Source organism: Balaenoptera borealis (assembly GCF_965194805.1).
Source record: "Balaenoptera borealis genome assembly, chromosome: 6".
Taxonomy (NCBI): Eukaryota; Metazoa; Chordata; class Mammalia; order Artiodactyla; family Balaenopteridae; genus Balaenoptera; species Balaenoptera borealis.
The window spans coordinates 111,646,936-111,935,293 of NC_138863.1; the positions used below are offsets into that span (position 1 = coordinate 111,646,936).

The 288,358-nt window shown below is 39.4% G+C and overlaps 4 protein-coding genes and 1 long non-coding RNA gene across 29 annotated transcripts in view; 2 read left to right on the forward strand and 3 right to left on the reverse strand.

Moving 5' to 3' along the window:
• Nucleotides 1-312: 312 nt before the first annotated feature.
• LOC309631471 lies at nucleotides 313-28,118 on the reverse strand. Of its 2 annotated transcripts, none has more exons than XR_014246286.1 (2): nucleotides 24,256-28,118; nucleotides 313-8,092 (listed from the first exon to the last, which is right to left on the reverse strand). It is a non-coding gene; the product is annotated as an uncharacterized lncRNA (long non-coding RNA). The 2 variants fall into 2 exon arrangements; XR_014246287.1 differs by lacking the exon at nucleotides 313-8,092 and adding an exon at nucleotides 18,282-18,878.
• Nucleotides 28,119-28,228: 110 nt separating this feature from the next.
• Nucleotides 28,229-71,296, forward strand: MCM6 (minichromosome maintenance complex component 6). 2 transcript variants are annotated; one of them, XM_082397855.1, is made up of 17 exons: nucleotides 28,229-28,444; nucleotides 38,789-38,935; nucleotides 40,272-40,382; nucleotides 41,259-41,508; nucleotides 42,841-43,006; nucleotides 43,303-43,448; nucleotides 44,196-44,346; nucleotides 47,933-48,074; nucleotides 50,389-50,530; nucleotides 51,237-51,344; nucleotides 52,214-52,369; nucleotides 54,739-54,867; nucleotides 56,638-56,799; nucleotides 64,490-64,625; nucleotides 65,109-65,264; nucleotides 67,496-67,635; nucleotides 70,758-71,296. In XM_082397855.1, exons 1-17 carry the CDS (start codon nucleotides 28,338-28,340, stop codon nucleotides 70,872-70,874), a joined length of 2,466 nt encoding a protein of 821 aa, XP_082253981.1. In that variant the 5' UTR covers nucleotides 28,229-28,337; the 3' UTR covers nucleotides 70,875-71,296. The 2 variants fall into 2 exon arrangements, with proteins under 2 accessions (XP_082253981.1, XP_082253982.1); XM_082397856.1 differs by lacking the exon at nucleotides 67,496-67,635.
• Nucleotides 71,297-71,423: 127 nt separating this feature from the next.
• Nucleotides 71,424-131,492, forward strand: LCT (lactase). Of its 4 annotated transcripts, XM_082397792.1 has the most exons (18): nucleotides 71,424-79,524; nucleotides 80,768-81,316; nucleotides 90,852-90,931; nucleotides 93,599-93,682; nucleotides 95,390-95,492; nucleotides 96,915-96,993; nucleotides 99,605-100,331; nucleotides 110,396-111,041; nucleotides 113,309-114,859; nucleotides 115,506-115,774; nucleotides 118,509-118,799; nucleotides 121,072-121,270; nucleotides 122,707-122,909; nucleotides 124,779-124,888; nucleotides 127,483-127,617; nucleotides 129,150-129,373; nucleotides 130,259-130,483; nucleotides 131,116-131,492. In XM_082397792.1, exons 1-18 carry the CDS (start codon nucleotides 79,446-79,448, stop codon nucleotides 131,334-131,336), a joined length of 5,775 nt encoding a protein of 1,924 aa, XP_082253918.1. In that variant the 5' UTR covers nucleotides 71,424-79,445; the 3' UTR covers nucleotides 131,337-131,492. The 4 variants fall into 4 exon arrangements, with proteins under 4 accessions (XP_082253918.1, XP_082253917.1, XP_082253920.1 ...); XM_082397791.1 differs by having other exon boundaries at nucleotides 71,424-81,316; XM_082397793.1 differs by lacking the exons at nucleotides 71,424-79,524; nucleotides 80,768-81,316; nucleotides 90,852-90,931; nucleotides 93,599-93,682 and adding an exon at nucleotides 93,696-95,145.
• Nucleotides 131,493-135,152: 3,660 nt separating this feature from the next.
• On the reverse strand, nucleotides 135,153-167,133 carry UBXN4 (UBX domain protein 4). 3 transcript variants are annotated; one of them, XM_082397906.1, is made up of 13 exons: nucleotides 166,896-167,133; nucleotides 159,457-159,559; nucleotides 156,848-156,876; nucleotides 156,061-156,170; nucleotides 155,237-155,411; nucleotides 150,575-150,668; nucleotides 147,408-147,462; nucleotides 146,482-146,646; nucleotides 145,300-145,427; nucleotides 140,998-141,100; nucleotides 139,165-139,296; nucleotides 137,510-137,712; nucleotides 135,153-135,823 (listed from the first exon to the last, which is right to left on the reverse strand). In XM_082397906.1, exons 1-13 carry the CDS (start codon nucleotides 166,975-166,977, stop codon nucleotides 135,685-135,687), a joined length of 1,518 nt encoding a protein of 505 aa, XP_082254032.1. In that variant the 5' UTR covers nucleotides 166,978-167,133; the 3' UTR covers nucleotides 135,153-135,684. The 3 variants fall into 3 exon arrangements, with proteins under 3 accessions (XP_082254032.1, XP_082254031.1, XP_082254030.1); XM_082397905.1 differs by having other exon boundaries at nucleotides 140,998-141,097; nucleotides 156,061-156,179; XM_082397904.1 differs by having other exon boundaries at nucleotides 156,061-156,179.
• Nucleotides 167,134-184,986: 17,853 nt separating this feature from the next.
• R3HDM1 (R3H domain containing 1) overlaps nucleotides 184,987-288,358 on the reverse strand; it is a 119,456-nt gene continuing 16,084 nt past the window's right edge. For 3 of the 18 annotated variants that reach the window (XM_082397816.1, XM_082397833.1, XM_082397817.1), the window contains exons 3-26: nucleotides 276,042-276,083; nucleotides 275,482-275,571; nucleotides 271,558-271,672; nucleotides 270,420-270,498; nucleotides 263,586-263,645; nucleotides 263,362-263,502; nucleotides 259,015-259,123; nucleotides 258,828-258,923; nucleotides 256,480-256,517; nucleotides 256,346-256,396; nucleotides 256,006-256,232; nucleotides 252,186-252,440; nucleotides 249,293-249,444; nucleotides 245,604-245,705; nucleotides 243,054-243,356; nucleotides 237,419-237,542; nucleotides 225,215-225,369; nucleotides 220,818-220,969; nucleotides 199,625-199,728; nucleotides 197,395-197,567; nucleotides 191,504-191,648; nucleotides 187,653-187,735; nucleotides 187,106-187,190; nucleotides 184,987-186,369 (exon numbers count right to left, since the gene is read on the reverse strand). In XM_082397816.1, the coding sequence (XP_082253942.1) occupies nucleotides 186,008-186,369; nucleotides 187,106-187,190; nucleotides 187,653-187,735; nucleotides 191,504-191,648; nucleotides 197,395-197,567; nucleotides 199,625-199,728; nucleotides 220,818-220,969; nucleotides 225,215-225,369; nucleotides 237,419-237,542; nucleotides 243,054-243,356; nucleotides 245,604-245,705; nucleotides 249,293-249,444; nucleotides 252,186-252,440; nucleotides 256,006-256,232; nucleotides 256,346-256,396; nucleotides 256,480-256,517; nucleotides 258,828-258,923; nucleotides 259,015-259,123; nucleotides 263,362-263,502; nucleotides 263,586-263,645; nucleotides 270,420-270,498; nucleotides 271,558-271,672; nucleotides 275,482-275,571; nucleotides 276,042-276,083 (3,243 nt within the window). In that variant the 3' untranslated portion in view covers nucleotides 184,987-186,007. Of the gene's footprint in view, nucleotides 186,370-187,105; nucleotides 187,191-187,652; nucleotides 187,736-191,503; nucleotides 191,649-197,394; nucleotides 197,568-199,624; nucleotides 199,729-220,817; nucleotides 220,970-225,214; nucleotides 225,370-237,418; nucleotides 237,543-243,053; nucleotides 243,357-245,603; nucleotides 245,706-249,292; nucleotides 249,445-252,185; nucleotides 252,441-256,005; nucleotides 256,233-256,345; nucleotides 256,397-256,479; nucleotides 256,518-258,827; nucleotides 258,924-259,014; nucleotides 259,124-263,361; nucleotides 263,503-263,585; nucleotides 263,646-270,419; nucleotides 270,499-271,557; nucleotides 271,676-274,638; nucleotides 274,686-275,481; nucleotides 275,572-276,041; nucleotides 276,084-288,358 lie in introns of those variants that run through there. The other 15 variants (XM_082397819.1, XM_082397828.1, XM_082397818.1 and 12 more) reach the window with 15 other exon arrangements.

Here is a 288,358-nt window from a genome sequence, read left to right on the forward strand (position 1 = left end):
TTTATTTATTTTATTTTATTTATTTTTGGCTGTGTTGGGCCTTTGTTGCTGAGCACGGGCTTTCTCTAGTTGCGGTGAGCGGGGGCTACTCTTCGCTGTGGTGTGTGGGCTTCTTATTGCAGTGGCTTCTCTTGTTACAGAGCACGGGCTCTAGGCACGCGGGCTTCAGTAGTTGTGGTGCGCTGGCTCAGTAGTTGTGCCGCACGGGCTTTGTTGCTCTGCGGCATGTGGGATCTTCCCGGACCAGGGCTCGAACCCGTGTCCCCTGCATTGCCGGGCGGATTCTTAACCGCTGCACCACCAGGGAAGCCCCCTGTTGGCATTTTAAGTAAACATTTCTTTTTTTTTTTTTTTTTTTTAGTGACTGCTCTAATAATTATAATATACATTCTTAACATTTACAGTCCACTTAATAGTTGCTAATTTTATATTTAAAGATTTTATATCTATGTTTATATCTGTGTTCTTTTTCATGTTCTCTTTCAGTTTGGATATCTATGGCGTATCAGTCTCTGATTTTTGAAATTGTTTAAGAGAGAGTTGTTTTTGTTTTGTTTTGTTTTTTGGCCAGGCCACACGGCTTGCAGGATCTTAGTTCCCCCAACCAGGAATCGAACCCAGGCCCCCTGCAGTGGAAGCACGGAGCCCTAACCACTTGACTGCCAGGGAATTCCCAAGAGAGAGTTTTATATTTAATGGGATAATGTTCATAGTATTCTCAAGGTTTTTAAAAAAATTAATCTCATCTTTTTGTGCCTTTTCTAACTTTTTAAAATTATTATTAGACATTTATCTATTTTTAAAATCTCTTCAGCTGACATTTTGAACTTTTGATTCTATTGATCCTCTCTATTTTTTGTATTTTAGTTCATTAATTTCTGCTCTTGTATCATTTTTCTTCTTTCTGCTTTAAGTTTTTTTTTTTTACACCATTAAATCCTCTTGTTGCCTGCAAACAGTTTGCTGTCAGTACCGTATAGTTGTTTTTCCTTTGTAGATAATCTGGCCTCTTTCCTTGGTAGCATCTAAATTGCCTCTTTATCTTTGATATTCTACTAATTCCTTATGATCTGTTTGACAGTTATTCATCTTGTTCAGTATTCAGTGTGCCTTTTGTCTAGGACCCATATCTGTTTTCAATTATGGATAATTCTCAGCAAGTCTCTCTTCAAATACTGCTTCTTTACCATTTTCTCCATTTTTTTTTTTTTTGAAACTCTAAATAGCTAAATTTGGGCCTCTAACCATTCTATTGTCTCATATTTTTCATCTTTGTCTCTAATCTGTGTATGGATGAATTCCTTGGTCCTGTCTTCTGATGTATTTAATTATTCTTCAAATATGCCTTGTCTAAAATTAACCTCATTTGTTGTATTTTTTTATTTCAGTGACTATATTTTTCACGTCTAAAGTTTCTAATTAGTTTTTATCTCATTTATGTCTATTTTTGTTCATACATTCTTTGGTGACAATTATGCCACCATTTGTGTCTTTCAGTTTTTTATTACATTGTACTACAAAATATTTTTGCCTATGTCTAATTTTGTTTTTGTCTCTTCTTGACATGTGTTCACATAGAAGGGGTTATCACATGTAAACTCATTGGACCATCTTGAGGAAGATAACTATAATATGAAAGAAGAAAATAATGCTTAAACAATGAGTAGATGCTATCTCCTAGCACAGTAGTTTTTGTACTAAGTTGTTACCAGTTGATATTTGCAGTGGCTGAGTGTAGCAGGCTCCACAGGAAGTTCTGTCTAGCTGTTGCATGGAGCACAAAGGGTTCTGCTAGAGTAGAGTCAACTTTGTAATGAGGCTTTGTCATAGACCCATCTCTTGTATTGCATGACTTCCTGCATTTCAGATTTTTTTCTTTTTCTCTTTAACTTATTTATAGTAACAGTACTTTCTGAAGTCAAACTTTGTTAACTCAAGCTGAAACATGTGTAAGACTTTTAAAAAATATTTTTCCTTTAAGTGACTGTTATATACAGTACGTTACTGTATAGATGGATCAGATAGGAATATATTTTTCAGCACAGAAGCTCCTGTAAGCTCTGGAAGGTTTGGGGTTTTTTGTTTGTTTTCATTTTTTACCAGCTTTATTGAGATATAATTGATATATCTGGAAGTATTTAGACCATTACAGTTGTCTTGCCCAAGGGTCAGCCTTCTTTTATAATTAAAATTTTAATTTTAAACTTTTTAATTAATAATTGACTTATAATACTAGATTCAGATGTACAGTATACTGACTTGATATTTTTATACATTACAAAATGATCACCAAGATAAGTCTAGTTACCGTCTGTCACCATAAAAAGTTATTATAATATTATTGACTATACCCCAATGCTGTACATTTCATCCCCATGACTTACTTTACAACTGGAAGTTTGTACCTCTTAATCTCCCTCACCTGTTTCACTCATCTCCCCACCCTCTCCCCTCTGGCAACCACCAGTTTGTTCTCTCTGAGTCTGTTTCTGTTTGTTTGTTCATTTGTTTTGCTTTTTAGATTCCACATATAAGTGAAATCATATGGTATTTGTCTTTCTCTCTTTCACTTATTTCACTTAGCGTAATATCTTCTAGGTACTCATCACAAAGGGCAAGATTTTATTCCTTTTTCTGGCTGAGTAATATTCCATTTTGTATATATACCAAATCCTCTTTATCCATTCATCTATTGATGGATGCAGGTTGCTTCCGTATCTTCCTTATTATAAATAATGCTGCAGTGAACAAAGAGGTGCATATATCTCTTCAAATTGGTGTTTTTATTTTCTTTGGAAAAATACTCAAGAGTAGAATTGCTGGATCATGTGGTAGTTCTATTTTTAATTTTTTGAGGAACCTCCGTACTTTCCATAGTGGCTATAGTAGTTTACATTCCTACCAACAGTACACAAGGGTGCCCTTTCCTCCACATCCTCGCCAACACTTGTTATTTGTTGTCTTTTTAATAGTAGTCATCTGACAGGTATGAGGTGATATCTCATTGTGGTTTCGATTTGTATTTCCCTGATGATTAGCGATGTTGAACATCTTTCCATGTGTCTGTTGGCCATCTGTATATCTTTCTTAGAAAAATGTCTATTCAGATCCTCTGCCTATTTTTTAACTGAGTTTGTTTTTTTGATATTGAGTTGTATGAGTTCTTTGCATATTTTGGACATTAACCCCTTATCAGATAAATTGTTTGCAAATATCTTCTCCCATTCAGTAGATGGCATTTCCATTTTGTTAATAGTTTCCTATTCTGTGCAACGCTTTTTAGTTTGATGTAGTCCCATTTGTTTTTCTTTCCCTTGCCTGAGGAGACATATCAAAAAAATATTGCTAAGGTCAATGTAAAAGAGCAGACTGCCTCTGTTTTCTTCTAGGAGTTATGAATTCAGGTCTTGCATTTAAGTCTTTAATCCATTTTGAGTTTATTTTTGCATATGGTGTGAGAAAGCTTGAAATCTCATCAAGCATCTTTTCCGACCACAATGCTATGAGATTAGAAATCAGTTACAGGAAAAAAAACTAAAAAACACAAATACATGGAGGCTAAGCAGTGCACTGCTAAATAACCAAGAGATCACTGAAGAAATCAAAGAGGAAATAAAAAAATACATAGAAACAAGTGACAATGAAATCATGATCACCCAAAATCTATGGGACACAGCAAAAGCAGTTCTAAGAGGGAAGTTTATAGCAATTCACTCTCACCTCAAGAAACAAGAAAAATCTCAAATAAACAATCTACACCTAAAGCAACTAGAGAAAGAAGAATAAAGAAAACCCAAAGTTAGTAGAAGGAAAGAAATCATAAATATCAGAGCAGAAATAAATGAAAAAGAAATGAAAGAAACAATAGCAAAGATCAATAAAACTAAAAGTTGGTTTTTTGAGAACATAAACAAAATTGATAAACCTTTAGCCAGACTCATCAAGAAAAAAAGGGAAAGAACTCAAATCAATACAATTAGAAATGAAAGAGGGGAAATTACAACTGACACCACAGAATTACAAAGGATGATAAGAGACTACTACAAGCAACTATATGCCAATAAAATGGACACCTGGAAGAAATGAACAAATTCTTGGAAAGGTACAACCTTCCAAGACTGAAGCAGGAAGGAAATAGAAAATGTAAACAAATCAATCACAAGTAATGAAATTGAAACTGTAATTAAAAACCTTCCAACAAACAAAAGTCCAGGACCAGATGGCTTCACAGGTGAATTCTATCAAACATTTAGCGAAGAGCAAACACCTATCCTTCTCAAACTCGTCCAAAAAATTGCAGAGGAAGGAACACTCCCAAACTCGCTCTACAAGACCACCATCACCCTGATACCAAAACCTGGCAAAGATATCACACAAAAAAGAAAATTACAGCCCAATATCACTGATGAACATAGATGCAAAAATCCTCAATAAAATACTAGCAAACAGTACCCAACAGCACATTAAAAGGATCACACACCATGATCAAGTGGGATTTACCCCAGGGATGCAAGGATTCTTCAATATATGCAAATCAATCAATGTGATACACCATATTAACAAGATGAAGAATAAACCACATGATCACCTCAATAGAGGCAGAAAAGGCTTTTGACAAAATTCAACACCCATTTATGGTTTAAAAAGTCTCCAGACAGTGGGCATAGAGGGAAACTACCTCAACATAATAAAGGCCATATACGACAAACCCACAGCAAATATCATTCTCAGTAGTGAAAAACTGAAAGCATTTCCTCTAAGATCAGGAACAAGACAAGGATGTCCACTCTCACCACTATTATTCAACATAGTTTTGGAAGTCCTAGCCACGGCAATCAGAGAAGAAAAAGAAATAAAAGGAATACAAATTGGAAAAGAAGAAGTAAAACTGTCACTGTTTGCAGATGACATGATACTATACATAGAAAATCCTAAAGATGCCACCAGAAAACTACTGGAGCTAATCAATGAATTTGGTAAACTTGCAGGATACAAAATTAATGCACAGAAATCTCTTGTATTTCTATACACTAACAACGAAAGATCAGAAAGAGAAATTAAGGAAACAATCCCAATTACCATTCCAACAAAATGAATAAAATACCTAGGAATAAACCTACCTAAGGAGGCAAAAGACCTGTACTCAGAAAACTATAAGATACTGATGAAAGAAATCAAAGATGACACAAACAGATGGAGAGATATACCATATTTTTGGATTGGAAGAATCAATATTGTGAAAATGACTATACTACCCAAAGCAATCTACAAATTCAATGCAATCCCTATCAAACTACCAATGGCATTTTTCACAGAATTAGAACAAAAAATTTCACAATTTGTATGGAAACACAAAAGACCCCAAATAGCCAAAGCAATCTTGAGAAAGAAAAATGGAGCTGGAGGAATCAGGCTCCCTGACTTCAGATTATACTACAAAGCTACAGTAATCAAGACGGTATGGTACTGGCACAAAGACAGAAATATAGATCAATGGTACAGGATAGAAAGCCCAGAGATAAACCCATTCACCTATCGTCACCTAATCTATGACAAAGGAGGCAAGAATATACAATGGAGAAAAGACAGCTTCTTCGATAAATGGTACTGGAAAAACTGGACAGCTACATGTAAAAGAATGAAATTAGAACACTCCCTAACCTCATACACAGAAATAAACTCAAAATGGATGAAAGACCTAAATGTAAGACCAGACACTATAAAACCCTTAGAGGAAAACATAGGAAGAACACTCTTTGGAATAAATCACAGCAAGTTCTTTTTTGATCCACCTCCTAGAGTAATGAAAATAAAAACAAAAATAAACAAATGGGACCTAATTAAACTTAAAAGCTTCTGCACAGCAAAGGAAACCATGAACAAGAGGAAAAGACAACCCTCAGAATGAAAGAAAATATTTGCAAATGAAGCAACTGACAAAGGATTAATCTCCAAAATGTACAAATATCTCATGTAGCTCAATATCAAAAAGCCAACCACCCAATCAAAAAATGGGCAGAAGACCTAAGTAGACATTTTTCCAAAGAAGACATACAGATGGCCAAGAGGCACATGAAAAGATGCTCAACATCACTAATTATTAGCAAATGCAAATCAAAACTACAATGAGGTATCACCTCACACTGGTCAGAGTGACCATCAACAAAAAATCTACAAACAATAAATGGTGGAGATGGTGTGGAGAAAAGGGAACCCTCTTGCACTGTTGGTGGGATTGATACAGCCACTATGGAGAACAGTATGGAGGTTCCTTAAAAAACTAAAAATAGAACTACCATATGACCCAGCAATCTCACTACTGGGCAAAGACCCTGAGAAAACCATAATTCAAAAAGACACATGTATCCCAATTTTCACTGCAGCACTATTTGCCATAGCCAGGTAATGGAAACAACCTAAATGTCCATCAACAGATGAATGGATAAAGAAGGTGTGGTACATATATACAATGGAATATTACTCAGCCGTAAAAAGGAACGAAATTGGGTCATTTGTAGAGATGTGGATGGACCTAGAGACTGTCATACAGAGTGAAGTAAGTCAGAAAGAGAAAAACAAATATCGTATATTAACACATATATGTGGAATGTAGAAAAATGGTAGAGATGAACCTATTTGCAAAGCAGAAATAGAGACAGACATAGAGAACAAACATGGACACCAAGGGGGGAAAGGGGGGTGGGATGAATTGGGAGATTGGGATTGACATATATACACTACTATGTATAAAATAGATAACTAATGAGAATCTGCTGTATAGCACAGGGAACTCTACTCAGTGCTCTGTGGTGACCTAAATAGGAAGGAAATCCAAAAAAGAAGGGATATATGTATACATATAGCTGATTCACTACATTGTACAGCAGAAACTAATACAACATTGTAAAGCAACTATACCCCAATAAAAAATAATAATAATAATAAACATTGATCTATCAGGAATTCCCTGGTGGTCCAGTGGTTAGGACTCTACTCTTCCACTGCAGGGGTCACGGGTTCAATCCTTGGTCAGGGAACTAAGATCCAGCATGCTGTGTGGTTTGGCCAATAAATAAATAGATAGATAGATAGATGTTTCGGCCAATAAATAAATAAATAGGTAGATACATAAATAAATAAATATCTAAATAAATATCTAAATAAATAAATAAATATTGATCTAGCCAATTGACTATACTGCAGGGTATTCAACCCAAAGAAAACTATATTTTCTTACTATCAAGACCACATGGATTTGCACTTAATTTTTCTCTAAAATTCCTGTTACTCTTCATTCCTGCTGTTTCTTCAACTGGATTTTTTAAACAATTTGGTGTAGCAATGTGGAGTCAAAAAATGGCCGGACAATCATTCTGAGTCTCAGATCTCCTCATCTGAACAGTGGAGTTAATGCCTACCTTGCAGAATTGTGAGGATTAAATGAGACACATAGGTAAAAGGTCTTCTACAGGTCCAAGATATAAACTGTATTCACTAAACAGGTATTGTTGTTAATGCTAAGGGCAGGCACCTGGTCTTAAGCTTTTTGTAGCCCCATATTCAGAGCTTGGTTCTTTGGGACACTAGTCCACCATCTTCTCCGTCTGCTGGCTTTCCAAATAAAATCGCTATTCCTTGCTAGAACAACTTGTCTCTCGATTTATTGGCCTGTCATGCAGTGAGCAGTGCAAGCTTGGACTCAGCTCCCAGGTCAGCCAGGAGGCTTGCTGCTCGTAGCCAGCCAGCCCTGGTTGGGGAACTTTGGGGGTAAGGTGCTAGCAGCTGCCAGGACCACTTGTCCTGAGGATCTTTCCTTCAAAATCCCCCAAAGTGACACCAGTTGCCCCAGTGTTTAGCAGTTGGAGCAAGGAATAGACCAACAGGCTCATTACAGTATGGTCTGCCTATCCAATTGAAGTAGCCTTACATCCTTTCCAACCCAGAGACCAAGTCCTCCTTAAAACCAGGAGAGAACAAGGGCCTGAACTTCAGCTGACTGCAAGAGGGACACATAATGTTACTTACCATGCACTCATCTGTCACGTTAGCTGGGCTCACAGGAAACATCCTGACCAGGCTCGCCTGTGAATGGCTGCAGGAAGGAAGAAATTAGCACATCCCCTCCAGGACTTTACCACCTCCCCTTTTAGTATAAAAGAAGCCTGAATTCTAACTCAGGGGAGATGGTTCTCTGGGACACTAGTCCACCATCTTCTCAGTCTGCTGAGAAGACTTTCCAAATAAAGTCACTATTCCTTGCCCTACTCCTGCCCCCCAAAATGACATGTGCCTGATATTAGTTATAAATTGGCTGGTTAATTTTGACAGTTCAGGGAAGAAGATGTTAATAATTAACCCAGGATAAAGAGGAGTTTTACACAGGAGTTTTACTTTTATATTCACCTCTGACAGTGTATTTTGTTCATTTAAATGTGAAAATGTATATATATATATATTTAGTTAAAACACCAAAGTGTGACCCAAAGGCCTTCTTTAAAAATAAGCCATCTATGACAGGGAGCAAGAAAATGGGGACCTTACTCCTATAACCACAAGGAAGTGATTTCTTCCAAAAACCTGGGGAAGCTTCAAGGTAGATGCCTCTCCAAGGGTTTTCAGAGAAGAGGCCAGCTTGGTTGGTATCTTGATTTCAGCCTTATGAGACCCTAAGCAGAGCATCCATCCATTCTGTAGATTTATGATCTACAGAATGGTGAGCTAACAAGTGGATGCTGTTTTAAGTCCCTAAATTTGTCATAATTTGTTATGTAATAGAAGAAAACTAATACACTAGCTGACTTGGATTCAGATCTTAGCTTTGTCCTTTCTTCAACTTGTGATTGTGGACAAGTTACTTTATCTCTTTGTTTTCCCATCTGTAAATGGAGATAATAATGCACAGCCCAGAAAGTTGGTGGGAGGACTGGATTAGCTGCACTCGTGCTGGCACCTAGAAGCTGACATCTGCTCGTGAGGAAGAATCAGAATAGCCGAAAGAGTCCCCCAAACTGGCCACCAGGTGGTGCCACCAAACAGGAGCAGCTGAGTTTTCATTCTGAACCCCAAGCTGGACTAGGAAAGGGAAGCAGTGGAGGGGACAATGGGAGTGAGGCTGGCTCTTTATACCTATGACTGTTTACAACTCAGGTGTACAGAATCAAGAGAATTACAAAGGTAAACTGCAGAGAGAAGCTATGCAATATGTGCAGTTGTAAAATGTAATGAATTACTTAAAACCTATGTCATTCCAAATGTATTTGAGGTAGTTTACACAATAAAACCATATATCAAAATAATAATAAGTGAGAAAACTGGTGAAAAGAAAAGAAAGGAAAACCGGGGATATACAAACTGTGTGGTATTAAGATCTTTTACCCATGCTAAGGATGGTTTTTGACCTTCCCAGTAATCACTGAAAACAAGGACACAAGGACAGTATACAATTCACAGAGAAATTTGCTCAGAAAAAGCAGAGACCTGGGAGAGAGTCCTCATGTGGATCCTTACAAACCAGGCACCACATCATATTGGGAAAGATTTCTTGGAAAATACACCACAGACATTTATAGTTCCTTCTTGATGTTTTTTTGTGTGTGTGTCTTTTGCATATTTTAAATTCAAATTTTAGTATTTTTCTTCATGATTTTTATGGGTTTCTTATGCGATAAGAATAGCATTTTGTCATATTTGCTGTCTATCATATTGCAACAAAAACACTGGAGTTAATATCACAAATGTATTTATTTAATTTTGTTTATATTTTGACAGGAGTTTTAAATTTTTATGTAGTCTAATATATAGATATATATTTTCTTATATATATATGTGTGTAAGGAATATGTATACATATGTACATATATATTATACAATCTCCTATTACTTTATAGCTAGAATGCATTTTTCCATCTAGAGACCAGTTACATTGCCTTTATTTTCTTCCAGTTTGTAATGGCTTAATTTTAAAAATTTCTGTTGCCTAAAGACTACTGAATTTCAAAACGCATCTGAGGTTCAGGCCAGCGTTCATAAGAACTGGAATGGGTAGTATTCCTTAAGCAAATAAAAGGAAACCTTTTCTAAGAAAAAAAATTTTAATAAAAAATAAATTTAAAAAAATTAAAACAAGCCATCTAGCTAAGAGTGGTAGCCACCAGTTTGCGAAGTCTTGCCATTTTTTTTATATACTCTCTCTTCAAATCATTGTTTGTACCTTGCTTAATTAAAATGAGCCAGACTCTTAATTGCTGCCTGGAAAGTTGGACTAGTGGCTGCCGCTGTTTTTCATGGATTAAGATGTCATTATGTCCCTAGAGCAAGTAAATGCTCTGTCTACTTTCAATGTAGTCTTTAGGGAACTCTTTTTCCAGATAACTTTTTAAAACCTTATCTCTTAAAAATGTTCAACTTCCCTGGCAATCAAATTGAAACACCAGTGAGATATCAAACTGGCAGTGATGATAAGACACGCTTATTGTTTGCACCAGGATGGAGAATTGGGAACTTTGAGGCATTGTTGGTGGAGTGTAAACTGGCCCTCAGCCTGCCTTTCCGGAAGGCAGTTCAGCCATATGTATCAAAATGTGAATGTGCACTGCCTTTGACCCTGTAAACCTTCACTCTTAGAATTTATCCTAAGAGTACAGGTACTCAAAAAAGATGTTATAAGAATATTTACTGCAGCATTGTTTATACCAGTGGGAAGAAAATTGTTATCAACCTAAATTTCCATTAATAGGTCATTAAATAATGTTTTATCCATATTCTAGAATGTTAATCAGTCATTGAAAAGCACAATACAGGCAGTCCTTGCTTTGCATAGTTGTGCAGGACCCTAAAAATGACCATACAAACCCAAACTGTGCAAAGCAATGTCAAAAATCAAAGGGGGAGAATATGATTGTTCTGTGACCTTAAAAATTTGTCAAGTGTTAAAAATTCTTTTAGTGTTAGTTACAAGTGTATAGGGAAATTAAAAAATAGTAAAATTAATATTTACTTAATTGTACATTATAATTTAAAATATTAGAAACATTAAGAATTAAAATTTTAGTCCTTTGTAAAAAAAATTTATTAAGAGTAATTTGGACAGTGTTTCCCTTCTTCTTGTTTAGTATGGAGTGGCCATCTCTCCTATGTTTTGGTGAATTGTCATACTACTTCTTAAATTCAGATAAGCTTCTGACACTTTACCCTTTGTACTTTCAATGTCATGAAATATCTCCAAGAGTTGTTTTACTGTGAAGTTTTTTGCTGTTGTCACTTCATCTGAAATATCTTCATCCTCGCCATCATAGCCACTTTCTTTGTTTATGTCAAGAAGTTCTTCTAGCTGCATATCCGGAGTTTCTCAAATGGTGGCAGTGTCAACACTCCCATGTTCTTATTTCCTCTATAAAGCCATTTATGTTTGATTCAAATTTTACTCTGTTTCTTTGCTACACTTTTATTTTTGTTGGACAATTCCCACTTTCAATTATCTATTTTTGTGAAATATTGCATGGGTTCATCAGTAGGAGACAACATAACTACCGTGCTTTGCTCTCTGTATGAACGGAATAACATGTGCAGTGATCAGTCACTGACAAACTTTGAAAGAAGTGACATGATTGGTCACAGATCATGACAAACATCTGTTATTTACGGAGTGATATGTGGACTAAAGAGCTAGTAATCATGTTTGTATTTTAAGGTAACTGAAATTTGAACCATGTTGTTAGGGGACTGGTGTGACTTAACAAGACAGCTGAAACTGAAAATCGTACTTATCAGAACCATGCAAAGCTAGGACTACATATATATGTGTATTCATTGTCATTGAAAACTCTTCTTGTGAGCTGGACATTATTTGCCCCTTCTCCTCTCTGCTGTGTGCCCAGGGAAGCCAACTTCTATGGACTACATCAACCAGGTAACCTTCTCAATGTCTTCTAATTGGGTTTGGTCATTGGAAGGCACCAACAGGAGATTAGGTGGAGGGAGAAGAGAAAGATCAGGATATTTATTTTCCTTCTCTGCTGGGCCACATTTTGGCCTTGGCTGTTCTCCTCTCCTGAAGGCTACAGCTTCCATGGAGCAGAAGGTCACAGCTTCCTCCCTTCAACCACAGCTTCTTCTCAGGTCCCACTGCTGCTCCCTCTCTTTGCCCCTTCAGGCCTAAAGGGGGTAATAGCTTCCTATGGTTGCTGGCTCTTGGGTGCTTCACTATCCCTTCCTGGTTTCCTTTAAAGCTTCCCAAACTTTTGTTTATGGCCTCTTCACAAAACTCTCTTCAAGCATACTCCTGCTGAGTGTGCCATGTTTCCCACCAGGACCCTAACCTAGACACCACGTCACACTGTTTATGGAAAACTGTATGTACATATCCAAATATATATATGCACTCCGAGAGAGGTCTGAAAGGATATAAACATAACATTGTTTTTAGCCCTTTGCCTTTTTCCTATCTGCGTTTAAAAATAAGTGGATTACATGTATTAATGGATTATTTGAGCTTCAAAATAGTTATTCATTTCTCTAATTTAGTCAAATCTTTATACAAGTTTCCAAATTAACCACTCTACTTTTTTAACATACTCAGCCAGACATATCTTTGTATGAGTGTTCTTTAAAGCTGTTCTAACAAAGAAGAGCTGATCATGCAGCAATTCATATTAAGAAATTGCCGAACAGAGACACGTTTTAGGAATTAAATGAGATTAGTTGTTGGTTTTCTTAAATACCATAACTCAGAACATGCTTTATGCCCTTACAGACTCCTGCACCTGGGCTGTGACTGGATCTAATTTGGGATAGTTAACATGTTCCAATTTGCAGGAAAACCGTAGACATGCACACATAGCTTTATTGCTGCTCTGACTGGTTATTAGCCACAGCCTCCATATATCCAACTTAATATTTCCTTCAGAACCAGACGTAATTGAATTTTCCACCTGTGAGAAGCATTAAAGTGCTAATTCCAAAGTTCTTTTGTTTTCTTATTACTGTCACTCGAATATTTATTTATTTATTTATTTATTTATTTTTAATTTATGGCTGTGTTGGGTCTTCGTTTCTGTGCGAGGGCTTTCTCTAGTTGTGGCAAGCGGGGGCCACTCTTCATCACGGTGTGCGGGCCTCTCACTATCGCAGCCTCTCTTGTTGCGGAGCACAGGCTCCAGTCGCGCAGGATCAGTAGTTGTGGCTCACGGGCTTAGCTGCTCCGCGGCATGTGGGATCTTCCCAGACCAGGGCTCGAACCCGTGTCCCTTGCATTGGCAGGCAGATTCTCAACCACTGCGCCACCAGGGAAGCCCCCACTCGAATATTTAAAAAGGCAAAGCAGGGGCTTCCCTGGTGGTGCAGTGGTTGAGAGTCTGCCTGCTAATGCAGGGAACATGGGTTCGAGCCCTGGTCTGGGAAGATCCCACATGCCGCGGAGCGGCTACGCCCGTGAGCCACAATTACTGAGCCTGCGCGTCTGGAGCCTGTGCTCCGCAGCAAGAGGGGCCGCGATAGTGAGAGGCCCGCGCACCGCGATGAAGAGTGGCCCCCGCTTGCCGCAACTGGAGAGAGCCCTCGCGCAGAAACGAGGACCCAACGCAGCCAAAAATAAATAAATAAATAAATTAATTAATTAATTAATTAATTAAAAAGGCAAAGCAGACATGCTGGGGTTAAACATATACACAAAATGGATTTTGAAAATGCTTGTGTGACTTTATCATTCGAAATGCTGAAGGTTCTGTGTGTTTGGGTCTTTTTTTAATTTTTATTTTAGGTGATGAGAAAGTAAAACATTTCTTGAATGTTTTTAAAGAAACCTATCATAGGGACTTCCCTGGTGGTCCAGTGGTTAAGAATCCGCCTGCCAGTGCAGGGGACAGAGGTTCGATCCCTGATCCGGGAAGATCCCACATGCCATGCAGCAACTAAGCCCGTGAGCCACAACTACTGAGCCCACGTGCCACAACTACTGAAGCCCACGCGCCTAGAGCCCACGCTCCACAACAAGAGAAGCCACCACAATGAGAAGCCCGCGCACCGCAACGGAGAGTAGCCTCCGCTCACCACAACTAGAGAAAAGTCCACGCGCAGCAATGAAGACCCAGTGCAGCAAAAAAAAAAAAAAAAAAAAAAAAGAGAAAGAAAGAAACCTACCATAGAAGAGCATCCTAAAAGATGATCTGTTCCCTGGAATTCCTTCCCTTTTCCCTGACAGTTTACACAGCAGTACTTGCAGAATGCACCGTGCTGGTTTTATGATTGTGGATTAAAGAGATATTTCCTCCATAACATTTTTATGTTTGCCCCACTTTTTATAAGACATTCAAAAAGTGTAATAATAACAATAATATCCTAATTTATTTTTACTTTCTAAGTCTAGTATACATGGAACTAATAACTGTTGAACAGAATACTTCACACTTCGCTCTGACCTATCTATATGGAATGCTATCAGGTTTGAGTGGTGCCTAGAACAGGAGAGGGCTCTTAAGCAGGTCCAGGCTGTGGTTCAAGTAGAACCTGCGGTTGTAATAGTATCAGTGGTGAGAAAAAGTACCATGTGGAGTTTATAGGAGGCCTGAATAGGAGAATCACAACATAGACCCGTTAGCTTTTGAAGCAAGGCTATGCCACCTTCAGCAGAGAACTATACACCATTCAGTAAAGAGCCCCTGGCTTGCTACAGGGCCCTGGTGGAGATAGAGCATGTGACTCTAGGACATCAAGTGATCATGCAGCCGGACCTTCCCATTATGTGTTCTATCAGATCCACCAAATTATAAGGGTCAAGGCAATCCATCATAAGATAGTGGTTGGTATGTCTGAGACTGGGCATGAATAGAAAAGGGCCCAAGTAAGCCAGATAGGCAGGACTCCCAGAGTCCCTTGTCATCACCACTGTTGCTTCAGTGCTTCTCCTTGCTGAAACTTATGGCCGTGTATGGGGGACAAGGAGACTTCCTTAAGACCCGCTGGCAGAGGAGGAAAGGGGCCATGTTTGGCTCATGGCTGGGCTGACTCGGCAAGTAGCTGCTGCTGCTGCACTACTACCACTCAAGGGTGGCCTTGAAAGGCTTGAAACCCGCCCAATACACTGCCTCTGGCTGTCTATTTTGTATGGAAAGAGAAGTGGTCCAATGTAAGACCATATATAACCTTTGTGGGCATCAGCGAATGGCTAGGCTGATTAGTCAGAGGCCAGGAAAAAGATTGGAAATTTGACAATAAGGAGGCTTATAGAAAAAGCATATGGATAGATCTATGGGCATAGGCACAAAATGTAAAGATCTTAGTAACACATGTTAATGCCCACCAGAGAATATCCACCACACAAGAGGCACTAGTAGACAGAATGTCTTGGCCAGTTGATTTCAGCCAGCCTCTGTTGTCAGCCATTGCAAGCCTGGCACAATAGCCTCGTGAAAGAGTAGCCAGGTGGCAGAGAGAGGCTTTGAGCCCAGCATTAATTTCCACTCACCAAGGCTGATCTAATTACTCCCACTGCTAAATGTCCTTTAGGCCAGCACAGAAATCAATGGTGAGCTACAGCATGGCACCATATCTTGAGGAAACCAACCTTTTACTTTTAGCAAGTTGAATACATTTGGACCTTTCCACCCTGGAAAGAACAGCAATTCACCTTAAGTTGACTCAATGCATACATCAGGTTATGGGTTTTCCTTTCCTGCCCACATGGCATCTAGTAGCAGCCCAGGAGCTTACCAAGTTTGATCCACCAACATGGAATCCCACACTAAAACTCAGACTAAGAGTCCCACTTTATAACAAAGCATTAGGCACTACACCATGGGATCTACTGATTGAGGAGTCTGGCTTCTGGTTAAAAATCTATGGGTGATTTTTCAGACCCAGTTACAAAAGCTTTACCTGACAGAGAAAGCTGCCCTCCCCGCACCAGAGTTGGTGCACGGTGAATGCATTGCCGTCTCTGAAGCGAGATGCAGTCAAGGACGCGGACCCCTTTGGCTGGTCATACTCCACATATTTACATCCCTAGCCCAGGCACCTTCATTCCTAAGTCTCTTTATCTGAGGCCTTGGGCAGAAGTCTTCTTTAGGCGGCTTTGCTGAGACCTCCTAATAGAAGATGGGTTGGGGAGGAAGTGGCAGGCTGGGGGGAAGGAGGGTGGACCTTGAAGATGCCTTTTCCCATTCCAACTCAGTACCCAGGACTTTTTCCCTCTGAGCCCTTCCCTCTGACCCCACCCTCCACCTCAGGATCCTAAAACTATCATAGCCTTTTGTTCAAGCCTCCCTCAACAATGAGATGACCCCCACATCTGCACGGATCCACCACTCATCATTCCATGGGGGAAAAGGAACAGAGGAGTTTGCTTTCTCTGGGTTTAGCCTCTTGCTTACACCATTGCAATAAGCACTTAAAAGTTTAGCTCTTTCATTTTTGGCTTATTTCATTAATCAGCTACTCAGACACTTGACAGTTTAGCTCTTTCCCAACTCAGCTGAGCTCCTGACACTGATCTATTACATACTGCATGCCCCCAGAAGCGTCAAGTCTTACAGAAGGATAGAGGGACCTTTTGAATGCTCGACCAAGGTGCCAGTGTGGAGATATTGTACAAGGAAGGGGTACCACTTCCAGCACATGTTATACACCTTAAATCAACAACCACTGCAAGATGCACGGTGCCCATTAGGTAGAATACAAGGGTCCGGGATACAAGAGGTGTAAGCAGTGGCCCTGCTCACCATCTCTTCCAGTGGTCCACCTGGGAAATTCATGCTCTCTTCCCCACAGAATGAGACTGTGTGGATCTAGAGGTCCTGGATTCCAGAGAGTTAGCACTTCCACCAGGAGACACAATAGAGCCCCATAAACTAGAAACTGTAACTGCTGTTTTGCCATTTCAGGTTCCTCATGCCAGAAAGCAGGAGACAAGGAAGAGACACAATAGTGGCAGGATTATTTGATCTGATTGGCAGCAAGAAGAAGGGCAGCTGGGACAGAAGAAAATGTTTGACATCAGATAATCCAGTAGGGCTTCTCCTCATACATCTGCTAACCAGTTTTAGCCATGACCTGAGAAAGGTATGGTGACCAAAAGCTTAGGCCCCTCAAGTACAAAGTTCTCTGTCACCGCACCAGGTAAGCCACCTACAGCAAAGGCGCTGGCTGAGAGAGAGGGGAATCAAGAATGAGTGGTAGAGGAGGAGTCATAATGAGTATCAGTTGTAGCCTCAAGATCAGCTTCAGCTGCAAGGGCTGTCTTTCATCCTACTAACCTTCCTCTTGTAAGTTTCTCCAGGAAAAGAGCCAACCAGGATCCTGGAGATGCTGTTCCCAGATGCAGAGTTACTTACCATACGAAGCAAGTGGATCTGAGAGGTGCGAGCGTGGGCTGTAGGGGATGCTGTGATGTGCCACCCAGACACCCTCTTCAGGACCTCATTCACCACCAGCCACAGGAGTGCTGGCTGTTGAAAACTCACAGCCATATCCCTTTCTAGGAATTGCCCTTGACCGAAGGAAGGTGCTCCACCTAAAGTTACACTTTGTCCCCAAGGGCAGCCTGCATCCAATGACTGCTTGATGCTGGGGTCAAAGGCCCAGTCCCCTGCCTCGATATGGGACAACTCTGAGGGGCCATCTGACCTCCAGGGCTATCTGTGGGATCAGCTGAGGTCTCTGTTGCAACTGCATCGTAGTTCAATTTCTCCCTCTACCCGGTTGTGCTTTCCCTAACTCCACTAGGTATTGATCCCAAGAGCACTCCCCCATAAATCTCCTGCACAGAAATCTCTGTCTCAGAATCCATTTCTGAGGACTAAGACAACGAGGAAGATGTAGTCTCAGAGTTTCACCCTCTGTGTGAAATGCAACAGGAGAGCATACCCTTGTATAAGCCACAATGGAACAATCAAAGAAATCCAGATTTAGTGCAATCCATTGAACTGTATTTATTGAAAGCTGGTGAGGTGCCCCAGGAAATCGTTAGAATACATGTAAAAACTAAATGTGGTCTCATTTTTTCTTTTTAAATTGGCAAGGAGGGAAAAAATGGCAATAGTACTACCACTATGCTGGAGAGAGTGTATCATTTTTCTGGAGGACAGCTTGAAAACACATATCAAGAGTATTAAAATGCTTTCCCCTTTGACTCATTAATTCCTCAAAAACATTATCTAAAGATTTAAATTAAATTTGTAAAAATATACTACATGGGTGGACTTTAATCTAGATAGCCATTAAAATAATACTGAAATATATTGGGTTGGCCAAAAAGTGCCTTCGGTTTTTAAGTAAAAATAAAAGACACATTTTTCATTTTCACCAAGAACTTTATTGAACAGCGTATTCACCCTTTTGTTCCACTACCTTCTGCCATTTTTCAGGCAACTTCATAATTCCATCTTCCCAAAACTTTTTATCTTTTTGAGCAAAGAACTGTTCCAGGTGCCTTTTACAGTCTTCTACAGAATTGAAATTTTTTCCATTAATAGAGTTTTGTAAAGACCTAAATAAATGGAAATCTGAAGGTGCAATGTCTGGTGAATACGGTGGATGAATCAGAATTTCCCAGCTAAGCTGTAACAGTTTTTGCCTGGTCATCAAAGAAACGTGCGGTCTTGCATTATCCTGATGGAAGATTATGCGTCTTCTGTTAACTAATTCTGGATGTTTTTAGTCGAGTGCTGCTTTCAGTTGGTCTAACTGGGAGCAGAACTTGTTGGAATTAATCGTTTGGTTTTCCAGAAGGAGCTCATAATAGAGGACTCCCTTCCAATCCCATCATATACACAACATCACCTTCTTTGGATGAAGACCGGCCTTTGGTGTGGTTGGTGGTGGTTCATTTCACTTGCCCCACGATCTCTTCCGTTCCACATTGTTGTACAGTATCCACTTTTCATAGCCTGTCACAATTTATTTTAAAAACGGAACATTTTCATTACATTTAAGTAGAGAATCGCATGCAGAAATACAGTCAAGAAGGTTTTTTTCGCTTAACTTGAATGGAACCCAAACATCAAAGCGATTCACATAACCAAGCTGGTGCAAATGATTTTCAACACTTGATTTGCATATTCTGAGTATGTCAGCTATCTTCCGAGTGGTATAACATTGATTGTTCTCAATTAATGTCTCGATTTGAGTGCTATCAACTTCAACCGGTCTACCCGACCGTGGCACATCGTCCAGCGAGAAATCTCCAGCAAGAAACTTCGCAAACCACTTTTGACATGTTCGATCAGTCACAACACCTTCTCCATATACTGTACAAACCTTTTTTTTGTGTTTCAGTTGCGTATTTACCTTTCTTGAAATAATAAAGCATAATATGCCAAAAATGTTGCTTTTTTTCTTCCATCTTCAATATTAAAATGGCTACACAAAAATTCACCAATTGTGAGGACTTCTCTGGTAGTGCAGTGGTTAAGAATCCGCCTGCCAATGCAGGGGACACGGGTTTGAGCCCTGGTCCAGGAAGATCCCACATGCCGCGGAGCAACTAAGCCCATGCACCACAACTACTGAGCCTGTGCTCTAGAGCCCGTGCTCCGCAACAAGAGAAGCCACCACAATGAGAAGCCCGCGTACTGAAATGAAGAGTAGCCCCCGCTCGCTGCAACTAGAGAAAGCCCGTGCGTAGCAACGAAGACCCAGCGTAGCCAAAAAAAAAAAAAAATTCACCAATTCTGATAAGTCTTTTTTTAAATGCACGCTGATATGACAGCTGTCACATACAATCTAACAAAATTGTTTCGAATGACGTTAAAGACACCTAAGTGCTACTAGAGCCATCTCACGGAAAAAAATGAACGAAACTTTTGGCCCACCCAATATTTATCAAAATATTAACCAATAATATTTCTGTGTGATACAATTTGGGGTGGTTTTTATTATCTTTTCATTTATCTGTATCCCTCTGCCTTTATGTATCTGTATCCTTCTGAATATGTATTACTTGCAATTGTTAAAATTATAATTTACTATAAAATAAGGAATGAAAGATTTTTTTTGCCTCCCCATAGGTTATCTCAATTTACAGAAAATATCCTAATTAGAATCCTCCATTTCAACTTTCTACTTTCATATCACTTTATATTTTATGTATTTTGGTATACTTGCGTTTTTCTGCAATTTGTAGTTGTATTCATATCCTGCCTCCATCATTAGGTAAGTTTCTAAGAGCCCTATCTACAGAAATGTCTGCCCATTGAAGGATACCCCAACACACTGATGACTGAAGGACAGGATTCATACACTGAGCTGTAGCACAGAAAGAACCAGTAGCAGCACGAAGCACTACAGCCCTTTGTTCCTGTTAATTAATAATATAACAACAACAAAACCCACACATGCCACACACTCTCAGATATTCTAGTTGAAGCCATGCTAGGAATCACACTAGCTGTCCTTATTGCCTCCCACATAACTGTGCAATGCAATGCTTTCTAAACATCGCTATCAGTCATACAGTCCTCTATAACCGCTGAAAGGAGCACGGGCTCTTTTTGGTTTTGTGTTTCTTTTTTGTTTTGTTTCATTTAATTATTCACAATAACCTGGTGGACTTGCATTCAGATCAGAAAAATGTTTCATTTGGTTGCATCTGAGCTGCTTTTAAGTGCCTCTTTTTCTGAGCTGCCTGTCAACCCACCAGTCTTATAGGCCCAGGATGAGTCTCTGGGGCTGATAAAAGATGGATGATTAGCCCCTGATGCCGGCACAGCCTGCCACAACTGCACGTGAAAAGTGCGAATCTCTTTTTGTCTTGAAGAATGGGTTGTAAAATTTCCTTTTTTCAATTTCAAGCCAAGAAGATGGGTTTTATCTCTTTATAAAACACTGGGTAATTATTGGGCTAACTGTAACAGAAACAGTTTACCTGTTTGAGGCTCAATAGCAAGAAGGAATGAATTCTATCCAAGTCTTCAGTGTGCTCCACTTCAGCCTGGCCCCCTAGAATGTAAGCTACACAACAGACAGGCACTGCAGTATCAGTAGTACCTTAGTATTGATGCATAGTAGGTACTCATTAAATATTTGTTGCATGATTGAATAAATGAATGAATGGAGCAAAGTTCTGGATTGCTGAGACTTTGGGGTACCAGGTAGCTTCTATTACCCAAATAATCATTTCTCACTGACAGACCGCAACCTGTAATTCTAAGCTCAGAATTTAACCATTTGGCTTAAGGTTCTTATTTCACTTAAAATGAAAATGCCCTGTGCATTGGTAAGAGAATAAATTGGTACAACCTTATTGAAAACCAATTTCGCAGTTTAGGCAAATCGAAAATATTCATTCACTTTCACCTAGGACCAGCCCTTCCAGAAATTTATCCTCCAGAAATACACACATACAAAGAGGTTTATTGCACTGTTGTTTCTAATGGTGGGCAAGGGGAAGAAGGGAGGGGGAAAAACCCTATCCTAACCTACATACCCATATGTAGGGGATTGGTTAGGGGAAAGCAATTTAACCACTGATTCTCCTCTCCCATTGATCAAAGATTCTCTGTGACCTTGCCTCCCTCTCTCCTCCAGGGTGCTTCTAAGACACATGAGCCAGTTCCTCTGTGGTGACAATAGGGAAACCTGAGAGACACAGAGGGCAGCAGATACCATCAAGTGGCTCAGAGCCCTCATGGAACTGGAACAAGAGACAGGTGAGGACCTGAAGGGGTACATAAGAGCATCTGATATAGTGGCTGTATGTTTTTTTACAGGAATGCTTGTCTTTTAGAGATTCATACTGGACTATTTACAAAAGAAATTATACAACGTCAGAAATTTCCCAAATTACTTAGTGTCAGGAGAAGATGGTGGGGTTATAGATCCAATAAGATTGAACTAGGTGATGGATACATAGGGGTGCATAATTCTATTCTACTTTTTAATATATTTGAAATTTTCTATAATAAAAATTTCTCTTAAGAAAATGTGCCCTTTGGTTTCTTAGAGATGTTAACTCTTCCCAAGTTCCCAGTTTTAATCAGTAAATAAAAATGTTTGATATCAAGCTAAAAGATAACAGCCTGAAAAGAAAACCAACCTAATCACGCAGAAAACTACGTGTGCCAACTGGGAGATGGAATGTTTCCAGAGTTCAGAGAAAGGAGAGAGAACTGTAGGCTGGGAGGCCAGAAAGTCTCACGGCGGAGATGGGACAGTAAGGAGACAGGTCTAATCATAATGGACACATATCCCATGTTGCCAAGGGGTCTCTGGGTCCCTGCAAATGGGAATGCCAGCCACATCAGCCCTACTTGGGTCCTCATAGCACAGTCCTTAGGGAAATGCATTCCTGGAACACTGGCATTTGCTCTTGGATCTCCTCAATAACTCTGAAGTTAAGACATGCCTTGGGCCAAAGTTTCTCCCAGGCACATGTCATACCATTCTTGGTCTTTCCTCCCAAGTGGCAGTGATGTTTATGAAGCCCTTCATAACATCCATCTTCCACCCATCTCCAGCTGGTAGTCCTAATACGGTGAGTTGCAGAGCACACTCACTTCGGCAGATGGCGATGTGCAGTTCTGCGGTGTGGTGGGCTAACCAACCTTTACTGGTACAGAGTACACAGTACAGTGGGCTACAGTGGTTCTCTTTGGCTGAGCACTCATAAGAGCACTCAAAGGAAGGATACACACACCACACACGCACACACACACACACACACACAAAGCACACACATATGTTATACCGTAGTGTATTTATGTCATCCTGTATATATATATATATATATATATATATATATATTTTTTTTTTTTTTTGGTCTGGCCACACCACGTGGCATGCAGGATCTTAGTTCCCCAACTAGGGATCGAACCCGTGCCCCCTGCAGTGCAAGCACGGAATCTTAACCACTGGACCACCAGGGAATTCCCCTACAAATATATTTTCATGGAAAATATTTCAGAGATAAATAGCGTTATAATGAATCAGTACTGAGGAGGGCTAAATAGAATATGAGTATGATATCTAATATGTGCCAGGCATATTTGCACATATTATGAAGCACTTTATACATGTTATCTCTTTTAATCCTTACAATGACAGCCCTATTAGCAGGTTCTATTATTACCCCTCAGCTAAAAACTCATTATACATATTAACTTATTTACTCTTTATAACGATAGTGCTGTTAACAGGTTCTATTATTGTCCCACAGATAAAAAACCGATTGCACAGAGAGGTTAAGTAACTTACCCAAGATCACTTAAGTAGTGGAGCCAGGACTCAAATCCAGAGCCCATGTGCTTAACTGTGGAAGCTATGCCAATTACTCGGCATACAAAACGTCCTTCCAGGTACAACTGGATTCTGGTGCAAGGTTCTGAGTGAGTACTCCTTTATTGTACACACTTTTGTAGAGCAAAAGACTTCCCCGTATTTGCCTTTTGGGGAGGACAAGTAGGATTAGCTAAGGCCAATTTTCTTGGAGAAGGGCTATATGCAGGAAAACTGCTAGCCCATCTAGTAACTGTGTAATCTGGAACAAAGCTCTCTACCAGGGCCATTGGCTGGGCTGGTTGAGTTTGACTGGGTTTCTGCAGCCTTGCTACCATAGGTGGTAACCCTGGCCGTACAAGCGCAAGAGGGTGTAACAGGAGGCCTCTGTGGAGTGAGATAACCCCTTCCATCGCAAATGTTGGGGGCCACGTAGTCTCCCCTCTTCTCCTCACTTGCCAGAGGGAGAGAGTAACTGCTGACTGGCTCTCTCTCCCTGCACCTTTGCTCCAACAGCCAACTGTTTCAAAAGCACCAAAGCTTGTGTCAAGGGCCTCTCAACCCAGACAGAGCAGAGCACATCCCTTACAATCCACTCTGTCTTTGTAGCCCAACTTAGTAAGGAGTGGTCGCCACTCACTCTGCTTCCTCTGCTCTCTTCACTCCCCTGCAATCTAACTTCCACCCCTCCACATCACTGAAACTCCTTCCGCCATGTTTAGTCTCTGTCCTTGACCACTCTGCAGCCTTCACCACTGACAATGACTAGTTCCAGAGTCTTCTCTTTTGGCTTTTCAGATTCTCCTCCTATTTCTTTGGCTGTTCTTTCCCAGTCTCTCCCATGGCATTTTCCTCTTCAACCTCCTTTTTTTTTTTTTTTTTGGCCATGGCCTGCGGTATGTGGGATCCTAGTTCCCTGACCACGGATTGAACCCAGGCCACCTGCATTGGAAGTGCGAAGTCTTAACCACTGGACCACCAGGGAAGTCCTAGGATGCCCCTCAGCCTCCTTTTAAATGCTGATATTCCCCAGGGTCTCATGCTTGGACCTACCTTCTTCTCTTTCTTCAGATGCTCTCTGGGTGATCACATCTATTCCTAAGGCTTCCCTACCATCTCTTCTGAGGATTCCTCACTCTGTTTCTGCTGTCCAAATCTTTCCTAAACTTGAGAAGAAAAAAAAAGTTAATTTCAACAAACCTTTGCTTATACAATTTTTTAAAATAAACTGCTTTCATTTTATAATGTTCTTTAGATACATGTTGGCCAAAACCTCAGAGCTCAAGATTTAGGTCATTCAATGTCCAGAAATATCCACCCCATAACACTTAGCGAAGCCTGTCCTCATTGTAAATGAATCAGCTAAATCACACTTACTGTTCTGTTAGAAAAAATCCAACTTCGTTTTTCAATTCAAACAAAAATGTTAATATTGTTTCAAGAAATAGTCTTAAAAACCACTGGGAGAGAAAATCCAGAAGACATTTTGTAAAATTAATGATTAAAAGCAGTCAAATTGATATTAAAACAATACCACTATAATTAAATTACCCATTTTCATAATAGCTATAAAAACAAGAATAAATTTATATGCCGTTCCTCTTTTCTTGAAGTATAATCATGTAATGTAAGTATAGTCAAAATGATGTTATAATAAATTGAGAAATATAATGAAAGTTTTAAATATTTTTGCAGTAACTCTGTGTGTGTGTGTAATTATGGCATTCACCTTTGGAAAAAATTAAATAAGTATTATATAAAAACAGGTAAAAACTGCCATCATTACCACTGCCCTCTCTACTACTTTTGCTACACATCATGACCAAACTTCTCATATGTAAATAACTAAAGTGGAAGGCAAATGACTAAAAAGGCATTTAATCATGTACTGCTAAAAATGAATTGATCAGCAGCTAACATCTAATTCTCTTGTTTTGTTAATAAGAGGTAATATATATTACATATTTTATAAGAAGAGGATTGACTTTATTTGGAAGAAAATATTTCATAATCTGATGTGATAAATATATTATTGAATATTGTACACCACCTAAACCATGTAAAAATTTAATCTGCTGGTTTTATTCAAAATATATTGAAGTGTTGGTAATCCAGGAAAATATTACAATTAGCTTTAAAAGAATCAGCATCATCAACCTGTACTGCTACAGCCCAGCCAAAGATATGTCTCAGGAAAAAGAGCCCTTATCTTTTAGAGATGCCTTCTGACATATCTACAGATGAAATGATATGATATCTAGGATGTGCTTCAAAATCATAAGGGAGTGAAGAGAACTGTACTTTACCTCTATGGTCTTCCTCCCAAACCCCCTAACTACAGTCTAAACATGAGAAAAAATATCAGACAAATCCCAACTGAGCAATATTTTGCAAAATACCTGAGCTGTATACCTGAAAACTATCAATGTCATCAAAACCAATAAAATTCTGAGAAACTGCAGACCAGAGGAGACTAAAGAGATAGGACAACTCAATGTAACATGGTATCCTGGGTGGGATCCTGGAAGAGAAAAGGGACATTAGGGGAAAACTACTGAAATCGAAATAAAGTATGGAGTTTAGTTAATAATACTGTACTGAAGTTCCTTCTTTAATTGTGACAAATGTACTGTGGTAACGTAAGATGCTAACAATAGGGAAAAATGGGCATAGAGTATATGACAACTCTATCCTACCTTTTGCAAGACATTTTAAAAGACGATTCTAAAATAAAAAGTTTAAGATAATCATTATGGAGAGGGAAAAGCAGATGGGGTGTGTGGTTGGGACAGGACTGGCCACATTTTAGTGCTTATCGGGGTTACATAATGAAAGTTCATTATACTATTCTGTCTACATTTACGTGTTTGAAATTCTCTATTATAAGGTTAAAAAATACATACATTGTGTTGGGGGTTCCTCAAAGCCATCCTCAGGTTCAATGATTTGCTAGGAGGACTCCAGGACTCAGCATATAATCATACTCATGGTTATGATTTATTACAGTGAAAGGATAGAAAGTAAAATCAGCAAAGGGAAAAGGCACAGGAGGCAAAATCCAGAGGAGACCAAGCACAAGCTTCCTAGAGTCCTTCCCCTCTGGAGTCATACAGAATGCACTTAATTCCTTCCCAGCATTAAACTGTAATAACACACACGTGTCTACCAGGGAAGCTCATTAGAGAAGCCTGTGTTGTCACTGGGGGCTGGTCACATAAGCACTGTCTACTGAGCACATGTCAAGATTCCAGACTCTCAGAAGATATTCAGTATCAACCACGTTGTTTGTAAAAACATTTCAGGCACAGTGAGCCATCCTTACCATTTAGGGAAAGTGTAATATCAGTGTAGGGAACTGTTTACCAGTCAAGTTCCCAAATGCCAGCCAAAGGCCAACCTTGCAAGCAGGCTTTTCTAAGGATAGCAGTCTCAGGCTTACACACACACAGAGGCATACTACTCTCTGGGATACAGCTCAGATATGTTTCATACCTCACATCCTCCTCTTCTATGGAAGGTACCTCCACTACCCTCACTAGGAGACCTCATCTCCTATTCTGGTCCAGAGGTGCATGTCTGAAGGGGGAAGGGAGGGCCTGTGAGGTGTAGACAGCCGAGAAGAGCAAGTTCCAAGTTTCTCAGTGGGCACAGCCGTAAATTAGCCTGGAACTCTGCACTCCTGTTCTTTGCTTTCTTCCTTCTGTACACGGTGCTTTAGTTCTGGGAAATCTACCTTGAGGATAGAAGAGAAAGAGAAGGGGGAAAAAGAAAAATGGGAAAGAAAAGAAGGAGGCCTTTTGAGAGAATGAGACAGAATCTGGTCAGCAAACTGCTCCTAGATAGCTCCTGGATCCATTCTTGTGCCAGTGCAGAAGGGCTGTGAATATCATCAAACAGGTGAGTTTGAGGTTCCTAAAGTATATACAAGTGGTGATGTCCTGTAGGCAGGCAGATCTGGAGCTGGTGAAGGACTGAGGGGTACAGGCCTGCAAGGGTTCCCATCCCCTTCAAATGAGGCAATACACACACTAATACACTACAGCACACAAGCAATGAGTTTTTGGTTAAACCTTGTAAATATTTTGTGAATAGTGTCTTTCTCTATGTGTGTGTGTTAAAAGAATTACTGTAGCTTCTGTCATCCTGTTCGGCATTTAAAAAAAAATTTTTTTTTTTTAATGTGCTTGGAAGACTCAAAAAATGGAACTGATCCAGGCTTCTTGTAATTTCTTGGAGCCCCAGGAAACAGAACTGGTTGGTGATACAGATTCAGAAGTCATCAGCACCAAGGCCTTGGTGAATTGAAAACAAGTGAGTGAAGGGGATCGCCCAAGAGAGCTCCTTTATGGGAAAAGAGGGCTCTGGGACCAGAACATTTAAGGGACTCCCTAAAGAGGCGCCTACAAAGGAGGCTAACCAGGAATGACCAAAGAGATAGGAGAAAAATCAAGTGAAACGAAGCCGGGAAAATATGGCCAAAGAGAGGGGAAGTCAAGAGGACGCAAGCCAAGAGTGCGTTTGAGAGAGGAAGTAATCAACAGCGTCAAATATTCGCTGATTTTTCCCGGTCAGCACCAACCATAATAATTCTGCCAACTCCCCTCTCTCCCTTCCCCCTAGTACTGTTACTACGTCACTTTTGACTCTTACAGGGTTTCAGCCGGTGGTTTACAGTTTATGTCCTCCAATTACATGGTTCAAGCAGGAGGTCGGAATCTTACTCACTTTCCTCTTCCATAAGGCATTACGCCTCTTGCTCAATTAATATAAGTGAAACGATTTGAAGAATATTAGAAAAACCACCCCCGGGCAAAGATCTTCTCTTTTAACTCGCTCCAGCAGCAAAATTCCCCCGGACACGACCAACTGCGCAGGCGCAGAGGCCGATTACCCGGCTTTCTCGGGTCTTTGCATTTGGCGCGAAATCTCCGCTCCGTGGGCGGGGCTGAGGGAGAGGCCGCGCTCATTAGACAGGTTTGGCGCGAAATCCCCGAGCTCCTGCGCCACGATTGGCTCCGGCCTTCCGGCGAAGGGGCGGGGCAGAGGAGGTGCGCGCCGAGCGGCAGCGTCCGGGGAGAAGCAACGCTCTGCTTGCTTCCAGCGTGGCGCCGGCGGCCACTCAGCATTAGGCAGCGATGGACCTCGCGGCGGCAGCGGAGCCGGGCGCCGGCAGCCAGCACCTGGAAGTCCGCGACGAGGTGGCCGAGAAGTGCCAGAAACTGTTCCTGGACTTCTTGGAGGAGTGAGTCAGAGGGCGCCCCTTACCCGCGGAACTTCCCCTCCCGCCCCTCGCGGCTTCCGGAGCCCGGGGGCGCCGTGGGCCCCGCGCGTGTTCGGGAACTGAGGGGTCGCGCGCCTCGGAGAGCGGGCCGCGGGGAGGAGGCTGGGCCGGGCTGGGCTGGTTTCCGGGGGTGAAATCCATCTGGAGCCCTTCCGCAAACTCCTGCCGTGCGCAGTGCCCTGGGCCGAGCGCTTTAGGCCCGTCGTTCAGTTCTCACAGCCTGGAAGGCTGGTGGTCGCGTAGCCCCCGGTTCCCTGTTCGGACCCTGAGGCTGGGTGGGGATGAGTAACTCGTCCAGTTAGGCCGCGCGTCTGCGGGGTCGCGGGGGAGGCCGAACTGGCGTATGAGTCCTGGCGGGGGTCTGACTGGGGTCCACCGAGGGCCTGGCAGCCCTGGAGCCCGTGGAGTTGAAAGGGCCGGAGTGAACCCCGTGGTTGACAGATGCTCGGGCGAGGGGCCGACCTGCTTATGGCGCTGAACGCACTCCCTCCGTCTCTTCCTATCCTTCCAACCCTCCAAACCCCACTTTTCTTTTTTTCTGTTGCCTTTTTTAGGCTGCAGCCATCTCAAACCCCCTCTCCCTGGCTTTCAGCCACTGCCACCAGTTACTTTTCTTAGATCGTGCAGATATAGCTCTGCTTTCCCTGAGTATGGACTCTACCGCCTCCAGGAAGAAGTGGAAGCACTGCGGAATGTCTTAGGAAATTCTTTTTTTTTTTTTTTAAGAGCTCAGTTTTTAAATTTGATCATTTCTTGCATTTGAAGTTCTCCTCGATGACATCTTGGCCTGAGACTCTTTGCCATAGTCCTAAAAAAAAAAAAAAAATCTTATGCGGTTTTACTAATATTTAGAAACTCCACTAAGTTGTTAGCACTAGTTATAATGAAGCTTTAAAAAATTAGCACATGTCTTACGAAAATGCTTCCCATCCTTAAAATTCCTTTTAGCTATTCTCAGGGGCCTTAATGACTTCCACGTCTTTAAGGCTCATAACATGGCAGGAAATTTTTTTTTTTTCTATTGTGGTAAAACCTTTACCATTTTAACCTTTTTTTTTTCTTGGTCGTGCTCTGTGGCACGCGGGATCTTAGTTCCCCAACCAGGGATCGAACCCATGCCCCCTGTATTGGGAAGAGAGTCTCAACCACGGGACCACCAGGGAAGTCCCCATTTTAACTTTTTAAACGCAGAGTTCACTGGCGTTAAGTACATTTACCTTGTTATACAGCCATCACCAACATCCATCTCCAGACCACTTTTTTTCTTCCCAAACTGAAACTCTGCACCCACTAAACAATGATAAACCATTCCCCCGACCCTCCTGCCCCTGACAACCACCATTCTATTTTCTGTCTATGAACTTGACTACTGTAGGTACCTCAGACTTGGAGTTATATAATATTTGTCCTTTTGTGACCAGCTTACTTCACTTAGCATAGTGTCTTTGAGGTTTTCCATGCTGTAGCATGTGCCGGAATTTCCTTTTTAAGGGTGAATAGTATTTCATTGTATGTCTATACCACATTTCGTTTGTCTCTTCATCCATCCGTGGATATGTAGGTTGTTGTCACGCTTTTACTACTGTGAATAATTCTGCTGTCTTACGAAATTCTGATAGAGTTAAAACCATAGTTTACTTTATATTTCCCTACTTTTGGCAATGTTACTCTCTGCCTGACAGCTCTTCATCCTTCAAAGCCTAGCTAAAGATTCATACCTCATTTGTTAAACCTTATAAACCTTTCAGGCAGCACCAATCCTTTCTTCCCGTATGTTCCCAACCTGCCATTTTCTGTCATGTCTGGTAATATATCTACCTGTCAGCCGTTTCATCTGAATGTAAATCCCATCCTTAATCCCACCTAGCCACCACACCACATTACACAGGTCCTCAATTATGTTTGATTTTAACAAATAATGTAATTGCCTTTGCTTCCTTGCAGTTTGCCATGCAGCTAACTCCTGGGCACAATGATGAACAAGGCAAATAATCCCTGTATTTGTTGGGAAAAAATGTTAACTCCCTCTCAAAATACCAACTTTGATTTGCCATTGCTTATGGAATAAGATCCAAATTCTTCACAGCTGCTCTTTCCAGTTTGATCTTCCACAGCCATTCTGTCATTATCCACACTCCTCCCATACCTTCCTGACTTTGCCACATACTTTCGAACATCTGTAGCCAATCTATCCACCACTCATTTTTTTTCTTTCAAATTTTAAAACTCTTTCAATGCCGAATTCCAGTACTACCTTTTATATGCATGAAGCCTTTCTAGATGTTCCTGTTAGGCAAAATTAGTTTATATTCCCCTGTCACATTTCTTTTACCTCCTTTTTTTTCTTTTTCCTTTTTATTTTATTGTGGAAAGAACACAACATGAAATCTACCTTCTTAACAAAATTTTAACAGTACCGTGTTATTGTTATACAGTAGATCTGTTAGAGCTTATTCATCTTGCTTGACTGAAACTTTATGCCTGTAGTACCTCCACATTCTCCTCTTCCTCCAACCACCATTCCACTCTTTGATTCTATGAATTTGACTTTTGGGGGGTTTTTTTTGGCCGCTCCCAGTGGCTTGTGAGATCTTAGTTCCCTGACCAGGGATCGAACCCCGGGCCCATGGCAGTGAAAGCGTGGAGTCCTAACCACTGGACCACCAGGGAATTCCTGAATTTGACTATTTTAGATACCTCATATAAGTAGAATCATGCAATATTTGTCTTTCTGTAATTGGCTTATTTCACTTAGCACCATGTCCTCAAGATTCATCCATATTGAGACATTGCAGAATATCCTGTTTTAAGGTTGAATAATATTCTGTTGTATGTGTATACTACATTTTGTTCGTTCATTTGTCATGGACATTTAGATGTCTTGTCCCTCTCTTTAGTAGAAATGTCTCCTATGAGAGTGTCAACCCTAGCAGAGGAACAATGCTGTCATTTCCAGCCTGTGGTACCTCTGGCATAGTGCTTTGCAGATAGATATTGTTCGTTAGGTATTTAACAGTTAGAACATGCTGTATTTGAAGGAGAAATTGATTTTTTCTCAAAACTAATCTGCATGGTTATGTTAGAAGAACAAAAATCAAATATTGTTCATATGATACACTTTTGGAAAAAACACACCAGCTTTACTTTGTGTGTGTGTGTGTTTCCATTTTCCTGAGGTCTTAGGCGCTGAAGCACCTCATTTCTGTGTATTTATTTGTATTCTGGTTCTTAAATCAACAGCTAATCTGTCAGTTTTCCCTTTAGAAATTAAATCTTTGGATTTTAACCTGAATTTCTTTCTTTTTTTTTTTTTATATCATTAATAGAGTTGGGTTTTTTGAGTTTTTTTTTTTTTACTTATCACTTTTTTTAATATACAGCAGGTTCTTATTAGTTATCTATTTTACACATATTAGTGTATATATGTCAATCCCAATCTCCCAATTCATCCCACCACCACCACCACCACCAACAACCCCCTGCTTTCCCCCCTTGGTGTCCATACGTTTGTTCTCTACATCTGTGTCTCTATTTCTGCCTTGCAAATGGTTCATCTGTACCATTTTTCTAGATTCCACATATATATGTTAATATACAATATTTGTTTTTCTCTTTCTGACTTACTTCACTCTGTATGACAGTCTCTAGGTCCATCCACATCTCTACAAATGACCCAGTTTCATTCCTTTTTATGGCTGAGTAATATTGCATTGTATATATGTACCACATCTTCTTTATCTGTTCGTCTGTCGATGGGCATTTAGTTTGCTTCCATGACCTGGCTGTCACAAACAGTGCTGCAGTGAACATTGCGATGCATGTGTCCTTTTGAATTATGGTTTTCTCTGGGTATATGCCCAGTGGTGGGATTGTTGGGTCATATAGTAATTCTATTTTTAGTTTTTTAAGGAACCTCCATACTGTTCTCCATAGTGGCTGTATCAGTTTACATTCCCACCAACAGTGCAAGAGGGTTCCTTTATGTCCACACCCTCTCCAGTATTTGTTATTTGTAGATTTTCTGATGATGCCCATTCTGACCAGTGTGAGGTGAAACCTCGTTATAATTTTGATTTGCATTTCTCTAATAATTAGTGATGTTGAGCATCTTTTCATGTGCCTCTTGGCCATCTGTATGTCTTCTTTGGAGAAATGTCTATTTAGGTCTTCTGCCCATTTCTTGATTGGCTTGTTTTTTTTTTAATATTGAGCTGCATGAGCTGTTTATATATTTTGGAGATTAATCCTTTGTTGATTCATTTGCAAATATTTTCTCCCATTTTGAGGGTTGTCTTGTTTATGGTTTCCTTTGCTGTGCAGAAGCTTTTAAGTTTCATTAGGTCCCATTTGTTTATTTTTGTTTTTATTTCCATTACTTCAGGAGGTGGGTCAAAAAGGATCTTGCTGTGATGTATGTCATAGAGTGTTCTGCCTATGTTTTCCTGTAAGAGTTTTATAGTGTCTGGCCTTACATTTAAGTCTTTAATCCATTTTGAGTTTATTTTTGTGTATGGTGTTAGGGAATGTTCTAATTTAATTCTTTTACGTGTAGCTGTCCAGTTTTCCCAGCACCATTTATTGAAGAGATTGTCTTTTCTCCACTGTATATCCTTGCCTCCTTTGTCATAGATTAGTTGACCATAGGTGTGTGGGTTTATCTTTGTCATAGATTAGTTGACCATAGGTGCGTGGGTTTATCTCTGGGCTTTCTATCCTGTTCCATTGATCTATATTTCTGTTTTTATGCCAGTACCATGTTGCCTTTATTACTGTAGCTTTGTAGTATAGTCTGAAGTCAGGGAGTATGGTTCCTTCAGCGCTGGTTTTTTTTTTTTTTTTTTTTTTTTTTTATTTATTTTTGGCTGTGTTGGGTCTTAGTTTCTGTGCGAGGGCTTCCTCTAGCTGCGGCAAGTGGGGGCCACTCTTCATCGCGGTGCGCGGGCCTCACTATCGTGGCCTTTCGTTACGGGGCACAGGCTCCAGACGCGCAGGCTCAGTAGTTGTGGCTCACGGGCCTAGTTGCTCTGCGGCATGTGGGATCTTCCCAGACCAGGGCTCGAACCCGTGTCCCCTGCATTAGCAGGCATATTCTCAACCACTGCGCCACCAGGGAAGCCCCTCCAGCTCTGTTTTTCCCCTCAAGATTGCTTTGGCTATTCGGGGTCTTTTGTGTCTCCATACAAATTTTAAGATTTTTTGTTTTAGTTCTGGAAAAAATGCCATTGGTAATTTGATAGGGATTGCATTGAATCTATAGGTTGCTTTGGGTGGTATAGTCATTTTCACAATGTTGATTCTTCCAGTCCAAGAACATGGTATATCTCTCCATCTGTTGGTATCATCTTTAATTTCTTTCATCAGTGTCTTATAGTTTTCTGCATACAGGTCTTTTGTCTCCGTAGGTAGGTTTATTCCTAGGTATTTTATTCTTTTTGTTGCAGTGGTAAATGGGAGTGTTTCCTTAATTTCTCTTTCAGATTTTTCATCATTACTGTGTAGGAATGCAAGCGATTTCTGTGCATTAATTTTGTATCCTGCAAGTTTACCAAATTCATTGATTAGCTCTAGTAGTTTTCTGCTGGCATCTTTAGGATTATCTATGTATAGTATCATGTCATCTGCAAATGGTGACAGTTTTACTTCTTCTTTTCCAATTTGGATTCCTTTTATTTTTCTTCTGTAATTGCCATGGCTAGGACTTCCAATACTGTTGAATAAGAGTGGCAAGAGTGGACATCCTTGTCTTGTTCCTGATCTTAGAGGAAATGGTTTCAGTTTTTCACCATTGAGAATGATGTTTGCTGTGGGTTTGTCATATATGGCCTTTATTATGTTGAGGTAGTTTCCCTCTATGCCCAGTTTCTGGAGATTTTTTATCATAAGTGGGTGTTGAATTTTTGTCAAAAGCTTTTTATGCATCTTTTGAGGTTATCATATGGTTTTTATCCTTCAGTTTGTTAATATGGTGTATCACATTGGTTGATTTGCATATATTGAAGAATCCTTGCATCCCTGGGATAAATCCCACTTGATCATGGTGTATGATCCTTCTAATGTGTTGTTGGATCCTGTTTGCTAGTATTTTGCTGACGATTTTTGCATCTATATTCATCAGTGATATTGGTCTGTAATTTTCTTCTTTTGTAGTATCTTTGTCTCGTTTTGATATCAGGGTGATGTCCTCATAGAAAGAGTTTGGGAGTGTTCCTTCCTCTGCAATTTTTTGGAAGAGTTTGAGAAGGGTGGGTGTTAGCTCTTCTCTAAATCTTTGATAGAATTCACCTGTGAAGCTATCTGGTCCTGGACTTCTGTTTGTTGGAAGATTTTTAAGCACAGTTTCAATTTCATTACTTGTGATTGGTCTGTTCATATTTTCTGCCTCTTCCCGGTTCAGTCTTGGAAGGTTATACCTTTCTAAGAATTTGTCCATTTCTTCCAGGTTGTCCATTTTCCTGGCATAGAGTTGTTTCTAGTAGTCTCTTATGATGCTTTGTATTTCTGCAGTGTCCGTTGTAACATCTCCTTTTTTTTTTTTTTTTAAGGAATTTCTTTATTTTTATTATTTATTTATTTATTTATGGCTGTGTTGGGTCTTCGTTACTGTGCGAGGGCTTTCTCCAGTTGCGGCAAGCGGGGGCCACTCCTCATCGTGGTGCGCCAGCCTCTCATTATCGCGGCCTCTCTTGTTGCGGAGCACAGGCTCCAGACGCGCAGGCTCAGTAGCCGTGGCTCACGGGCCTAGTTGCTCCGCAGCATGCGGGATCCTCCCAGACCAGGGCTCAAACCCGTGTCCCCTGCATTGGCAAGCAGACTCTCAACCACTGCACCACCAGGGAAGCCCACGTCTCCTTTTTCATTTCTAATTTTATTGATTTGAGTCCTCTCCCTCTTTTTCTTGATGAGTCTGGCTAAAGGTTTATCGGTTTTGTTTATCTTCTCAAAGAACCAGCTTTTAGTTTTATTGATCTTTGCTATTGTTTTCTTTGTTTTTATTTCATTTATTTTTGCTCTGAGCCTTATGATTTCTTTCCTTCTACTAACTTTGGGTTTTGTTTGTTCTTCTTTCTCTAGTTCCTTTAGGTGTAAGGTTAGATTGTTTATTTGAGATTTTTCTTGTTTCTTGAGGTAGGATTGTATTGCTATAAACTTCCCTCTTAGAACTGCTTTTGCTGCATCCCATAGGTTTTGGATTGTCATGTTTTCATTGTCATTTGTCTCTAGATATTTTTTGATTTCCTCTTTGATATTTTCAGTGATCTCTTGGTTATTTAGTAACGTATTGTTTAGCCTCCATGTGTTTGTGTTTTTTATGGTTTTTTCCCTGTAATTGATTTCTAATCTCATAGCATTGTGGTTGGAAGAGATGCTTGATATGATTTCAGTTTTCTTAAATTTACCAAGATTTGTTTTGTGACCCAAGATGTGATCTATCCTGGAGAATGTTCCGTGTGCACTTGAGAAGAAAGTGTAATCTGCTGTTTTTGGATGGAATGTCCTATAAATATCAATTAAATCTATCTGGTCTACTGTGTCATTTAAAGCTTGTGTTTCCTTATTAATTTTCTGTCTGGATGATCTGTCTATTGGTGTAAGTGAGGCGTTATAAAGTCCCCCACTATTATTGTGTTACTGTCGATATCCTCTTTTATAGCTGTTAGCATTTGCCTTGTGTATTGAGATGTTCCTATTTTGGGTGCTTATAAGTTTATAATTGTTATATCTTCTTCTTGGATTGATCCCTTGATCATTATGTAGTGTCCTTGTCTCTTGTAATATTCTTTATTTTAAAGTCTATTTTATCTGATAGAAGTATTGCTACTCCAGCTTTCTTTTGATGTCCGTTTGCATGGAATAACTTTTTCCATCCCCTCACTTTCAGTCTGTATGTATGCCTAGGTCTTAAATGGGTTTCTTATAGACAGCATATATATGGGTCTTGTTTTTGTATCCATCCAGCAAGCCTGTGTCTTTTGGTTGGAGCATTTAATTCAATCACATTCAAGGTAATTATCGATATGTATTTTCCTATTACCATTTTCTTAATTGTTTTGGGTTTGTTTTTGTAGGTTCTTTTCTTCTCTTGTGTTTCCCACTTAGCGAAGTTCCTTTAGCATTTGTTGTAGACGTGGTTTGGTGGTGCTGAATTCTCTTCGCTTTTGTTTGTAAAGCTTTTGATTTCGCCTTCTAATCTGAATGAGATCCTTGCTGGGTAGAGTAATCTTGGTTGTAGGTTCTTGCCTTTCATCACTTTAAATATATCGTGCCACTCCCTTCTGGCTTGTAGAGTTTCTGCTGCGAAATCAGCTGTTAACCTTATGGGAGTTCCCTTGTGTGTTATTTGTCGTTTTTCCCTTGTTGCCCTTAATAATTTTTCTTTGTCTTTAATTTTTGTCAATTTGATTACTGTGTGTCTTGGCGTGTTTCTTTTGGGTTTATCCTGTATGGGACTCTCTGCGCTTCCTGGACTTGGGTGACTATTTCCTTTCCCATGTTAGGGAAGTTTTTGACTATAATCTCTTCAAATATTTTCTCTGGTCCTTTCTCTCTCTCTTCTCCTTCTGGGACCCCTATAATGCAAATGTTGGTGCGTTTAATGTTGTCCCAGAGGTCTCTTAGGCTGTCTTCATTTCTTTTCTTTTTTTTTCTTTATTCTGTTCTGTGGCAGTGAATTCCACCATTCTGTTTTCCAGGTCACTTATCCATTCTTCTGTCTCAGTTATTCTGCTGATTCCTTCTAGTGTATTTTTCATTTCAGTTATTGTATTATTCATCTTTGTTTGTTTTTTACTTCTTCTAGGTCTTTGTTAAACATTTCTTACATTTTCTCGATCTTTGCCTCTATTCTTTTTCCGAGGTCCTGGATCATCTTCGCTATCATTATTCTGAATTCTTTTTCTGGAAGGTTACCTATCTCCACTTCATTTAATTGTTTATCTGGGGTCTTATCTTGTTCCTTCACCTGGTACATAGTCCTCTGCCTTTTTATTTTGTCTGTCTCTCTGTGAATGTGGTTTTCGTTCCACAGGCTGCAGGATTGTAGCTCTTCTTGCTTCTGCTGTCTGTCCTCTGGTGGATGAGGCTATCTAAGAGGCTTGTGCAAGCTTCCTGATGGGAGGGACTGGTGGTGGGTAGAGCTGGGTGTTGCTCTGGTGGGCAGAGCTCAGTAAAACTTTAATCCACTTGTCTGCTGATGGGTGGAGCTGAGTTCCCTCCCTGTTGGTTGTTTGGCCTGAGGCGACCCAGCATTGGAGCCTACAGGCTCTTTGGTGGGCAACACCAGGAGGGCTCACGCCAAGGAATACTTCCCAGAACTTCTGCTGCCAGTGTCCTTGTCCCCACGGTGTGCCACAACCACCCCCCGCCTCTGCAGGAGACCCTCCAACACTAGCAGGTAGGTCTGGTTCAGTCTCCCCCGGGGTCACTGCTCCTTCCCCTGGGTCCCGATGCACACACTACTTTGTGTGTGCCCTCCAAGAGTGGAGTCTCTGTTTCCCCGAGTCCTGTGGAAGTCCTGCAATCAAATCCCCGTAGCCTTTAAAGTCTGATTCTCTGGAAATTCCTCCTCCCATTGCCAGACCCCCAGGTTGGGAAGCCTGACGTGGGGCTCAGAACCTTCACTCCAGTGGGTGGATTTCCATGGTAAAATTGTTCTCCAGTTTGTGAGTCACCCACCCAGCGGTTATGGGATTTGATTTTATTGTGATTGCACCCCTCCTACCGTCTCATTGCAGCTTCTCCTTTGTGTTTGGATGTGGGGTATATTTTTTGGTGAGTTCCAGCGTCTTCCTGTCGATGGTTGTTCAGCAGTTGTGATTCCGGTGCTCTCGCAAGAGGGAGTGAGCACACGTCCTTCTACGCCGCCATCTTGAAACAATCTCCTAACCTGGATTTCTTGATTTAATATTTTCTAATCAACAAATACTAACTATTCTTTTATTGTTGGTATGTACAGTTCAGATTGGAAAGTGTTAAATCAAGAAATTCAGATTTAAATCTTAAGACGTGGTTTTCCTATGTTCCCAGCTTTGTACAAAACATTTTAAAGGCATTCTCTCGTTTAATCTTCACAGTTATCTTAGGAGATAAGATGATGTTCTAATCTTTTTTATTATTATTATTTTCAAACAGAAGAGGGACAGGTTTAGAATAGGTAAGTAACTTGCCCCAAGTTTTACAACTACTAAAATGGACCTGTCTGACCCTAAAGCTGATGGTCTTTAACCAATATGCTGAATTATCAGGCATTCACATTCTTCTTTTTGCCGCCTAATGCTTCGGTTTAATCTGACTTGCATGTATCTACAGGTTCCAGAACAGCGATGGAGAAATTAAGTACTTGCAGTTAGCTGAGGAGTTAATTCGTCCCGAGAGAAACACATTGGTTGTGAGTTTTTTGGACCTGGAGCAATTTAACCAGCAACTTTCCACCACCATTCAAGAGGAGTTCTATAGGTTTGGTGTATTAATCTTTACTTTAAATAGACATGGACCCCGGGAAGCCAGCTCTTCTTAGAACGGAAGTGTTCATTTGTGAGGCAAAAAGGCAGCTGTCACAGAGGCCCTTTGATACAGCCAGTGGTCATTTTATTGCTGCTCTGAACTAATTTAGGCCTTTGTGGAGTTGACTATTTTTCTCATGCGAATGTTGAAAACTTTTGTTTTCTATGTAGTTTTTCCAGGTGTTAAGAGGATTGCTTACTTTGTGTCAGGCTTCAGTGCTATTGCTATGTCATTCATTTAATCCACTCCCCCTCCCCATATCATATAAAATCCCTTGAAACATTTTAAAAGCTGAATGGTATTTTTTTGGCAGAAATTAGACATTAGGCTTTTATTTTGCTTTCAATTGCTATATAAAGCCAGAAATATCTTTCTACACAAAACTTAGTTTAAATAAAATCAGGTTAAAATAAATACTGTGGACTGTTATGAAAGAGAAATGAAGACCCAGGAGTAAGCAGTCACAGTCTTGTTCTTTTACCTGGTATACTGGGAGATGGAGGATTTGTCTCGGTGTTTCTAGTCATATATGGCTATCAAGCTATCAAGAATGGTTGGAGGGATAAGCAGCAGAGTTTATTGTGATAGTATGTAGCAGGAAAAGTTGTACTGACAAGTGAGAGGGAGGTAGAAAGTCAGGGCTGTTGGTGGAAACACCTATGCCTGTACCTCATGCACAGACCGTGCCACAGTTCTGTGTCCTGAAAGTAGCTGATTTTTCAGAGGACTTCCAGATCCTACCACTTAAACCAAGCTGCCTCAGCTATTTAAAACTTAAGAGAACGTGCACACTTCCATCTAACCAGTCAAGTGAAACGTTTCTGCCAACTTGCTCTCAAATCAGTACACAAATTCCTTCCCTGCCCTTATCTACTTCCTATCAATCAAGAATTAAACCTGGAAGAAAATAGTAGGCCTTGATACCAAATGGGAGGCTGCCTTGCTAGGTAGTATACTGCCCAGGTGGTTCAGGCAGAGTCATCTTGGACAGAGGAGTGACCTGCCGTGTGCATGCTAAATGATTATTTAAAAATAATAGGTATTCAGGAACAGCATTTTATCTTTGGTGTTTCTGTTGTCTTAGATGTATTTATGGTGGAATAGGAGAGGATTGAAGATGCTCTAAACCTAGACCAGATGATAGAAGTGTCCTGCAGAGTTAAATTCTAAAGCTTGGTTGTAACCAGATGAAATTCCTTAGTTTCAGCTTTTGGGAAGCATAAGGGGAAGGAGCCCTTGGTAAGCCTCTTGAAGTTGTCAGTTGATTTACTTTTTGTTTGTTTTTCAGAGTTTACCCTTACCTATGTCGGGCCTTGAAAACCTTTGTCAAAGACCGTAAAGAGATCCCTCTTGCCAAGGATTTTTATGTTGCATTCCAAGATCTTCCTACCAGACACAAGTAAGAAACCCTTCTTGGAAAAAAAAAAATTCCCCAAATAGTATAGGCATCACTTAATTGGCAGAAAGCTCAGAAGGTTGTAGTCTTAGGTCTATAAAGAGTTATATCCAGTTATCCAGAAGATTTAGTTTTGGAAAATATGTATTTCCAGGAAAACGGGATGGGAAGTGTGTTAAGTGAAGCAATTTCTGGGGATTATAGTATTTTAGGACACCTTTTAAGGGATGTTGAGGTGAAAAATTAGTTCAGTGAGAAAATATGAAAACTGAGAACAGTCACAAAAATTAATGAATTGTCAAGAGCTTAAATAGCATAGCTTTTAAACTGTTTTCCTCTTTAGCAGTTATTTAAAGAATAAATTTGTTGGAGGAAATTGAAGTGATATTTTGAAAACTTAAACTACTAAAATTACTTATAAAATTACAAGTTATTTAATATAAAATGGGTTTGTGAAATACAGTGTTTTCTAAACCTTCAAGTTCAGAAAAAAATTTGTCCCGATAATTTTTCCCAAGGATAACTTTACTGTGAAAATGCTTATTTAGAAATGTAGGTAAGAAAAAAATATATTTGCATATAAAACAAAAATGGGATCATTCTGTTTTATAATTGTAGTTGCATTTCTTTCATGTCCTTTACTTAGTTTTTCTTATTTATTCATTTATGTATTTTGTTGTGGATGCATGTACATTATACTTCAGGAATGGGCATGTTGATTAAATTATTCTTGTAGGAGAGTCCAAAGAATACCTTGTCTCTTATTTTGTTGTTGTTGTTATTTTAAGCATAAATTATCATTGAATATCCTCTCATTAAAAGTGAAAATTTTTAGTTTGAAAATGAATACTTACTAATGCAATATCTGTCTTTAAACAGAATTCGAGAACTCAACTCATCCAGAATTGGTTTGCTCACTCGCATCAGTGGGCAGGTGGTACGGACTCACCCAGTTCATCCAGAGCTTGTGAGCGGAACTTTCCTGTGCTTGGACTGTCAGACAGTGATCAAGGATGTAGAACAGCAATTCAGATACACCCAGCCAAACATCTGCCGGAATCCAGTTTGTGCCAACAGAAGGAGATTCCTGCTGGATACAAATAAATCGAGATTCGTTGATTTTCAAAAGGTGCTTATTAATTTCTCTTTAGGTCAGATTCAGCCTATGCTAATAATTCACTTCTAGGCACTTGTAATTATTATTATAAGCTTACTTAGGCAATGTTAAACTCAGTTTTTATGTAAGTCAAGGTTCGTCAAGTGTGACTACAGATTTAAGCTAAAAATTTGTAATGCAAATTTCAATTATCAGTATATAAATGTGTTCTAACCTTTAATAACTTGGATTGGAAGCTCCTTCAGGCAAATAAAATGTATTTGTCAAAGAATAAACAGTAACCATTATTATTATTACTGTTATTATTATTATTACAAGCTAGAGTTAGGAAGATTTTTGAAGAAGTAGAGACTTGTTGGTGTAAGACTTGGAGTTGGTGGTTAGGAGGGAGGAAGGCATAAATAAAAGAACAGATGAAAATGAACATGCTTGTCAATAGCATTGAGGATTATCATGATTAAAGTAGAGTAACCAAATTGGAGATCATCTGAGAGATGATTTGGTATGAGGCATGGAAGTACTTGGAGCCTTAAATCTCAGATTGAGAAGCTTGGACCTATCTTGATAAGCAAGGGGAATACGTTTTCAGATGATGTGAATTTTTCTTTGTTAAAGGAAGATTGATGAGACAACTGTGCGTGGTATTTAACAAGAGACTAATAGGTAGTTGTAGTTAACTGGGCAAGAGTTGCATGGTAGCAGTAAGAATGAAGGGGCTAAAGCTCTTCAGGGCTTAGTAACTCTGGTATATGCAAAGAGAAAAGTTGCAGCAGCTCAAGCACTGGAGAATGAGTACCGGACTAAAATAAATAATTTATATTAGATTCAGTTTTTAGTCCTTACTTAGTTTTCTTGTTTTATTCTGATACTTGGTTTATAGGAAACATGTGTTCTTACCAACAACTTTGGGTAAAAGATGCTTTATATTTGATAAAGAACATGATATAACAACCAAATACAAAATATGAATTCAGGTTGGGTCTTGGTTTGGGGAAAAAAAAAACAGCTGTAATAAAGGACATTCTTGACAACTGGGGAAATTTGAAGACGGACTAGATAAAGAAGTCATTATGGAATTAAATATTTAAATCTCTTGGTGTGATTGATGGTATTGTGGTTACATAGGAGATTGTCTTTATTCTTAGGAGGTGAGTGCTAAAATATTTGGGGGTGAAGTATCTTGATTTTTGTAACTTCTTTCAAATAATACAGTAAAAATATGTGTGTCTTAAGTAATGTTAACAGTTGTGTTGAGGTGGAGGGTGTAAGAGATGTGAAATTTTTCATAAAATTTCCCTGACAATTTAGAGGAAGATGGAACACATTTATTTGTCTTTGTTATAGGTTCGTATTCAAGAGACTCAAGCTGAGCTTCCTCGAGGGAGTATCCCCCGCAGTTTAGAAGTGATCTTGAGGGCTGAAGCTGTGGAGTCAGCTCAAGCTGGTGACAAGTGTGACTTTACAGGGACACTGATTGTTGTGCCTGACGTGTCTAAGCTTAGCATACCAGGTCGGTAATCTGTGGCTCAAATTTAACAAATTCTCAGTTACCTGAACTGCAGAGTATCTAGCTTCTTGCATCTTCCTTGTCTTATTTTTGGCTATTTTTGGCTACCAATCAGAGGGTGAGCGAGGAACTATGATGAGAATAAAAACAAATTGGTTTGCTATAAAAGCTACTGTTCTGAAAAATTTCAAAGCCTAAATGAAATTTTTGCATTTATAGGTTTCATTTATCTGAGCAGTTTTGATTCTCAGCACCTTCAGTATTTGAGCTGTGAAACAATCTATCATTCAATGTTTCAGGAGCACGTGCAGAAACTAATTACCGTGTCAGTGGTGTTGATGGATATGAGACAGAAGGCATTCGAGGGCTCCGGGCACTTGGTGTTAGGGATCTTTCGTACAGGCTGGTCTTTCTTGCCTGCTGTGTTGCACCAACCAACCCGAGGGTGAGTCTACTTAGTAGAATGGCAAAGCTTAAGAAAGGCATCCCCTGAGGCTGCCGCAAACTCAGTGTTAAAGATGGGGTTGGGTTGAGATTTGTTCTTTAGTTTTAAAACCAGATTTTTTCACATCTGTCTTCCCGATCTTAAGGAAAAGTCTTATTTTTGTACATAAGAGCTCAATGCTTTAAAAGCATTGGTACTATTATTATTCACGGTGGTTTTTCTGTTTTTAATTGTTAAAGTTCCTCTGTCACGCTCCTCGAGATAGTACAAGTAGAAAAATTTAGTAATCTGGGAAGTACAGTATATTGCTCTTTCTGAGAGTGATTGACCCCTGGTATTCTAGTTGTTCAGAGCTTGATTTTGTTCCAGGTGGGGAAAGCAGTGAGGAACAGTTTGGAAAATGAGTGGTGAACATAATATTCTGTTTCTTCATTTTCATCTTCATATCAGTGATTAACATTTTATTATGGCTCATCTCATGAGCATCTAGATTCATTTAGATAGCAATACAAAACAATGGTGGTAGCTTTTTTTGTTATTTTTAAATCACTGAACAAATGACAGGCTCTTCAGTGTCTTAACTTAGGCCGTACTGGTTAGGAGATTTTTTTAAAAAACCTTTACAGTCAGCAGATTCTGAAGTTGACCTCCCAGGCTATATTTCGTTTGTGGTGATGTTTCTTCTCTTTCACATTATTTTGACTATTTCTATACTACTATTTTTTTCCTTTCTTCTCCACCCCTCAGTTCGGAGGAAAAGAGCTCCGAGATGAGGAACAGACAGCTGAGAGCATTAAGAACCAAATGACTGTGAAGGAATGGGAGAAAGTGTTTGAAATGAGTCAAGATAAAAATCTATACCACAATCTTTGTACAAGCCTGTTCCCTACTATACATGGTAAGAGTTCTATCCATTTGTGGCATAAACTTGAAATCAAAATAATGATTATAAAACAGCAACATGTGACTTCTTAAAACACACAAATCAGATTATGAAAGTTTTTTAGTGGGTTTAGAAGGGGTTTTAAAAAGTCATTTGTAAAAGGACAGATATTATACAATTCCACTTAAAATGAGGTACTTAGAACAGGTAAATTCACAGAGACAAAGTAGAAAGAGGTTACCTGGTGGGGAGGGAAATAGGGAATTGTTGTTTAATGGATAGAGTTTCTGTTTGGGATGATGAAAAGTTCTAGAAATGGATAGGGGTGATGGTTATAAAAGATGGTGAATGTACTTAATTCCACTGAACCACTTAAAAGTTGTGTATATTTTACCACAATTTTTTTTTTTTTCTGAAGGTTACTATTTTATTTACACAGATAGTTAAGGACTGGAAGAGAATAATGTTTGTTTTTTTTTAATTGAAGTATAGTTGATTTACAATGTTGTGTTAGTTTCAGGTATACAGCACAGTGATTCAGTTATATACATATATATATTCTTGTTCAGATTCTTTTCCTTTATAGGTTATTACAAAATATTGAGTATAGTTTCCTGTGCCATCCACTAGGTCATTGTTGGTTATCTATTTTATATATAGTACTGTGTATATATTAATCCCAACTTCCTAATTTATCCTCCCCACCTTCCCCCTTTGGTAACCATAAATTTGTTAGAGAATAATGTTAACTTAAACATCATTGGAAATAGATTATTCTTGACATGACTCTTACTAGGAAATGAACCTAGCAGAATTCTTAAATTATATTAAATTTACAAAAAAGTTCGGACTGCCCACAGCAAATTCTATACATGAAAACATTTTTATAAGTGTCTAACAACTGTAATCTACTTTTAACAAGTATCACTACCACAGGCAGGTAGTCAAATAAGTGCTCACTTACATTTTCTTTGGCTTGTTGATGCCCCTCTCCCATATTTCTTAAACTTGCCAAATGCAGTTTTTCCAAGTTCTTTATTTTCTGAGTTGGTGATTCCTCCCATTCTGTCCTTAGTTCTTCTGCCAAACGAGTGAGTTGCTGATTTCTCCTGTTTTATATCTTCTCTTATTTGTAAAGCAATATCTCTTTCTTGTTCTCGAACCTGTAGCAATCTTAGTTTTCGTCTTCTTTCAAAATCTTCCTTTAAAATGAAGGCTTCCTCATTAGGACTCAATTTCAGCTTGCCGGCGGCATTCATCACCTTTCTTTTCGTTTTCATGTAGTACTTTAAATATGAAGGTTCCAGGAAACGGGACCCCGGACTCAGGAACCGCGGCTCAGACAGAGAAGGTCTGGGCGGCCGCCACACAGCAGCCTCCCAACAGCCGTTTGTGCGCCTGCAGGGCGGCCATCACCGAGCCCCCGTCACTCTACCACAATGTTTTTTAAAAAGAAAAAAAAAAGGTCATTTAGTCTTCTTTTTTTCTGGCTTTAGGGTAGAACTGCACTTAAGTATATTCTAATATGCCAGATTAATATCCTGATCTTGTTTTTCTTTTTAGTTTTCATGGTGGAGAGAGATTTCTTGATGTTTTTTGGTTATATGTACTATGCCTATACCTTGTGGTTTCTTTCATATTTTCTTAGCTCTTGGTTACTAGCTGCTCACTGTCATTAAATCCCCTTGTGTGTTGAGGATTTGACTAAATTTTCAGATCTCATGCTTTACCCTTGTTTTTTCCATCCTTATCTTCCATTTTCAGTTGGAGTTATGGCAAGAATTCATAAGATTATGGGTATTTCTCTTAGGTATATACATATATTTTTAAGCTATTGGGATTTTTACAAGTATTTATTTATTTATTTATTTATTTATTTATTTGCCTGTATCGGGTCTTTGTTGCGGCACGTGGGATCTTTCATTGTGGTGTGCGGGCTCTTCATTGCAGTGCACGGGCTTCTCTCTAGTTGTGGCACACGGGCTCTAGAGCATGTGGGCTCAGTAGTTGTGGTATGCAGGCTCTCTAGTTGTGGTACATGGGCTTAGTTGCACCGCGGCATGTGGGATCTTAGTTCCCTGACCAGGGATTGAACCTGCGTGCCCTGCATTGGATGGCAGACTCTTAAGCACTGGACTACCAGGGAAGTCCCTAGGTATATACTTTTAATCATTGAAAGTTAACCTTTTTTTCTACTTAAAATATTTGGTCAATGAAATTGAACTGAAATTCTTTATGTTAATAATCCTTTGTGGATTTTAGAGTGTCCTCCCTTATAATGAGTAGGTGTCAAATTTTATGTTGCTCCATTCCCCCATAAATTAATCTGTTGCTACATAACAAATTATCCCAAAACTTCATGGCTTGAAGCAACAAACATTATCTCATACAGAATATAGGTCAGAAATTTGAGAGAGACTTAGCTAGGTGGTTCTGGCTCAGTCTCTAATGAGTTTGTAGCCAAGACGTCATCTGGGGCTGCAATCATCTGAAGGCTTCACTTGGGCTGGAGAATCCACTGACAAGGGAGCTCACTCACTGCTTATGTTAGTGCTAGTTGTCAGCTGGAAGCCTCAGTTCCTTGCCACATGAGTCTCTTCCATTGGGCTGGTTCAGTGTCCTCACAACACAGCAGCTGGCTTCCCCCAGAGCCTGCAATCCAAGAGAGCAGAGCAAGGAGGAAGCAAAGTGCTTCTCAGGACCTAGTGTCAGAAGTTACACACCTTCACTTCTACCATAGGCTATTTGTGGGAAGCAAGTTGCTAAGCCCAGCCACACTTAAGGAGAGGAGAATTAAGCCCCATCTAGAAAAGAGGATTATCAAATAATTAGTGGACCATTTTAAAACTACCACACCTCCAACACATTTGTTTCATATAGGTTATGAGTCAGAGAAATTTTGTTTATGGAATGGATTTTTAATTTTTTGCTTTTAAGGAGTGTTTTGTATAAATGTACCTAGCACTTTGTTGATGGAATTCACAGAAAGTCATAATAATTAAAACGGAAAAATGTTTCTTCCCGTATCACATTTCTAAAAATCTGGTGTTGTCTTTTTTTTAAATTGTGCATTTCCTTCTTATATTGCATTTATAAACAGTTCTTAGAAGCAGCTGTAAATCACATTCAGCATCTTATCTAATCCATATCAGTTCAATTAGCTTGTATTTATATTCAGCACGGGTCACTGTACCTGATACAAAAGAAGTAAGTCATGGACCATTTCCTCAAACTCTTGGTAGAGCTGTAAGACTTGCCTTTAGAAAGAACTAGTAAATGTGGTAGGCTGTCGTGGACATAGTTTATTTATGGGGAGAGATATTTGAGGACTGTGACATAGGGAAAGGCTTTGTTTAGGAAGTAGGACTTACGGACAAGGAGAGGCTCTTAGAATGGTGAGCACTGGCATCTATGATAAGGTGAAGACATTAGGACAGTGACTGGGTGACTTTACGTTCACAGGACAAGAACCAGATATTTTTACTCTAGTCTTAGCTTTGCTTCAGCTGTCTCTGCTCTTTTGGTTGGTAAATATGCCTTTGTAGTTTCCTGTGAAATTGTTTAACCTCATGTTGAAAAATACCTTGGGTTTTCATTTCAGGCAATGACGAAGTAAAACGGGGTATCTTGCTGATGCTCTTTGGTGGTGTTCCAAAGACAACAGGGGAAGGAACCTCTCTTCGAGGGGACATAAATGTTTGCATTGTTGGTGACCCAAGTACAGCTAAGAGCCAGTTTCTCAAGTAAGTGTTTGCCTGAGATAGTACAGCAGAGAAGACAATATGTGTAGTTCCAGGCTTTCTGTGCTACCAAGAATGCAGTCAGTGTGCCCTTACCAGAGCAGGAGTATAAATTATGACTGTTGAATATATAACTCTCTTAGGTTAAGTACACCTTAATTTGTTAAGTAGAATGTAACAACATTTTACAATTTTTTGGATTAGGGAAAAATTGTAATTCCAATCCCACATAGAATTCTTTTAATCTTTGTGTAAAAGTCTTTGAATATATGAATATATATTTTCATGGTTATAAGTCACAGCATGCATATTTTTAATTTTAATTTACCCTAAATATTTTTCCATGTTTCTTTATTTTCACGATTGTTGTTTTTTGTTGGTATAACTTACAAAATCATTCCCCTAGCCTGATATTAGACAATTTAACAGTAATTTATTTTAATGGTCAAATACAGTGAACATCATAATGTGTATAAGTTTTTATTTTATTATTTTCCTTTGGGTAAATTCCTAGGCATAGGATTGCTGAGATTAAGAATACAAACATCCTTAAGGTTCTTAAATAGGACACTCTTTCCAAAAACAGTGTGATAAAGATGAGACATTTTATGCTAAACTTATCAGTATGAGTACTACTTTAGCAATTTTTGCTTATTTTTAAAAGCTATAATAAAATACTTGCTTACTTTCAAACTTTTAAGAAACTTAGAGGTCAAGATAATAGCAACCAGTTTTTGAGCACTTGCTGTGTTCTTGGTGCTGTGTGTGTGTGTGTGTTATGTCTTATCCTACCAGCATCCAGACAGGCATGTAATATTATTCTCTTTTTTTAGGGAGGCAATCAAAACTTCTCTGAGCCTCAGTAATTTCCCTAACTTCATAGAGCTGACAAGTGACTCTTAAGCCATGAATATTAGAACTCAGCATTTTGACTGCAAAGCATGTGCTCTTCATATTATATCAAGCTGCCTTTCCTTTATTTGTTTGGGAAATTTTTAACATGGCAATGTTCTAGAACCTGAAACATTTTTAGCTGAAGTTTTGTAACTAAATACTATTTCCTTCAAGTATATCAGGGACTGAGTTCTAGATTTGAAGGTAACAGTCCTGTGTTAAGAGAATTCTCTTTTTTTTCTCCTCATTTCCTCTGCCCCTGCCTCCCATCTCTCCCACCACCACCACAGAAAGATGTACTGCATTGTTGCCTCTGAGCGGTATTATACATGATTATGTTTGCTTTTTAACAATATTAAGTCTTTTGATCCATGAACATGGGATATCTTTCCATTTATTTAGGTCTTCTTTAATTTCTTTCAATAATGTTTTGTAGTTTTCAGGGTATAAGCTTGCTCTTCTTTTATTAAATTTATTCCTAAGCATTTTATTCTTTTTGATGCTATTGTAAATGGAACAGTTTTTGTAGTTTCATTTTTGGGTTGTTTATTACAAGTGTGTAGAAATACAATTATTGATCTTTTATCTTGCAGCATTGCAAGAACTGACTTATTAGTTCTAACTGTTTTAGTGGATTCCATAGGATTTTCTGTTGACAAGATCATGTTAACTGCAAATGGTGATAGTTGTTGTTTCTTTCAAATCTGGGTGACTTTTTCTTGCCTAGTTGCCCTGGCTGAACCTTTCAGTATAATGTTGAATAGAAGTGGCAAGAGCAGACCCCTAAGTCTTGTTCCTGCTCTTAGGGGGAAATCATTCAGCCTTTTACCTTAAGTATGATGTTAGCTGTGGGTTTTCATAGATGCCCTTTACCAGATTGAGGGAAAGTCTCTTCTAGTTAGTTGAGTTTTTATCATGATGGGTGTTAGATTTTTTGACATGCTTTTTCTGCATCTGTTAGGTGGTTCTTATCATTTTTTAATATGGCACGTTATTGATTCTTAGATGTTAAACCAACCTTGCCTTTTTGGAATAAATCTCCCATCTAGTTTTGTTTTGTTTTCATTTTTTTGTTGTTGTTGTTTGTTTGCTTTGTTTTTTGTTTGTTTGTTTTCATTTTAAGTGCAAGGCCTTCTAATAGATCATTTTTGCTGAACTCTTTATTATCGATTGTTTTTGCCATGTATGGACTTCACCTTCCTTTAACAGGAATGGATTTGACCTATTTAAAAGACCAAAGGAGAAAAGGCTTTCTGTTTGGTCTATGGCATGTGTCTTTATGAATTGCTTTTTTTTCTTAATGCCTCTTTCAAATGTTCTTTTAGAAATTTAAATTCTTACCTGACATAAGCCATAACCAGCTGATAATCCTGAAAAGGATGCTTTGTAGTCATATGTTAATGAATATGATAACCTTGAACAGGCACGTGGAGGAATTCAGTCCCAGAGCTGTCTACACCAGTGGCAAAGCATCCAGTGCTGCTGGCTTAACAGCAGCTGTTGTGAGAGATGAAGAATCTCATGAGTTTGTCATTGAGGCTGGAGCTTTGATGCTGGCTGATAATGTAAGAACATTTTACCCTCTTGGGTATAAAGAAATCAGAATATCCCCTACCCTATCAGTAAAGGCCTATAAGTTCCCATTAAGGAGATGTCCTCTTTTTAATAAGTACTTTTAGTAAATAATTCATGGTTTTATTAATTTAGAAATTGGGATTGTCATCATTAATCAGCACTTTCTGAACTTCTCTAGAGCGTATTACGTGCCCTGAGCTTGTGTTTGCTGTGACTAGTACTTCTGAGCAGTTTTCCTTTCTAGACTGTGACACATCTATGAGTATATCTATTGCATTTCGCATGTATTTGTCACAGATCAATTAGCTCTGTGAATGCGTGTAAATTGTAGCTATATATACTTATAAACATTATGTTCCAACTCCATCCTTCACTTTCCCAGTCTAAAGTCAACACTGAGGTAACCCAGAATATTTTGACCCTGAGATTTACACTAGGTTTTTATGTTGAATAAAAGTGCAGTAAGTAACTGCATGTTTTTAGTTTCACTCTTGGTTTAAAATGAGTCAAAAGAGTATGGTCCCCTCGAGCTCTGGGAATTATTGTACTATCTTTAGTAGAGGGAGTTAGGATTGCTTACTTACCTATCTTAGTTGTTTAAAAGAACTGAAAGGTCTCTGTGGTAGCAAACTTTGAGTTTCCTTGCCGTTTGACATCTGAAAGGCAGTTTCTTATGCTAGGTTTGTTTGGTTACAGGGTGTATGTTGTATTGATGAATTTGATAAGATGGAGGTGCGGGATCAAGTTGCTATTCACGAAGCTATGGAACAGCAGACCATCTCCATCACTAAAGCAGGAGTGAAGGTATGTGTGTCCACTTCTGTTCCATTGCATCATGCCTTAGCCTTGTAGATTAATGTAGCTCTAGATGATCACTTGGATAAAATGCATTACTTCAACATGAAATGCAGTTTACTGAAACGGAAAACACAGCCTTGAGGATTATTAATCAAGTTGACGGATTATTTAAATGAAAATAATAAGTACAATGTTGTAACTAGCATTAGAGAGAAATCAAACTTTAAAAATAAAAGTAATACATTCAAATAGTTAAGAAAAATGTAAGCAATACATTAAAACATAAGTTAAAAAGAGAAATCTTCCCCTCCAACTCCTAGCACCAGTAGATACTCAGAAGTATCTGCTGAGTTTATGTCCCTTTTAGGAATATTTTATCATAAATAAGCATAATACACATACAGTTTTGTTCCTTGTTCATTTAACTTCATAATTTTATTTTGGTAATCTTTCTATACCAGTATATATTAGATCCACTTGTCTTTTTATTACTCCATGATTTTCAATTGTACATACCCCCGTTTGGCTCATTAGACTCTTATAAGGAAGAGTGACATTCAGGTCATTTCCAGCCTTTAGTATTAAAAACAATATTGTAAACATCCTTGTACACATCTTCCTGTACCTAGCTGCAAGGTAAATTCTTAGTAAGAAATTGCTGGCTTAAAGGGTGTGCACATCATACCATCAACATCATATGGGAGTACCTGTTGCTATATATTATCAGACTTTAATTTTGATGATTCACTGGGTGAAAGATGATATCTTACTCTTTTGGTTTGCATTTAGTTAATTATGAATGAGGTTGAGCATTTTGTCATATGCCATTACAGTTGTCTTTTTAAACCTGTCACAATTTTTCCTTTTGTGGTCAGGCTACTCTAAACGCCAGGACATCCATTTTGGCAGCAGCAAACCCAATCGGTGGACACTATGACAGATCAAAATCATTGAAACAGAATATAAACTTGTCAGCTCCTATCATGTCCCGATTTGATCTCTTCTTTATACTTGTGGATGAATGTAATGAGGTAACTACATGAGCTATCGCTCTGAGCTTCCTTTATTATTTCCAGTTTGGGTAATTGAGTGAGACAAGCCTGGAGGATGTACTCCTGAAGAACTGGTGCATGTGTTGGCACTGACCTTTCATTTCTGTCAGAGTGGCACAGGATTGGACAGAGGTTTATTAAGCAACTGAAAATCACTTGAATTGCTGGTTCTGCTTAATTGTTTTGAGGAATATCAAGTTTTTTGGTTTTGTTGCTGTTTTTGTTTTGTTTTTGGTTTTTTTGTGTGTTTTTTTTAAAGATTTATTACTTACTTATTTACTTATTTATTTATGGCTGCACTGGGTCTTAGTTGCAGCGTGCGGGATCTTTTGTTGTGTTGCGTAGGCTTCTCTCTAGTTGTGGCATGCAGGTTTTCTCTTCCCTAGTTTTGGTGCACAGGCTCCAGGGCACGTGGGCTCTGTAGTTTGTGGCACTCAGGATCTCTAATTGAGGCGCACAAGCTCAGTAGTTGTGGCGTGCGAGCTCAATAGTTGTGGCGCGCGGGCTTAGTTGCTCCATGGCATGTGGGATCTTAGTTCCCTGACCAGGGATCGAACCTGTGTCTCCTGCATTGGAAGGCAGATTCTTAACCACTGGACCACCAGGGAAGTCCCCTTGTTACTGTTTTTTAATTCTCAAATAAAAAGTATTTCAGTTAATTCCCAACCATACTCTTTAAGATTTTTATTAGATTTTTGTTTTTGTTCTTTCATTAAGGTTGAAAAGAACTGGGGTACCAAACAAATTTCTTTTTTTTTTTTTTTTTTTCAAATTGAGTCATTTGTCTTCCTCTGTCTTCCTATCAAATTATTGCATGTGTCACATTTTTTTTTCCTAATTATGTAAGAGTGTTAAGATTGAATATAAAATTGCAGATTTAGGGACTTCCTTGGTGGCGCAGTTGTTAAGAATCTGCCTGCTAACTCAGGGAACACAAGTTCGAGCCCTGGTACGGGAAGATCCCACATCCCGCGGAGCAACTAAGCCCGTGCGCCGTAACTACTGAGCCTGTGCTCTAGAGCCCGTGAGCCACAACTAGTGAGCCCGTGTGCCACAACTTCTGAGGCCCGCACACCTAGAGCCCATGCTCCACAACAAGAGAAGCCACCACAATGAGAAGCCCGTGCACCGCAATGAAGAGTAGCCCCCTCTCGCTGCAACTAGAGAAAGCCTGCGCGCAGCAAAAAAGACCCAATGCAGCCATAAATTAAAAAGTAAATAAAAGAAAAAAATTTTTTTAAACTGCAGATTTACTTACATTCTAACATGTTAGTATTAGAGTTATTTATACTTAGACTTAAATATTTAACAACATTGCACATCTCAGATGTGCACAGAAGTACAAAATGACCTTCTGTAGAAGGTCATGTTGTACTGTACTTTTAACTGCTGAGCATGGAGGTCCTACGTTACATTAGGTACAATGCATACCTCTTGCTTACAGCAAAATTTTAAATTTATCTAGATAAAATTTGCCTTCCATTAATGTGAATGTTTAAAGGGTTTTCGTTTTTTATGTTTGGGTTTTGTTCTTTTCCTTCACAAATCTATATAAATGTTTAACCCAGTCCCCTCCCCCCCCATTGTTGGGCATTGTCTGATTTTCATATATTTCTGTCTATACATAATTTACTAAATTAGTTTTTTAGCTTTTTAATTAGAAATAATTTCAAACTTACAGAAATGTTGCAGGAAACACAATAGTGCATATAATACTCATATACCCTTTATTCAGTTCACATATTAACTTTTTGCCCCGTTTGCTTTACCATTTGCTCTGTATCTCTATTTTTCTGTACTATTTGAGAGTAAATTGCATATTTTTAGTATGATTTTATTTTTTTCAATGTTAATGGTTCTATGATGATCATCATTCGTATGTTCATAAGCGGCAATGTAATGTAGTGGCTAGGAGGATGGACTCTGAAACTAGACTCTTCAAATCCTTGCTCTATTACTAACTGTGTGGACAAGTTACTTAATCTTTCCAGGCCTCAATTTATTCATCTGTAAAATGGGGGTAATATTATCTACCTAATAAATTTTTTTGTGAGGGTTGCATGAATTAATGCTTCTAGACACACTTAGGGCCCTAGAAATCTTATTTCTGCCATATTAAAGTCAGTAAATTCCTTCAGGAATAGTCTTAGAATAGGGCAAAGGTATATATTTAAACTTTTGATTTTGGATGTGTTACTAAATTTTCGTCAGAAACTTGAACCCATTAATACATCTTACAGTGGCATATTAGAGCTTGTTGTTAGCTATAAAAAATTTCTTAATGCCTGGGATAGTCTGGAGTGGATATTACTATAACTGATTAAAATGATTTTCTTATTTTGAATTAGGTTACAGATTATGCTATTGCTAGGCGAATAGTAGACTTGCATTCAAGAATTGAAGATTCAATTGATCGTGTGTATTCCGTTGATGATATCAGGAGGTATCTTCTTTTTGCAAGACAGTTTAAACCCAAGGTAACCTGCCCTTTTGTACTGTAATTGGGCATAATGAGTATATGAAAGTGGCATTTAAACAAAAGCGTTGTATGGAAATTAACTGAACCTGACTTGTTTGGGTGTTTCTTTAAGGTCGTTTGGTTGGTTGGTTGGTTGGTTGGTTTGATTTCGGTTTGGGTTTTTTGGTTTCTTTTTGGTTTTTTTGAGAACAGTTTGTTTCCTCAGAGAGACTTGAGAAAAGGGAATTTTTTAAAAGTCTGAAAAATTCCATTTCTTTTACTTTTTAGGTACTAATAAAAAGATTTTTATGGGTGAACAGTTTTGAATAACCAAGTAAAGTAGGATACCCTTTTATTTCAACCATTATTCCAAAGAATCTTAAAACTGCATGTGCTTAAATCAGTAGTCTACTGAATGCTCTCGAATCTGTCTCTGAGGAAAGCTTGGATTCCTCTAGGTTATTGTAATGAACATGAGTAACTCTTTAACAGTACAAGATCCAGGGTGCTCACTTGGACGTTTATTTTTAAGATAAACCTCCAAAATGCATATTTTTTTTGACATTTTCCTAAAGTAGAGTACAAAAAAAAAATTTGTTTGATTCTGGTTGAGGTTTTTACACTCTTTCTGGCTTGACTTTTGGGAGTTATGCTTAGATTTTAATTATCTATCACCTTCACTTGATTACCCATAATATTGGGATTGACTCACTGTCCCAAGGGAAGGGTAAAGCACTTTTGTTTGCAGAGGCATTTGTTCTCCATGACTGCGCTGGTCCCTCTTGACCTTGGCATGCTTAATATGCTTAGTTCCTTGCTCTGAAAAACAGTATTCTTTAGTATGCCTCATTTTGTTGTTATTATTTAACTAATAATAAGGTTGTTATTATTTAACTAATAATAAGGTATATATACAGTAGGGGATATGTTCCAAGACCCCCAGTGGATGCCAGAAACCACAGATAGTACCAAGCCCTATATGTACGATGTTTTTTCCTATACGTACATACCTGTGATAAAGTTCAGTTTATAAGTTAGGCACAATAAGAGAATATCTGAATTGCCAGCATTACTACTATTGCACTTTGAGGCCATTATTAAGTAAAATAAGGGTTACTTGAACACAAGCACTATGTTACCCTAACAATTGATCTGATAACCAAAATGGCTACTAAGTGACTAGTAAGCAGGTAACATATACAGTGTGGATACACTGGATAAAGGGATGATTCTCATCCCAGGTGGGACATTGGACAGCATAAAATTTCATCACACTTCTCAGAATGGTGCACAATTTAAAACTTATGAAATTGTTTATCTCTGAGATTTCCTATTTAATATTTTCAGACTTCAGGTGACCGCAGGTAACTGAAACCACAGAACGTGAAGCCACTGATAGGGGGCAGTATTATATATATTGACTTCTCTTTTTCCCAAAGACTGCATAAGTTAATTAACTGAGCCTCAAGAATAGCCTGAGTAGTAATTTGTTTAATGAGCTTTGGCATCTTGGGTATAAAAGTATACATTGTTTAGAAATGGTCATTTGCTTAAATACTAACTCTACTGTCTTCCTATTCATAAAATTAGTACATGGAATTCATAGTCCTCCTTTGTATTAGTTTCTTTTGAAAGGCATTTCAGTATTAATTTCTTGTCATTGGTTTCAAAGTTTGGACCTTCTCAGTTCCCCCAGAGTATCTTCACCTGGGAGGCTCTTAAACTTAATGTTTAAAGCCACTCGCATTAAGTAGAGAAATGCTCTGACTTCACTGATATTCTGAAACAGATTTCTAAAGAGTCAGAGGACTTCATTGTGGAACAGTATAAACGCCTCCGCCAGAGGGATGGTTCTGGAGTAACCAAATCTTCATGGAGGATTACAGTGCGACAGCTTGAGAGCATGATCCGTCTCTCTGAAGCAATGGCTCGGATGCACTGCTGTGATGAGGTATCAAAGTCACTCTAACATAATGGGAAAGAGAAATTGATTTGTTGGCTTACAAGCTGTTTTTATGTTTGGTATAGGACATACTAGCATTCGCTGCAGATTTATTTTTATATAACTGTTGAGTGCTCATAGGATACATGACCCCTGACCCTGGGGTTTTTCCCTTGAAGAATGTTGCTGTCAACCATTTATTGAATGTACTAGTTAGATTAATGATAATGAGATAATCATGACATAGATTATAGAGTACATACATATAGAAGTGAGTTCAAGATTAATGCCATTCATTCAAGGAAAATTTGTTTAAACCCTACAATGTGCTAGGCCTGTGGACAGGGGATACAGATATGATAATGTAGCCTCCAGTCCTAAGAAGGGAATTCTCCTCCTTTGTATAACATGTGGATATTAAATTGTTCTTTGAGCCCTGGGTTCTACAGGTACATGTCAGTGGGTATTTAGGGAGTAAATGGGGAGCAGAATGGAAGGACGCCCTCATCTCTGCTTCAGGCAAATAAGCCCTGCTTTTATCTAGCTTTATATTTTAGACGGTGTAAGATTTTGTTTGAGGAAGGAGTTTGGCTATTTTTCTTAATAGTATGATTGAGGTATAATTCACATAGAGGAAAATGTACAGCTTTGACTTTTTACATACACCCTTGTGGCCACTCAGCTCATAACATAGAAGGTTTACATCATCCTAGAAAGTTCCCTTGCACCCTTCCTTCCCCAGAAGTAACCACTGTTCTTACTTCATTCACCATTTCTATCCCATAGATTTCATTTTTTGGCTTTTTTCCTTTTGTCTAATTTTTCAAATTCTCTGATGTGGTGCTTTACTGTTTACAAAATACTTTCACACTGTCTTACTTGTTATTCTTTGATTCTCCTGACATTTAATGGACATCTTTGTAAGTTAGGAGATGAATAAAAGAGCCCCTGTCTTCCATTGCTGATAGTTTGGTGGGAGCAAGACATATGTTTAATTAAGCATGTGAAATATGAGAGAGGATATTATGATAGAGTGTCATCAGCAAAGAGTACAGAGATCAATGAATTCTTTCATAACAAAGGTGGAGGGTTTGGGGAGATGCCAACATTTAAACTGAATCACTGAAGGGTGTATAGAATTTTGGTAGGCATTTTTAGAGTGAAGGTGGAAAGTTTAGCAAGAGTGTAGGGTATTGGGAGGAATGTAGTGGAATCTGTAGAGAAAGAATAGGGCATGATGGAGGGGAATTCTTAAAAACCATGCTAACATTTGTACCTTTTTTTTTTTCTTCATTGTAATGTTTCTTAAAATGAGTTTCACAGAACTGACGTGTCTTGGAGAATTTCTAACAGATTTTTCTTTCCTTTTTTTGGTTTTTCAGTAGGTAGCAAATTCACATGATATGAAATAAATATACATCTATATGCATATATATATACACAGATACAGTTCCTGAATAAAATCGAGTGTTTTTGCATATGTTTAAGAGCCATTTCTACTTCCTTTTATGATCATATTCTTTGTTCATTTTTTACTTATTGTTTTATTAGAAAGGCCTCCCCCACTCTAAGATTATAAAAGAATTTTCTCAGGATTTCCTCGGGCATTTAGATGGTTTCATTGTTTGTATTTAAATCATTCAAACATTTGGTATTTATCCTGCTGTAAGATGTGAGGTGTAAATCAGTTGATTCTTTTTCAGCTAGTTTCCTAGTTGTTCCAACACCACTTACTGAACAATCCATCTTTTCCATACTGGTTTGGTACACTTTTATTATATATTAAATTCTTGTGCTTGTTAGGATCTTTTTCTGAATTCTGTTCCTGTGCTGTCTCAGCCTCCTCTTGCATTAGTACCACAATATTTTAAATGTTCTCTTTTGTTCCACTGCATTGTTCTCTTTTGGCTGTTGTGAACTTAATAGCCAGCTGGCTTTATTTTGTTTGGGTTTTTATTGATTATTGATATTCACTGTTTGAGGAAAGCATCCTAGGAACTTGTTTGGAAAACCCAGGAATTTTTGAACAAAGCACTAACCATTCTGTCTCTAGACTGCTGTTCTAATCTACAGATTCTGAACTTGAGCTACAACATTTCCAGCCTCCAGCCACCTCTGCTCACTTCAGACTGGCCCACATAATCCTGATTGGCAAGAACCAATTCCTTAATACCTATCCTATTGCTCCTGAATTCAGTGGTTTTTGTATACTGACAGACTCCTTGGTTTGTCTGAAGTCAAGGGCAGATTCTGTTGACATTCAAGGACCTCTCTGTTCAGCCCTGAAATGGGTTTTTCCTCCAATTGCATGGCTTGTCCCTATACTTGTGCTACTAAATGTATAAAGGTATATAATTATACCACCCCCTAGATTTTCCGATTGTTGAATATATTGTGAAATGTGAAATACATTCACCCTTAAAGCTATCTATCCATTTATCTTTATTTCAAAAATCTGAACATAGAGCCAGCATATACTTGAGCTCAGTATTTGAGGTGAAATTAAATATGAATAAAATAAAAATAGTACACCCCCCAAAAAATTATTGATATTGAGAATATGTTAAATTTATATGTTAATATGGAGAATTGACTTCTTTATGATGATTTTTCCTGTCTAAGAAAACATAATAGTGGTTAGAATCTAGATTATGCCACTATAAAAATCTCAGCTGTTTAAAACAGAAACAATTATATTTTTTTGCTCGTGCTTCATGTTCATTTATGTTAGCCAGAAGCTCTCCGCTTCACATCGCTCAGAAATTCAGGCTGATGTAAAGGCTTTCTTGACATACACTTCTATGATCACAGAAGATAGAGAAAAGACAAGGTGAATCATATGCCATTTCTTAACCTTCTGTCTAGAAATGACGTGACACTGCTGGTCACATTTCATTGGTCAGAGGAATTAACATGGCCATACCTAAGTTCAAGAGGTTAAAGCAGTGCCTTCCTTTCAGGTGTCTAGAATGAGAAAAGCAAACATTCGTTAACAGTTCTGAGTACCAGAGACCTCATTATCTTTCCACTTATGTCTTTTGTTTCACTCAATAGGTTTTAAAGTTCGTATGATTTTTGCATGTTTCTTGTTGAATTTATTTCTTGATATTTTGTTATTTTTGTGGGTATTGAAGGTAGACTTTTTTTCATTTTATATTTTAACTGGTTGTTGCTTGTATATATGAACTATTGATTTCTGTATGCTAGTTTTGTACCATACTGATACCTTTTGTTTGTAGTAGTGTTTCAGTTGAGTCTGTTGATTTTCCAGATTTTTGTTCTTATTTGCAAATGATAAATGGTGTATGTTTTTCTTTCTATTCTTATTGAAAAGTAAACTTAATCTTTTCCCATATTCTCCACTAATTTACTTTTGCTGTTGCAATACAATGTCTAATAATTATGACACTGGACATTTTTTTCTTGTTCCTAATTGGCTCTGTGGCTGAGATACAATGTGTTTTTATCAATAGGAACTATACATTTATTATTATATCTTGAATATTTTTATCAAGAAGATTTTTTTTTTTTTTGGCCAGTTGTCTTTTTAGTGTGTATAGAGTTAATCATGATTTTTTTTTTCTCCTGGATCTATTAAAATGAAAAATAATTTAATAGACTTTCTAATGTCAAGCCTTCCTGGAATAAATCCCACTTTTTTAATGCATTTGGCTTCTGTTTGCTGTTATTTAGAATTTTTAAAGCAGTACTCATAAAAAACATTGATTTCCGTTTGTTTTTGCAGTCTGTTTTATTATCGTGGTTATTTCATTTAAATTTTTGAAAGTTTTCCCCTTTTTTCTCTATTCTAGAATGGTTTTCTATTGCATTAAAATTATCTGCTGTTTTACTGATATGAATTCTCAAGTAAAACTCTCTGGGTCTAGTGTATACAATTTGGATGCATGGTTCTTAATTTCTGCCATGGAAGTCAGTCTTGTTTAGATTTTCTATCTCTTCTTGGGTCAGTTTTGGTAAGCTACATTTTCCTAGAAAAGTATCCACTACCAAGAGTTGTTTCAGAGTTTAATAATATCCAGTTAGAATGTGTTTTTTTGGTTGCTTGTTTTAATTTTACTGCATTGTGATTAGAAAATGATGTCTATGTTTTTCATTTAGTTTTTTGCTTTTTTGGAATTTGGTTTTTTGGATGCTTTGTAGCCCAGAGCCCATTTCCATAAGTGTTCCATGAGTACTTCAATGGAAGGCCTAGTCTCTGTTTACAGTGTATATAATTTTATATATATCTGTGAAGGGGGAGGTTACCTTATTATGTTACATAGGTTTTCTATTTTTTTGTGGGTTTTTTTGGTCTACTGTATCTTCTCTAGATTGAAAGTTAAAAGTCTCCTATGGGGACTTCACTGGTGGTGCAGTGGTTGAGAATCTGCCTGCCAATGCGCAGGGGACACGGGTTCGAGCCCTGGTCTGGGAAGATCCCACATGCCGCGGAGCAACTAAGCCCGTGAGCTACAGCTACTGAGCCTGCGCTCTGGAGCCCGTGAACCACAACTACTGAAGCCCGCGTGCCTAGAGACCGTGCTCCGCAACAAGAGAAGCCACCACAAGGAGAAGCCCGGGCACCGCAAATGAAGAGTAGCCCCCACTCGCTGCAACTAGAGCCTGCGCACAGCAACAAAGACCCAATGCAGCCAAAAATTAATTAATTAATTAATTAATTAATTAAAAGAAAAGTCTCCTATGAATAGTTTTTATTTCTCTACCAACATAGTTATTGTCTCTTTGTATTTATCCTTTTTTCTCCTGTAATTTCTATTTTACTGATATTGTTGTTCTCTTAACTGATACATATATTTTCATTGAGATTTGTACCTTCTAACTTTGTCTCATTTATGCTTTTTGGCCTGAACTCCACCTTGCTTTCTTTCTTTGGTATCCCTTTGCCTAACTTTTTACTATTTTTCGGCATTTCTGAGTAAGTTTAAGTGTGTCTTATATACATACACAGCATAGAGTCGGATTTTGTTTTGTGATGCAAACAAAATTTTTTTTAGTATGTAAGTTAAACCCATTTACATTTATTGGTATGAGAGAGGTTTATTTGGGTTTTTGTTTTTGTTTTTGTTTCTTTTTATAGTTGATATGATTTTTCATTTTGTGGTCACTTTGCTTTTGCTTGTGTGTGTAGTTCTGAGACTCAGAAAGTTATTTTATTTTAGTGGTTACTTTTATTATTATAACTTTATATTGTATCCTTAGTTCTCTGTTGGTTCTCTACTATGAAGTGATAAAATTAGCATGTTTCATCTTCTTTCTTCTTCCCTTCCCTCCCAACCACCTGATTTTAGTAAATAATATTTTACTGTTTACCTTTGCACAGTCAGATATGCTTATCCATGGCTTGATTTATCATCTGTTACAGATGAGAGGCAATCAGCAAAATTTTTTTTTTTAATTGGGATATAGTTGTTTTACAGTGTTGTGTTAGTTTCTACTGTACAGCAAAGTGGAGTTCCCTGTGCTATACAGCAGGTTCTCATTAGTTATCTATTTTATACCTATTAGTTAGTGTATATATTTGTCAATCCCAATCTCCCAATTCATCCCACCCCCCCTTTCCCTCCTTGGTGTCCATACATTTGTTCTCTATGTCTTTCTGCCTTGCAAAAAGATTGATCTGTGCCATTTTTCTAGATTCCACATATATGTGTTGATATATGATATTTGTTTTTCTCTTTCTGACTTACTTCATTTTGTATGACAGTCTCTAGGTCCATCCACGCCTCTACAAATGACCCAATTTCGGTCCTTTTTATGGCTGAGTAATAGTCCATTGTATATATGTACCGCGTCTTCTTTAACCATTCATCTGTCGATAGGCATTTAGGTTGCTTCTGTGACCTGGCTATTGTAAATAGTGCTGCAGTGAATATTAGGGTGCATATGTCTTTTTGAATTAATGGTTTTCTCTGGGTATATGCCCAGTAGTGGGTCATATGGTAATTCTATTTTTAGCTTTTTAAGGAACCTCCATACTCTTCTCCACAGTGGCTGTATCAATTTACATTCCCACCAACAGTGCAAGAGGGTTCCCTTTTCTCCATGTCCTATCCAGCATTAATTGTTTGTAGATTTTTTGATGATGGCCATTCTGACTGGTGTGAAGTGATACCTCATTGTAGTTTTGATTTGCATTTCTCTAGTAGTTAGTGATGTTGAGCATCTTTTCATATGCGTCTTGGCCATCTGTATGTCTTTGGAGAAATGTTTATTTACATCTTCCTCTCATTTTTTGGGCTATCGGCAAATTTACTCCCATCTCTCGGGTCTCCCTGTACCCCTCTATCTTCAGGACATATACCATTTACATTTTGCTCTGTCACTCTTAATTCCCACGTTTGTTTAAGTCTTAGTTTTGTAGCTAAATATGTGCAAGGCATGATCATTGGAGATAAATTTGTTATGATTTCTAACTTATCACTTTGCTGATTGAAATTTGGCCTTTTTTCAAGGGTTTGATGAAAAAGATGAGTTCATGGGAATAATATTCCCTGAGTGTTATGTTCAACAGGGTTATTTGTAGTCTTTACCTGAATGACATCCAACCTCTGGCTCATATTTTCTTTTCTTATAAATTTTTCTACTGTATCCTGACATCACTTGTTCTTTGGGAAAATCTGAGGCCAGCCCTTGATTATTAATTTTTCCTCCATAAGTAGTTTGATATTTTTCTCTTTCCAAAGTATTCTTTCTTATTTTTATAGACCAGTAAGCTTACTAGGATATGTCTTGATATTGACTGTTCTCAAATGGCTTAAAGTTTCATTGCAGGTGGTAATGTATTTAAAGAAAAAAAAAAAAAAGGCTGCTCTGCTAGGTTTATCTGTTGTTAGGGGCTCAGCTCGTTAGGAAGGGAGTAGATTTAGAGAGACTGTTGGTTATTTATACAAGGACTTAAATCAATCTCCCCCCGCCCCCAAATAGACTTGTAATTTTTCTTCTAAGTAAGCTTTTTTTTGAGGCAAAACATACGTACAGAGAGTGCACAAATCACAAGTGTACAGTTCTGTTAACTTTCAGTGAACATATCTATGTAATCTATACCCAGATCAGGAAGCTCTCTAAGAGCTACCCTTTCAGTTTGTTTACAGTCACTGCTACCATTCTCTGAGGATAACCTTTTTTTTTTTTCTTTATGGTTATATAGTAGTCTAACCATACTTTTCCTGATGGTTAGTTAGGTTGTTTTCAACCTTTTTTCCCGTCCCAGTTGTGGTTAAATACACATAACTATCAGTGAATGTATCACAGTGATTGGCTCATTCTTCTATTTATGGACATTTGGATAGTTTCCAATTTGGGTTCTTACGGGATGTGCAGGTCTTTTAGTTCATCTGGTGTATTTATATGTACATTTCTGTTTGGTGTTTACCTAGGAGTGGAATCATTGGGTCATAGATTGTAGGTGTGTGCAGTTTAGTAAAGCCTGAAAATCAGTTTTCCATAATGGTTGTAACAATTTATATTCCCAACAGCAGTGAATGAAAGTTGTCTACATTCTCAATATTGTCGGTCCTTTTAACCATTCTGGTGAATTTATGGTGTTCTCTCATATTTTATGTTGTGTAGAGGGAGAGTGTGAGAAAACCAAAATGCCACTGTAATTTCATATGGAGAAAGTCTGTTTGGTATGTCAAAAAGACTGGCTTACTGATTTACTTAATCTTGATTGGCTTAGGTCCAGCCTAAACATGTGAAGGAAGCTTTCAGGTTACTGAATAAATCAATCATCCGTGTAGAAACACCTGATGTCAATCTAGATCAAGACGAAGATGCCCAGATGGAGGTAGATGAGGGCCCAGATGGCATCCATGGTGAGGTGTCTGTTCATGACTGTTCTAGAGTTAGGGACCAAAATGTTCTCTGAGATGTCATGGTAAAAGTGCACTTACTGATGGTTGTGAAGTCTATGTAGCAAAAGGGGAAAAAATGGATATTGAATTTTATTAACTGTTCCTAAGTTAAAATATAATTAAATAGTTGATATAAAATATATATGCTTGAAAGACAGAGAAAAAACACCAAAATGGAGATAGTGGACTTAATATTGCAAATGCACTTTCAGATCATGAAATCCTTTTATTTCCCAATCTTCCCATCCCTTCCAAATGGGTTTTTGTCTTCACTGGTAGCATTTATAAAGTTTCTAATTTATTTGTACAATTACTAAATACTGAGTATAACTATATGGTTGTTTTAAAATTAGTATTAAAGTATAAGTAGTATATTTATAAACATTTAATAGGGGAGTATTGGAGGCACAGAAACAAGATTCAAACAGTTAATATTTCACTTAGGTCGTGCTGATAGCCCTGCTCCTGTGAATGGAATTAACGGCCACAGTGAAGACATGAACCAAGATGCTGTTCCGAAAGCCTCCTTAAGGCTGGGCTTCTCCGAATACTGCCGAATCTCTAACCTTATTGTGCTTCACCTCAGAAAGATGGAAGAAGGTGAGGCCATACTTAGTGCTGCTCACATGCTGAGTCATTTACATAAGCTGTATTCACATAAACAACTTTTTTTTTTTTGTCTAACAAATCTTTTTTTTTTTAACATCTTTATTGGAGTATAATTGCTTTACAATGGTGTGTTAGTTTCTGCTTTATAACAAAGTGAATCAGCTAACAACTTCTGATTCCTAAAGATTGTGTTATTTTGTCAGAAGAGATGAGAAACTGTTAGACAAGCTCACTTTGGCAAACAAAATCTACTATGGAATGTCAGCATATATACCAGCCTAGACATTTCCCCACAAGTTCATTGTCAAAGGTTTATGACTCATTCTTATTAATGTCCTTGGCCTATTTTAATATTTGTGAAGCCGAATTTGGGATCTGATAATATATAAAGATGCACTTAACAAATGTTTTTACAGATGCAAAGTCACTTTTCCTTACAATGGGTTTGTTTAAAATGGATGGACTCCTAGGGTATTTATATTTTATAGACAAGTAATTGAACTCAAAAGACTATTAGCACAAGTACATTCCAGACTAGAAATGAAGTAAAATCCTCTTTTCTCTGTAGCTAAAGTGTGATATCTGAACATTAGTACCCTTCCTGTTCTTAACTGCTTTACCATGCTATCCAAGTTTTCTCAACCTATAATTAGCCACAAGGCAGAGGAAAAGTGATTAAATCAAGGGGTTGAACTTAAACTTCAATTTGGTAATTAACCATCAGAAAATTCTTATTTGACTGTCAGTATGCTGGCTTCCGGACATATTCTCATCACAGTGTCCTAACTGCGATGGAGGAAGAGAACACCAGAGATTTTCTTAGCTTACTAAAAGATTTAAGCCCTTTAGTTTCTGCCCTCATTCCCCTGGGAACTGTGGACCAGTGGGAAGGAGGAAAGAAGGCAGTAAAGAGGCCACTAGGACAGACAGGTTTTAGTTCCAGTCCCTTCTCACATAAAAAGATTTGGGAGCAAACATTCCTGTGTTCACATTGTACTTCATTATTCTTTCTCTCTCTCATGCAACTAAGTTTTAAACATGGCCAGCCATCAGTGGAGCAAAGATACGATTAGCACCCACACAGTGCATTCCACAGATAAATTCTAGGTCTTCCTCCTTTCCCTAAAAAAAGAAAAAAGACACTATTCACCCAGCCCGGTAAGTTATTAATTCGCAGTCTTCAGATAGACAGCTGTTTTCTAGCAAAACTTTTTTCTTTTTTTAATTCATTTATTTATTTAGGCTGCTCTGGGTCTTTGTTGCCACACGCAGGCTTCTCTGGTTGCCGCATGTGGGCTCTAGGGCACGTGGGTTCGTTGCGGTATGTGGGATCTTTGTTCCCCAACCAGGGATCGAACCCAGGCCCCCTGCATTGGGAGTGCAGAGTCTTAACCACTGGACCACCAGGGAAGTCCCCTAGCAAAACTTTAAACCGTAAACCAAGGAGGTTACTTACTCAAAAGCATTTGGACAAACCACTGAAATTTGAGTACAACCATAATAAAACTTTTCAGAGGCATCATCAGCAAAGCTAAAATTTTCCTATTTTGATTTTGTATTTTATTAGCAATTTCTAAAATCAAGACAAATGAAGTTTTCTTTTATTATGCTTTATATCTGTGATAGTTTAAAATATTGCCAGGTTCCAACTTTTCTTGTGAATCTAGAGTTCTGGGCTCTAAAGGGCAGGTAGTTCAGTCGATAAAGATAGACCTTGCTGGAATGAATTGGTAATTTTTTATTTTTGAGTGAACGTCTATGGATTTCACTCCTTGGTTGACCTCAATTCCCTAAAGTGTTCCCCTTTCCAAAGAGGAATAGTTGTATTTAAGCAGTTTTGCTTGCTGTGACTTCATTCCTAATTTATGCTTTCAACTGCTGTTGAAAGAGTGTCATAGGTGGTGAAGCATGAGAAGGTGAAGGAAACACCTTCATACTTTGAAATCGTTATAGCTTTAAGAAACTTGTTTCTTATAATCTCTATTTTTTTAGGTTTTTCTTTTCAGGATAAAGTAAGGCATACTTTAATTCAAGTAATGTAACACGTTATTTCAGGCTTATGCTGGAAGATTGCAAATCTTATTTCAGCAGATATGTTTTCTGACAGATTGAAGGTTATCTATTCTGTACATTATCTTGTGCATGCAGACTCCAAGAATTGGCAATACAGTTTGCTACAAGGATAATTTAATCCTTTTTAAATATATTTTTTGTTGTTGCAGAAGAGGATGAGTCGGCATTAAAGAGGAGTGAGCTTGTTAATTGGTACTTGAAGGAAATCGAATCAGAAATAGATTCTGAAGAGGAGCTGATAAATAAAAAGAGAATCATAGAGAAAGTCATTTATCGACTCACCCACTATGTACGTATAGAATTAAGCTTGCTGAGGTATTACGGAGGGAGTTCATGCCTCATATCTGTGTAGGTTCATTAGATGTTCATTTATTTTGAATCATTAGGATCTAGTCAGAATTAGGAGTTGTATAAAACAAGAGAGAATTATTAACAATTAATTGACTTATTTCTTCTGCTAAAATAAGCAGAACTTAAAGCTGGTAAAGTGAATTTAGGGTCTTATTATTTGTGTGTTTTTAACCTTTGTTTTCCACTCTCTTTACCATAAACCTTCGAGCGTCCTGCCCACTGTCACCTATTTTCTGCATTTTATCCTTCCTCATGTTCTTATCTCCCCCATTACCCAGCTTAAAATCTATCCCATGATCACTTTTTTCTTATACTTTCAACTTCATTCTCTTTTTATATTACTTGCTTGGCAAAACTCCAGATTTGGTTCAGTCTAATTCGTTTTCTGTACCTATATCTAAGCAGTTAAAAGTATCTGGAGAAAAGCATACAACCATGTGCCAACTCTTATTTTAAATTCATGACCACAAATCTCAAATGGACAATTCTTTACTTCTGTCTTATCGACGTCACAGTAGCACTGACCTCACAGTAGCACTGCCTGATGCTATTACTTTTCCCTAGGCAGTTCATTCTCCCACTCTCTTAAAGGACCATTATGCATACCTTCTCACTACTCCAATCAGTTGATTATTTTCAGTATTCATCTTGTCAGCAGCATCTGTCAAAGTTGATCACTCCTTCTAGAAATACTTTGTTCACTTGGCTTCTGGGTCACCATGTTCTCCTGGGTCTTCTCCTTCTCACTGGTTATTTCCTCTTATTCTCTGTTCCTGAGTCTTTCTCTTGTCACTTTTTAAATGAAGTATTATGCTTAGTCCTCAGACCTCTTTTCTATTTATATTCCTTGCCTCAGTGATCTCATTTGGTTCTATGAATTGAAAACCATTTGTGATGACTCCCATATTTATATCTCCAGCTCTCACCTGTCCTCTAAATTGCTAGTGTATGTAGCTAGCTGCCTACTTGCAAATTAATAGGCGTCTCACACTTAATGTGTTCAAAACAGTTTTTCCTTGCAGTGTTTCACTTACTCAATTGCTTTAAGCCAGGCACCTTAGAATTATCCTTGATTCCTTGATTTCTCTTTCCCCTCACAACTTCTCCTTTTATAAGCAAATCCTGTGTGCCCTGCCTTCAGTATCAGTATTCTCTGTTTTCTTCTCACCACTGTCACATCTACCCAAGCCACCATGCCTGGACCTCCATGGGTGCCTCCTAACTGTCCTCCCTTGCAGTGGCTCTCTGCCCAGCAGCCAGACAGATCTTTTAACAAATCAAATTGTTTTAGTGCCCTTCCTTCTAGTCCTTCCCTCACATTTAGAATAAAATCCAGTCTCCATACCACGGCCTGCAGAACCCTGCACAAGCAAGCCCCTGCCCACCTCATTCACCTCATTTCATAGCCTCTTCCCCTTGCCCATTCTGCTCAGTGACACTGGCCTTGTCACTGTTCCTTAGACACACCAAGCATGAAGGCCTTTGTACATGCCCTTTGTTTCTTTGCCCATATTCCGTCCTCCATTCTGATGTCTGCTCAGATGTTACCTTCTCAGAGAAGTTCTTCTTGCCTGGCCAGTCAAAATAGCCTCCTCCTTGCTGTCACCCCCTTACCCTGCTTTGTTTCTTCATAGTGCTTATCATTGCCTGGCAGTATAGTCTTTATTTGGGTGTTTATTTTGTCTCTCTTATTAACATGCAAGCACCATGAGGACAGGGACTTTGTTTCTTTAGCCACTGTGTCCCCAGAATCTACAGTGGTGCCTAAGTCATAGAGGGCTCAAATACTTGTTAAATGATTGAATTTTTCTGTTCAAATGGCAGAGATTGCAGTTGACTTCACAGTGCTCACTATATAAATATTATAGTTGTCACATATCAGGGTTTGTCATCTGAAAAACTATTTCCCTATAGAACTAGATGAGTCTATGGTTACAGGTATGGGGGTGTGGGAAGAACTATTCCATTCAAAATTTAATGAAAAATATGTATAAAAATAAAGCTGAACTGGGCTGGCGTTGTGCTCAGAGTTATCTATCTAGTTAGTGGTGGGCAATGTGTTTGCATCAGGCCAGCCCTTCCCTCCCTTGTGGCCCTGAGATCAGTGTAAGATAAAATGGTCCACACAAGAAATCCACATTCGGACACATTGTGAAATTAACTGATCTAAATTGGACTTACCTTTTTAAGTTTGACTCACTGCCTGAGCCAACTCAATACAGAAGACTAAGGAACTTATACTGTACTAATCAAATGTGCTTCCTATGAAGGTGTGTTAGTACATAGAGTGAGTGCTTGAAAGTGTCCAGTCCCTCTTAGTGGAATTAGTGCTTATACTGTGGGACTTTTCCACCTTCTTAGGATCAAATCACTGTTTCCTGAGTTCCTCTGTATGGGCCTTCGGTAGGAGTCCTTCTCATTTGTGGACATGTTAGACTGACTTATAGTTACATCATGGCTTCAAATCTGTCATCAAGTTTATTAAGCCACATGGCATGTTCTGCTTTTTTTCAATTAGTTAATAGGTCAGAGTGAAAATTTTTTCATGTTAATTATCTTTAGATTCTACTTCTAACTGAATTATGAATGGATGGTATATAAAAGAGTTCAGTGGCCAATAATTAAAAATTAACATAATATTAAGCAAAATTAAACACTTTTATCAGAGTGATAAACAGAATCATAAACATACTTATCAGAGGATTTTATATAATTGCATGATTGTAAAATTCTTATGTTCTTTTTTGAAGTTATATTTATAAGTAGTTGATGTAATATGCTAGGGAACCTGATTAAAATCACAATGTCAATCTTACTGATATATTTCTTAATTTTTCAAAAGAAGTTTATGGTATGAAAAAGTCTATATCCTAATGGGAAGGTGACTTAGCAGAAACTTGATATTGACTTTAAGATATAGTCCTTTTTCTGAGAGAGTGTCTGGGGGGAAATGAAAGAAAATGTTAGTCACAAACATTCAGAAGAAGGGTCAAGTCCTGTGTATCTTAGCATTCTTATAATACTGCTGGAGAACTGAGGACAAACGTTTGTGTTTCATAGGATCATGTTCTAATTGAGCTCACCCAAGCTGGATTGAAAGGCTCCACAGAAGGAAGTGAGAGCTATGAAGAAGATCCCTACTTAGTAGTTAACCCTAACTACTTGCTTGAAGATTGAGCTATTGAAAGTAACCAGAGAAACTGTGGCCCTCCACCTCTGGCGTGGAGTCTGGGTGGAGCTCTACTAGCCAGAGAAGTGCTTCTGGGAGTGATGATTCAGGAAGATTTACTCTGAGGAAGAAGAATCAAGTTGATTGTCTTATATGTCACATTCCTTTTATACCAACACAGGTTTTATCCCTTTGTTTAGTGTGCTTCTTGCCTAAAAAAAGTTGGATTGCAATAGTGTGTCATTTCTATAACTAAGACCTTTGTTTTCATGTGTAGGAAAAGGTCTGTTGTTTTTATGTTATGTGGTGTCTTACTGGAGAAATAACTTTTTTCAATTGCCAACTACTTTTTTTCACCAAAATAACTTTTTCTGCACTTGTCTATTGGATTTATTTCTATTATAAATTATTGCTTCCATTTATTCATGAATATGAGTCTTTCCCTTTTTGCTTGATTCCTGGGGAAAGGGGTGGAAATACGGCATTATGGTAAACATTTAGGTGTAGGTTCCTGTGAGGAGAGTCCTTATAAGAATTTGTTAGTGTGAAAGCTAAGAGGCCTTGGAGATGACTTTCCAAGGTTAATTCCAGTTCTCTTTGGTTTTTTTTAAAGAGTTTATGAAAATAAAAAGTTTATTATACTTTTTTCATTACTCTTTAATAACTTTTTAAACTTACATATCCTAAGAGTAAGGTCTCAGAATTATTTTCTAACTGCTTTTTTAAGGGAAATACATCATTTTGTTTTGTTTTGTTTTTTTAAGAGTTCTTTTGATGTGGACGATTTTTAAAGTCTTTATTGAATTTGTTACAGTATTACTTCTGTTTTTTCCTTTGGTTTTTTGGCCACGAGGCATGTGGGGTCCTAGCTCCCCAACCAGGGATCAAACCCACACCCCCCGCATTGGAAGGCGAAGTCTTAACCACTGGGCCGCCAGGGAAGTCCCCAATATGTCATTTTCTATATTACAGACCACCCTTAAATTTTATGGCATTTTTCCAGGAAAAGACTTATTGCTGTTTATGACATTAATAGTCCCTGAGGCTTAGCTTTGATCAGTATGTTCATCATGTAGCAGTTCCTTTTGCTGCAGCTTTTGTCAACAGATGGCATTCTGGGGCCTGTAGGGCCAGTTGGGGAATGTTTATATGTGGTATTTGAGTTCACTAATAGAAACCTCTCTCCACTGGTTTGCGTACAGTAGGGTAAGGGAGACTGGAAATGGATAGAGAAGTTGCACAGTTAGCAGATGCAGGGTATAAGCTCCTGTGAAAACTATGTTCCTAATTAATGGAGGTAGGAGAGCTTGTTGGGACAAGGAAACTTCAGTGTACAGGATCTCAGACTACCTGTTGAGACAGGAGAGTCTAGGATAAGGCATGGACTAAGGCAGGACGTTCAGTAACAGGTGATAGGAAGAACAATGAGTAAAAACTCAGAAGACAGCAAGAAAGAGTTCCTTCCGTGCACTGATTCCCAACTTGATAAAGAAAATGGGGTGAGGACATTCTGAAAAGAGAAACAGCCTGACAGAAATTTGAACTTCAATTTGATCAAATACTGAACCAAAGCAAAGTGTGAAGCCCAGGGAAGATGAGTTCCTTTATGATGAATCTGTCTTCTCCTCCCCAATTGTGTCATTAGTGAAAGTAGGAGCTCTAAAGCAAAGTGAGGCCATTAATACAACTAAAATCAGTTTTTACCCATCTGAATAAGTGTGTTTACATTTTCACACACCCCCTTTCTCTACATGTTACTTGTCAGGGAAATGAAGTGGCTAATGGATGATGGAGCATGTACAAGATCTTTATGAAGAAAATTAGACGAGTATTTAGTAAGCAGATGTAACTTCTTTCTGAATAGGACATCTTGAATACTGTAAGTTGTCAACTGATCCATAAATTTAATGTATTTTCAACCAAATGCCAACAGATGTCCATCAATAAGGAAATGACTACATAAATTGTGATATAGCAATGCTCTGAGTTATGCAAACTAAAATGAGGGAAATGAAGATGTTTGAAATGGAAATATCTCTAGGACACATGGATAAGAAAATGCAAATAAAGCAGTGGAGCACCTAAATATATAAAGCAAGTATTAACAGACAGACAGCAAATATTAACAGGATAGACAGCAAAACAATAATAGCAGGGGACTTTAGTACCCCACTTTCATCAAAAGGATAGATCATCCATTCAGATTATCAATAAGGAAGCATTGACCTTAAATAACATGTTTAGACCAGATGGATGTAACAGACATGCAGAACATTCCATCCAAAAGCAACAGAATACAGACTCTTTTCAAGCACACATGGAAGATTCTTCAGGATAGATCATATGTTAGGACACAAAACAAGTCTTAAGAAGACTGAAATCAATATCAGGCATCTTTTCTGACCATAATGGTATAAAACTAGAAATCAACTACAAGAAGCCTGAAAATTTCACAAATATGTGGAAATTAAGCAACCTACTGAACAACCAGTGGGTCAAAGAAGAAATCAAAAGAGAAATTTAAAAATAATGAGAAATGAAAATGGAAACAACATACCAAAACTTACAGGATACAGCAAAAACAGTCTAAGAGGGAAGTATATAGGGATAAAAGCCTACATCAAGAAACAAAGATTGCAACCTAACTTGATATCTCAGGGGGGAAAAAAAATGAAGCCCAAAGTTAGTAGAAGAAAGGAAAGAGCAATGAAACTAAGAGCTGGGTTTTTTCTTTTTAAGATAAAATTGATAAAACTTTAGCTAGACTCACAAAAAAAGCCCTCAAAATCAGAAAGGAAAGAGGAGGTGTTACAAGTTGTACCATGGAAATACAAAGAATCAGATGTTACTGTGAATGATTGTTGGCCAACAAATGGGATAGCCTAGAAGTGGACTGCTAGAAACACACCTACCAAGATTGAATCATGATGAAATGTGAAATCTGAGTAGTCTGGTTAGTAGTGAGGAGATTGAATCAATAATCAAAAACCTCCCAACAAACAAAAGTCCAGGACCATATGGCTTCACTGATGACTTCTACCAAACATTTAAAGAAGAATTAATACCAGTCCTTCTCAAACACTTCCAAAAAATCAAAGAGGAGGTACCACTTCCAAACTCATTTTATGAAACCAGCATTACCCTGATAGCAAAGCCAGACAAGGACACCTAAAGAAAAGAAAATTATAGGCCAATATCCCTGATGTACAAAATAGATGCAAAAATCCTTAACAAAACTTTAGCAAAGTTAATTCAACAGTATGTTAAAACGATCATACAACATGATCAAGTGGGATTATTCCAGGATGCAAGGAAGATTCAACATCCGAAAATCAATTAATGTATTACACCAGGTTAACAAAAAAGGATGAAAATCATGGTCATCTCCGTAGATGGGGAAAAAAGCATGTGGTAAAATTCAACATCCATTTATGATTTTTAAAAACTGTCAACAAATTGAATATAGAGGGAAAGTACCTCAACACAATAAAGGCCATAGAGACTACCCTGGTGGTCCCCTGGTTAAGGCTCTGTGCTCTCAATGCAGGGGGCCCGGGTTTGATCCCTGGTCGGGGAACTAGATCCCAAATGCTGCAACTAAAAAATGATCCTGCATGCCGCAACTAAGGATCCTGCACACGGCAACAAAGATCCCATGTGCCACAACTAAGACCCGGCACGGCCAAATATTAAAAATAAAAATAAAGACCATAAATGGCAAGCCCACAGCTAATCATACTCTTGGGAATGAGACAAGGGTGCCCACTCTCACCTCTTACTCAATATAGTATTGGAATCCTAGCCAGAGCTAGGAAAGAAAGGCATCCAAATTAAGGAGAAGTAAAATTGTCACTATTTGCAGATGACATGATGTTGCATATAGAAAACCCTAAAGACTCCAGCAAAAAACTGTTAGAATTGATCAACGAAATCAGCAAAATTGCAGCATACTAAATCAATATGCAAAAATCTTCATTTCTATACACTAATAAAAACTACCAGAAAAGGAAATTAAGGAAATAATCCCATTTACAGTTGCATAGTAAGAAAAAAAATACCTAGGGATAAATTTAACCAAGGAGGTAAAAGACCTGTACACTGAAAACTGTAAGAGTGGTGAAAGAAATTGAAGAAGACACAGATAAATGGAAAGATATTCCATGCTTACAGATTGGAAGAATTAATATTGTTAAAATGCCCATACTATCCAGAGGAATCTACACATTCAATGCAATCTCTATCAAAATTCCCACGGCATTTTCCACAGAAATAGAACAGACAATCCTAAGATTTGTATGGAGCCACAAAAGACCCTGAATAGCCAAAGCAGTGTTGAGAAAGAATAAAGCTAGAGGTATCATGCTTCCTGATTTCAAGCTGTATTACAAAGGTATAGTAATTAAAACATTATGGTATTGGCATAAAAACATACATATAGATCAGTAGGACAGAATAGAGAACCTAGAAATAAACCCATGTATATATAGTCAATTAATTTACAACAAAGGAGCCAAAAATATACAATAGGGAAAGACAGTCTCTTAAATAAATGGTGTTGGGAAAACTAGATCACTACCTTACACCATATGCAAAAGTTAATATGGATTAAAGAGTTGAAGATTAAACCTGAAATCATAAACTTCCTAGAAGAAAACACAGGTGCTGGCTTCCTTGACATCAATCTTGGCAATGATTTTTTGGATTTGACACTAAAGCAAAGGCAGCAAAAGCAAAAATAAATAGGACTACATCAAACTAAAAAGCTTCTGCACAGCAAAGAAAACCATCAGTCAAATGAAAAAGAATGGGAGAAGATATTTGCAAATAATGTATCTGATAAGGGCTTAATATCCAAAATATGTAAAGAACTTATACAAGATAACAATCTAAAATGGGCAGATGATCTGAATAAGCATTTTTCCAAAGAAGATATTCAGATTGCCAACATATACATGAAAAGGTGCTCAACATAACTAATCATCAGGGAAATGAAAGTCAAAACCACAATGAGCTATATCACATTACACCCATGAGAAAGGCTATTAAGAAAAAGACAAAAAATAACAAGTGTTGGCAAGGATGTGGAGAAAAGAGAACGCTTGTGTAATATTAGTGAGAACCTCTATGGAAAACATATAGAGGTTTCCCAAAAAACTAAAAATAAAACTACCATATAATCCAGCAATTCCACTTCTAGGTATTTATCTGAAGAAAATGAAAAAACTAACTCAAAAAGATATATGCACCCTCATGTTCATTGCCACATTATTTACAATAGCCAAGACATGGAAGCAACCTAAGTGTTCACTGATGGAAGAATGGATAAAGAAAGTGTATATACATGTACAATCAAATATTATTCAGCCCTAAAAAGAAGGAAATCTTGTCATTTGTGACAACATGGATGAAACTGGAGGGCATTATGCTAAATGAAATAAGAGAAAGACAAATAGTGTATAATCTATGTGGAATCTAAAACAAATATTTTTAGAGTAATTTTTAAAATTTTTAATTTATTCGTTTTGTTTTTTTGGCTACGTCGGGTCTTAGTTGCAGCATGCGGGATCTTTTCATTGTGGCACATGGGCTTCTCTAGTTGTAGTGCACAGGCTTCTCTCTAGTTGTGGTGTGCGGGTTTTCTCTGTCTAATTGTGGCACGAAGGCTCCAGGGTGCATGGGCTGTGTAGTTTGTGGCATGCAGGCTCTCTTGTTGAGGTGCGTGAGCTCAGTAGTTGTGGCATGTGGACTTAGTTCCCCTGCAGCATGTGAGATCTTAGTTCCCCGACCAGGGATCGAACCCGCATCCCCTTCATTGGAAGGTGTATTCTTTACCACTGGACTACCAGGGAAGTCCCTAAAAAAATATTTTTAATAAAATAAAAAATGAACTCATAGGTACAAAGGATAGATTGGTGGTTGCCAGAGGTGGAGGTGGTAGGTGGGTGAAATGGGTGAAGGTGGTCAAAAGGTACAAACTTCCAGTTACAAAATAAATGTTATGGGGATGTAATGTACACCATGGTGACTATAGTTAATAACACTCTATTTGAAAGTTGCTAAGAGAGTAGATCTTAAACGTTCGCACCACACACAAGAAAAAAATTTGTATCTATGTGTGGTGATGGATATGTTAACTAGATTTATTGTGGTGATCTTTGTGCAATGTATACAATCATGTTGTACACCTGGAACAAATATAATGTTATATGTCAATTGTATCAATTTTTAAAAATTAATTTTAAAAAGGAAAAATATGTGCTTTTCTTACAACTTTGTAGAAGAGGCTTTTTAAAACTATGTATAAGCAGAGATGCCATAAGGAAAAAAAATTAATAAATTTGACTACACCAAAATTTAAAAATTTAAAAATTAAAAACCAAAGCTACAGATTGGGAAAATGCTTTCTCAACCTATATACGAGAGAAAGGATTAATGTCCAGGATAAATAAGCTGCAGATGAGAAGAATATACTATATATATGTTTCAATAGCTATATATTTTCTCAGTTTATAATGGGAAAAAGATTATTTCCCAAAATGGATACAGAGCTGATACAAATCAATTTTAAAAATCATTCAAAATTATAAACACTAATAATTTGATAATATTATAATAGCATTGGTGGGTTTGTCTGGAATTTGATGTTGTAATGCACTACTAGTAGGAGTGTAAATCAGGACACTCCTTTTAGGGAAAAATTTGTCAGTACCATTAGAAGTTAAAATATAACTGACTACCCTATTACCCAGCAATTGTACTCTTCAATATTTTCCCTGAAGAAATAACCTATATATGTATAGAAAAAGGCATATACAATGACATTCATTGTGACATTGTGACACTGAAAATGGAAAATAACCTAAAACCCAATCAACAAAATAATGATTATGCAAGGTCACACAATGCAGCTCTCAAAAAGAATAAGATATATCAATATTTGCACAATGTGAAGATATCCAGGTTGTGCTATATGGTAAAAATACCAGTTGTAGATCAATACTCACATTATAGTACCTCTTATTTTGTAAACTTGTTAGGTAAAAGTATATTCTTTATGTACATACACATGTAATAAATGGTGAATACTTTTTAGGAAGTAGCTGGGATTAGGTATAAGGCAAATGGAACTATTATCTAAATTTGGGGGATATTTATGAGAATGCATTTATTTAATATTTCTATAATTTATATATATATATACTTTTAGAGAGATAACAATGATTATAAACACAAGAATCTGAAAAATGATACATTTATATGAAGCTGTCAGGGCCACCTTGAAAATTCCACTAAGCGAAATAAAACTGTTTCTATTAAAATAAATATATATATATACAACATTTCTAAGACAATTCTAGGAAAAAGAATGATAGGAGAGGCCATGTCCTATCATAAAGTGAAAAGTACTACACAGGTATAAAAATTAAAATACTGTGGTACTGGAACAGGAATAGATAGACAAGGAGTAGAAAGTCTAGAAACATATGTCTAGATAGATATTTCATTTCTGATAGTTGTCATTTCAAATAGTGGGGAGAGAATGGCCTATTCAGTAACCCATTAGAAATTGATAAACCCTACCACACAGCACAAACAAAGTTAAAATTCAAGATGGGCTAAAGATCTAAAGATTAGAAACAAGAATATTAAATAATACATTTGACACGAGCTTTCAAAAATATGGTACCAAGTAATGTATTTTGAAGGACACTATAAAACAAATTTTAAAACTAACACTAGGGGGAAATGTTTTTTCTATCACATTTTAATACATGATATCCAAACTCTATTAAGAGTTCTTATATCAATAATAAGTTAAATAATAAAAATGTACAAAGGATATAAACATAAATCTCAGAAGAAAAACAAGTAGCCAATTAACATGAAAAGCTACCCCTCTAAACAGAAACAAGTGTCCAAAATATGAAGTTTTATAACAGGTGTGAGCAAACCAGAGAGATTTAGACACACTTCTAACTGTAGGTAGGATTTAAATTTGAAGAAGCCTGTTTTGGAAGACTTTGGATTACAATAAAAATTCCAAATGGGCATGCCATTGAGTCAGCAACTTAATTTCTAAGAATCTATCTTAAAGAAAAGAAATGTGGACAAAGATGTATAACTAAAGATACAGATATTAATTTGCAACATATTAAAATTAAGAACCAACCAGTGTTCAATATGCAAGAGGTTAAACTGTGGTACAACCTTACTGTGGAATGCTATGCATCTGTTAAAAAGAAGTGGGTCTACATATTCTGGTATAAACAGAGCTCCAAGCACTATTAAGTGAAGGAAAAAAAAAACTGAGGAACGCTACATAAGACATAATTCCATATAGGTTAAATTATATTATATATTTTAAATGTTATACACATGTATGTTTGCATTGTATATATGTAATAATAGCTATCATTGAGTTGCATTTTTCTAAATATGCTAATGAATGACCTCATTTAATTCTCACAACCTATCTATCACCATTATACAGATGAGGAAACTGAGGCACAGAGAAATTTAGTAACTTTCGCCAGATGAGATTTAAACACTGGCATTCCGACTCCTGAACAGCCATTAATATGTACAGAGAAAGGAAACTGGAAGGAAGCACAGTGTTGAAAGTGATTACCCTACAAAGGGAAAGGAAGAGGAGAATTAGTAAGTTTTCATACATATTTCTGTATTGTTTGAATCTTTTACAAAATGTGTTCATCATTTACTTACATATTTTTATTTTTTAATTTTATTTATTTATTTTTAAGATTTATTTATTTATTTTTGGCTGCGTGGGGTCTTAGTTGCAGCACTTGGGATCTTCACTGAGGCATGCGGGATCTTCCGTTGTGGCACGTGGTGTCTTCATTGCGGCTCCCAGGCTTCTCTCTAGTTGTGGCATGCAGGTTTTTTCTCTTCTCTAGTTGTGGTGCGCAGGCTCCACGGCACGTGGGCTCTGTAGTTTGTGGCACACGGGCTCTAGACGAGGCACAAGAGCTCAGTAGTTGTGGCAGGGGGGCTTAGTTGCTCCGTGGCATGTGGGATCATAGTTCCCTGACCAGGGATCGAACCCGTGTCCCCTGCCTTGTAAAATGGATTCTTTACCACTGGACCACCAGGAAGTCCCTCCTTTTTTTTTTTTTTTTTTATTGGCTGCGTTGGGTCTTTGTTGCTGTGCGCAGGCTTTATCTACTTGCAGTGAGTGGGGGCTACTGTTAATTGCGGTGTGCGGGCTTCTCATTGCGGTGGCTTCTCTTTTGCGGAGCAAGGGCTCCAGGCGCGGACTCCAGTAGTTGTGTCACGCAGGCTCAGTAGTTGTGGCTCGCGGGCTCTAGAGCGCAGGCTCAGTAGTTGTGGCGCACAGGCTCAGTTGCTCCGCTGCGTGTGGGATCTTCCCGGACCAGGGCTCGCACCCATGTCCCCTGCATTGGCAGGCGGATTCTTAACAACTGCACCACCAGGGAAGTCCCCCTACATGTTTTTAAAGGAGAAAAAAAGTTTGGCGAGGAACTCACTTTTGTTCTGCTATGTAAATAAGTTTTAAAATAATTTGTAAGTAAGAAAAAATGTGGAGAACTTTTTTTCTTCAGACACTTCCCAGGTTCCTTGGCATAAATTGTGTGAGAAGTTTAAGGTTTTTGTGTTGTCTCTTACGGTTTTAAAATTTTTTGATATTACATAGGTGAATCACATACTGATTTTATTATCATAGATAACCCAGTTACATATTAAGTGTTTACAGTCACTTAGTATTTTACAACCTCAACTGCAGTTATAAAGTAAGTATTCCACATACTTCCTAACAGTTCCTTGAAGATGGAGCTAGTCTGGCATTTAGTCCTTATTGTCCTCCTAAGTTTTTCTTGTTGGGGGTTAGACTGGAAATCTGATAGAAACTTCATTTCAGCTGCTGGTCCTCTAACCACCGACTTGCTACACAACCTGAGGGGTCCACTGGGAAACCAGGATTCTCCCTTTGTAACAGGAGACAAAGAAATTTATGTTTGTCACCAGCCACTGCCCTCTTTCCTGCCAGAGTACTTTAGCAGTGTTCGTGCCGTTATGATCACTCATTACAAAGTATTTCTGCCGTGGGCACAACTACTCCCAGAAGGAAGCTCCGAGAACCCAGACAAGGAAACAGTGCAGTGCTACCGGCAACTCCTTGAGGCCCTCAAGACTGCTCAGCTTCAGCCCCTGGTGGTCCTGCACCACCAGACCCTCCCTGCCAGCACCGTCCAGAGAACTGAGGCCTTTGCTGATCTCTTTGCTGACTATGCCTCCTTCATCTTCCACTCCTTTGGGGACCTAGTTGAGATCTGGTTCACTTTTAGTGACTTGGAGGAAGTGATAATGGAGCTTCCGCACCAGGAATCAAGATCTTCACGTCTCCAGATCCTCACTGATGCCCACAGAAAAGCCTATGAGATTTACCATGAAAAATATGCTTCTCAAGGTGAGTACACATGACCCAGGTGGCTGACCCACCGGCAGCCTTCATTACCCACCTTCCTCCACTCTCCTTAAAGCAGGACTCAGCATTTCTTTCCACTTACCTCCAATAGTCCCCTTGGGACTTCCCTGGCAGTCCAGTGGTTAAGACTCCGAGCTTCCACTGCAGGGGGTATGGGTTCGATCATCCCTGGTCGGGGAAGTAAGATTCCGCATGCCACAAAGCACAGCCAAAAAAAAAAAAAGTCCCCTCATATCTATTTATTAGTGAGAAATTAATACCGTACTGAAGATTTCCTGGTGGAGGTAGGTAGGGGTGGTTTACATTGTACGGTGCCCAGCATTCCCTTTGAAAAATATCTTTTAAGCCCCCTTGCCCAATCTTGAGTCTGCACTTTCACCGATTATCTTTCTGTCCTTCTTTCTCCAGTCCTGCCTCCCTGACTCTTCCTAAGATTTCAAGATTGCCCATCCTCTCATCCACCCCGTTTTCTTTTATTTATTTATTTATTTATTTTTATTTTATATATATATATGTGTGTGTGTGTGTGTGTGTGTGTGTGTGTGTGTGTGTGTTCGGTCATGCCCCTCAGCTTGGGGGGCCTCAGTTCCCCGACCAGGAATCAAACCCATGCCCCCTGCAGTGGAAGCCCAGAGTCCTAACCACTGGGCCTCCAGGGAATTCCTGAGCCTCCCCATTTTCTTATGCAAAGCAAGTTACATGTTCTAGTTGAAGCCTACATTCCAGCAGGGGAGACAAATACAAAGATAAAATAATAATATGCTGACAGATAGTGAGAAGAGCATGCTTACAATTGTCCGTATTCCTGCTTCATGGCTAGTTTAAGGTTCCAATTCAGTAGGCCTGGACAGAATCAAGACATTGATTTTAATAAATTCCCTAGGTGAATCTAGGCTAGGTACACCAAAAAATTGGTACACCAATTTTGAGAACCAATTTTGGGTTATATATGCTTTCTGGTTTTTATTGTATACTGTATGTATATTTTTATACATAGTATATAATACATCTGCATACTTGTATACTCTACCTTTGAAACTTAACATATTTAATGAATATATTCTCATTTTATTAAAAACTCTTTGAAAGCATGATTTTCAGTGGTGTTACAGGTTCCCATTATATTAATGGATCGTAGAGTTTAAAATATTCTTTCATTTTTGTATATAAGTTTATTTAATTTTCACTATTAAAAATTATGTTGCATTGAACATTCATATAAATAAATGCTTGCCTTCAGATAAATTCTTTCTGATAGATTCTTAAAACTGAAATGACTGGGTCAAAAGATGTGCATTCTTTAAGACTTTAAAGGATGTTGCTAAATTATTTTCCAGAGAAGTTGTAACTTTAACTAACAGTTATAAAATTGTTCTTCTGACCCCACTCAGCCTGTTTTCAATTACGTTAATTATTTTTATCATTGGTATAGACAGAAATAGTCAATAACCGATCTATTGTAAGAGTAGAAGAGACTTTTATTCAAGCCAAGCTGAGGACTCTATCCTCAGAGACAGCCTCTCAGATAGCTCTGAGGAACTCCGCCAGGGAAGCATGGTTTTCAGCAGTTTTATATTTTGTCAGAACAAAGAACATCAACCATGACTGGGGTATATTCCTTCAAAGTTTTGAAAAAAGACAGATTAGCATGTACACAGCGAGTCTGTATGGCTTGGCACCTGGGAAGGGAGCCTTATTATCAAAGGAGTACTAGCATTGATGTCCCAGGAAAAGAGGCATTTATGTCTATCTTTGAAACAGACATTCTTTACTTCTGAACAATGCATCCTCTTCTTTAATGGTTAAAGCAGATGTACAATGTATGTTTAATAGGCTACAAAACAGGATGTTCTAGTTAGCATAAAGTTTATGTTAAATCATGTATAAGTCAGAATGACTTCCCAGTATGTGAAAATTTTCTTCCGTCATTGGTAATTTGACAGCTGAAAACTACTATCTTCTTATATTCTTTATTTGCATGTATGTGCTCATAGAGAGATTAAACATTTTCTCCACGTTTAAAATAAAAGCAGGACAAGGGCAGAAAGAGTGTGAGTGTGGATGGAGCTATTTTATATATGATTGTCAAAAAAGCTGTCCTCAGACCACCTTTTGAGCCAGCTGGAATGAGGGAGGGAGCGAGCAACCATGGGATCTGGAGGATTACTGGCCATGGGGTGAGTGCAAAGCCCCTGGCGAGGGAACAGCAAGAAGCCCAGCTATCCATTTCATGAACTGTAGAGGGAGGGAGAAGAAGGAGATGCCAGATTTGAAACTGGATTCTTTGGAAAGCCTATCATGGGGTGAGTGAGAAAATAAATAAATAAATGTTTGTTGGCTGTGATTCTACTGAAGAAGCTTTGAGTAAAATGAACTTTGAAAGAAGGCAAGGCTGAACTGGATCATCTGAAATTAAGGAAAATCTGTCTCGTTTTTAGAAAATTCTAAATAATAGAGTAATTTAAATTATAAAACTAGACACGTTTATTAAAATGCTTTATATATTTCATTTTTAATCTCCGTCAGGTTACTAAAGACTATTTCTTTCTTAAATTCATATTTTCCTTCTTTTCTTCTTCTGCTCATTCCTCCCAGCCTTCATTTCATGTTTCATCAACATCACTACATTATCTGCCCCTGATAAAATGCAGGACACAAAATAAATTCTCTTCTCAGTCTCTTTACTATTCCAAAAGGTGGTTTTCCTTCGTCCTTTCTCTCTCTCATTCTCCCCTCCCTTTTTAGTCCAATTAAATAGCTTTTTTGTTCTTTGTAAAATATATTTTTAATATACACAAAAAAAGTTATATAACATATGTTGGTTCAAAGCAAAATAACTTTTCGAAGGTGGGGATATTGAATAATATCCCCCAAATTGAAGAGGAACTTTGAGACCAAAAAGTGAAGCAGGCAACTCCATAAAATGCAATTATGGAGTTTATTGTGGGTAACTTACATATGGGTAGGATCGGGTGAACAGCGATCTGGAAGCATTTGCAGCTGCATTCCTCACTGCCAAAAGGGGCACAAGGGAATTTAAAGGGGCCAAAGCTAAAAATGCAATCTGACTATTAAGGGAGAAGCACATCTGCACCAGTGGGACTGGGAGTTTTTCCGTCCCCTCGGGGGTCTCATGACCATTATTCCTTGTGGACCATTAACCATCTGTGTCAGCTAAAGAGCATTCTTCCAGTTCTTATATCAGATGAAGACAAGGGTAAAAGTTGATAGGAAACTTATCTGGCTTGGGTGCATTACTTGTGAGTAGGCTAAAGCTCAGTCACACAGGAAGGGGAGGGGGTAGGACTGTGGGCCTAAGATGGAGCTGACAAAATAGAGTCAGTGTGGTTCAGCCACACAACAACTAATACCCATGGAGTGACCACTCAGTCCAACAATTAAAATATAACAGAATACTGTGGTGATTTTGTAACACAGAAATATTGAATCACTATGTTGTGCACATGGAACTAACACAGTATTGTAGGTCAATTATGCTTCAATTTTTTAAAGAGCAAGAAAACAGCAAAAAATTATATATAATATATAATACATATATATAATATATATATATTATACCACTTCACATCAACTAGGATGGCTGTAGTAAAATGGACAGACAGGGACTTCCCTGGTGGCGCAGTTGTTCAGAATCCACCTGCCAATGCAGGGGACACGAGTTCGAGCCCTGGCCCGGGAAGATTCCACATGCTGGAGAGCAACTAAGCCTGTGTGCCACAACTACTGAGCCTGTGCTCTAGAGCTCAAGAGCCACAAGTACTGAGCCTACGTGCCACAACTACTGAAACCCACGTGCCTAGAGCCTGTGCTCCGCAACAAGAGAAGCCACCACAATGAGAAGCCCACGCACCACAACGAAGAGTAGCCCCCACTTGCTACAACTAGAGAAAGCCCGTGCGCAGCAACAAAGACCCAACGCAGCCAAAAATAAATAAGTAAATAAATTTATTTTTTAAAAAAAGACACAATAACAAGTGTTGGCAATGATGCTGAGAAATTGGAACACTCATACTTTGCTGGTGGGAATGAATTATGGTGCAGCCACTTTGGAAATCAGTTTGGCAGTTCCTCAAGTTAAATTTTAGAGTTACCATATGACTCAACAATTCTTCTCCTAGTTATATATCCAAGAGAAATAAAAGCAAATGTCCAGACAAAAACGCATCACAAATATTCATAGCAGTATTATTCATAATAACCAAAAGTGGAAACAACCCTAATGTCCATCAATTGACTAATAAACAAAAAGTGGCATATCAGTACAATGGAGTATTACTCAGCCCTTGAAAGGAATGATGTACTGATTCGTGCTACAACATGATAATCCTTGAAGACAGTATGCTAAGTGAAAGCAGCCAGTCTCAAAAGACCACATATTATATGATTTCATTTATATTAAATATCCAGAGTAGACAAATCTATAGACACTAAAGTAGAGCAGCTATATCTGGGGCTAGAAGAGAGAATGGGAAGTGACTGCTAATGGTTATGTAATTTCTTCTTGGGTTACTAAAATGTTCTGGAATTAGTGGAGATGGTTGCACAGCTTTGTAAATGTACTAAAGACCACTGAATTTTATACTTTAAAGTGATGAATTTTATGGTATATGAATTATATCTCAATTTTTTAATGTTAAAAAATTAATTGGAAGGTTGAAGATTTATAAAACAAAACAAAACAAACCATACCACAATTTATGTCTACTTGTATATTCTTCCCTATCTCATCTCCCATTCTCCCCCACCCCATCCCAGGTTACCACTGTGCTAAATATTCCATCCATCTTTTATTAGTCTATGACTTTCCCCTCTTCCCCATTTGGTGTCCATAATGGAGGTACAAGGTCAAACATTTTAAATAAAAATATTTAATTACAGAAAAAGTGGGATTTTACTAAATATATTATAGCCCCCCAAAATTCACCATGTTTAAAAAATATGTTCAAAAATTAAATTCCCATTTACTGCTGATTAGAAAATAAACAATGTGAAATGCAGTTCTGATTTTTTCCTGAGACTTTTTTTATCAGGGTATTATTTACATACAGTGAAGTGCATAGATCTTAATTTTACAGTTTGATTAGTTTTGACAAACACATACGTCCATGTAACCCATACCTTTATCAAGATATAAGACATGAACCAACACCTCCAAAAATCCCATTCCTGATCAATTTTATCCCTTCCTAATCAATCCCTACCCAAGGAACAACCACTGATCTGACTTCTATCAGCATAGTTATGAATGGAATCATACAGTGTGTACTTTTTTGTTTCTGTCTTTTTTCATTCAGCATGTTTGTGAGATTCATTCATTTTGTTGCTGTATTAGTAATTTGCTCCTTGTTTCTTCTAAGTGGTGTTCTATCATGGATGTATCACAATTGATGGGCATTTGGGCAATTTCCAGTTTTTATCTCCTATAAATAAGTTGCTATCAACCTTCTTGTACAAGTTTTTGCATGGACATATGTTTTCATTTCTCTTGGATAAATACCTAGGAGTGGAATTGCTGGATTACAGGGGAGAGATGTATTTGACTTTCTAAGAAACTGCCACTTTCCCAAAGCAATTGTTCCATTTTATACTCCCACTAGCCGTGTGTGAGAATTTCAGTGGCCTCACATCCTCACCGTTTGGCATTTTCATCCTTTCTATTTTAACCATTCTGATGGTATCTCATTGAGATTCCATTACTTTTTTTTTTTTAATTTTTATTTATTTATTTATTTATGGCTGTGTTGGGTCTTCGTTTCTGTGCAAGGGCTTTCTCTAGTTGTGGCAAGCGGGTGCCACTCTTCATCGCGGTGCGTGGGCCTCTCATTATCGCGGCCTCTCTTGTTGCGGAGCACAGGCTCCAGACGCGCAGGCTCAGTAATTGTGGCTCACGGGCCCAGTTGCTCCGCGGCATGTGGGATCTTCCCAGACTAGGGCTCGAACCCGTGTCCCCTGCATTAGCAGGCAGATTCTCAACCACTGCGCCACCAGGGAAGCCCCCATTACTTTTTTTAAAAATATAGTTTCTATCCCAACTGCATGTGTGCTTAAACAATACAGTATTCAATTTTGCTTGGTTTGGTTTTGAGCATCATGAAAGAATATTATACTTTTTGTAGTCCTTAGGACTTCTTTTTTCTCAAACAAAACTGTTTCAAAAGCTTATGCATATTGTTGAATATAGCTATAGTATCTTCTTTTCACTGCTATCTGATATTCCATTGTGGGACTAAGCCACATTTTATTAATTAATTCTCCTGCTTATGTGCATCAGCCACCAGAATGGCTACTATTTTTAAAAAGCAGAAGATCCCAAGTGTTGGTGAGGATAGAGAGAAATTATAACCCTGTGCATTGCTGGGCAGGATGTAAATGGTGTAGCCACTATGGAAAAGTGTGTGGCACTTCCTCAAGAAATTAAACATAAAATTACCATATGATCTAGCACTTGTGGGTATATACCCAAAAGAATTGAAAGCAGGGACTTGAACAGATATTTGCACACCCATTTTCATAGCAACATTATTCACAATAGCCAAAAGATGGAAATAATCCAAATGCCCAGACAAGGATGAATGGATAAAGAAAATATGCTAGATACATACAATTGAGTATTATTCAGCGTTAAAAAGAAATGAAATTCTGACACATGCTACAACATGGATGAACCTTGAAGACATTATGCTGAGTGAAATAAGCCAGACACAAAAGGACAAATATCGTATGATTCCACCTATATGAGGGACCTAGAATGATCAAATTCACAGAGACAGAAAGTAGAATAATGATTACCAGAGGCTGGGAGGTGGGGGAAATGGGGAGATACTGATCATGAACACAGAGTTTCAGCTTGAGATGATGGAGAAGTTTGGGAGGTAGTTGGTGGTGACAGTTGCACAACAATGTGGATGTACTTAAAGCCACTTAAAAAAATTTTTAATGGTAAATTTTATGTTACGTATTTTTACCACAATTCTGAAAAGTTCTTTTCTAATCTTTCTATATGTGTTATTATAAACCTCCTATTGGTGTTTTCAATGTGCTACCATGGGAAGGATACAAAAGAAGATTCTTAGCAGAGAGTCAGAGGGAGGGCAGGAGAGTGAACATCCCTCTCACATAAGAGTAGAGTTGCACACAGCACCCTCCTCTTGTACAACACTGGGACACAATCTACAGCAACACTTGTAGTCCCCACCCACCTCTTGAAGCACTGATACTGGCAGTCCAATACTGGCCGTATTACTTTTATTGAAGCATTTGGGGCAAAAGGGAAAGGAGCAAACGGAAAGGGACTTTTTTTTTTTTTTTTAATAGTTTTTTTTGTTTTTGTTTTGTTTTTGTTTTTTTAAATTTATTTATTTATTTATGGCTGTGTTGGGTCTTCGTTTCTGTGCGAGGGCTTTCTCTAGTTGTGGCAAGCGGGGGCCACTCTTCATTGCGGTGCGCGGGCCTCTCACTGTCGCGGCCTCTCTTGTTGCGGAGCACAGGCTCCAGACGCGCAGGCTCAGTAGTTGTGGCTCACGGGCCCAGCCGCTCCGCGGCATGTGGGATCTTCCCGGACCAGGGCTCGAACCCGTGTCCCCTGCATTGGCAGGCAGATTCTCAACCACTGCGCCACCAGGGAAGCCCAAGGGACTATTTTTTAATGGACAACGGCAATGGTTTTTGGAGGAACGACTTCCCTTTGTGGGGGAAACAGAATTGAGCTTATCCTTAGTGAAATCTAGTAATGCCTGTGAGGGACATGAACTTACACAGTGCCATGCAGTGATTTTCTACATGGCCTTGAAACAGTTAATTCTCAACCCACAGCAAATACTGATTTTGAGTTCTGTAGACAAGAATACTGACTTTTAACCACATCCAGCAAAAATTACAAGATAAATTATCCTAAGCCAGAGCAATTACCCCCCATTTCATTCCCAAGAAAACATGAAACTGCAAGCTTAGAATGAGAATCTAGTTTTGAGTAATCTGCATTTTACATTATTTTAAGAAGTAGTTTGTGCTTGCACTGGAAACAGGTTGGGAACCATATCGGAAAGTTTATTTTGTATGATATGAGAATTTCTGGGACTTCAGGTACATTTGTTCACTCTCATGCTAAAAACAGCTTGTAAAGTCAAATAGAAGTGATTTGTGGGTCAATTGTGCTTAGGGATTAACTGTACTCTTGTGTCATGTCCTTGATCCAGAGATAATACTAAATTGTACATTTTAAAGTGTTGAGCACAGTCTGAGAACACGTGTTCTATGTGAGCTGATGTGATGATAGACTGAAGCATGGAAATCTGTGGAAGATGAAATGGCTCCATCGGGCACAATCACTGAATAACTGGAAAATATCGTTATCTTATCAGAATGAGGACTAAATGTCTCTGAGTGATATTCCCTGCTCAGGGGATTTCAAAGTTCCATTATGTTTATCAAAATAAGCACTTTGGTAGTTGGCAGCGGTTGTTAATGGTGGTTTCATTGACTGGGGAGATCTTTCTCCTGTATAGAATTTGGATGCAGGAGAGAAGTCAGGCATATAGTCTTATAGTTTAAGTCTCAAACTCTGGTTTCATTCAATTTTTGTTCACTGTTTCCAAAGCACAGGTCTGAGCACTTGCCTATGCACCCAGTCCTAAGCTTGCTGTGTGGAGGGCCTAGAGAAATGTTTAAGTTTGCTCCTCAAGGAGCACACAATCCAGCAGGAGATAAAGACTTATGCCCGTCAAAGAGTTAGATGACACTGCTAACAACTGAGGAATCCCAAGTCCACAGCAGCGTGTCTCGAGTTGTGGTCTGAGCATCACTGCCTCAGAAGCACCCAGGAAGCTTGTTAAAAGGCACTCGCTCCTGGGCCCACCCCAGTTGGCTGACGAGAAGGACAGGTGATTCTGATGCACATAAGCTTAAGTACCACTGTTAGGTGAGCAAATGTCAAAGCAAGTGGGTACAAGCTGCACAGGTTTATATTTCCTTCATATGCAGTAAGTGTCGAATGGACATTTGCACAACAAAAAAGGACAGGTAACAGCAGTCCCCTGAGAACGACCTGTCTTTCAAAAGTCTCTCCCCACTTGGAACCCTTAGCTGTTTGGGATCAATGGTTCCCAAGCTTAGTGTGTATCAGAATCACCTGTAGAGCTTGTAAAGCACACAGGCCAAGGCTTATTAGGAACGTAGGACGCAGTTCTCGCCTTTCCGCCTTTTACATTGCTCAGAGTTGGGGGAAGGAACTGCTTTTATTCTTACAAAAGACTTTACAAGGGTCCTGCACTTCACCATCCTGTGAAACACTCTTTAAAGGGACATTTTTTAAAAAGCTACCTTGTTTTCTAAAATCTTTCAGCTAGGGTAAAATCATGTGAGTGATTTCTTAAGAAATCCTTTTTAAAGTCAGTGAACATGGAATAGAAAGGTCGATAGGAAATGAGTTCGCCAGGGGCTTCTGGGGTCACAGGCTCCTTCCTCTCTCACCTTCAGCCCTTCCTCTGGTTGGTTTCAGGCGGAAAGCTCTCTGTGGTCCTGCGAGCTGAGGCGGTCTCCGAGCTCCTGCTAGAGCCATCTACGTCTGCACTTGCCAAGGTAATGACAGCCCAAAGAAATAGCATCTGTAACTTCTCAGGAAAGTTGCTATTTTAATTTTAAAAAACCAAGAGAAATTTTTGTCTGTTGGCTTGACATTCTTTTTTTAAAATCTATTTTATTGAAGTATAGTTGATTTACAATGTTGTGTTAATTTCTGCAGTACAGCAAAGTTATTCAGTTATACATATATATATATTCTTTTTCATATTCTTTTCCATTATGGTTTATCACAGGATATTGAATATAGTTCCCTGTGCTATACAGTAGGACCTTGTTGTTTATCCATCCTCTGTATAATAGTTTGCTTGACATTCTTACAAATGCCTCTTATGAGTGTTATGCATTCTCTAGATTCATAATTACTTTAAAACAAAATCTTTATTTGTTATAGCCCCAGCTCTCACTTGGTCAAGTATCAGCTTTTGCCTGCACAAAGAAGTCAAATGCCTCTGCTCTTGCTCTGACTTTTTATTAAAAGAGCTTCTTAGAAGAGAGGTCAGTTTTTTTAGCAAAACAGATACTAGGGTAAAGGTTTTTTGGGTTTTTTTTTAAATAATGTGCTCCCTAGAGTGCCCATCCTGGTTTTTACCTCCTCTAAATACAACTTTTAAATATAATTTTAATAGGAAAAGTTAAAACATCTGAGAATTTAACAGCTTTGGCCCTTGTAATGTTGGCTGCTGGGCGGTTATGGAATGCCCTCAGAGAAAACAACTGATTTCTGTAGTTGTGCAGCACTGGTGTCTGTGCTATGATGGAGGCCCCATATGCCAAGGTCCAATTTCAGATTTACCAGCTCAGGGATTTAAAAACCAGACATGATAAGGTTCTGAAATGACCAGGTCCAAGACTGATTGTATGGCCAGATAACCATAAATTCTTTTACAAGGGGCGATAATTGCTATCAGTTATGAGCTCAGGAGACCAAAGTGCTGATTGGAAAGTGTTTGTCAAGCAGCAGTCTTTGAACTGGTCTCTCTGCCCCCACTCCTGCCACGCGTCTGGGCCACCTTCCGAAAGCACAATTTTGTTCATTCCCTACTGAGAAGCTACACTCCCCTGAACTGGTGAAATTCCTCAGGGCCTTCCAGAATATGGCTCACTCAGGCCCTCTTGCTCTCTCTCTGGCCTCACCTTTTTGTCCCAGCGTGTATGCTATGCTTCCTGGCGGCTCTCCTGCATTCCCTACCTCAAGTCCTATCCTCCTGGCCTTCCTCAAATCTCTTCCAACAAAATTCTATTTTTAACATCTGTGTGAATGTGCCCTCCATCAGGAGGCCTCTGTTAATAATACTCCCTCACTCAACCTGCTGTTGTCTCTCCCCACTTGGAACCCTTAGCCATTTGTTTAGATCAGCGGCTCCCAAGCTTTGGTGTGTACCAGAATCACCTGGAGAGCTAGTAAAGAACACAGAGGCCAAGGCTTAATGTGGAGGGATGCCCTGGGCCTTCATAGGCTTCCCAAGTTCCCAGGTGAGTCTAATCCCCACCAAGATTTGAGGAGCACTGATGTGGATTTTTCATATAGCACTTAGAACTTTCTGCCTGTTCTTCATGTAGTCAGTGCAGCTATTACCACTCTGTATCAAGTTGTAAGCTTCTGTGGATCTTACTCTTCTTTAAACCCAGCACAGTGACTTTCAAGAGTATGAACTCAATGATCATGTGCTGTATGGAATTGACAAACAAAGCAAGCGCTGATAGGGCAGAGGGGAAGGTTCGAGTGGAGCTCACCAGCGGGGAGCAAGCCTGTGGAATGTTGAGTAAACACCGATGATAACTTGACTGGGAAAGCCATAGGGAGCCAGAGGAGAGTCAGTTATCAAATGTCACAGTGCACTGGGTGGTCAGCAGATGCCATTAGTGACGGTCTTTGTCCCAAGAGAAGAGAAGGGGAGAAGACAGGCAATGATCTGGTCATGGCCAGGATAGAAATGGCTCGCTGAAGAGGGTAGGGAGGGAATCACCGTGGTATCTGCATGTGTTTAGACTCTGAATCTGTAGTTCTTAAAGTATATGCAGGCCAGAGACAGGGCAGAGGGGTATGTCCTTAATTGGAGCACAGACAGGGGTGTCCATGGACCATGAGAGTTCTGTTCTCCAATAATAATGTGGACCAGGCTAGGGCCAACTGGGGTGGACTTTAAACTGTGGCCTGAACGTAGCCAGTGACTATAGCCTACAATTAAAACAAAACCCCAAACCCCAGTAGGGTCTGCTGAAGTTACTAAGGGGCCTGTGGGTGGGTGAGGGCCCCACTGCCTCCGTCCTGCAAAGTGGAAGGCCGTGAGGAGGTGCTGCTCAGGGCAGCTCTGGCCTCTGACTCCCTTCCTTCGTGCTCATCCACTTGGTGGAAACCCACCCCTTCTGGCATATGGTGCTTCTTTCATTCACTCATTCAATTGTGTGCATTTATTGAGAGCTTCCTGTGTGCCAGGCACTTTGCTGAGGGCACACGTGATGTATTCCCCACAACACGTAGGCACACCCCACACACATTCTCACTTTGTCCCCAGCTTTTCCTTATCCTGCTTCTCCCTTGGAAAATCCCATTTTGGAGTATTCCTTTTAGTAATAAGGGGAGAAACAAAAAAAGAATACTTCTGAGCAGTTCTTTGTCTTGAAATTCCTTGTGCTCTGATGATCCTATTTACTTATTTCCAGGATGCAGTTGACTTCCTCTCTCTTGATTTATCTTATGAATGCCAAAGTGAGGCAGATTTCCGGCAGAAGCTGAGTAAATTGCAGGTAATTTGAGCTATTTTCCATATTGATGATGAATGGCAAAGTTTCCTGAGAGCATATTAGACATTTAATGCTTCAGCTGATGTGTAAACTGAACTTCCTCCAAGAGTCCATATACTTGCAGGGAATTCCCCAGTGGTCCAGTGGTTGGGACTCTGTGCTTTCATCACTGCCAAGGGCCCGAGTTCAATCCCTGGTCAGGGAACTAAGATCCCACAAGCTTCTCGGTGTGGCCAAAAATAAGTAAACAAATAAAAGAGTCCACATACTTGCAGAGTTGCATCTGGGGAGATTCCTATAGAGAACATCTGGAGGTTAGATAGTCTTCCCTGGAAAGGATAATGAGGGTTGGCTTGTTAAGGTAAATATTTACATGGATCCTCTGCTCTCTTGTGTAGAAAGCTACTGAGAATCCAAATTCCAGTGTTCATTCTGAGATTAAAACAGACATTTCATGGATGTGGTCATGTAAATATTTACCCTGACAAGCCAGCCCTCACTATCCCTCCACTCTCCTCAGAGCACCTGCACCCCCTCTCCGAGCCTCAGCTGCTGCTCCCCACTGGCACGCAGGTGTCTTAGGGCCTGAGGACCCACAGCACATCCACAGGTTCTGAATTCTGCAGGAGGTACATGTAGGGGTCCCACGTTCCCTTCTCAGAAGAGGCTTTGCTCACCAGAGGCTTCCCCACTCAGCAGAGGGCTCCTCCAGCTCTCCAGTCCTGTGATACCACAGGCTGCCTCACTGCATATGGATCTTTCAGGAAGGGGAAAACCCTCAGTTCCCTTAGGAGTTTGGCCTTACTGCATTGACCTGGCCCAGGGAAAGAACAAGGCTACGTGGGTCACAGCTCCAACTGGTTCTGAGCGACTTACTTGGTTTCTCAGAGATTAAGGCTTGAGGCTCATTGTTACTGGCTGCTCTGAGAAATTAAAGAACCCGCCTGGCTTCTTTTTAAGTAGTTGCTATTGGTATTTCTCAGTGGCTGTTAACTACTCAGAGGAGGAAAACTTAGTGTGGGAAAAATGACCAAACCCAACCTCCCTCAAAAAAGGTAACCTAAAGTGAGGTCAAATGACATGTCAGCCTAAAGATGTTTCGTTTGACACTGAAATGGCTAGAAATGGGAGAAAAATTACACCTGCTCCAATTTTAATGAAGATAGCTTCATTTAAATTTCTTTTATGGAATATGTCAGATATATCCAAAGGTAGAAAGAAAAGTAAAATGAAGCCATCCCCAGCTTCAGAAGCTCTCAACTCGTGGCTGATCTTGTTTCATCTATACCCTACCTTCCCCCTCTCAAACCAGATTGTTTTGAAGCAAGCCCTAGACATCCATAAACATCATGACGGTGGCACCTGATTGAGCTTCTTGTAGCAGCACAGGCCCCTGACATGAGCAGACTGCCTTGTTCCTGGTCCTAACACAGTGACTGGTTCTAGGAGGTACCTTGTAGCCTGAGGTGATGGCAGAAATTAACCTGTCTCTTTGATGGGGGTCAGTGTAGAGAATGGTCTATGTTATTGAAAAGTGTAGATTTTTCTCCCTCAAGTCTAGAGTCGGCTCTCTTTATTAACTGAGATGGCTAGTGGTCATTTCCAAATCCAAATTGAGTGTCGTGACTTCTCATCTTTAAAATCTGTCCCTGTTAACAAAAAACTTACTCTAGGCAGCTTCAGTTCACTTGCTGGCCTATATCATTTCAGACTATTGAGCCAAAAGTGAAAGTTTTCATCTTCAATGTGAAACTCCAGGACTGCCTCTCCACCAAGAAGAACCCATCTGATCTGTTCTTCAGCCTTCTCACAGGTGAGTGGACCATCACTGGAGAGGTTTGGAGTGATATTTGGTGCACTGGCTTGTGGGGTAGCTATTTTAAAAGTCTGGGGTTCCAATGGGAGGAGCGACCAGAGGAGGGGTGGTCTCAGAGCCCACCCCAGATGGGTTTAGTGTCCCTTGTCTTCTTGTTGTTGGTCTTGATCCCTTAGCTCCCACTGACCCAAGAAAGAAGAGAGGTTCTGTACGAGGATGGTAAGGATGCCTTGGTCTCATGGAAATAAAGACCATCAGGCCTCAGATGTCAGGTGTAAGCATGGCAACTGCCCTGTGCCCATCTGTCCACTTCCATTACCCCTCCCTCTAACGTCTCTCATCTCTGCCCCCCTTGGCAGGGCTGCCTCAGCCACCTTACTTTTGTTCATTTCCCCATTACCTAATCAAAATCTTCAGATATAGGACCCACAGCTCATGGAGCATCTCCTTGGTGTCTCTTAGTTCAAATTCTTGAGGGTGAATCTGATGGGTAGGCCATGCATCAGAAGATTGCTCCTGGGACTTCCCTGGTGGTCAAGTGGTTAAGTCTCTGTGCTACCACTGCAGGGGGCACGGGTTCCATCCCTGGCTGGGGAACTAAGATCCCACATGCCACATGGTGCGGCTAAAAAAAGAAGAAGAAGAAGAAGATTGCTCCTGGTCCAATCCGGCCAAGGGAAAGTAGGAGGTCCACTAAGGCCGCAGGGGCTGAGGACCACTAGACACTCTGCAGGAAGGGCCAAGGGGCACGCTCCTGCATGCCTGGATATCCAGTTCAGTCTCCCTGTAAGGTCAGAATATGGGAGAAGTTGGTAGTGCCCTTTCTACCACCTGTAACCAGTGCTGAGCTGGCTTCACAGACCTCTTGAACTGCATCCATGGATACCACCTAATAACTCTTGCCCTAACTCATCTTTGATGGTATAATGATTTCCATTCTTAAATCCCATCACTTTCTAAATGGTTAAAATGGTCAATTTTATGTTTATGTATAGTTTCTTACAAAAAAAAAAAATTCCGTCCCCTTCTGATATTTGAGTTTTGAGTCAGTTGTTCTCCGTGTTTGGTCTCCAGACAAGCAGCATTAGCATCACTTGGGAACTTGTTAGACATTCACATTCTAGAGCCCACCTCAGATCAGAAACTGTGATCAGAAACAGATCAGAAACTTTGGAGTGGGCCCAGCAATCTGTGTTGAACAAGCTCTGCAGGTGATGCTGATGCACATGGAAGTTTGAGAACTACTGTGCTATCACTTTTGACTTCTATAAATCTTTAGCCTGTGGAATTTTCCAGAGGGGCTTGGAGCCATTGCTTGGGGCTTGGGTGTGGTGTATAAATGAGGAAAACTGTTAATAGTAGTCATGCATATTGTTGGTTGGGCTTCAGGTGGAGTGAATTAAACGTCTTCTCTTACAGCCTTAAGTGAAGAACAGATGCTCACCATTGGGTTTGATCTTAGTACATTCCTGAGCTGTTCATCAAGTTCCAAGAAAAGGTAATGTTAGATTTCCCGTTGGACTATCAATAACTGATATTTGCAGAATACTCTGTTGTTCTTTCACATGTGTAAACTCAGGGGACTGTTGTCATCTGCCTCTTGGACCAATGAGTCCTTCGTGGCCATTCTAGAGACAAGAGATAAAGGCTCAGAGGGGGAAGCAGGGAGCAGTGTCTCTGGCCACCACACGGTTCTCCTCTAGTTCACCCAGGTGCACACAACTAGCAGAGCTGGTGTTTAAACCCCTGCCTTCTAGTTTAGATCTTGTTGGAGGCATTGTGAGGTTGTGGACGAGCAGGCTGGGTTAATGATAGATCTGCCCATCCCTTAAGTTATGTGATCTGAATAAGTAAGGTGAGTTCTCTGCACCAATTCCTCACACAAAATGTGAAACATCTTACCCGTGAGGAGATGGCATAGATAGGAAAGCCAGCTGTGCAGTGGGACAGAAGCCTAACTCAGCAGTTTCTCAGGACAAAGGTTTTAAATTATTGTGGGATTGCAAATAATTTCTTAGCACATGACTAAAGTACCAAAATTTGTAAGTGACATACTGAAAAAAAAATTAGAGTAGATTTGAGGTTATCTCTGTAATTATATCATTCTCATGAACTTATATTCCAATGCGCTTCTCGAGAAAAGTTTGATGTGGAAGCCAGTGCAGGGAGTTTCCCAGAACCCTCAGCTCTCCGTGGGGGTATGTTACACACCTGAACATCATGTACCGTGCGTCAAGGAAGGACCAAGGCCCGGAGGCAATCATTGGCTTCCCAGACCTTCAGCTAGAGCTCACCTCAGACATTTCTAGCACAGCTCTGTCCAAGATCATAAACTTCAGTTGCCACCACCTCTTTGTACTTTTTCTCTCCCAACATTTGGCTGTCCTCAGCTGTGTCTCCTTCCATTGTTCAGTCCTCTCAACTCACTTCAAATCAGCAGTTCAGATCACCAGACCCTAAGCAGCTGCGCATGTCAGGCTTTGTGCTGGGAGTATGAACAGTATGATGAGCAAGTAGATCAGAACTGCTCTCTGTTCACACTTGGAGTCAGCTGAGGAGTGCTGGGCTATCTTTTCAGAAAAATAAAACTCAAGAGGTCATAATAAACATGGTACCCTGGGGACCTCCCTGGCGGACCCGTGGTTAGGACTCTGTGCTTCCACTGCAGGGGGCATGGGTTCCATCTCGGCTTGGGGAACTAAGATCCCACATGTCATGCATGACATGGCCAAAGAAAAAGAAAGGGGGCACCCTGAGATCACAATGATTGCAAAAGCACAAGATGACATGAGACACCGGCTCCAGGATTCTCTAACACCTTGATCTCTCAGTATCTTGCCTGCAGGGAAGATCCAACATTGGCTAACGTTAAACCAAGAGTGGGGGCGGGGGGTTCTCACTCAGGTGGATGTTGATGGAGAACCTGCAGGGGCAGGTGGAAGGGAGTTCTGAGAGGATGGACATCATTTTCTCGTCGGAGTGTTTTAGACCTCAGAAGTGAGACAGAGAGGCCCGCCAGTGATTCTAGCACAGAGTATGGCAGGAGATATAGCACTGCTTCCCGGAGGAGGGAAAAAGAGCATTACCTGGGATGCTCTGAGGAGGCTTAGAGTGGGGGGTGAGGGGTGGCTGAAGGAGGGGCACCTGAAGGGCTGGGCATAGAGACTTTCTGTGCTAAATCTCTTCCCAAGTTAGGCAAACCCAGGACTCCCAGCTCCAAGGCCTGTATGGCAAGTTCTGTGTTATCCAGGGGCAGTTTGTTTCTTCAAGACCTCTTCTCACCCAAGCCAGAAGGATGGTCATAGTCAGAAGGGTTGGGTCAGAACAGCTGAGTGGGCACCCCTCCATGTCCCTGGTGTGCTCCAGAGTCATTCATCTGTTCTGGGTAATCCACAACTATAGGCTATCATTTCCCCTCACCACTTTTCTACCAAATGCAGATGAGTTGATGCTTCACGAAATAGGAGGAGCTTAAGTTTGGAATGTCCAGGCTCCACTCCACGGGAGGAGGTCTTTCTGCAGTGTCCCCGTCACTTCTAACGGTTCTGTGCTCTGGGCCAACCTTGTATAAGTGTCAGCCCCTCGATGGCCCAAGGACAGGGAGGTGCTCTTGTACTCCACTCCCTCTCCTCATGTGTGTTCTCTTCTCCAGGTCAAACACACCCACCTCCACCAACCCTTCCTCAAGGTTGCCCTCTGTTGTTGTAACTGCTGCATGTTATCACGCACTGCTTTCCAGCCTGCAGGACAGGACTCAGATAGAGAAAACAATAAAGAAAGAAGGGACGGAGGGAAGGAGGAAGGAAGGAAGGAAGGAGAGAGAAGGAAAACAGATTAGAAGTAAATAGAATATATCAGACTTCATTGCATATGAGAATCGCATTTTTATGTTATGCTTTATTTCAGCTATGTTTATTTCTGATGTTTATTTCAGATACATTAATTTCTGAAATAAAATATAACATGCACATAAATGTCTACACATCTACACACATACATAGTGTTATGTGGTTAAAAGCACAGACTCTGTGCTGTACCTTACATTTGTGCATTTGTAACTTACAGAGTCATTACTTACTATGTCCCTTCATGTCACTTCACTCCTGCAGCAGGTCTTGTTCTCTGACTGACAACCTGACCCTCCAGACTGCCCTGCAGCTGGACCCGGAGACAGCAGTAGACTCCTCGCTGCCCCACTCGGCCTATCAGAGAGTCTGGGAAATGTTTGCCAACCAGTCCAGGGCAGAAAGGGATGCTTTCCTGCAGGATGTTTTTCCTGAGGGTTTCCTCTGGGGCGTCTCCACAGGGGCTTTTAATGTGGAAGGAGGCTGGGCCGAGGACGGAAGAGGGGCGAGCATCTGGGACAGAGTTGGACACCAGAACACTGCCAAGGGCCAAGCAACGCCAGAGGTGGCCAGTGACAGTTACCACAAGGTGGACACTGACGTTGCCCTGCTTCGTGGCCTCCGGGCCCAGGTCTACAAGTTCTCCATCTCCTGGTCCCGCATCTTCCCCACTGGACAGGGGCAGAGCCCCAACCTCCGGGGCGTCGCCTACTACAACATGCTGATCGACAGGCTGCTGGACTCGCACATCGAGCCCATGGCCACGCTGTCCCACTGGGACCTGCCTCAGGCCCTGCAGGATCGCGGCGGGTGGCAGAATGAGAGCATGGTGGATGCCTTCCTGGACTATGCGGCCTTCTGCTTCTCCACATTTGGGGACCGTGTGAAGCTGTGGGTGACCTTCCACGAGCCGTGGGTGATGAGCTACGCGGGCTACGGCACCGGCCAACACGCACCGGGCATCTCCAGCCCAGGGGTGGCCTCTTTTAAGGTACTTCCCATCCTTGCAATCTCTACTTGTTGGAAGAGAAAGGACATTGGGTTGGAAAAATGTTATTTTACCTTCCCATCAGCAAGTCTTCCCTTTTTTTTTCCTTTAAAGGAAATCAGAGGGAGGGAAGGAACCATAAATTGTTAATCACCTTATTTGTCCAAACACTATTCTGGCGCTTTAAAAATTGTTGCCACCTCCTCAGAACGACTCTGATGGATGAGGGAATCGGGGCTTAGGAGGAGAAGCAATTGGTGGTGATGACATTGCTAGTGGGTTAGCAGTGTGAAGCCAACATTTGAGCCCAAGTCCCTTGACTGCAAAGCAAGTTTTCCATGTCAGCCAGGACTCTTAATTGCAAGTGACAGAAAACCCAACCCAAACTGACTTAAACAAGAAGGGAGTTTCTGAGTTCTGGAAACTGAAAAGTCTTCGTTTTAGCTGATCAGAGTGGAGCTTGATTAGACCACAGATGATGTTACCAGGACTCGATTTTTCTTCTTCTCTTGCTCCCCTCACTGGCTTTATTCTTGGGCTGCCTGGTAGCCAGATGGCCGCAATCCTTCTCTCATATTTCAAGATCAGCAGAAAACAGAAAAGACAGCTTGCCTCTGTTCTGGCGTTCCCAGGAAAGTTCTCCCCATGCTCATGGTCTCTGCATGGGTCGCGTGCCCATCCCTGAACCAGTCACTGGGTCTAGGCTAGGGGACTGTGTGGCACTGATTGGTTTTGACCCAGGTCCCAGCTCTACCCCTCAACACACTGGTTGAGAGACAGGGAGGTGGGGAGGGGAGAGGGTGGTCTTTCCAGAGGGCAATCAGGGTATCATTTCAACAAGAAGGGGATGTATATCCTGGAGACAAAATTTAAAATGGCTTAACATGGGTCCCATCCATCATTTCCCTTTTTCTTCAAAATCTCCCAGGAAACCTACCAGCTTCCCTGGCTGCATTCTTCAGGACAGACAATTAGTCTAGCTTTCCCCCAGCACCTTCTGGGTTCTGTTCTCTTCTGAAAGAGGAGCATTCACTGGGCCCCAAGCTAGATGTTAAGTGCCATCAAGACACTTAACTGCCCATTAGAAAATTAGAGAACAATTCAAAATACCCACAATGAGAGTGAGCTGGAATACTGTGAGTAAATGACTCAATGAAATGCCAAAATATAGCACTTAAGTCAAGGCTTCTATTATGCTTTTGTTCAGCAAGTGACCGTACCCACGGAGAGAGAGAACACTTCTGAAAGGGGAAAGCTTGAACCTTTCTGTTTGTCTCTTTGCTGTAAAACTCATACCAGCCTTTTCACCTTAGGCTTCTTATCCCTACAGCCGTGGCTCCTGAGACTTTTCTACAGAGACTTTTATAAGAAAGTCCACCTCACCTTTTTTTTTTTTTTTGTGGCTGCTTTGGGTCTTCATTGCTGTGCGCGGGCTTTCTCTACTTGCAGCGAGCGGGGGCTACTCCTCGTTGCGGTGCGTGGGCTTCTCATTGCGGTGGCTTCTCTTGTTGCAGAGCACAGGCTCTAGGCGCACGGGCTTCAGTAGTTGTGGCACGCAGGCTCAGTAGTTGTGGCTCGCGGGCTGTAAAGCGCAGGCTCAGTAGTTGTGGCGCACGGGCTTAGTTGCTCTGCGGCATGTGGGATCTTTCCGGGCCAGGGCACTAACCCGTGTCCCTTGCACTGGCAGGCGGATTCTTAACCACTGCGCCACCAGGGAAGCCCCACCTCACTTTTCTCTTTCAATTCTTCCTTTTATTTACAAAACATTATGACACCATTAAGGAAAGATTTCCAAGAAAAGATCTTTCTCATAGTTCTACCAGTATTTCCTTCCAGTCATGGCTTCCTTACATTCATAGTGTAGTCACAGTGTGCACTCAGCTTAGTGCCCTTGTTTTGTTGTTTTTATTGAAGTATAGTTGATTTACAATGTTGTGTCAATCTCTGCTGTACAGCAAAGTGACTCAGTTATACACATATAGACATTTTTTTTAGGTATTTAGTCTTTATTCTGAAGCTGATAGACAACAGTTTTTTTTTTAATTTTTAAATTTTATTTATTTTTTTATACAGCAGGTTCTTATTAGTCATCCATTTTATACACATCAGTGTATACATGTCAATCCCAATCTCCCAATTCATCACACCACCACCACCACCACCCCGTGGCTTTCCCCCCTTGGTGCCCATACGTTTGTTCTCTACATCTGTGTCTCAACTTCTGCCCTGCAAACCGGTTCATCTGTACCATTTTTCTAGGTTCCACGTATATGCGTTAATATACGATATTTGTTTTTCCCATTCTGACTTACTTCAGTCTGTGTGACTGTCTCTAGATCCATCCACGTCTCAACAAATGACCCAATTTCGTTCCTTTTTATGGCTGAGTAATATTCCATTGTATATGTGTACTACATCTTGTTTATCCATTTGTCTGTCAATGGGCATTTAGGTTGCTTCCATGACCTGGCTATTGTAAATAGTGCTGCAATGAACATTGGGGTGCATGTGTCTTTTTGAATTATGGTTTTCTCTGGGTATATGCCCAGTAGTGGGATTGCTGGATCATATGGTAATTCTATTTTTAGTTTTTTAAGGAACCTCCATACTGTTCTCCATAGTGGCTGTAACAATTTACATTCCCACCAACAGTGCTAGAGGGTTCCCTTTTCTCCACACCCTCTCCAGCATTTGTTGTTTGTAGATTTTCTGATGATGCCCATTCTAACTGGTGTGAAATGATACCTCATTGTAATTTTGATTTGCATTTCTCTAATAATTAGTGATATTGAGCAGCTTTTCATGTGCTTCTTGGCCATCTGTATGTCTTCTTTGGAGAAATGTCTATTTAGGTCTTCTACCCATTTTTGGATTGGGTTGTTTGTTTTCTTAATATTGAGCTGCATGAGCTGTTTATATATTTTGGAGATTAATCTTTTGTCCATTGATTCACTTGCAAATATTTTCTCCCATTCTGAGGGTTGTCTTTTCGTCTTGTTTATGGTTTCCTTTGCTGTGCAAAAGCTTTGAAGTTTCATTAGGTCCCATTTGTTTATTTTAATTTTTATTTCCATTACTCTAGGAGGTGAATCAAAAAAGATCTTGCTGTGATTTATGTCAAAGAGTGTTCTTCCTATGTTTTCCTCTAAGAGTTTTATAGTGTCCGGTCTTACATTTAGGTCTCTAATCCATTTTGAGTTTATTTTTGTGTATGGTGTTAGGGAGTGTTCTAATTTCATTCTTTTACATGTAGCTGTCCAGTTTTCGCAGCACCATTTATTGAAGAGACTGTCTTTTCTCCATTGTATATCCTTGCCTCCTTTGTCATAGATTAGTTGACCATAGGTGCGTGGGTTTATCTCTGGGCTTTCTATCTTGTTCCATTGATCTATGTTTCTGTTTTCCTGCCAGTACCATATTGCCTTGATTACTGTAGCTTTGTAGTATAGTCAGGGAGTCTGATTCCTCCAGCTCTGTTTTTTCCCCTCAAGACTGCTTTGGCTATTCGGGGTCTTTTGTGTCTCCATACAAATTTTAAGATTTTTTGTTCTAGTTCCGTAAAAAATGTCATTGGTAATTTGATAGGGATTGCACTGAATCTGTAGATTGCTTTGGGTAGTATAGTCATTTTCACAATATTGATTCTTCCAATCCAAAACATGGTATATCTCTCCATCTGCTGGTATCATCTTTAATTTCTTTCATCAGTGTATTATAGTTTTCTGCATACAGGTCTTTTGTCTCTCTAGGTAGGTTTATTCCTGGGTATTTTATTCTTTTTGTTGCAGTGGCAAATGGGAGTGTTTCCATAATTTCTCTTTCAGATTTTTCATCATTAGTGTATAGGAATGCAAGAGATTTCTGTGCATTAATTTTGTATCCTGAAACTTCACCAAATTCATTGATTAGCTCTAGTAGTCTTCTGGTGGCATCTTTAGGGTTCTCTATGTATAGTATCATGTCATCTGCAAACAGTGACAGTTTTACTTCTTCTTTTCCAATTTGTATGCCTTTAATTTCTTTTTCTTCTCTGATTGCTGTGGCTAGGACTTCCAAAACTATGTTGAATCATAGTGGTGAGAGTGGACATCCTTGTCTCGTTCCTGATCTTGGAGGAAATGCTTTCAGTTTTTCACCATTGAGAATGCTGTTTGCTGTGGGTTTGTCGTATATGGCCTTTATTATGTTGAGGCAGGTTCCCTCTATGCCCACTGTCTGGAGAGTTTTTATCAGAAATGGGTGTTGAATTTCATCAAAAGCTTTTTCTGCATCTATGGAGATGATCATATGGTTTTTATTCTTCAGTTTGGTAGTATGGTGTACCACATTGATTGGTTTGCATATATTGAAGAATCCTTGCATTCCTAGGATAAACCCCACTTGATCATGGTGTATGATCCTTTTAATGTGTTGTTGGATTCTGTTTGCTAGTATTTTGTTGAGGATTTTTGCCTGTATATTCATCAGTGATATTAGTCTGTAATTTTCTTTTTTTGTAGTGTCTTTGTCTGTTTTTGGTATCAGGGTGATGGTGGCCTTATAGAATGAGTTTGGGAGTGTTCCTTCCTCCCCAATTTTTTGGAAGAGTTTAAGAAGGATGGGTGTTAGCTCTTCTCTAAATGTTTGATAGAATTCACCTGTGAAGCCATCTGGTCCTGGACTTTTGTTTGTTGGAAGATTTTTAATCACAGTTTCAATTTCATTACTTGTGATTGCTCTGTTCATATTTTCTATTTCTTCCTGGTTCAGTCTTGGAAGGTTATACCTTTCTAAGAATTTGTCCATTTCTTCCAGGTTGTCCATTTTGTTGGCACAGAGTTCCTTGTAGTAGTCTCTTAGGATGCTTTGTATTTCTGTGGTGTCTGTTGTAACTTCTCCTTTTTCATTTCTAATTTTATTGATTTGAGTCCTCTCCCTCTTTTTCTTGATGAGTCTGGCTAATGGTTTATCAATTTTGTTTATATTCTCAAAGAGCCAGCTTTTAGTTTTATTGATCTTTGCTATTGTTTTCTTTGTTTCTATTTCATTTATTTCTGCTCTGATCTTTATGATTTCTTTCCTTCTGCTAACTTTGGGTTTTGTTTGTTCTTTTTTCTCTAGTTCCTTTAGATGTAAGGTTAGATTGTTTATTTGAGATTTTTCTTGTTTCTTGAGGTAGGCTTGTATAGCTATAAACTTCCCTCTTAGAACTGCTTTTGCTGCATCCCATAGGTTTCGGATCGTCATGTTTTCATTGTCATTTGTCTCTAGGTATTTTTTGCTTTCCTCTTTGATTTCTTTAGTGATCTCTTAGTTATTTAGTAACGTATTGTTTAGCCTCCATGTGTTTGTGGTTTTTACGTTTTTTTCCCTGTAATTCATTTCTAATCTCATAGTGTTGTGGTCAGAAAAGATGCTTGATATGATTTCAATTTTCTTAAATTTACTGAGGCTTGATGTGTGACCCAAGATGTGATCTATTCTGGAGAATATTCCATGTGCACTTGAGAAGAAAGTGTAATCTGCTGTTTTTGGATGGAATGTCCTATAAATATCAGTTAAATCTATCTGGTCTATTGTGTCATTTAAAGCTTCTGTTTCCTTATTTATTTTCATTTTGGATGATCTGTCCATTGGTGTAAGTGAGGTGTTGAAGTCCCCCACTATTATCGTGTTACTGTCGATTTCCTCTTTTATAGCTGTTAGCAGTTGCCTTGTGTATTGAGGTGCTCCTATGTTGGGTGCATATATATTTATAATTGTTATAACTTCTTCTTGGATTGGTCCCTTGATCATTATGTAGTGTCCTTCCTTGCCTCTTGTATTCTTTATTTTAAAGTCTATTTTATCTGATATGAGTATAGCTACTCCAGCTTTCTTTTGATTTCCATTTGCATGGAATATCTTTTTCCATCCCCTCACTTTCAGTCTGTGTGTGTCCCTAGGTCTGAAGTGGGTCTCTTGTAGACAGCATATAGATGGGTCTTGTTTTTGTATCCATTCAGCAAGCCTGTGTCTTTTTGGTTGGAGCATTTAATCCATTCACGTTTAAGGTAATTATCAATATGTATGTTCCTATGACCATTTTCTTAATTATTTTGGGTTTGTTTTTGTCGATCCTTTTCTTCTCTTGTGTTTCCCACTTAGAGAAGTTCCTTTAGCATTTGTTGTAGAGCTGGTTTGGTGGTGCTGAATTCTCTTAGCTTTTGCTTGTCTGTAAAGCTTTTGATTTCTTCATCGAATCTGAATGAGATCCTTGCCGGGTAGAGTAATCTTGGTTGTAGGTTCTTCCCTTTCATCACTTTAAGTATATCATGGCACTCTCTTCTGGCTTGTAGAGTTTCTGCTGAGAAATCAGCTGTTAACCTTATGGGAGTTCCCTTGTATGTTATTTGTCGTTTTTCCCTTGCTGCTTTCAATAGTTTTTCTTTGTCTTTTTTGCCAATTTGATTACTATGTGTCTTGGTGTGTTTCTCCTTGGGTTTATCCTGTATGGGACTCTCTGTGCTTCCTGGACTTGGGTGGCTATTTCCTTTCCCATGTTAGGGAAGTTTTCGACTATAATCTCTTCAGATATTTTCTCGGGTCCTTTCTCTCTCTCTTCTCCTTCTGGGACCTCTGTAATGTGAATGTTGTTGCGTTTAATGTTGTCCCAGATGTCTCTTAGGCTGTCTTCATTTCTTTTCATTCTTTTTGCTTTAGTCTGTTCCGCAGCAGTGAATTCCACCATTCTGTCTTCCAGGTCACTTATCCGTTCTTCTGCCTCAGTTATTCTGCTATTGATTCCTTCTAGTGTAGTTTTCATTTCAGTTATCGTATTGTTCATCTCTGTTTGTTTGTTCTTTAATTCTTCTAGGTCTTTATTAAACATTTCTTGCATCTTCTCGATCTTTGCCTCCATTCTTTTTCCGAGGTTCTGGATCATCTTCACTATCATTATTCTGAATTCTTTTTCTGGAAGGTTGCCTATCTCCACTTCATTTAGCTGCTGTTTTTCTGGGGTTTTATCTTGTTCCTTCATCTGGTACATAGCCCTCTGCCTTTTCATCTTGTCTATCTTTCTGTGAATGTGGTTCTTGTTCCCCAGGCTGCAGGATTGTAGTTCTTCTTGTTTCTGCTGTCTGCCCTCTGGTGGATGAGTCTGTCTAAGAGGGTTGTGCACGTTTCGTGATGGGAGAGACTGGTGGTGGGTAGAGCTGACTGTTGCTCTGGTGGGCAGAGCTTAGTAAAACTTTATTCCGATTGAATGCTGATGGGTGGGGCTGGGTTCCCTCCCTGTTGGTGTTTGTCCTGAGGCAACCCAACACTGGAGCCTACCTGGGCTCTTTGGTGGGGCTAATGGCAGACTCTGGGAAGGCTTACGCCAAGGAGTACTTCCCAGAACTTCTGCTGCCAGTGTCCTTTTCCTCATGGTGAGCCACAGCCACCCCCCACCTCTGCAGGAGACCCTCCAACACTAGCAGGCAGGTCTGGTTCAGTCTCCCTTGGGGTCAGTGCTCCTTCCCCTGGGTCCCGATGCACACACTACTTTGTGTGTGCCCTCCAAGAGTGGAGTCTCTGTTTCCCCCAGTCCTGTCGAAGTCCTGCAATCAAATCCCACTAGGCTTCAAAGTCTGATTCTCTATGAATTCCTCCTCCTGTTCCCGGACGCCCAGGTTGGGAAGCCTGACGTGGGGCTCAGAACCTTCATTCCAGTGGGTGGACTTCTGCGGTATAAGTGTTCTCCAGTCTGTGAGTCACTCACCCAGCAGTTATGGGATTTGATTTTACTGTGATTGCGCCCTTCCTACCGTCTCATTGTGGCTTCTCCTTTGTCTTTGGATGTGGGGTATCTTTTTTGGTGAGTTCCAGTGTCTTCCTGTCAATGACTGTCCAGCAGCTAGTTGTGATTCTGGTGTTCTCGCAAGAGGGAGTGAGAGCACGTCCTTCTACTCCGCCATCTTGGTTCAGGCTCCCTGGACATTCTTTTTTAAGTATTCTTTTTCATTATGATTTATCCCAAGAGATTGGATATAGTTCCCTGTGCTATACAGTAGGACCTTGTTGTTTATCCATTCTAAATGTAATAATTTGCATCTACCAACCCCAAACTCCCTGTCCATCCCTCTCCCTCCCCACTTCCCGCTTGGCAACCACAAGTCTGATCTCTATGTCTGTGGGTCTGTTTCTGTTTTGTAGATAGGTTCATTTGTGCCATATTTTAGATTCCACATATAATATCATATGGTATTTGTCTTTCTCTTTCTGACTTATTTCACTTAGTATGATCATCTCTAGTTGCATCCATGCTGCTGCAAATGGCATTATTTTGTTATTTTTTATGGCTGAGTAGTATTCCATGGTATATAGGTACCACATCTTCTTTATCCATTCATCTGTTGATGGGCATTTAGGTTGCTTCCATGTCTTGGCTATTGTGAATTGTGCTGCTGTGAACATAGGGGTGCATGTGTTTTTTTATTTTTTAGAGTAGTTTCAGGTTCACAGCAAAACTGAGTGGAAGACACAGAGATTTCCCATTTACTCCCTGCCCCCACACATGCATAGCCTCCCCTGTTATCGACATCCCCCACATGCGTGGCAGATTTGTTACAATCAAGGACATATACAATGACCTATACACTGACACATTATCACGCTAGTGCCCATTTTTTACTTGAAATGTCATTAAACCTTTTCCATGTCATTACATGATCACAGTGATTGTTTCTGATGGTTGTCTAGTATTCCACTGAGCACCCTGCCCCGACACCAGCAAGCTTAGAAGGGAAGCCTTCCTGCCTTTTGGAAAGGAGCACAGTTTGCTGTTGGAGATTAGGACCCACCCAGTTAAGAATTAACATTTGGGACGTTAGAAGCAGTCAGGATCTTCTCTTCCTAGAGCATGTTTTGGGTGTAAAATTCTTCAAACATAGGTGTCATCATCTTCACATGATAAAAAGGAAAAGAAAAAGGCGCTAAGCGGTAGCAAACCTCCTCCTGCACTCCAAGTTTCTGCTCTGTGCTCTGTGTACACAGTTGCATTGAATCCTCCTGGATGGATCCATAATTACCCACTTCCTGCAGACAAGGAAGCTGAAGTCAAGAGAGAAGATGGTTTGAGTTTACTGAGCGTGTTAGTGATAGAGTCAATATTTAAATGTAGGCTTGTTATACTCCAGATACCCCACCTTTGCCGTTTCTCCTGGTGCTCCACCAAGGAAATATGTTGACATTTGTAAGACCGTGAGTTAAGTCTACAGCAGATCCTGGTTGTGGTTTCTCTTCCTAGATTTCATTAAGTAGAAAGGAGAACAGGAAGGCTAGAAATAATTTTCCCCTCTTTTGTATGTTAACTAAAATGATCGCCCCTGCCAATTAGTTGTGGACTAGTCAATAAGCACTTACTGGGACTTCCCTGGTGGCACAGTGGTTAAGAGTCCGCCTGCCAATGCAGGGGACACGGGTTTGAGCCCTGGTCCAGGAAGATCCCACATGCCACGGAGCAATTAAGCCCACGTGCCACAACTACTGAAGCCTGCACGCCTAGAGCCCGTGCTTTGCAACAAGAGAAGCCACCACAATAAGAAGCCCGCGTACTGCAACGAAGAGTAGCCCCTGCTAGACGCAACTAGAGAAAATCCACATGCAGCAATGAAGACCCAATGCAACCAAAAATTTTAAAAATTAAAAAAAAAAAAAAGCACTTACTGAGGACAGAGGCAGAGGAACTGTGGGTGATGATCCAGGCCTGAGGTCAGACTGCCTGTGCTCTCCCCTTCTCTGGATCCTGTGTTCCTTACCTCTATCACAGTAATAGTATTTGTACTTGCCACATAAGTGAGGATCACACAAGAGAAGTCATTGACACCTGTTATTGTTAATGTGGTTGTGGTGCTGTCGCTATCGACCTGGTGATGGTGGTAATGGTGGTATTGACGTGTTGACACAGTTGTGGATGTTGTTGACATTGTTGCTGTTGACTTTATTAACTTGCTACCATTACTGACTTTGGTGTCGACTTGCTGACGTTGTTGTTGACTTGTTATTGGCTTGTGGGTGCTGTTGTTGTCACTAAGACCTGTATTTCCTTCTTTCTTCCTCACAAGGTGGCTCATGTGGTCCTCAAGGCTCATGCCAGGGCTTGGCACCACTACAACAGCCAACATCGCCCACAGCAGCAGGGGCGGGTGGGCATTGTGCTGAACTCAGACTGGGCAGAGCCCCTGTCCCCAGAGAGGCCTGAGGACCAGAGAGCCTCTGAACGCTTCCTGCACTTCATGCTGGGCTGGTTTGCACACCCCATCTTTGTGGATGGAGACTACCCGGCTGCCCTGAGAGCCCAGATCCAACAGATGAACAAACAGTGCCCCACTCCTGTGGCCCAGCTCCCTAAGTTCACCGAGGCAGAGAAGCAGCTCCTGAAGGGCTCCGCTGACTTTCTGGGTCTGTCCCATTACACTTCCCGCCTCATCAGCAAGGCCCAAGGAGATACCTGCATCCCCAGCTATGATACCATTGGAGGCTTCTCCCAACACGTGGACCCTGCATGGCCCCAGACCGAATCCCCTTGGATTCGTGTGGTACCCTGGGGTATAAGGAGGCTGTTGCAGTTTGTATCCTTGGAATACACAAGAGGCAAAGTTCCAATCTACCTGGCTGGGAATGGCATGCCCATAGGGGAAAGTGAAGATCTCATCAATGATTCCTTGAGAATTGACTACTTCAATCAATATATCAATGAGGTGCTCAAGGGTAAGAACGTGGATATGCTGGTGATTGGAACGTGGGTGGTATTTCAGCAAGTCTTCAGAGTTTTGTTTTAAGGGACAAAGACATTCTCCAAGGAAATGAAGCCAAAAAGTAGTATTTGTAGTAATAGTGTGAGTGGTTCATATCAGCCTCCTAACTCTCTCCCTCAAAGGCCTCAAGCCTTTACTTTCATATTCCTAGTCCCTACAGTGCTCCCTTCTACCCTCTGCCTGTCTGAGTCCTATCCATCCATCAAGCCTCATCATCTTTTAACGCATTTAGGTAACAAATATTTATTGAGTGCCCATTACATGTCAGACATTGTGCAAGACAGTAGGGGTACAATACTGAACCAACGCCATCTTTTCCCAGAGGGGACTCAGAGTCTACAGAGGGGCGCAGACAGAAAAGTGCAATATATGGTGATGATGGCATTACAGGGTGGCATGAGGACACTCAGGGTGGGACTCCAGCCCATTAAATCTTCCCTCATCGCTCCAGCCTTGCCTGATCTTCATTTCCTTTAATGGGGTATAAAATCTACATTCCACATCATTCACTTTGGTCCACTTAACCTATATCTACAGTCTCATTTTTACCTTATATGTCTTTTTATTTCAAGTAAAAAGGAGCGGCAAATAGGTTTCATCTTGTACGTCAGTCCTAATCAACTGATAGTGGCTAGTTGTCTGCCTAGAGGGCTGTGTTGAGAAGATTTTGAGGCCTTGTCTAGAATTAAAGAGAAAGAGTTAAAAAGTGATCCCTGCCCTGGGCACTGCAGTAAGGAATGGAGACCTACATCCCACTGTTGGTGAGGTCAGACACCCTCACTTCACCTGTACTCTCCTCAGTATCAAGGAATCCCTTTAAGACATTATCTCAAGTGATCCTTGAAACAGCCTTGTTCAGTAAATAGGGGCAGATATTATCTTCATGGGACAACTGTGAAAACCGATGCTCTGAGAGATTAAATGATATGCCCAGACATCCAGTGTGTGGAGCCATAGGCCGTTCTGTTTCTGGCTCAGCTCTTCCTTCTGCCCACTAACCGATGAGGCTTTTATTAATCTTTATGTTCCCAGAGCCTAGCACAGCCTGGGATAAAGTAGGTGCTTACTAAATTATTGAGTGAATGAGCAATGTTACCTACCTCTTACACAATCATCCACAGCTATTGCTCTGATTCCTGGTTGACTCACTAGAACATTTTTAATTCTTTCACAGTTATGGAGGCCAGAAGTCCAAAATCAAGACGTCACTAGGAACACTTTCCATCCAAAGGCTCCAAGGGAGAATCCTTCCTTGCCTCTTCCAGCTTCTGGTGGCTCTAGGCCTTCCTTGGCTGTGGCTGCATGACTCCAATCTCTGCCTTCATCTTCACATGGCCTTCTCCCCTACGTCACTTATGATGATGCTTGTCATTGAATTTAGGACCCACCTTGATTAATCCAGGATGGTCTCATTTTGAGATCCTTAACTTAGTGAATTATATTTGCAAAACCCCTTTTGCCAAATAAGGTTACATCAGTAGTACCAGGAGTCAGCACTTGGATATACCTTTTTGGGGACCACCATTCAAGCCACTGAATCAGAGAATACATTTTTTTAGGCTTTATTTCTCCTTTTAAAAACTGAATGCGTGATTATTTCATGTCAATATTACTAAACATAAAGAAGAAAAAACAAAAGCACATTTTTAAAAGATTAAATGATTTATGTATTCTGTATTAAACCAAGGAGTCCTGACACTAGCAGATGGAGCACTTTTTCTTTATTATTCATTTTAAGGTAGGGACACACCTTTGGATTGAGACTTATGGCCATAGATGTGGCCTGATGTTTTGTGTGGGTCTTATGGATTTTCCTTTTACTTGTTATGAGGAGGAAAAAGGGTTAAAATTTTGGGGGTAACCCAGGTCACCTCCCGAACTTTCACGTTGAAAGGAAAACCTTTAAAAAGTAACATCAGCCCTTTGCAACTCTGTCATCATTTCAGACCCCAACCGATCCTTGCTTAACAAACACCCTTACTTCTTGCCAGCTCCAATCCTAATTCTCGACAAACAATTTATGTAACCTTGCAGTTTTTGTCTTTATAAGCCTCCCCCATTTTATAGCGGAACACAATTCAAGTGCTTCTTGACTCTGTGTCTCCCGGGCTGCAGTGCTAACAAACCCCAAATAGACACCTCTATTTTAAAAATAATAAAAATAAAAAGCAACATCAGTAACAGACTTTAAAACAATCCCAATTTTGGTTTTCTCCACAGCTGTCAAGGAGGACTCAGTGGATGTTCAATCTTACATTGCTCGTTCCCTCATCGACGGCTTCGAAGGCCCCTCTGGGTACAGTCAGAGGTTTGGGCTGTACCATGTCAACTTCAACGACAGCAGCAGGCCAAGGACTCCCAGGAAATCTGCCTACTTTTTCACCAGCATGATTGAAAAGAACGGTTTCCTCACCAAGGTAGTAAAAAGACTGCCACCAGCCAGTAAAGCAAACGTCCCCCGGAAAATCAGAGCCTTCACATTTCCATCCGAGGTGCCCTCCAAGGCTAAAGTAGTCTGGGAAAAGTTCTCCAACCAACCCAAGTTTGAAAGAGATTTGTTCTACCACGGCACATTCCGGGATGACTTCCTGTGGGGCGTGTCCTCGTCAGCCTATCAGATTGAAGGAGCTTGGGATGCTGATGGCAAAGGCCCCAGCATCTGGGATAATTTTACCCACACACCAGGGAGCAACGTGAAAGACAGTGCCACTGGAGACATAGCCTGTGACAGCTATAACCATCTGGATGCTGATCTGAATATGCTTCGAGCTTTGAAGGTGAAGGCCTATCGCTTCTCCATCTCCTGGTCTCGGATTTTCCCGACTGGAAGAAACACTTCTGTCAACACACGTGGTGTTGATTATTACAACAGGCTGATTGATGGCTTGGTGGCAAGCAGCATCTCTCCCATGGTGACACTGTTCCACTGGGACCTGCCCCAGGCCCTCCAGGATATTGGAGGCTGGGAGAATCCTTCCTTGATTGAGTTGTTTAACAGCTATGCAGACTTTTGTTTCCAGACCTTTGGTGACAGAGTCAAGTTCTGGATGACTTTTAACGACCCCACATACCAGGCATGGTTGGGGTATGGCTCAGGGGAATTTCCCCCAAACGTGAACGACCCAGGCTGGGGACCTTACAGGATTGGCCATGCAATCATCAAAGCTCATGCCAGAGTCTATCACACTTACGATGAGAAGTACAGGCAAGAGCAGAAGGGGGTCATCTCTTTGAGCCTTGGTGCACACTGGGCAGAGCCCCAGTCGCCTGGGGTCCCCAGGGATGTGGAGGCAGCTGACCGAATGCTGCAGTTCTCACTGGGCTGGTTCGCCCACCCCATCTTCCGAAACGGAGACTATCCCGATGCCATGAAGTGGAAAGTGGGGAACAGGAGTGAACTGCAGCACTTAGCCACCTCCCGCCTGCCCAGCTTCACTGAGGAAGAGAAGAGGTACATCTCAGCTACAGCCGACGTGTTCTGCCTCAACACCTACTCCTCCAGAATCGTGCGGCATGCAACACCGAGGTTAAACCCACCCTCCTATGAAGATGACCGGGAGCTGACCGAGAGGGAGGACTCTTCCTGGCCCTCCACAGCAACGAACAGAGCTGCGTCCTGGGGGATGCGAAGACTGCTCAACTGGATCAAGGAGGAGTATGGGGGCATCCCCATTTACATCACTGAAAACGGAGCAGGGCTGAAAGATCAAAAAGTGGAAGATACCAATAGGATATTTTACCACAAAACCTATATCAATGAAGCTTTGAAAGGTACGTGAGTGTTCATGTCCCCCTTACAAAATCTCCCAACATCCACATGTCATGTGCCTGAAATGGTTTGGCAGAGTGGATTACACACCATCAACAGGTCTCTCTGTTATACCCTAATTCCATAATTCTTTCCCGGTCTGGGGTTACATATCCCTTTGGGAATCTGAAAAAAGCAATGGTCTTCTCCCCAAATGTACACACAGGGTCCCACAGGAGTATTGTCATGGGTCCATTCATTCATTATTGAGCAACTACTATGTGACAAGTTCTATTCTAAGTGCTGGGGACACAGCAGTGAACAAAATAAACAACTTTCTGCTGACATGGAGCTTATATTCTGGTGGGTTCCATGCACCCTAGAGCAATCAACTCTTCTCTAATTCACATTTCTGTATTTAACTTCTAAAGTAGGCTGAGACTCTTGAATTTCAGACATGTCCCTTTACCCCAACAAAAGAATTTGATTTTGCAAAGGTCAGTCATTAATACTTGCTATGGGGGCATCAGTGTTGACAAAAAGAAAGAGACAAGATGATCTATCAGGGCACACATTACTTGTGTGCACAAGTTAGTGGTTTAGGACTGCCTGCGGTGAGGAGTCCTCCTGGTGTAAAGCTCTCCTCTGCTGTCTGTGGAACGTTCCCAGCTTACAGGCTCGATGGTGTGGACCTTCGAGGATATGCTGCATGGTCCCTGATGGACAGCTTTGAGTGGCTAAATGGCTACACGGTCAAGTTCGGACTGTACCGTGTTGATTTCAGTAACGTGAACAGGCCTCGCACAGCAAGAGCCTCTGCCAGGTACTACACGGAGGTCATCGTCAGTAACGGCATGCCACTGCCCAAGGAAGACGAGTTTCTATATGGACAGTTTCCCAAGGGCTTCAGCTGGAGTGTGGCTACCGCTTCATATCAGGTGAGGAGTTCAGGGCAATTCACCATCTACAGCAAACCTACTATGTGCCAGCCTCTGGGGTCAGGGCTGGAGAGGGCAGGTGGGAGCAGTGGATTTTTATAGACCTGTGGGAGGGAAGTACGGGTACCTTGTGGGGGAGTCTGGGAGGCCCTTTTCCCAGACAGCTTGGCTTCTTCACATCCCCAAATTCAGGCGGGCCATCACAGTTACAAGGGCTGTGCTGAGATGGGTGTTAGCAGGCCAGATGGAGCAGGTGGAGCCTGGAAGAAATACTTAGGCAAAGAACTGCAAATATGAAGATTCTCAGCTGGACGCCTTTATTTCTCACCTAGTTTCTTCCCAGCAGACAGTTCGATCAAAATGGCTATCACATGGGCCTGGGCGTTTTCTGATGTCCTAATAACATCATACCTCTACCTTATTCATGCTAAATGGAGCTCACTAATACAGAAAATATGAGGATTTACTTTTCCTCAGAAAAAAAAGAAAGATAAAAAACAAAGAGTGACTTGCCCGGGCATTTAGGGGTGTGACCCTGCTTTACATCTTCTGCCTCCATTTATTTTCTTTGATACAGGAGTAGGGGTTTGTATTCTCAGTGTGGAACCTGGGTGGGGTGAGTGGTCTGAGCTGACTTGACTCTGGGTTGCTCAGCCCTTCGATTTTTTCTAGGTGACCATAGCTGCTGAAAATGTTTCTGAGGAAGGTGAGGGTAGCTACCCCCAGACTACCAGACTACCAAGGTATAATGAAGTCTCAGACCAAATTCTGCCATATCCAGACATATGTTAACTAAGCACACAAACACAGAAACTATTCATGTATCCTATTCCATGGCCTGGAGAAAACCTCAGCTCTTGGTCCTCTTCGGTGCTCTGGTCAACACTGTACATGAAAGGTTCACTTGAGGAAATGCCAAGATTTCAGAGACAGGATCCTGTTGCTCCAGGGAGACAGAATCTTCTGTAGCAGGGTTTCTCCAGCTGGGTCTGATTGACATTTGGGGCTGGATAGTTCTTTGTTGTGGGCCTGTCCTGTGCACATGTAGGATGTTTAGCAGCAAACCTGGCCTTTACCCACTAGATGCCAGTAGACTCCTCCCCCAGCTGTAACAACTAAAAATGTCTCCAGACATTGCTAAGTGTCTCCTCAGAGACAAAATATTCCCTGGGTGAGAACCACTGCCCCACAGGTTTATAGCTGGACTTATTTATTCTAGGGCTAGGGTTAGGGACTTATTCTAGGGCACAGGTTGCAGGCCTGAATCAGTTATTACTATGATAGTTGACAAATGGTGATTTTCTGAGTTCATCATTGCTTTTAAATTTATTAGGTGGCATTCAAAAGAAAGGTCAAGCTTTGTCTTTTCTCCTACTTATTTACATTTTACTTATATGTAAATATATGTTGATATATATCATCAGTATGGCCTCATGAAGTCCTGTTTTTTTTCTAGTGGGTTATACTTTTGCTGCTATTATGTATGCAGATGCATAAATCGTCCATTTTTTGCCTGGTGGATTGTCCTTTAGCTGGATGCTGTGTCCTTTTGACATGGCCCATCACTCTTTGAGCACTCTCTTAATTCTTTCTGGTGCAGCAAGATGTTCCAGGCTCATCTTGTATCTTTTCTGCCCCAGCCCTGTAATCAGCCATTTCTCTAATGAGGCCTGGTTCCTTTTATGGGATAAGGGCATTTAGAAACCAAGATCTGGGTGCTAGGTGTGCTCACTGCTACTGGGGTGTCATTACTTCTAGGCCCTCTCAGTGGACAGAGCTAGGAAATGCATGTGTGTGTACACACACACATATGTGCATATATATCTAGTTCTACATCCACCAAAATCTTTAAGTATGTTAAAAAACATACTGATACCTCCAATTGCAATCCAACTCTACAGGGTTAATGCTGGCCTTCCCACTTTTGATATTTGTATCTCTTTTCTCCAATGATGAGAAATCTAGTTCCTAATATCTTCAACATAGTCACTAATTTTCTTAGTCCCCCTGCATTAACTAGTCTCCCATCCACCAAGCCATCTCCTCTACCCAGATGGACCACACGGGGTGCATTCCCGCTGACTTAGGGCCTGCCACTCTCAGAGGGGCTGTGCAGGCCAAGCCTGGACATGTATTCTTGCTGAGAATGCCAGCACTACCTTAGCTGCAGCCAATCACAGAGTATCACACTATATATGCTGAAGTGTTTTAAAGTAAATTATAGAAATTACACCTTTCAGACTACCTAAGCCCATAGGTAGGCGTTTGCCCAGTGGCTTGTGGTCAGTTTATAGGTTAGGTGGGAGGAGGAAAAGGAGGCACAGAAACAGTGATACACATCCTGATTAGAAACTCTGCCTCTACATCTGGCATCACTGGGATTTGTTTGGCTGTGATTGGGGTTGAGGCATGTGGAATTGTTCATTCAAACTTTTAGTGAGCACCCACCATACTCCAGACGCTGCTGCATTGACTGCTGGGCCACCAAGATGAAAGATGCAGTGCCTAGACCTCAGTCTTGTAGGAAGAAAGCCAGTTAGCAAGCGCATAGTTGTGCAGTGCAGCATGACAGCGCCGTGACGTTCAGAAAGTATGTACAGGAAGCTGTAGGAGTTCAGAAATCGGGGGGTGGCAGAGAAGGTGATGCCAACTTATGTCCTGACTCAGGACTCACCCACTGACTGGGAAGGGCTTGACTACATGACTTGCTTAGACCATGTCTTGTCATCTTGAGATTGAAGGTGCGTGGAGAGCGGATGGCAAAGGGCTCAGTATTTGGGACACGTTTTCTCACACACCACTGAGGGTTGGGAATGATGACACTGGAGACGTGGCCTGTGACAGTTATCACAAGATTGCCGAGGATGTGGTCGCCCTGCAGAACCTGGGTGTGACCCACTATCGCTTTTCCATCTCTTGGACTCGCATCCTCCCTGACGGAACTACTAAATACATCAATGAAGCGGGCCTGAACTACTACATGCGGCTCATCGAGACGCTGAAGGCTGCCAGCATCCAGCCCCAGGTGAGATGGGGCCCTGACTGGGCCTTGGCCAAGTCCCCTGGGAGCCAGCTGGGCTGCAGAGCACATTTCTTGTGTGAAAAAATGCTGTTTTCAAATTTAATTTTTGAATGATCAGTAAAGATTTTCCTTCTGCCCCTGACCTCTAGCCATCTGTTTCCCTCCTTACAGGTGACCAAGTTTGCTGGGTTCTCATGTCCTTTTGTGTATGTGACCAGTAGGCATGTGTATATGTGTATGTATATGCCTTTTCCCCTCTTTTTTTCCTAATGGTATGATACATACAGTTTGATACTTTTTTTTTAATTTTTTATTTTATTTATTTGGTTGTGCCAGGTCTTAGTTGCGGCAGGCGGGCTCCTTGGTTGTGGCAGTGGGCTTCTTAGTTGCAGCTCACAGGCTCTTTAGTTGTGGCCGGTAGGATCCTTAGTTGTGGCACGCATGTGGGATCTAGTTCCCTGACCAGGGATCGAACCCTGGCCCCCTGCATTGGGAGCGCGAAGTCTTAACCGCTGTGCCACCAGGGAAGTCCCAGTACTTGCTTTTGTTTAACAATAGTTCTTACAATACAGATATTTCCATATCTGTACATAGTTTCCTCATTTGTTGTTTTTTGTTTCAGTTATGTGGTAATTGTACCTTACTTCTCTAATCACTTCCCTATTAATGGACACTCTTCCCTGTGATGTTTCCCCTCATTTGCCATTATAACCAACACTACAATGAGTAACCATAGATACATAATTACACTAGGGTGGAAGTTTATCTGTAGGATATGGTTCTAGGAGCAGAACTGCGAAGGCAAAAGTGCACGTGTTTTTAAGCCATGAGTTATTATGAATAATAATACAGAAGCTCACTTGTGGGCTTCTTTGCTGTCACCAAATCTTTTACATTTTACTTGGGAGCCTAAGAATACTCCTTTTCCCCTGGGCCATTTACGATAAAGGGCTGGAGGGCACTAGTTCTATGATACTGTGTGTTTCCTCTGCTGTATTGACTGGAGATTATGAACTGCAGCCAGAGCATATTCTCCGCACTAAAACCCCCCCACTCCCCGCCCCCAAAGCAGAGATTTTTACAAATAGAAGTGCTACCTGGACTTCTCACACTGCTAACACTGCAGGAACAAATCATCCATGCAGCGTTTATTACAGTGCGTGTGAGCACTAGCTGTGATGGAGAGGGGAGGACCAGTGGCTGCCCTGCACGAGCCCAAGATCTGGGGGGAAACAAGCTCCATTACACATAACAATTCAGAACATCAGAAAGAACACAACTCAGGGCTAAATGATTTTGTAGCTCTTATTTTTTTTAATAGATTTAAAATTATTTATTTATTTATTTATTTTTGGCCGTGCCACGTGTCATGCAGGATCTTAGTTTCCTGACCAGGGATCGAACCCAGCGTCTGGGCAGCAAGAGCATGGAGTCCTAACCACTGGACCTCCAGGGAATTCCCTGTAGTTCTTAAGGGCATTGAGACACCGCAGAAAAGAAAAGTGCTGTGGCCAGAAAAAGCTTCAAGGAGGTGTGGGTCTTGAAGAAAGAGGACAGTCTGGGTGGGTGGGTGGGCAGGGGAAGGGCATTTCAGGCAAAGGGAGAGACTGGGTCTGAGCTGAAGATGGTTGGCAGCCCAGTGGAGACTGAGGACAGTGGAGACCCCCGGCGTGGCCAAGATGGGGTGTGTCAGGAGCATCAAGGGAAGACCTGGAGAGAGGAAAGGCTACCACATGGACATGGCCATAGGGGCCCCTCTCCAGCAAAGGGTTCCCAGGTCCTTAGAAAGAACCTCCAGACATATTAGATGTCCACGGGGATGCCCCTTTACAAGCAAAATGCCTCAGAGCCTCAGACTCTCAGTGCAATCTATCCCAGAGGTTCTGAAGCTCTAGCATTTCTGATCCTTGACTACAACCATAGCTACCATTTGCTGAAGAGCTGGCAGGATGTCAGCCACTTTTCATGTCCTCTGCCATGTGATTTAGGCCTCACAATGATTCCGGGACATGGAGGTCTCAGTGCCTGAGCCCGGGGTCATGCAGCTGGTAGGTGGCAGAGCTGAGACTCAAACCCAGGCTTCTCTGATCCAGATGTTTGAATTTCTCATGCTTCAGCACTGCTGTGCTACCCTTCCTGCCAGAGAACCTTTGAGGCTTATTTGTCTCATCATCATCCTCAGCTTTAGCAGTAGACATTTACGCTGGTGCACACAGCATCGCTGGCTTCCCATGAAAAGCAGGTTGATGGAAATGCTGATCTTGCTTTTTCACAGGTGACCATTTACCACTGGGACTTGCCGCAGGCACTCCAGGATGTCGGAGGCTGGGAGAATGAGACGGTTGTACAGCGGTTTAAGGAGTATGCAGATGTGCTCTTCCAGAGGCTGGGGGACAAGGTGAAGTTTTGGATCACACTGAACGAGCCCTATGTCATTGCTAACCTGGGCTATGGCTATGGGACAGCAGCTCCAGGTAAAGGTCCCAGACGCCCCTTGTCAGCTCTTTGGAGTGTGGCATTCTCAGCACCACAAAGACATGAAATCCAGGTGGCCCTGGAGGAGGAGGCTACGAAAGCCCGAAGGCAGTGCTTCAGAATCCCCGCCTTCTGCTCAGGGCTGCCTGGCAGGCAGCAGAGCGTCCCTCTTCTGACACCACTTTTGCTGAACATGAACTTCACGTCTCAATACCTCCAAATGGCTTCATTGCTCTCTCTGTACGTCTGATCTGCCTCAGATAGGAAGCTGCCTGAGCTCAAGGGTGTGGACTAATCGATATAGGAAAGGACAATACATCAGACTGTACAGATCCACAGTGTTTTTTGCAACTCCCAAAATGCAAAAGTTTCCAATATATGATTTGGCTGACCTGGGCTTAACCTGACTTGAACCAATGTGAGGTGACATCCCACTTAGAGTGAACATTCAAAAGTTCTGCACAAGCAGTGCTCGTTTCGGCAGCACATATACTAAAATTGGAAAAGTTCAGGAGCAGACGTATTAATGCCCTTAATCATGGAGAGCTGTCCTGGGCCCCGCTGGGGTCATATGTAACTATGTTATATGCGGCTTATTACTTTTCCAAGACACAGAAACCTTTTAATTCCAAAATACATCAAACCCTGGGTTTTTTGGTTTTTTTTAATTGAAGTATATAGTTGATTTACAGTGCTGTGTTCCTAAGAGTTTTTAATAAGGAATTGTGGACCTGTCCTTGTCCCTTGAGAACCCTCCAATTTTCCTTTTCTTGAGTTCTGAGCCTTAGAGAGTAAATTTGTGTTCATTTATGTGATTCCTTGGGATTACACGTAAAAGCTGGAAAGAGCCACGGGGAGATCTGCTTCGACCCATTACCAGATGTATCTCCCATTGGTCCTTGGTTGACGCTTTGGTTTATCGTTCCTTCAGCATAAAAGGCAGCCTCTCTCATAACATTTGCTCTCAAGGAATCTCTGTGTCAGCTGCTTCCATCAGCTATACTCTCCAACTCTTACTTTCACTGTGGGTCCCCACAGAGTGCCAGGATGTCACCTCCTGAGGCACACACTCTTCTGGGTACTTTGCCTGTGACATATGAGCCACTCTTTGGGCGAGGGGTACAGAAACCAACACCTATCAAGTGCCTTCTCTTTGCCAGACACAGTACTTCTGGGTGCTCTGCACACACAGTTTCATTTCCTTCTCCTAAGAACTCTCTATTGCTCATTTTGCAGAGGAAGGAAGCGAAAGACTGAATTACTCACCCAAAGTTACCTGGCCAGCTTTAAGAAGTGGAGCCAGGATTTGAATTCCATTCTTCCTCAAGCCAAAATCTTCAGCCTTTCTCCCAAACACGAAGAGGCCATCTATAGGCAGAAAGTGATATTCTTGGCCACATTTATTCTTCACTGACATCTATGTGTATATTTCCAGGAATCTCCTCCAGGCCTGGCACTGGTCCCTACATTGTTGGCCACAACCTAATAAAGGCTCACGCTGAGGCCTGGCATCTGTACAACGATGTGTACCGCGCCCGTCAAGGTGGCATGATTTCCATCACCATCAGCAGTGACTGGGCTGAGCCTAGAGACCCTTCCAACCAGGCGGAGGTGGAGGCCGCCAGGAGATACGTTCAGGTCTGTTCTTCCTCTGGGCATTGTTCTAACTCTTGCTCTTTTCCCCTTCTGTCATGATCTAATGGAAACAGAATTAGATTGCGAAACAAAGATTTAGGATCTAGGCCCTGCGTTGCTATTACCTTATTTTGTGCCCTTGGGAAAGTCATCTAACTTTTTTGTACTGTAGTCTTCTCATCTTTGAAATGGAGGTGACCTAACTACCTCATAGGTTTGCTGTGATGAAAGTTCTTTGGGGTTGAGTTTTCTTTCAAGTCTTAAAAAAGTCATTTATACATATAGCTCTTACTGGATGCAACACTGGCTTGAAGCTAAATAACAAAGAAATTCTGCCTCTTTCATCTGTGGTTTGACTATAGGAGCTACTAGAACTGGGCTGCAATGTCACATTTCGCCTCTAGGTGTCACCATCTGATTTTACCTACTCTGCCTAAGAATTACCTTAAGTTGGGGGCTTTAGATTATGTGAAACTCATTAGCGCCCCTAATTTTCCATGAGCTTCACATAAGGACATGCATCTTTTGGTCATGGAATTTTGCTCCTGGGAAGTGGAGGCACAAGTAAGCAGGTCCCAACAACATGGCCCACCCTTATTTCAGCCTGGGCCCCTGAAAGACGAGAGAGAGAGAGAGAATGGTGCTCTTCATGCCATAGCTTTTCCCTGGCTCCGGCTACTGTCTCTGAAGAGGTCTGAAGGCACCCTCTCCCATGTTTCAGCATCAGGAAAGAAAAGCAAGCTTCTCTCTCTCTCCAGATTGCTCCCTGCTTTTAAAGGCTCTGAGGAGGAGTCCGCAGACTGTGGCATTTCTGAAAGGACACCAACGGCCTTGGTTTGCCAAATTCTTCACAAACAAACTTGACAAAGGTGGTCAAATTAAAAAGTGCAAACAAGAACTTAATGTCCCATTTGCTAGCCAGCTGGGGGAAAGCCTTGGAACAAAATTCATTCATTCCCTCATTCAGACTCACAGAACTAACTGGTGAATTAGAGCAATAATTTGTTTTCTGAAATCAAGACAAACCTCAGGAAATGTTAGGCTGTAGTCTCATTATCACAGCTCGCCCGTGAACTGTGATCCTGCAGCTCAGGACTATGATACGCACGTCCCCTAATAAAATCAGCTTCCACGGAAACAATTTCTCACCTCAGAGTGAACTGAAGCTTCTTTTACCAGAGCGAGTGTGTTCCAAGCATCATCTCTGACCGGGAATGGAAGGCTGTCCTCATCCCCCGTTTCAGGGAGTAGCCAGCAGGTGAGGGGAGCATGTCAAGACAGAAGAAGCCTCTCAGGACCCACAGCGTCATAGCACTTGGTTGCCATGTACACCCCCTAAGGGTAAGGATGGCCTGGACCTCATTCAAGAAAACAGACTGAAAAGTTCCTCACTTTGCGAGTCCAAAGCCCATGAAGAATCATCCTTAGCCTGGGCAACCAGCCTTGCACCTGGTTCCTCCCAGAAGGTTCTGGTGGGTCCTTAGGCATGAGGTCAGGGAAGGACCTGCTCTGTGGTGAGAGAGGGAATCAGGGCCTGGAGGCTTGGGGTCTCTCCCCCTCTTCTGCAGGACCCTCCTAAGGGCAGCCAGCCGCATCTGTCAAGTCCAGGGCCCATGCTCAAATCGGTTCACATCCCTCAAGCTACAGTGGGTGAGAACATCGCTCTGCCCACAGTGAGCTCCCAGTGGGGTGACAAGACCTGTGGGCATTTGAGCTGCAATATGGGAACAGCCGCAGAAGAGAGGCACGCTTCAGACTGGGTCGGGGAGAAAGGGCCCTGGGGTCAGCGACGCCTGAGCAGGGAGCTGCGGTCTCCTGTGGGCCCGCCTGCTAATGCCGACACTGACTGTCTCCCCCTAACCCCACCCGCAGTTCATGGGAGGCTGGTTCGCACATCCGATTTTCAAGAATGGGGATTACCCCGAGGTGATGAAGACACGGGTTCGTGACAGGAGCTTGGCAGCAGGCCTCAACAAGTCTCGGTAGGTCCTGGCGCCACGCTCTCAGCCATGAGAGCTGGGAGGAAGTCTGCTCTGTGGTGCCCAACTGAGGCTCCGGGGGGGACGGCACAGGGATGAGAGCATGGCTGTTGGGGCCAGAGAGGCGTGTCTTAGGGTCAGAGAGGCGTGTCTTAGGCGTGTCTATCTGCGCTTCCTTGCTTGCCGGGAAGATTACACGTGAGTGTGTTAGGTGAAGCGCTTAGCCCAGGACCTGACATGGCTGTGACAGGCAGTTGAGACAAAAGGCAGTTGCCCTTATTATTATTCTTCAGAATAGCCAGGAAATCCATCCCCAGGGCACCTACTTCTTAGCGACCCACCACCTCACTCCAAGGACAAATTCCCCAGCTCATCCTATCCTAAGCTCATCACCTTAGGAGTGAGTGTGAGTAGCAATGGGTGACTCTTAGCAGAGTGCTTTTTGTCCTTTGGCCAGTGGGTGGCAGTGGTTTGCACCGAGGCAGTCCTACTTCCGTCAAGGAAGTAACAGCAACATCAGCAACAGCTAACACGTATCCATCTTCTGTCGGCACTTTCACTCCTATTTGAAGATGAGTAAGCTGAAGCACAAAGATTATGGCAAGATCGCCCAGCTGTTCAGTGATGGAGCTGGGATTTGAAAGCAGGCTGTCTGACTGCAGGGCCCATGCTCAGTTTAAGAGTCGTCCAGCTGGGGATTAGAGGTGTGGTGTGGGGAAGGGGACGCAGTGCCCTGGCCTTCTGGAAACACACCCACAAGCTCCAAGGTAGCTCATGTGACCATAAGAAGAGGGGGAGAGGGTAAAAGAATTCAAAAGTCAGGCATTCCTAACACAGCCTTTGAGTCTTATGCAGCCCACCTGTGAGGATGAAATAATCCATCCCGGCCCTTACAATGCACGCCTGTGCTGGCCTGGTTAGGGCAAGTCCTGCTGAGCCAAAAGGTCTGATCTGTCAACCCTGGTCTCCAACAAATAAGCGAGTGCTCCAGTCCATTAACACAACCTTGCTGAGCACCTACTGTGTACCCAGGCCAGGGCCAGGCCCGGCAGGGTCCACACACAGAGGGGGTTCCAAATATGGTTCCTCAAGTGCTGACACACTGGCTGGGAAGATCAATCCAAGGAATTCTATTCCCCAATTTCTTCATGCAAGGAAAACTCAGATGAGATCAGGGCAGGCTGGGTAGACCCAGGAGACTTCACGGACAAGACAGGACGTCAGCTGAGCCTGGGCCTTGACAAGGAACAGCGTTTGGGAGAGCAGAGGCCCTTCCATCCAATGGGGAGGGCTGTGAGCACCGGCCTAGAGGTCGGAATGAGTGGGACACCTGCAGCTGGAATTCGGGAGACTTGGCCCAGTAGCGGTGGGAGGGCCGAGACCACATGGTGGCGGGCCTGGAGGCCAAGCACAGGGGCTCAGCCTTGATGCCACGGGACTTGAGGAGCCCCTACTGGCTCCTGAGTGGGGAAGTAAAAGCGTGGGCGCGGGGGCTTAGTTTTGCCCCAGTATTTCAGAAACCCCAGGGAGGGAAGGTTCTTCCTCAGGTTAATGGTAGCAGAAAGGTCAAGGTGAGGCGTCAGGCACCTAAGCAGGGCATTCTCTAGGCAACCCTAAACCTGCAGCAGGTAGTCAGGATTTGGCTGAGACGAACCTCTAAGTGTTGCACACAAGTGCATGTTGATCGAATAGTACAGAAAAGTCTCACTAAGAATACATGGAAAGAATGTCTACATGTGTATAACTGAGTCACTTTGCTGTACGGCAGAAATTGGCACTACACTGTACATCAACTATACTTCAATTAAAAAAAAAAGAATACAAGGAAAATGTTCCACCAGATGTTTAAAAAGAAAAGTGCAGGCTTCCCTGGTGGTGCAGTTGTGAAGAATCCACCTGCCAATGCAGGGGACACGAGTTCGAGCCCTGGTCCGGGAAGATCCCACATGCTGCGGAGCAACTAAGCCCGTGTGCCACAACTACCAAAGCCCGCGCTCTAGAGCCCGTGAGCCACAACTACTGAGCCCACGAGCCACAACTACTGAGCCCGCGAACCACAACTACTGAAGCCCGCGTGCCCAGAGCCCGTGCTCCGCAACAAGAGAAGCCACTGCAATGAGAAGCCCACACACCACAACGAAGAGTAGCCCCCGCTGACCGCAACCAGAGAAAGCCCACTTGCATTAATGAAGACCCAACGCAGTCAAAAAATAAACTAATTAATAATGTTTTAAAAAGTGCAGTGAAATTATGTGAGCAGAAAAGTCCAAATCTCAAAAGTTCAATCAATTCAATTTGTAAAAGTATTTCCCCCACTAATGAGGATAAACTTTGGAGAAAAGTAGCACGCCTAAACAAACCACAGTAAAAACTTCCAACAGGAAGAGAGAGGGTCTTGCAACGACAGAGGGAGGCGAGGTCTGTGGTCTGGTAGAAGGAGGCTCAGGCGCTTTCAGCAGCAGCTGGGAGGGTCTCCCCTCGCTCCCGGCCAGCTGCCCATAGTCACCTCCAGGTACCTGAGTTTAGAGCCCTCCACCAACACCCCACAGCACATTCTCTTCCCAAACCCCACGTCCTTAACGGCCCTTTCCGTCCAGGCTCCCTGAGTTCACAGAGAGTGAGAAGAGGAGGATCAACGGCACCTATGACTTTTTTGGGTTCAATCACTACACCACTGTCCTGGCCTACGATTTCAACTATGCCTCTTGGATCTCTTCCTTCGATGCAGACAGGTAAGGAAGGGTGCCTGGAACAATCTTTGGAAAAGACAGCAAAGTGCCCCTCTTCTCTCACTTAGAGGCCTGTACAGCCTCTGAAACTGCCTCCTGATGCTGTGTATTCTGGGGTTTTTGCAAGATGAGCCCCATCTCCTGAGATACCTAAAAGAACCTCTATCAGTTGGATAGTAATTCAGGCTAGGGTTTCCAAGATGCTTTCCATTTAAAGCAGACAGGCTTAGAGTTTTTAAAAACATTAAAAAAAATTTTTTTTTCTTTCTGTTTTCTTTTTTCATCAGATTTGTTTCACTTACCAGATGTTATTTCAGTCAAAATAACAAGCTTCTTTTTTCCTTTTGAGGGTAAAGGTTAAACTATTATTTCTGTATTACAAATAATATATGTTCACAGTAGAAACACTGGAAAGCAAGAATAGGAAATTCTTGAGTGTCATTTCAGAAGTATATGTGTGTGTGTATGGGTGTACTACCTCTCTCTATATATTTATATTATATAGTTTATATAGTATATAGTTATACAGAAACGTTTATTACAAGAAAACCAGGATTATTATGTGTGCACACTGTTTTGTCCCTTTTCTGACAAGCATCTTTCCCCATCAGTAGCTCTGACTCTGTCCGGGTTCTTTCTTTGGAAACAAGCACTGACATCCCCACTGCATCCTGCAACCACCAGAGTCAGGCTTGCTGAGCAGGGCTGAGAGGCCTCCCTGCTGGTCCCCATTCACGACTCTTGCTGCCTCATGGGTCCTGGGACTGTCTCCCCAGGCACCTGTGCTCAAGCTTATGAAATGCCCCACCTGCAGTTCAGGTGAACAATAAATCCAGCTCCTGATAAAACTCAACAGTTTTTTTTCCTGAAGGATTTGGACGTTAAGAAATATCTAAATGGCTGTTCCTCATAACGAAATGCATGAGCTTCTGTGCCCACCCCCCCACCCCCCCGCAGAGCTCCCTCTGGCACAACCTGACGCCCTCTCCTTGCCCATCGCTGGAGAGAGAGGAAGGGTCTTGGGCACTTGAGGTAGGTCCCAGCATATCTACCCCATCATCACACGAATGGGGGCCCAAATACTGGTGCCTGTGGCTGTGCCTGTGGCCTGCGGGTGGCGTCAACCAGACGTAGGTGACTCAAGGGAGCCTCTTCTCTGAAGACATAGCACTCGCATCCCATGGGAGATTACGGTATGGGAAACTCAGAGCCCTTTCACATCTAGTGTGAGGTGTGGCCTGTTAACAGAGCCGTGGAGGGTTAGATCCATGAGTAAGACCATTCCTCTGTACAGGCAGAAAGCAGCACAGAGAGCTTAGGTGGCCTGTCCAAAGTTACACCAGCACTGACTGATGCCACTACAACTAGTGAAAAGAGAATCTGAGGCCATTTGACTCTTCTAGGTGTAGCTAAGACTCTCAAGTCTAGACAAAAATCTAGGTTTTTTTCTAGTGTAAGTCCTGTTTTACGTTTTGTGCAGAGGGCCTCTTGGGATTTACAAATCGAGACCTAATCCTTAGCGTTTGAACTCGTAGGGGAGTTGCCTCCATCACAGATCGCTCTTGGCCAGACTCTGGCTCCTTCTGGCTGAAGATGACACCTTTCGGCTTCAGGAGGATCCTGAACTGGTTAAAGGAGGAGTACAACAACCCCCCGATCTACGTAACAGAAAATGGAGTGTCCCAGCGGGAAGAATCAGACCTCAACGACACTGCTAGGATCTACTACCTCCGCAGTTACATCAACGAGGCGCTCAAAGGTATGCCAGGCCCCCGCCCTTCTTCCACGTGCACCTTTCACTGCTGGAAACATATGCTAACGTCTGCAGTCAGGGCAGTACTGCATCCACAAGCCCCAGATGAGAAAGACGAGGCTTCTAGCTCCCTTTGGGTTTAAGCCTTTGGGGCTGCACACTAAGATTCTTCCTTCCTAGATTTAAGCTCAGCAAGCAAACCCCGCTGCCTGATACGGCTAGACCCGAGTTCTTGGCCTGTCATTCGCTCTGCTTGATCCTCTGGTGTCAATGTCCCTGAATAGCAGTGCCCTCCTGAGGACAGTCTGGGCAGGGGCCAGGTGGAATGGGCTGGAGGGGTTGTCTGTATGATCTTTCGTTTCCCAAGCAAAAGTCTGAGGCCCTTAGCTCAGCAGAACAACTTGGGATGGGACTATGACACGGAAACGGTAAGTAATGCTGAGTAAAAGAAAATGAGCGATGCAGCAGCAAAAAGAAACGATTAGAAAATCTTATTCCAGATAAAATCTTTTCCAAGGGCCACTTTTCTATAGGGAAGAGCATTAACACTCTAAGGCCCTGTCCAAGACCAATAACCCACCATGTGAAGACAAGGAGGATTATAGATGACCCAGCAGGATTAATTTAGTCTACCCATGTTCCTGACTCCCATTCAGGGCTAAGCCTTTCTAGAAAATGCAGATGGCTCTGCAGTAGCACCCATGGAGGACCAGCTAACGATTCCTGCACGCAAAGGGTGGGCAGCTCTCTTAAAGAGCTGAAAAAAGCTCACCTTGACCTGCACGCAGGGAGTGTAGGAGAGCTGCGGGCAGGCACGGCCTCGGTAGGCCTGGTGGAAAGGTGTCTTGGAAGACCAGGGAAGCTCAGGCCGGGGCCTCTGTCTTTGGGCAGCTGTGCAGGATAAGGTGGACCTTCGAGGATACACAGTTTGGACCCTGATGGACAACTTTGAGTGGGCCACAGGCTTCGCAGAGAAGTTCGGTGTGCATTTCGTGAACTATACTGACACTTCTCTGCCAAGGATCCCCAAAGCGTCGGCCAAGTTCTACGCCTCCATAGTCCGGTGCAACGGCTTCCCTGACCCCGCTGCAGGGCCACACCCTTGTCTGCAGCAAGGTGAGACGTGACTCTGGGAGGGACAAAAGCCAGAGGGTGAGGGGCAAGGGGGCCTGTTTCTATTTTCTTCTAGTTTACTACCCTCCTCTCTGCCTCTCCATCCCCTTCATTCATTCAACCAACATTTCTGTACTTTGAATGCTCCGGACATTCTTAGGATGGAACAAAGGAATTAGGGTTAAAGTTACATCGAGAAACTAGGCCCTGGTCTGGGAACAGCAGGTCTAGATTCTTGTCCCAGCCCTACCACTAACTTGCCGTGCAACCTTAGGCAAGAAACTAGGCGAACGCTGGGCCGATGCAAGGATCAAACACAGTGCCTGGCACAATGTTAAGGTGGCCAATGTTTGCTGAGTGACTGAAAAAGTATAAATTACTATACAAATTAAGAGATAATTATCCAGTAGAGATTATACTCTAATCACTGAGAGGGATGCTTAAAAACTAAAACTACGTGACTTCCTTCAGAGGCTCATAACTCAGTGAAAAGGATTCGTACAGTCACCTCCGCAACGCGCTCACCCTGCAGCTTCTCTATTGCAAGGATCTGGCTCGGGCTTAATCTAGGTTAACATACATCTGATAACTCTGTCTGTACCGGTGCACACACTACCTTTGCTGTCTTCTCCTAGATGCTGAGCCCACCACCAGCCCCATGAGAGAAGAGGACGTTCAGTTCCTGGGGCTCAGGCTGGGTACAGCAGAGGCCCAGACAGCACTGTATGTACTCTTTGCTCTAATGCTGCTTGGAGTCTGTGGTGTGGCGTTTCTGTCCTACAAGTACTGTAAGCGCTCCAAGCAAAAGCAAACACAACCAGGCGAACAGGAATTGAGCCATAGTTCTTCATTCTGACCTACAAGTTACCACCTCCTCCAGTTCTGCAAAATAGGCCGTTTCTTTGAAGCCTTTGCCACCTCCAGGACCACTGAGGATCTTATACTTTACCCATAACAGAGTTTGTAAAAGTCTCTGCACTATTAGATACTAGTTAAACTTGAAGGATTTCAAGTCCCTGATTAAAATGGAAATATCTCCACCTTGCCCCAGGATCAGGAATTCACTTGGGCATTAGATGACCCTGAGAGTGGCTCTTGTGGAAATAAGTAGATACTGAACGCGTCTACTGGTTCTGTGAGCCACTGAACTGGGCTGTTTGTTTTAATTTTCAGAGATTTTAAAGGTGAAAACATTAGTAAGAACCACAGCAATCCTTTTCATAAAAAATCAACTGCAATGTCATCTCCTGCCCTCTCTCTTCAAGCTCCCTCCGACTCTTACCTTGTGTTTCTCAGAAACTAAAAAAGGTGTTACTAACTAACTGTGTCCTATCTATCTTCTATGGGTGCTTCTCCTTGAGAAGGCAGGTTCCACAGAAGTTATGACTGTCCCCTTGTATAGCTTCACCACAGTAATCCTCTGCTGTTAGCTTCTGGAGGCTAGAGGGCCACATCTCAGTGTCCCTGGCAGGCACATTTTGGAGACAGGGCAGAGGAGACACACCTGCTGCATTTGTGTGCTCATTCACAAAACATATGCTGAGTAGCCCCTCGGATGTGCTAATCAGACAGTCACAGTATGGAACACTCAAACTTGTTTGGTCTATATATTCTTTCTAGATATCTGGGAGAATGTTTTTTAAAAAATAGAGCAGTTTTCAACTGGTTTTAAAAGGCCAATCACACTCAAAATTTTGCTTCTTGTAAGCGTTCCTTACCTGAATTGTATCTATAGAAAATTCCTATCAAAATGTTCCACTGCCGTGGGCCCCAACCTGACAGTCAGAATTGCGGGGCACAAGCATTTTTCTCCTACCAATAGACAGAAAAAGTTTATCAGATGGGGTGAAGATGGTTCTAAAAGTGATATCAGAGACATTCGTATAAGCTGTCAATTATACCTAAAGTCAATATAACTTTTTTTTTGGGGGGGGGCGGGACATGAAAAAGAATAATATAAAGTTTCACATGAAACAAACTTGAGAAAAGATCCAGGATAAATATCTGGGGGGAAAAAGAATATAAAATATATTATAAAGCTAGTTATAAAAAGTAGTTTTGAAACAGAGAGAATAGAAAGATCAACAAAGGAAAAGAGAGCCGAGACGGACCAGCCACGTGTGGGAACAGGGTGCATGACAGAGGCGGCCTGCCAAATCGGGGGCAGGGGGCAGGTGGATGATGGACCACTCCATTAATGGAGGCGGCTCACAGGTTAGCTCTTGAGGATGTTAGCCACAGGCGTGGGGAAGGGAGCCGCATCCCTTACTCGGATACAAGATGTAAATGTAAAAAAATGAAACCACGAGAATGCTAGAATAGATGGGGGAATTTTTTTTTAAATTACTTTCTGAAATGGGAAAAGTTATTTTATAATCAAGACTTAAGACCCAGAGGCCATAAAGAAAAACGCTGATACAGGACCACATAAAAATTGTGCCAAGAAATTACCATCAACATACTCACCAAAAGATGAACAGGGAGAAGATATTTATAGCATATGCTAGACAAAGGGCTAACTTAATGTACGTGAAATTGTTATAAATCAATAAGAAAAAGATGATAAACACAAAATGAAAGAAAACACAGGCAGTTCTCAGAAAATAAATCAAAATAACCAATAATATTAAAAGATGCTCACCTTCATTCATAATCAACACAATGCATATAAAATGCATACAATTTTTCATTTATCATGTTGACAAAGATGAAAAAGTATAATACAGTGCTGCCAAGGATGTGGGGAAATCAATATCCTCCTACCTGTTAGCTGCTGTAAATTCACAGAGCCTTTACAGGAGGCAATTCCCCAGCATTTTTTATAATCCAAACTGCAAACACCCTTTGACTCAGTGACGTTCAAGTATATTTCCACAGCTAAGAAGACACCTTCCCAAAGATGTTCACTGTAGCAATGTTTGTAACAGAAAAACAGACACAAGCACAAAAACTGTAATAACCAATGAATGCAACCAGAGAATGGGTAAGTTTATCAAGTGAAATGCTTTGCAGCCGTTAATAAGAATGAGGTAGCTATGTGTTGAATGGGGAAAGATCTTCAAGACTGTGTACGTAAAAAAGCAAGATGCAGAGTAGTATATATATAATATGATCCCATTTATTTAAAAAATAAAGATTACATATTTGCTTATGTATGCATAAAATTTTTCTGAAAACTACAAAAGAAACTGTTAATAGAGGTATAACTTCTGGGGACTAGAACTGGGGATAGGATACAAAGAGGAGGATGTCATTTTATAGCGTTCCATATGGTTTTGAATTTACCACGTACACTTTTTAAAATATAAAATTGAGGAAGGATCCTCTTACTCAAAGACTGTGAATCATTCTTTTATGTACGTTTCTCTAAGAATCTCTATTTGATTTTTTTTCAAGGCAAGCTTGGTTTTTTACTCACATACTGCTATGGTTTTAAAGATGACAAACCTTTACTTAAATGGGATGCTTGCTGGAGATGTTTCTTTTTCAAGCTCACTTTTTAAATTATGGAAGTAATTTCATTACAGAAAATTGAGAAAACATAAGGATGCAAAAAAGAACTAAAATTATATATAACCACTCTTACCACCATTAACGTTTGGTGCGTTTTCTTTTTTCTTTACATTATGTTAATACATAGTACTACCTCTATATAAAATGTGTTTATAAAGCTGAGATCATACTGTACTTACAGCTCTGTATCCTGCTTTTTTCCCCCGAACGCATAACAGGTACTCAATAAATATGTTAAACTGAATTGTTGAATTAGTATTGTGCCATTTCTCCTCAGCAAAAGTTAATTCTGCAGAAGGCATTTAGTTGGTTTCTAATTCTGGAGTAAAATAAATAAAACTTAACACGTTTATACCTAAATTTTGCCTGCATTTATGGTCATTCCTTCGAAAAACTTATTAGATCAAAGAGCATGAAATATTTAAGGTTTCTGACAATGTTTTTCAGAAAGATTATCCCAGTTTTCATTCCTACCAACAACGTACCTGGTCTCACTGTTTCCTTGCCAACACTATTACCATTTTTTAAAGTCACTGTTACTTCATAGGTGAAAAACGAAGTTTGTTCTGGGAAAATTTCTTCCTCCCATTACAAAATAAAGTCAGAGTCCTTCTATTCCAATCTAAACACAAAAGGTTAGAAGAGGAACAGTCAAACTTACTCCCTTTTTCAAACATTCTTAGTGTCTCCACCACCATAAACATACAGTAGCATGTTAGTCAGATTAAGAACCTAAAATTCTTAAGAATAACCAAATGAGCAAAAGGCAGATCTTAATTCCCTACTTCTTGTCCTACAATACAGGCACTTCAGTTCTTTGAAGAGTGATTATCATTACTGAGAGCAAAACTTCAGTATAAAGGTGACAGAGAACTAGTTGTAGACCAGCAGTTGTTTTGTCCGATGGGAACAAAGACCATAACATTATGCAAACAAAGCGATGCCTCCCTGACTTAGGAGAGACAGTAACATAGCATCGGTGTGTGTCAGAAAATTTCTTCCTGCAGTGATATTTAAGATAAGGTGGTCACCTCCTTTCCTGGGATAGTTCCAGGGCAGTACAGGGGGGTGGGGGGGTATCAGAGACACATGACCTCCACAGAGCCCTGTGCAACAAAAAGATGCTAGGATAACAAAACTTAAAGCAAAGATAAGATCATTCTGATTTTTGGAAAAGATTTTTTTATTCAGTGTTTAAGTAAGATTAAAAACTACAAGATTTTGCTTGCAGCTGATGAGCAAGAAGAGAAAAGTTAAACCCAAATTATCATCTGATTGGCTAGTTAAAACGCTCTGACTCAAAATCAAATTATTCAGTGACATACCAGTTACTCTGTGTGGGCTGAGGAGTTTTGGAGCAAAACAGCCCTAAACAAAACATATCATCTGAGAGCACAGGGCTAATGGGCATATGAAATACTAAACAAGAAAGCTGATAAAGGGAGGCTGTCGCAGACCTTTTGTTATTTTAGGCTTCTAGCAGTTGGTTACCATATACAAGGACCTAGCAGCCAGTTATTTTATCTCTTGACTTGTCTGAGGTTAAACAACTTTAACCCACTAAGCAGGAATAAAGAGACACTTTGTAGATGAGTTGGAAAACATAAAGCAGTCCCACTTCTCCAGTAGAATTTTAGTTGAATTAAATCATAAGAGAAACAATGATTACTGCACATATTGTACTTGTCACACTACATCTGTTGAGTAGAATTTCCATTCCAAGTGTTGTTTTCATCTTCACCATCGTCTTGAGTCCTCAATCTGTATATCTTGCCCTCCTTTTTAAAGTCTTCCCCCCGTTTCTCCAGCACTCTTTTTCTGACTGGTTCCCTGATATAACAAAAGAGGGAGGAAAGAAGATGATGATATAAAATGAAAACAGCAGCAATACAGAGCCATTTCCTTTAAACTGCCATTAGTATAGTTTAAGGAAAGTCCATGGAGATCATTATATCTACTAACGCAGTACTAGACTTTACACATTTTTGGCGGTGTAACTTCATCTGTTCTCTAAGCCAAACTAGTCACATCATGTTGTCCATGTATTTCTTGGTGACTCACTAAGTTTTAGAAGACTGGGACCACTTGCCAACTAAATCTTTCCTTTATTATTTATGCAAGCTGATGTATCTACTAAAATATTTATTTATAGACTTACACAACACCCTAGAGGCTATCCCAAACTCCATTCATAGCTTAATATACAGAAATGGTCAGTTAGCAATTTTCAATTCTTTCAGAATCTTTAAGAGTGATTTATTTCTGCATGGACAATTTAGAACAAACAGTTCTTCATCTGAAAATGGAAAGGAAACAGGTGAAATTTACGCTAATACATTCTCCAACACTAGAGGGGAAGGGAGAGAGAAAAACAAAAGCCAGTGGTGGAACACGAAGCTTCACCTGCTCGGATATACATTCATCCCTTCCTTTGCCCCAACCCAAGACCTTTTTCCTTACCTGAAATAAATTTTTGAAACCCACACAGCAAGCTCTTCTATATGACAGTAATTCAGGATGAAATGCTTCCATTCATTGCTCAGTAAGAGCTCTGAAATTCAGACCTGACAAGACCTAGTTTGAATGCTGTTCTAAAACTAGAGAACAATTTTTGTCCCCACTTGAGTAATGTACTTGTCTTCCTGCTTAATAGTTAAGAAAGAAATAAAGATAACAGCTGCATCAGCCCAGTCACAATATTAACACAAATTGTCATCTAGAGAGTCAACAGGACACAAGATTAGGGATCCCCTTTCAGCAGACAAATGCAAGGATTTTCATTACTTACCACATATGATTGGTGTGAGGATTTGCTATTAATGACCCAATAAAGTATTGAACAGTTACTAGGTATATATTGTAATAAATTGTGCTATTAATTATTAGAAGGGGGTATAATCTCGAATTCTAAGAAAATACTTCCTGTAAACCTCTTTCAAATATGTAGAATTTTAACAGAGGTATGAGCTAAGATCATTAGTGTTGTCTATCAGTATTACCATTCAAACCTTGGCCATCTCCAACAAAAGTAAGGCCTCTTGGTTAAGGAACTAGTCCAAAATAACTCTCTGAAGAGTTATTTCATTTTCAAGTGAACATCCAGTTTGGTCCTTCTCTGACTGACCCAGAGGAGGCAGTTAAATTATCTACAGCACAATGATCCCTCTAAAGTAATCATGCAAGATGACTGTGAGAAATTAATTATCTTGTCAGACAAAACATGGGTAACAAGAAAAGATATTACTGTTTAGACCTGAAAAAAATATGCCTTTTGTTATGGGATAAAGAGAATTCAATAAATGAAATAATAAAATCAGTAGCAGTGAAGTTGCTTTCCATGGAATAGGTTTTAGAAAGATGGCTGAGAAAACGCAGGTATTGAGCTTCCCAGAACGTGTTGGGTTTTCCCCCTTATACAGAGAAAAGGCAAAGTATCCATAACAAAATTTTTCATTTTGAATAAGGCATTGGGCATTACGAACATATTTTGCAAATGGGGAAAATACAAACAAATACCTTTTTTCTGAGTTGCTGGACGATGCAAGGTTTGAGGATTCCAGTGACGCTGCTCTCACCGAGGTCTGTGCAGGAGGAGGGTGACTAAATAAGAAGTTGCTGATCAATCTCCAGATGGCAAGGAATGGGTAAAGTACTGTCCCCAAGAATGTCCAAAAGTCGCCACTGGAAGAATGTACCATGGATGTAGTTGGTCTTCCTGCCTAAAAATTAAGAAAGAAACCTAGATAAAGACTACATCAGCCCAACCACATCACACTCAAGGTTCTAGATAAACTTTTTTACCTGGAAAAGTCCTGTGGATTTTAGTTTACTGCAAGAAGGTAAAATTGCCATCTTTTGCTGTTTTTCAAGTGTATAAACTTCTAGGAACTCCTGGAGCTCTTTTTCTTTAAAGGAGTAATCACAACACAGAAACTAGAAAGTAGTTTCTCAGTGACATGGACCAATTATTTTGAAGAGAACTAAACTTTTGTAATGAAATTAACAATTTTGATTTTAAAAGTCTTTCTTAATGATTTTTAAAAAGGGAAAGGTTTCAGATCTCAATGAATACAATTAATCCTGATTACTGGAGGACTGTTTTAGGTGTGGGGCTATAGTTCAGATCTGGGTAAACTACAGTAGTCCCCCCGCTTACCTGCAGGGGATACTTTCCAAGACCCCCAGTGGATGCCTGAAACCATGGATAGTACCAAACCCTACATATACTATGTTTTTCCCTATACATGCATACCTGTGATAAAGTTTAATTTATAAATTAGGCACACTAAGGGACTAGTAAAATTGCCAGCATCATCAGTCTTGAGCTTTGGAGCCGTTATTAAGTAAAATTAGGGTTCCTTCAACACAAGCACTGCAATATTTCGACAGCCTATCCGATAACCAAGAGGGCCAGAAAGCGACTAATGAGCAGGTAACGTATAGAGCATGGATACACTGGACAAAGGGATGATTCATGTTCCAGATGGGACAACACACCATTTCATCACACTACTCACAACGGCCCGCAATTTAAAACTTATGAATTGTTTATTTCTGGAATTTTCCATGTAATGTTTTGAAAGTGCAGTTGGCCACGAGTAACTGAAAGCATGGAAGGAGAAACTGTGGGTTAGGGGGCACTACCATATACTAACCAAGATATGGAAGACCCAAGCTCTCATCCCAGCTCTGGCACTTAAGGTGGCACCTTGGCAAAATTATTTAAGGTTCTGAGCCTTTTTTTTAATCAGAGATTAAAAGATTGTTACGATCAGATGGGATTAATATGTTTAAAAATGAATGTTATTTTTAGATTAACATGTTTTTTAAAAAATTGGTAAACAGTACTCATATACTCATACATAAATAAATGACACCAAGTCAGTAGATTAGGCAGATATTCTACATTTCTTTTCCTCTCCTACTGGTCGTTTTTTGTACATGAAAATAGGTGAGGGAAAAAGTTGAAAATTTATATTGTGTCTCACTAGCAATACAAATATAAAGCCCAGGATAATAGAACAATAAATTGATCTAACATTTTTTGATAATTTGGATTTTAATTACCCACCATACACTTTTCACCTTCCCTTCCTCTAATCGTAAGAAGAGATCAAGAGCAGAACAAACAGGACTATAGGAAGAGAAAGAATACATATGCGTATACATACTGGCAACAGGACCACTGAAGCACTTGGGGCAAGTTCCAAATCCAGTAATTTCTTTTTATAATCTTCTTTGGTAAATTCCCTCCTGGGAAACATTGTTGCTAATGAAAAATTACCGTAAGTGTTGCCAACAGTCTGTAACATAACAATAAGTTTTAAAACCTTACAGTGGAGCCTTTTTAAAGTAAGATATTACAAACTCATATGCATCCAAAATGACTGCTTTAATTTTAAAAGTTCACTTAAATGTAAAATCAAAAAACATTTATAAAAACTTTGTGCTTCAAAAAATAGCTGAAGGCTATCAAATCCAAATAGTACTTAAAAGCTTTTAAAGCTCAAAAAATGACCATGAAATAGCAAGAATATGTTTCCTAAGACTATATAAATACACTGAATAAAAATGAACAATTATATATCTTAAGTATGACTGCAGTTTGCAATTAGAGTTTTCACTGTCCTTTGGCAAACTTAGACATTAATATCTCACAAATACCCATTTGGATTGTAGGTATTTTGTATTAAAAATCTGGAATAGACCAGAATTTCCCTCATATTATACATATGATAGGAGTTTTTGCCTCCTCCTTGTCTCAGAGAGTAAATGGTCCATAATCAACCCATACTACACACATAATCCCAGGTCCAGGAATTTACAGTGGGCAAGCATCACAGTCACTTTCACAATGTTAAATCACCTATACTTATATAATCTTCCAAAGGAAGAGTCTAATTTCTGTTTTTTGTAATTTTTTACTCTAGGTCATGCTACCTCTCACTGTTCTCACTCAACATAAGGTCACAAAATTAGGTCACTGTACTGAGATGAAGTTCTAATAGGACTGATGCAATTAAAGATCTTTCTTTTTAACTCATGTGATTCACTCTTCACTTACCTGTGGCAGAAGCACCCCATCTGGGGAGGCCCCAAGTGGGGCTCCAAGGCAAAAGAAGGATGAAAGAGGCTATCTGGAGTTGATTCTACTATAAAGCTTGGGGAAAAGGGTTATTAAAATAACTTTTTATACTGTCTAGCCAAGCTCACCAGTGGAAGAAGGCATATAACTTTTTAGGCATCCTTTTCTTGGGACCTATAAGTGAGATGGCAGACTAAATGCAGAAGAGGTCTAGCAGAAAAGTCTGAATCCTAATTTTAATCTTGAAGTGATACATAAAACAAATACCGGTACGTATAACAAGCCTAGATCCTAAAGGACATCTGATGCCTCATTTTGAAAAAGTAATCAATCAGAGTACAAAAACTAACTAAAAGTACTAAAAGTACTCATATCTTCTCTTCTAAGATGTCAATTTCACAACCATTCAGATCTTGAATAAGGCCATGTTCTGGAAGTAAATTCCTGAAGAAGATACTTGTTGCCAAATAAAGATTATTGATCTTTAGGTTTGACCAACTGGCAGATGGTGGGAAAACTGCCAGCCCCAAAGCATTCTAAGCAACTTGCAGAAAATTCAGAGAGAGGACTAAGAAAAACTGCATCTTTTACAGAGGACAACTCCTTCAGATTAGACTTTTGGAAAATCACTTGCTTTTCATTCCTCCAACTGAATGTACTAAGCACTGAGAAAAGTTTCCAGAGTCTATTTTACAATAGCAGCAAATTCGTCTTTTTACAGAACAAGCAGATGTGCTGTTCCCATATGGCACTCATACATGACGGAAGCTCCACAACATCCCACAGGCATCTTGTGCCTCCCTCCTGGGGATAAGTCATGACTTATTCATACTCTTCAAATCCTGCCTGGAAAACTTCCCCTCCTACATTCTAATAACCCATTCACCTACCTTCATTACAACTCAAGACATAAATTTACCTGTGCAGCAAACTGCCTTGCTTCTTCTAGAGGAGCATCAGAAGGGAACTGATTTGTAAAGGAAGAACCATCAGGAAGACGGAATTGAATTCTCGCAACACTGCTATGAGAAAATGAAAATTTAAGTCAGCATCTTTACTTATACACCTTCTCAAACGATATCATTAAAACTAAGAGAAAATGGAAGTGGAAATGTGTAATGAAAACAGGTTTTATGGAGAGTTGGGAAGGGAGGATTGGAGGAAGGTGGTCAAAAGGTATAAAATTCCAATTTAAGGTAAGTAAGTAACTAGGAATGTAACGTACAACAAGACAACTATAGCTAACACTGCTGTTATGGTATATAGGAAAGCTGTTGAGAGTAAATCCTAAGAATTCTCATCGTAAGGACAGAGGTTTTTAAATTGTATCTCCATTTAGCCCATGAACAACAGGGGTCTGAGCTGCACGGGTCCATGTAGAGGTGGATTTTTTGCAATAAACACATACTACAGCACTGCACTAGCCACGGCTGATTGAATCCATGGATGCAGAACCGTGGACATGGAGGGCCAACTTTAAAGTCATACACGGAATTTTGACTACGCGGGGGTGGCACGCCAACTGCAACCCCACACTGTCCAAGGGCCAACTGTGTATGAGAAGATGGATGTTAGCTGAACGCGCCGTGGTAATCGTTTCAAAATATATGTAAATCAAACCATCAGGCTGTATTCCTTAAACTTACAGAGAAATGTATGTCCAATATTTCTCCAATTAGAGAAAATAAAAAGAAAATTGGTTCTTTTCACAGTCAAACCTCATTTATTACTTTTAACAACAGCCTTTTTGAGATAAAATTCACCCTTTAAAATGTACAATTCAGTGGCTTTTAATACAGTCAGAGCTGTGCAACCATCACTGCTATCCAATTCCAGAACATCCCATCACCCCAAAAAGAAACCAAGCCCTTTAGCAGTCAGTCCCTGCTCCGCCCTCTCCCTTTCCCTGGCAACCACTCATCTACTTTCTGTCTTTGTGGATTTGTCTGTTTCTGGCACTTCCTATAACGGAATCATAAGATGTGTGACTTCTTGGTAAATGGCTTTTTTCATGTAGTATTATGTTTTCCAGGTTCATCCAAGTTGTAGCAAGTGTCAGTACTTCCTTCCTTTTTATTGCTGAAAAATATTCCATCGTATGCTATATACTATATTTTGTTTATCCCCTCTTCAGTTGATGGACATTTTGGTTCTTAGCACATTTTGGCTATTATGAAGAACGCTGCTATGAATATTCATGTACAGGTTTCTGTGTGGACATTGTTTTCAACTCTCTTGGATATATACTTAAGAGTAGAATTGCTTAGCATTTTGAGGAACTGCCAAGTTGTTTTTCCGAAGCGGTTGTACCATTTTATAATCCCATCAGCAATGTAGGAAGGTTCCAAATTCTCCACATCCTTGCCAAGACTTGGCGATTACTTACTTACGTTACTTACTTATTTTTTTTCGGCCATGAGGCATTCAGGGTCTTAGTTCCCTGACCAGGGATGGAACCTGTGCCCCCTACATTGGGAGCGTGGAGTCCCAATCACTGAACCGCCAGGGAAGTCCTGGTGGTCACTTTAAATTTAGGCTTCCTAGAAGGTGTGGTTTTGATTTGATTTTCCTAATGACTAATAATGTGGAGCATCTTTTCATGTGCTTATTAATCATTTGTATATCTTCTCCGAAAAAATATCTATTCAAATTCTTTCCCCATATTTAAATTGGGTTGTTTGCTTCTTTGTTGTTGACTTTTTATATTCCAGTTATAAGTCCGTTATCAGATATATGGTTTGCAAATATTTTCTCCAATTTTTTTTTTTTTTTTTGGCCGCACTGTGTGGCATGCAGGATCTTAGTTCCCTGACCAGGGATCAAACCCATGCCCCCTGCAGTGGAAGTGCGGAGTCTTAACCACTGGACCGCCAGGGAAGTCCCTCCAATTTTGTGGGTTGTCTTTTCACTATCCTGATGATATTCTTTGAAGCATAAAAGTTTTTAATTTCGATGAAGTCCAGCTTATCTGTTGCTTTCTCTTGTCACTTGTGCTTTTGGTGTCCTGTCTAAGAATCCATTGCCTATTCCAAGATCACAAGATTTCCTCATTTCTTTTCCTCCCAAGAGTTTATACTTTTAGCTTTCACACTTAGGTAGATGATCCATATGGTGTGAGATAATGGTCCAAATTTATTATTTTGCACATGGATATCCACTTGTCCAAGCAGCGTTTGTTGAAGAGACCATTTTCTCCCCATTGAATGGTCTTAGTAAACTTTTCAAAAATCAGTTGATCATAAACGCATAGGTTTATTTCTAGAGACTCAATTCCTATCACAGGCATACCTCAGAGATATTGTGGGTTTGGTTCCACACCACAATTATCACAATAAAGCGAGTCACATGAAATTTTTCGTTTCCCAGTGCATATATGTTTATACTATACTCCAGTCTAATAAATGTGCAGTAGCATATGTCTAGAAAAACCATGTACATGCTTTAATTAAAAAATATTTTTTGCTAAAAATGCTAACTATCAACTGACGACAAAGAGTTGCCACAAAACTTCAATTTGTAAAAAACTGCAATAAAGTATTATTGCAATAAACGAGGTATGCCTATACATCAACCCATATGTCCATCCTTATGCCAATACCACACTGTCTTGGTTACCGTAGTTTCATAGTTAAGTTTTAAAACCAGAAAGTATGAGTCCTCCAACTTTGTTCTGTTTCCAGATTGTTTTGACTATTCTGGGTCCCTTGCATTTCCATATAAATTTTAGTATCAGATTCCTGCATAAATTTTGGCAAAAAAAACAGCTGGAATTTTGAGAGGGATTGTGTTGCATGTGTAAACCAGCTTGGGGATTACTGCCATCTTAACAATATAATCTTCTGATCTATGAAAACAAAATATCTTTCCACGTATTTAATTAGGTCTTCTTTAATTATTTCGACAATGTTTTCTAGTTTTCAGTGTACAAGTTTTACACTTCTGTTAAATATATTCTTAAGTATTTTATTACTTTCGGAAAATAGTTTCTATTTATTTTATTTATTTGTTTTTGGCTGTGTTGGGTCTTCATTGCTGTGCGCGGGCTTTCTCTAGTTGCAGTGAGCGGGGGCTACTCTTCACTGCAGTTCACGTGCTTCTCATTGCGGTGGCTTCTCTTGTTGCAGAGCATGGGCTCTAGGCGCACAGGCTTCAGTAGTTGTGGCACGCGGGCTCAGTAGGTGTGGCTCGCAGGCTCTAGAGCACAGGCTCAGTAGTTGTGGCGCACGGGCTTAGCTGCTCCGCAGCATGTGGGATCTTCCCAGGCCAGGGCTTGAACCCATGTCCCCTGCATTGGCAGGCGGATTCTTAACCACTGCACCACCAGGGAAGTCCCACTTGTTAATCTTCTAATATAGAAAATACAGAAAAGTACAAAGAACAAAACAAATATTAACCGTAATCCTACTAGCAGTATGTACTGGAAATCTAAATTTTTGTCTTTGCACCACATTTTTGTTTTGGGAACTGCCTTATCCCTCCAATTCATTCATTCATTCGGGTATGATTATCGGTAATATTTCCTTATCTCCTTCAGCACAGGGGTGGGCATGTCTACTACCCCAACCAGCTGGCCTACACAAGTGGACATAGTGATTGGTATTAAGATGGCCACATGACCCAAACGGGGCCAATCAGAATTCTCAGTGAATGAGAAAAAGGATTAGTCTTTCCTCTCTAGGATCAGAAGCTCACGATCCTGAAAGGTGCCAGGAGGCCCTAGGATCTCCTGACACTATCTAAAGAGTTTCTCTGAGAATAAAGCTAAGACAGAAACCAAGAGATTAAAAGGAGAGAGAAAAAGTCCTAATAATATCCTTTAGATCCCTGGATCTGGTGATGCCTAACCAATTCCATCACTGTAACTCCCAGCTGCAGAGCCAACGGATTCCCTCTTTTGCTTAATCCTGTTTGACTTGATATTCTAACAAGTAAAGTATTCCAGTACACATGAGATAATCACTATAATCATTTTGATGTATGTGCTTTCTGTCTTTTGAAAAGGATTTCTTCAGCCTTCTTTTAAACATCATGTATTTAGTACCGTTATGTTGTACATTGACATTCAATGACAAATACCACTGGCAGCTGCCAAACTGATCAATATGTTCTTGTAGAACTATTTACTAATCCACAGAACACATCAGTGTTAAAAAGCAGCCCACAACTGCTTTTCTCCTCAGCTGCCATGTATACACATACATTTTAGCAGGAAATAAAGTACCTTCTTTCTTTTATGGAAGAGTCTCTCCTGATTTCCATTTCTGCCTGTTTGGCCAGCAGGGCAGCAGCTTTAGCAGCTTCTACTTCTTCCTTTGTCTTTGCAAAACGAGCAGCTCTCTCTGCACGGTCCTTTAAAACAGTTGTTAGATACTAATTATATTTCACTGCCATAAAGATCTAGTTACACATTTCCAAACATAAGGAACATAAATATGCATGAAATTCCTTAAGGCCATACATGAACTTCATCACTCTGATTCCGGTATTTTTTAGTTTTATCAACTTTCAGGGACCAGCGTTATTAGTAAACAAACAAGGACTTGATTTTGGTCACTATTCTCTCTCTAAAGCCTGGAACAAGGTCTGGCACATAACAGATAATCAATAAATATTTACTAAATGAATAAATGAACAAACAATATTAAGTAGGGTGTAATATGTATTACAACTGCTTAATTCTAAAAGCAATTGTTGGGACTTCCCTGGTGGCGCAGTGGTTAAGAATCCGCCTGCCAATTCAGGGGACATGGGTTCGATCCCTGGTCCGGGAAGATCACACATGCCACGGAGCAACTGAGACTGTGTGCACAACTACTGAAGCCTGTGCACCTAGAGCCTGTGCTGCACAACAAGAGAAGCCGCTGCAACGAGAAGCACGCACGTCGCAACAAAGAGTAGCTCCCGCTCTCCGCAACTAGAGAAAGCCCGTGCACAGCAACAAAGACCCAATGCAGCCAAAAATAAATTAATTAATTAATTTAAAAAAAATAAATAAATAAAAAATAAAAGCAATTGTTGCAAAACCATCCTAAAGCTTGATGTGTCTAAATCCTTTGAATGTCCTAAAAAAGAATGCTTATGACTAGCAGAGCCTGTGACGTTGCAAATTCTTAGCTTCTTTCCTAGGGAATCTTTGAAAACTACCTTTTGACTACTGATAAAATTCATAATACAACACTGAGAAAAATTACTTCTAAAAAATCATCTCAATTTTAATCTTAACTGTATTTTAATTCAATACACAATTTCTAGGAAAAGAAAACTGAGAATTGGTATGCTCTGAGTCCCTAAAATCTACTATTTTCGTGGGCCCTGTCTGGTAGTAAACCAAAACCATTGTGCATGAAAAAACAATTTCATTAATGTTCTAGAGTCAAGCATTAAAAATAAACTTAATACTCACCAGTGCAATCTGCTGTTTTATACGCTCTCGAGCTGCCCTATCTTCTGCCTTTTCTCTGTTTCTTTCCTCTAACATTCTTTTTGTTAATTCTTCTTCTTGCTTTCTTTTATAATCCAACATTTCTTTTCCAGTTTTCCTCCTCTCAATTTCCTTCTTAATCTCTCTCTGAATTAAAGAAGAAGTAAGTTTTATGAGCCAAAAACAAAGTTTAATAATCTTCCCTTAATATTATTTTGTATGCAGGGAAAGCCGGTTGTAGGGTACAGCTAAAGGAAAAGAACAACTTCACAAAATCTAGGGGTCTAGTAGAATGTATTAACAGCATGGGTTAATGGTCAAATGTCTATCAATTTATAAGTCTTTGCCAGTGGTTCTGTTAAGATTATGATGCGGTCAGTGTCATTTGAAAAAAAGACATTACCGGTCTTTGGTTTCTGAGGTGCCCTCTAAGGACAACATGGTAGTCATTTATTTAGCTTGAAGACCTGATAACCTTCGTATATTAGAACCCCAAAGAAATGATGCAGTTCAGGTGCACAAGGTGAGAAAAACGAATGGTGCACTAGAATGCAGCAACACCAAAGGAAAAATTCAGCAAAATATCTACTCATTTCTTTTTCACAAAAAGGAACTAAAACTTTGAACTGCATCAAACCAATTTTAGTTCAAGTCCCTTTATTCTTAGCGTAAAGGAGTCATTGCAGAGGAAGAAAAGATGGTCCAACCTATTCCTAGCAATTTATAAAAAGAACAGAAAAAACTGTACACTATGACCTTACTACAGAAGACAGATAATTCCCCTCACCGTGCTGCAACACTGAACTATATAACCAGGAAGCCCTTCCAGGTTTGCCAAACTGAATAGGGAATCAAATGCTCCCTCACTTAAGGGAAGAGGAAAACAATGCCAGGCACATGAACTTTACCTGTTCTTCCTCTTTCCTTTTCTCTTCTCTCCTTTCTTCAAGTTTTTTGGTTAGTCTGTATTTTAAAAGTTTAAAAAATACATTAACTGAGATACTTCATATTAATATAAATTACATTTAGAAGATTTCTTTAGCTAAAAACTGGGGAAATGTGGAGACAGACCAAAAAGCTCCTGAAGGCAAAGCCACAACTTACCTACCTGGTCCCTGCCCCTAGGGAAATCCATGAGGAGTCAGTGGGACCATCAGAAGCCTCACTCCAGCTCTAAGTGCCTTACCTCCTACTTAAGATTAGTTCCCATTCCTCCCAATTTATCAGATCTTGATTTTTTTTTTTTTTTGGCTGCGCCACGTGGCTTGTGGGATCTTAGGTCCCCGACCAGGGACTGAACCTGGGGCCTTGGCAGTGAGAGCTCGGAGTCCCAACCACTGGACTGCCAGGGAATTCCTTGAATATTTATTTGAAAATATGCATCTTCAAATACATATGTATAAATCAATGACTTACAAATGCTTTACTTCTTACAAAGACGTAAACAGGAATATGGCACAAAACTGTTAAAAAATAAAAGCAAAAAGCTGAAGGCTAACATTTATAAAAACCAGTAATTCCAAAATTGATTCTCAACTGTGAGAAACTCAGCAATTAAAAACTAATGATTCTGAAAGCAGACAGGGGTAATGGTTGCACAACCTTGTGAATATATAAAAACCCACTGAATTGCATACACTTTGAATTTTATGGTATGTGAATTATATCCCAATTTTTAAAAACTAATGGCACTTTCTCTCAAGAGGGATTTGGGTTACACAGGTATATGCATTTGTTAAAACTCAGTTGAACAACTTGTGCCAGAAGTCAAGGGATGCTCAAAGAATGATGGTTTAGAACCCGAAAGAGATGATGAAGTTTAGGTGCACACGGTGAGAAAAATGAATGATGCACTAGAACGCAGCAACACCAGAGGAAAAATTTAGCAAAATGTCTACAGATTTCTTTTTCACAAAAAGGATGTCAAAAGGACATAAGGCCCAGGATGAAGAGGTTCCGCTAACCAAATCTGAAGCAATCTGTGCATCAAAAAAAATTGTAAGAGAAATTAATTGTAACACATTAGGGTTAAAAAAAAGGACCCATGAAATATCTTACTGCTGACGGAAGTTATGAATTGGTATAACCACTCTGGAAAACTGTTCAGCCAGTATCTATGACCCAGAAATTCAGACTCCTGAAAATACACCCAAAAAATATGTTCACCAAGACATGTAATAAAAGAATGTTCATAGCAATTCTATTCTTAACTGACCCAAACTGAAAATAATTCAAATATCCATCAACAGTAGAATGGATAAATAAATTGTGGCATAGTCAATACACAGTCAATATAGCTATACAGTAACAAGCAACAATTTGAAGTGCTTACACGATTTTAATTATATGATCATATGACCCGGATGTTTGAAATGCTGTCTAAGCAGCTAATAGTTACTTCCCAATGAAAACTGTTTCATTATTAAGAGCTTGTCAACATTTTATCTAATCTCAACATTAGTATCCCTTTTTAAAAGCTTAACACATTTTGTGTATATATATCGTCTAAGAGTGCTTTATAGTTTTTTTCAATTTAAGAAATCTCAAACAGCTGTAGACCCATTCTGTCCTGACAGGCTAACTATAAAAGTAATAATGCTCAATGAAGAAAACTTGGCAACCCCAGAACAAAGCAAAGAAAAAAAATCTCGAATTCCAATTTCATAGATACTAGTATAAACACTTTGGTGCATGTCTTAAAATATCTTTTTTGGACTCATTATACTATATAACACATATACACCAATATGTGTACATATAATTATTTTTTAATTAAAAATGGCATATTATATTCTATTTGCAGAACCGTCAGGCAGACACAAGCAGACACCCCTTTACATAAGAATGGAAACTATTGGGGGGAATTCCCTGGCTGTCCAGTGGTTAGGACTCTGAGGTCTCATTGCCAAGGGCCCGGGTTCGATCCCTGGTTGGGGAACTAAGATCCCACAAGCCATGCGGCACGGCCAAAAAAAAAAAAAGAATGGAAACTATTAAGAAATAACAGAAACTCCCCTTTCCCACAGGAATTAAATAGCACTTGATCTCACCCCACAATAAAGGGCTACCTGCCATGTTTCTTCACACTCCCCCCAAGTCTCGAAATCTTTTCCTGATTTTTCATTTTCACTTCACCCCAGGATCCCAGGGTGATGCAAGTAAGGGTGCACAGTGGTGGGCTTGTTGTTAGTAAAGCAGAAAGAAACAGAAGAGGATGAGCCCCTGGAACTCTGGTTTCCTGCTGCTCTTCTTCCAGACACACACCATTTCTCATTGCTGTGAGAGATCTACCCTGCTTTGCACCTCCAGATTCTGGCCCTGCCCCAACTCCCATAAAGAACAATCAGAATCTAGGTTTTGCTAAAATGAAGCACATTTTTACTGAATCATGAACTAACAAGAATACCCAATGTCAGCAATCATTTTGAACTCTGGTACTCCATGACATCTATGTGAACAAGAAAATATCAAGTCTAAGTAATTTTTCTTAACTTCCATATAACACTGAATGATTTTTAAGTCAAGATTTTAAAATATTCCTGCTTATCCATTCACCATTAACTCAGTTATCTTTTAAGAATCATAGTATAAGACTATGATTTGATAATCACTACAACATTAAAAATACTAAACTAGAAGCCACAAGAAGTCAGAAATTTGATTATGAGACCAACTAATAACACATGACACTTAATAGACACCCACTTATGCAGAACCCAGGCTCAGTACATAGTCATAAAATTAGCTGAAGTTCTTGCCCATCTGGAACTTATCCTATGACACAGAGAGATAAAAGCAGAAGTAATAGATGGAAACACATATACCAAAATACTAGTGAAAAAGGGATTCTTAAAATTATCAGACCTAAAGCTGACCAATGACTTCAGAGATACAGAAGTTTTTACTTCCAGAATGTAGTTTTTATGGATACAAATAAGTTGGTCAGGTAATAAAAAACTTCAACCTAGAATTCTGAAATTTCATTTGTGTAATTTTAGCTCTTATTCAAATCAATGAAATAACTGAAAACCACTGTTTTTCTAACAAAATACTATTTCTAAAAACAAGACCAAACCTTTCCACTCTGACGGTGAGCTCCTCTGTAGGTCTCTGATTTGAACATCCACCAGGCTCTTGAGACACAGTGGCCTGGCCTGAAATTTCTCCTCCTTAATTATTTAAAAAAAAAAAAAAAAAAGAAAGAAAAGAAATAAGAAGAATATTGCATTCAATGCGAATTTTTAAAAAGGTATATATCTTTTCGGTTACAACGTCTGTTAACAATCTTGTTTCTTAAACAATACATTTTTTCCCTAAGAATGGAGTAGGAGATAAAAAATGAGCTATTACTAGTGATAATTCTTACGTTTGGATCTGGATACAAAAGTATATAAATGGGAAATAAGGCAGCTACCCAGCTGAAAGCCACTGAGATAAAACATGAAATATTAATCTGGCAGTGAGAGATATAACAAAAGTAGACTAAGCATGCCTGGCCAGGGGTAGGCTCTACTCTAAAGAAGCATGGTCCAATATTTTTGGTATCCCATAGGGTAGCCACTAGTCAGGGACAAGTGGCTACTGAGCACTGGTAATAAGGCCAGTGCAGGTGACAGACTAAACTTTTAATTGTATTTAATTTTAATTAAAATTGCCACGTGTGGCTGCGGTTATGGTATTCAATAGTGAAGCTCTAGGGACTTCCCTGGCCGTCCAGTGGTTAGGACTCTGCGCTTCCACTGCAGGCGGCACAGGTTTGATACCTGGTCGACGAACTAAGATCCCGCCTGCTGTGCATCACAGTCAAAGAAAAAAAAAAGGGCAGGGGGAATTCTAGAGGCCAAGTTTGATACTGGGTATCACTCTAGACTTATGATGACCCAAGGGATCTGCTTCTGCACACCACAATGATTCCTTAGAAAAGCTTTTTATATCTACACTAGTATTCTTTTAAGGATCTCCTGAAGGCCAGAATTTTGTCCTGGCCTGCTGTAGAGGATAGCTATGGTCTGGTACTCCCTTTCAGAACCTCTGCTATTTCCTTCCTTACCACTCACCATCAACTTAATTCTTCTTTACATTTTCGATGAAGAAGAGCCTTGGAAGAGCATGGACTGCGGAGCAATAGAGTCTGGGTTGAATCCTGTTCTGTCACTTTAGTAAGCTACTTACTCTCAGTGTACCTCTTCCGTAAAATGGGGATAGTAACCTCATAGAAATGTCATGAGAAGTATGTGTTAATAGAAGTAAAACGCTGAGACTTTTACTAGGACTAGCACATAGTAAGTGCTTCAGTTATTACAGCAGTAGTAGAAATATTAGAATTATTAAGCAGAACCAAAGGTACACATCTCTTCTTACTTCTGCATTCACTGCATCACCTATGTAACTTGAAATCAGCCATAGTAGGAATATTTACACTTCGGAAATTAGCAAACACTACAAATAAGGGCTTTTTTTCTCCCCCCAAAAAACAACCTTTTGTTAAATATTTACCAGCATACCACTGAATGAAACCCTTGGATAAGAAGTGGTAACCTCTAGCAGCCAGTGTGTGTTCAGTAGGAAATTAATCACTTTTCTTTAGTAAATAAAATGAATGCCAAGGACATTTGTATCTTGATATCAGAAAAAAAATTTAAGAAAACTTCTGAAGATAATTTGTGGACAAGCTGAAAAAAAGTGCTGTGTGTAACTTAGGTGGATCTATGACTCATAAACAAAGAAAAATGGATGGCAATAAGCTAAAACAACTGATAAAAATCCAAACACAGGGACTTCCCTGGTGGCACAATAGTTAGGAATCTGCCTGCCAATGCAGGGGACACAGGTTCGATACCTGGGCCAAGAAGATCCCACATGCTACGGAGCAACTAAGCCCGTGCGCCACAACTACTAAGCCTGTGCTCTAGAGCCCGCAAGCCACACCTACTGAAAGCCCGCGTGCCTAGAGCCTGTGCTCTGCAACAAGAGAGGCCACCGCAATGCAATGAGAAGCCCACGCACCACAATGAAGAGTGGCCCCCGCTCACCGCAACTAGAGAAAGTCTGCGCAAAGCCACGAAGACCCAACACAGCCAAAAATAAATAAATAAATAAATAAATAAATAAACCAAATCCAAACACAATAACAATTTACTAGAGGACGTTCTGTCTTTAGGTTTAAGAAGACAGCTGGAGGGCTTTCCTGGTGGTGCCGTGGTTAAGAATCCGCCTGCCAATGCAGGGGATACAGGTTCGAGCCCTGCTCTGGGAAGATCCCACATGCCACAGAGCAACTAAGCCCATGCGCCACAACTACTGAGCCTGCGCTCTAGAGTCCGCGAGCCACAACTACTGAGTCTGCGTGCCACAACTACTGAAGCCCAGTGCCTAGAGCTCATGCTCCACAACAAGAGAAGCCAGTGCAATGAGAAGCCTGCACACCGCAACGAAGAGTAGCCCCCGCTCACCGCAACTAGAGAAAGCCTGCGCGCAGCAACGAAGACCCAACTCAGCCAAAAATAAATAAATAAATAGATTAAAAAAAAAAAAAGACAACTGGATTATCAGGCATAACATATCTCCTGATAAAAGTACACAGCAACAGCTGTAAAGTAGTCTTGCCAGAAAAGAATAAAGAATAAACCTGACTCTGACAAGTAAAACAAGCCTATAGTTTTACTACCAATTTAGAGGAATATTTACAAATTATCATAAGGATGCACCAAACCCAAACTATGGGAAACTACAGAAAAAAAACACTGGTGACAGTGGGAATCTATGAAAACCATCAACCAATAATGGTATTCTGGGGACTTCCCTGGTGACTCAGTGGTTAAGAATCCGCCTGCCAATGCAGGGGACGCGGGTTCAAGCCCTGGTCCGGGAAGATCCCACATGCCGTGGAGCAACTAAGCCCGTGTGACACAACTACTGAGCCTGCGCTCTAGAACCTGGAAGCCACACCTACTGAGCCCGCGCACCACAACTACTGAAGCCCTAGAGCCCGTGCTCTGCAACAAGAGAAGCCACCGCAATGAGAAGCCCGCGCACCGCAATGAAGAGTAGCCCCCGCTTGCCGCAACTACAGAAAGCACGCGCGCAGCAATGAAGATCCAACACAGCCAAAATTAAGAAGATAAATTAATTTAAAAAAAATGATATATTGGACTCCAACTCAAACAAACTGAAAAACTTAGTGTAAGGTAAATATTGCCTAGATAATTAATGATAAAAAGGAATTACTGTTAAATTTTCTAGGTTTCATAAGGGATAATGGTATTGTGGTTATTTTTTTAAAGTGCTTAACTTTTAGATACCAACATTTTTTGTTTTGTTTTGTTTTTGCTGTGCTGTGTGGCTTACGGGAATTTTAGTTCCCTGACCAGGGACTGAACCCGTGCCCTAGGCAGTGACAGTGCGGACTCCTAACCACTGGACCACCAGGAAATTCCTGGTACCAACATTTTTAAAGATGAAATGATATAATGCCTAAGTGTGTTATAAATAATAAGTGGCAAGGAGACGAGGAAAGGGGGCATAGATGAAACAATATTGGCCATGAATCAAACATAGTTGGGGGACTTGTCTGGCGGTCCAGTGGTTGAGACTCTGCACTTCCACTGTAGGGGGCGCGGTCTGATCCCTGGTCAGGGAACTAAGATCCTGCAAGGCACGGGGTGCAGCCCCCCCAAAAAAAAAAAAAGTTGGAAGATAGGCAATGGGTTCATGGGATGGGATTTCTTATACTATTTTCTCTACTTCTGTATATGTTTGAAATTTTCCATAATGAAGCTAAAAAAAAAAAAAGCTACAAAGAACTAAGATTAGAGTTGCTACTCACCTCAGGTAAGACAGAGTCTAACAGTTTGAGTCTAACCAAATTAATTGCCTACTAAAACAAAAACATCAACAAACACTCTTCGTGGGAATATAACAGAATCCAGAGTGTTATGTATAACTCTGTAAGCAGCACTAAAGCACTCAAGTTAATGGGAAATTACAGAGCATCAAATTTCAGTTCAATATAAGGAAGAACTTTTCTAAAAACTAGGGCTTTGACAATAGAATAGGCTTCCTAGCAAGGTAATGAGCTTCCTGTCATTAAATGTATTCAAATAGAGGCTTAATGATTTTCTATCCAGGATGCTGGAGCAGGATCACCTTTTAGGATACTAATATTCTAACTTCTTAACTTATCTAACCCTACATTGCCTAATACAAAGCTATATTACACAAAACAACTCTGACTGTGCATGATCCCTAATATACAGTATAAAATTTCTCCTCTGCCTTTTCTATCAACCCCTCTGCAGTAACACCTCCTATTGCTACAAACTCTATTTTACAATTAACTTTTAATTCTAATTTTAAAAGTGCAAATACAATTCTCTTAAAAGTGTATAGTATTTTATGTTATAAAAACAATTTCAAACACATAAGTTCACTTGGTCCTTTCGATATCCTCTGGCTGAGAAGAGATTTACAAAACTCATGAGTATCATAATGACAGTCCCTGAACCATAGCACAGTAGCAGAAATTACTACTATCAGCTGTTCTGGACTGTTGCCTATTTGGGTTTGAAGGACAGAGTCACTGACTTTATCCCCTCTGCCACTAAATGACAAACATATTAAATTTTAAGTTAAATGAACGTGAAGGGGGAAAATACAGTATTCTTATTTTTAAGGATATTAATCCACAGCCTTTATAGTGGAGTGTTTAGTGTACCCAAAAGGGTACATTAAAAATTACCTGTTGCAGAATCTGACTTTGTATCAGAAGTGGGTGGTGTCTCACAGAGCTCTACATTTCTGGACTGACAGTTTTCAGAAGTGTTGTTATGATCAAATGAGGTGGATGGAGTAGAGACTGAACTTTCTGACTGGCAACTATTTGCCACTGATATTTCACCTTTTAATGAGTGCATCTAGGGAGAAAAAACATTGGAATTTAATTACAGATAAGAATCTAGGTTTACCATGGTATATGAGAACAAAATATGAGCAAGTCAATTTGTACTCCATAGAAGGGAGAAGTACTAAACTTTCCAAGTAAATCAATCTAAAATGTATAATCCTATATATGACAATAATCACATTACGGAATTTCAACTGCAAGGTGACAAGAGCATAAAAAGATATTTAAAGCACACTGTTGATTTTTCTTACAATTAGAATTCAAGGAAAAAAGTTACAAGCTATATTAGCCATTTGTCCAAAGTGGATGCAAGTGAGAAATTGAGTAAGGTCCTTAAAACAAGTCAAGCAATATACCATTAGGGACCTTAATGTGACAGCAACTCCCTTTTGCCAACAAAATAATAGTGACTGCATTATGTGGCTGGCTGAGGGAGAAAAAGGGAAGGGAGAATAAGAAGTCACTCATGTATTAGGTATAGGCACCTCGAACTTCATAATGTTATTTTCAAAACCAGTCCAGAAAGACAGTATTTACTACCTTTTAATAGCATGGTTAGTTCCTGAATATTCAGAGTGACTCCAAAAATATTCCAACGTCAAGTTCCTGACATACCATTTTCCCATGTTTATACAAAGAACAATTCTGTTCCTTCTCACCTGCCGGACTTTGTGGATTCTGGTAACAAGTTCATCTGCAGGAACACTTCCTGCTATTACTTCCAAGGGAATTCCACTGTCTCCAATAAAGAAACTTGATGGAACACACACTACAGGATCTGTACAGTTTAATTAAGTCTAACAATTCGTGGGAAACAAGGGAATAATTTTATGAAACACTATTGATAACAAAGCAAAAGAAATCATCTTTGTGAATTTCACAATATAATCGGCTAACATGTTCACAAAATAATTTCAACTACCCTATCACTATGCCTGTAGTGCATGTGATATGTAAATTATGATTTATCTATATCACATATATAAGTGGAAAACATCCACTACATTCCCCTCTATCATAACTTTTACATCTATCTTACCTCTTGCTAGTTACTTCTAACATTCCAACCAAACTGCATCATATTGCTTTCCAGCTATTCACAATTTATAAAACTCCCCAAGGGGACTTCCCTGGCCTGCCACCGGTTAAGACTCTGCACTCCCACTGCAGGAAGCAGGGGTTCGATCCCTGGTCGTGGAACTAAGATCCTGCATGCTGCACGGTACAGCGAAAAAAAAAAAAAAAACCAACAAACTCCCCATGATTCCATTTGCTACAAGGTACTTACTGTCTCAAAGGACACTTAGTAATATAAAGTTTCCATAAACAAGAATGCATGAGTTCCTAAATAAAAATGAATAATTTCTAATTGTCATGAATCAACCAAAAGAAAGGTAAATCCTCAAGCAAAATATATATAAAACCAATTCTTCATGGAAAGGATACAGATCTGTGAAAATTGTAGGCAGGCTTCACTGTAAAACAAAATCAAACAGAAAATCACTAGATGAATACAAGTATTTCCCAAATATTGAGTTGTTTTTATAAAAATTTACTGTAGCAATTACAAGTATTTTTCTGAAACTATTAGTTCCTTTCATAGCCATCAACTGAAAGGGGAAAAACGTAATCCTTATCTCACAGACCTTTTTTGGTTTGTTTTATAATTTTCAGATTAAAGAGCACTTGTTATGGCAACCCACAAACTGGTGGCTGGATCTGGCACCTAAAAATCAACTTAGCATCTGCCCCATGTGGCTTCCTCAGCAGCAAGTATTTCTGAATACAGTATCTTAACTTGTAATAAGAAGATATTAATACCTGTGACTTACTTGTGCAAGTGATAATACAATACTTTATAATAACAAAGGATTCAAAACAACCTAAATATCCACCAATAAAAACTGATGAATCATGCAATTACAAAAAAGAAAAAGGTATAAAAAAGTATGTCAAACTACTACCATTTTTGTAAAAAAGGGGAGGAAAACAAATATATTTTCTTGATTTGGTTGCCTCCAGAGAAGAGAACTGGGTGGTCAGGGACAGGGATGGGAGAGAGACTTTACACTATAATATGAATAAAAGACATTGATCAATGTAGATGAGTAATTCCAAGAATCAAATTAATGCTTCCAAGAACCAGAAATCTGCTTCATTTTCTCTGAATATAAGGCATGATTATCATAAAAACATCTGAAAATACAAAAGTATAAAGAATAAAATTACCAAGAATCCTACCTTCTCAGAAATTACCACTGTAAACTTTTGATGCATTTCCTACCAATCTATTTTCAATGCAGGACATAACATAAACTAACACGTTCCTAGAACATTAGGTAGCTTTGTTATTATTATATAATAAATAAAATTTACTTTTCATAATTTAAAAGACACACTAGATTCTATTAGTAGACTGTCCATAATGAAACAAACATCAACCATCACTATATACAGGTAACCCTGCAGCTGCTAATAGAAATTTGTTTTTAAAAATACTGGATATATCAGTCTGTATATAAATCTCAACAATTCTGAAATTCTCATTTCTTCCACATTCCCAATAAACCTCTACATTCCTTCTGCCATTACTGACTCTAAAAGGTGCTTCTGGAAGATAATGAACAATATCAATGACACAGCAGACTCTTTTTAAAAAACTATTACAGCTCAATAAATATATAGTTCAGTAACTGCTGCTGTTGTGAGGCAGACTATACTATGATTTGCTTTGTGATGTTTTGTTAATAAAGAAAATTTTTAAATAAAAAGTTTACAAACTTATAGGTAAATTTCTGAATATTTTAATCTTGACAGTAATTTTCATTTTGACATTACCAATATCAAAAGGACAGAACTACCACTTTAAAACTGCTAGTGAATTAATGTTTCCAGGCATTTATCATTGATGGCTGCTGCTAACACCATAAAGAGAGACAACAGAGCATTATGTACCCTCTAATGGAAGAATGGAAGACTTACAACCATCTATGAAGTAGTCTTAAGGGCGAAAAAACCTAACCTGAATCCAACTGTCAATTTACAGAAAATAGAGGACAGAGTAATAAACTAAATGACACTAACAGAGCTGCAATGAACAAAACCCGTACTGTAGGAAACTACATAACGAACGACCTGGTTTCCCAAAAAAATAAACTGCAAAGAAAAAGACAGAGAGACATAGAGGCGAAGCCTACAGAGTAAAAGAGACTTGAGAGAGATCAATGCATCACAATGTGTGGACCTTGATGGATCCTGAACCAAACTGTAATAAATTAAATTAATAATAAAACCATGACTGATGAGAGAACTGAAAATTTGAACACTGAGTAGATATTTCAAGTTAAGAAATTAGATTCATTTTTGACGTATTACAGTTATGTTAAAAAAAGTAAGAATCCTTATCTTTCAGAGACATACCAAAATATTTATAGATGAAGTGACATGATGACTGAGATTTATTTCAAAATTATATGGGATGAGTTGAAGTGGGTGAGGGAATAGATGAACAAGACTGACCATGAGTTGATAACTGTCGAAGTAGCTGACAGTACAAGGGGGTTCATTACACTACTCAAGCACTTTTGTGTGTGTCTGAAATTCTCTATCCCCCCCAAAAAAAAAATTAACGGGGGGAAGAGGGATGTATTAATAAAACAGACTTGTGGTTATCAGGTCCTACGATGGACCTATAAATGTCCTTATTCTTATTGAACAAAATGGTTCCATTTTCAAAAATAGGATCCAAAAGAGTGGTCAACCTTTCAGAGATATTTAATATATGGTTTACAGTCACCTCCAAGTTTTTAGAATCTGAGGATCACAGTTTCTTTGCATTACTGGTGCATGTCACATAGCTGCTTGGCAGACCAAGAATTCATAAGTTTTTCAGTATGATATAATGATGAACTTGAAAAATGGCAATCAGAATTTAAGTCCCTAAAATGTCTTAGACAAAAATGAACATTCTTATAGTCTAAGAGTATCACCATAAATCACAACCAAAGACAATGGTTAAACAAAATTTTAATTACAAGATTAAAACATAAGCAAACCTTTTGGTATCGATTTTAATAGCAACAAAACTGTTTGAAGACGCTTCTGTCACTTTCTCATCTTCCCAACTTGCAGCCATCTGTGTAGACTGCTCATCATCACCTGTAAAACATTTCAAGCATTCTTAAAACATAAGGCCAGTATCTGCTGATTCTTTTCCCTGGAAATCTGGAACTTCAAATAAAATGTAATCTCACAAATAATACTTTCTACGAAATTTGAAAACTGAATTTTCCATAAATGAAAAGTGTGACTTATATGCATTGTTAACATTAATAAAAAGTAATGAAAAACAAAATACTGCTATTTAGATTATACAAAGTGTTTTCTAAATGAAGACATCCGAATTATGATGCAAATATTATCACAATAATTAGAAGTCATGGGCAGAAATGTGACTACTTTGGCTTTTCTACATATGATTTTATAAAATAAACATACAATACTTTTCCTTTATGCAGCATCTTTCTGTTGAGTTCAATGTCCTCCACACACACCCCACTTATTTTCCAGAATTCCTCCAAGGTAGACAGAAGCAGGTGCAATCCTGTCTGCAGTTCTGGACCTGTCTTTTGTTATAGGCATACTAATTATAAAAGTTACACTGATCCAAAACTAATCTATGGTGACAGAGTTCAGCACGGTGGCTACTTTGGTAGAGCTACTATTGATTGGGAAGGAGGATGAAGGAGGCTCTGGGGTCTTGGAAATGTTTATATCTTTTTTTTTTTTAATTTTTATTTTATATTAGAGCATAGTTGATTAACAATGTTGTGTTAGTTTCAGGTCTACAGCAAAGTGACTCAGTTATACATATACCTGGATCTATTCTTTTTCAAATTCTTTTCCCATTTAGGTTACTACAGAATATTGAGCAGAGTTCCCTGCACTATTCCATAGGTCCTTGTTGGTTATCCATTTTAAATACAGTAGTGTGTACATGTCAATCCCAAACTCCCAATCTATCCCTACCCCCCAGGTTCCCCCCTGGTAACCATAAATTCATTCTCTGTGAATCTGTTTCTATTTTGTAAATAAGTTCATTTGCATCATTTTTTTTTTTCAGATTCCACATGTAAGTAATATCATATGATAGGAAATGTTTATATCTTATCTGAATGATAGTTACACAAGTGTATTCATCTATAAAAATTCATCTAGTTGTTCACTGAATATATTTAATATACTGTATGCCATACCTCAGGGACAAAATGTTTTAAAAGTTATACCTATCAAGAGATTATTTCCATTTTAGACTTGTAATATCTAGATTTTGGCATAACCACTTATTGGTGGGCAAAGGGAAACTTACCTGAGTTAAGTCACTGAAAAAATATTTCTGAGGTTAGCAGAGCTAAGTGTTGAGCAACCTTTGCCAATTTATGCTTAAAAAGGCTTCAGGTCACATTTCTTGCTTTACAAAAATGAGATCTTTCTATACCTACTCTTTTGTAAGCCGCTTTCTTCCCATGTGTGTTCCCGCCTTCCCCAATTTAATCCACCCTTAGCCTTCCCCATTTCAGTTATCTGTTAATGGGTAACACCATCCTTTCAGTTCTCAGGCCAAAAAGTTTAGTTATTCTTGCCTTCAACTGACGCTATCTCCAAAATATATCCAGGGACTTCCCCGGCAGTCCAGAGGTTAAGACTCCGCGCTTCCACTGCAGCAGGTGCGGGTTCGATCCCTGGTAGGGGAACTAATATCCCACATGCTGTGTGGCATGGCCAAAAAATTAAAATAATAATAATAATAATAATTATATATATATATATATATATATATTTTTTTTTTTTTTTTTTTTTAAAGCACCTTTCTTTAAAAAGTCAGATCAGGGACTTCCCTGGCGGTCCAGTGGTTAGGACTCCACACTCTCACTGCCGAGGGCCAGGGTTCAATTTCAATCCCTGGTGGGGGAGCTAAGATCCCACAAACTGTGCGGCGCAGCCAAAAATAAAATAAAATAAAACAAAAAGTCAGATTACATCAACCCTCTGATCAAAATTCTACAATAGCTCCCTATTTCCCTCAGAGTAAAAGCAAAAGTCCTTACAAATGACCTCAGGCCTTCGGTTACCTCTCTGACCTCATTTCCTTTTACTTTTTTGCTGTCCCTTTCCTTCCTATCCCTTTCCTTTCTATTCCTCAAATATTAAAGACATTCTTGCTATAGGTCTGTGTACTAGTTGTTTCCTCTGCCTGGAATATTCTTCCCCCAGATACCTACACGGTTAACTCTCAACTCCCTGAAGTCCTTGCTCAAATATTATCTTCTCAATACAAACTTTCCCTAATCACTACTTTAAAATTAAACACTTCAGGGAGTTCCCTGGTGGTCCAGTGGTTAGGACTTGGTGCTTTCACTGAGGGGACCCAGGCTCAATCCCTGGTCAGGGAACTAAGATCCCACAAGCCGCACAGCATGGCAAAAAAGTAAAATAAAATTACACACTTCAAATATTCCCAAAGCTCCCTCATTTCCTGATTTTTTTTTCTGTAATACTTATCACTTTCCAATAGACTATGCGTTTTACTTATTATGTTTACTGTTTATTGTCTGTCTCCCTCCACTAGAATGCATGTTCTGTGAGAGCAAGGATTGTTTTCCTTTTTATTTACTGATATAACTCAAATGCCTACAACAGAACCTGGCCTACAGTAAAATACCTGGAATATAGCAGGCTCTCAATAAGTATTTTGTGGAATGAATAGCTAAATTTCTGGTATAGTATCTTGGCATGCCTACAAAAACTTGACTAATGCTGCACAGTTGAAAACATTTTTTGTGAAATGAGATCCAGGAATATTCAGTAATAAGGGGATTGAGAAATCTGGCCACGGAAAAGTAGACAGGGACTAGAATGCATCCACAGACCAAGACCAAAAGAACGCCCATTAGCAGACCCCTAGATGTTGAAGCAGCAAATGGGAAAACTATCATTTGCAGTGAGATCATTCTGAGCACATCTTCAGACACTATGCGGTGAGGAGAGATGTAAAATTCCAAGTAAATGACAGGATTATCAACCTAGAAAATAGCTATATAGGAACATTTTTACTAAACTTAGAGAAGGCTGTGCGGTGATAGGGATCTTTTTCATTCATTCTTTCTTTCATACATTCACTATTTTATTCCACATTTACGTTGTGCTAGGCACTGAGCTACAAACTAAATATAAAACAAATGAGATACTATATGCTCTCAGTGGAGCTTAAAATCAAAAGATACAAAAAAAAGTACTTGTTTGGTAACTCTAAGTAGTTATAGTGTTTACCGTGCTGAAGAAAAAAAAAAAGACCTCTTTAGATTGGTCAGGGAAGCCCTCTCTGAGGTGATATTTAAGGTAAGACCTAAAGGATGAAAGAGCTGAGCCATGCCACAAGCCAGAAGAGTTCACTACACAGAAGGAACTTCCGTGTAGGGAAAGGGCTGTGTGATTACGATTGTTGTGAACAACAGGGAGCAGGAGACAAGATGAGACTGAAGAGTTAAGGGTCCAGAGATGACGCCCACACTTCGGTTTATCCAACTGGATGTAAGGTGGTGCCATTTACTTAGAAGTAGAACACTGGGGGGAAAAAAAACAGGTTCAAGCAGTAATACTTTTAGGCTTGAGAATCCTGTGAGGCATCCAAGTGGGGATGTCAAGTTGGTACCTGGAAGGATGGATCTGCCACTTCTTAGGCCGATGTCCCTCACTCCCTCACCTATGCTGTATGACGTGGACAGGGTCTCAAATGTTCCATCCCCACTAGCAATGTCTGTCCATGAGTCAGGCTAGTGCAGCAGCAGCTGCTTGACCAACAGAGATGGAAGACTGAATGGAATTACATTAACTCAGCAAGAGTTATCTTAACACTGCTGGGTGGGATTATTAATCGCCAACTTCAGTATCTTTAGTTTCTTATTTTTAATCAAATTATGAACTGTGCTGTGGACTTAGGTGGGCCAAAGATTTTAGGAGAAAACATTACATCCTTGGTGGTATGAGCAGTATCCAAAAGTAAAGCCACTTAAAAGAATAGTACAAACTCTGAAGCAAAGAGCTGCAGACGCTACAATCAGTAACTCCAACCTAGAAAAACTCAACTGGTCAAAACCTAGAGGGTTTCTTAGTCTATTTTAACCAAAAAAAGAGGTATGAAATACTGTCTGTCAGTCACAGAGATTTTAGCCAACTAGCAACACTAGTCAGTGAACCCACACCTCTACTTCAGAATCCTTGTCAGATTATTCTGTCTTCCCAAGAATAGAATCAAAATCTTCTTCAGTTTTATATCTTTCAATTTACACAGCTATAATACTTTGAAAATCCTTGTTAACTCGTTGACTTAACTAGTAGTAATCTCTCTAGTCTCTTAACATCAATCCTACATATTCTTTAATTCATCCATGAAAATTTCAGTAAAATATAAACAATCTACCTAAAATGCTTCCCACTTGAGTGGTTATATGAAGCAATGATTACCCTTAAGACCACTCCTTCCAACTACAGAGACTCCCTCCAACTATTATATCTTTTTAAATTTCAGTGAGTTGGTATATTACTATCGAGGTCTCAGACGTAAGAAAATCATGAGTTCTGGCTGTATTCTTCAAAGTCAAGAACAGAGGTCTAAGCAACCTATAAGTGTTGCAGTTTCATGACTCCACTGTCTACATACTTCTGGAGTGACACTAATCCTACCTAATCTTGGAGATTAACTTCCTAAAACTCTAGAAAAACCAACAGTATTTTCAATGAGTCAAGGGACTGACTCCTTTGGCAGATTGCTAACAGTCCTCCTGCAAACATTCAACAGTCACTGATATTCTAAAAGCATGCGACAAGGCTTCCCTGGTGGCGCAGTGGTTAAGAATCCGCCTGCCAATGCAGGGGACACGGGTTCAAGCCCTGGTCGGGGAAGATCCCACATGCCACGGAGCAACTAAGCCTGTGTGCCACAACTACTAAGCCTGCGCTCTAGAGTCCAAGAGCCACAACTAGTGAGCCTACGCTCTAGAGCCCAAGAGCCACAACTACTGAGCCCGTGTGCCACAACTACTGAAGCTCCTGTGCCTAGAGCCCGTGCTCCACAACAAGAGAAGCCACCACAATGAGAAGCCCGTGCACTGCAACGAAGAGTAGCCCCGGCTCACCACAACTAGAGAAAGCCTGCGCACAGCAACGAAGACCCAACACAGCCAAAGATAAATAAATAAATGTATAAAAGAAAAAAAAATAAAAGCGTAAGATACATGCTCATCAGTAAAAAGTTAATTGAAGAATGTATGTATTATATATACACACAAAGCCCCAAAGATCTATAACTTTATTTTTCTATTGTAATAATTAGCACTACTGTTTCCAAATGGGTTTCCAAATATTTAATGAAATCTAGCATTTCTTCTAAATTAACTGGTTAGCCCAGGAGTGCCTTCTAGGAACCTTTGGACACCATCAAATGTGTTTTCTGTTTAAAAGTATGACTACCATAATCCTAGATTTCCTGATTTCTACACCAATTTCAGTAACTACCTAAATTCTACAACTGTTCAGTTTTTTTGAGAAACAAAAAAGACACTCTTTTTTTTTTGAAGCTGCTAAAAAAAAAAAATCTGTCAAGACAAGATATAAATCCTTTTTGTGACAATGGTGTATGTCATTTTACCACTGTGGATGTAAGTTTCCTCATCTATAAAATGGGCATAATAAGCCCTGTTCTACCAACTGCCAGGATCAATTGAGATTATATATGAAAAACACAACTTAAAATGTCATTAAAACTATTACTGTACTCTTAATAAGCATACTAAGTATCATTAATTTTCCTTTCCCTTTTTTTTTAATAAAACAGGACTACTTTTTTTAAATAAATGTATTTATTTTATTTATTTATTTTTGGCTGCGCTGCATCTTCATTGCTGCGCGCGGGCTTTCTCCAGTTACAACGAGCAGGGACTACTCTTCTTTGCAGTACAAGGGCTTCTCATTGCGGTGGCTTCTCTTGTTGCAGAGCATAGGCTCTAGGCGTGTGGGCTTCAGTAGTTGTGGCACATGGGCTCAGTAGTTGTGGTTTGCGGGCTCTAGAGTGCAGGCTCAGTAGTTGTGGCACACGGACTTAGCTGCTCCGCGGCATGTGACATCTTCCCAGACCAGGGATCGAGCCCGTGTCCACTGCACCGGGAGGCAGATTCCTAACGACTGCGCCACCAGGGAAGTCCTCCTTTCCCTTTTAATCCACTTATTTCCTTACAGGTTTACCGCAGTTATTTATTTATGTGAAATATAACTCTAAAAAAGCGTTAAGAGAATGTAAACTACTCCAGCTCTTCTAATTAACAGCACTGGGCTAACATTTTAGCATAATTTAAAACAATTCAAAATTCCAAATTTAATGTTAAATGAAACTCATATTCCAGCAACTTGCTCTTCACCGCAGTGTATAAAGTTATAGGGCTATTACCTAGCCTTCCAAGTCATGAGTTAATGATGAATAAGCCATTACTAAACACAAATAGTTGAAATAATACACCTCAAATTAACGGTAGTCACAAACACTGATTTGGTTCATGTAATGAGGACCAGCAAAACCTCACAGAGGCAAAGGCTTACGGCAAATCTAGAAGATTTCAGTAATAAAATACGGAGCAAAATAACCCAGAGAAACACGGCGTAAATGAGTTAGTACACCTTCTGAAACTGTAGCTATGAGACTAGAAAAACAACAAAAAGAACCAAGGCTGGTCTGTCTACTTCTTCTAAACAAATGGTTAAAAAAAAAAAAAAATCAACTTGCAAGAAAGCAATTATTCCACATTAGATTCACCACTCCCACATCACTATAAAAAAAAAAAAATCAAACCTATATAGACCTCAAAAGTTTGCGTTTCAGGAACATACGAAAGCCAGTAACCCTGAACATCAGGTGCTTTCTCTTTGTTGATTACCGATGACACAGCTTTCTTCCTGACAGTCCACAACTAATTACAAGTAAAACCGCCTGCCTAATGGCCCGTCTCTCTTCCCATCTACACACTAACTACACGGGCGTTAAAGCCTCCCGAAGTGGATCCTCGGGGACAGAGCGCCCTACCCGGGGGGCCCGGGAGGCGGCGGTGGCGTCAGTGTACGCGCGGGGTCAGGCTCGGCGGGGCGCTGCGGGCTGAGCGGCGAGGGCCTGCTCCACCCGTCCCCTCGCCCCGCGCAGGGAGGTGACCGCGGGGCTTGGCGCGCTTTGGGGGCGAGGCCGGGGCCGTGCCTCCCGCCGGGGGCCGGGAGAAGCGGGCGGTGGGGGCCAGGCCCGGTGCGCTCCAAACGGACGGGGGAGGAGCTGAGACGCCAGGGAGACGGGCAGCCCGGGCCTCTTGGCGCCCGGAGGAAAGGCTAGGGGCCCCTGGGGTTAGAAGTAGGCCGGAGGGGGTGCCCCGGCCACGTCTCGGGCCCTCGCCTCCTTCACCTGCCACGAACACCACGAAGACCGCGCCGCTCCTCTTGGCCGACGCGATGGCGGCTGGAATGGCGCCCTGGAACCACAGCATCGCTGCCCTCGGGCACAGGCACTCGCTCGCTGTGTTGTCGCCTCGGTCCCGGAGCTGGCCCCGCCCTCTCCGTCGTTGGGCCCCGCGGCCCGCCTCCGGCTCCGCACCGGCGCGCAAGCCCGTCAGCGGCCCCGAGGACGCGCGCAAGCGCGCAGGCCGAGGCGCGCCCCGCGACACATGACGCCACGCGTCGCCGTCAGCACCGCGCTCCCGTGCCTTGTCTCGTTGGCAAGTCGGTGCGTGTAGGCGCCCGCGAGACCGCAGGCCCTGCAGTCCCGGAAGTGGAAGGAGGCAGCGGAAAGGATGACTAATCGCTAAGTGGCGTCGGCGGCGCCTTCCTGAGGCATGACGGGAATTGTAGTCTTCTTAGGCTTGGTTCCTTTAATGTGGGAAATGTCACTGTGGTTTCCCGGGCACGGCTAAGGGGGCAGCAGTGAGAACCACTTCACAATCTATAAAGAGGAGGAGAAGTGGCGCTAGTCACCGGGAGATGCCACTCTCGGCATTACTGAGACCTTAAATGTGGAGGAAATCATCCCCGCCCCGGGTGGAACCCTGCGTAGTGGGACCATGTAATTGTGTATTATGATTAGTGGCCATTGTGCGATAGGGTGGATGTCTCTCGGTACAGAACTAAACGGGCTTTGTAGGGATTTACTGCAAGGCTTTGATTTCTATTGGACTTAATTTATCAGCTCAACCTTGAAGAAAAGAACCACAGCAGTCACCTTCTGTAATACTGTACAGCCCATGTACCTGAGGGGAGGTATTGGTTGAACGCAGACCTTGAGTAATTTCCTTGTAGTTGGTTAGAGATCATTCCAAACCTCAAAACGCTTAGCTACGCTGTTGCCACAGCTGTTTTCGAAAGTAAGTCAAAAGCAGAGAATAGATAATGATGTATTTTCCAGCTACTTTTCAAGGTAATACAAAAGAGAAGAATAGATAATTTTGTTTACGATATCAAAGTACTGTGATCAAGATAGGGCACTTTGTGGTTGGTTGCCATTAAAATGAAAACTGATTCATACTTAATACTTTCTTGAAATTACATGGTCTCTATTAACTATTGGCTAAAGGCTTTTATGGTTTATTTAAAGTTGCATACGCTATTATATTAGACATCCTACATCATTTAAATTTCTCTTCCAGCAGTACAGTCATTTAACAATCCTTGCAGGATTAAGAAGGAGCTACATCTGAAAATATACCTTTCCTACAAATATTTAACCTAAAAATAGCTAACATTCTTTCCGATTTTTTTTTTTTTTTTGGCTGCGTTGGGTCTTCGTTTCTCCGCACGGGCTTTCTCTAGTTGCGGTGAGCGGGGGCTACTCTTCGTTGCACTGCGCGGGCTTCTCACTGTAGTGGTTTCTCTCGTTGCGGAGCACGGGCCCTAGGCGCACCGGGCTTCAGTAGTTGCAGCACACGGGTTCAGTAGTTGCAGCACTCAGGCTCCAGATGCACAGGCTTCAGTAGTTGCGGCACGCAGGCTCAGTAGTTGTGGCGCATGGGCTTAGTTGCTCCAAGGCCTGTGGGATCTTCCCGGACCAGGGATCGAACCCATGTTCCCTGCATTGGCAGGCGGATTCTTAACCACTGCGCCACCAGAGAAGTCCCTCTTTCTGATTTTTATTTACATTTTTCCAACCAGGGCTCTCATACAGTGTTATTATAAACCGAAATATAATGCTGATTACAGACAGTTGCTGCTTACATAGGACACCATGCCTCAGGAGGAATTAGAGTTCATCTTCAACGTCCACTTTAAATGGATTCCTTGTGATTCCATCAACATATATATCCTTTTGGTAGAGCGATGTCTTTATTTCTAATGTTAGAATTAATATTAGAAGAATCATTCATAGCCTTTCACTCTTTCATCAACTATTTATTTCTCATCTGCTATGAACTAGGCATTGTACCTGGCATTGATAAGAAGGTGAGGCAGTCAGACAAAGGCCCTGCCTTTGTTTTTTTTTGTTTTTTTTTTTTTAAATTATTTATTTATTTTTGGCTGTGTTGGGTCTTCGGTTCGTGCGAGGGCTTTCTCTAGTTACGGCAAGTGGTGGCCACTCCTCATCGCGGTGCGGGGACCGCTCTTCATCGCGGTGCGCGGGCCTTTCACTATCGCGGCCCCTCCCGTTGCGGGGCACAGGCTCCAGACGCGCAGGCTCAGTAGTTGTGGCTCACGGGCCCAGCCGCTCCGTGGCATGTGGGATCTTCCCAGACCAGGGCTCGAACCCGTGTCCCCTGCATTAGCAGGCAGATTCTCAACCACTGCGCCACCAGGGAAGCCCAAGGCCCTGCCTTTGTGACTGCACAGTCTAAAGAGGAAGACAAGTGATGATGAATGCCACAAGAGGGGAAATTCTGAGTGCTTCAGAAATGTGATTATGTGACCCGACGTGGATAGCAGGGTTAGAAAAGACCTTTCTGAGGAGATGGCATGTGAGGAGAAATCTAGCTAGGTGAAGGAGAAGACTATTCCAGATAGAGGAAACAGCAGTGTGAAGGCTCCGAAGCAAATGAGAATAGTACCCTTGAAGAACTGAAAAATGTCCAGTGTGACTAGAACATACAAAGAGTTGTATGGTGTAAATGAGGCTGGAAAGATAGCAAGCTTAGCTCATCCAGGGCCTTGGAAGTCATGTTAAGGATTGCAGACATTTTTCTAAGAATTGTAGAAAACCATTGAAGAATTTTAAACTGAGGAGTTACACATAAGATGTGTGTTTTTAATATGCAGCTATGCTGCAGTTTTAGTGGATTGCATTGGAAGTGGAAAGGGTGAAAGTGAAGAAACTGGTTAAGAACCCAGAAGTGGGTGCTTTCAAGAATTTTGGAAGCAGACCCAATAGGTTTTGTTGATCAATTAGCTATGGAATTTGAGGGAGGAGGAGTCAAGAAGAGATCTTGGGTTTCTGTTTTGAGAAATTGTATAGAAGATGGTAGTGTGATGGGGACCACTGAAGGAAGAGCAGGTAGGTGGGGACGTGGGCTTGAAGATGTGAGTTCAATATTATTAGCCATGTGTTTGGAGTGCTGGAGAGACAGCAAGAGGAGATGTTAAGTAGGCAGATAGATGTCAGGTTGGGAGCTCAGAAAACAGTTCTTACCTAGAGATAGGAATGTGAGATTTCTCTACATACAGGGGATAATTGAAGCTCTGGAGGATGTTCTCACTTACAGTGTGTGCAAAATGAGGTAAGACAAGAGTTATGACGGAGGCCTGAAGACCTCCGACATCTATAGCGTTGTGTAGGAAAGTACAAACCAGTAACAGAGACTTAGAAAAGGTATGGGGGTATGTTGAGGGGGGAGGGGGAGAATGGGAGCTTGTGATACCAGAGAAGCCAAGGGTAGAGAGATTTTTGAGAAGGGAGTGGGAAGCCGCTGTGTTGAATGCTGCTCTTGGGTCAAGTTAAATAAGATTTTTGAATGTCCATTGTTTTTAGCAATATGAAGGTGATTATCAACTTAGCAAGAGTGGTTTTGATGGGTTCTTCTGTGTGGAAGCCAGATGGCAATGGGTTGAAGAGTGAAGGGAGATAGGGAGGGGGTGTCAGTAATTGTGAAGAGAAGGAGGAAGAAAGGACATTAGCTGGAGGGATTTGGACTGAGAAAAACAGCTTCTTTAAAGATTGGAGGGCTTCCCTGGTGGCGCAGTGGTTGAGAATCTGCCTGCCAACGCAGGGGACACGGGCTCGAGCCCTGGTCTGGGAAGACCCCACATGCCGCGGAGCAACTGGGCCCGTGAGCCACAACTACTGAGCCTGCGCGTCTGGAGCCTGTGCTCCGCAACAAGAGAGGCCGCGATAGTGAGAGACCCGCGCACCGCGATGAAGAGTGGCCACCCCTCGCCATAACTAGAGAAAGCCCTTGCACAGAAATGAAGGCCCAACACAGATAAAAATAAATAAATAAATTTATTAAAAAAAAAAAAAGATTGGAGAAACTTGTACCCTATCAAGTATTGACGGAAAGGAGCTAGTCTTGGAGAGATTGAATACACAGGAAACAGGGAGCCCCCTAGGAAGATGGGAGGGAATATGAGATATATGGCAAATTCTGCTAATAACCCACCCAACAATCATGCTTCTACCATGCCCCCCATTTTTCTTTGCTGGCAGAGTTTCCCCACTAAGAGGGAAACTGCTAGATACCTGTTTTTTTCAACCTTCCCTTAGAGCCAGTAGGACCTCGTGGGAAGTGGGGATTGCGGTGGAGGCAGTTCTAGGAGAAGTTTTCTTTAAAAAAGAGACACATGGAAGAAAGCACAACCCTTCTCCGTGTGCATATTCTGCCTGGTACTGCTATGGCCAGAGGAACGACATTGCCAGCTCTCTGAGAATGGCAGAATGGAATATGGAAAGCGCCTGTGTCTGTGATGACAAGTCCTGTCTTGTGGGAGAACAACTGTCCTCATAGGTTAGGCTATTCTGTAAGTTGGATATTGCTTCTAGTAATCACCACCATTCTGAACAAACTGGGATGGGATCCAGAGCACAGGCAGACAGAAGAGATACCCCTTCCATATTAACAGGAAGAAGAGCAGAAAAATAACTGTGGACATAAAGAAGGTTATAAGTTTCAGGACAGTGAGTTGAGGAAGTTTTCATCTGAATGCTGGACCCTATGAAGGAGAGGTCATTTGCTGAGAGTGATAGGGGAGGTAAGGAAATTGGCACCTTGAAGTTTGGAGCAAGGTCTGAAATAATACTGAGGAGTGTTGAAAGGCAAGGGCTGTGGGAAACAGTGTGCCAGGCAGTGCTGAGGGCCCAGTGAGATTGGTGGCCCCGATTTTTCCCAGTTGTGTGATTTTCTTCAGTGATCACTCAGTTCTTGGGGTACAGGCGCTGAGGATGTGGAGACTTGGATTTACAATAGGGCCTAGACAGCACGAGAAAGGACAAAGGAACAAGGGAATTGAGATTAGCAAGAGTGAGCGATGTGATGGACCAGGGAATCTAAGCTGAGTGGGGAGGAAAGTGAATGCAGAAAGGAGACCATGGATACCAAAAATAAATAAGTCAGGTTGGGGGCAGGCAATGGCCTGGAGGGCAAGGGGTAGGCAAGAGACTGGTCAGCAATATGGGATTTTATTTTGTTTTATTTTAATTTTATTTATTTAATTATGTTTTGGCCACGCCGCGCGGCTTGCGGGATCTTAGATCCCCGACCAGCGCTCCCAGCAGTGGAAGCGCGGAGTCCTAACCACTGGACCGCCAGGGAAGTCCCCAGCAATATGGGATTTTAAAATGGTCAATCTTCTGGGTGCGGGGGAAAAACAAACCTAGTCAGGAATTATAGAAATTCCTGATTTCTTTGCCATTCTTGAGTTTAGAAGTCCAATATTGTCGAATTCAATGAGAAGTATCCCTTACTGAATCAACAGTAAGGGATACTTCTCATTGAATCTTTCTTCGTCACATAGAGTGAAAACAGAGTCTCCTCCCTTTACTCTGTGTGCAACCAGCCACAGCAATCTGTCAGTCCCTTTGTGTTACCTGAAATCCTTTCCATTTCAGTGCAGTGGATGCTATGTTGCCCCGCCCGGAGCCCCACTTCACAGCCACGGTGCTCGCTCCCCCAGCTGCTGGGATGTCGGCTGCTGAAGGCCCTAAACTGCGTCCTTCTCTGAGAGTTGCGCTCAGCTGAGGGCACAAAGGCCTGGGACGCTTGCCTCATTAGGCTTCTGGCGAGCCTCCAGTCTCCAGCCGTCCCCCTGGGATCACCCTAAGCCTCTGTTACCTCTGCATTTTACCAGTGTTGTTACGGATGTAATTTACTCCCTGATAAACTCCCCGCGAGCAGATCTTCTCTCAGTCACGGAACCCAAATGAGGCAAAACCCCAGTCGCCTGAAAGACTCATACAGCTTTCCTCACTGCTCTTCTGCTTTCTTTCCAGTGCATCCCACACAAGGATGTCATAGCCAACTTCCCTGCCCCCCCCCAAATTATTTTCAGCATTTTTGTTCAGCTTAAAACTCCTTACTGGCTCTGTAGTACCTCTAAAAATAAAGTACAAATTCTGTAGCTCAACATTCAAAATCCTCTACAACTTGGCTCCAACACTGCTTTTCCAACATTTGTTCTTCTACTTCCCCACCTGACCTCTCTGGGCCAACCGGACTATTCTATCCACTGTCTATCCAGGCCATGTTCCTTGCCATCTCTGCTTTTGTTCATTGGTTCCTCTTGCATGGAATTCTCTCCTTTCTCTCAGTCAACACATATTTGAGTGCCCACATGGGACAGGCTGTAGGCCAGGTGCTTGGAAGAGAAATACTGGTTGACTGAAAGATACTATTTTTGCCCTTAAAAAGCTTACAGTCTAGCCACTGGGAGAAACCGATACGTAAATAGGTGACCATAATACGTCGGTTTGGGTAAAATGAGAGAACCATGTATAGGGTATTATAGAGAGGAAGGGAGGGACAGGGATGGCCTTTTGGAGGAAGTGGCATCAGACCTGTTTTTCAAATGGACCTGAGTCACTGATGAAAATTATAGCTCAATTTTACAGTCAGACCTGTTGAGCAGAAGCTTGTTTATTGGTGTGCAGCTGGCAACCTATGAAATGAGTTATGTCCCGTTCTTTCCCCGTTCTTTTCCAAGCCCACCACTCCACCTCGCTCTAGAGATAAAAGACTTCCCATGAGCTGGGTTCCAAGGATTTATGGGCTTCTTCGGTACAGAAACATGGGCCTCACTGCCATGAGCTCTTCTCTGAGGGACGGTAGACACCGGGCCTGTTCCCAGGTCCAGAGGCAGTGAAGACGAAGACCAGGTTTCGGTTGGTGTGTCTCTGACCATTGGGAGAACCCCAGCCCAACAGCCTAACCCACCTGCTTGGCTCCAGTGTGAGTTCTCAAAGTCCAGCTTCTTGTCATCACAGACAGACAGGTGGTTCACAGTTGTTCTGGGCTGAGATGGGGAAACCTCCCCGTTGGCTGACCATGAATTCTCTGGCTTTCTACTTCTCCAATCTGTCATTTCTCCTCTGTGACCCATTCCTATGTGCTGCTTCAGGTTTGCCGACGGAGTTCCTGTGGCCCTTTACCCAGCACGGGGGCAAACCACGGTGGCCGCTGTGTCACCAAGCTGCTCAGTGCCAGCTTCCATCTAAGAGACTGGAAGACAGCTGGTCAGGGAAAGTGGCACATCTGGAGTGCAGTTTCTCATGGCCATTCTATCCTGTGAATATTTTATTTTATATATATTTAAATTCCTGGGTTTATGTTTTCTTTCCTCCGAAAGATGAGAAGCAGCAGCTCTACTTAGTTTTCTTTCCCCCACAATGCCTTGTGTCCTTTGCAGATTGAATGAGTTTTTAGTGTCATGAGGTTAAAGATTCCCCACTACAAAGGTTTTATTTCAATTTGCACAGATAAAAACCCATCACAAACTGAATTCTTAACTCTGGCCACTCAAATATATTCCAATATTCATAAGAAGGTGGAAGGTTCAGTGCCAGCCCTTTACCATTGCTTGAAAAAGAAAGCAAACTGTATTTCTTACTGAAGCTTGACGTGTAAATCCCACACTATGCTTTAAAAAAAAAAAAGACATTTTTTTGTTCCGTAGAAACTTGCACCTGTTTACCACCAGAGGAGGCTGTATGACTTACATATTGCAAAGCTACTTATATAAAAAATATGTAAAGGAAAAAAATAGTCTCTGTTCTTGCTTTTTCATGAGTGAAAAAGGGAAAGTGTAAAAAAAGTAAGTTGCTTATGGAAAGCATACTCACTCACCTATAGACCAAGAAGAAGATAATTTAGTTACTGTACTAGGCTTATGGATGCACATAAAATTTAAAAAGGAAAGAAGAGGGACTTCCCTGGTGGCCCAGTGGTTAAGAATCCGCCTTCCAATGCAGGGGACGCGGGTTTGATCCCTGGTCGGGGAACTAAGATCCCACGTGCCGCGGGGCAACTCAGCCCTCAACTAGAGAGCCTGTGTGCTGCACACTACAGAACCCCACAACTAGAGAGAAGCCTGCGTGCCACAACGAAGAGCCCGTGCGCCGCAGTGAACGATCCTGTGATCCCGCGTGCTGCAACTAAGACCCGACGCAGCCAAAACTTAAAAAATAAATAAATAAATATAAAAAAAAGGGAAGAAGAAATATTTGAATATGTTGTAAGCTTCACTCACAACAATCAAATTTTCATAAGTAAAGACAGGGTGGCACTCCTCTCTGGCTTCTCCTATAGATCCAGGTGAATAAGACAAATAAAAAATGGCAGTCAAGGGACTTCCCAGGTGGTCCAGCACTTAAGACTCTGCGCTTCCACTGCGGGGGGGAGTGGGTTCGATCCCTGGTCGGGGAACTAAGATCCCACACGCCACATGGTGCGGCCAAAAAAAAAAAAAATGGCCATCAACACAGACATAGAGAGTAGACTTGTGGTTTCTAAGGGGGAGGGGGGGGAGGGGTGGGGGAGGGGGGGGAGGGGTGGGGGAGGGGTGGACTGGGAGTTTGGGATCAGCAGATGCAAACTATTATATAGAGAAAGGATAAACAACAAGGTCCTACTGTATAGCACAGGGAGCCATCCTGTGATAAACCATAATGGAAAAGAATACGAAAAAGAATGTATATATATATATATATATATATATATATATATATATATGTATAACTGAATCATTTTGCTGCACAGCAGAAATTCACACACTGTAAATCAACTATACTTCAATAAAATAATTTTTTTTTAAAATGGCAGTCATTACATTGGCAAGGCTTAAGGCGGTAACTTAAGCAGTTAGGCCCATGAACCCTGGAGTCAGCTGCCTGTTTCAGGTATACAGTCAACACTCACTAGCTGTGTGACCCTGGGCAAATTTCCTGACCTCTCTGATACTTCAGTTGCCTCATGGTAAACTGAGATAATCATAGAATTTACCTTTCAGGGCTACTGTGATGATTAAATAGGAACCCTTGTAAGTGTTTAGCAAGTGCTTGGCCCATGATAATTAACTGCTTTACAAATGTTAGCTATTATTTCTCCCTGCCTGCCAAAACTGTACTTGAGAAAAATATACATGTGCCTTTCAGGATTCAAAGCTTTTGCCTCAGCCAGATAATTTCTTCATTTAATCACGGGACAGACATTTACTGAGAAAGGCACTGGTGAGAGCTGGGGATGTATTAGTAAACAAAAGCCATAGATGTTTTTCCCGCCCTGAAGATTACATACTGATGGATAGAAAAATATTAAGGAACTAATTGGCCAATTACTCCTATAATTACCATTGCGATTAATGCTTTGAAGAGAAAGTACAGGATATTATTAGAGTTATTACTGGCGGAAATGACTTAGTCTGGAGGACTGAATTAAGGAGCTCTGGAGGAAGAGCAGGCTATCTGAAGGAAGAAATATTTGAGGTGGGATGTGAGGTGTGAGTACAAATGAACAGAAACTGGAGGGTAGGGGGGGAAGAATAAATGTTCCAGGCAGAGGGTAAATTACATGTGGGAAAAAAACAATCCTCAAATTTCAGTGGCTAAACGCAAGAAAGGTTTATTTCTCATTCACTTCACGGGCGAATGTCAGTTAGAGGCGTAAGGGGGTGGTTGTGTGAGGGGTTTTGCTCCATCCACTCGTTAAGAACTCTTGAACCCTCCCGTTAGTGGCTCTTCCTTTTCCTGGCATCCCGGAGGTCTCCCTGACATCCTATACGTGCAGCCAACAAGCAAATTTCAATGTCTACAGATCACCTGGAGATCAGGTTAAAAACACAGATTCTGATTCAAGCTGGTGTGGGGGTGGATATGAGATTCTGCATTTGTATCTGATTCTGATTCAAGTTGGTCTGGGGGTGGATATGAGATTCTGCATTTGTATCAAGCTGTCTGGTGATACTGATCCCTGCCTGGTTTCTAGCCCCCCACTCTGATTAGCAAGAGCAGGGAGAATCTCTTAGAAGGTCTAGTTAGGGGCCAAGCACAGAGGGGCATGCATCATTTCTACTTAAATTTCACTGGCCAAAACTCAGACACATGGCACATCTAGGTGCAGGGGCTGGAAAACCTAGTCTGACAACGTGCCAAGGAAGAGAGACATCCACCTCCTACCACAGTTTGCTGAAACACTAACCAACCTCTGCCACAGATGGGGAGAATCCCAGTGTCTGGCAGAAGATCACCACTTTACAGAACCCAGAGACAAGAGGGCATGGCATGTTCGAGGAACTTAGGGAAGTCCAGTGTGACTAGAACCTAGGAAGGGAGAAGGCAAGTGCCAAGTAAGCCTGGAGACGTAGGTAGGCAAGGGTCAGAGCATGCAAGACCCGGGAAGTGATAAAGATTTTGGACAGTGAAAAGTCATGTGGCTATCGAACATCTGAAATGTGGCTAGTGCAACCGAGGAACTGAATTGCTATTTTATTTAATTTTGATTAATACATTTAATAAATTTACTAGCTACATGTGGCTTGTAGCTACCATTTTGGATAGCACAGCTTCAGGAATTGGAATAAAATGTTTACATGGGAAGATAACCAACAGCACTTCACTTGACAGTATAGGATCAAAACCAAGTAAGTCACATAGTACAGTATACACTATGTTATACTGCAGGATAGAAGAGACTGCAGATGAAGACAGTTTATCCTAATGATATTGAGAGTCCCTGCATCCAGCCATACCCGAAGCATCTATCCCTCATCTTTTCAATTACAGTGAGCCAATAAATTCCCTTGGTTACTTGAACCCCTTTGAGTTGGGTTTTTATAACTTTAAGCACTATAAACAGTATAGTGTCTACATGTAAGTGTTCAAGAGCATCAGATGTTATTTTTATCTCAGTAGACTTGAGTAACCAGGTAAAATCCCAGATGGAGTCCTGACAGGTAGAAGATAATAGTGCAAACAGCAGAATCCACTCCAGCCAGTTTAAACAGAAAAGTAATTAATTCAAGGTTACCTGCTCACAGACCCTCAGGAAGATGAGACTGAGCAGTTTTGAAATCTCCTGGGATTGCACACAGAAACAATCCAACTACGGATACAACGAGGAATTCTGTGTAGAGCCTGCTTCCTCCCCTGTTCTCTTCCTGATCAGATTCTCCCGGATGTGAGTGTGCCTGGTGGAGCCCCAGATCGCACGTCCGGATCACAGCTTTTCTGAGCAAAAGTGAACTTGAGAATTGAGTCATCCCAGCTGCTCTTTTGGGGTAGAAAGAATTGTAATGTGGGATTTGCCCAAATATAGGAAGGGTATTTAAAAGGTCTAAATTTGACAGATGACCACAAAGGATGATGATGTCTTGGTGAAAGTGGAATGCAGGATGATGTAGACAACAATTGAAGAGGAATAGCTCAAGGATATATTGTATTGATGTGACATTGCAGGGGCCCAAATATGAGTGTTTTGTTGGCTTTTGTCCTTGAGTTATTTGAATAGGCTTTTTCCTTTTTTTCATGTGGGGTTAATAAAGCTAGTGATATGCCACAGATGTATGTATGATTCCCAACTACTTGTGAGTTTTCTCATAACCAAGATGAATAATAACCTCTTTCTCCCAGGAGATCAATGCAAGTCCCAGCTCTAGCCATGTGGTTTGAGTTATTTATCTGAAAATAGGAATGCCTTAGTGCTTTGCTACTTAAAGTGTGGTCAGAGTACCAGCAGCATCTTCGACTTTTGCAATCTCAAGCCCCACCCCAGACCTACTGAATCAACATCTGCACTTTGACCAGATTTCCCAGGGCACTCATATGCACATTTTATTCCACTTCCTCTTGTGACCAACCAGCCCATCTCTGAAGACCAGCCCCTACCTCGCCCCAGCCCCAGCCATTAAGGAACGAAGCTAAGTGCCAAGATAGCCAGAGCAGGGCATGTGAATCATGCTTCTGTTCCAGTTCCCTCCCATCTCCTGACAGCGCTTAGGGGGAGAGGTCCAGACCAGAATAATAACCAGGATTCTCCTGATCCTCTCTCTCAAACAGTCAACAAATATTTGTTGAACAATTAATGGGTGCTTGGGAATACAGCCACAAGCAAGGTATGAGATCTTTGATCTCATGGAATTCGTATTCTAGTGGTAGAGACAAAATAAACAAACAAAAGATCTGATAGTGATGATAAGCAGAAAACTGAGATAAAGTGATTGTGTTTGGGTGGCTACATTAGACTGGGTGGCTCATAAAGGCTTTTCTGCTGAAGTGACATTTATATGAAAGATAAAGGTGCTGGTCAGGAGCAGAGCATTCCAAAAAAGAGGGAAAGAACAAGTACAAATGTCCTGGGGTGACATCAGATCAGAGATGCAGGCAGGGCTATATTGAGTTTTGTAAACCAAGATATTTTAATAATAGGAAGTCACTGAGGGATTTGGGGCATAGGAAATGACATAAGTTGATTATCTTTTAGATCATTCTGGCTCTGTGAAGATATAGGAACAAGAGTGGAAGCTGCGAGACCAGTTAGGAAGGCCATTTCAGTTCAACACAGGATGATGACAGCTTGGACCAGGGTGGTGGTAATGAAGATGAAGAGAATCCTCAGTATCCTGAGGGAAACTTCAGGATTTGGTTTGGAGGCAAAGTCAGTGGGGATTTTTTTTAACTTTTTTTTTTGTCTGCACTGTGTGGCTTGCGGGATCTTAGTTCCCCGACGATGGATGGAAGCCGTGCCCCGTGCAGTGGAAGCGTGAAACCTTAACCACTGGACGGCCAGGGAAGTCCCTCAATGGGGATTTTTATTGGGTATTTGTGCTTGTGGTAAATTGTTTCCAAAGATGACTGCAACCATTATCTTCCATCCTACATGCCTTTTTGTTGCTTCTCTCATCAAGAGGTAGGGTTTATTTCCTCCGCTGTGAGTTGACCCTATGACTTTATTTGGTTGTGTCAGGTCTTAGTTGCGGCTCGCTGGCTCCTTAGTTGTGGCATGCAAACTCTTAGTTGCGGCATGCACGTGGGATCTAGTTCTCTGACCAGGGATCGAACCCAGGCCCCCTGCGTTGGGAGCACAGAGTCTTAACCACTGCACCACCAGGGAAGTCCCAACCCTATGACTTTTTAAAACGACATCTGGGACTCCAAGACTGTTACCCCAAAACTGGGTTTGCCTCTTGGTGGGTGTCCAGCCAAAAGACACAACCAAGCCAAAGACTGGGAGAAGGAAGGATTTATTATTGCAGCAAGTAAAGAGAACACCAGGGATCTTTCCCAAAACAGTGTCTCCCCAAACAGCAAAATTGGGTACGTTTTAAGCTAAGGGTACATACATATTCATGAAAGGGCTTGTGCAGAGAAGAATTCAGCACACACAGAACTGGGGCAAAGGTTGACTGAGTCCACGCTTTAGTTGACTGAAGTCATGAAGGTCAGGAAAGGTCAACATCATCATTCCATCCTCCACCTGGGTGGGAGCCTTACCTCCTGCAGAACTCAAAGATATGTTTCGGATTGCTATGTACATCCCTTGAAGAGGAAGTAGGACTCTGTTTTATCACTGAACTGTTCTTTCTTTTTCTCTTTTTTTTTTAAAGATTTAATTTTATTTTTGGCTACGTTGGGTCTTTCTTGCTGTGAGCAGACGCGAGCGGGCTTTCTCTAGTTGTGGCGAGGGGGGGGCTACTCTTCGTTGCGGTGCGCGGGCTTCTCCTTGCTGTGGCTTCTCTTGTTGCGCAGCACGGGCTCTAGGCGTGTGGGCTTCAGTAGTTGTGGCTCGTGGGCTCAGTAGCTGTGGCTCGCGGGCTGTAGAGTGCAGGCTCAGTAGTTGTGGTGCACGGGCTTAGTTGCTCCGTGGCATGTGGGATCTTCCTGGACCAGGGATCGAACCTGTGTCCCCTGCACTGGTAGGTGGATTCTCATCCACTGCACCACCAGGGAAGTCCCTGAACTATTGTTTCTTGACTGTTTTTCCTTTGTTTATGCATCATCTCTTAGGTTCCAGTTGATCTAGTGGTTGAGGGCTGGACAGGGGGGTTGAAATTCTGCAAGACAGCTCAGTAAAGTGCTCAGGCTTACCTTTACCATTGAAATAGAACTGGGAGTCTTTACTGATTTATTATCTTTGCTATTGTTACTTCTCTTGCCTGATAACAGTTTGTTCTTTTGTTCCCTTAAGATCGTTATCACTGAGACCTGTTCAAGGGCAAGCATTGTGGCCAGGCTTACATCAAAAATGTCTTAGGCCAAAATGGCTTCTCTTATGTCAAGAAAGCCATGCTGGTTGTCTTTCTCCAGGGACCCCCGTACCCTGTCTGCTTACAAGACCAGGTTTTAAGAGCCCTTTAATTATTCCGTCATAGAAAAAGAAAGAAATCCTGCTGTCTGCAACAACATGAATGAACCTTAAGGGCGTTATGCTAAGTGTGGTAGGTCAGAGAAAGACAAATACTGTCTGATCTCACTTACATGTAGAGATGTAGAATCTGAAAAAAACCCCTGAATTTACAGAAACGGAGAATAGATTGGTGGTTGCCAGGAGTGGGGTTGGGAGGAATGGGGGAAAGGAGGTCACAGGGTACAAACTTCCAGCTGTAAGATGAGTAAGTTCTGGGGATTCAATGTACAGCATGGTGACTTATTTATCAAGTCCAGGCCACGACGCTGGAGAAAGCTACGTGGACAGAGATGCCTTGGGGGATGAGATACGTCGAGAAGAGAGCGTCCACCTGGGGAACTGAGGCATGGAGCCCAGACATGTGAGTCCAGTTTGGAACTTCCAGCCTCACTCAGCTGACAGCAGGTGGAGAAGAGTCAAGCTGTCCTCGCTGAGCCTGACCCATAGGACTGGTGCTTTAAACCACTAAATTTGGGTGATTTGTTAAGCAGCAAGAGAGAACTGAAACAGTGCTGTGTTTTGTTTTGTTTATTTTTTTTTGGGGGGGTGGCTAATGTAGCTGATGATTTATCTATTTCAATGCTTCCCCCTGCAAAGAATCAACATCTTCAGTTTTCTGATTAGAAGGTCCTACAGTCTTTTCCTTACACTCCTCCAATACTTTTATGCTGGTGAAATCAAACCAAAATGAATCCAAGTGTAGACACTAAAGGGGAAAGTGACTTACACATATGCAAAATGCAGCCCGAGCACGTGTGGTCATGGGGGTAGATTAAAAAGGGCTGCTGGGCTTCCCTGATGGCGCAGTGGTTGGGAGTCTGCCTGCCAATGCAGGGGACACGGGTTCGTGCCCCGGTCCGGGAGGATCCCACATGCCGTGGAGCAGCTAGGCCCGTGAGCCACAACTACTGAGCCTGCGCGTCTGAAGCCCGTGCTCTGCAACAAGAGAGGCCGCGATAGTGATAGGCCCGCGCACCGCGATGAAGAGTGGCCCCCGCTTGCCGCAACTGGAGAAAGCCCTCGTGCAGAAACGAAGACCCAACACAGACATAAATAAATAAAATTAAATTAAGTTTAAAATAAAATAATAAATAAGATTAAAAAAAAACCCCACTGCTGTAAGTCCTTGACGTGTGTACTGTATTGTCACAAATCTCTATCTAAAAAAAAAAAAAAAAAGGGCTGCTGTATCTGCCTGTTTCTCTACAGGCTGAATGCGTGCACCTAAGTCTCTGGTTCTCTTTTAGCATCAGCTCAGCTCATAAAGGCTGTGAGAATTCCAAGCAACACAGGGCCAGCTTTGAACCCTGCCACCTTCACGCTAGCGCAACACTGGTCACTAGTAGAAGATAGAATCTGTGCTCATTGCCTTTAAAGACAATACATACCACATGTCATTATCTGCTGGGCAGGCAGGAGGCTGGGAATGCGGGGATCTGGCCACCTTCACACAGGCCCTGTGGCTGGCCACTGCTGGTCTTACACTCGCATTTTTTCTGCTGCTGATGACGTGGAGAACCCAACTCTCTGCTTCCCGAGGTAGCTGTGGACGTGCTGGCTTGACTCTTCCCAAGCCACTCTGGCACTGTGGGCTCTACTGAGACCTGTAGGTTTCCACACTATTCACAGGTCACAGGTCCCTCCCTGGTGGAATAAAAAAAAAAAAAATAACCAATTTCTTAGCTTGGGGGAGGGTTCAGATCCCTACTTTGTTGTCAGCTCAGATGACAAGCTAATTCTTTTTAATTACTGTTGGCAAACACACTTTGTACTCCAGATTCACAAAAACATACCCAATATATCCATGTTCTTTGTGGACCAAAGGCTTAAAAACCCGTAAGCCAGGACTTCCCCTGGTTCGAGCCCTGGGCCGGGAGGATCCCACATGCCGCAGAGCAACTGAGCCCGTGCGCCTCAACTACGGAGTCCGCAACCTAGAGCCCGCGAGCCACAACTGCTGAGCCCACGTGCTGCACCTACTGAAGCCTGTGCACCTAGAGCCTGTGCTCCACAGGAGAAGCCACCGCAATGAGAAGCCCGAGCACCGCAACAAAGAGTAGCCCCCGTTCGCTGCAACTAGAGAAAGCCCGCGTGCAGCAACGAAGACCCAGCACGGCCAAAAAAACCAAAAAAAAACCCTGTAAGCCATATTCTCAGTTTTCTAATACATAAGGTAGCAGAAATGCCCACAAAATTATTAAATACCCTCTATCATCCCCCAAGCGGCTGCTGGAGCTGCTAATATTGGCACAGGTAAGAAGAACTCATCTTACTGGTAGAAGTACTACCTGCCCCTAAATATGGTCAGTGCTCTGGGAAAACCCACAGCCAGGACTGTGGGACATCTGCAGCTGCCTTTAGGAAGGTTGAGAGTATGGGCCAAATCACACTTTTAAATGCCTCCTGTGTGTGCTTCCTCCTCCCATCGTTTTTCTATAGGTGAGATCAGAGTTTAGAAGATCAAAACAGGAGAATATAGTGTAGGGAATGCGTGCATATTTTTGTAACGTGTGTGGTGGTGGGGCGATTTCGACAGTATTCCCATGTGACTGTCAGGGGACAGGGGTGGAGGGCAAGGGCTGACTGCACAGTAGCGTTGCTCTGCTTTCCTCTGGACAGTCTTCAACTCCTCCAGGGTAAACCAAGGGTCTAGAGCAAAACTTTAGGTTTAATGTACAGCATGATGACTCGTCATTAATACTGTGTTGTATATTTGAACGTTGCTAAGAGAATAGATCTTAAAAAAGTCCAAAAAAAAACCTTACGTAGGTTTACCAGGCTTACTACTGCAAAAGTTAAAGAGAATATTCAGAGAATTGAAATAGACCATAGGATTGTAGTTTTCTTTCCACCCCCATGATGAAATGTGATTAAATAATAATTCTTGCTGCAATGTTGACCCTAATTACATGTCCTCTCCATCTCTGACTCTCTACAGTCAAAAATTAAATTCACCAGTCCTCAAAAGTGAGCGATTTTCACAGTCCTCACTCTGCTTTCTCTGTATATGGCTCCTTAATCTGACATGGTTTAAAGGCAGCTCCCACTTCTCCCAGGAGCACAATATTCATGATTGGAATGCACCAGCTTGCGGGGAGGTCCAGGATTCCTTGGGACAAAGTAGGGCTTTGCAAATGCTCTAGAAGGAGTGAACATCTGCACCAGAGCCTGGTTAACACCTACTGCTCTTGAGTTGCAAAGTAAACCCCTAGTCTGGGCTGGAAGCCAGTCAGGCTCCAGGCAAGTTGCTGATGGCAGATCACCCCGCCTCCGACCCCTACTTTGGGTTTCTCAGTGGTTCGACTTTGCTGGGCTAACAAATGGTGAAAGCTTTCTATAAAGTATTTGAGCTAAACAGGACAACTGGGTGCTCAAAATACCAGCTAAAAACACAAATTCTTTATCTAACCGAACATAATGTTCTATTTTCATTGTAGATGAAATGTTCTATTTCATTTGTTCCTATCTTCATGTTCTATTTTCTGACTATAAGTTTGTTCATACTCAAAATTGTCTACAATTGACTGGAATTAACTTATGAGAGAACGAAATGACATGAGTCATACCCACAAGAAACACTCCCACAGAGAAAGTGATGCTTTGTAGAATATTTGTAAAACGAGGCGGTTTAAGTCTGAAATCTTCCGTAAGTCTGAAATTGAAATCTTCAAGACAGGTTAAGTCTTCAACACTGACTCTCATTGAAAAACATGATTTTAATTTACAAAAGACAAAGTGGGTATACATTTGTAAACATTTATTCTCTTGAACTGAAAAAGGCTTGCATCAGCACACATTGTACAGCCTTGCGAATTGAAAAAAAGGTTCCTTGTTCATAAGTGCAATGAATCTTTGACGTCCAGTGATCCGCTGCCAACAATGAAAACACATTCTAAACCACTTGAAGAAGTTTCCAGCACTCATCAAATGCATTTCCTCAGGTGACAAAAAAATCCACAAGGAAGGGAATGAAAATAAGTGGCATTTAATTATTGGAGGGAGATGTAGAAAAAAAGTGGACGTATTCTCCTGCCTAGAATGATTCCTATTCCCCTTTGAACCTAAGTGGTTTGATTAAGAGGCATTAAGAACATAATTTACTTTATCCTTAATATTCATACGACCTAAGTGAATAAGGAAAGGACCCTACGAGGGAGTTCTGTATTTTCTGGAAATTGTGTCTGTGTTCAGAGATACAGGGGAAGAGTAATTTTCTATTTGTGGGGTCTCCTTAGTCACCCTCCAGCCCCCCAAAGACAGTGCATGGTTGTGACTTGGTTATTACACTCCTGCATTCTTTTTCCCCCAAATTCTATGTTGGGTCACACTGTGCTGGCTGCAAAAAAAGAAATACAGGTTGCAACTGTTTGTAATCATTTTGAAGAATAATTTGCTGTACAATAGAGCTTTGGATCTGATACAAGAATTCAGAAATAGAAAACAAAATAACTATAAAAGTTAGGAGGCAGTTGAACAGCACTTCCTCAGAAAAAGCTGCTAACTCTGTATCATTCCGATGTGGATTCCTACAGTCATTTGGGGTGAAATGTGTATCTTCCCCCCTTTGCTGGATCACCGGCCTGTCTTCAGAAGTTGTTAACGCCACGACCACACATCCTAGGAGTCTCTATCATGTTAACAGAAGCTCCAAATACCAAGCCAGTTAAAGATGGGCGAGGACGGGGGAATCACAAAGGCCGTGGGTCCAAGGGGGCTGTTACTGAGAACTTGCCCTTTCCAAAATGTGAAAGTCATAGTGCTTCTTGCTCGTTCTCAGCTTAAACTTGTTAACCGAGTTAATCTGTTTCTTCAGAGCATTCTGCGCGGCGGAGATGGAGGGGAATGTGGCTAAGACAGTGTACGTGGAGGCCAAGTCACTGGGTTTAGAGCGTTCGGGGTTGACAGTGCCATCCCCGCTGCCACAGCAGAGGGGGTGACGACGCGGCTGGGGCTGGGACTGGGGGTCCCGGAGCCACCGGATCTTGGCGCCAATTTTAAAAAGTTCCCCAAAAAGCTTCTCGGCTTCCACGCGAGTTATTCCATCTGGTAGTTCAGTAATTTCCAAGACCTTCCCAACAACTAGAATGGAAAAGGTGTACAATTAATAACCCCTGTTACCCACAGGTGGGCAAAAAGTATCACAGACCCAAATATGACACAGGAAAATGAACACAGTTTTCTGAAACCATTCAAATCCACAGAGTTATACTTGTTACGGCCGTCTTCTAAACACTTCCTACCTACTCCTCAGGCGGCCACACTGGCAGCCTCACGTGCAAAACGCAGCCTGTGCAGCGGCGTCTCCAAACTAGGTGTGTGATCCTGGGCACACAGTTTCCTGAACTTTGAATTCCCATTGTAAAACTGCACAGGATCTTGAAAAGAGCACCTGCCCTAACGCCCCCAAGGCTGTTGAAAAGCGAGTTAAGGTACCGACTTGAAAACACCCTGCCATAGAAAGGCAATGTATTTGTTCGTTCAGCCTATCGCCTAAAGGGTGTAAGGACTATTTCCTTTCTCAAAGAATACAGAGGCAACGCGTTTCATTCTACCTGCTCCTCCCTCACATCTCTTTTGAATCCCTTTGGTTCCTTCACCCCTCCTAAACCCACCTGTACCTCAGTACTCTCAAATTCTGAAATGAGACAGAATCAAAAGAACACGTTCAAGAACCCTACATTATAGATGGCATAATTTTCTAAGGCTTTGTTCAGGACTCTAGAAGAGGAAAACCTGTTTCTGTGGGGTGGCAGTTTTACAGACTGTCAGGCCAGCAGTATGTAGAACCACATCCGGATGCCGCTTGGGGACACACCTGCTTCTCCTGCACCAAGGTCGGTGGATGCAGCTTTTTTAGCTTGTTTCCTTCCTCGGTTTCCATGCCTGTTGCCAGACTGACCCTGAAAATCCACAAACATGAATAATAAGGTTAACGATGCTGCAAAATGTGACTGCAATTGTTCGACCGCTTAACCCATAACCATACTCGGTCTGGGTTTTCTACTTCAGCAGAAAAAAACCCAGTTCCAGGCCCTCTGAATTCTGCCTCGGCGGCAGTGGCACTTCGGCCTGTCACTATCACCAGTCACAGTCTTTTGTAAGTGAGAGCGCCCAATGGCCTCCACCGCCCCCCGATATCTGGACTGCGCTCAGGGACCCCCGCTCCGCCAAGCAGCCCACCACCTTCTCCCTCACTCTGCTCTCGGACAGGCCAGGGCAACACCGAGACATCCACTGGCCCAGGCACACAGTTCTCCTTAGTGCGGTGCCAACTCGGGGGCCAGGGCACTCCACACGCCCAGCAACAGAAGCATCATGCTCTGCCAACAAAGCCCAGGAGGTCAGACAGCTGGATCTCACACCTGTTGGGCTGGAATGTGTCCGTGCAGAACAGCAGGAGGGTTGTACTGCAGGGGCTGGCCAAGTAACGGGTATCTGGCATCTCCTGAAAGTTGATAAAAAACGATTTTTACGTTTTCCTCGGGTATGAAGTACTTCTCAGTTTTCTCAACTGTCTCAGGATGAGACGGGGAAACATGTTTAGTAGAATACAATAGTGTAGGTATTGACATATTTTTGTAAAAGAATTAAAAGCCTCCATCTAGCCTTTAAAGAGCTGGGGTAAACTTCTGAAAGGACTAAGGACTAAAAACAATGGTTATGAAGGAGGTTAAGTGGTAGGAGCTGGGTAGACAGGTTAGCATGGAGAGAACAGCTCTGTAAACCTTAACATTCTATGCGAAATCCACCAAAGTAACTATAATAACTCATTACGCCCACTTGAGATGCTAAAATCCACACTTTTCTCTGATGATTAAAAATTAACAGAAGTTACATTTCAGGGGATGGAAAAAACCTTGGGAAAACATGAAGCTCTCTATCTCTCCAAATTCATTATTAATTACTATAAACATATGCATTTATACATATACATATCCTCATACAAACATTTTTCTAGGCTTAATCAATGGGTATATTTACATTCTAGGTCTTGGGTCTGTTCTTAAGCTCTCTTTAAATGAAAGTCTTTAACAATATTTATAATGTAACCTTGCTTAGAAAGACTGGCATAGTTCCTCAGTGTTACTCATGAGCAAGCAACCCCCTCCTAAATCAACAAGTGCGGGATAGTCAGGATGGAGATACTCCAATTATTTTCTTTCACGCATGAGTGCCTAAAAGTCATCCCATGGAAAGGGCTTCATAAATGCTGACTGCAAAAGCCTTGTCCTGGAGAATAATGTTCTCATTTGTTATATCCTCATTTTATTTTAACCGTAAGTCCCCAAATGTAGCACATTCAGTGTCTGGAGAAGGGTTATGGGTAGCTGCTAGGACAGCATCTTCAGGAAATCATACAGTGCTTCTCCTGACAGTTTCCTAACAGAGAGAAGCAAGGCGTGAACCTCCTGCCACTCTGTGGGGCTCTTTTCTGATGAACGCTTTTGGGGTGCTTGGGCAGCTCCCTGGCAGAATACACCCACGACATACTTGCCCTATCCCAAACAATAGCTGAAGGGAAGATATGACATGGAGGTTTAGCACTGAGATTAGAGATGCAATTTTAAGCATGAAGATGTATGAAAGCCAGTTGCAAAGAAGTCAGAGTTAAGTTCAGGCCTAGGGAGCAGCATTCTTTGCACATACAGAGATGAGACTGTAGTCAGCAACAGCCAGAGACCCCTCCTGGTAGGCTACATTGCCACATACTGTTTCAATCCACACACTGTTTCAGTTTATTTTTTTATAACGTGCTTTATTTTTCTAGTTTATTAAAGTTATTGGCTTTGTAAAAAATGTGGAAATAGAGAATTATAAAGGAGAAGTTAGAGACCACCCTGGTAATTCCATTACTTCTAACATTTTGGTGTGTATCTTTTCAGTCTTGGTTTTATGTATGTGTGCTTACACATGTATATATGTGTGCATCTTATAATTCTTTTAAAAACCTGAGATATAATTAACGTAAAATAAAATACACATCTTTAGTGTTGGGTTTGATGAAATCTAACAATTGTAAAAGTTCATGTAACCATGACCCAAAGAGATGAGTATTTCCATCTCCTTGGAAGTTCCCTCAAGCTCCTTTTCAGTCAATTGCATATCTCATTCACACCACAATCTGAGTGCTAACATTGTAGCTTAGTGGCCTACAGTTGGATTTCATAAAATTAGAATCGTGTCTTCTTTTTGTGTCGGGTTTGCTTTTCGCTTAACACGGCTTGGAGATGCCTCCATGTTGCTGCATGCCAGTGGTTTGCTCTGTTCATTTTTATTGCTGAGTTGTCAGGAATACTACAATTTTTTTATCCAACCTCCTGATGGTGGACATTTGGGTCATTGTCCAGCTTGGGCTGTTGTAAGAAAATAAGGTTGTTATAAATGTACTTGTACAAGTCTACACAGACATGTTTTCATGTCTCTTGGGCAAATACCTAGGAGTGGAACTGCTGCACTGTAGGGTAAGTGATTAACTTTGTACGGAACTGCCAAATCCTTTTCCAAAGTGGTTATATCATTTGACACTCCCACACCATGTGTGGAAATTTTGGCTGCTCTGTATCTTCACCAACATTTGGTTTTGTTAGTCTCTTTGATTATAGCCATTCTAGTGGGGGTGAGTGGTATTTCACTGAGATTTTAATGTTCCTTTCCCTAATGAATGATGTTGAGCACCTTTTCAAGGGCTTATTAGACATCTGTTTATCTTCTTTTTTGAAATGTCCATGGAAGTTGTTCTTTTTTTTTTTTTAAACATCTTTATCGGAGTACAATTGCTTTACATTGTTGTGTTAGTTTTTGCTGTATAACAAAGTGAATCAGCTATACATATGCATATATCCCCATCTCTCCTCCCTCTTGCGTCTCCCTCCCTCCCACCCTCCCTATCCCACCCCTCTAAGTGGTCACAAAGCACGGAGCTGATCTCTCTGTGCTATGCGGCTGCTTCCCACTAGCTATCTATTTTACACTTGGTAGTGTATATATGTCAATGCCACTCTCTCACTTCATCCCAGCTTACCCTTCCCCCTCCCTGTGTCCTCAAGTCCATTCTCTATGTCTGTGTCTTTATTCATGTCCTGCCCCTAGGTTCTTTCAGAACCATTTTTTTTAGATTCCATATATATGTGTTAGCGTATGGTATTTGTTTTTCTCTTTCTGACTTACTTCACTCTGTATGACAGACTCTAGGTCCATCCACCTCACTACAAATAACTCAATTTCATTTCTTTTCATGGCCGAGTAATATTCCATTGTATATATGTGCCACATCTTCCTTATCCATTCATCTGTCAATGGACACTTAGGTTGCTTCCATGTCCTGGCCATTGTAAATTAACTTGTTCTTTAAAAATCACTCACTGTACTATGACTACTTCCCCTCTTAATGATTCTTTAAGACATTATTTTTAGATTACTGTACAGGATTACTTATATGGAGATATATATATATCCATAATCTAATTAATCCTTACTAATAGACATTTAGATTGTTTTTGAACTTTTCTGGCATAGAATAAACTCTTCTGTGCATAAACCATTGTGTACATTATCCTTAGGATAAATTCCAGGAAATAAAATTAATGCTTTCCATGTGATTTTATAATCATCTGCTTGAGTTTCTGTTCCTCCAACTAGACTGAGGGTTGATGACGATGAGGCCTTGGCTTTATTCATCTTTGTACATCTGGGGCACAGTAAGTCCTCAACATTTGTTGAATAAATTTTTGAATAAACTCTTGATATATTAGTCTAATATAGAAATTAGAAATACAAAACAGATATCACATTGCCTATTACTACTACAGAGGAATGGAGCTGAAGAATAAGTCAGTCATTTTAATTCATCATGTAATTATTACAAGTAATTAATAAATTAGTAATTAATTAATTAATTTGTTGGGGCGGGGGGCCACGCTGTGTGGCATGCCGGATCTTATTTCCCTGACCAGGGATTGAACCCGTGCCCCATGCAGTGGAAGCATGGAGTCTTAACCACTGGACTGCCAGGGAAGTCCCAGTAATTAATTATTAATTGTGATGAAACCTTAAGGTTAGGAGAGTGAATGGTAATAAATAAAAATGCCTGAGTGAGGTAAAAATGCAGTCCTGTGGAATAATGAAAGGTAGTGGTACCAAGTAAATCACAAAGTGACTGGGAATGGATGTCCTAAAATTCTCTGTGGCTGTGACTAGCTTTGTGCACACTTACCTTGCCCAGGGACAAAGGGTCTAGAAAACTGGGGTATGATGGAAAGTGGCGGTCCAGAGGGACGGATAGTTTTCAGGGCGGACAGCTGAGCTGGTGCTGGCGACTGAGCTGGTGAAATAATGGGACTACTGAGTTGAGGACTGTGCTGCAATTATATCAAGAAAACAGGTCAGCATTTTAGGCTTTTTGCAAATTTCCTTTTGGACAGAAATTTTTACTCTTTCAGATTACAGATATGTACTTGTTACACCACTGCAATAGGTACTTTGTTATTAAAAAAATTATAATAGTATAGAAATTTATAATTTCCGATTCCTAAGGATAAACACTGGTAAACTGTTTCCATGCACATGCATCCATACATCTGTTTTACAAAAATGGAAACAGACTATACATCCAATTTTTGAATCTTGCTTTTGGACCTTTACAATAATATTGTAGATACTTTTCCATCAGAGAACATACACATCTACTTCATTCTTTTTTTCATATTAACTGTTTATTTTAAACTTCATCCTTAAAACAGTTGCAAAAATAGTGCAAAAAATTTTCAGATTTCCCAATGTTAGTATTTTATTATATTTGCTTTCTCTCTATATATATAGTTACTTTTTTTCTGAACTATTAGAGAATGAGTTGCTCACAATACCACTCTATTCCAAAATAACTAGTGTCTATTTCCTAAAAACAAGGACTTTTTCTTATATAAATAACCACAGTGAATTATCAAAATCAGATGACTAACGACATATCACATAATTTATATAATTTATTCAGATTCTGCCAACTGTCCCACTAAGGTACTTTATAGCAGAAAAAAAAAAGAAAGAAAAACTTCCTCCTTCTAGTACAGAATCCACTGTAAAATCAACCGCTGCATTTAGTTGTCTTATCTCTTTAACCTTCTTCACCTAGAATAGTCTGTCTTTCTTCTCTCTCATGATTTTGACATTTTGAAGATCAGTTTCTGAAGGTCACTCTGAAGACCAGTTATTTTGTAGAATGGCTCTCAACTTGGGTTTGCCTACTGTTTCCTCATCAAAAAGCTTATGATATACATTCGGGGAAGGGAATTCCAGAGAAGTGATGTTGTGTCCTTCTCAATGCATCCTGTGAGAAGGTACATGCCATCCATTTGTCACCACAGTACTGGTGATGTTTCTTTTGACTGCTTGGTTAAGATGGTGTCTGCCAGGTTTCTCCGTTGTCAAGTTACTATTTTTTCCTTTCTAGTTATAAATGTCTTGTGGGAAGATCATAATATCTGTGAACAGAGTCAATTTTACTTCTTCATTTCCAATTGGGACACATTTTATTTCTTTTTCTTACCTAATTGCATTGCCTAGAACCTCCAGTACAATCTTGGTTGGTGAAGATACTTCGTATGATATTTACCTTTTAAAATCTGTTAAGGCTTGGGGACTACCCTGGTGGCACAGTGGTTAAGAATCTGCCTGCCAATGTGGGGGACACGGGTTCCAGCCCTGGTCCAGGAAGATCCCACATGCCGCAAAGCAACTAAGCCCGTGCGCCACAACTACGGAGCCTGTGCTCTAGAGCCCACAAGCCATACTACTGAGCCCGTGTGCCACAACTACTGAAGCCTGCATGCCTAGAGCCCATGCTCTGCAACAAGAGACGCCATAGCAATGAGAAGCCTGCATACTGCAATGAAGAGTAGCCACCGCTCACTGAAACTAGAGAAAGCCCACACACAGCAACAAAGACCCAATGCAGCCATAAATGAATAAATAAATTAATTAAAATAAATAAATAAAATCTGTTAAGGCTTTACATGTGGCCTAACAATAACATCTATCCAAGAGGATGTGCAGTGTGCACCTAAGGGGAATGTGTATGCTGTTGTTGTCAAGTAGTCTGTGTATGTTTACTAGATCTAGTTGGTTCATTGTGTTTAAGCTAATTTTTTTACTTATCTTGTCTGGTTGTTCCATCCATTATTGAGAGTAGGGTATTACATCTCCAACTATTAATGTAGAACTGTCTATTTCTCCCTTCAATTGTGTCAGTTTTTGCTTCATATATTTTGATGGTCTGTAATTAGGTGTGTAAGAGTTTAGAATTGTTATATCTTCTTGCTGTATTGAACCTTTTATTAATATATAATGTTCTTTGTATCTTGTAAAGTTTTTGGATCTGATATTAGCATAACCACCTCTGCTCTCTTGGTTATGATTTGCATGAAGTATCTTTTTTCATCCTTTCACTTTCAATCTATTTGTTTCTTTGGATCTAAAGTGAGTCTCTTGTAGACAGCATATAGTTAGATCATGTGTTTTTATCCATTCAGCCAATCTGTCTTTTGATTGAAGATTTTAATCCATCTCCATTTAAAGCGATTACCAATCAAAGGGGATTTAATTTTATCATTTTGCTATTTGTTTTCTGTATGTCTTATAGCTTTTCTGTCCCTCATTTCCTGCACTACTGTCTTCTTTTGTGTTTGCTTGATTTTTTTGGTACTGAAATGTTTAAATTCCTTTCTCATTTCCTTTTGTATACATTCCATAGCTTTTTTCCTTCATGGTTACCTTGGGGATTACACCTAACATCCAAAAGTTAAATATAATGCTCAAATTTGAATTTATACTAGCTTAACTTCAATAACATACAAAAACTGTGCTCCTCTGTCTCTACCCCCTTTGGTTGTCACAAAATTACATCTTTATACTCTATGTGCCCCCAAACAAACTTATAATTCATTTTTTTTTTTGGCCGCACCACATGGCACGCAGGATCTTAGTTCTCTGACCAGGGATCGAACCTGTGTCCCTTGAAGTGGAGGCACAGAGTCTTAACCACTGAACTGCCAGCGAAGTCCCAAACTTATAATTCTTTTAAGTGCATTAGTCTCTTAAATTATGTAGAAAACAAAATGGGGAGTTAGAAATCAAAGTTATAATAACACTGTCTTTGAGATAATAATTGTTTAAAAAATATTAATCTCTTAATTCATGTAGAAAGCAAAAAGTGGAATTATAAACCACTGGAACAATATTACCAGCTTTTATAATTGCCCATGTACTTAACTGAGAGCTTTTTTCCCCATATGGCTTCATGTTACTGTTTAGCATATTTTCATTTCACTCTGTGGGACTCCTTTGAGAACTTCTGGCAGAGCAGATCTCAAATTTTGTTATCTAGGAATTCTTAATTTCTCCCTCACTTTTCAAGGACAGTGTTTTTTTTTTTTTTTAAATTATTTATTTATTTTTGGCTGCATTGGGTCTTCATTGCTGCACATGAGCTTTCTCTAATGCCGGTGAGTGGGGGCTACTCTTTGTTGCGGTGCGCAGGGTGCGTGGGCTTCAGTAGTTGTGGCTCGTGGGCTTCAGTAGTTGTGGCTTGCGGGCTCAGTAGTTGTGGCTCGCAGGCTCAGTAGTTGTGGCGCACGGGCTTAGTTGCTCTGCGGCATGTGGGATCTTCCTGGACCAGGGATTGAACCCATGTCCTCTGCACTGGCAGGCGGATTCTTAACCACTGCGCCACCAGGGAAGGCCTTGAAGGACAGTTTTGCTAGATATAGTATTCTTGGTTGACGGTTTTTCTTCTTGTAGCACTCTGAAGATATCAGCCTGTTGCCTCCAGTCTCCAAAGTTTCTGATGAGAGATCTGCTGATAATCTTTTTGAAGATCCCTTATATGTGATGAGTTGTTTATTTCTTGCTGCTTTTAATATTCTGTCTGTCTTTGTCTTTCTAAAAATCGATTACAGTATGTCTCAGCGTGCATCTCTGAGTTCACCTTACTTGGAGTTTGTTGAGCTGCTTGATGTTTATATTCATGTCTTTTATCAAATTTGAGACGTTTTCAGCCATTATTTCTTCAAATATTGTCTCTGCCCCCTTCTCTCTTCTCCTTCTGAGACACCCACAGTATTTATGTTGGTCCACTTGATGGTGTTCCATAGGTTCCTTATGCTCTGTTCACTTTTCTTCATTCTTTTTTGTCTGTTCCTCAGACTCGAATCATTTACATTGTCCTATCTTCAAGTTCTCTGATTCCTTCTTTTGCCTGCTCAAATTTACCAATGAATTCCTTTAGTGTATTTTTTCATTTTAGTCGTTGTATTTTCAGCTCTAGAATTTTTCCTAAATGGCACAGAAATTTATTTAATAAGTTACCCACTACTGAATATCAAGACTATTTTCAGATTTTCAGTGCTATGACAGAGAAGAAAGAAATATCCTTGCAAACATATTCTTGTATGTTTGTTCCACAATTTTTACTAGACAAAGTTCTAGAAGTGAATTTGTGAATCAGAGGCCTTCCACATTTTGAAAAATGTCACTAAACTGCACTCCAAAAAGAGCTGCATCAATCAATTTACCAAGAGTCACAAGACAGTTTACAACTGGATATATTTGCCAACACTGCAAATTAATAGTCTTCCTAAATATCCCAATTATACAGATAAAAAACTATTTTTATATTTTTATCTGTTTAATGGCCATTAGCCATTTATAGTTTGTGAGCTAGCCTATAAGTGACCTTTGCCTTTTTTATTTTGATATGATTTTGTCATGTACATTGACAAATTTTTTTAGTTTGTCTTTAAAAAAAAATTAAAAACCTTTCAATGTTGTAAACAAACTTTGAAGTATATAAAAACTTTCAAGTATATAAAAGTATATACTATCATGGATAGATGAGTATAACAAATTTCCATATACTCATCATCCAGCTTTGATTCTGATATCCCCTGCTTTTTCTCTCACTAGACAATTTAAAGGAAATCTCAGATTATCACAGCATTTCACTTGTAAATATTTCAGTATATAAATACTTCTATCTAACAGATAAGAACTATTACAAAAAACCCACCTTTATCATACTAACAAAATTAACATATTTAACTGTCCACTTTTTGCACCAAAATGTCTTTTGGCTGTTCAGTATCCAAGGAAGATCCCCATATATTGCATCTGATTGTTATAACTCTTGAGTCTCTTTTAATCTACAACAGATTCATCCTTCATTTAAAAATGCCATTTATTTGTTAAAGAAATAGGCCAATTTATCCAATAAAATATTCCACTGTACATATAAATTGCTTTATATTTTCTTCCTTTATTTTCTGTAAATTAATAGCTAGACTTAGAGAGGCTTGATTAGATTCAGGTTCAATTTTTTTTTTTTTTTTCCTGCACTGCACGGCTTATGGGATCTTAGTTCCCCGATCAGGGATCAAACCTGTGCCCCCAGCAATGGAGGCTCAGAGTCCTAACCACTAGACTGCCAGGGAATTTCCAGGTTCAATATTTTTGACAAGAGTATATCATAGCTGATGCTTCTAAACCACATTAGGAAGCAAATAATGTTTGGTTGGCCCAATTTAATTGATGCTACAATTGAACAGTTGCTTCAAGTGCTGTCTGCCTAATCTACCCATTTTAAAGTTCCCCATATATCTCTTCCTAATGTTTCTGGCATTTGCTGACGATGTTTCCCTGTTCATTACTTTAACAGGATTCCAAAATAGTGATTTTTAAATTCTATCATTGCTTTTAAATTTATTAATTGTTAATTGTATTTCTTCTATGATGAAGAGCATTCCCTCATCAACTTTCTGGCTACAGTAGAATACAGTTCATATGGGAAAGGTAGGATAACAGCTTAATTCATTTTCTTTACCAAATTTCAGATCTAGTTTATCTTCTGAATTTTTAAATAAAAAAAAATTAAATTATGCAAACGCTGGGAAACATATTTAAATATTGAAAAAAATTGTCTGGATATAGAGAATGTTCAAACTTCTTTACTAATTTGTTTGAGAAGATTTCAAACTCGGCATCAAGCCTAATAGGTTGGTCAATCTTATGTAACTAAATATTGAAAGTTTTAAAATTATAATAAAAGAAGCATCTTACCTGAACAATATTGTCTATACTGCTAAATTCCACACACTTCTGTCCTCTCTGGTGATCACAGTAATATTTGCTTTGTTTCCACAGTGGGGGTGAATGGGCACGAGATTGTGGATTGTTTGGTACACTGAGCTGCATCATCACCATTCCGCCACCAGCTGGTGGAGGTGGCACAGCTGAAAATCAGAATCAGGACACTGCAATTAGCAAACTTTAGCAAAGAGCTGGTATCTTTAAACACCAAGATAATGGCAATAATTTTACATCTCTGAACAAAATTTTACTGCTATTTATGCAAGCCAGATTTAAACTCTAATGCTTATACTACAAGTGCTGTGTTTAAAAAGACATTGAAATTGACTCTGTAGACCTAAACATCTCACTTATCCTAAACATAGTAAGTCAGGAAAGTCCAATTATCTACAACAAGACCTAGTATAGGGTAGGACAATTGCGATATGATCTATAAAAGTGCTTAATTTTAAAAATAAATTCATTTTCAAACGAGCATTATTCTAAATACATAAAGGAACACTCTGGGAAAAATTAGTATCCTACAGAAATTTTGACATACAGAGAAAAGTCGTCTTTTGAGTGAATCAGTTTCATGCGGTGGGAAAAAGTTTGGGATATAGGAATCAGAAAGCACAATTTCAGTGCCCTGAAATGTCCTATAACTCTGGGGAAATTATGTTTCCTTTTATTGTATTTTCTCGTCTGAAAAAGGCTAGGAAGACCTCCTTGGCTGACTTTAAAGAGTTATAATAATCATATGCATGTACAAACACTGCTAGCTGTACAGTACATGTGGACTACAGTATCTACCTTCTTATCTGATTTATTCCTGCCATGGCACTGGTACTGCAGCACTACTAGTATTAGGAATGTAACTCTGCCACTCGCCACTTCAGTGTAAGGTAAGGTGCCCTGTGCCCCACCCCCAGGGCCACTGTTTGCATTGCAGTAATCGTAATGGTAGTTTCCAATTCCCCAGAAATAGCACCACCCTGACCTGGCTAGGCACACCACAGAAGGGCTGACTGCTTAGGAACATCTCAGGTTCTCCTTGGCCACAGCAGCCCATGCTGATGCAGCCACTGTTACTCATGTATTTGATAATCATTTATTGTTTCTCTGCTTCTTTGAGATTACATATGTCAACAGATCATTACAATAAAATATGATAAAGGATTGTTTAAGACACTATGGAAGCAGAGAAAATGAAGAAACAAACTCTGTTTTAAGGACTGAGGAAGCCTTTGCAGAAGAGGTGATTTCTGAGTCAAACTTCAAGGATAAGCAGGATTTTGGCAAACTGGATGGCGGAGAGGCATTCCAGGCGGAGGGAAGAACAGGTACAAAAGTATCCTTGGCATGAAAGAGCATGGTATATTCTACAAACAGAGTTCTGTATGACTTGAGCATATATGTATAAATAGAAGGCTTAATTGCTAGGGAGTGTAGATGGAGAATCTATGCAAATTTTTAATTCAGAGGAATGACACGAAGAGACATCTGTTTCAGGACAGTGATTCTTGAATTGTGTATATATGTGTGCATGTGTTGTGGGGGAGGAAAGCTGGGCGTGGGGGCAACATGAAATAAGCAAAACACATGAGAAATTACTGTGAAGAAGACATGAAAAGAACTGACCAAAAGTAGAGGCAGTGAGGAAGGAAAGAAGGTACCAGCTTTGAGGAAATGGTGAAGGCTGAGTGGGAAAGGGGAGAACGGAAGAGAGTTATAATTTTGCCATTTGTATTGGTCTCTAGATAGGTGAGGAAAGGGAGGCAGGAAGAGGGAGAAATACTAAATCTAGTGCCTCTGACACATCCCTGAGTAGGAATGTCCAGCAGGCAGTTGGCTATGTGGTCTTGTCTTGGCAGAAATAAAATTTGGGAGACACTGGCAAAAAAAACCCGAGGAAGTGGTTGGCCTTCCGAGGAAGAAGCTGAAGAGTAATGAGAGGAAGTATCCCAGAGAACATCAGTACTTATGAGGCAGGCAGGAAGGAGAGCCTGAGGAGGAGAATCGGAGAGCAGCGGCAGTGGTAGCAGGGGAGAAGGAGGAAGTGGATGGAACCTGTTAGCTCTGATTGCTCATGGCGCCCTGCATACTCTGGGTACATCTCAGCATCTAACAAGTTGAAAACCTTTTTCTAGAAATGTCCAAGGAACTGATTTCTCAAATGGACAGACCATTGCCTTCTTTTTTTCCAATTGTCTATTCATACCTGCACACTGGTGGCCTTGAAGCTGCTGGGAATTGCATGGTGAAGTAGTTCGAGGCAACTGTACTTGCTCTGATCCTGGAGGTTGCAAGTAACTTACTGAGGAGCTATGGGGGAAAAAAATCAAACAAACACAAAAACACAGCACAATGAGATGGAGATGACTGTAAAGATTCTTTGAATGAACAGTCCTATAAATTTATTTAAATAAAATTATTTTTCAAGTAGGTCAGCTTAGTAAAAGTCAAAACTAACTCTTTTCTAAACTGAGAGTTATAAATAATTACTTTTTGGATAAAAATCACTTTGTTTTTGACAATAACACAGACTTTTAAAAATAACTCCTGATTTCATTGCTCTTATTCTTTTACAACGTACTCTAAATAGGATTTTTGTACTGTTCAAATAATTATTTTAAAAAGAAGAAAAATAACTCACTAATTTTACAAGATAAAAAGGTACTTTATTTGGAGCTCACTAAGCTATATTTTAGAAGAGAGAATATGCAGTTAGACAATGATGAGACTCAGAAAAAAATACTTTATTCCCTAAAAAATGTGCTATCTAAGGACATAAGGTACTATTTAAGGAATAAACAACAGACCATGATTCTGACATATTCTACCGGAAATACTGACAAAAATAGAAGGCTGTTATTGTAAAACCATTAAGCTATTACTGTATTTTTCAATGGTTAGTCTTTGAGAATCAAACTAATATGGGATTTGTCATAATATGTCTTTAAAGTTTTCTCCATTTAGCAATTTCTTTCAAGAAAATAGTGAAAATCATACAGCAATACTGTGAATTCTTTCTGAGAATTCTCAAGGAATCAGGAATCTTAATTTATTATAAAACCCTGTTACCACCCTTTTTATCATTTAAATTAACTTTCTTTACATGGTATTTTATTTCTTAATCTAGCTTTAACAACTTTTTGCATTTACATCTCACATAACTGCATCAAAAATACTACATTAGATCCAAGTACTGAATTACAGAAAATATAGGGAGACATGTTAAACAACACCATGATGACACAATCAGTCAAATCCAGACTCTGGGACACTCTACAAGACAAATGTGTGAAAACATAAGCAGTATTTGTGAGGTAGCTGGTAATACAAAGACCAATTGGTTATTAGATATAATTAAGAAATTAACTGTTAAATTTTTTGGAATGTGAAATAGTACTATTAAGTTAAGTAGGTTTAAAAAAACCTTTTAGGGATACCTATACTGAAATACTCGTGAATGAAATAATATGATACCTGGGTTTATTTCAAAATAATATGGGAGGAGGATGAAACAGAAGTTTAAATGAAAACAGGTTATTCATTAGTTGATAAATGTAGAAGCTAAGTGATAGGTACATGGGGGTTCAGTACACTTCTGTTTACAATTACGTGTATTTAAAAATGTCTGTAGGGACTTCCCTGGTGGTCCAGTGGTAGAGAATCCGCCTTCCAATGTAGGGGACGTAGGTTTGATCCCTGGTCCGGGAGCTAAGATCCCACATGCTGTGGGGCAACTTAAGCCCGCGCGCCTCAATGAGAGAGCCCAAGTGCTGTAAACTACAGAACCCATGTGTTCTGGAGCCCTTGTGCCACAACTACAGAGCCTATGTGCCCTGGAGTCTGCATGCCACAACTAGAGAGAGAAAACCCGCATACCACAACTGGAAAGAAGCCCACATGCCACAGCTAGAGAGAAGTCCACACGCTGCAAAAATGAGCCTGCGCACTGCAACCAAAAAAAAAAAAAAAGAAAGAAAAAAAAAGATCCTGCACACCACAACAAAGACCAGAGGCAGCCAAAAAAAAAAATAGGGTGTTCCCTGGTAGCGCAGTGGTGAAGAATCTGCCTGCCAATGCAGGGGACATGGGTTCGATCCCTGGTCTGGGAGGATCCCACATGCCTCAGAGCAACTAAGCCCAAGCGCCACAACTACTGAGCCTACACTCTGGAGCCCGTGAGCCACAACTACTGAGCCTGAGTGCCACAACTACTGAAGTCCGCGTGCCTAGACCCCGTGCTCCAGAACAAGAGAAGCCACTGCAATGAGAAGCCTGCGCACCGCGACGAAGAGTAGCCTTCTCTCGCTGCAACTAGAGAAAACCCGCACACAGCAACAAAGACCCAATGCAGCCAAAAATAAATTTATTAAAAACAAACAAACAAAAACATTAAAAAAATGTACCAAGGACCTTAAAAACAGTCACATCTTTTGATCTATTAATCCCGCTCTAAAGACTCTATAAAAATAAAGAATTCAAGTTGCTCACCAGGGTAAATAAATTATTGTATATTCATAAAATCAAACATTAAAAATTATATTTACAAAGAAATTTTTAATGATGTGAAAAACCCTACACCACACGAACAAAAAATATCCAATAGGATCACAACTATGTTGAAACTACATACGAAGACTTCCCTGGTGGCGCAGTGGTTAAGAATCCGCCTGCCAATGCAGGGGACGTGGGTTTGAGCCCTGGTCCGGGAAGATCCCTCATGCCATGCAGCAACTGAGCCTGCGTGCCACAACTACTGAAGCCCATGTGCCTAGAGCCCGTGCTCTGCAACAACAGAAGCTACCGCAATGAGAAGCCCGTGCACTGCAACAAAGAGTAGACCCGCTCGCCGCAACTAGAGAAAGCCTGCACGCAGCAACAAACACCCAACACAGCCAAAAATAAATAAATACATAAATAAACTTATTTTAAAAAACCAAAAAAACTACATACAAAAAGAAGAAAGATTGATAGAATAATATGAACATGACGGTAGCAGTCAACTTAGGGTTGTGGGTATATTGCTGATTCTTGATACTTCATACTTTTTGCATTTTCCAAAAATGCACGTGTGCATTTAATAATTATAATCACTAAACATACTCTATGAAAACTGCCTGAAAAGTTCAACTTTTAAATGCTGTATCAGGGATTTAATATCAACTAATAATCTGAATCTCCTTCAGAAGTCTTCAAAAGTCACAGTATGCCCTGTGAAGACAATTACACTGATCTTCTGAAATATAAATCACCTTCAATTCATTTGAGGGGTAGACTTCAGTCAGGTTTGCTGTCTCCGGAAGAAAATATTAGCTTTCTGCCTTATAAGCTTTTTGTAATTCAAGGTGACTTCTACCTTATGTATTTTTGTGATGAGGATATCTAGCTAGGACAATATAAACAAACCCTCAACCAATTAGAATTTGACCAAACTATATGCTCAATTAATGAAAATAAATGTCAAATAAAACTTTTATTGTACAATATTTGGAGTTTTCCCTTACATGCAAATGGCCAATTTTTCTAGGCTTTCTGGTTAAATGTTTATATTCCTAGAAGTATTCATTTATAGCTCACCTATTTCCAATGTGAAAGATTAAAAAAAAACTGAGTGTACTAAAAAACAGAGAAAAGAAAACACTTAAAAGCAAAACAGAAATGGTGTAGGGACATTTGGGATAAGACTGTTGTGTTCACTGAGAACCAAATCTACTTTGTGTTTCCTGGCAGCTAAGACAAATCGGTGAACCCAGAGGATTATAAGACTCTGCCAGGATGATAAAGGAAGCAAACATTTAAGCCTCTGGCAGATGCTGGGTTACAGGCACATCATAATTGTATTCTATGATGAATTTAAAGCATGTAGTTAATTATAGAGGAATTTAGTCCTTTGATAGAAGACATGAAACGCAGTTCATAATTTTACCAGGAAACTGAGAAGCTGAGGGGGAAAATCTTGCCTAAAGAGAGGATTACTTCCTGTTAGAAAATAGGTAGGATGTAGAATTACTTGCAGTAAGGGCTAACATTTTCCTTAAAACGAACTTTGTATTTTTCAAGCACTTGAATGAGACCCAAGGGTCTGCGCTGCACATTTCACATAAAAGATGCCTTTGGCTTGAGAAATATAAGGGTAGCTATTATCAAACACAATCAACCACAAAGATATCTGTGGTGCTCCTGGGAGAATGACTGAGTTTGAGAAGGGCCATATTCTAACCACCCCACTAGTGTACACGGTTATCATCAAGCAGCTCTGTTAGTGCAGAGCTAACGGATATATCACGTCAGTAGCTCACTGAAGTGGTAGAAAACATTCACCAAACAGTAATTTTAGCTTTAGCACAGCTGATCCTAAGGTGCTCTTCTCAGCAATAACTTAGCTGCTTATTAAGTCTGTGAGACCATAAAATTGTCACTGGCACTGAGGACAATGCTTGTACGCCTGTGTGATACAGCTGAAGAACAGGTATCCCATTCCTCAAACAGCTTCATAAAATCTTTCAAATTTAATTTCAAAAGACAGGATGCCAGAATAGTATAACTTCTTATTTTTTGAATCAAATTTCACCAATTAGAGACTGACTTCTGGCACAACAGCATGAGTTTACCGATCTGCTCTCCCCACTGAAAGTGGTGAAAGCTATAAAAAAGCAACCACTGAAACCCTATGGAAATGATCCTAAGGATGAAGAGCAAACTAGAAACATCTATTCAAGAACATGTATGAAAACTCAGTAAGAAAAGTGAGTTTGGTATTTGAACCAATACTACTCCTTCCTGCCCCTCCCAGTTTAGTGAGGTACAGACTCTACTCCAGACAGCTGTAGCCAAGAACACAGAGCTCCCTCTCCCCACAGCACCAGAGGGAGGGTTTCTTCCTAGGAGGAGTGGCATGTCAGCTTTCTCATCCTGCCCTTAGGTACCTGTTGCTGAAGCTAAATCTGGGGTGAATGAGGGTGAGAGGTGGGAACTCCTTTCTGCCCAACCTCCACTTGTACAACAGAGGATCTACTGTGGGTGTGATATGCAGAGAATACTGGGGCCCTGGCCTGATCACCCTTGCCCCAGCTCCTGAAGTGGTGATTTTTCACACTAGGAGAGGTAAGCCAGTGATCCTAGGCTGTGGTCTCCCCACCCTCTACCAAGTGCTCAGCTCATAGGATAGGGTGTCACTTTTAGAGAAGCTAATCACTGTCCAAATCCCCAGCTTCTGAGCCCTGGCTCAGAGATTTTTCCGGGGAGAAAAGAGGCTATAAAACAGCACCTAATGTATTCTCCAAAGAACTGTCTTTTTTTTTTTAAAATAAATTTTATTTATTTATTTATTTATTTATTTATTTATTATTTTTGGCTGCGTTGGGTCTTCACTGCTGTGCGGGGGCTTTCTCTACTTGCGGTGAGCGGGGGCTACTCTTCGTTGTGGTGCGTGGGCTTCTCATTGAGGTGGCTTCTCTTGTTGTGGAGCACAGGCTCTAGGCACGCGGGTTTCAGTAGTTGTGGCTTGTGGGCTCTAGAGTGCAGGCTCAGTAGTTGTGGCGCACGGGCTTAGCTGCTCCGCAGCATGTGGGATCTTCCCGGACCAGGGCTAGAACCCGTGTCCCCTGCATTGGCAGGCGGATTCTTAACCACTGCGCCACCAGGGAAGCCCTCCAGCTTTTATTAATTACAAATAATACTGCAGTAAACACCTTTAGCATTATCTTTGCACCTTTGTGCTGGTATTTCAACCAGATAGATTTCCAGAAATAGAACTGCTGGATTAAAGGCAGATTCTTAACCACTGCACCACCACGGAAGCCCCAAAAGAACTGTCTTTAATTGCAACAGAGTGGGACGAAGTTCAAGCCTACAGGTGCTTTCAGGAACAGTAATGATTGTGGTAAAGACAACTGGGAGGAGATTCAAGATTCAGGCTAAACTGTAGGCTTGCTAGTTTGCAAGAGGGAAACAGGTAAAAAGACAGCAGGAATGAGCCTTCCTTATGTCAGAATAAAAATCAAATATTGACTACAGAAACTTTTTCTTCAAAGGAGACACATTTTGATTGAATTACTTTGTAGAGCAATTTATGAGTCAGTGCATTATTGAAAACAACAGAGTAATCAGCTAGCAGTTAGTGGATGTTGTCAAGGAAAAAGAGAAACAGAGTCCAACTGAAACCACTGTGATTCCAGGATGACTATGAGAATACCCAAAAATAGGTTTCCCTGCTTGAGGAAAAAAATCAGAGGCTGAACATTTGCTGGTGGTGGGAGGTTTAAACAGACTTCATTAAAATAATCAGTCAGTCACTAAACAAATTAACAAGTGAACAACAATAACCAGACCTGCTACAATACATTATCTAAGATGTCTAATTAAAAAAAAAAATTACAAGGCATGAAAATAAACAGCAAAGTGTAACCCATACTTTGGATACAAGCAGGGAGCAGAAACTGCCTGTGAGAAAGAACAGATTTTTCACATTTATCAGAAAGGCCATAAAGTAGCCATTATAGACATGTTCACAAAACCAAAGGAAACCATGCATAAGGAAGTAAAGAAGCAATGGTGACAAGGTTGCATTAACAAATAGAGAATACTGGGACTTCCCTGGTGGTTAGGAATCCGCCTGCCAATGCAGGGTACACGGGTTTGAGCCCTGGTCCAGGAAGACAGATTAAAAGAGATTATATAAGTTAAAGAACAGAGAGAAAAAGGAACACAGAAAAAGGAGCTTCAGAGAAATGTGGGGTGTTGTTAAACAAACCAACACACGTATAATGGGATTATCAGAGAGGAGAGAAAGCAGCAGAAAAGACATTCCAAGAAATAATGGCTGAAAACATCCCAAATTTATTGAAAAACAATAATCTACTCATCCAGAAACCGCAACAAACTCTAAGCAGAATAAATGCAGAGATCCAAAGAGATACCATCGTAAAAATGCTGAAAGTCAAAGACACACAGCAAGAGAAAAATGACTAGTTACTTATAATGTAACCCCAGTAAGATTAACAGCTAACTTCCCAGCAGACAAGATGAAGGTCAGAAGGCAGTGGGAAAACATATTCAAAATGGTCAAGGGAAAAACCTGTTAACAAAGATTCCTATATCCAGCAAAGCTATTTTTCAAAATGAAGGCAAAACTAAGACCTTCCTTAGTAAATAAAAACTGTGAATTTGTTGACGGCAGACACACTTTACAATAGGCACTAATTAGAACAAACACAAAAAGATAAAGAGTACAGTATTATGGACTGAATGCTTGCATCCCTCCCAAATTCATATGTTGAAACCCTAACCTCAATGTAATGGTATTTGAAGATGGGATCATGAAGAGGTAACTAGGTTAGATGATGTCATGTGGGTGGAGCCCTGGTCCAATGAGATTAGTGCTCTTCTAAGAAAAGACATCAGAGAACTTGCTCTCCCTCTGCTTGCACAGGCTGAAGAAAGGCCAAATGAGCCCACAATGAGAAGGTGGCCATCTGCAGACCAAGGGGAGAGCCCTCACCAGATACCAACCCTGCTGGTACCTTGATCTTGGATTTCCAGTCTCCAGAACAGTGAGAAAATAAATTTCTGTTGTTTATGCCACCCAGTCTATGACATTTGGTTATGGCAGCCTGAGGAGACTAATACAACCAAGAACGGTAATTATGTAATTGGAAAGACTGTAGAAATGCATATTTTCCCTCCTTTCTTCTGATTTTAGAGGCAAGTGTATAAAATAATATGTATATAATGTAATGTTGGGCCTATAACATATAGAAATGTAACATATTTGCCAATAATAGCACGAAGGATGCGGGTGGGAACAAAGCTGTATGGGCTAAGGAAATGCCTACTGATGGTAAGGTAATAGTTATAACAATGTATTGTGTTTGTAATATTAATATAATATGCATAACAAGAATACCAGAAAAAGGGGGGAAAGAGAATAGAGCTACGTAGGAGTAACTTTTCTTTATATCACTAGAATTAAGCTAGTGTAAATCAGAAGCTGACTTGGATAAGTTAAGATATATATGGTAAATCCTAGAAAAACACTAACAAAAAACCCTCTAGAAAAGTAAAAAAGAAAGAAAGAAATTAAAATGCTACATTAGGAAATATTCATTTAATGCAAGAGAAAGCAGGAAAAGGAAGAATAAAAAAACAAACACAGGAGATAGAAAACAAAAAGCAAAATGGCAGACAGAAGCCAAGTACATTAATAATAACATTAAATGTGAATGGATTAAATGATTCCATCAAAAGACAGAGATTGTCAGAATAAAAACTGATCCAACTATATGCTGTCTACAGGAGACACAAAGGCTGAAAATAACAGGATGGTAAAAGATATATCACACAAACAGTAACCACAAGAAAGCTGGTATGTCTATATTAATATCCGACAAAACAGATTTTAAAACAAAAACTGTATGAGATAAAGAAAGCATTTCATAATGAAAAAGGGTCAGGGAAATATAATAGTTGTAAACATATCAGCTCCTAGTAAAGGAGCACCAAAATACACGAAACACACACTGAAAAGAATGTAAGGAGAAATATACAATTCAATGATAGTAGTTGGAGATTTCAACACTCCACTTTCTTTTTTTTGGCCGCACCGTGTGGCTTGTGGGATCTTAGTTCCCAGACCAGGGATTGAACCCAGGCCCACGGCAGTGAAAGCAGGGAGTCCTAACCACTGGACTGCCAGCGAATTCCCAACACTCCACTTTCAATAATGAATAGAACAACAATACAGCAGATCAACAAGGAACAGAAAACCTGGACAACACTATAAACTAATTAGACCTAAGAGACATCTACAGAACACTCCATCCAACAATAACAGAATATACAATCTTTTCAAGTGTACATGGAATATTCTCCCGGATAGACCATATGCTGGGCCATAAAATGAAACTCAGTAAATTTAAAAGGATAGAAATAATACAAAGTATGCTCTCCAACCACAATGGAATTAGAAATAAACAGCAGGAAAAAACTTGGGACACACACAAGTAGGTAGAAATTAAACACCACAATACTATGTTACCAATAGGTCAAAGAAGAAACCAAAATAGAAACCAGAAAATACTTTGGGATGAACGAAAATGAAGATACAACATGCCAAATCTTATGGAATGCCACTAAAGCAGTGCTTAGAGGGAAACTTATAGCTGTAAATGCCAGTATTAAAAAAGAAGAAAGATCTCAGATCAATAACCTACACTTCCATCTTAAGACATTGGGTGGAGGGCTGGGGGACAGATCACCAAGCCAAAAGCAAGCCAAAGGAAGTAAATAAGAAAGATTACAATGGGAATAAACAAAATAGAGAACAGAAAAACAAGAGGAAAATCAATAAAAACCAAAAGCTGGTTCACTGAAAAGATCAACAAAATTGACAACTTTTTGTTAAATTGACCAAGAAAAAAAGAGAGAAAACTCAAATTACCAGAATCAGAAATGAAGAGGGGAGATTACTAGACTACAGAAATAAAAAGGATAATAAAATAGTATGAAAAATTGTATACCAAGAAAATAGATCAAATTCCCAGAAATATACCAACTGCTGAAACAAACTCAAGTAGAAACAGATAATCAGAATGGATCTATAACAAATGAAGAGATTGAAGAAGTAATCATAAAACAACTTACACACACACACACGCCCCTGCATAGAAGGTTTCATCACTGAATTCTATTGAACATTTAAAGAACTAACAGTAATTCTTCATAAACTCTTCCAAAACAGAAAAGAACACTTCCCAACTCATTCTGTATTACCCTAACACTAAAACCAGACAAAGGCACCACAAGACAACAACAGACCAGTACCTCTTATGAATATAAATGCTAAAATCTGACCAAGTGTGATTTATCCCAGGAATGCCAGGGTCATTTAATATCTGAAAACCAATTAATGTAATACATTATCTTTTTTCAACATGATACAGAGTACCTATGAAAAACCCACAACTAACATCTTTATTAAGGTGGAAGACTGAATGCTGTCTGGTCATGAAGAAGACAAGGATGTCAGCTCTCACTACTTGTATGGAACAGTGTACTAAGGGTTCTAGCCAGGGCAATGAGGCAAGAAAATGAAATAAAAGGTACCTAAATTGAAAAGGAAGAAATAAAACAATTTCTTCACAGATGACAAGATCATGTATATGGAAAATCCCAAGAAATGTATTTAAAAAGTATTATAACTAGTAAATGAGTTCAACAAAGTTGTAGGATACAGGATCAATACACAAAAAATAATCTGCATTTCTATACACTTCCAATGAACAATCAAAATGAAATTAAAGTAATTCCATTCATAGTATCATCATAAAGAAGAAAACACTTAGGAATAAGTTTAATAAAACAAGTAAAAAGTTAACTCTAAAATCTATAGAAACATTGTTGAAAGAAATTAAAGATCTAAATAATTGAAAAACATCCCATGTTCATGGAATGGAAGAATTAACGTAGTCAAGATGCCAATTCTCCAAATTAATCTACAGATTCGACACAATATCCATCAGAATCCCAGTTGACTTCTTTGCAGAAATGGATAAAATGATTACAAAATTCATATGGAACTGCAATGGACCCAGAATAGCCAAAACAATCTTGATAAGAGAACCAAACTGGAGGACTCACACATCCTGATTTCAAAACTTCATCAATACAGTGTGGCACTGGCAAAGGATAAACAGATTAGTAGAAGAGCACTGACAGTCCAGAAATAAACCCAGACATCTATGATCATCTGATTTTCAATAAGGGTGCCAAGACCATTCAATGGGGAAAGAACAGTCTTTTCAACAAATAGCACTGGAAAAACTAAATAGTTACATGCAAAACAATGAAGTTGGATGCTTGTCTCATACCATATAAAAAATTAACTAAAAATGGATCAAAGATTTAAATGTCAGACCTAAAACTATAACATTCTTAGAAGATATAGACATAAATCTTTGTGATCACAGACGTGGTAACAAATTCCTTGATATGATACCAAAAGCATGAGCAACAAAAGAAAAAATGATAAAATGGACTTCATCAAAGTGAAAAACTTTTGTACTTGAAAGGACTGCATCAAGAAAGTGAAAAGACAACCCACAGAAAGAGAGAAAATATTTACACATTATATATCTGTTAAGGGACCTGTACCAGAATATATGAAGAACTCTTACAATTCAACAATAAAAAGACACACAACCCAATTAAATTGAGCAAAGGATCTGAATATACATTTCTCCAAGGAAAATATACAAATGGCTTAATAAGCACATGAAAAGATATTCAGTATTATTAGTCATCAGGAAAATCAAAATCAAAATCACAAGATATTACTTCACACCTACTAGAACGGTTATAATTAAAAAGTCAGATAATTAACAAGTATTAAAGGATGTGGAGAGGACTTCCCTGGTGGCGCAGTGGTTAAGAATCCACCTGCCAATGCAGGGGACACGGGTTTGATCCCTGGCCCGGGAAGATCCCACATTCCGCGGAGCAACTAAGCCCACGCACCACAACTATCGAGCCTGCGCTTTAGAACCTGAGCGCCACAACTACTGAGCCCGCACACCACAACTACCGAAGCCGGCACACCTAGAGCCCGTGCTCTGCAACAAGAGAAGCCACTGCAATGAGAAGCACGTGCACCGTGACGAAGAGTAGCCCTCGCTTGCCGCAACTAGAGAAAGCCCGCGTGCAGCAACAAAGACCCAACGCAGCCAAAAATAAACAAAATAAATAATTTATAAAAAAAAAAGAAGCATGTGGAGAAATTAGATCACTCATGCATTGCTTATGGAAATGTAAAACGTTGCAGTTGCTTTGGAAAACAGTGTGGCAGTTCCTCAAATGATTAAACATAGTTACCACATGACCCAGTGATTCCACTCCTAGGTATATACCTAAGAGAAATGAAAACAGATGTCTACACAAAAATGTACAAACTAACAATTACAGCAGTACTATTCATAGTAGTCAAAGGTGGAAACAACCCAAATGTCCATCAACCAACAAATGGATAAACACAATGTGATATATCCCTACCACAGAGTATTATTCAGCTATAAAAAGGAATAACCTACTGGTAATATGATACAACATGGATGAACCTTAAAAACATTATGCTGAGTGAAAGCAGCCAGTCACAAAAGACTACACATAATTCCATTGATATGAAATGTCCGTAACAGGGAACACTACAGAGACAGAAAGTAGATTAGTGGCTAGGAGATGATGGTGGTGGTGGAGGGGTTGAAGGGTGATAGCTAAAGAGTACGGAGTTTCCTTTTTTTTCCCCTTCATCAGTATATTCACATTAAAATTTTAAAAACTGTGATGAAGTACACATAGCATACAATTTGCCAACTTAATTGTTTTAAGCATATAGCTCACTGCCATTAAACACATTCACATCGTTTGACAATCATTACCACCATCCATCTCCAGAACTCTTCATCTTGCATAACTGAAAGTGTACCCATTAAATGGCAACTCCCCATTCCTCCTTTCCTCAGCCCCTGGCAACCACCATTCTACTTTCTGATTCTATTCATTTGATGACTCTAGGTAACTCAAATAAGTAGAATTACACAGTATTGGTCCTTTTCTGACTGGCTTACTTCACACAACATAATGTCTTCAAGATTCATCCATGTTGTAGCATGTGACAGAATTTCCTTCCTTTTAAAGACTGAATAACATTTCACTGTATGTGTACACCACATTTAATTTATCCATTTATCTGCTGATGGACACTTGGTTTGCTTCTACTTCAGGGTTTTTGTTTGTTTTTCTGGAGAGAAAAATGTTCTAAAATTGACTGTGGTGATGGTCGCTGCACATCTGTGAATATATGAAAAACTATTAAGCAGTACACTTAAGTGGGTGAATTGTATGGTATATGAATTTTATCTCAATAATGCTGTTTACAAAGAAGATAAATAAGGAAATAGTAGAACGGATAAAAATGGTGCATATATAAAAGGTACACACAAAGAAGTCATATTATATGAAGTCACCCACAAAAAGGTTGACGATTTAGGAAAAGTAATAGTATTCAAAACCCTACATAAAAATGTCATTGCTATCATTCACCTCTTCTCTTTATGGTTTTGCAAATATTATGACTGTTATTTAAAATTATTTTTTTGATGGGAGAATAGGACCCAGTGTATTCTTCTTAAGCAATAATTAGTTCACTTGAAAAGCAAGTCTCACACGTGCTACAGTTTTTAGTGACTGCTAAAGATGATGTCATTGAAAATTTATGAATATTTGGCAAGGTGTGCTTTGGTTTTCTGCCTTTTTAAACCATCTGACATCTTACTGCCAGTGATAGTCAAACAACCTTCCTGAACTTAATAACATTACTTAGTAGACATGTGCTGTGTTCCCTGAAGATGCTGTAAGTAATCGATATAATCCATTTGGGGACTATAGTAGTCTGGGTATCACACATTTAATTCTTTAATAATGAATTAAAGAGACTGAAGCAGGTAAAAAAAAACAAGCACTCTGAATCTCATTAGTCCCAATGACTGATTCACCATCTGTGACAACATGAGCAAGTTTCACTAGAATTTAAACCAAATTTAATCAGCCTAGCAGAAAAAAAAAAAATTAAAAATGAAAGTAAACTATTCAAAGGTTTACTCCATATTTCTCTTGGATCATTTCTGTTGGATTTTCCTATGAATAACAACATTTTTTACAACTTGTTTTTGGAACAATTTTAATTTTGGGGGTGGATTATATTTGTGGTAAACCTTTTAGAGGTAGAATTACAGAATAAAAAAGTACAGCAGTTTCATGTTTTGTTAAATATCATCAGACTGATTTATAGAATCAGTTTTCATATGCCTAGCACCCAGCAATGTTTGTCTCTCTGCTTAGTGTTAACTGTTTTGTCCTCCTTTTTTGGTTAAGGTTGCCTTAATTCTCATTTCTTAAGATTGTTGGGGAGAGTGAATGTTTTCTCATGTGATAATTTATTATTAGTTCTTGTCAAGTGGGTAAACTACTTATTTCCATGAATTATTTGTAGAGTTCATTCTAGAACTCTACAAATAATTATCATTAATATTATCATTCTAGAACATACAGAAGTGATAAAAATGTTTACAAGCTTTTATCAGACATCTGTCACATTTCCCCACATCTTGATGCTTTCTTTTTGAAATCTGTCTTAATGTAACTGTGCTGAATCTTTATATCAAAACAAACTTTAAAACATTCATCTACTCTTTGATAATGCATTTCATATCTTGAATCCTAAATCAGTGAGAAAAATAAAGCAATCAGAAAAGTATATTTGGGGCTTCCCTGGTGGCGCAGTGGTTGAGAATCTGCCTGCCAATGCAGGGGACACGGGTTCGAGCCCTGGTCTGGGAAGATCCCACATGCTGCGGAGCAACTAGGCCCGTGAGCCACAACTACTGAGCCTGCGCGTCTGGAGCCTGTGCTCCGCAACAAGAGAGGCTGTGACAGTGAGAGGCCCGCGCACCGTGATGAAGAGTGGCCCCCGCTCGCCGCAACTAGAGAAAGCCCTCGCACAGAAACGAAGACCCAACACAGCCAAAAATAAATAAATAAATAAAGTGTAAAATTAAAAAAAAAAAAGTATATTCATAAACGCTTCACCACACCTATCTACATACTAATATCTGAGCCCATGCACTCTGCTTTTCCTCCATTTACCATACGCGAATCCTCTGAATCTTATTTATGGGTAACCGACTTCCATTTGAGTGTTTACTCTCATCCTCCCTGAGGACCTTACAACTCTACCCCCTCTCTCCTATAGCAACACACCTCTTTCTGCTGTCTTTCATTTCAGCATACAAACACTTCTTTTTTCAATTAAGAGCAGGACACACTCTCTCTTAACCTCACTTTCCCCTCCCATATACTACTGAAAGTCAATGCTCCCCTTTAGGGATGCAATTCTCAAAAGTTGTCTCTATTTAGTGTCTCCAGTTCCTCTCCTCCCATTCTCTTGCCCCTTACCTCTTAAAGTCTTCCCCCATAGTTAACGATTTTATTACCTATTTAGGGGTTTGAAATATATATACAACAAGAGTACCCAGAAATATTTTATACATTTTAAAGAATTGTAAGATGAAGAACTATGTAACCTCCATCTGGATTAAGAAAAGAACATCATTAAGTTTCCACACCTTTCCTCACCATGTACCTCTAACTGTTGTATAGCAGTGCTCCACCCGTAGGTTTAACTTTTTAAACAAATTGTTTCTGAAGGTTTTTTTTTTTTTTTAATTACTGAGGTTTGAGAATTCTTCATATCCTCTCTACATAAGTACTTTTTCAGATATTTGATTTCCCAGTCAGTATATTGTTTGACTTTTCATTTTTATTCTGTTGTGTAGCCAGTTTCCATCTGGTATAATTTTCTTACTCTCTGAAAGACTTCCTTTAACATTTCTTGCAGTGCAGGTAAGCTAGTGATTAATTGTTTCAGTTTTTGCATGTTTGAAATAGTCTTTATTTCATATTTGTTTCTGAAAAATATTTCTACTGGTATAGAATTCTGTTTTTTCTTTCATAACTCCAAATAGAGATGTTGTGCCACTGTCTTCTGGCTTGTATTGTTTCTAACAAGAAGTCTATCGAATTCTTATCTTTGTTCCTCTATATGTAACGTGTCTTTTTTTCTCTGGCTACTTTTACAATTTTCCCTTTATAACGTTTTGAAAAGTTTCCTCCATATTTCTTTTGCCTGAGTTTGTTGAACTTTTTGGATCTGCAGGTCTATAATTTTCATAAATTTTGAAACATTTCAGCCATTACTATTCAAATATTTTTTTGTCCACCCTTTTCCTCTCTTTGGAGGATGCCAATTGCACATGCATTAGGCCCCCTGAAAAGCACTGATGCTCTGTTCAGTATTTCCTAGTCCTTTTTCCTCTGTCTGAATTTTATACTGGCATTGTTTCAGTCAGTTTCAATTGACTGATTTTTCCTCATTATTGGCCTTATTAGTTTCTCACTTCCTTGCATACTTGATAATTTTTGATTGGATGCCAGGCATTATGAATTTAACCTTGTTGACTGTTGGAGATCCTTGGTTTTTTTTTTGTTTTTTTTTTGGCTGTGTTGGGTCCTCATTGCTGCGTGCAGGCTTTCTCTAGTTGCGGTGAGCGGGGACTACTCTTTGTTGCAGTGCACGGGCTTCTCACTGCGGTGGCTTCTCTTGTTGCAGAGCACAAGCTCTAGGTGCACAGGCTTCAGTAGTCGTGGTGTGCGGGCTCAGTAGTTGTGGCTCACGGGCTCTAGAGCACAGGCTCAGTAGTTGTGGCGCACGGGCTTAGTTGTTCTGTGGCATGTGGGCTCTTCCGGGACCAGGGATTGGACCTGTGTTCCCTGCATTGGCAGGAGGGTTCTTAACCACTGCGCCAGCAGGGAAGCCCCTCCCCTTGTATTTTTTAATAATATTTCTGAGCTTTGTTCTGAGCCACAGTTATCTGGAGACAATTTAATCCTTTTGGGTCCTGCTTGTTTAAGGCAGGACCAGAGCAGCTTTTAATCTAAGGCTAATTGTCCTCCACTACTGAGACAGTATTCTTTTAAGTCCTCTACTCAATGCCTCATGTGTTATGAGGTTTTGACATACTGGCTGGTAGGAATTTAAACTGTTCCTGTCCTTGTGTGAGCTCCAGGGATTGTTCTGCCTGTTCCTTTTGAGTGGTTCTTTTCCTGGCCTTGGGGAGTTTTTGCACATAAATGCACCAGTCAGCAATCAACTAAGACTCAAAAGGGTCCCACTTAGATCTCCAGAGCAACCTCTTTGTAACCCTCTTCTCTTCAGTATTCTGCCCTGCAAACTCTAAGCCACCTTGGCTTCCTTGGACCCCTAATTCCATCTCCTTAACTTAGACAGAGGGTCTTGCTTGGGTTCCTCCTCCCTGAGATGTGGCTAGGAAACTCTCCCCAGGTAGGAAGCTGGGGCAATCGTTAAGACTCACTTGTTTGTTTTCCCTCTCTCAGGGTTTACTGTCCCTCACTGCCTAATGAAAACTGTTGTTTCATGTATTTGTCTCTAGTTTTAAAGTTAAGGTAGGAAGATAAATTTGGTTTCTATTACTCTATCATGGCTGGAAATGGAAATCAAGAGGATGTAGGTTTTTAAGATCCTTTCATCAACATGTCTGATATTGTCCCCAACAGTGATAAGTAAAACACAGGAGTTGTTTTACACAGCAGTGTAAAACACACTCTGAAGGAACAGAAATTATTCACAAAATAAAATAAATAGAATATGCCAGAGGGGCACTTCCAACACAAACCTTTTCTGCTTCCTAAACTTGGAGTATCTCAGGGGATCGCTTGTTATCTAGGTTACCTATGGCCTGAAGAAATAACAAATAAAATGGCAAGCCATTCAAATTCCTGGGCTGTGAAGAAAGTCAGGATGGATTTTGAGAAACAATTTGGAAAAGCTTAAAATTTACTTGAGGAAGAAAGCTGTAAAAATGAATGATTCAAAAGTGGGTGGGAAGATTAAGAGATGTACTCCTTTTTCCTTATGTTAAAAAAAAACTAACTGAATTTCTCCTTACATAAGTTCTTTCCCTTCTGTCTTTCAAAAAAGTACTACCTATTTTTGAATAAATACTCTTCTTGACCTTTTATCTGTAAGACTTCATGAACTGCAAAACTTGTAATTTCCTTCTTAGAATTCTTTATTTGTTATTTTGGCCACATTGTGGGGCTGGCTTATTTATTTACTCATTACAAATTATTTATTTATTTATTTTTGGCTGCGTTGGGTCTTCGCTGCTGCGCGTGGACTTTCTCTAGTTGTGGTGAGCGGGTGCTACACTTTTTTGCGGTGCGTGGGCTTCTCATTGCGGTGGCTTCTCTTGTTGCGGAACACGGGCTCTAGGCACGCGGGCTTCAGTAGTTGTGGCGCACGGGCTCAGATGCTCCGCAGCATGTGGGATCTTCCCCGACCAGGGCTTGAACCCGTGTCCCCTGCCTTGGCAGGTGGATTCTTAACCACTGCGCCACCAGGGAAGTCCCTGGTTTAACTTTTAAACCAGAGCTTATGAACAATGTAATTAAAAATATAGAAATATAATGTTTAGAATATATGATTCCTAACAAAGTTCACATATTATGTGTACACTGAAAAATGACTTGAATGAAGACACCAAAATTTAACAGTGATTATCTCTGAGTGGTGAGGTTGTAGCTGATTTGCTTTTTCACCCTTTTTTACATTTTGGAATTTTTTATATTTTCAAATTTTCTACAATGACTATGTATTGTATGTATAATCAGGAAGACCCAAACAAGTTAAATAGAGAAAACACTCTTTTAACGGACAAAATGTAGATGTAGGAGAATTACTTTTCCCAATAGAAACTCACTGAGAGAGACTGAAAAATGAAAAGATTTTTGCATGAAATATCACCTCTCCTCCTTATTCTTTAAAGGTATCTACTTAAAAATTATTAGTCGAAAATAGGCACTTCCCTGGTGGTGCAGTGGTTAAGAATCCGCCTGCCAATGCAGGGGACACGGGTTCGAGCCCTCATCTGGGAAGATCTCACATGCCGTGGAGCAACTAAGCCCGTGTGCCACAACTACTGAGCCCGCATGCCACAACTACTGAAGCCCGTGCGCCTAGAGCCCGTGCTCTGCAACAAGAGAAGCCACCGCAATGAGAAGCTTGCGCACCTCCACAAAGAGTAGCCCCTGCTCACTGCAACTGGAGAAAGCCCACGCGCAGCAAGAAAGACCCAATGCAGCCAAAAAAATAATAATAATAATTTTATATTAAAAAAATTACTAGTATCACTCATTTTTGGTGAGTTAAGAAATGTAATAGCTATAAGCATCCTCTTCCCTTCCTATTTAACATTATTTTTGTCCATATAACTTAATTTACTAATTAATTTTGCTGATAAATAAAAGCTGTTATATCCAATGAAGAGAAAATAAACATTCTGAAAAGGCAATGTTTTAGCACCAGAAGTAACTTTATTACATTTTATTTCTCTAGGCTAAGTGTTAACAACTCCCCTTTTAATAACAACAGAAGTATAATTTCACTAAAAGATGTGGTTCAGATTGAGACTTTGTCATTGACAATTATTTCAAAGGATGGCTGAGGCAAACAAAAAACCAAAATGCAAAACTAGAAGTTTAGGAGAAATTAAATGAATCCAAGACAGTTCCAGAAGTAGGACAAAGGGGACACTAGAGGAATACGAGTTTACAAAATGAGGAAAAACCAACTACGCAGATGGAAAAGGGAAAAAGACTTAAAAGTAGGTTTTCTTTTTCATTATTTCATAAAGATTCTGTGAAGCCTTTTTTTTGGAGTTCTGAAAAATAAAGGTTACAGTCTCTTCAAGTTCCCCTCTCTGTATGCTAGCCCTTTGAGATTGCACATCAAAGACAAAAGTATATTCTCCTTTTGAGTTTCAAGATAAAAATGGGAAAATAAATGGTAATACAGGAGGAAAAAAAACCCCAAATGGGAGCATTTTGAAAGTATTATCCAAGTAGCCTGCCCATTTTTGCAGACTGTAGGAATGAAATTAGTTTTTTCTCCACATAATAGACTGACAGAAATACCATGATTTGTTGTAAAACTAGTTTCTCTGACCGGTACATGGCTTGCTGAAAGTGACAAGACACATGATTTGTATCAGGCTATGCTAAATCCTCATAGTACACATAACAACACAATCCAATCCAAACACAAAACTGCCTCAGTGATAACTGATTGGTTGAGCTGAAAGTAAAGGTAATTCAAATTCCACTTTTCTGCATAAGGAGCCGCCACAAGAAAATGGATTGCTAAGCAACTCAAGCTAAGGAAGACATTTTTCAGAACAAAGGCTCACTTAGTGTTCTTATAGAAATCTTATAATCTGGTAATGTTTTAGTAAAATCATGAGTGTTTGGATCAGGACCCTATAGCTTAGAGTTTAAGATATACTTTCCTCCTTTGAACAAACTGAGATTTATTATACTTATTGGTATGGAGTAATCGACACAGTTTTACCTTAGGACACTGGGTCTTGGATGAAATTTTACAATGACAGATATTATGACTTTCTTGCAAATGTGTAAAATATTACTGGGTTATGGCGACCTGTGCATAGCTGAAGTGTACAGATGAAAAAAAGGGCTAGTTAGCATAGGTCAGTGAGTCTCAACTCTCATTGCCAGAAGAATCACCTGGAAGGCTTTAAAAAATAATGGGAAATTTTAACACAGTATAAATTTCTATTTTCAGGACTTCCCTAGCAGTCCAGTGGTTAAGACTCCGTGCTTCCATTGCAGGGGACGCAGGTTCAATCCCTGGTCAGGGAACTAAGATCCTGCGTGCTGCGCAGTGAGGCCAAAAAATTTTTTTTTTAAATTTTCACTGTGCAGCAGCTCTACCACAAAAGAGCTGTGGCTCATCATTGTATAAAACTCCAAAGTTGCCTGTGAGATTTCAACCAACTTGTTTATAAAGCCTGGGCCTTTTCAATTTGTGGCATCCACAGAGAGGAGGAAATATGTGAGTTCCTCACGTGTGTATGTATGTGTGTTTATGACAACAAATAAAATGAGAGTCAAGTCCCCATTTTCCCAAGCAGATTCAATGAAGCAAGTACTGCAATCCCTTCTTCACCCCTAAATACCATCTGTAACCATAACCGGGTGACAACCTCTTATCAGCAATTCTACCCTCAGACCCCTTATTAAAAAGAGCACCAAGGCTACTCTGGCAACCTTACAGAAATGTCATGAGAATAAATGAAAGGCTGTAATCCACTCTGAACAGCAGACTAAAAGTACCCAACTCAAAGGAAGACTATTTTTTTTTTTTTTAACACATTAGGCTTATCAGAGAAGTTTCTGTTCTTTCAAGTTAAGTAGCTAATGGAATACTTCACGACTTGCTTTAATATAGACCTACTGTCATTTGCTTCTCATATGCCTCTCTCCTCTTACTGATGAAAAAGGAGCTCCCCAGAGCCTGAAAGATTCCAGCAAGATATTTTGCTCTTGAAGTTATATACAGGAAATACATTCTCCCCAGACTCTTACAAAAACCTTAAATATTAACATGTAAACGCTCTTAACTCTAAGATCTATGGCCAACTATTGATTCCACTTGGGTGAGTAAAAGGAGACTGGCCTACTACTTTCAGGCACATGAGAGAAAACTTGATTCTCCATTGGTTTACATATGGAATGCCTTGCTTATACTGATTTTGTTAAAAGATATGCTAGATAAATAGATTGTATCGTAGTTTTTCTATTCTAGATTAGAGAATGATCTCAGGTAATGCCCCTTAGACTACTTTAAAATTAGCAACAGACCACAATCCTGATAAACAATGAAGAGTTATAAGATTAGGCTTTTTATTTATACTCACCTTAAATTATTTTGTTGGCCAGGTGGAATGATGCTATAGTAAACTGGCATTCCTGCTGTAGGCATAGATCCTTGATTAGACTGATTAGGGAACATAACAGGCTGTTGATAAGTCTGATGGGCAATTCCTTGAGAACCTTGAGGCAGTGAAACCTAAAATTTGAAAGGCAATTTAAAGGCAAAAACATTCTTTAAAACCTTGCAAATGTTAATGTCTCGAGACTCCATAAACTTTCAAGTGTGAGCAGTTAGGAATAAGCTAAAACTGCCAATAGGCTGTCCTCATAAGTTAGTTACAGCATTACCACTTTATTTCAATGTTCTTTTTAGCTGGTTATTGTTTTTGGCTAGCATTTATCAATAGTACAGCAGGCTAGGAGTTATGACTCATATCCCAAAGTAGAAGTTATTTTATTATTTTTATTTTAAATATTTATTTATATATTTATTTAATTTTTGGCTGCGTTGGGTCTTTGTTGCTGCACGCGGGCTTTCTCTAGTTGCAGCGAGCCAGGGCTACTCTTCGTTGTGGTGTGCGAGCTTCAGTAGTTGTGGCAGGCAGGTTCAGTAGTTGTGGCTCGCGGGCTCTAGAACACAGGCTCAGCAGTTGTGGTGCACGGGCTTAGCTGCTCCACGGCATGTGGGATCTTCCCGGACCAGGGATCGAACCCATGTCCCCTGCATTGGCAGGCGGATTCTGAACCACTGCGCCACCAGGGAAGTCCCAGAAGTTATTTTAAAAAAGAAACAGTTTCCAAATGAGGATGACCCTTTCACATGGAAAGAGTAATGCAATTTACCTCAGGTAGAGCTAAGTAAAACTCAGATAGGGTACTAGTGAGATACACTGGATCAGAAAGTGTGAGCTCTGAAGCTTAAGATATTTAGATGTGATACCGACTCCGTCAACTTTACTATATATGTGACACCGGGCAAATGACTTAACTCAGATTCTGAGGCCCCAGAGTTCATTATCTGCAAAAACGGGATGCCACCTCCACCTCAGGAGGGGTATTATCTCCAATATAATCTCCATTTACAGGATCTAGCACAGCAGGCATCTGATCACCAGTGGATCTTTCAATTCTCTGTTTTCCACATTCATCTACACAGAAACCACATGAACATAATCGGGACTTCCCTGGTGGCACAGTGGTTAAGAATCCGCCTGCCAATGCAGGGGACACGGGTTCGATCCCTGGTCTGGGAAGATCCCACATGCTGTGGAGCAACTAAGCCCGCGAGCCACAACTACTGAGCCCTCACGCCACAACTACTGAAGCCCACACGCCTCGAGCCCGTGCTCCGCAACAATAGAAGACACCACAATGAGAAGCCCGTGCACCACAACAAAGAGTAGCCCCTGCTCACCACAACTAGAGAAAGCCTGCACGCAGCAATGAAGACCCAACGTGGCCAAAAATAAATAAATAAAAACAAAACAAAACACATGAACATAATGGATTCATTTCTCTAGTTTCTACAGTTTCTAAAATAGAAACCACAACGTCATAATGGTTTTGTAATTTACAAGTGCACCACATCAGTTGCATTACAATGATTTTGGTAAATAAAGCCTGTGTAAAAGCTTCTGATGATGATGTCAGCAACAGTAGTAGCAATGACAGTAACAGCAGTAACAGTGATGACATGCAAAGTTAACATTACCGAGTACTTACTACCATGTTCAGGTTCTGTCCCAAGAACTTTATGTATATTATTACATCAAGTCTTCCTAACAACCCTAAGAAGTTACTTTTATCATCCTTGTTTTATAGAAGGGGTTAAAAATTGAGGTTAATAACTTGCCCAAGGTTGTATAGCTAGTGAGGAGAAAAGTCGGGGTTTGAACACATGCCCACTGGCTCCAGGGCCTTAGTTCTTTAACCATTTCATGATTCTCTATACCTGGGCTCTATGATTTATAAGCTGATGATTAACTTCTAAGTCTTGCCTATATAACATGTTTCTAAAATGTAACTAGTCCTTTCAAAATACACAGTAATCTCTTAAACTACTTTCAATTTGGCTCAGCTGCAAAGATAAAGTTGTTGGTTTGATTTATCCAGTTTTTTATGACAAAATATATTTCAGTCTTTTTGTCTACTGAGGCAGTGTAACATCCTAATATTATGTCTGATTGTATCTAAGTTAGTGTATATGCAAGGCAGACCTAGGAAAAATGACAACTCAATCTAGATGATTTAAGCTACAGAATAAATTTGTAACTAGTGGTAAAGAAAAAAACTGAAGTACCAAAAGAGAGGAAACTGTACTTGAGAATGTACAGCCGCAGAATATACTCTACTGAGTAGACGACTTTTCAGGCTTATTATTTATTTGTTAATTTAAAATTTTATTTTTATTTTTATTTTTTCAGCCGTGATGCATGACTTGTGGGATCTTAGTTCTCCCACCAGGGGTCGATCCCAGGCCCTCGGCAGTGAAAGCGACGAGTCCTAACCACTGGACTGCCAGGGAATTCCCTCGGGCTTATTTTTTAGATGACAGTTTATTACCACCTAGCTTATCTAGCCAAATGTAGTAGGAAGCATGAGGCAGCCTGTCATTCATTGCTTATCAGAGCAATACTTCTCACAATCATTCACTCAGTGGAAGGATTACATGAAATACCATGAGAAAATAATTTATAACTTGTAAAAAAGTATGCTATAGAAATGATAATAACTGTCTTAGCTCTGAAACATTTTCAGTACCTAGCTCCATTTTTAAAAACTACACTAACAAGGATGTAATTTATTTTAAACTTATATTTCTTTTTTTTTATAGTTAATCCACCAGTTAATTTTCCAGTGTTAAACTAATCTTTCTTTTATTTGTTTGTTTGTTTATTTATTTATTTAGTCTGCACCCGGTCTTAGTTTCGGCACGCAGGATCTTTAGTTGCGGCATGCAGACTCTTAGTTGCAGCATGCATGCGGGATCTAGTTCCCCGACCACGGATTGAACCTGGGCCCCCTGCATTGGGTGCACAGAGTCTTACTCACTGGACCACCAGGGAAGTCCCTGAACTTATATTTCAAGGGAGATCTTATTTACACAGTGCCTGGGCATCTAATAGATGCTCAACAGACTAGATTAGGTAGCGTGACCAGGGTCCTTGAGAAGGGAGAGTTCCTGGCTCGGTAGTGATCCTGTCTAATGTCTAGCTACAGAGGAAGTAGGGGATGGGCAGTCTCATGGGCCTCGGCTTAAGCAGGGTGGACCGGAGTAAAAAGCGTGGAGGATTTGAGAGAAAAGAAAAGATATAAAATCTAGTTTCATGATGTATCTTCTTTTTTCCTTAGTTGCTTTCTATTATCAAGGGGCTTCAAAAGTAGACATATTCCTAGTGCTCAAAAGTCCTCAACAATTCCACATTTTACATTTTAATTACAATTTTCATTTTCTGGAATTACAAGAATATGCTACCTCCTTTGCTCACATCCTTCCCCATCCTCAGGATGCCTTAACTAATTTATGCCCATAATTTTCTTTTAAGAGCTAATTAAAGGTTTATACCTTTCTAGAAGACTTCTGTATTAAGTCCCTAACCTATTCATGGCCATATTTCATAATTCCTTCAGTTAGTGGTCTGTATATTATCACCAATTTGTTGACCTGTGTTTAGATGTACATTTATCTTCCCAACTAGATTATTTTTACCTTGTTGAGATGAATGACAATGGCCTTTGGATTTCTTAACATTCGAGTCAGCTATGGGAAACCATGAGGCTAATAAAACAAACTCACTTGCAGGTTATTCCAGAAAGGTAAAGGAAGGTAAAATACATTTCTGGAAATGTGCCATAGATGGGCTAAAGAAATCTGACTTATTCATGAAACAGTAGGTATTTCTACTTTAGAACTATAAATTAAAATCCATGACATTTTCAATACATGACATACTATTCCTTTTTTGGATTTAGTGAGGGGGAAAAAGCTCAGTTCCAGCATGGGAAATTGCACATCCTTCTCTATTCTATAAACACTGACTTATAATCTGTACTCTATTTCATATACCTACCTCCACCTTTACTTTTCCCTCCCATTCCATTCTCCTCAAGAGATTTTCTAAGGAGCTGAAGAATAGAATAAGACACTTGCTCATATATTGATACTTACGTATTGAACAGCTGGAAACACAGACAATGCCTGAAAAATTTACTTCTCAAAATAAATAGGGTTCAGATATTTTTTTTCTAAAAGTTAATGAAGTGAATGAATAATGCAATAAGTGAGGACAGAACAAAGCTGCAATGACTAATAAAACTCTTAAGACTATAAAGTTATGTATTACAGACGCATTTTCCCCATATTAAAAGGAGAAGAATGTAGCTACACATTTTAGTTATTCAAAATCCCCTCTACCCAATGCAGGTAAGAGCGACCACGTACCTGATATGATGGCACTGAAGGATAGGGGATGACCACTCCTTGAATCTGATTTCCAATGCTGTTGGGCTGACCACCAACTAGGCTCTGACTCTGGGGCTGCTGAACTCCAACTATCCCCTGGTAGTTTTGCTGCTGGTTGGGCATAACTTGATAACCTGTAATGGCACAGTGAGTTAAATCCTGCTTTGAATTTAATTTATTTCACTAGCAGTATGTTTTTGTATTTTAAGCAAGTACTTTGTGTTCTAAGATGACAGAGTTTTGTTTAAACAGCAAGTCTCAAAAAATCTTCTGTTATCAGAGCTAACATTTAAAAGGTTTACTATGTAGGTAACCCAAGTCAACTACACTCCCCACCCTCCCAAAATAACACTCAAATAAAATTTGGGTACAAAGATTTCCTTTGCAGTTGAGGAAATTTATAGGGCCACAGACTTGGTTTATATTCACAATTACTAGTTAGTGTGTAGTACAGTCTGTTATTAAAAATAGTTTCTGTGGACCAGGACTGGCTACATAATTTGTGGGACCCAGTGCAAAAGCAAAATGCAGGGCCTCTTGTTAAAAAATGGAGAGTTTTGAGTTGGTAGTGATAGAACTAGTCCTTCTGGAGACTGAAAACAATGGAAGGGGGAAACCACTTTTATAGAATAGTTGTATGTTTGAAAAACCACACTAAGATACGAATCCTTATATTAGGAATGTGTCAAGGGCACAAGGAAAAATTGAGTTACCTAGCAATTTTTAAGGTTATTTCCTTATTATATTATTAAGGTCACTTAACAGAGAAACCGATCATTAGAGGGGTTAAGCAATCTGCCCAAAGTTCACAAATCAAAAACCTAAGGGACAGTTCTTCCTAAACTGAAGGCACTGTTGGTAATTTAACTAGTAAGTTAAGAGTATAAACATATTTTTATTAAGTGAATTTATCAGTTATTTAATAAGAATCCACAATGATAAGCTTTGAGTAGTGAATATGAATTGTACAATATGTGTCTTCTGATCCTAAGAGGATTCCTTTAAGTAAACCATTTAGCTCAAGACTTATGTACATTACTAAAAACGACCACAAATCCTTTTTTTGTTTTTTTTAAAAAAGAAACCAGATAAAAATAAATAACTGACCTTCTAATCAGGGTATCTAAAAAGCTTCTACAAAGATAAACCAAACTATGGCACTGCCTATACAAACTTCCACAACTAAAGGTCAGCGAAATGATTTCTCTGATAGCACCATAAATCTATTTTGCTATCTTATAAATATCAGTTTTCATTTCCATCCTTATTAATCCCTAAAGCAACAGGAATGGCAAAGATCCCATCTCAGGTATTGATTGTAGACAAGGGTATCACTGCAGTTGCCTAGAAGCCTCAATGATTCCACTCAATGGCTAAATAATTGAATAAATTCTAGCGTCAACCTTTTCTAAAGATATGAATACAAAACACATCCAGTAACTAAGCAACATATTAACAACAAAGTAAAAATCAAGTACAAATCCAGTTATAGTGAATACTTTAATAGTGAAGGGTTTTATAAAATGATGCTATTTCTATGGCAACAGTGTTTTATTGCCATGTTTCAAATAACTTCTCGCCAATCTAGCTTTCCCCAAAAATGTATATTACGGTCCTTATATGTAATAAAGTGATTGTTAATATGCTGTTTCTGAAACATTTCTCCCTGTGTAATTCCTATAGTCCTCAAATCTGGTGGTAAAGAAGCTTCTTTCTTGCTCCTTAGCCTAATAATTAACAACCAACCCTATTTTCAGTTTACCAAATAACAAGTATTTCAAATTCATACTCTAAAGTCCAAGTATCATCGAAACATACACTGACACATTTCCACACCTAGGAAAAGAAAGGGCAGGAATGGAAATGGGATGTGAAGACCCTTTTTTGTGTTGGAAACACCATCTCTGAACACCCGCACACCCACACATACATCTATTGCAGGGTCAGAATTGGGGCTCAGCTCTTTATAGACTGGGAAAGTAACTTCTTACAATGGACTTGTCAGAATTACAGTCCACTAAAATTAAAAAGAAAAATGTGACCACCTAGCAGAATTCACTGTAACATAATGTGACTTAAATACCTTGACTTAAATAGTCACATCCCCCTAAGAAACTCAAGTGTTTTTCATACTATTTTTGTATTTTATTCATTGCCAGTATCTGGAGGTTCACCTTGTTTGCCTCCTGCCTGCAACTCCCTCTTATGAAAAGAAATCTGACACAGAAAGCTTCAATAAATAGCTATAGATTTCATGACACAGTGGTCTAATGTAGCATCACCTGGACACTACATCATGGAATTTGCACCGATAAATTTCCAATGGTATTTTAGATTCTTTAATGCAACCTTAACTCCACTAATATCCATTCCTACTAATGTATATGTATATCTCCACACAAACATCACATTTTGAAAATGTGCAATATAATATAAAATCTAAAACATCTGATTCTAGCACCTCATTTGTTATAGACGGTTATGTAAAGATGCTGTGAGCTCAAGATGTGCCTGGAGGGTGATAAAAGGTGAGTGAAACACGGTCCCTATCTTTGAAATTAGGCATTCTTAGCCATGACACCATAACAGAATAGCAGAATAAATAGGGCATTATGAAATTAAGAGGGAGAAGTTAATCCTGGCTGATAGTCACAGAGGAAGTAACATATGAGCCTGGACTTAAAGAAAAGGTCTGGAAAAAGTAAAAAATGAGTAACACATTTGAGGAACAGGGAAGAAAAGTGGAAGATGAAGGTAGAATATTGGTGGAGAACCAGAGATTTTACAAGTAGAAGAGCAGTGAGAACTACTAAGAGGTTCCAGATTTTAAAGATTGTGAAAGTAGAAAAAATAACTAATATTAGTACTTCATTCAGAAGTAGCACAAATAAACTGGGAACATGTTTTTAAATAACAGTGGAGCTAATAAAAATAAGAATGTCAAACACTTTAAAGGAAAATATCTTCCTAAGAAGCTCTCTTATTAATCTTCTCATAATTTTGTTCATTGCCTTATTCCATATTTCTTAAAACTCGACAGGTAATATAAAATTGCTCTTGTTAACTGTTCTCTCATGGCTTGTGTACACGTTTAAAAAACCCCAAAAATAGAAAAGGTGTGCTTTTTAAGGGCAGGGTTAGAAGCTTTTAACACCCTACCCACCCCGTTAAAGGAAAAAAACCCCCAAAATACCCATATCGGATATCAAGCAAATAAGCCAAAAAAGTGGGCACTTAATATTTATACTTACTAAATAAACAGCGAGGAAGAACATATTCTTAACAGAATGGAATCAAAATACTACATGCTTCTACACAAAACCAGGCTGACTGAGAATGGATGGCCCGTTTCTCACTGTCCACGTTTAGTGAATGGCTTTTGATGGCAAAAGCAGTAGTTTTAAGATAACATGTTTATATAATAAGGTTAAACATATTTGCCTTTTCATTAAGATGAAACTTAATCCCATGAATACAAATCACCTCAGTCTAGAATCATGGATCACTCATTATGCCTCTCCTTAAAAAATGCATAGCAGCTGAATCACAGATTTCATGTAATTAACCTCAAAGTGTTTACTCGATAGGGAAGAACAGAACTGTTTTAGTTTCTATCTAATATGTAAAGCTTGAAATGAAGGCTTAATTTGAACATTGCTGGGGAAAAAGGGACATTAAAAACACCTTTGAAAAAGCTTTATTTGATTATAAAATAGGTTTTCATGGAAGAAAATTTGGAAAATACAAAAATGGGAAAAAGTCAGGGTGGAAAAAACCATTTTTGCATAACAGTCACTTGTAGATAATCACTATTTACATGTTGTGTATATGGTTAGCCTTATTTTCCCTGCATAGATAGCAACATACATACCCACTTACATTGTTTATAGAAATGGACCATATGACACATTCTGTTTCAAAACCTTTCTCCATGCAATGTTTCCATAGCTAATCAATAGGGATTTTACAAAGCTATGGGAAGGAAGCATTTAAGTAAATTTTCTTAGAACATATTTAGACCTCAAGTTAACAATCAAAGGATGAGAAAAAAACTCAGCTGATCTGAACTCTCTACTGCCTTTTAGGAAGAAGGCATGTGTCAAGAAGATTACAAGACAAAAAGACTAAGTATTTTAGGACAAATTATGTCAGCTTCTGGTTTCCATTCTGCAACCCAGCCCAAACACAAATTTAGCCCAAATCCCTAAGCATTTTCATTTAGAATACTACATAATTATCATTTCTTTGATAGCACGACAAGGCAATAATAGTAGCTAACATTTACATGACATTCACTAGGTTTTGGGTACTGTTCTAAGCACTTTCATATGCTAACTCTTTTAGTGCTCCCAATCTTATGAAGTCTTACTATCTCCATTTTTCAGATGAAAAAAACCAAAAGCACAGAGAGGTTCACATTTTGTCCAAGGTTACCAGCTGTTAAGTGTTGTAGCTGGGATTTGCACATAGTAGTCTGATTCTAAACCTTACTTTTCTCAAGGACAAATGCTGAAGTAGAAAGAGTACTACAGTAATACTGCTCAAATAAGCAGAACACTTAAACACCTGACCCTCCTTCCATTTTCTGAGAATTTTGGTTAATGAAGACTTTTACTGTAGTTTAACAGAAGCAAAGTTAAACACAGTCTAAGTCTTAACAGAAATTTAATTATAGGAAAACAAAGAATTATTGTAAATAGTCAATCAACCAGGAAAGTTTTTTTTTTCATTTGAAGATTATTTGTGAGTATTAAGTGTTGTTACCCAAAACAGAATCAGAGTGAAAGGTTGTTGAGCAGTTAGTCCAGACTGTAGCTATACAAACTTCCGGGCTGAAAACAAGACCAGGTGTCACAGAGTTTCCACTACTCCCAAGATGCATGGTTTGTAACCTCTTCATTTCAAGGTTACATCTCTTTGTCTCATTATAATAAGATTTCACATGTATATAAAACAACTGGGAAGGGGAAGAAGAGGCTCAAATGGTGACATATTTCAGGTTCCATGTTCCCTGGTCTGGGTCTCTCACTCAGCCTGAGCATTTCCATGTCAATCTCCAATGTTCCTCTTTGGGTTTTAGCTTTGCTATTTTGCCTCAAAGGCTGCCTTTACTCAAAACGTATACTCTCCTGCCATATTCCAGATGAGTATACAGAAGATTTCTCCAGCAGAATTTTCATAAATGTGGCTCTCCTCTCCATAAAGTTGAATTGCTTTGCCAAGAAGTGAGCTTTTACCAATGGGGCAATGCCAGCTTTAACCTGGACACTGTGTATATAAAGGGGCATGTCCTGTAACAGGGGTGAACCCTTCAAGTTCTTGTGAAGCAATGGCTCTTTTCTACATACTGAATAAGCTTTACATTCATTTTTACATTCCAGGCAGGAAAACCCACCAGGTTTGAGGTTTGAACCACAGTGAACAGGAAGCTGTCAGGGGCTGAGGAATCTTTCTAACTTAAAAAAAAAAAAAAAAAAAAAGCATCATTTAACATTTGATACATTGTATGGCTGGTATCCCAGGAAGGAAATTCTACTGGCATTAGGACAGGTACCTGAACTGTTTTTCAATAAGTCATGATGTTTGATCATTCATTCCAATACTTAAAACAAACAAGAGTCCAGTAACTAGTTACAAAGTACATAATTTTAGAGTATACTCTCTAAAGAACATGATATTAAACGCTGCAAAAAGATTATTGGAATTTTTTTGAATGACATAAGACCATGGGATCTATGTTGGTTATTAAAGTTACTATAATCACAAGCAAAACTAGAAATATTCACTTGGAAAGCACTAAAAAAGATAAGAAATGCACAAGATCATTCTACTAATCCAACTAAAGATAAGCCCCTTACTATTGTTTATGCAAGACAAAATCATTAATAGTTTATTAGCAACATAAAGGACCATGTAATTACAGACATGCCTCACTTTATGCACACTTGCTTAATAAAATTTACATCTTAAAGAACTGTTCAAGTTGCTTTAAACCTGTGTTTAAACATTCAGGCTGCAGAGCATCAACTGTTAACAGTGGCACTTATTAGAGAAGTGGCACTGTGCTTCAGGTTCATTATCTAAGTATTCAGACCAAAGGAAGGGAGGGACATAGCTCTGATAGTTTCAAAAGTATAGTTTGAAGACTGCCAAGTATGAGAAAAAAATCCAATGATCTGGAAAAGAGGGAGAAGGTTGAAGATTAGGAAGGCTAAAGTAGATTTCTAGAGAATGAAAAGTACCACTCTGTTTTGAAAAATGCTACAAAAAGAGTATTTCCAGTATTCTGACACCCAATACACCCCCAACTTGGCTACTATCTAAATTATATTCTTTCCTCAATAAAGTGTGTTTCAGTACATCATAATTAAAAAAAAAAAATCCTTCCTGTGATATATCTGGATTTATTAACCTGGGTGTAAGAGGAAAACAGAATATCTTTTACAGAAATTTGTGAGTATTGTGGGAGAGCATCTATTTTGTAAAGCAAGCAATGCCTATATTAAGTGATACCAAACAACAGAATAAACACCCAGATCTCAATGTAAGGTATTATTTAACACCGACATTCTCCTTTGTTAAAGGACTGCACTGTTGCAATATTATCTCGTTTCTTCCAGCACTTTCAGAGGAAACCACAATCAATTCTGCAAGCTGAGAGAACTAGGACAATATAAATTGATGGCTCAGGCTCTTCCCCGGAGGGCTCCAAAGAATATTCTATTTTTAACTCTCTTTCACTTCAACAGAGAAGAGAGCAAGAAGGAAACACAGTGCTCAGCAGAAAAGGACTGCACCGGCTTTAACAGGCTAGTTTTATTTTATACAGGTGATCTGAAACAGCATTTGTGTTAAAGGAAAGCATTCTTAATAATACGGATTAGACATAATCAGAAAGATAATAAAAGAAACTGAAGAAGTGCTTAGTCAGAACAGCCATTTAATAAATCTAAGGTTATTTCATTTAACAGTACTATTAAATTTTTTCAGGACTGAATTTGTACAGCAGAAGCACTGTCAGGGCAGATTTTTTCTTTTTTGGATGAGCCATTTTGCCAACTTTAAATTTAATTGTAACTAGGTATCTACAAGACAGTTTGTGAGAACTGTTTCCAAATCACCAAAATCTCAAGTTTGTAATCTGGTTTGTCTTATGTTTGCGGCACTATTCTAGTGAGCAGGCAAGTTCAACTAAGGATAGTCTGTTAGGTGAATTTGGAAGAACACACAGCTGCCAGCACATCTTTGCTATTCTTCTCCTCTATCACCCTCTGCTCTCCTACTTCTGTGCCTGAAATAAACATAAATACAAACATAAAAAACAAATCTAATAAAAACGGCCACACAGAGGTTATAGCTCACAGCTATTTAAATGACAGTCCTGTGGAAGAGGGCATACGACTCAAGGAAATCTATGGGTACTTACCAGATACATTTGGCTCCAGTGGCGGCAGGTTAATGGAGAAGGGAAAAGGGAAGTAGGTGGATTTGTAGGTAACATACAATGTTTAAGTCTGCGCTGGTCAGGCAATGCTAAGAAATGTTTACAGAATCAATGAAAAAACAAGGATAGTCAGGGCTACCACCCGGCAACATAAATACAAAATTCCTATTACTCAAGTCAGAAGTTGTCAGTAAAGAAACTGACTGTGTAGATAGAGTCCCTATTTGACATAAGTAAAATCTCTTATCAATATCACCCCTCTTCCACTTATCCAATAGGGCCCTTTCTTCCTTCCTTGCCTTTTACACCCTGGTTACTTTTAAATTTGTGCCCTGCAATGCTGCCAGTATTCTGTGCACCTTACAGACTGTTTAACCTGAAATGTTCCTCCTATGGTTGTGGTTCATCAGGACCCTACTGTAGTCTGCTGGTTAAAGGTATAAATGCATTGATAACCTTTGAATTTAACAGAGGTTGCAAAACTAAAATGATATTTAGTTCTATGGAGTCATTTTGCTTCCCACATGCATACAATATCACAGTTTGGAAAAAAATTAAATTATATCCCTTCAAATAGCTTCAAATGCGTTTACATGTCTTAGGTCCATTTAATGGCATGCATAATAATATTCCTAAAAAGTTATTTAGCAACAGGGAAAGAGATGTATTTGACTTTTGCTAATGAGTCTGGCATGCTTAAGACATTAAACTTTTAAGAAAAGCTCCAATCAAAATTAATCTGCCATTCAAATCTGCTTTGGAAAAGAAATTAAAGCAATAGCTTTCATGAATTTTTAAAAGGTAAATTATATTAAGCCAAGGTCGTCATTTAAATTCAAATCCCTATTTCTGAGTCTGATGCATGATTAAAAGGCATTACAATTAATGGAAAATATAAGCAAATGTTAATACTTTAATACAGCATTAAAAAGAAAAAAAAAAAAAAAAAAAGGGCAGTGGAAACCTGAGTAAAAAGAAGCCAGGAAGCAGCTGAAAAAGAGACCGGTTCACTGTGAGAAATGTAAACCTCTCAGACAGTGCTACGGCCCCGAATCCAACAGCTCAGGAACAAGGCCAATTATTGCAAAATATTCAACATATATGGTGAAGCTGCAAACTTTTCAAAAGAGTCATAAGAATGAAAGCAGCTGCATAGAAAACAGCCAGGCCTCATAAACCTAAAATCTTTGCTACAATTACTACCTGCAGGAAGAGTTTCTTTATAGTATACCAAGCTTCTTATATGTAGTATACTTCATAGTATTCAAGCTGTAAATTTTATGATAAAGGGTTAAGATAACAAATCCATATTACTGCAGCTGGCAAGTAACCAGATCTTTTGAAATCTTTGCTTGTATGGCTCCAGTTTTGACAGTAGGTCATTAAGCTACTGCAAACCAATTCTCCAATGTTCCACCTTTCTAAACTAGAAATGACTCACATAAGACAGACACACAGAATCATGGAATTTTAGAGTACACAGAGGCTTCAACAGATGATACAGTAAAACTCCCTTACTTTGCAAGTGAGTAAATGGAAACCCGGAGGCTTTAAGTGATACACCTAATACCACTTAAATACAAATAAGGGTTGTCAGGATTTGACTCCTATTTTGTTTTCTTTCATGTTATATAATACATTGTCCAAAAGGCCTTAAGTAGCCAGAATTTCTTCTGCTTCTGTTGACAGGGGCTGACTCAACCTTGTTTTAATGACCTAGTAGTTTCACATTCATAACAAAGGATTTGTACATTCATTCCCCAGCAGTAATGTTAGTACTGATTTCAATTCAGTCCCCATAATAGGTGGGTTTATTGTCAAGGAGATCAATAACTACTGCAGTTCTCTGGTACACACTTGCATGGAAGACCGAAGGCATTTTATCCTTGAGGTATTTCCCCAACCTCCTTCCTGCCCCCAAAAGGGAAAATAACAGAAAATCTTGTATTTCTACTGCCCATACCCAACCTGATCTAAGAATATTTGATTCAATTGGGTTTGTTAATTTAGGGCGAAATTTCTTTAGATTCATATGCAAACATTTAAAAATTATTTTTTTGTATGTAACTCAGTGAAAAAAAATTGTTCCAAGTCTATCAATGCTTTCATCATTTGGCTGAATTATTAGTTTCACCCTTTTATGTAACAAAACAATATGCTTCTTGACTAAATGTTATTTGACAAGAAAAAGAAAAGTAAGGGATGTAACAAATTATTTCTAATTTTAATCAGATGGGGATGGTAGAATGTAGAGAAATATTACAAGGAAAAAAAATAAAAAATGAAATCCAAAAAGTATGATGTTTGCATATAAAAATGTAAATTACTGCGAAAGAAATTGCTATAAATCTGTACAGAAAATCAGAACAAAAAGTTCCTGTGTCCACTTCCCAGTGCATTTTACTTTTCTGTTAGGAGACACACAAACATAAATGCACATTTTTTTGATGAAGTTTGACATAAAAAATAACCATTGGCTAACAATAAAAAAGTCTTTAGATTATATAATCATCCAACTCCTACTAATTCTACAAAAAGGTTCAGTATAATTACCAACACAGTACGTGGCACTGGCACAACTGAACTTTTCTTTAAAGGGAAATTTTCTCTTCTACTTATTAGCATAACAGCATTTCTTTCGCTTTCATATAAGGGTGCTTTGAGGATTTATTTCTCTTCTCTTCTTCAAACTGAATGACATGAAACCAACTCTAGTTATAAAGTGTTATATTATCACTGACTCTTAAGAGTCAAACACAACATCAAAAGTCATTCAGACACACGCACTTTTCTGTGCCTGTACTGTCTAGATGCAATCTGACTTATTGTTGCCTTCCTTCTCACCATAACCAGCATTAGGAAAAACCCCACAACTGAAACATCACTGACGATAAACACATGCCATCTGTCGTGTAGATATTTTGGCCCTGAATTAGGAGGCGTGGCATTTACAGTTGTCCATTTTTGGCAGAGAGGAATATATTTGGCAGAGGCATTTGCATGAGCACACTGGTCCTACCTGTGATTAAAAGTTTTAATTTTGTAGGCAGTTTGACAATGGAGAGGAATAAAAATTTTGCCATGAAAAAGAACAGAACTAAGAAGCTCACACAAATACAGAACAAAGTTTCTTTGCCTGCCTCATTAATAGGGCGTACTAATGAACTAATAAGTTAATTAGTCACACGCAAGGTATTTGAATGGGGAAAGTTAAGACAAATTTTTTTTTTATTATCATAACATTAGCTGTAATCTGTATTGTAATTTTGGAAGAAAAAAATCATGACAATTATGATATGAAAAGTCAGTCACGGAGGCCCAGGAAAACTTAGGAAATAATTTCTATTAGAATAAAACAACTATGTATTTAAAGTTAGTGAGCAGTGTCATCACCAATGTGTCCAGGTATAAAGGACAGCTTCTGATGCCTTTCAAAATTAGAGAATATACTAGTTTAGGTTATTTGAAGTGGAATGTATTATTAAAATTCAGGAACAGAGGACAAGTTCTAAGTTGGCCAAAATGACCATTGTATATACTCAACATCCTTTGGAAGAACATTCGTCACACATACAATACAAGGCCAGTAACATGAAAAAGGGAAAAACCTACACATGAAGTACAAGACAACTCCTGAGAGCAAGACTGAGGACGTGGAGGTTCCCCTGCTGGGGAGATAAGTAAGAGTAACATCTGGTAAAGGAAGCTGATGAGTCACAACGATGAGTGCAGACTGCACAAGTGAGGAGAGGCAAGAACACTTCTCATCAGACCGCCCAGTGCAGATGTCTTTCTCCTGAAACTGTGGAACCCCTCAAGAGTTCCACACATTATCAAGAGCAAGAAACTGCGTAAGTAGAGGTGGAGGGTTATGTGGCCTCAGCTAATCATGCTGACATAGTCTGAGCACATTCAAACGGCGACAAGCAGCTAAAAAGGCTTCAAAGAAACCAATAAAAATTCTCCTTGAACACCTAGAGTTATAAAAGGCTGAAAAGAATACCTTATTAAACATCTGGGGCAGAAGTACACATGTAGGTGGGAAGCATAGAGAGAAATGAGTTCAGTCAAATTAGTAAGGTAGCTTTTATACTGAGATCACAGTTGTTTCCATTGAATGCTTAAAGAAAATTTGAAAGGGGCAAAAGAAAAACTATCTTTTCAGTTTTAATATGTTTGATATGCTTAGGATTAGACTGTATTTGGTTTAAAAATACCTTTCACTATACAACCACAAAACCAAAACACTAAAAAGATGTGTAAGAACTTCATTCCTTTTAAGGCACTCCTGCGGAGACTAAGACATCAAAATATCTTCACTAGGCTAGAGTTCTCAACCCAAGTTAGGTCATTTTGGTCCTTGTTTTTGGTTAGCTGTTCAGCAGACATCTTAACTTGCCTTGTCTGCCTTTTGCTGTTTACCACAGGTGCATTATCAGGCTGTAGAGGAGGCTTCGGCTACAATGGCAGGGAGTACCTGGAAGCTGCTCACCTGGTACAATCTTCTCCTTAAGGCTCCCAACTCTATAGTACAGAAACCTGACACTGTGGCATTCCCTGGAGGGGGCTAAGATCCGCCCACTCTTTTCATCTCACTGGTTTGCATATTCATAGGTATGCACCTATCTGAAACCTTTGACAGACTGAGTGTGGCAGTATCTTAAGAGTAAGACTGAAATAAAGCAGGATGAAAAAGCAGCAATACCAAAAGCTGAGAATTCCTAACCTCACATACTCACCTGCCTGCTGTGCAGGCTGTGGCAGTGGTTGGTTCAGATGTGAACTGTAATGGACAGAAGGGATGGGGCGATACTGAGGTTGACTGGAGTGGTAGTGGCCTGGAGCACAGTAACAGGCTGGCATCTAGGATAAGCATTAAGGAAAAAAGAAAAAATCAATTTTACTTGCAGCAGAATTATTTTTTTTCCTGCCAGGAACATTGGAGTGTAATGAGTAATAATTCTCCCAAATAGTAATCATCTGAAAACTGATTTTCTTAGCTTTAAATTTACCTGAAAAAAAATTTTTTTAATTTCAAACATACAGTATACATAACAAAACACACCTACCAATTTGCCCACTGATCAGATTTAGTATATTTAAATTTTTGGGCCACATTTGTTTCAGATTTTTCTCTCTTTTACCAAGTACTACTGAAATAGCTTAAGGCTCACTCCAACATTCCTTTGCTCTATATTCCATAGAAAAACCATTATCCTGAAGTTGGTATATATCATTCCCATAAATGTTTTTAAGCTTCTAGTGTGTGTGTAATCTGTTATCCATACATACAATTGTTGAGAATTTTAAAAATGTACATTTATGGTACTCTATATAACTTCATGCAACTTATTTTGCAATTAACATTGTTTTTGAGACTCATTTGTTGAAGCACAAATCGCTAGCTCATTCAATTTAACTGCTGAACAGCAATCACCACATAAATAAGCCAGTTTATCCATTCCTACACTAATGCACACTTGCACTGGTTCCATTCTTTAATTCTCCTCATATTTCTAATGCAAATTAAAATGCCAATACAAATTTTATTTGTCAATTATACTTAATAAAGCTGGAAAAAATGCCAATAAGACTATCTTGATTTAGTTTTCCCTCCAGAGCTATCTGTATCAGCTGTGAATTTCTCTAAAAGTAATCTGATCTGGTTTGGGGTGAAGAATAAACAATTAATCCAGTGATATGGAAGTATGTGTTAAGTTAACTTTATTAGGTTCACGGGTTCTCTTAGGTTCTGCTTATCTGACTGGGTTACTTCTAAAAGCCCAGAGATCTGTGGAAATCTTAAAGAGTGCCCATTTCATCTGGAAACCAGCCAAGCACAGAATTCCTGGATCAGTTATAAGCCAAGAGTCGCCTAAATTTTCTGTAATACTCTTCTGTTTTTGAAACATTAGACACAATATACATGTGATCCCTTAATTTTTCCTGGAGGTATCAACAAGCGATATATCCTGATTTCGGATCTAATCCATTATTATACTTTTCAGTATGTGTGATGTGTATAAATAATACATTCTTCCTTTCCTCCTAATTAAAAAAAACAAAAAAGATACTACTAAGGCAAAAATTATAACACCAAATTTTTCTTTATAATGTATATACATGCAATATATATGACAACAATAGCACAAACAATGGAGAGAGGGTAAATGGAATTATACTTTTAACATGACTAGTATATTTTTCTTGGAGTTTTGTATGAACTCAAAGTAGATTTTGATAAGCTAAAGATACCTATCATAGTCCCTAAGGAAACCACATAAGCACAAGATTCAAAGGGCTGTAGACAAAAAGGCAATAGAAGAAATAAAACAGAACCCTGAAATAATTCAAATAATATAAAGGAAGGAAAGCAAGAAGACAGGAATAAAATATAGATACGACAAATGGAAAACAAATAGCAACGTGGCATACCTACATCTAACCATGTCAGTTGATATATAAAAGATAAAAGGACTAAACACTTCAATCAGACTGCATAAATCAGCAAATACCAACTATATACTGTATGTGAACAACATACTTTAAAGGCTGCAAATAAGAGGATGGAAAAAGACATATCATTTAAGTGCTAATCAAAAGAAGGCTGAAGCCACTAATATTAAAGTCAGATAAAATAGGTTTCAAGGACTTCAAGATAGAAGTTGGAGGACTCATACTTTCTGATTTTAGACCTTACTAGAAAGGTACAGTAATAAAACAGTGTAGTACTGGCTAAAGATAGAAATAGTGTAAAAATGAGTTGAGAAATAAACTCTTACATTTATGGTCAACTGATATTCGACAAGGGTACCAAGATTATTCAGTGGGAAAAGAAAAGTATCTTCAACAAAGGATGCTGAAATAAGTAGATATACACATGCAAAAGAATGAAGTTGGACCCTTACCTCATACTATATATAAAAATTAACTCAAAAGAGATAAATGCCCTAAATATAGGAGCTAAAACCATAAAACTCTTAGCAGAAAACAGGGATACATTTTTATGACCTTGGGTTTGGAAATGGATTCTTACATATGACACCAAAAGCATGAGCAACAAAATGAAAAGATGGATAAAGTGAACGTCACCAAATAAAAACTTTTGTACATTAAAGACATTATCAAAAAAGTGAAAAGATAACCTACAGAATGGGTGAACATATTTGTAAAACACACATCTGATAAGGGTCTAGAATCCAGAATATACAAGGAATTCTTACAGCTCAACAACTAAATGACAATCTGATTTAAAGACAGGCAAAGGACTTAACACATTTCTCCCAAGAAGATCGACAATGGCCAACAAGCACATGAAAAGATGATCAACATCACTAATAATTATGGACATGCAAGTCAAAACCATGAGATAGCCACTTCATGCCCACAGGATGGCAATAATAATAATAATAATAATAATGGTAAATAACAAATGTTGGCAAGGATGTGGAGAAACTGGAACCTTTATACACTGCAGGTAGGAATATAAAATGGTTCAGACACCATAGAAAACAACCTGGCAGTTCCTCAAAAAGTTAAACATAGAATTATCATATCATCCAGTAATTTTTTCCTAGGTATATACCCAAAGAAATGAAAACAGATACTCAAACAAATCCATGCACCTACATGCTCATAGAGCACTATTTACAATAGGCAAAAGGTGGAAACATCCCAAATCCAATAATGGTTGAAGATGGACAAATTGTGGTATATATATAAAATGGCATATTATTCAGCCATAAAAAGGAATGAAGTACTCATACATGCTACAACATGGATTAACCCTGAAACGTTATGTTAAGTTAAAGAAGCCAGACACAGAATATAACATATTGCATGACTCTATTAATATCAAGTATCCAGAATGGTAAATCCATAGAGAATAAAGACTGATGGTTGCCAGGGGCTGGGGGGTGAGGGGAATGGTTATGAACTTTTCTTTTGGGGTGATAAAAATATTTTGGAACTAGACATAGGTGATGGTTGCAAAGCATTGTGAATGTACTAAATGCCACTGAATTGTTCACTTTAAACTGGTTAATTTTACGTTATGTGAACTTGATCTAAAAAAACAAAAAAACAAAACCACAAAACACTGAAATGATAGAGTACAAATTCTCTTCAAGTACAGACAAATCATTCCACGAGAGACTACATGCTGGGACATGAAATAAGACTCAACAGGTTCCAAAACACTGAAATCTTAGAGTAGATTACCTGACCACATGCGACTAAAATAGAAATCAATAACTGTAAGCCCCAAACGTTTGGAAATTAACATGCTTCTAATGTAAATCATGGGTCAAAAAAGTCATACAGGGACTTCCTTGGTGGCGCAGTGGTTAAGAATCCACCTGCCAGTGCTGGGGACACGGGTTTGAGCCCTGGTCCAAGAAGATCCCACATGCCGCAGAGCAACTAAGCCCGTGCGCCACAACTACTGAGCCTGCACTCTACAGCCCACGAGCCACAACAACTGAAGCCCGTGCACCTAGAGCCCATGCTCCGCAACAAGAGAAGCCACCGCAATGAGAAGCCCGCACACCACAACAAAGAGCAGCCCCCGCTCGCCGCAACTAAAGAAAGCCCGTGTGCAGCAACGAAGACCCAATGCAGCCAAAAATAAATAAATACATAAATAAATTTATAAAAATACAAAACAGAAAAATACCTTATATTAGTAATAGTTCAAATAGAAAATGAATAAACAAAACTAATGAAACCCTAAGTTGTTTTTCTTTTAACATCATCAAGAGAATTGATAAACCTCTAGTTAAACTAATAAAGGAAAAAGAAAAAAGAAGACTGAAATTACTAATATCTTTAGATCCTGAAGATACTAAAAGTATAATAAGGGGATATTACATATGAGCAACTTTATGCCAAAAAGTTTGACAACATAAATGGAATTGATACAAACTACCAAATCTGATCCAAAATGAAAAGGAAATTGTAACAGCCCTATATCTATTTAATACTAAAAAATAAGAAGTCATAATTTAAAAACCTTCCCTGCAAAAGAAATCCAGGTCCGGATGGATTCATTAGTGCAATTCTAGCAAATATTCAAGAAGAGATAACACCAATCCTCCATAAACTCCTTTAGAAAATAAAGGAGGAAACACTATCCAACTCATTTTGAGGTCAGTACCACCCTGGGTACTACAACCTGAAAAAGACATTACAAACAAACTACAGACCGATATCCTTCATGAACATGCATGCAAAAATCCGTAAGAAAATACTGGCAAATTGAATGCAGTGATATATAAAAAAGAAAACTATATCATGATATATATATCACTATATATCGTGAGGTATATTCCAGAAACAAAAGGTTAGTTTAACATTCAAAAGTCAAAGTAATTTACTGTATTACTAGACTAAAGGGGAAAAAACCCCACATGATCACCTCAATAGATGCCAAAATTTTTTTTTTACAAGATTAATGTCCATTCACGGTAAAGACTCTTAGCAAACTAGGAATATTAGATAATTATACAAAAACCCCACATATAGTATCACAGTTAATGATGAAAGACTGAACGCCTACCCTTATGGCTGGAAACAAGGAAAGCATATGTACTTTCAAAACTTATATTTAAGTTAATACATGGATTCTAGAGATTTTTACTTCCCTCTGTTGTGTTGAAAGTATTCAACATTAGGGCTCCTAGCTAATGTAATAAGGCAAGAAAAAGAAACAAAAGGTATATAGATTGGAAAGGATAATATATGTAGAATAATCAAATTTAGAAAGTCCACAGGGTAAAAGATCAGTATATAAAAAACAATTATATTTCTACATACTAGCGATGAACAAATAGAAAATAAAATTTAAAAATAATCTCCTTTAGAATATCACCTTAAAACATTCAATATTTAGGGATATATTAAAAAAACACGTGTAACACTTGTGTGATGAAAACTACAAAATACTGTTGACAAAAAATTAAGGAAGATCTAAATAAATGGAGAGAGATAACATGTTCGTGCAATGGACGATTCAACGGTGTTAAGATGTTAATTCTCCCCAGAGTGATCTACCTCTTCTTAAAATGTATCATTTTATTTTTACAGTGCATTTACTTTACTGTGTTTCTCTTAAGCTAATCAGAACAAAAGAAACCTCTCAGAGTCAGAAGGAAACTCAAAGATCACATAGTGTAACCCTCCAACTGAAGTGTCTACAGGTCATGTGGTTGTCTAGCATGCACTTGAAAATCTCCAAAAGGGAAGGTGACTACAAGCTTTGCTTACACGTTCTCACAAATTCTATCCATGTGAAATTAAAAATGAGCTCTCTAAAGTTAAAACTGATCTTAAATGAGAGGCTTCCACAGGAGAGAAAAGATGAAAAAAGCAACGTACCTGTGGAGAGGGCTGTTGAATATATCCTTGCTGCTGGAGCACAGGCTGGCTGACAGGATGACCAGAGGCAGAATAGGCAGCAGTAGCGACTGGCTGTCCAGGTGGTAGGGGAGGAGGAGGAGGAGGAGGAGGAGGAGGAGGAGGCGGTGGTGGTGGAGGGGCTGCTGTCATGATATAACCAGACTGCTGTGGGGACTGAAGAACAACAGTGGACTGGAACATGGTGGCGTGAGGGTCAGAGCCATCTGCAGATGGCTGGCGGGCAAGACTCATGTGGCTAAACTGAGACCCAAGGTTGTCCTGCTGAAAAAGGGAGAAGTCAGAAATCAGTAAGCTTTCCATACATAGACCAAACTTATCAAAGAAAAATACTTCATATATTTTAAGAAGAGTTGCAGTAGTATATCTTACGGAAATCATGTATCTACCACAGACATGACTTAATAGAAGAACAGCTTCAAGAAAATTAGAACTCTAAGGCAGCAAGGTAGGACTATTACAATGCTATCATTGCAAATTACTCGCAAAATATATCTAACGGAAATGTATAGCATGCAGAAAAGAGTAGGGTATAACATTACACAATCAAAAAATGAAAAGACACTAAATGAGGACTAAAGGCACACTTTTATATTATACAATTAACATTTTCTGAAAGGACTTCGAAGACCAGGAGTCTAGCAACGCATGGTACTAATTACTCTTTACTTTAAATCGTTGCCCTTCTTCCCAGAAGGCAAGATTCAGGTTCTATGCATTTCTGTATCTCCTCCCATACCTAACAATCAAATATACTAGCAGAAATGAAATAAAATATATAAAATCTACCCTCCCTGATGTACACTCTAATCTCTCAACAATAATTTGGTCATAAACTCTTCCATAGTGTTTATCCTTAAGTCAGATGTTAGACAAATATAATCCAAATGACAGTGTCCTACTGCTTTTGCTACTTAAGAGAGCCGGCAATGGTGCCCAGCCAAGAAAGGGTTACGATTTATATGCCATCTGACAAATGTTTCTCTGACTCAGCAGCATAAGGATCAGTTCTGACTAGTCTACATAATATCACTGATATGACGATAATGGGGTTAAAAAGGCATTCCCTTGCTCCCAAGGAGCCACAGATCGGCGACAATATGTACCATATTCTGTTAACAGGAAAAATTTGAAAAAAAGTTACTTAAAATATTGTGGTAATTGAGTTGTCAGATCAAAGTTGTTGACATGTCTGCAATTTCTATAATCTGCTGGTTTTTGCAAAGTAAATTAAGGCTATGGAGATGATAAAGGGACTGAAAAAAAAGGGAACCTGACTTAGTGACTGAAAATCTATGGCTTTACTCTTCCCAAGTGGTTGTTCTGACAGAGTCTAGCACTATTCATATAATTCAATGAATAGTTTCAGAAGAGGAAAATATACTGAAAAATACCTACTAGCTATAATTACAATGTAATATGGCCAAATATTTAAAAAAGAGATACCATAACTATATACCACCATCAGAGTCATCTTGGTAAAAAAAGTCATTTTCTTAATCCAATGATTTGCCATTTTTCCAAAACATTTTTGAGGCTTTTATGGTATTTCCAAAAATGTTGTCAACCTTCTCAATGCTGGCAAAATTTCATTTTTTCAGACTGAAAGTGATTTTTGAAAATCATTCAGAGCCAAGGCTGGTAAATAAGGTTGCCTCAAGCTCAAAACAAAAACACCCCCAACAAAACAAAACATTTCTAAAAAGTGGCAAGTGATTTTAAGATATAGCTTATAATTTAACCTGGATGCGATTTCAAAATGTGATGGCCATATAGTCTGAAAAATAAGAGCATCACTGGGAAAAGTATATCGGTGGTTAGGCAGATTCATTTAAAGGGAAGGAAATTAACACTTATTGAATATCTATTTCATGTTAGGCACTATGCAGGAGGTACTTTATATGGTGGCCTCATATGCTCAGTAACTAGAGAAGGTCACACAGAGAAAACATGGCAACGGTGTATCTGAGTTCTTACTGAGACGTATAACTTGGGGCATACTTTGGATTAAGTGAAGTACCATTACTTTATAGTCACAGATTAAATATCTAGAGATCTTCTTTGGAAATATACTAAGGAGGATGTCTTACGTAATTGGAAGCTCCAATTCACCCTAATGACTGATACTAAGTCTACTGGACCTGGGGCACTGGGGAAAGAACAGAAAGCCTAAACCCAGATGAAAGCTGCCACCCCAGGACCGCACAGACCTGCACTGGCCTCAATGAGAAAAATAGCTAAAACATCTTAGGACTTGAAAATTATTTCATTATGAAAAGGGAGGAAAAGATTAGGCTTTATTTATACAATCACTGTGATAAGCCAATATAACAAATATTTTATGGAAGAGCATAAATTATTTCTAATACAGGTTAGAAATGCTTTTTCAAAATGTAGGTAACCCTGACTTTAGAAAATCACAAAAGAACATATCACATTAATCACATTCACAAGGATTCATCACACATCCACCCACAGAAACAACGCAGGAGGTGAATAGAGATATAGTACCACGGAGTATTGCTGGGTGGGTGAGACTGGCAGGAACGGGGATGGGTAAGGGGCTGTAGAGTACTGAACAGGCTGTGAAGAGGGCTGCAGAGGACGAATAGGCTAAGGAATAACAGGTTGGCAAACAATGTTAATGTCAGAATAAAATGTCAGAAGAATTGCATAAAATGGAAAGTTACACTTTTTTTGGCAATAACTTAAAACTACAAAGTCACCTAAAATACAACATTATAGGAAACAACAAAAACAATACTAGGCGAAGAAACTCTACATAGAAAAATTCTGAGAACATACATTTAAATTTAAAACATAATTAGAAAGATAATTTTTTTCATAAAAGTATTTATTAGATTCACTGCAACAGGTAATTTAGACATTTCAAATCCTATTATCTAACAAGACCCCTGGGTTAAGTCAGTAAAATCAAAACCATTTATCCTTACTTCCTGGTTTGATGACGGGGCTGCTCTACTTAGCTATATAACACTAAGTAATAGAAGAAAAACTTCACTCACTCTTATTATCAGACAGCATATCTTACATAATACCTATGCCAAGTATCCTCTCTATTTGATAAGGCATGATTAGATAACTCTTTTGGGACCAAACTGCCTAAATTTTAGCAATTTTTAAACAAAAATGTACTGTGAGTACCATTAATAGCCTAAAGAAAACACACACATACATATAAGCACATGCACACACACACAAACAGATCTCTTTTACATAAGGAAGGTAGACACAGTTTTCTTCTAACTAAAAATTTTTATTGAGAGAATATTAGGAGCTGAGAAACTACACTTGGTCTTTGAACAACTCAGGGATTAGGGGCACTGACCTTCTGCATGGTCAAAAATCTGTGTATAACTTATGGTCGGCCCTGTACCTGCAGATTCTACTCCACGGATTCAACCAACCACAGATCATGTATACTGTAGTTATGTATTTAGTGAAAAAAATCTATGTATAAGTGGACCCTCGCAGTTCAAACCCATGTGGTTTGACGATCCACTGTAATTATTTGAAATTCTTTTTACTAATGAAATACTCCTGCATTTCAGAGAAAAAAAATTTTAAGTTTTGTGTTTCCCAAGGGCACTCATAACACAGGTGTTTAAAAACATGAAAGAGGTTTCAATCCTTTCTAAATTTTAGGGAATACAGCTGGCCAGCTATAGACTAATAATGGCATTTAGTTTCCCAGTCTTACATTTATACAGTTTATTATAAAGGACAATATATATATTGGTTTAATGACTATCATAATCTACCCTACAGGTGGCAGTCAGGTTAAGGGAAATTAAGTGACCTGTATACAACCATTTAAGCAAGCAGTGGAGGAACCCAAGTCATTTTATCTAATGAAAACTCTTAGTTTTGGTTAAAATATACATACATGAATCTCCCTGGACAATATCTCCAAAGAGTATACTTTAGAAATGCAAAATTAACTAAATAAGATTACTCAGGGAATAATCTAGATAAGGAGAAATTCTTATGACTAAGACGTATAATGATGAGTTTGCTCTTCTACCACAAAATCAACACAACACAGTTTCTGGAAAAAATGAAAGGCTTAGATTAGTTTAGAATTCCACAAAAAATTCTAGAGCTAACATACTAAAAAAAGTATAAGCTGAAAATCTACAGAGTGGCCACTGGTTCCTCACTAACCTCTTGACTAGAAATTAGCAAGCTTCCTAATGGATGACAGCACGTATCACACTAAATGAGGTGTTGTGGCTTTAAAACTACCAAGTACAAGCTATTTAATGTGTTATTAAGTCAGACAACCATTAAGACACAACTTTCTTCCAGAAAACATGACCTACTAGGTCAGTGTCAGATGAAACAAAAGCCTTAGTCTGCTGGGGAGTAAAAGAAAGAAGAGTACTGTGACCACCAAGGGTAGGAATTGATGTCTGCCAGAGTGTCAAGTGGTAATGAGAAAAATGTGGGCTAGAAGACTGGCTGATCAAAGTGAAAATCTTACACTACGTAGAAAAGAAAAAGCGTTAGCACTTCCTTTTTCCTACTTAAATTGCAACTGGCTGTAAAACAACATCCACTTAAAGTGACTGGTTTCAAGAACGCAGCCCATTTGAAGGCTTTGGAAATCAGCACTACTGTGTTTGGTTATTTGAAATTTCATGGATGGATTATCTCAGTGTGCAAGAGATCGTTACTGAGTATCATTTGTTCATCAATTCTCTAATCTTGTATTTGACGAAGAATTACCAGAAACACCTGAAGCAATGCCTGGAAAAACAGCCATGGAGTTTGAGGCATACCCCAATATTTCAAGTTATAGTCTATAAAGACATCATTTCTAAACTAAGCTGCCTACATCTTCACTTAGGACTGTCTTTTAAAACTAAATCAGGCAAAGCTATTTCTAAGAGATAATAATCTGAAACATATAACCACAGATAAACCCATAGGATTTTTTGAAGGTGCCAGATTAACATTATTTCCATTGAATTAAATCAAATGAAAATCAGCCCTATAAAGCTCCAGGTGAAATTCACAGCACTGCAAAGATGACCACACAATAGCAAATGAAAGGGAAACACTTCAAGACCAAGTTGAATGAAACCAAGGCAGAGAAGGCCAGGGAGGGAGTTTTATGTAGTTTAATATGTACCTGAGTGTATGTAATCAAACGGGGTTGGGAAGTAGGTATGGGAGTCTTTGGAAATAGTTTTAGACAGTTTCCTCTACATATATGAATTCATTTGTATGGTCTTGGAAGTGCATCAAACACCTTGAAGTCCTACTGCAGAGAAATTGCCTTGCCCAGTATTACGAGTCTTAATTGCCAGAGCAATAATTATTTTCATTAGTTTAAAAATATTTGATAACTTTATCAAACTGCTCATACATTTTTCAACCCTGCAATACAAATATAACTTGTGAATAAAACTAATGAAATTTCTCCAGTTCAAGTTTATCACTATACTTCTTTCACAAAACATTACTCTGCATGTTCTCACCAGTGGAATATTTAGATCATCTTCCAGGGAAAAAGAGGTGCAAATAACTGTACAAACTGCCTTTGATATGCTACACAACCTTTAAAAGATAGAATGAAAGTAAGAGTTTACACTAGTATAATCAAGTTCAGCAAGAATGAGTAACACATCTACAGGGGAAAAGCCTGAATGTGAAAATGTACGTGTAAACTCTAAACATTTATACAAATTCAAGATATTATTAAGAGTACTTCTGAGAATTCTAAATCAATGTTTCTGTCTTTATCTTTCATAGAGTAGGTGGGGTGGAGAGTACCTTGTAGCGAGGCGAGTCAACTCAGTTTCTTCTAAGTGCTTGATCTGTTGAATCTTAGAACAACTCACTTTGCTCACTGGGGTAATGAACTATCTTAGCTTTGCTTTTTATTCCTCTGGTCCCTTGCTTGCTGTTGTAAAATGCAAGGTATAAAATACTCACCATACAGGCTCATGAGATAAAAATTTCCCTTCCTTCCAATATATATTCTGTTTTCATTAGCAGAAAAGCCCTTGAAGTTAACCTCTCTTCCTACGAGCGGTGAGTAGGACATCACTGGTGGAGAATACTAAAGTTCTAAGAGACACTTACTTGGGCTCTCTCGATTATAATTAGTGACTTTAGTCCTACATATGCAAAGGCAGGTGAACTTAGCATTGTGTAATCGTGGACATGTGCACCTGTGAGAAGATGTGATGGGCTGCTTGCTGTTGAGGTGGCAGTGCTGGCAGAGGTGGCTGTGGAGGTCCAGGCACTTGGGCTCTAACTGGCTGTTGAGTCACAGGAGGGCTACACACAACTGGACTCCCATCTGGGTTTAGGAAGGGCTGACCTGAAAATTTTAAAAGGGAAGAACAAAAAATCATTTACGATGGAGACCGAATATAGGTCGCTCTATAGACAACTTACAGCACATGTCTGCAGTCCTGATTCACAATTCCAAAAGCGTCAAGCTTCTGGAAACCAAAAGCTTTTCTTACCTTGGAAAGCAAAGCCTGACCTTACACGAGCCCTATAATAGTCTTTATATTTCCCACTTAGGGTAAATATTCAAAATTTTTGCTGCAGTGTTTTACTATGGGGGTGCCACGCCAGAATCCACTTGAGTTGTTTCATACCACACAGTATTTTCCAAGAAACTCAATTCTGAAACACATCTTGCTCAAAGGATTGAGTTATAGGATTGTGTAACATTTCAGTTTCAAGGGAAAAAAAAAAAATACTTGACTTTGGGATATTGGAAATTTATTAATTAGCCTGTTAGATGGTAAGAAATATCTAATTTACAGGTCACATTGTATATATTTAACTAGTAAGATTAAAAGTTGATGAAAATTAAAATGGTTGATAACTTCAGATTTCAAATTGTGGAGTTGATGGCAGTGTCCTTAGTTTATAACTTCTAACTTGCTAAAAGTAGAAAATAATTTAAAAATTCTAAATAATTTTCTAAAAAAATTTCCTTTCACTTCCAATGAGCTTTACTCATAGGTAAGAAATAAAACGAGAGAGAACTTTAGTACTGATTTTGAGGCTTACTCTTATTGGTTACCAATTACGGGAGGAATACTTTAAGTAACTCTCTACACATACATTCTAAACAACTTTTTCTTATTATACAAAGTAATATTCTTACTGTGGGAAAATAACCAACAAATACAGATCAAAAAGTAAATAAATTCCCCATAATCTTATCATCAACAATTTGGATACCTTCTTCCAGACTTTTTTTTTCAATGTACACATAAACAGATTCAAAGAGTAGTATTTTTCCTTACTATACACTGAATGATTTAAAAAAACACACTGGATTATTAAAAAAGAAAGAAAGAAAAATGAAAGGACTATGTGAAATAAAGAGATCATTGACTACATACCCTTTTAGGATGGGAAGAATACCTATGTGTCTTAAACTGTCTTCAAAACATCCTCTCTTTTTTTAAAATAAACTTGTGACATATAATAAAATAATATTTGGGAAAGCAGAATACACTGTTCCATTGCTATCAAGTGGGAAAAGTTCTCCAAAGTCAAATTATTTTCATCAGTTAATTTCCTGATAATTTATGTGATGGTTATAGACAACTAAAAGCAAGCCATGCTGGGTATTTGTTGATTGTTATAAATAATTTTGGGGAAAAAAATGGTAGAGAAGACTTGAGTGAAAGCATGTTTAAAAGTAACTTAAGGATTGTCTGAAAAAAGCTGGATGTGTTGTAATGCTGTTCTCAAAAACAAAGAGATCACTTTTGGGCTAATTTAAAATTAAGTATACAATTTAATTTCAGGTTGCTTAGTTTCTCATCATCTCCTACTCAAATGAAGCTTCCACGTTACCAAAACCATGTTAACGAACATTCTGAATGAAAAATAATAGAAAATAGTAAAATATTAAATCATCTTATATTCTGCCCCAGGAAAACAGGAAGTTTAGTAATATAATAGACTTGAAGGATCAGAAGATAACTGTTATAAAGCAAAAACTGAGTTTCTGAAGAGTCAGTTATTTACACTAATTCCATTCTTACAACAGAAACAAAAGTTTGAATACTTTATCTTAAAAAAGAGATGCAAATGAAATCTGAAGGTAACAAGTTCCGAGCCATGGTTTTTTCTACAACAAACAAAAGGCAAGTTTCACAACACTCAGAGACTCTGACACTCTCGCCTGTATCTACCTTGCCCAACTACTACCATGCTGATGTGACCACATCAGCTGAATCTGAGAGTCTTTAAGGAAGGTTATTGAATGACTTAAGGTTATTTTCATTATCTTACCATATGATTGGGCTATGTTATTTTGATTAGAAACCAAAACTTGTCATTTAAAAAAAAATTTTATTTTCTCAATATAAGTCATTTTTGCCAATATACATAATGAAATGTATTATGACTGCAGTTTCTTAATCTCTCTGAAGTTCAGTTTCCGTATCTGTAAATGTAGATTTCACCTACCTAACAGGGTCGCTATAAATAATGTATTTAAAGCACATAACACAGTACATGACACATGATAAACACTCAATAAATACAAAGTACTATCTAATTGCAAAGAATGTGTTGTCAATATTAATTCATAACGACTATCTATTTTCTTTCACTACTAATAAGATGTTCTTTAGCTTTTCCTAAGTAGAAAACAGTTACAGTATTCAGAAGAGCAATTACTCATGGGTTCTTTCCACCACATTACATAAGAAGTCAGAGCTGCTGCTAACGTCCTCCTTCTTCATGAAATGCATACTATTTTCCCCACGATAAAACTGTTCTATCAAATAAAGTTCTTTCAAAGGTGGTTGTCCCATTTCTAGGAAATGAATTGTTTCTTAATTATTTGGCCTAAAAGATGATGTCATGGATGTGACAAGGAGAAAAATACTTTCTGATATAAATGTCTTTTAACATTCTCTAGCATAAAGTGTTTTTTATTAAAGTTCTAGGGAAAATGCTAATCACACATGAAAAATAAAAAGCTGACAATGCATATACAGATAATACACTTAACACATATTCTTTAGTTTTCAGATAACTCCTGATATCTCAACTGAAATAAACCTTTTTCTGGATACCAACCTGTTTGTGGGTTGATCAGAATACTGCCAGGTGGTATGCCTGTCGCTTCCAAGGGAAGCAAAAAGAAGCTAGTGCTAGGAGATGCGACTTGCCCACTTAGGCCACCATCAAAGGAAAGAGAACTATGAGTGCTGACAGTTGGATAGACGACAGGTGCGCCATGAGAAGACTGGCTGAGAGCTGTACCTGGAAGAGGCTGCTGGATGTGAGAGAGAGAGCCCGTAGATGACCCTACACTACCAGAAGACTCAGAACCTAGGGGAGGAGTAATGAAAAAGAGGGAATTTTTTAAACCTCATATAAAAACGCAGGTTTTAAATATGTAACAATAAAATTCACATTGCGTAACATGCAGTTACCACATAAAAGCATGAACTATTTTTGACTTACTGTACAATTTTGCTTCCCCTCCCCACCAAGAACAAGTCTAATACAGCAAAACTGATCACATACGTTGTCAGAGAAGTCATAGCCAAAGCATGCAACTAAAGCAAGTCTATAATACTGGGTTGGCCAAAAGATTCGTTCGGTTTTTTCCGTAAGATGGCTCTAGTAGCACTTAGTTGTCTTTAACTTCATTCGAAACAAGTTTGTTAGACTGTATGTGACAGCTGCAGTTAAAAAAAAGACTCACCAAAATTGGTGAATTTTTGTATAGCCATTTTAATATTGAAGATGGAAGGAAATAACAACATTTTCGGCATATTATGCTTTATTATTTCAAGAAAGGTAAAAACGCAACTGAAACGCAAAAAGAGATCTGTGCCGTGTATGGAGAAGGTGCTGAGACTGATCAAACATGTCAAAAGTGGTTTGCGAAGTTTCGTGCTGGATATTTCCTGCTGGACGATGCTCCACAGTCGAGTAGACTAGTTGAAGTTGACAGCGATCAAACTGAGACGTTAACTGAGAACAATCAACGTTATACTACACGGGAGATAGGTGACATACACAAAATATCCAAATCAAGCACTGAAAATCATTTGCACCAGCTTGGTTATGTGAATCGCTTTGATGTTTGGGTTCCACGTTAAGTTAAGCGAAAAAAACCTTCTCAACTGTATTTCTACATGAAATTCTCTACTGAAACGTAATGAAATCGTTCCGTTTTTAAAACACATTGTGACGGGCGATGAAAAGTGGATACTGTAAGGTAATGTGGAATGGAAGAGATCACGGGGCAAGCGAAATGAACCACCAATCACACCAAAGGCCGCTCTTCATCCAAAGAAGGTGATGTTGTGTAAATGGTGCGATTGGAAGGGGGTCCTCTATTATGAGCTCCTTCCGGAAAACCAAACGATTCACTCCAAGAAGTATTGCTCCCAGTTAGACCAACTGAAAGCAGCACTCGACGAAAAGCGTCTGGAATTAGTCAACAGAAAACACATAATCTTCCATCAAGGTAACGCAAGATGGCATGTTTCTTTGATGACCAGGCAAAAACTGTTACAACTTGGCTGGGAAGTTCTGATTCATCTGCCGTATTCACCAGACATTGCACCTTTGGATTTCCACTTATTTCGGTCTTTACAAAATTCTCCTAATGGAAAAAAATTTCAATTCTCTGGAAGACTGTAAAAGGCACCTGGAACAGTTCTTTGCTCAGAAAGATAAAAAGTTTTGGGAAGATGGAATTATGAAGTTGCCTGAAAAATGACAGAAGGCAATGGAACAAAACGGTGAATATGTTGTTCAATAGCGTTCTTGGTGAAAATGAAAAATGTGTCTTTTATTTTTACTTAAAAACCGAAGGCACTATTTGGCCAACCCAATAACACCAGCCACAGACAGCCACAAAAAAACGCATTACCCACATTCCCCAAAGGACAAAATTATGTACATTTTTACCTTTTAGATTAACACCTAGGAATATACAGATTATAATTTTTCCCCCAGGACAAAGAACTTAGCACAGCCAAATGCCCAAAACCTCTTATATCAGAAACCCCTTATCTATAAGAACACAGAAAGATTAAGAGTAGTGTAGGAAATAACAAAAATGATAATTCTCTATCAAGAGAAACAACTGTCAGGTTTCACTGCAGACTTTCATTTTCAGCTCATAATCATAGCATCTTCCTGTAACGTAAAGTCAACTTTCAATTTTTTATCAGAGCAAGGGACAAAGGTAGAATAAAAATATTCCAAGTACTTATATTAGCATCAGCTTAAAATTTATTTCTCACTGTACTTAATAAGCTAATTTGATAATTTATTTTTAACTGCTTTCACGCCTCCAATCTACTTAATTTTCTATTATACAGAGACTGAAGAAGTCACTGACTTTCAGTATAATGGCTTAAGGTAGACAATGAGACAATGAAAGAAAGGAAAAGATTTTGATGATGTAAATAGTTAATTAGGTTTTGAATAACAGAATTGACTCTGGGACGGAGAATTAATTTTAATGAATGACGTAAACAGATATGATACACTATAGAGATTGCCTCAGAAGGATAACTTCTATTTTAAGTTGTGCCAAAAATGACTATCTCCAAGAACTATATGAAAAAAAATTTTTTCCTAATAAAAGAATTAAATATTTATTTTCATCTCTGAAGATAATATAGATTATAAATAGTACATGTTCTAAAAATGTTTTAGGGACTTCCCTGGTGGTCTAGTGGTTGAGAATATGTCTTGCAATGCAGGGTCACTGGTTTGATCCCTAGTCAGGGAACTAAGATCCCACATGTCGCTGGGCAACTGGGCCCGTGTGCTGCAACTACTGAGCCTGCGCACTCTGGAGCCTGTGCTCCGCAACGAACGATCCCACGTGCCATAACTAAAACTCGATGCAGCAAAGAAATATAAATACAAAAAAAAAAAAAAAAAGTTTTTTAATTTGGCTGTGTGTCTAAATGACTTTCTCACGACACGAGTAGTTTTTTTTTTCCTGTTATGATGACACGATGACTAAGTGACTGTTTATCAAATAAATGCATATTTGGTACATATGCATATTTCTTATATTCATAAAATTTACCTATCTTTAGCAAGAGTCTATCATATACACTAAGACATTTTAAATATCCACATTATAAGTTAAAAAGATGACAAGTGCAATTCACAAACCTTAAGAATTTAAAGTACTGAATTATAGTCAGAGATGAGAAAAATTTACTCTGTCACCTTCAAATTTACACCTCTTCCTTCAATTGTTATCTGTGTAAAACCATATATCTAGGCTTTACCTAAAAGGATAAAGAGAGAGAGCCATTTCTGCTGATTTTCATGCTTATTTTGGGATACAAATAAAGATCCCTGAGGATCCTAAAAGAGATGTGAACTTTAGTATCAAAGCCAGTGAAAGTGAAAAGAGAAAAATGCTAGGAGCCTAAAAGTTATGTAATCTAAAAGCAAAGAAGCTAGTAGAATGAGAACGCTATTGAAATTTCTACTTATCCATAATAATTACATTGTATTATATTTCTTTAGTTTTTAAATTCCTCAAAAACTTCTCAGCAATTTTACACTTTTTTTGGAATGGCAAATGAACTTTATCATGAAATGTACTCAATAATATGATAGTATTAGCTGAATTTCAGCTAATGATAGTATTAGCTGAAAATGCAATCAATGTTGACTAATCCTAGGTAAGGAAAGGTGCCTTCTGTAAATCTCTCTCACACAGAGAATAAATCCTAATGTCAATAAACATGTTACCTCTTAAGTACTTTGGAGGTGCTCAATGTACTGCTGGTAGGAATCCTATATTTTAGGATAATTACAGAAGCCACATGATGAATAAAGAGAGCTAAGACAACATTAGGGAAACTAATGTTTTGACTGCACAGTTCTAGACAGATATGTATACCTGTTTTTGAAAGCCTGCCTATGCTTTTGCTGCTTCCAGAACTATCACCTCTTGTCAGAACTGAAATTCCACTGAAGCTGCTGGCTTTGGTTACAGCAGGCTTGAAGTTTCGGAGAGAGCTGTCTGAATCTGTGCTGCTCCAGGGTCGTGGTTCAGAGTACTTCAACTCGTTCTCAGTGCTGCTTTGATGGCTATTTGTTGATCTCCCTGAAGAATCTTTATTAACTCTGTAATTTAGAAATAAAACTTTGAAAAGCTAATAGAGACAAAAAGGAAAATTATTAAAAAAATGCTTTAAATATTCAATACTGTGTACTGCACGAAAACATGTTTCCAATACCTAAATATCTGGCGCCTCTGCTGGGTGCTACTAGCATCCTCGTCTTGGATTCTGTTGGCATTTTCATAAAACATTTTTATTTTTATTAGCATCAGTGAGACACTTAGCAAAACAAATGTTAAAAAGCCCCTCACCTTTTGTCAATAATATAATTCTCTTGGGAACACAGGGACTAGAAAGAAAGAACAGATATAAAAAGTTGAGCATTTGTCAGATAATGCCATCTGGAAACTAATGATGACAACAAAAATCATGTAATAATTTAAAAAAAGTAGTTACCCTCACCCCTCAAATCAAACATGGTGATAAGTTACAAAAATAAATGACAATAAAAAATTATTTTGGCTTGGCGATACTATGCTTATTTTTAACAGATATACATTTTTGAAGCCATTCATTTTTGTTGTACAAAGTTAACTTGAAATTCAAATATCTCTCTAACAAGTGAACCGATTTTCACTATTACATATTCGAAGTATACACCTGTCTGTAGATTCCACCTCCTTCACTCAACAAATATTTTGATCACCTGTGCTTTGGCAGTAGCTGTAGCAGTGAACAAGCAGCTACGCCTCAATGTAGCTTACAGCCAAAATCCTCCAGTGCTATTAACCTAACTCAGGCAACCATCTGTTTTGCATCTTGTATTATTACAACAGTCTTCTAGTTTTCCAGCTACCAGTTTTGCTCTTTTCATCCAATTTAAACAGCAGAAGCCATAGCTATCTCTCTAAAATATCAATCTGATCACGCCTGTTCCCTCCTTAATAGCCCCCTTCGTTCTAGCACAGGGGTCTGCAAACTATACAGTCAGCTACCTGCTTTTGTAAATACAGATTCATTGGAACACAGCCATGTCCATTCATTCGTGTATTGTCTATGGATGCTTTCATATTAAAATGGCAGATTTGAGTTGTTGCAATAAAGACTATATAGCTTGAAAAGCCTAAAATACTCATTATCTGTCCCATTATAGAAAAAGTTTGCTGACCCCTGCTCTAGCTAAAAGCCCCAACCTCCTTAACTAGCTTTCAGGAGCAAGTCACCTGCTTCCTGCTTATTTCTCCAATTGAAACGTCCCTCAATTCTTGTCACCTAGGCTACAATCCAGGTACTCTGAATCTCTCAATTCCTCATGTGTCAAAGTTCTCCTTTATCTCTGGCTCCCTGCAGATGTTGACCCTGGACACGGAATACTTCACTCCTTCAGTTCTTCTCTTGGAAGCTAACTCTCCCTCTCACTCCTCAATTCTGGTTTGTGGTGCTTCTCTGCTGTGTTCCCTATTTTACCTTCACGTTTCTATACAAATCACACACCATATTGTCATTATCTGAATACTCATCATGGGTAAAGACCTCATCCATCTTACAAACTAGAGAGAGAAATAGATCTAGGTTAGGCTCTGAGTTCAGAAGACATGGGCTGAAATCCCAACTCTGTCATTTTCTAGCTGGATGATCCTTGTCTATTTTACTTAGTTTCCTGGAGCCTCAGTTTACTTATCTATAAAATAAAAACAGTGACAGTATCTACCATATATAGGGTTGTTTGGGAGATAAATTATTGTAAATGTCCATGGATATGTTCTCCAGTGCCCAGCACAGCACCTACTATACATGATCAATAAGATCTGTTGAATATTATAAACTTTTAACTGACAGTCTAGATTTTAATGTCATTTACTTTTTTTTTTTTTTTTACACAGAGCTAACGTCTATCTCTGGCGGTATTAACACAAATTACATATATTCTTATACCCTTGACTAGTACCCAGTACTGCACAGAGCAGGTGCTTAACAGATATTGGTAAAACCAAACTGATTCTCCCTTGAATATATGCATAAAATAATCAGCCACTTAAAAGATCTCTTCCAGGACTTCCCTGGTGGTCCAATGGTTAAGACTCTAAGCTCCCAAAGCAGGGGGTGTGGGTTGGATCCTGGGTCAGGGAACTAAGATCCCACACGCCACATGGAGCAGCCAAAAAACAACAACAACAACAACAAAGATCTCTTCCATATATCACTTATAAAGTGGAAAACAAGTATTAATCTGAAAAATCAATTAGCTGTATTTTAAAAGAAGAAACAAGTTATTTATCAAGAAAAGTCCACTAACAAGTAGGATTTAGAGTACATGATTTTGTAGACAGTGACCAATGTTCTAAAAATCTCAACTCTGTGAGAAGTCTGGAAGAAAAAAATATTACATAAACTATATACTCAGTCTAATATACTACTCCTTAGTCGATCTGCTTTCAACTTTTGAAAAGTTTATACAACTGGTGCAAAGCAGTATTTTATAAACTACTAAATCATTAACATGAACAAGACAGACTGCAATATTTCTAAAGGGGTCACTTTATATGTAACAAACGCAGTTAGAAGTATATGTGATCAATAGATTGAGGGAGGAGTGAACCCCTATAATGCAATTAGCATATATTTACACATGAAGACCTAAATATAAGTTAGAACATACATCTTGGGAAAATATTCGGTCTCTAGCTCTCTGGTACTCTTCTTCTCTTTCTTCTATAGATTTGCTTCTTCTGTCATCTTTCAAACGTATTCTCATCTGAAGAAAAGAGAACAATTAATCTTGGGAAAATGGTCTGCTGGTATAAGTCCAGCACCCATAAAAAAATGCTCTAATCATGCCAGGTTACCTGGTTATCATCTTTGTCAAAGCTAGAGTTATCTCTCTTGAGGATATATCGTTTCTGAAAGTCTTCACCTTTATCATCCTTAATATGTTCATTAAATTTCTGATCAGGTCTAAAAAAAAAAAAAAGCAAAAACCAAGGGAACAAAAAAGATAATACAAAATATTTACAGAAAAGTTAAATGTAACATTTTATGGAAGGTGATAAATATAAGTTACCACTCACTAGTACCATTAATAGATACTTTGTTATCTCAATTACTCCTCTAAACAATCTTATGAGAAAATATTAACTACCCCATGTCATGACTGAAAGGCTGTATGAAATACATTGTGGGCTCTGGAATTTGACTGCTAAGGTTCAAATACTCAGCTTTAACACTTAGTTGCTTTAGGACTTACACAAGTTAATTATTATTATTATTTTTTTTTAATTTATTTATTTATTTTTGGCTGTGTTGGGTCTTCGTTTCTGTGCAAGGGCTTTCTCCAGTTGCGGTGAGCGGGGGCCGCTCTTCATCGCGGTGCGCGGGCCTCTCACTATCGCGGCCTCTCTTGCTGCGGAGCACAGGCTCCAGACGCGCAGGCTCAGCAGTTGTGGCTCACGGGCTTAGTTGCTCCGCGGCATGTGGGATCTTCCCAGACCAGGGCTCGAACCCGTGTCCCCTGCTTTGGCAGGCAGATTCTCAACTGCTGCGCCACCAGGGAAGCCCACAAGTTAATTATTAACCTTTATTTCCCCTAGTTTCCTCATTTGTAAATAGGAATTACAGTGTACCTACTTCATAAGGCTGTTGTGAAGATGAAATGAATTAATAGATGACCAGCACTTAAAACAGTAAACACTCAGTAGAAGTTTGTTATTATATAAATATTATTGAGAAAACTGAGGTTCAAATGGCTAAAGCAAGGGTCCAAGGTCAAAGGGCAAGTACATGACTGAGCCATACTTGGAGCCCTGGTATGTAAGACTCAAAGCCTGTATATCGTCTTTGCACTGCCTCCTCTAAATCTAAGAAATAATTCTGGACAAAGAAAAAAGTATAGCACAGTATTTTATGTTACACTTCTATAGTACCTGGTTTGGTGTTAATCAAATATTTTGTGGCTGAATTTAATAAAGCTTAAGAGACTACTTCAAAATGCAACCAAGTTACCAAGAATTCATAATTACAGCAGGGTACATCTTTGTTTTTTATTAATAGAAATAGGTTAAAAAGAGAAGTTCTTTTTTGAAGGTTAATGTTACGACCTAAAGTAATGATTATGAACTCTTAACAACATATTTTATGGCTGATTGGCCGGTCTTTCCTCTATGGAAATGTTGCAAGTTCTGCTGAGATCCAGAAGACAGACATAAGGTTGTTGCCCTTGGAAAATTACAATTATATAAAACTTCACTTTCTGAAATGTATTCTCAGCTTCAACAAATTAATCCATTCAACACTCTTGAGACGTTATACTATAAAACTGAAATATGTGATATATAAAAAATATATTTAGAGGAAATAAAGGCTAATTGAACCCCTAAGCAATTTTTTTACATATACTTTAAATATATATTATGTAGTCACATATTATGAATGCCCTAAATAAATTTCTAAACCAAATAAACCTGAGTAATGACATTTTCAGCAAACTTGACCAGATATTTCATTATATGTAGTAATCAAGTAACACTTCTGAATATGTGTTTTACCCTAGTGAATTTTTAATAAAGTACTGTATCTACCTCCTGTCAAATGATGAAAAAGATTTTTTTTAAAATAAATTTATTTATTTTGTTTATTTATTTTTGGCTGCATTGGGTCTTCGTTGCTGCGTGTGGGCTTTCTCTAGTTGCGGCAAATGGGGCCTACTCTTAGTTGTGGTGCGGTGGCTTCTCTTGTTGCGGAGCACGGGCTCTAGGCGCACGGGCTTCAGTAGTTGCGGCTCGCGGGCTCTAGAGCGCAGGTTCACTAGTTGTGGCGCACGGACTTAGTTGCTCCGCAGCATGTGGGATCTTCCCGGACCAGGCCTCGAACCCGTGTCCCCTGCATTGGCAGGTGGATTCTTAACCACCGCGTCACCAGGGAAGCCCGATGCAAAAGATTTTAAAATGAGAATTATCTAAGTAAGCTGAAGAGATCTCTATTCTAAAATATACTTAGATAAGTGAAACAGAGCACATCTCCACATAAAGCGATACAGAGAACTAAAGAGAAAAATAAAAAGAGTAAGAAGATTTCATGACCAAACTGATAAGAAAAAGATTGCTTTCTTTAGGAATTTGAAGGATTATCTATTTAGTTCTGACAATGGCAGTATGTTGTTATTTATTTGTCCATGATTGCCCCATTTACTTATATCAACTATTTCTGTAGCTGTTCAAAATCACATTTTCTTATTCAAGGAATTTGTACTTGGGTGAAAAAAGAGATGGTTATACCAATATGAACTATAAGATTTAACCAAGAGCCTGGCAACTTTTCTAAGAGCAGCTGGATCCCCACACCAAACAGCATTAGCAGGCATTTCAGCTAACCTTAAGACTGTCTTACCTCTGTCTTTTATAGATGCCTGAATTTACTGCCCTGCAATCGCCAACTTCCCGCTCCAATGAGACACCCCAGTGGACACCGGGTTGTTGACTTCCACAACACCACTGGTTCAAGGCTGGAGCGGGTAATCTGCCTATGAGGAAAAGGCAAGTTTGTTTTTATTCATTGTGGAGCAGATCTCTAAGGTTTTCTGATTTACATCCTTCTTCATATTCCAGAAGAAATAAAATAAGAATACAGTGTAACTTCAATGATCTGAAATGTCTAGTAATAATTACGCTATTGATCCATTCTTCTTTAAGTACATCATAAACATCTGCGTTTAGCTAAACTTCTCAATATCTGGATAAAGAGAACCTTGACATCACTTGCAGCATTCAAATAACTGAGGTTACACTGTACTGAAAACCTTAGAGAGTCACCAGTCGAAATGTTAGTCAAAATGCCTGCTAATGTACACATGCTTGGGCATCCAGCAGCTCTGAGTAATGTTGAAAGGTACTGGTTAAATGAAGTAGAGTTCTGTTCACCTTAAGTCCAGCTCATATCTTATGGTTACTATCCCACTTAAGCCATGATATAAGTAACTAGGAAAAAGCTAAAAGATGAGGATATTTTCAAAAGACTGAAAGACAGACATAGGAAAATTAAATCAGATTCCCATTTGCAGGTAAAATTTAATCCCCCCGAAAATATGGGATCCTTTTCAAAGACATATGTCTTCATTAACTTAATTTTAGTTGTAGTAACAATCATTTAAAAATACTAGCTTCCACCAATATGTCTATTTAGTTGACAAAATACTATTTGAAATGGAAGAAAACCAACTTAGTCAAGCAAACAATATGACAGCTACAAAGGTAAAGGCCATTATAACAAAAAGGAAATAAATGAATTTACTTATTCATTTATTTATAAACCGTGCAAACTGAAGGGTTCATAATAGACAGAACCCTGAGAAGTCTAGCTTCAAGGAAGGAAGAAAAACAATGAACTGAAAAGCTTTATGGCATCTGAAGCTGTCTGCTGCTCATTATCACAGATCCACTGCCACCACACATGAAATTAATATAGAAAATTCTTTTGATAGGAAACCACCGCAAAGTATGATGTTAGCTGAACTCAACTGCATTAGCTTCACAAATAGGCAAAAGAGGTACTGTGAACATATTATAATTTTAGGTGCCTCTGCATTGGGCCTTTTGCTCCCAAGTATCAGCACTGATTATCTATTTCACCATACTATACAGGTATCACTTTTTAAAGCAAATGATTCCTCTTAACTCCTTAAAATTTCTTCCTCAGTCAATTACACATAGCCCAGAAGGGTACAAAACATTATGGATGATACTGGATTAACCAATAAGTCTCACCATCCTGAGATTTGTGGAAGAAAAGGAGCAAAAACAAAGGTGGAAAAGACAGTAAACTGATAGAAAATTAATTAAATATAAGGGTGTTAAAGTTTGCTCTCTTTTTTTTTTCTTTTAAATTTGCCTGAGGTTGGCCACAGGTATCTAAATTATATTAATTTAAAAATCGATAAGAGAATGGTTATTAAACATTACTGATATTATGACCTTTGAGGGTTTTTTTAAACCCATCCTCATTCATCTGTCTTATTTCAGTCCAGACTGGTGCATTTTACATCTTGTGAGTTAAATCTACTTTTTGGTCCTGTCACATAAGGTTGTCACGAAGCTGAATTAGGCTGCTAAAACATGTGGAAAACCTGAGATAAAAGGTGCTGCAGAAAGATAAAGTAGTATCACACACATAGATAATATATAACTACATTTCTTGATACTTACATTCTTGTATTGCTAGTTTTGTTTACTATGACAGACTTCCCACTCTGATCAACATTGTGGTCTAATCCAAAGTAAGCAGCGACTCTGTGTAATAGCATCCTATGGTAAGATGTCATTGGGGGGAATTTTTTACGTGGAGACCTAAAAGTAGAAGAAAAACTAACTTAGTAAATCTTGAAGAACTGTGATGACAATTTATTTTCTTGTTAAAGGTTAGGACTTACTCATTATTACCAATGAAATCTAAAATTTCTTGTTCCAATTTCAACAGCATCATTCTGTCCCTGAAACAAAATATGAAAACTCTTATATGTAAAATTTAACACTGACCTAATCATATCATAAATGTTGAATTTACAGGGCTACTTTTTTTTTGGGGGGGGGGGTAAAACCTGTATATTGACGAACATCACAAGCTTGATGCTAGAATGTTTACATGCTTTCCAAAAAAAAGTAATATTTTAAAAGAAAGATGACTTTAAAATTTTATGGAAAATTTCACACATACACAAATGTAGAGAGAATATCATCCAATTTCAACAATTATCATCATGTGGCCATTCTTAAAACAGATATATCTTGATCTGCTAAATATTATTATATTAGATTCTGTTCTGCAAATGTATGGATTATAACAGCATATTAGTCCTTCCTTACTCAATAAAGCTAAGAGGTAGCAGGAAAACAGACATCTTTAGTTAGGCTCATGACTTTGTTATCATCCTGAACTCCATAGAAACAGTACTCTAAAGAACATGCAATGCCAGTTAACAACAGGAATACTCCTATGGGAATCCAATGCTAGTCTATAAATGGAACTAGAGCAGAGAAGTATGAACTATATTACTAACTCTAATTCAGAAGGAGAGGACTTTTCAAATCATTCTGAAAATCACTATTATATATTTTTAAGACTGGGAATTGTTCCCACAAAAAATCAAAATGAACCAAAGACCTCCAACATGTAAAATAAATAAGGACGCTAGGGAACACCTGCATGTGCTCCTTTAGACCACTAGGGTCCTATTTAGCACACTTACAAAATAAGTTACTGGTACCACTCCCCAAAGGACCCCCTTGCTCACACACCAAGAACATGGCTCAAGAAGAGTATTCCTGTGCTCACTGTAAATGTCATGCGCATGTGGGAAAAACAAAACAAAACAGAAACAAAAAAAAAAAAACCTCAAAGAACCTTAAAGCTAGAAGTAGCTTTATAGATCATTCAGTTCTGTTCCTAAAATTTTATAGATCAAGAAAACTAGGCCAAGAGGTTAATGTTTCCCTCCCAAATAAACACTATATAGTAGATCCCTCTCAAATTTTAAAAGGAAACAGTGTCCCCTGCTTAAGTTGCCCGAAAGTCTATACATCAGCTCTGAGTTTGATCTTCTCTCTATATTGTGGAAGAAGTCTTATACAACTGAGTAATATTAACCATACATATTTTTATATCCGTTGAAAAAAATCAAGAGAATAACATGCCTATGTGGTGATTTCAAACCCAAAGCTGAAAACAGGATTACATTTTAACTCAAATTCTAGCAACATTCAATTTTGCCCCTAAACCTGTTTCTCCTTTAGTATTCTGCATTATCAGCAAGTGGCACTACCTTTCACTTGGCATATTGTACCAGAAGCATTTTTGGCCCATTACTGTGCTTTTTAAAATCCTCCTATGCAGTTAATTACTATTGCAAAATTTATCTATCTTCAATCTATTTTTCTTCTATTTCTACTGCCACTACCCTGGATCCAAGCAATCAAGATCTCTGACTTGACTACTGTAATAGTAGTGTATTATCTCTGTATCTTCCCTTGTTCCCTCCTAATCTGTTATACCTGGAGCATCCATAACAATCTTTTAGAAACACACATGTGAGCGAGCACATGTCATGGCCTTGGTTAAATATTTATCACAGGTTTCTCACTGCTCATAGGTTATAATTGAACACCTGTAATGTGGCCTACAAGGTGGGCATGATCTGGTCTTCACCTACCTCTTTAGCTTCTTTTCCTGCCCCTTACTCACAAAACTCTTATCATTTTGGCTTATCCCTGTAATTGCCAAGCTGGTTCCTTGAACAGGCTGTTTCCTTTGCCTAGGACAGCTTCTTATATTCTTTCTTAGAACCTGTTTCTTTCATACCTTTGATAGCGTTTATCACAATTACCATTATATAGTTATTTGGACTATAGAGAGGAGCTCAACAAACGTATTTGCGTGGAATAAATTAATCAGATTATTTCATCCATGTCTTTTAATATTTTTTTCCTTAAAATTTTGGGGGAGGATGGGAAATTTTTACTTCATAACGTTTTCCCCCAAAAAGGACTTATTTACTTAACTATAAGACCCTCTTTTCTTCTAATTTTTTTGGGGTCAGTTTGTCTTGAGATGATATAATTTTCAGTAACTTTCCTAATGTATTTTATATACTGGTTGCAGGGGAAGAAAAGGAATCTGAGGCAGGCAACTTATTCAGCATTCATGAAACAGTGCATTTAAATTCGTTTCCTCTGTTTGAGCACAACAGCAGGCCTAAGATATGTGAAATGTTCTTCAGTGAATGAACTGGCATTGAAAACAAATTTCCGTTGTCTCCATGAAAGTAAACAAAATCTAACGATTTTACTAGCTATTGATACAAATTCAGGTTTTTATTTTTTTTTCCTTTCGCATGTAGATCTATGGATTGCAGAGGATTTTCTATTATTACCTGGGCCACTTATTTAAATAAGTTTCCGTGCTTAGTTTACGAAATTTTCAGTTAGTAAAAAGTAGATAGAACTTGTTAGGAAAATAGTTTTCCTAAGTTCTCAAGATTTAAACTTCCTGCCTGTATCATACAGCTATGTATGTATATGATACATGTATGTATGTATATGATACTATGTATGTATATGTATATGATATATCTATAGCTTGGTCCAAGTTTCCAAATTTTCAAATCTGTAATCAAGGTTAGATATTTTGGTAATGGCCGTAAGTTAAAAATTAATAATTCTTTATAGAAGCATTACATACATCAAACTAACAGATCCACAAATTCCTTTTCTTAAGGCATAAGGTTTATTAGCGCATGAACCTAAAAGTAGGCACACATTGAACTTATCATATAACCTTTAAAAATAGACCAATAAATGCTGTCTATTTATTAAAGAAATAATAAAAACAAAGATCTCAATCAAATTGACCAATAAACTACTACCTAAAGTGAAAATGAAAGGGCAAGAATCTTTTAGTTACCAGTGTTCTAGTCAATATACCAGAACTGACTTCAGAGAAAGTGTGTGCAGCTGGTATACAAGTGGCAAATAAAAAAGAAGGAAACAACAATGCTTCCATCTGACCACCCCCTTCCCAATGTTCCACATGACCTGGGTCAAATATCTGCAACAGGCAAGAAATAAGATGATTTAAACATTACCTCCAGTAAAAGTAATTTTAGAAAATATTTCAAACACAGAACAATTGTATGATATTCCCCAGAACAATACAGTTTACTTTTACAATATCCATTCTCAGGATTTATCCATGGGGCTGCTCCCCTCCATTAGCGATGTAATATAGTTGCCTATATTGTCCATGTTTCTTTAGTACACTGTGGAATTTACACAAAATGGGTATAAAATCAATACAAAAACAGGTATAAAAACCATGTGAGTGAGTGTAATCTCTATCTTGGACAACTTCAGGTTCCCGGGTTCTAATCTAGTAATGACTAGTTATTATAGTTTCCGATAATATTTCTTGAAACAGGAATTCCAGATAAACTGTTATTTAACACCTGAGGTTAAGTTTATTCATTGGGATGAGAACAAGATAAAAGATTAATGATCTGAAGAAAAAATTTGAAATAAAACGTTAGCTAAATTTTAGTATCACTAAAAGTAAATCTGCTTAACATTTAGAAGAAATCTCCGAGCAACATTCAATCTTGAAAGCGCTAATGGAAATTTGTCAGACTTATTACTAATTTTGTGCCACGTATATCTGGCAATTAATTGTGTGTTTCATTGAGAGAACACTGAGCCATCAATTAGGCAAATATTGTTTCTCACAAAATTTAACATTACCTACAACTTTCTAATCCACACTGACATTAGTAATAACTTATTCATTAGCCATTACAATGAATGATTCACCTATATATTTATTCAAATAAAAATGCATACACAGAAGGATTAAAGTTGTAATACATGCTACACAACATGGATGAACCTTGAAAATATTATGCTAAGTGAATGAAGCCAATCACAAAAGACCACATACATATGATTTCATTCACATGAGATACCCAAAACAAGGAAATCTGTAGAGACAAACTAGATTAGGGTTCAGGGCATAGAGAGGTGATAGTAAAAGGGTTCAGGGTTTCCTTCTGGGGTGATGAAAAAGTTCTAAAATTGATTGTAGTGATGGTTGTACGTATCTGTGAATATACTAAAAACCATTAAATTGTACACTTTAAAAACACATATGCAGATAACTTTAAAACTTTTTCATTTGTAGAGGAAAACAAGAGAATTGCACAAAAGAAAAATATTTTGGAATGTATAAATATAGATTTCTATATTTGTCCTTATTGATGTCTCTCCTACAGGTTCAGAAGAAAGAAAAATTCTGCCTGTTTAAGATCCCATCTTGTTTTACACAAACTAGCTATGTATTTTCTACGTTACTCCTATTCCTTAATCTATTGAGTTCTAGTTTCCACCATCCTACCGCAAATGAAATGGCTTGTTAAAACAGCCAACAACTTCCTAGTTCCTCAATCTAATGGATTGTTTCGTTTTACCTTTCATGATACTGTTGCCGATTGGCTGACTTCTAAGACAAGCGTTCTCATGATTCTTTTGCAATCTTTAACACCCATGGTCTCTTCCTTCACATCCACCCTTAACACGTTGTCTTTCCACAGAATTTCGTCCTTGTCATTTATTGCATCTCCCTGGGCAAACTCATACAAAGCCAGAGTCACCTCTACTGAAGACTGACGGCTGCTGGTAAGAGCAGCCAGCCTCATCTACCTGAAAACCAGAGCCTTTTAACTGCCGACACACTTCATCTCACTGTGGCTTTCCATCAGGCACCTCAAACTATACTCATTTATAACAGAACATGCCTTACTCCATTCAGGCTTGCCCTTATTTACTTCGCCTGTTAATGGGACTAGCTGTCAGTCCAGCCAGAAATCTAGCAGCTGTTCTGTTCTGCTCCAACATGCCACTACTCTTCCATATCCAAATAATTACCAAGTCCTGCCACGGTATTTCTTTGATGTCTTTCGAATGTGTCCTTTCCTCTCTATTCTTCTCTGTGTTCGCCAACCCACAGTCCTTGCTTATGAACTTGGCCCCTCACTGACAAAGTAATCTTTCTAAAACACAAATCTCATTATAGCATCACCCTTTTGAAAATTCTGTCATGACTCCTCCACGAAGCATGCCATACTCAGTATTTCTCAAATGATGAACTACTGGCATCTCAAGTAAGACTATTTTTCGTCGATCACTGCATCCCTAGCTTACCAGTAGCACTCCTTACTCACTCACCACCCCAGTGTGTTGGTACTATCCTAGGTTGAGTACAACTGCATAATCTGCCTTCATTCCTCAACAACGCCCTCTGCCTCATTTCCTAGAATCACTTGCCACATGCCTCCCTGCTAGAGCCAGAGTGTACAATCTCGTCTTTGCTTGGATATGCCACCTCTCTCTCGTACGACCGTGCCCTGGCGATGCTCTTGTCTCCCTTGTGCTGCTCATTTTCCAGTTTAAAGCACTCTGAATTCAAGACTCAGCTCAGGCATTATCTTTTCAGTGAAGCCTTACCATATCCTTTCAGAGGTTGGGATCCCCTCCCTGTGTTTTTAAAGCACCCTGAAAAACTTCTTTTACAACATCTATTCTATTTTAATTACATATCGTGGGTTTTTTTCCTAGCACACAGACAGTGAATATTTTAGGGTCAGAGATTATATTTTGTTCATCTTTATACCTACAATGTTTAGCACAATGCTTAGCACATGATATATACCCAACAAATGCCTGTTCAATGGACTAATGAATTCATCTTTCAGTTGGGACCACTGAGGAATAAGTTTGCAGAGTTGACTGACTTCTTCCTCACCTCACACTTACACACCTTCAGCCCATACTACAAGGAGACCACTTTTCATTTTGGTGGGTCTCCTTTTGGGGTTTATGTAAAACGTAAAATAGGAAATCAAGATGGTACTGAAACAATAAATCCTGAATGAAATTAAAGGTGTATCTTGAAGCAGGACATGAGATAAGGCTCAGTGATACTAAAGAGAGTTGTTTGTTTTCTTTCATGTGCACCTACACAATGAACTGAAGATTTCACAAATTTTTACCACTCTGGGAAGCTAACATCTGGAGGAGGGGTTCTTAACCTTCAAGTCTTCTACCCCATGAACATGTTGGTCAGGTATGTTGTGGATAAACCTGTCTGTGGGGAGACTGCCTCACTGGGGTCAATGACCTGCCAAAAAGCTAAATCTATTTATCTAGTACCTTGGCAAAACAAAAGATTTTGCCAACAAAAGATTTCACAATTAGTTAAAGTTGTGACTCAAATAAGCACCTTAAAAATCTTTGGGTTGGAGGTTTATAAACTAAGCAAGAAGAAACAAAAATTCTGCATTCAATTAAGTCCAAAAACTTGTCATAAGTGAATAGACTAAGTTACCCGGTTGAGTGCTTTATCATGAGGTATATTTCTCTCTCTCCTATTTCATGATTAATGATAACTCTTCATCTCAATTAAGAGTCAAAATAGCTTGGTGATTCTGTATTTCCCCAAATTCCTACAGAGTATGAATTATCTTTATATCATGGTGATATACATAATGCAAAAAGATATTTATACATGTGCATATAGAGGCCAACAACATCTTAGCCCTAAGAAACTAAAATGTTTCTGGTGTACTTTAAATATTTTAATCTTATTCTAACTCAGTAATGAAAACATATATAACAAAATTATGGTACTCTAGAAGCAATGTAAACCTTATAAATTTAATTTTTACCTGGGATTGTTTTTTAATGTATTTACTAAAAATTCATGTAGATCTATGCCAGTTGAATCAGTGTATTCTTGACTGGAATCTAAAAAACAACAACACAAAAACCCAGTATAAAGTTGTTTGAAACAAATCCCTTTCCCTTTACACATGATGTATATTAAAATAAAATGAGATGCCCCACATTGAAAAAAAACTGACAAAGTAGGAAAATGGAATTTATGATGAATTCAGATGACCACAATTTTGCTACTCCCATATAACGAGCATGACATGGATTTACATAACTGTATGTCTATGTACATTCTTAAAAAAATTTATCTCTCAAATGTGCCAGTTTAATTTGTTCTGAATTCTTAAAGATCCTTTTATATACTCACCACAATCCTCATATTCAAAAATGTCTCAAGCAAAAAATCAGAATGATTTAGACAATTAACTACATTTGAAGCAAATTGAGTCTGCTTAGTTCAGTTACAAATATAAGTGCAGGCAATAATTTGCAGATAGGCAGGAACTGTAGCTCTGAAAGAATATTCAATTAGATTTGATCGGGTCTATCACAAAAAGCTCGCTTTCAAAATGTTTCTTTACAAACATTCATGTTTATTTCTTCGCCTTAAATGTAATATCCCTATGCTGTTTATAAAACTGGTCAACATAACTGGGTCTATAAATTAAAAAAGCATTTTTATAGACTTGTAATGATATATGATGAAGTCCCTTAAAATTTATTATAAAAGATAAACATTCTGGGTTTCCAAGAATATTCTTACTGGATACTGAACATTTTTGGCATCAGCTCTCTGTATCACAAGGAATTAAAAAAAAAATTTTTTAGTGGAATCAGTATTCAAGTTATAGTGATTCCATTATTTCAATACAAGAGACAGACCAAAAAGTGATCATGACAGTTACCTTCCTTGGTGACGTCTGCATGTGTTGCAGTTTTTGGGCTAAAGCATCTTACTGATGTTCAGAACTGTCTTATGCCATTTTGCCCAGAACACTATCATCCCTTCGGTCTGTTCGAGATCATTTTTAATAGAAATACACTATGTAAAATTATTCAAGGGGTAAAGGATGGAATTATTGACAGTAAAACTCAAATTTCGTCTAAAAAACACAGAAATAAATTGCAAACCTCTTGATAACATTTTTCTGGGCAACTTATCACTGGCTTTTTCTTTTTCTGCTTCATCTTTTGAGGGCTTCTCCTCTTTTTCAAATGATTGTGTTAACTGGATCTGAATTTTCTCCTGTTGGAAGGTAAAAGCAGTTATTAAGTGAAAATATAAAGTGATTCAGTTAATACTTCACATTTGTATTTTTTTGAGTAATACAAACTTGTATGGAGAAAAAGATTTTTATTTTATCCAATTAGATTCTTCAAACTAGAATGCAACTTAAAATATTTTTACCGTTTTAATCAACTCTTGATAAAAAATGTTAAAATTAAGGCTTTGAGTTGAATTTATCAATTGAAACATATCCTGAAAATTATCTTAGAGAAAATAAAAGTTTTTTTAAGAATAGTTTAAATGAATCTACTTGTAAAACCCTTGGAGGATCAGAACAAAGTTCTTTTTAACCTATTTTGTTTTGCAATGGAGATGCCACGGTCAAGCAAAAGTATGATAATTATCATCAATCATGACAATAGGAACATATGAGAGTCAGGTCAACACTTATCAAAAAATACTTTGAGTGTCCATTATAAATTCATATTTCTTCATTTTCTTTTCATATAAAACTGTAAATAAAAACTTTCCAAAACCAAACCCCCGACTTCGGTTATTTCCTATTTGAGCCTAGTATCACTGTTCCTCCGTCAATCACCACAAAGTTGTTTCAGAAAGATTTCAAACAAAAATTGTTTTCCTTAGTGATATATAATATTTACTTGTAAAGTAACCATATTCTCTAAGACTGAAAAGGAGAACTATGTCTACATTTTATTTTTGAAACAATGTCATTATATGCAATTTCAGAGCCCAAAGGAATTACTGGAAATTAATTCATACAGCTCAAATAGATAAAAATCACATAGCTCTGTTTATTCAGGCAAACTTATAAAGAAAGGCAGACTAAATTCCAGACCATTTCTACTAAAGATAAAGTTACAGCCTATTTGCAGGCTAAATTACTGTATACAGTTGTTCTTTAGAGATGAAAAATATTAATCAATTACTTCGCTTTTCTAGGTGAGGGTTGGTGGTGACGGTAGGCGCAATAAGTCAATATCGAAGAAGATATAAATTTCAGGATTCTTAAACTTGCAGCCACCAGGATTTCTATTACACATTTTCTCCCCACATAATTTTTTTCAAAATAGTATTTGGCAGAAGAATTTCAGATCAAATATATACATATTTTTTCCTATGGGGTTGCTGACTGCTTTTTTCATCTTTTTTCAACTCTGCTTCCCATTCCATCCCAGTTCAAAGTTGTGCTCAGGATATAGGACAAAAGCTATGCACTGGCAATTTCCACTAAAATGATGAACACCTGCTTTAAGTCCTCCTTTGTCTTGTTTACCAAACCTCATACGTTAATCAACGTCATACGTTCATCAACCAGTCATTTTTCTCATTATGACTCATTTTCTAATCCACTTTCCTCATTCTTTTTTAACTGTAAAACAGATATTTAAAAATGAATCCCAGAACTATGTTTCAGAAGTAGAATATTTAGAAGTTCTCCTGACTTACAGCTTCTATTCCTGTTACTCAAGGATAATCTATAAAATCCTGGTTGGAAGAAAAGATTTCACATTTAGAACGTCACTAAAAGGCACTTATAATGACTATCAGATTTCATTTCTAAATTCTCTTTCTAAAGTCACATATTTTAATTACAGATATTAAACTATTTTATCAAGATGAACTGTATTTAAAAATCCAGTATGCATAATGTACTGAGGCTTGTCTTCAGATGGTACTGAGCCCTTGTTTTCAGTAGCAAATAAACAAGACATATTTTAAATGCCTAAGTCCTTATACAGGAACTCTCCTGACTATAAATAACTCAAATGAGAGCAGTATCTCCATAGGTAGCTGTAATTCCTTTACTCTTCACTCTGTAATTGACATCATTTATTGAGGTCACTTCCCTCTCAATAGCTCTCATCAGACACAAATGATATCTCTCTTTTAATTGCCTCTCAACCTTTCGAACAATGAGTTTTATTCCAGATTAATTCCTCAAAAATCACATTCTGAAGCAAGCATTATTAGTTGGAAAGTATCTCTGCCGTCAAGGATTAGATACCAGTACATTTTACAAGAAATAACTTATTTTCCAATTCCCATTCAGGTGCAATTTAGTTAACTCAAGACTGGGAAAAAGACTTTCTATTAAAAAGAATATCTTTTGTTCAGAGAGGGTAATAATAGGTTATTATCCTAAAAGAAAAAGTTAAGTGTATCCAAGAGAAATTGAGAAAGACTATATTACGTGGAATAACTGAACTCTGGCATAACCACCTTATTCATTATCCAAATGCTGTAATTCAGCTGTTTTGAACAATATATACATTAAAATACAACATATACTCCTTATATTAATTTTTTCTCATGAATTTTCACTAGACAAATTTATGAAGTACTATAAGAACCCTCCCCCCCCCCTTCTGCCTCCCACAATAATTTTTCAGATAGGTGAAATGTACCAAATAAAACCAAAGATCATGTTTGTTACAGTTGTTCTCAAAAAAGGCACCTTTTCTGGCCGAACAGTCTTATGAATGCCTGACCCTTCTCATTTCCTCTATCTCCTTGGACTAATTATTCCATGAGGCTAAGATGGTGTAACATTTTGGTCAACAAAACGAATAAAGTAATTTTCAAGAAACATTACATTGCCAACTGCTCCACCCTGAACAGGTGCATTCTTTACTCTGAATGTACAAAAGAAGTTTTAAAAATCAAAAGTAAATTTTGAACCCTATGTTGCTTGACACTTGAACAAACTTCAAAGGAAACTGATATTAAGTGTTTTTCATTGACAATAAATAATCTATCAAAAAACCGTCCTTTTCTTATAATTCAAAGACAGAGTTGTAGTGCTTTTAAAAACAGAACTCATTCTAAATATGTGACAACTATCTTCAGTATCTACAGTAGGCTTTTGACGTCATCATCTTCTAAATCAAGGCAAAGCATAACAGTCTTTGCTTGAATTGACAAACGTACAATTAGCATAAAAAAAAAAAAAGACATACAACCTGTCATGGCTTTTTTTCTCTTTTCCTTTATTCAGTCATGTGTCTTAACCACAAAATTGCCTCAATTCTTTGGAAACTAATTGTTGGAATACAGAGGGATTTTAGGTTATTCAAACTCTTAAAAAGTAGAACAAGCCACAAACAGCCCAAGTTATCACATTGATAAACACTGGTAGAGGGTCCAAAAATAATTATATGTAAATGTCCACATGTAACATAAGACAAAGATCAATCCATAACTGAAATTAACAGAAAAGTAAAGTCATAGCATTAAAAAGAATATAAAAAGCAAAAAACCAAACTATTTGCTTGAGCCTTGTTAGTTCTATACTTTGCAAACATAGACAGAAGAGGAATTAGAAATATTAGACAACTATTAGAGCCACGCTAATATGAAAACTGACTTCACCACGCATTCACGTTAAGTAAAACGATATGTAAGCAGAAGTCTTAGGTAGTCTCCTCTTCACACTCGAGGTGTTTGACAAATTTCTAAAAGCCAAAATCAAATTTGGGCAAATTCAAGGGCAAATTTCATCACAGTCACATTAACTGGAAGTACTACTTTAATATAACTTTTCCATACAACTTATAATTCCCTTAAAGCCATATTCTCAGTTAATTATATGATCTCTAAGTTTTTCCAGCGAGAAATCATTGCACTAAGCCTTGGACTTAGTAGTTTCACTTAGCAAAAACATATATAACACACGTACATGCACATACAAATTTTATTTAACATTATGAAAAATTTTCTCCAGGAAGCAGGTTTTTCCATATCTTTAAATAATTAATTAATTTTTTCTTTTCTTTTTTTTTGCTTATTGTTTTTGTTTTTTTTACCTGGTTCTCCTGTGATATCTCTGCTGTAGGGGGTGGTGGAGATTCTTCACACACTGCAAGGCTCCGAACTAGCTTTAACTTTGAGCTTGACTAAAGAAAAGTATTTAAAATTAACACTACATTCCATAAATCTAGGGCATATCCAAAAGCCCCCTAGAGTTTCTTAAGTTTCTTTATAATAGTTTCTGCCATGTACAGACGTAGGTGAAATGTGCAAGTTAAATATATCATTAAATACCATTAAAACCTTTTGTTACGAGGGAAAACAATAACTGCAGTTTTGAAAATAATAGCAATAGCAAGAATGGGAATAACTCCAATCTCAAAACCCAAAGAATGATGAGAAAGCCATTTTCTCTACAGATGAAGAACCATTAAAGATATAAAAGCAGTGCACAAAAGCGACTAGGCAAGACAAAAACCCCAAATAAAACAAAATAAGCTTTCTGCCCCAAAGAAAATATGACAAAACTAAACTGAATGCAGTGCTCTATGAAAACAAAGATTCATCAAGCATGAAGGAAGGCCCTTGGCATGCCAGCACAAAATATTTACTATACCTTAGACCTTTTTCCTGTCTGTCCAAATGACTGCAGTGGCCGCTGAATACACAAGAAAGATTTGTATTAAATTTCATACTGAAACAGAAAGATTGCTTCTTAGTTCATAATCCTAAATCACAGAGAAACTAACTGCACAAAGAATGGAAAACGAGGAAACCAAAGTTGGTTTCAAGTAAAGAAGTATTGATTCCTCCCAAAAGCACACTTGCAGAAGATTCTCTAAAATCCTTCTGTGGGTTGGCATGTTCTTTAAGTGAGCAAATAGCCACAATTTCTGTGTTAATTGAGCTAAATTGAATTTATAAGGTAACTTCTTAGACAGTAGCAAAATAAAATATACTTCTTTGGTATTCTATAACATATTTAGGGGGAAAAAAAAAACCCCACAAAAGTCCTGAGGAATTTTAAGTAGCTGTGCTCATCAAAGTTCCAAACTTATTAAGGAGACTTATTAAGGAGAATGTTTCAAATACCCATTGAGTCAGAGTACAACCACCTCTCTTCTGAGCCTTTTCAGCGCTGTACTTCATAGTACACCCCCAGTTTACTAGCGCAGAATCCTACTTGCCTAATCTAGGGTAAGGCAATGAAGCAGAAATGAAGAAAAGTGGGCAAGGTTCTAATATGTATGTTCAGCTTGACCACCAGATCATCAATCACGTGAATGGGGAACCCACTGGGGTGAGTAGCTCTACTCTGTGATACCAGGCTTTGGCTTGGGAAAGCAGCTGAAGTCCCTGTGAACCAAAGCCAGATAGGTTTTCTTTCCTTCCACTTCCTTCTAATCTACCTGTATAACACCAACCCCAAACAGTACAAGGTCCAGGTATCTATCATTTATACTCAACACCAGGGAGCCAGTTTGGTATCAAACATAAAACAAAGTCCTTAATACCTAGATTAGTACGCTTCACATATGAAAAAAAGCCACCATTTCATTCTAACATCCGAAAAAGCCTTCCCTGTAGACCAACAGAAATGAGAATCTACGGTACCAGGGTGTTCTGTCTCCCATTTTGAGGCCAAAGTTCTTGAGATAAGAAGCACTATATTCTTGGTATTTTTGACCCTGGATTATCCAACATTAAAAATCAGCACTAACAACAACAAAATGAAACTAGAAAAAAAAAAGAAAAATGATCCTCTGTTTCTTACAGAGAAGAAAATGGTACAGATGCACGCACAAATGCACACAGCATTACTGCCTAAGAGAGCTTTTACATGTTGGTCCTGTCTTCTCTATTTACTCACTTTTTAAATTTATTCAAGAGGATTTCTGTTACTCACAACTAAAAATAGAATTAAAAGAAGTTATGTTACATAGAGTAAGGGTTTACAAGAAAAAAAAAATCAGAGAAAAATCAATAGATGAATACGAGCAAAATGCACATGACTAAATGAGTTCTAAGGCAGCAGAAAACAATTTACAATTTACTCCAGACCTCTGCTTTAATCCCTTATAATTCTACGTATCAAGGGCACAGCACCTTCTCTTAAAAGTTTTTTTAAAAATAAGAGAGATGATTAACTGGCAAGTAAAAGCTGCATTCACATGTAGGACTGGATTTAAATTTCTGGCTTTGCTTCTTACAAATAGGTGACCCTGGTCAAGCTACGTTTACTGGTATAAAAGTTAATATTGTTTGTATGAATACAAACAATATTAATTAATATTGTTTGTATTAATTAATATTAATTAATATTGTTTGTATTAATTCTCAAGGTTCTTGAAAAGGTTCAGTGAAAGGGTAGATTTAAAAAAAAAAGTGGGGGGTTTTGGGGAGGCTGTATATTATCCCTACAGTAATGGTTTAGAATTTTCAATGACTTATACATGCATTAACCACCTCAGTTTTAATTCATAAGAAGACTTTGATGAAGATTAAAAAAAGAAAAATCAAAAAGGGGTAAAATTATCTCAGTGTGACTTAATATGTTCTAAGTTCCTGCTGTAAGCCAGACTCTGTGCCAGGCACTAGGCCTATACAGATGAATAAGACACAATTGTTGGTCTCAAGAGCCTTATAGTCCAGGATCAGAGTTACTAAATAGTCAAACAGAACCCAGGATCTTTCGAATCTTAGCCCTGTGTACTTTATATCAAATACCTATAAAAAATCTTGTTGTGAGTCAAATACTACTTGTGAGAGAGAGAATTCTAAAGATGGCCTCCTAACAGTCCCCTCCTCTGGTAATTTAATCGAACTCCAATCTAAAGAATGTTGTGGGCTTGGAAGGAGAAGATGGCGGAAGAGTAGCCGCGGAGATCACCTTCCTCCCCACAGATACATCAGAAATACACCTACATGTAGAACTGCTCCTATAGAACACCCACTGAACGCTGGCAGACCTCAGACCTCCCAAAAGGCAAGAAACTCCCCACGTACCTGGGTAGGGCAAAAGAAAAAAGAAAAAACAGAGACAAAAGAATAGGGACGGGACGTGCACCACTGGGAGGGAGCTGTGAAGGAGGAAAGGTTTCCACACACTAGGAAGCCCCTTCGCGGGCGGAGACTGTGGGTGGCGGAGGGGGGGGCTTCGGAGCCATGGAGGAGAGCGCAGCCACAGGGGTGCGGAGGGCAAAGTGGAGAGATTCCCGCACTGAGGCTTGGCGCCGAGCAGCACTCACCAGCCCGAGAGGCTTGTCTGCTCCCCCGCCAGGGCGGGCGGGGCTGGGAGCTGAGGCTCGGGCTTCGGTCGGATTGCAGGGACAGGACTGGGGTTGGCGGCGTGAACACAGCCTGAAGGGGGCTAGTGCGCCACAGCTAGCTGGGAGGGCGTCTGGGAAAAGGTCTGGAGCTGCCGAAGAGACAAGAGACTTTTTCTTGCCTCTTTGTTTCCCGGTGCACGAGGAGAGGGGATTAAGAGCGCTGCTTAAAGGAGCTCCAGAGACGGGTGCGAGCCATGGCTATCAGCGTGGACCCCAGAGACGAGCATGAGACGCTAAGGCTGCTGCTGCAGCCACCAAGAAGCCTGTGTGCGAGCACAGGTCGCTATCCACCCCTCCGCTCCCGGGATCCTGTGCAGCCCGCCACTGCCAGGGTCCCGTGATCCAGGGACATCTTCCCCGGGAGAACGCACAGCGCGCATCAGGCTGGTGCAATGTCATGCTGGCCTCTGCCACCGCAGGCTCGCCCCGCATCCGTACCCCTCCCTCCCCCCAGGCCTGAGTGAGCCAGAGCCCCTGAATCAGCTGCTCCTTTAACCCCGTCCTGTCTGAGCGAAGAACAGACACTCTCAGGTGACCTACACGCAGAGCTGGGGCCAAATCCAAAGCTGAACACCAGGAGCTGTGCGAACAAAGAAGAGAAAGGGAAATCTCTCCCAGCAGCCTCAGAAGCAGCGGATTAAAGCTCCACAATCAACCTGATGTACCCTGCATCTCTGGAATACCTGAATAGACAATGAATCATCCCAAATTGAGGAGGTGGACTGTGGGAGCAAGATATATTATTTTTTCTCCTTTATCTCTTTTTCTGAGTATGTATGTGTATGCTTCTGTGTGAGATTTTGTCTGTATAGCTTTGCTTTCACCATTTGTCCTAGGATTCTGTCCGTCCATTCTTTTTACTTTAAAAAAATTTTTGCATAATAATTATTTTTTATTTTAATAAATTTTTTATTTTATCTTACTTTATTTTATTTTATCCTCTTTCTTTCTTTCTTTTTTTCCTCCCTTTTATTCTGAGCCGTGTGGATGAAAGGCTCTTGGTGCTCCAGCCAGGAGTCAGTGCTGTGCCTCTGAGGTGGACGAGCCAACTTCAGGACACTGGTCCACAAGAGACCTCCCAGCTCCACGTAATATCAAACGGCGAAAATCTCCCAGAGATCTCCATCTCAACACCAAGACCCAGCTTCACTCAACGACCAGCAAGCTACAGTGTTGGACACCCTATGCCAAACAACTAGCAGGACAGGAACACAGCACCATCCATTAGCAGAGAGGTTGCCTAAAATCATAATAAGGCCACAGACACCCCAAAACACAACACCAGATGTGGACCCGCCCACCAGAAAGACAAGATCCAGCCTCATACACCAGACCATAGGCACTAGTCCCCTCCACCAGGAAGCCTACACAACCCACTGAACCAACCTTAGCCACTGGGGACAGACACCAAAAGCAACGGGAACTACGAACCTGCAGCCTGTGAAAAGGAGACACCAAACACAGTAAGATAAGCAAAATGGGAAGACAGAAAAACACACAGCAGATGAAGGAGCAAGGTAAAAACCCACCAGACCAAACAAATGAAGAGGAAATAGGCAGTCTACCTGAAAAAGAATTCAGAGTAATGATAGTAAAGATGATCCAACATCTTGGAAATAGAATACAGAAAATGCAAGAAACATTTAACAAGGACCTAGAAGAACTAAAGAGGAAACAAGCAATGATGAACAACACAATAAATGAAATTAAAAATACTCTAGAAGGGATCAATAGCAGAATAACTGAGGCAGAAGAATGGATAAGTGACCTGGAAGATAAAATAGTGGAAATAACTACTGCAGAGCAGAATAAAGAAAAAAGAATAAAAAGAACTGAGGACAGTCTCAGAGACCTCTGGGATAACATTAAACACACCAACATTCGAATTATAGGGGTCCCAGAAAAAGAGGAGAAAAAGAAAGGGACTGAGAAAATATTTGAAGAGATTATAGTTGAAAACTTCTGTAATATGGGAAAGGAAATAGTTAATCAAGTCCAGGAAGCACAGAGAGTCCCATACAGGATAAATCCAAGGAGAAACACGCCAAGACACATATTAATCAAACTATCAAAAATTAAATACAAAGAAAACATATTAAAAGCAGCAAGGGAAAAACAACAAATAACACACAAGGGAATCCCCATAAGGTTAACAGCTGATCTTTCAGCAGAAACTCTGCAAGCCAGAAGGGAGTGGCAGGACATATTTAAAGTGATGAAGGAGAAAAACCTACAACCAAGATTACTCTACCCAGCAAGGATCTCATTCAGATTTGATGGAGAAATTAAAACCTTTACAGACAAGCAAAAGCTGAGAGAGTTCAGCACCACCAAATCAGCTTTACAACAAATGCTAAAGGAACTTCTCTAGGCAAGAAACACAAGAGAAGGAAAACACCTACAATAACAAACCCAAAACAATTAAGAAAATGGGAATAGGAACATACATATCAATAATTACCTTAAATGTAAATGGATTAAATGCTCCATCCAAAAGACATAGACTGGCTGAATGGATACAAAAACAAGACCCATATATATGCTGTCTACAAGAGACCCACTTCAGACCTCAGGACACATACAGACTGAAAGTGAGGGGATGGAAAAAGATATTCCATGCAAATGGAAATCAAAAGAAAGCTGGAGTAGCAATTCTCATATCAGACAAAATAGACTTTAAAATAAAGATTATTACAAGGAAGGACACTACATAATGATCAAGGGATCAATCCAAGAAGAAGATATAACAATTGTAAATATCTATGCACCCAACATAGGAGCACATCAATACATAAGGCAAATACTACCAGCCATAAAAGGGGAAATCGACAGTAACACAATTATAGTAGGGGAATTTAACACCCCACTTTCACCAATGGACAGATCATCCAAAATGAAAATAAATAAGGAAACACAAGCTTTAAATGATACATTAAACAAGATGGACTTAATTGATATTTATAGGACATTCCATCCAAAAACAACAGAATACACATTTCTCTCAAGTGCTCATGGAACATTCTCCAGGATAGATCATATCTTGGGTCACAAATCAAGCCTCGGTAAATTTAAGAAAATTGAAATCGTATCAAGTATCTTTTCCGACCACAACGCTATGAGACTAGATATCAATTACAGGAAAAGATCTGTAAAAAGTACAAACACATGGGCGCTAAACAATACACTCCTTAATAACCAAGAGGTCACTGAAGAAATCAAAGAGGAAATCAAAAAATATCTAGAAACAAATGACAATGAAAACACGACAACCCAAAACCTATGGGATGCAGCAAAAGCAGTTCTAAGAGGGAAGTTTATAGCAATACAATCCTACCTTAAGAAACAGGAAACATCTCAAATAAACAACCTAAACTTGCACCTACAGCAATTAGAGAAAGAAGAACAAAAAAACCCCAAAGTTAGCATAAGGAAAGAAATCACAAAGATCAGATCAGAAATAAATGAAAAAGAAATGAAGGAAACAATAGCAAAGATCAATAAAACTAAAAGCTGTTTCTTTGAGAAGATAAACAAAATTGATAAACCATTAGCCAGACTCATCAAGAAAAAAAGGGAGAAGACTCAAATCAATAGAATTAGGAATGAAAAAGGACAAGTAACCACTGACACTGCAGAAATACAAAGGATCATGAAAGATTACTACAATCAACTCTATGCCAATAAAATGGACAACCTGGAAGAAATGGACACATGCTTAGAAATGCACAACCTGCCGAGACTGAACCAGGAAGAAATAGAAAATATGAACAGACCAATCACAAGCACTGAAATTGAAACTGTGATTAAAAATCTTCCAACAAACAAAAGCCCAGGACCAGATGGCTTCACAGGCGAATTCTATCAAACATTTAGAGAAGAGCTAACACCTATCCTTCTCAAACTCTTCCAAAATATAGCAGAGGGAGGAACACTCCCAAACTCATTCTATGAGGCCACCATCACCCTGATACCAAAACCAGACAAAGATGTCACAAAGAAAGAAAACTACAGGCCAATATCACTGATGAACATAGATGCAAAAATCCTCAACAAAATATTAGCAAACAGAATCCAACAGCACATTAAAAGGACCATACACCATGATCAAGTGGGGTTTATCCCAGGAATGCACGGATTCTTCAATATACGCAAATCAATCAACGTGATACACCATATTAACAAATTGAAGGAGAAAAACCATATGATCATCTCAATAGATTCAGAGAAAGCTTTCGACAAAATTCAACACCCATTTATGATAAAAACCTTGCAGAAAGTAGGCATAGAGGGAACTTTCCTCAACATAATAAAGGCCATATATGACAAACCCACAGCCAACATCGTCCTCAGTGGTGAAAAACTGAAACCATCTCCGCTAAGATCAGGAACAAGACAAGGTTGCCCAGTCTCACCACTATTATTCAACATAGTTTTGGAAGTTTTAGCCACAGCAATCAGAGAAGAAAAAGAAATAAAAGGAATCCAAATCGGAAAAGAAGAAGTAAAGCTGTCACTGTTTGCAGATGACATGATACTATACACAGAGAATCCTAAAGATGCTACCAGAAAACTGCTAGAGCTAATCAATGAATTTGGTAAAGTAGCAGGATACAAAATTAATGCACAGAAATCTCTTGCATTCCTATACACTAATGATGAAAAATCTGAAAGTGAAATTAAGAAAACACTTCCATTTACCATTACAACAAAAAGAATAAAATATCTAGGAATAAACCTACCTAAGGAGACAAAAGACCTGTATGCAGAAAATTATAAGACACTGCTGAAAGAAATTAAAGATGATACAAATAGATGGAGAGATATACCATGTTCTTGGATTGGAAGAATCAACACTGTGAAAATGACTCTACCCAAATGCAATGACCCAAAGCGATCTACAGATTCAATGCAATCCCTATCAAACTACCACTGGCATTTTTCACAGAACTAGAACAAAAAATTTCACAATTTGTATGGAAACACAAAAGACCCCGAATAGCTAAAGCAATCTTGAGAACGAAAAATGGAGCTGGGGGAATCAGGCTCCCTGACTTCAGACTATACTACAAAGCTACACTAATCAAGACAGTATGGTACTGGCACAAAAACTGAAATATAGATCAATGGAACAGGATAGAAAGCCCAGAAATAAACCCACGCACCTATGGTCACCTTATCTTTGATAAAGGAGGCAAGAATATACAGAGGAGAAAAGACACCCTCTTCAATAAGTGGTGCTGAGAAAACTGGACAGGTACATGTAAAAGTATGAAATTAGAACACTCCCTAACACCATACACAAAAATAAACTCAAAATGGATTAAAGACCTAAATGTTAAGCCAGACACTATCAAACTCTTAGAGGAAAACATAGGCAGAACACTCTATGACATCAATCACAGCAAGATCCTTTTTGACCCAGCTCCTAGAGAAATGGAAATAAAAACAAAAATAAACAAATGGGACCTAATGAAACTTAAAAGCTTTTGCACAGCAAAGGAAACCATAAACAAGACCAAAAGACAACCCTCAGAATGGGAGAAAGTATTTGCAAATGAAGCAACTGACAAAGGATTAATCTCCAAGATTTACAAGCAGCTCATGCAGCTCAATAACAAAAAAACAAACAACCCAATCCAAAAATGGGCAGAAGACCTAAATAGACATTTCTCCAAAGAAGATATACAGATTGGCAACAAACACATGAAAGAATGCTCAACATCATTAATCATTAGAGAAATGCAAATCAAAACTACAATGAGAGGGGCTTCCCTGGTGGCGCAGTGGTTGAGAATCTGCCTGCCAATGCAGGGGACACGTGTTCGAGCCTGGGTCTGGGAGGATCCCACATGCCGCGGAGCAACTGGGCCCGTGAGCCACAATTACTGAGCCTGCGCGTCTGGAGCCTGTGCTCCGCAACAAGAGAGGCCGCGATAGTGAGAGGCCCGCGTACTGCAATGAAGAGTGGCCCCCGCTTGCCACAACTAGAGAAAGCCGTCGCACAGAAACGAAGACCCAACACAGCCATAACAATAAATAAAAATAAATAAATTAAAAAAAAAAAACTACAATGAGATATCATCTCACACCAGTCAGAATGGCCATCACCAAAAAATCTAGAAACAATAAATGCTGGAGAGGGTGTGGAGAAAAGGGAACACTCTTGCACTGTTGGTGGGAATGTAAATTGATACAGCCACTATGGAGAACAGTATGGAGGTCCCTTAAAAAACTAAAAATAGAACTACCATACGACCCGGCAATCCCACTACTGGGCATATACCCTGAGAAAACCATAATTCAAAAAGAGTCATGTACCAAAATGTTCTTTGCATCTCTATTTACAACAGCCAGGACATGGAAGCAACTTAAGTGTCCATGAACTGATGAATGGATAAAGACGTGGCACATATATACAATGGAATATTACTCAGCCATAAAAAGAAATGAAATTGAGTTTGTTGTATTGAGGTGGATGGATCTAGGGTATGTCATACAGAGTGAAGTAAGTCAGAAAGAGAAAAACAAATACAGTATGCTAACACATATATATGGAATCTAAGAAAAAAAAAAAAAGGTCATGAAGAACCTAGGGGTAAGATGAGAATAAAGACACAGACCTACTAGAGAATGGACTTGAGGATATGGGGAGGGGGAAGGGTAAGCTGGGACAAAGTGAGAGAGTGTCATGGACATATATATACTACCAAACGTAAAATAGATAGCTAGTGGGAAGCAGCAGCATAGCACAGGGAGATCAGGTCGGTGGTTTGTGACCGCCTAGAGGGGTGGGAGGGAGGGAGATGCAAGAGGGAAGAGATATGGGAACATATGTATATGTATAACTGATTTACTTTGTTATAAAGCAGAAACTAACACACCATTGTAAAGCAATTATACTCCAATAAAGATGTTAAAAAATTTTTTTAATAAACAAATAAATTAAAAAAAAAAAAAGAATGTTGTGAAGGGATTCTGAAGATGTAATTCAAGTCCCAAATCAGTTGATCTTAACATACAGATAATTCAGCTGGGTCTGACCCCATCAAGTGAGCCCTTATAAAAGCTGAGAGCATTCTTCTGTTGGGAGTGGGGCGGCAGATCAGATTCAAAGGCTGAGAAGGACCTGACACTGCACAGCTGGCTTTGAAGATGGAGGGGAAAGATGAAGAGGCCTACAGGCAGCCTCCAGGGGCTCAGAGAGGCCCTTGGCCGACAGTCAGCCAGGAAACATGGACCTCAGATCTCCAGCTGCAAAATACTGAGGTGCTGCTGTTGTCGGAATGAGCGTGAAGACAAATTCTTCCCCAGAGTCTTCAGATAAGGGCCCAGCCTGGCCAACCCCTTGGATTTCAGCCTTGAGAAACCCTAAACAGAACTCAGCTGAGCTCAACCTAACTTCTAATCTACATAACTGTAAGCTGATAACTGGGCATTGTTTTAAGCCTCTAAGTTTGTGGTAATATGTGATGCAGCAACAGAAAACGAATACACTGCTACATAAGTAAACTATAAACTGCCAAAGTGGCATTATTCAACAAAAATCACTTATTATTTCATTTCAAATAGCAAAGAACCAAAATTACATAATTAATACCAGAAAATCTACCATATACACATGCACACACAACAACAAAGCAGAGAAAACAAGTTTGGCATTAAATAAGAATAAATTATTTTTAAAATGAATTTAATTATTTAAAGCATGCCTTTCACTTTTCTAGCCCCATTTTTTTTTCTTTAATTTTTGACCCTGGATTAAGCAGGTTACATATATTTAGATTAAGCAGGTTATATATATTTAGATTTTAGCCTAGTCCAAGCCAAGTCTCCTTCTCAATTTTTTTTATTGTGGAAAAATACACAGGAAATGTACCATCTTAACCATTCTTAAGTGTGCAGTTCAGTAGCATTAAATACATTCATAATGTTGTGTCACCATCAGCACAATCCATATCCGGAACTCTTTTCATCGCATAAAACTGAAACTCTGTACCCATTAAACATAACTCCCCATCTCCTCTCATTCCAAGCTCTGGCAACTACCATGCTACTGTCTGTCTCTCTGTTTTTGACTACTCTAGGTATCTCATGTAAGTGGAATTATATAGTATTTGTCTTTTAGAGACTGGCTTATTTCACTTAGCATAATGACCTCAAGGTCACTGTAGCATATTATATAATTTGCTTGTAGCAAATTATCCATGTTGTAGCATATTATATAATTTCCTCCCTTTTTAAGGCTGAATGTCATTCCATTGTGTGCATATTCCACATTTTGCTTATCCAATCATCTCAAGATGAATGCATTTGGCTTGACTCCATGTTTTAACTATTGTGATTAATGCTGCTATGAACATGGGTGTACAAATATCTCTTCAAGATCCTGCTTTCAATTATTTTGGTATATATCTAGAAGTGTAATTGCTGGATCACATAGTAATTCTATTTTTAACTTTCTGAGGAATTCCATACTGTTTTTCATAGTGTCTGTATCATTTTAAATTCCCACCAACAGTGTACAAGAGTTCCAATTGCTCCACATCCTTGTCAATACTTGTGTTCTGCTTTTTGATAGTAGCCATCCTAATGGTGTGAGGTAGTATCTCACTGTTGTTTTGATTTGCTTTTCCATCGTGATTAGTGATGTTAAGTATCTTTTCATGTACTTATTGGCAATTCGTACATCTTCTTTGGAAAAGTGTCTATTCAAGTCCTTTGCCCGTTTCTGAATCGAGCTGTTTGTTCTGTTGTGTTTTAGGAGTTTTCTATGTATTCTAGTTATTAATCTCTTATCAGATATATGGTTTGCAAATATTTTCTCCTAATCTATGGGTTGCTTTTTGACTCTGTTGATAGTCTTTTGCTATACAAAATTTAAAAATTCTCATTAAGTCCAATTTTCCTATTTTTTCTTTTGTTACCTGTGCCTTTGGTGTCATATCCAAAAAAATCACTGCCAAACCCAATGTTGTAAAGCTTTTGTCCTATGTTTTCTCCTCCCTCCTTTTTTACAGATTGTGATTTTTATTCAATTTGGTATTCCAATTAGAGTAAGAGCAATGAGAATTATGCTTTATAAATACTAAATTATTACTACATTATCATGATATGGCTTTACACTGATTGTATACAGAGAAAAAAATAACACTGGAGTTAAGGCAATAACCACATGTGCAAACCAAATACATTACCCTGACATAGTCTTTAGTAAAAAGCTTTTTTGCTTAGGTGATGGTTTATATTGTTGTATGTGGGTCAGTCACTATTTTGAAGGATAAGCTTTGAATTGCTTCATTAAAAAAAAATCCCTCCTCCTGGTCCACAATGGTCAGAAGAAGCCTGTGGTAATCTCCACTCGTGTCACTTGGAATTACTGCGCCCAAGGTCTTCTGATATATCTGATTGAACATCTGTTTTATTTGTACATGATCAATCTCACTTTGAGGGACCACAATCCTGAGCAGGGTGAAGTCATCTGTGTCAGCACCTTCCACAGAATAGCACAGCCTCTCAGCAGAGAGTTGGGTGGCTCCGGGCACACTGCAAGATGGTCTTCAGGGACTTCCCTGGCAGTCCAGTGGTTAAGACTCTGCGCTTCCAA

Bases quoted from the DNA above. Each gene is read 5' to 3' on its own strand.
- LCT (XM_082397791.1), top strand. From the start codon at position 80,677: ATGGAGCTAGTCTGGCATTTAGTCCTTATTGTCCTCCTAAGTTTTTCT. The intron at 95,493-96,914 runs GTGAGTGGACCA...CTTCTCTTACAG, and splicing joins GTTCTTCAGCCTTCTCACAG to CCTTAAGTGAAGAACAGATG. The intron at 122,910-124,778 runs GTCTGTTCTTCC...CCCCACCCGCAG, and splicing joins CCGCCAGGAGATACGTTCAG to TTCATGGGAGGCTGGTTCGC.
- UBXN4 (XM_082397904.1), bottom strand. From the start codon at position 166,977: ATGCTGTGGTTCCAGGGCGCCATTCCAGCCGCCATCGCGTCGGCCAAG. The intron at 155,412-156,060 runs GTGAGAAGGAAC...TTTTCTCCCTAG, and splicing joins GAATCCACAAAGTCCGGCAG to ATGCACTCATTAAAAGGTGA. The intron at 145,428-146,481 runs GTGAGTATTAAG...ACTGTTTTAAAG, and splicing joins TAAAACAGCAGATTGCACTG to GACCGTGCAGAGAGAGCTGC.
- MCM6 (XM_082397855.1), top strand. From the start codon at position 28,338: ATGGACCTCGCGGCGGCAGCGGAGCCGGGCGCCGGCAGCCAGCACCTG. The intron at 28,445-38,788 runs GTGAGTCAGAGG...ATGTATCTACAG, and splicing joins TTCCTGGACTTCTTGGAGGA to GTTCCAGAACAGCGATGGAG. The intron at 67,636-70,757 runs GTACGTATAGAA...TGTGTTTCATAG, and splicing joins TTTATCGACTCACCCACTAT to GATCATGTTCTAATTGAGCT.